Here is a 288,358-nt window from a genome sequence, read left to right on the forward strand (position 1 = left end):
ACAGCTGTATCAGAGACGACACTTTATCTAACTTGGTACTTAACCTGGTTTGACTGCAGTATTACTACATTTATTTTATTCTATTGTGTTTATTGTCTTATGTTTTTTATGTACGAATGGATCCATGACTTTTAATTTTATTTGTTTGTCATATATTATGTATTAAAAATATTTGTTTAATAATTTTAACTTTAAGTATATAGAAGATTTTATAGTTTAATATTGTAGTTCACTGTCTTGATTCACCTCTGCCTTTTTGGGTGCTCTATCCATAATCAGAATTGTATTTGCTTATTTTGAGGTTGGCTAGGCATCCTTTTTTGGAGAGAGCCGTAGGTGCTTATACTAGCGCTAGACCCACGCACTTCTTTTCATTATCTGCTATATGTGGATGGGTGTCTTCAGGTAAGTATATTTTAATTACTTAAGACACTCTCAGCTATGGTTTGGCACTTTATGTATTTATATAAAGTTTTAAATATATGTATTGTACTTATATTTGCCATGATTACGGTTTCAGTATATTTCCTTTTGCAGACTGTCAGTTTCATATCTGGGAAATGCATTTTTTAGAAATTTATTTCTTACCTGGGGTGTAGTCTTTTTTCAATTGACTGTCATTTTTCAAATTTGCGGGCAGAATTAGGCTTGCGAGGGTGCAAAATGCTAAAGTTTGTTGCGTCATTCTTGGAATGAGATTTCATCATTTCCGGCGTCTTAGTTGACGCTGGGTCCTTTCACAAGATTGCGTCATCTATGACGCGGAGTGTGTTGTTTCTGGACTTTTGTGGCGCCAAAAAATATTTTTCTGTTTGTTGTGCGTCATATTTGGCGCCAAATATTTTCATTATTTTAGACCCCATTCCTATTTGCCTCTTGCCTTTTTCTATGTCAGATGGCTATTCTGTTTGCATTTTTCCCATTCCTGAAACTACCATATAAGGAAATTGATAATTTTGCTTTATATGTTGTTTTTTTCTCTGACATTTGCAAGATGTCTCAATCTGATCCTGTCTCAGAATTCACTGTTGGATCCCTGCTGCCTGATAACAGTTCTACCAAAGCTAAGTGCATTTGTTGTAAACTTATGGAGATTATACCTCCAGCTGTAGTTTGTAATAGTTGTCATGATAAACTTTTACATGCAGATAATGTATCCATCAGTAGTTGTTCATTACCTGTTGCTGTTCCCTCAACATCTAATGCACAAGATATATCTGTAAATTTAAAATAATTTATTTCTGATTCTATTCAGAAGGCTTTGTCTGCCATTCCGCCTTCTAATAAACATAAAAGATCTTTTAAAACTTCTCATAAGGTTGATGAAATTTCAAATGACCAGCAACATACTGAATTATCCTTCTCTGATGAGGATCTATCTGATTCAGAAGATACTGCCTCAGATATTGGTTGCTTCAACTTTTTGGTTGGATACTTTAGTGCAACAAGTATCGGATCATGATTTGTCTAGCATTGTTAAGTTGATTCAACATGCTAATAATTTCATTTGTGATGCCATTTTTGACATGATCAAAATTGATGTTAAATCTATGTCTTTAGCTATTTTAGCTAGAAGAGCTTTGTGGCTCAAATCTTGGAATGCTGATATGACTTCTAAGTCCAGATTGCTATCTCTTTCTTTCCAAGGTAATAAATAATTTGGTTCTCAGTTAGATTCAATAATTTCAACTGTTACTGGGGGGAAGGGAGTTTTATTGCCTCAGGATCAATAACCTAAGGGTAAATCTAAAACTTTTAACCGTTTTCGTTCCTTTTGACAAAATAAGGAACAGAAACCTAATCCTTCCCCAAGGAATCTGTTTCCAATTGGAAGCCATCTTCAAATTGCAATAAATCCAAGCCATTTAAGAGATCAAAACCAGCCCCCAAGTCCGCATTAAGGTTCGACCCTCATTCCAGCACATCTGGTAGGGGGCAGATTAAAAATTTTCAAAGATGTTTGGATCAATTCGGTCCAAAATCATTGGATTCAGAGTATTGTTTCTCAGGGGTACAGAATAGGATTCAGAGTAAGACCGCCTGTGAGAAGATTTTTTCTCTCATGCATTCCAGTAAACCCACTTTTCTGAAGTGTGTTTCAGACCTGGAGTTATCAGGGGTAATCATGCCAGTTCCATTTCAGGAACAGGGTCTGGGGTTTTATTCAAATCTATTCATTGTCCCAAGGAAAGAAAATTCATTCAGACCAGTTTTGGATCTAATGATTTTGAATCGATATGTAAGAGTACCAACTTTCAAAATGGTGACTATAAGGACTATTCTGCCTTTTGTTCAGCAAGGGCATTATATGTCCACAATAGACTTACAGGATGCATATCTTCATATTCTGATTCATCCAGATCACTATCAGTTCCTGAGATTCTCTTTTCTAGAAAAGCATTACCAATTTGTTGCTCTTCCTTTTGGCCTAGCAGCAGCTCCAAGAATCTTTTCAAAGGTTCTAGGTGCCCTACTCTCTGTAATCAGAGAACGGGGTATTGCGGTATTTCCGTATTTGGATGATATCTTGGTACTCGCTCAGTCTTTACGTTCTGCAGGATCTCACACAAATCAACTAGTGTTTCTTCGAAGACATGCTTGGAGGATCAATTTACCAAAAAGTTCTTTGATTCCACAGACAGGGGTAACCTTTTTAGGTTTCCAGATAGATTCAGTGTCCATGACTTTGTCTCTAACAGACAAGAGTCATTTAAAATTGTTGCAGCCTGTAGGAACCTTCAGTCTCAGTCATTCACTTCAGTAGCTATGTGCATGGAAGTTTTAGGTCTCATGACTGCAGCATCGAACGCTATCCCCTTTGCTTGTTTTCATATGAGACCTCTCCAGCTTTGTATGCTGAACCAATGGTGCAGGGATTATACAAGGATATCACAATTAATATCCTTAAATCCCAATGTTTGACTTTCTCTGACTTGATGATTAGATCACCATCGTATAATTTTAGGGGCCTCTTTCGTCCGTCCAACCTGGACTGTGATCACAACAGATGCAATCTTTCAGTTTGGGGAGCTGTTTGGGGATCTCTGACAGCACAAGGAGTTTGGAAATCTCAAGAGGTGAGATTACCATTCAATATTTTGGAACTCTGTGCGATTCTCAGGGCTCTTCAATTTTGGCCTCTGTTGAAGAGAGAACTGTTCATTTGTTTTCAGACAATGTCACAACTGTGGCATATGTCAATCATCAGGGTGGGACTCACAGTCCTCAAGCTATGAAAGAAGTATCTCGGATACTTGTTTGGATGGAATGCAGCTCCTGTCTAATTTCTGCGGTTCATATCCCAGGTATAGACAATTGGGAAGCGGATTACCTCAGTTGTCAGACTTTACATCCGGGAGAATGGTCTCTCCACCCAGATGTGTTTTCTTAAATTGTTCAGATGTGGGGGCTTCCAAAAATAGATCTGATGACATCTCATCTGAACAAAAAACTTCCCAGGTACCTGTCCAGGTCCAGGGATCCTTAGGCGGAAGCAGTGGATGAATTGACACTTCCTTGTGCTGGGTTATGCTCCTGGCAATGTCGATATTCCTCTGAGACAGCACGGAAATTAGACCAGCATTGTTCTGAAGGATGAAGTCTGTGTTTGGCAGTTTTTTTTCTCTGGCGGACATTCAGTTGGAGAGGGATCTACAGCTGGACGCCTAGGGCCAGGGATAACTGACCTACAGCCTAAATATACAGTCTCCGGACCAAGCAGAGAAGTCGCAGGAAAACCACTAGTACTGTGCAGGAGGATATTGCATATAAAATTGGTTTAAAGTTGTTTACCTAAGAAAAGGAAAAAGCAGATTGCTAGCTAACCAGAGTACTTACCAACCTCCCTATAAAATATGAGATAAGGAATCACAGTCAAAAGGAGGTCTGGTCATTCCCGCCATGAACCCCAAGTCTAAACACCTAATCTTACACTTATTAACCCCTAATCTGCCGCCCCGGACATCGCCGCCACCTACATTATATTTATTAACCCCTAATCTGCTGCCCCGAACATCGCCGACACCTACATTATATTTATTAACCCTTTATCTGCCGCCGCTAATGTTGCCGCAACCTACCTACACTTATTAACCCCTAATCTGCCGCCCCCCAACGTCGCCGCCACTATTCTAAATTTATTAACCCCTAAACCTAAGTCTAACCCTAACCCTAACACCCCCTAACAAATATAATTAAAATAAATCTAAAGAAAATTACTATCATTAACTAAATTATTCCTATTTAAAACTAAATACTTACCTATAAAATAAACCCTAAGCTAGCTACAATATAACTAATAGTTACATTGTTTCTAGTTTAGGGTTTATTTTTATTTTACAGGCAAGTTTGTATTTATTTTAACTAGGTAGAATAGTTATTAAATAGTTATTAACTATTTAATAACTACCTAGCTAAAATAAATACAAATTGACCTGTAAAATAAAACCTAACCTATGTTACAATAACACCAAACACTACACTACAATTAAATCAATTACCTAACATTAAATACAAATACAAAAACCACTAAATTACAGAAAATAAAAAACAAATTACAAGATATTTAAACTAATTACACCTAATCTAATAGCCCTATCAAATAAAAAAATCCCCCACAAAATAAAAAAAAACCCTAGCCTAAACTAAACTATCAATAGCCCTTAAAGGGGCCTTTTGCTGGGCATTACCCCAAAGAAATCAGCTCTTTTACCTGTAAAAAAAAAATACAAACAATCCCCCAACAGTAAAACCCATCATCCACACAACCAACCCCCCAAATAAAAGCCTACCTAAAAAAACTAAGCTCCCCATTGCCCTGAAAGGGGCATTTGGATGGGCATTGCCCTTAAAAGGGCATTTAGCTCTATTGCTGCCCAAAGCCCTATCGTAAAAATAAAACCCACCCAATACACCCTTAAAAAAATCCTAACACTATCCCCCGAAGAGAGACGTCTTCATCCAAGCGGCAAGATGTCCTCAATGAAGCCGGCAGAAGTGGTCCTCCAGACGGGCAGAAGTCTTCATCCAGACAGCATCTTCTATCTTCATCTTTCCGGCGCGGAGCGGGTCAATCTTCAAGAGATCCGACGCGGAGCATCCTCTTCTTCTGACGGACTGACGATGAATGAAGGTTCCTTTAAATGACGTCATCCAAGATGGCTTCCCTTAGATTCCGATTGGCTGATAGAATTCTATCAGCCAATCGGAATTAAGGTAGAAAAAATCCTATTGGCTGATTGGATCTCCAGCAGAACTACGAGTCACCATCTGGGTCAACGTCAGAAAGCAAACCTTAAAATAATATAGTTTACATTAAATCATTACTGCACTTGATTCAAATAGATAAATCACAAAAGATCATTATATATACAACGATTACTGTGTACAAAAAGCCTACAAACGAGCCTGTAATGACAACTGCAGAAGTGGTCCTCCAGACGGGCAGAAGTCTTCATCCAGACAGCATCTTCTATCTTCATCTTTCCGGCGCGGAGCGGGTCAATCTTCAAGAGATCCGACGCGGAGCATCCTCTTCTTCTGACGGACTGACGATGAATGAAGGTTCCTTTAAATGACGTCATCCAAGATGGCTTCCCTTAGATTCCGATTGGCTGATAGAATTCTATCAGCCAATCGGAATTAAGGTAGAAAAAATCCTATTGGCTGATTGGATCTCCAGCAGAACTACGAGTCACCATCTGGGTCAACGTCAGAAAGCAAACCTTAAAATAATATAGTTTACATTAAATCATTACTGCACTTGATTCAAATAGATAAATCACAAAAGATCATTATATATACAACGATTACTGTGTACAAAAAGCCTACAAACGAGCCTGTAATGACAACTGCATACTTTAGGCAATAAATGATGCGCTGCATATACACTGTAGAGTGCAATCTAAAATACATCAAATAATTATGCATTAGCTGTCTAAAAGACATACAAGGGCTACATACTCAAATCATAATATAAATGCACAGCAGTCACAGAAGAAAAATATGATATATACCCTTATGTAATCAATTGGAAAAAATAAACATATTGAAATACATATCATGCATTTTTTGTAGGGCACATGGGCACACTAGCTACCCTGAAAACAGACTACCTAACAAACCATACTGAAAAACTCACTTATTTACAAGAAGCAATGCAAGTCAAAATTGTTATTTAATCCCCTGGGTACAAGTGTCTCCAAAGTAAAAATCCATTTGGATTCCCTTTGGAGAAGCATTTTTGCCATATTGCTACCTCTGGCCGGCGCCGGAACATGATCAATTATCATGTAACAAAGATTGGATACATTATGGTTATGCATCAAAAAATGCTGAGCCACCGGCTGTTCAGAGCTGCCAGTGCGTAATGCAGTCCGTATGGCTGATCGATGGTTAGCCATACGCACCCGCAGGTCATCTTGGGTCTTACCCACGTAGAACTTCCCACAGGGACAATGAAGCATATAGCCCTCATGTGACTCTGTAATTGATGTTAAAACGTTTGTTTCTCCAAGGGTGCACAAATTGTTTACCCTGAGATAACCCATTGCAGGTCACACACCCACTACACCTGTAACATCCATTCTTCTCAGAGCCTAACCAAGTTCTATTAGTATAGCTAGGTATGTTATCAGTGTGCAACAGTAAGTCACGTAATGATTTGCCTTTTCTATATCCAACCATGGGACCTTCAAAATTATTAAACGGTAAATATACATCTGTTTTAATAATGTCCCAATTGCTCTTTAGGCTATTCGGTATGTCTATTTTATCTGGTGTGTACTCAGTGGAGAATATAAGTCTCTTGTTCGTATGTACACTCTTGCTCTTCATTAGAGCCTGTTCCTGTGTCATGGACATAGATTCCTTCATTGGCTCCTGTAGGTACTTACTGCCATACCCCCACTCCTGGAATTTGTGACACATTTCCTCCAGTTGTACCACCTTCTTAGTCGGATCCCTATTGTTTCTTACAACCCTTTTGAATTGAGATTTAGGCAATGCTCTTTTCAAGCTGGGATGGTGAGAACTTGTAGCCTGTAATAAAGAGTTTCGGTCTGTAGGCTTAAGGAATAGTGTAGTGGTCAATCTATCCCAAGATTTAATTAGCCTCAGATCCAGAAAGTCGATGGTAGCAATGTCACAATGCATTTTGAACATTAGATTTTGATTCTGTTGGTTCAACATCAGAAGCCATTCTTCAAGTTCATGTTTGGATCCCCCCCAGAGTAGAATGAGATCATCAATATATCTCTTGAACAACTTCACCCTGGGGTCTTTAAAAGCCATTGTATCCTCCTCTTCAAAACATGCCATGTACAGGTTTGCATACAATGATGCTACGTTAGAACCCATCGCAGTACCGGAAATCTGGAAGAAATAGTTATGCTCAAATTTAAAATAATTAAACTTTAAGCAGTACTCAGTTAGAACCAAGATAATGTCCATAGGTGGGCCGATGTAGGGATATTTAAGCAGTTTCCTCCTAATTGCTGCTAACCCCTCGCTGTGTGGAATTACCGTATAAAGACTGGTAACATCTAATGTTACGAGAATATCATCGACACCCACATCAGGCATATTTCCAATCAATTGAATGACTTCTATGGAATCCAAAATAAATGAGGGCATGTTACGTACCAAAGGCTGAAACACAGTATCAAAGTATATGGCAATGGGTTGTAATATAGAACCTTTAGAGGAGACAATGGGACGGCCAGGAGGATGATCCAGATCCTTATGTATTTTAGGAAGAGTGTAGATTATTGGGTTTAACATCAATTACAGAGTCACATGCACAACTACACATATGGTCTATATGCTTCATTGTCCCTGTGGGAAATTCTACGTGGGTAAGACCATCGATCAGCCATACAGACCGCATTACTCATTGGCAGCTCTGAACAGCTGGTGGCTCTGCATTTTTTGATGCAAAACCATAATGTATCCGATCTTCGTTACATGATAATTGATCATGTTCCGAGCCAGCCAGAGGTGGCAATAGGGCAAAAATGCTTCTCCAAAGGGAATCCAAGTGGATTTTTACTTTGGAGACACTTTTGACTTGCATTGCTTCTTGTAAATAAGTGAGTTTTTCAGTATCAGTGGTTTGCTAGGTAGTCTGTTTTCAGGGTCGTTATTGTGCCCATGTGCCCTACAAAAAATGCATGATATGTATTTCAATATGTTTATTTTTTCCAATTGATTACATAAGGGTATATATCATATTTTTCTTCTGTGACTGCTTTGCATTTATATTATGATTTGAGTATGTAGCCGTTGTATGTCTTTTAGACAGCTAATGCATAATTATTTGATGTATTTTAGATTGCACTCTACGGTGTATATGCAGCTCATCATTTATTGACTAAAGTATGCAGTTGTCATTACAGGCTTGTTTGTAGGCTTTTATACACAGTAATCGTTGTATATATAATGATCTTTTGTGATTTATCCATTTGTATCATGTGCAGTAATGATTTAATGTAAACTATATTATTTAAGGTTTGCTTTCTGACGTTGACCCAGCTGGTGACTCGTAGTTCTTCTGGCACATGCGCAGTAGCACTGTGTGTGTCCTGCGTGAAACCGGATGTGGCAGAGCGTTTTCACCTGGGGAGTAAGAGGGTCTGCACTTATAATGTGGTGAGTACATTCATTCTGTACAGTACATTCTGTATGTCTGAGGACAGGCTTAAGCCTGAAAACGTTCACTTTATGTTTTATACACAGTAAAATTTGTTTGTTTTAAAAATGTCAGCGAGTGCTTGCCTCTGTGGATTATTGTATATTGAAGTTTGGCTGGCACCCTGAGGGTTGTAGCGAAAAGTGAGTGCTGGGTTCCTCTGGATTTTTGTATATATATATATATATATATATATATATATATATATATATATATATATATAATTGAATATAGATATATACAGATATATTTGGGAATATCTATTTATAAATAGTTGGAACATATTCCCTTATGGGAAGAACATTGGAATGAATGTAAAATATTTATAGTAAATACAGTGTTAAACACTTTATTAAATATGAATATTGCATAAATGTAATTTTACATGTTTTCAGCTACTTGACTGCAAAGGGCTCCAATGCACTTATACATATGTATTTATGTGTTAATATGTGTATACATGTCTGTAAATACATATATACACATATAAATACATATGAACACACACACATATATATATATATATATATATATATATATATATATATATATATATATATATACACATCTTTAGACATGTATCTCTATGTTAAAGCCCTTTGCAGTCTTTTTTTTTCTAACACCTGAGACCTCATATCTTTGAGCTCTTATAACTTTTTATTTATTTATTGTTTTAAATATTTTTTGTTATTATGAGTGCATTATGTATTTTTGATGTGTTTTGTTACACTTTTTTTTCAAAGGTAACAATTAACCAGAGCTCTGAAGTTGTGCTAACCCGACGCTTGTTAAATTCAATTATGCTCAATTGAACATGATAACTTTCAACTCTTAGTACGCGCTGTACTTCTTCCGTGTGCAAAGAGCCATGATAAACCAGTCAGCGCACCACTCGTCATCTAGCCTATAATTAGTCTTATAATTAATTAGGTCCTTAAACACATATTTCTATTTTTTTTATAACAGTCCATGGGAAACATCATCATGTTGTTTAAACAGTATTTGTAAGTTGTATGTGCCAGACAGTGCCAGGGCAGGGAGACGAATAATTCCCTGTAATAACACAATCTCTTTCTGCTTTTTTTTCTATAAAATCTGAAAAAAGCAAGAACTGATTTTAATTTTTACATTTTTTTATTTAACCGGTGAATCAAAAAGTGTAAATATAAAAAGACTGTGCAGATTTTGTTAATGGAAGTAAATTAGACAGTTGTTTAAAATTGTGTGCGCTGTCTGAATCATGAATGTTTAGTTTTGACTTAAGTGTCCCTTTAATGGATCCTTCAGTCTAGACTTTAGACAGGGCTTACGGTGTTTATAGGCAATACCTGAAATCACTGTGTCATCTGCACTATAAGTGTTATCATATGTATTAACATTATTTATCTCACAAACCTTTATGTAACTAATAATTTTATGAGCCCTGTTGAAGCCCTGCATGCAAAGGATTATGGGTGAAACACGTGTTGGCTTGCTTGTTTGAAGCTGGAGGTTGTTCGTATGCAACTCCTGGGAGCTAAAATTTATGGTCACAAATGGCCCTGCAGTGTGGGATCAAGAAGAAGAGGTCATGTGCTTGGCTTTAAACCGTGTCTGTAACAGTGTCTGCTCATCTTGTCCCCCACACAGCAGTGGGTTTGCAAGAAAAACTAGAAATGCTGCAGACCTACTGTAAGTCATGGGCAATGAATGAATGTGAATATGGAAACAATATGGAAAAAAACTAAAGTCATGATTTTCCAGAAAAAACACAAAAATCTCCAGTAAAAACTCAAATTCCTATTGTTCTCTAAAGAGGTAGAGCACATGTTAAATTATACACAAAGATGGGGGTATCCGGAACACGGTCAGGCCATCCGTCCGTGTAAGCAGAAGATAAAACAAGAAGCTGCTATGTAGGGCTACTTGGAGTGCCGTAGCTTGCCGGCTGATCAGGCCGTTAGAGTACAGAGAAAGGAATAATGGATGCAGGCACTCAGGTTAAGTTATAAAAGTAAAACGTACCTTTTATTCAACAGTTAAAACATGAGAGGTTCCCAAACAGAGGGTAGGCATAGTTAGAGACAGTCTAACACGTTAAATTATACCTATCTTGGGCTTACACTGAGTGCATCAGGAAGCTTTAAACTGGCCATCAAAACACTGCAAGAAAAAGCCCTTAGAATCTTCCATGCAATCAAGAAGCCGCTAGCCAGTCTAAACCCTTCTACAGAACTGCAGCACCATTGTACCAATCCTGCTGTATGGCTGTGAGGTCTGGGGTCCAACACTGACCCAGAACTACTGAGAATGGGACAAAACTCTCACAGAAATTGCACATCTCCAATTCTGTAAATATGCACTGCGGGTACACAGAAGTGCCCCTAACAATGGGTGCAGAGCAGAGCTGGGAAGATTCCCATTGCTGCTACCAATGCAAAAAAGGGTGTACAAATTCTAGTGTCACCTCACAAATAGTGACACAAGTACACTTTACCACCAAGTGATCACCAAACACCTCACAAACAGCTCTGAAGGAGAGGTACACTGGGCACTGGGAGGAACAGATAGGGTAACAGAACAAGCTGGAGTGTTACAGGTCACTACAGAGAGAGTACAAACTAGCTGAGAATCTCACAAGTGTCACCAACCCAAAGCACAGACAGATACTCACTAAATACAGAATCTCTGACCACCAGCTGGAAATAGAGACTGGCAGATATCAGACAAAATGGAGATCCAGGGCAGTCAGACAATGTGCACAGTGTGACAGTGGGGACATAGAGACTGAAGCGCACTTCCTCTTGTACTGTACAAGATACAAACTCTTAAGGGATAAATACTTCCCAAAAATAATGAAAGAAATAACAGACTTCCCACAGATGTCTGAACAAGAAAGACAAGGAGGCCTATTTATCAAATGTCTGTCGGACCTGATCCGACAGTGCGGATCAGGTCCGACGGACATCGCTGAATGTGGAGAGCAATACGCTCTCCATATTCAGCATTGCACCAGCAGCTCTTGTGAGCTGCTGGTGCAACGCCGCCCCCTGCAGACTCGATCGTACTTGATCGGGTTGAATTGTGGCGATCTCTGTCCGCCTCATCAGAGCAGGTGGACAGGGTTATGGAGCAGCGGTCTTCATAACTGCTGTTTCTGGTGAGTCTGAAGACTGTCAGAAACACGGGCCCACAAGCTCCATTCGGAGTGTGATAAATGGGCCTCTATATGTACTCTTAGGAGAAAAAAACAAAGCTACAAGGATAGTAGCAAAATATGTAGCAGACTGTCACATGACCAGATCCCCCAATCAGATTAAATGAACTGTTACTATATTTACCCACTATACTCCTACTTTATAAATTGTTATTGATCTGTTTTATTGTAACATATTACTTTGGCATCACATGTAATAATGTGATGCTAATAAAGTTTTCTTGACTTGACTTGTAACAGAGAGTACAAAGAATCTTAACAACAGCTAAAATCTGTGGGATGTCTGTGAATAAATAACCAGAACGGACTAAGTTATGTGAAGGGGGAGTGGCTGCAAAAAAGGTAATATTTCTCTTGCTTTATGATGTTAAAGGATTGAGAACCTTCAACTGAGCCAAGTTTGCTGAATGTAAATCTCCCTGTCACAGTAATGCTTGTTATATTTCCTGGTAACCTGTACATCCGGCTTATAACTAACAGCTGTCTGTCTGACATCAGTAAATATTCAGACACTGCTTGAGTTGAAAGTGCTGCTGACATTTGTTTGCTATATGGACACTAGCAGGCCCATTTATCAAGCTCCGTATGGAGCTTGAAGGGCCGTGTTTCTGGCGAGTCTTCAGACTCGCCAGAAACACAAGTTATGAAGCAGCAGTCTAAAGACCGCTGCTTCATAACCCTGTCCGCCTGCTCTGAGCAGGCGGACAGGAACCGCCGGAAATCAACCCGATCGAATACGATCGGGTTGATTGACAGCTCCCTGCTGGCGGCCGATTGGCCGCGAGTCAGCAGGGGGCGGCGTTGCACCAGCAGCTCTTGTGAGCTGCTGGTGCAATGTTAAATGTGGAGAGCGTATTGCTCTCCGCATTTAGCGAGGTCTTGCGGACCTGATCCGCAGTGTCGGATCAGGTCCGCAAGCCCTTTGATAAATGGGCCCCTTGGGGTATATGCAGTTAACCCTTGTTACTTGTGCACTGACATCTACAGTGGCGCTGATATCCCATGGAACTGAACTTTTGAGCTGAAAGTTTGTGACAGTGAATGTTCCTTTCCAATATCACGAACTGATGGAAAATAAATGTATATATACATAAAAAGGGACTGCTTTTTAACCCTTGCTTATCTGGACACTCTGAAATAAGCATGCTTTGTTACTAACAAAACACCAGCGCTGGTTACTTTTTGTCTCAAACATGGACTATTTTTGCTTAGTTTCTGTGTGTGCACACAAGATTTATGAATAAGATTTATGATGAATTGCAAATTAGGAATGTATATATATTTATGCACCCAAGAGATAATTGCTTATGACTGCTTCTGCTGTATGAATGGGTATTAACTATTGCTACACCTGTAGTATTCTTGTTTTTTCTCTGTTCTTTGGTCTTAAAGAACTATCGGCTAGATTACAAGTTTGGCGTTATGAGTGAAAAAGCATCGTTATGCTGCTTTTTACCCTAACGCCGCTATTACAAGTTATGCAGGTATAGGTGTACTGCACACCTTTTTGGCCGTCATGCAACGTCAGTACCGCACTTTTAAAAAAGTCCTTTTTCCATAGTGCCGGTATTACGAGTTTGCCTGGGAGGCAAAAAAGTGAGCGGTACTCTCTATACTGACAAGATCCGTACCGTCATCTAAAGTCAGTAGTTATGAGTTTTATGTTACAAAGCTGTACTATAAAACTCATAACTAAACTGCTACAAAGTACACTAAATACCCATAAACTACCTATTAACCCCTAAACCGAGGCCCTCCCGCATCGCAAACACTATATTAAAGTTATTAACCCCTAATCTGCCGCTCCAGACATCACCGCCACTATTAAAATGTATTAACCCCTCTTCAGCCGCCCTCCCGCATCGCAAACACTACTTAAATATTATTAACCCCTAATCTGCCGTCCGCCCACACCGCCGCTATAATAAACCTATTAACCACTAAACCACAAGCCCCCCACAGTGAAATATACTAAATTAAACTATTCAACCCATAACCTCTGGCCTCCCACATCACTACATAAATATATTAACCCCTAAACCTAACAGTAACCCTAAGCATAAGTCTAAACCTAACACCCCCTTACAAATATAATTAAAATAAAGCTAAATAAACCTTACAATTATTACCTAAATAATTCCTATTTAAAACGAAATACTTACCTGTAAAAAAAACCTTAGCGAGCTACAATATTACTAATAGTTATATTGTAGCTATCTTAGGTTTTATTTTTATTTCACAGGTAAGTATGTATTTATTTTAACTAGGTAGACTAGTTAGTAAATAGTTATTAACTATTTACTAACTACCTAGTTAAAATAAATACAAATTTACCTGTAAAATAAAAACTAACCTGCCTTACACTAAAACCAATCAATCAAATAAAATAAATTAAATTAATCAAAAACAATTATCTAAATTACCAAACAAAATAAACACTAAATTACACAAAATAAAAAACTAAATGATCAAAAAATAAATAAAAATGAATTACTCCTAATCTAATAGCCCTATTGGGGGGTGTTTGTAATTTTTATTGCCAGGTAAAAGAGCTGTTATCTTTGGGGCAATGCCCCGCAAAAGGCCCTTTAAAAGGGCTATTGGCAGTTTAGTGTAGGCTAGAGGTTTTATTATTGGGGGGGGCTTTTTTTTTATAGGGCTATAAGATTAGGAGTAATTCGTTTTTTTTTTGTTGATAATTTTGTTTTTAATTTTTTTGTAATTTAGATAATTGTATTTGATTAATTTCATTTTTTTGATTTGATTGTAATGGTAGGTTTTATTGAAAGGCAGGTTAGGTTTTATTGAAAGGCAGGTTAGGTTTTATTTTACAGGTAAATTTGTATTTATTTTAACTAGGTAGTTAGTAAATAGTTAATAACTATTTACTAACTAGTCTATCTAGTTAAAATAAATACAAACCTGTGAAATAAAAATAAAACCTAAGATAGCTACAATATAACTATTAGGAATTATTTAGGTAATAATTGTAAGGTTTATTTAGATTTATTTTAATTATATTTAAGTTAGGGGGTGTTAGGGTTAGGGTTAGGTTTAGGGGTTAATATATTTATGTAGTGTTAGTGATGTGGGAGGCCAGAGGTTTAGGGGTTAATAACTTTAGTATAGTGGTGGCGACATTGGGGGCAGCAGATTAGGGGTTAATAACTGTAATGTAGGTGGCGGCGATGTTAAGGACGGCAGATTAGGGGTTAATAGTTTTATTTAGGTGGCGGTGATGTTAAGGGCGGCAGATTAGGGGTTAATAACATTATGTAGGTTGCGGCGATGTCAGGGGCGGCAGATTAGGGGTGTTTTGATGTGATTTTTATGTTAGGGTGTTAGGTTTAAAAGTAACTTTTTCTTTTCCCCATAGACATCAATGGGGCTGCGTTAGGGAGCTTTTGTTTCCGCGATCGCAGGTGTTAGGCTTCTTTTTTGCCGGCTCTCCCCATTAATGTCTATGGGGAAATTGTGCACGTATGGAGGTCAATGCCACCATATCGCCCGTACAAGCCTGCTTTTTTAAAACTTGTAATAGCAGCGCTAAAGGGAGGTTAAATAACGCAGCTTTTGTGCCGGTCATTAATTTCCCTATAGTGCTGAAAACTCATACGGCTAGATTACGAGTTGTGCGTTAGGGTAAAAAAACTGCGTTAAGAGGTCCTAACGCTGCTTTTTTACGCCCGCTGGTATTACGAGTCTTGCTGGTTTAGGGTCACCGCACACTTCTTTGGCCTTACCGCAAAACAACTTACGTAAACTTTGTAAAGTCTTTTTTCTATGGGACTTCCATAGCGCTGATATTACGAGTCTGTTCTGGGAGGCCAAAAAGTGAGCGATACACCCTACCCTGTCAAGAATACTAACGCATATAAAAGTAAGTAGTTATAAGTTTTACACTACAACGCCGTAGCATAAAACTCATAACTAAAGTGCTAAAAAGTACACTAACACCCATAAACTACCTATTAACCCCTAAACCGAGGCCCTCCCGCATTGCAAATACTAAAATAAAAATTTTAACCCCTAATCTGCCGCTCCGGACACCGCCGCCACCTACATTATATGTATAAACCCCTAAAAAATGCCCTACCCTATTCTAAATTACAAAAGTTCAAAGCTCTTTTACCTTACCAGCCCTGAACAGGGCCCTTTGCGGGGCATGCCCCAAAGAATTCAGCTCTTTTGCCTGTAAAAAAAAACATACAATACCCCCCCCCAACATTACAACCCACCACCCACATACCCCTAATCTAACCCAAACCCCCCTTAAATAAACCTAACACTAAGCCCCTGAAGATCTTCCTACCTTATCTTCATCCTGCCAGGTTCACCGATCCGTCCTGAAGAGCTCCTCCGATGTCCTGATCCAAGCCCAAGCGGGGGGCTGAAGAGGTCCATGATCCGGCTGAAGTCTTCATCCAAGCGGGAGCTGAAGAGGTCCATGATCCGGCTGAAGTCTTCATCCAAGCGGGAGCTGAAGAGGTCCATGATCCGGATGAAGTCTTCTATCAACGGCATCTTCAATCTTCTTTCTTCCGGATCCATCTTGCAGACCTCCGACGCGGAACATCCTCTTCTCCCGACACCTACTAGCCGAATGACGGTTCCTTTAAGGGACGTCATCCAAGATGGCGTCCCTCGAATTCCGATTGGCTGATAGGATTCTATCAGCCAATCGGAATTAAGGTAGGAATATTCTGATTGGCTGATGGAATCAGCCAATCAGAATCAAGTTCAATCCGATTGGCTGATCCAATCAGCCAATCAGATTGAGCTCGCATTCTATTGGCTGTTCCGATCAGCCAATAGAATGCGAGCTCAATCGGATTGGCTGATTGGATCAGCCAATCGGATTGAACTTGATTCTGATTGGCTGATTCCATCAGCCAATCAGAATATTCCTACCTTAATTCCGATTGGCTGATAGAATCCTATCAGCCAATCGGAATTCGAGGGACGCCATCTTGGATGACGTCCCTTAAAGGAACCTTCATTCTTCAGTTGGACGTCGCCAGATGAAGATGGGTCCGCGTCGGAGGTCTTCAGGATGGAGCCGGTCCTCATCGGATGAAGATAGAAGATGCCGCTTGGAAGATGATGGTTGCCGGTCCGGATCTACTCTTCTTCCCGGATAGGATGAAGACTTTGGAGCGTCTTCTGGACCTCTTCAGCCACCGGATGATGGATCGCCAGCCCCCGCTTGGGTTGGATGAAGATTTTGGAGCCAGGACGGATCGGTGATACCTGGTGAGGTGAAGACAAGGTAGGATGATCTTCAGGGGCTTAGTGTTAGGTTTATTTAAGGGGGGTTTGGTTTAGATTAGGGGTATGTGGGTGGTGGGTTGTAATGTTGGGGGGGGGTATTGTATGTTTTTTTTACAGGCAAAAGAGCTGAACTTCTTGGGGCATGCCCCGCAAAGGGCCCTGTTCAGGGCTGGTAAGGTAAAAGAGCTTTGAACTTTAGTAATTTAGAATAGGGTAGGGCATTTTGTTATTTTGGGGGTCTTTGTTATTTTATTAGGGGGCTTAGAGTAGGTGTAATTAGTTTAAAATTGTTGTAATATTTTTCTTATGTTTGTAAATATTTTTTTATTTTTTGTAACTTAGTTCTTTTTTATTTTTTGTACTTTAGCTAGTTTATTTAATTGTATTTATTTGTAGGAATTGTATTTAATTAATTTATTGATAGTGTAGTGTTAGGTTAATTGTAGGTAATTGTAGGTAGTTTATTTAATTAATTTATTGATAGTATAGTGTTAGGTTTAATTGTAACTTTGGTTAGGATTTATTTTACAGGTAAATTTGTAATTATTTTAACTATTTTAGCTATTAAATAGTTCTTAACTATTTAATAGCTATTGTACCTGGTTAAAATAAATACAAAGTTACCTGTAAAATAAATATAAATCCTAAAATAGCTATAATATAAATATAATTTTTATTATATAATAAAATATGTATGTATGTATGTAATATAATTTTACAGGTAAGTATTTATCTTTAAATAGGAATAATTAATTTAATAAGAGTTAATTAATTTTGTTAGATGTAAATTATATTTAACTTAGGGGGGTGTTAGTGTTAGGGTTAGACTTAGCTTTAGGGGATAATACATTTATTAGAATAGCGGTGAGCTCCGGTCGGCAGATTAGGGGTTAATAAGTGTAGGCAGGTGGAGGCGACGTTGTGGGGGGCAGATTAGGGGTTAATAAATATAATACAGGGGTCGGCGGTGTTAGGGGCAGCAGATTAGGGGTACATAAGGATAACGTAGGTGGCGGCGCTTTGCGGTCGGCAGATTAGGGGTTAATTATTGTAGGTAGCTGGCTGCGACGTTGTGGGGGGCAGATTAGGGGTTAATAAATATAATATAGGGGTCGGCGGTGTTAGGGGCAGCAGATTAGGGGTACATAAGGATAACATAGGTGGCGGTCGGCAGATTAGGGGTTAAAAAAATTTATTCGAGTGTCGGCGATGTACATAGGTAGTTTATGGGTGTTAGTGTACTTTAGAGTACAGTAGTTAAGAGCTTTATAAACCGGCGTTAGCCCAGAAAGCTCTTAACTACTGACTTTTTTCCTGCGGCTGGAGTTTTGTCGTTAGATGTCTAACGCTCACTTCAGACACGGCTCTAAATACCGGAGTTAGAAAAATCCCATTGAAAAGATAGGATACGCAATTTACGTAAGGGGATCTGCGGTATGGAAAAGTCGCGGATGAAAAGTGAGCGTTAGACCCTATTTTGAGTGACTCCAAATACCGGCGGTAGCCTAAAACCAGCGTTAGGAGCCTCTAACGCTGGTTTTCACGGCTAACGCCAAACTCCAAATCTAGGTCTAAGATAGCTATAATATAACTAATAGTTACATTATAGCTAGTTTAGGATTTATTTTTATTTTACAGGCAAGTTTGTATTTATTTTAACTAGGTAGAATAGTTATTAAATAGTTATTAACTATTTAATAACTACCTAGTTAAAATAAAGACAAATTTACCTGTAAAATAAAATCTAACCTAAGTTACACTAACACCTAACATTACACTAAAATTAACTAAATTAACTAAATTAAATACAATTACCTACATTACATTAAATTAGCTAAAGTACAAAAAAAAAAACCACTAAATTACAGAAAATAATAAACAAATTACGGAAATTTAAACTAATTACACCTAATCTAATAGCCCCAATCAGCCAATAGGATTGAGCTTGCATTCTATTGGCTGATTGGAACTGATTGGGGGCGGCAGATTAGGGGTTAATAAATGTAGGTAGGTGGCGGCGATGTTAGGGCCAGTAGATTAGGGGTTAATAATATTTAACTAATGTTTGCGAGGCGGGAGTGCGGCGGTTTAGGGGTTAATATGTTTATTATAGTGGCGGCGACATTGGGGGCGGCAGATTAGGGGTTAATAAGTGTAGGTAGGTGGTGGCGACATTGGGGGCAGCAGATTAGGGGTTAATAAATATAATGTAGGTGTCGGCGATGTTGGGGCAGCAGATTAGGGGTTCATAAGTATAATATAGGTGGCGGCGGTGTCCGGAGCGGCAGATTAGGGGTTAATAATATAATGTAGGTGTCTGCGATGTCGGGGGCGGCAGATTAGGGGTTTATAGGTGTAAGATTAAGGGTGTTTAGACTCTGGGTTCATGTTAGGGTGTTAGGTGTGGACATAACTTTTATTTCCCCATAGGAATCAATAGGGCTGCGTTAAGGAGTTTTATACTGCATTTTTGCGGGTGTTAGACACTTTTTTAGCCGGCTCTCCCAGTTGATTCCTATGGGGAAATCGTGCACAAGCACGTTACACCCGCTCACCGCTGACTTAAGCAGCACTGGTATTGGAGTGTGGTAATGAGCAAAATTTGCTCAACGCTCACTTCTTGTCTTTTAACGACGGGTTTCTGAAAACTCGTAATACCAGCGCTGCAGGTAAGTGAGCGGTGAGGGAAAACTGCTCGTTAGCACCGCACAACCTCTAACACAAAACTCGTAATCTGGGCTATAATCTAGCTGTATATGAATAAATAGGTGTTTTTGTAACCTTTAAAAGAGTGCTGTATTCACTGTCTTTAATAAATCTCTTTCTTAATTTAAGTATATTTGTAATTTCTATGGGTCTGCACCAATAAGAATTTTTGCTTCTATTAAACCATACACCTAATTGTTTTGAACAGATATATCCTAATATATAATAATTTTATGTAATAATAATAATAATAAAAACATTTTCAATAAACTTTCTTGGTCTAACTATTTTGTAATTTGAAATAGCTAATTTTGCCTGTTGAAACCACTGCCTGTACTTAAAAAGTGAGTACTGCAGTATTCTCTACAGAAAAGACAGCAGCAGAAATCAACTTTCCATAAAGGGCTAGATTATGAGTGGAGCAGTAGTTTGCACTCCCGCTCACGTGTTAACCCCGCTAGACCTGCTTTTTGTGAGTGTCAGGTAGCGCGCTTATTACAAGTTGATAGTAAAAAGAAGATCATTGAAATGTACACTATTTACAATATATGCACAGTTAAACACTTTATAAAAATATGAATATTGTATAAATGTGATTTCACATGTTTTCAGCTAAATACATCTGTACACACACACACTTGAAAACCTTAAGTGACAGCTTAGTGAGTTCAGCTGCCTCTGTCTCTTTTTTTATATATTTTAAAGATATTTCCCCTGCTAAATTAACTAAGTGGCTTCACCAGCCTCTCCAGCCTCACTAGTTCCTATGTTATTGTACCTTGCTGATTCACTAAAAGCTCCCTTCAGCTTCTCCAGCATCACCAGTTCCTATGCTATTGTACCCTGAAGAATCACTTAAGCACTCACTACAGCTTTACTAGTCTCTCCAGCTTTACCAGTTCCTATGTTATTCTTTAAGCTGATTTACTAAAGCTCCCTCCAGCCTCTCCATCTTTACCAGCCTCTCAAGCTTTACCAGTTTCTATGTTATTCTTTACTGCAGATTCACTAAAGCACCTGTTACAGAAGCATTAGTTATTTTGTTGTGAAGAAACTTATTTCCCAGCAGCAATGCCTGAACCAGCCAAGCCAGCGCCTAAGAAGGGCTCCAAGAAAACTGTAACAAGTATCATTTCATAAAGGGTTAACTCTGTTCAGTTTTGAGAAAACTATTTTCTGAGGCAGGTTTCCTAGCATATTGTGTACTGTAATTAAGTTTGTGATAAGCATTCACTGCTAGGTGATAAGAAGGACTCAATTGTTTTCTTGTGTGTACTTGTTATCTGCGGTGGCCTGTCCAAGGGCTTTGTCTAAATGTGTGATGGGGGATTTTATGCTTCCCCCCCTGGGAGTGCCCTGTGTGCATGTAACCTAAATAAAAAGCAGGCTGGGCATCCCAGTCCTCAGTTCTTGGTTGTCCCTCAATCGCAGCGTTGACTCGTTTTTGTGGGCAGAAGGGTATCCTAGCTGTACTACAGCTAAGGGGGATTATTCTACATTTGCGAGACTCATATAGAATACTATGGAAAGCAGTTTCTCCCCTCTTCAGCAATAGGAATCCAGGCTACTAAGCGGTCCATCTCTCAGCGAGACTAAGGGTAACCGTAACATTTGGCGGCAGCGGTGGGATTTTTCCTGGATTTCCTAGGAGAGGTACAGAACGGATGGAGAGCGCTTACGAAAAATTGAAGCGTACAACCCTAAAGGATTTACTTGAAAGCAGAGGGGGGTACGCCAGCAACCGGCCGAGGAGAGAGCTGATCGCAGAATTGACCGAACTGGATCAGAGCTTCACAATGGCGGAAACACCGACCACGATTAGTGACGAAAAAACCAGGATTGTTCGGGAGAGGCTCTCACTGTACGGGCCGAACCCCTCCATGGAATTGGTACAGCAGTTGATGGCGGAAGCGGACAAGGATATACGAGAGACTCGAGCCCACGAACTCAACCTAGCGAACGCACACCGCAATGCTGAAGCCCCGCAGGTAATCATCCCTGTCGAAAATGCTGGGAGGCCCAAGATACCCTATGCGGCATTTCGACCCTTCCTAGAGAGCGAGACAGGGATTGATGAATATTTGGCGGACTTCGAAAGGCAATGTGCCCTGCACCAGATTCCCAACAGGGAGTGGCCCACGATATTGTCTGGGAAACTATCCGGGCGAGCCCTGGAAGCCTTTCGTACTCTGGGTGCTGAGGAAGTGACACAGTATGAGCTAGTTAAGGAGACACTGTTGCGACGGTACGCAGTAACTCCGGACGCGTATCGCCGACAGTTTCGGGGCACGAAAAAGAAGCCTAACGATACCCATATGGAATGGGCGCACCGAATGCGGAGAGCGGCAAATCACTGGATGCGCGGAAGTAAAGCGGTGACTGGTGAGGAAATTTTACAATTGTTTCTCTTAGAACATTTTTATAATGGCATGGAACAGCAAGGGAAGGAATGGCTGCGAGACAGGCGACCTTCTACCTTAGAAGAAGCAGCCAAATTGGCCGATGAACATTATGACTCCCGTCTTCACGAACCCAGAGAGGTTTACCGTGCACCCCCTCGTGCTGAATTCCGAGCCCCGGTGCCCGCAGGGCCCGCCCGACACTCAGGACCACCCAATAACAGCTCTGAGCGTCCCAGACCGACTTGCCACCGATGCAAGCAACCAGGGCATTTCATGGCTAGCTGCCCCCTTAATACGCACCAGACACCCAGGAATTACAATTACCCCTCTGGGGCATATCGTCCGGCCCGGACCCTCTGTGTTAACCAAGAGGCCCCTATGGAGGAATATTTGGGGCCGCTTCACGAGGCGGACCCTGTATATGCTGCCTCAGATAACCGCCAGCACCATCGGCAGAAGGTATGGCTCGAGGGGCGATCTACCGAGGGATTGAGAGACACAGGGGCTACTATCACGCTGGTACAGAGTCATTTGGTGCCGGAGCACAAGCGATCTGGACAGACTGTGGCCGTTAGAGTGGCGGGGGGGGATGTGTACAAAATTCCAACAGCTAAAGTGCATCTTGATTGGGGAGCGGGAAAGGGGGCTGTGAACGTGGGCATAATGGATAATTTACCTGCCGAAGTACTACTGGGCAATGATTTGGGCCCCATGACTTCTGCCTATGCTCCAGTATGCAACAACGAGGCGGACCCAGTGACTACACGGGCCCAAGCCCGGACGGAGCGAGAACTCTCACCAGTGCGGGAGACACAGGTAAGACCTACCCCGACATTGCCTGACATGTTAGGCCACATACCCTGGGACACCCCAGATGCTTTCGAGACAGAGTCTAAGACTGACCCGACCTTACAAATGTACCGGGAACGAGCAGAGACCGGAGGGGGCGGGGCAGATAATGAAACATTCTTATGGGAAAAAGGGAAACTATACCGCTGGACAGAGAAAAGGGGACAGCGTAGGCGACAGCTGGTAGTGCCCCACAAATACCGTCAAGAAATCCTCAAGATAGGCCATGACATCCCCTTAGCAGGCCACCTAGCTGTAACCCGTACCCTACACCGCATTACTCACACGTTCTTTTGGCCAGGGGTACACGCTGACGTTAGAACTTACTGTAACACCTGCGATGTGTGTCAACGAGTAGGAAGGCGAGGCGATCACCCTAAAGCCCATCTAGTAAATATGCCCATTGTAGAGGAACCCTTCAGCCGGGTTGCTATTGACCTAGTGGGACCACTGGCTACCCCTAGTCCCTCCGGTAAGTGCTACATTCTTACCGTAGTGGACTACGCTACCAGGTACCCAGAGGCTGTCGCCCTATCCAACATACAAGCGGATACGGTAGCGAATGCACTAGTACAGGTGTTCTCCCGGGTAGGATTTCCAAAAGAAATCCTATCCGACCGAGGCACGCAATTTACGGCTGAATTGACCCAACAACTCTGGCAGGTTTGCAAAATTAAGTCCCTCCTGAGCTCCCCATACCACCCCCAGACGAACGGGCTGTGTGAGAGGTTCAATGGGACCCTCAAGCAAATGCTCAAGACGTTCACTCAGGAATACAGAGACTGGGAACGCTTCCTGCCGCACCTCCTTTTTGCTTATCGGGAGGTGCCCCAGGAAACGACAGGGTTCTCTCCCTTCGAGTTGCTCTACGGAAGAAAGGTACGGGGACCCCTAAACCTGATCCGGGAGCACTGGGAGGGAGAGATGGAGACTGACGGTGTCCCCATTGTGCCATACGTGCTGGAACTCAGGGACCGAATGGAGCAATTAGCCAAATCCGTGCGGGCTAATCTCCAGTTGGCCCAGAGAAGACAGAAAGTATGGTACGATCGGGGGGCCCGAAAGAGAATCTTTACCATAGGACAAAAGGTGTTAGTACTTAAGCCGGTGAAGACAGACAAATTGCAGGCGTCCTGGCAGGGCCCCTACCAGATCGTAGAGAAAAGGGGAGACACCACTTATGTGATAGCTAGCTGCCACGACAACAATCTTAGAAAGACATTCCATGTAAACATGCTCAAGGAATATTTTGAGCGACCAGAGAACGTGACGGCCGTATGTTGTTCCCCTCAGGAAGGCCCCGACAGTCTACCCATTCCAGACCTATTAGAAAAGAGTCTCCCCACAGGTATAGTGGCTCAGGTTCAGATAGGAGACCGACTTAGCCCCACTGAAAGGGAGCAGCTCAACCAACTCCTACAGTCCAAACACCTCACCTTCTCCCCGAAGCCAGGGTACACTACTTTAACCACCCACCAGGTAGATACTCCGGGACAAGCTCCCTTGCGCCAGGCTCCGTACCGAATCCCCGAAGCAGTTAGGATAGGAATGAAGAAGGAGATCGATGAGATGCTCCAACTCAGGGTAATTGAGCCCTCCGATAGTCCCTGGGCCTCCCCAGTTGTCTTGGTGCCCAAGAAAGATGGGACCACCCGGTTCTGCGTAGACTATCGGAGGCTCAATGAAAAGACCGTGACGGACGCTTACCCTATGCCCAGGGTAGACGAGCTACTCGATCGTATAGCCAGGGGAAATTACCTGACCACTATTGACCTCTGCAAAGGTTACTGGCAGATTCCCCTGGCCCCGGTGGCTATCCCCAAGTCGGCATTCGTCACCCCATTCGGCTTATATCAGTTTAGGGTAATGCCGTTTGGGATGAAGAATGCCCCAGCTACATTCCAGCGCTTGGTGGATAGGCTCCTGGATGGCTTCCAGAGTTTTGCTTGCGCCTACCTGGACGACATAGCGATCCACAGTGAGTCATGGGAGGACCACTTAGCTCACATAGGAATGGTTCTGGATCAGATCCGGGCTGCTGGCCTGACTCTGAAGCCAGAAAAATGCCACTTTGGGATGGCCGAGGTACAGTACCTGGGTCACCGGGTGGGGTGTGGAAAGCAGCGACCAGAGCCGGCCAAGATAGAAGCTGTCGCCAATTGGCCCACCCCCATCACTAAGACTCAGGTCCTAGCCTTCCTGGGCACGGCAGGGTACTATAGACGGTTCGTACCAGACTACAGCACACTTGCCAAACCCCTGACTGACTTGACCAAGAAGAACTTACCTCGACAGGTCCTGTGGTCTCCCCACTGTGAAACGGCTTTCCAGGCTCTCAAAAATGCTCTAATTAATGCTCCTGTCTTGGCGGCTCCAGCCCTTAACAAACGTTTTATCGTCCACACAGATGCTTCCATGTTCGGGCTGGGAGCCGTCCTCAGCCAAGTAGGCGAAGATGGAGGGGAGCATCCAGTTGCCTACATCAGCCGGAAGCTCCTGCCCCGCGAAGTCAGCTATGCAGCAGTCGAAAAGGAGTGTTTGGCTTTGGTGTGGGCATTAAAGAAATTGACTCCCTATTTATATGGGCAGGAGTTCACTCTGGTCACCGACCATAACCCGTTGGTGTGGCTGAACCGGGTCTCTGGAGATAATGGCAGGCTATTACGTTGGAGTTTATCGTTGCAACCCTTCAATTTCACCATTACTTACAGACCTGGGAAACAGAATGGCAACGCCGACGGGTTGTCCAGACAAACCGACCTCAGCCCCGCATAACCAGCGGTCTGGACAGCCTTAGTCTGCCCCGAAAAGGGGTCAGACCGTGTCTGCCAGAGTGTTCCACAGAAAGGGAGCACTGTTACAGAAGCATTAGTTATTTTGTTGTGAAGAAACTTATTTCCCAGCAGCAATGCCTGAACCAGCCAAGCCAGCGCCTAAGAAGGGCTCCAAGAAAACTGTAACAAGTATCATTTCATAAAGGGTTAACTCTGTTCAGTTTTGAGAAAACTATTTTCTGAGGCAGGTTTCCTAGCATATTGTGTACTGTAATTAAGTTTGTGATAAGCATTCACTGCTAGGTGATAAGAAGGACTCAATTGTTTTCTTGTGTGTACTTGTTATCTGCGGTGGCCTGTCCAAGGGCTTTGTCTAAATGTGTGATGGGGGATTTTATGCTTCCCCCCCTGGGAGTGCCCTGTGTGCATGTAACCTAAATAAAAAGCAGGCTGGGCATCCCAGTCCTCAGTTCTTGGTTGTCCCTCAATCGCAGCGTTGACTCGTTTTTGTGGGCAGAAGGGTATCCTAGCTGTACTACAGCTAAGGGGGATTATTCTACATTTGCGAGACTCATATAGAATACTATGGAAAGCAGTTTCTCCCCTCTTCAGCAATAGGAATCCAGGCTACTAAGCGGTCCATCTCTCAGCGAGACTAAGGGTAACCGTAACAGCACCCCCAGCCTCTCCAGCTTTACTAGCCTCTCCAGCTTCACCAGTTCCTATGTTATTTTATACAGCTGATTTGCTAAGCTCCCTCAATCCTCTCCAACTTTGTCAGTTCCTACAGTAATGCAAAAAAGAAAGTACACCCTTTTTGAATTCTATGGTTTTGTCAAACTCCGCTTACTATTTTCCGGTTCTTCCGGCAGTCCTGTCTATTGTGCTACGTTGCCTAGCAACGCTATGCACATTCTGAGCCGTCCCACTCTGCTGACGTCAGGCGGGGTTCTTATTCCGGCAACTCGATCCTCTGGTGCCCGTTTGTTTGTTATACTCTGTGGCTATCGTGAGTACTCTAATCCTCTAATCTACTTGATTACTTGTTACTGAACGCTTGACTGCTTGACTACGTTATTGCCTAACCCTATTCAGCCTGATATTATGTTATGAACTTTTGCCTGCCTGACTACATTAATACAATTACTTTAAGGACTGATTCTTGTTGCCAAACTCTGCTCAACTGACTACTAGATATGTGCAATTCGTTTCGGATCGATTCGGAAATTCAGAAAATTCGGCGATTCGGATCGAAACCGAATTTCCGAATTAAAATACTGCCGAATTTACCGAATAAATCCGAATTACTTCGGATTTATTCGGTAAATTCGGATGGCCATGGATTACGCTAGTATTGTACAGTATAAGTCTAATCCCACCTAACACTTACCGAAATTCCGAACCGAATCGAACCGAATTCAGCCGAATTTAGTACATAGTATGATAATACTAGTCTAATATCCCCCCTAACACTTACCGAAATTCCGAATTTCCGAACCGAATCCAACCGAATCTGAAACAAATCCGAACCGAATTTATTCGAATCCAAATGAATCCGAAACAAATCCGAACCGAATTGATTCAAATTTTTCCGAATTCGAATCGCTCCGAACCGAAATTTGAAAAAATCTGAACCAAATTTTTTCGCCATGCACATGTCTACTGACTACGCTATTGCTTAACTCAAAACTGCCTGATTACAAGTTGCCAAACTCTGCTCAACTGACTACGCTATTGCTTAACTCAAAACTGCCTGATTACAAGTTGCCAAACTCTGCTCAACTGACTACGCTATTGCTTAACCCTAACCTGCCTGAATACAAGTTGCCAAACTCTGCTCATCTGACTACACTATTGCTTAACTCAAAACTGCCTGATTACAAGTTGCCAAAATCTGCTCAACTGACTACTCTATTTCTTAACTCAAAACTGCCTGATTACAAGTTGCCAAACTCTGCTCAACTGACTACGCTATTGCTTAACCCTAACCTGCCTGAATACAAGTTGCCAAACTCTGCTCATCTTACTACACTATTGCTTAACTCAAAACTGTCTGATTACAAGTTGCCAAACTCTGCTCAACTGACTACTCTATTGCTTAATCCTAACCTGCCTGAATACAAGTTGCCAAACTCTACTCATCTGACTACACTATTGCTTAACTCAAAACTGTCTGATTACAAGTTGCCAAACTCTGCTCAACTGACTACGCTATTGCTTAACCCTAACCTGCCTGAATACAAGTTGCCAAACTCTACTCATCTGACTACACTATTGCTTAACTCAAAACTGTCTGATTACAAGTTGCCAACCGCTGTTTGCCTGACTACGCCTATCCCTGACCCCACTCAAGTTACCTAGAACACCATCCTTGAAACTCGAGATATACATTTCACTATACTGTGAGTACCTTAATTTATAGAAGCTGTCGTGGGGTCACGTCCTGGATTATACTCAGAGTGCTAGCGTGTTATTTAAGTTCACTCTAGAATTTGGGTCTACATCCGTACTTTACCATGATAACAAACATCTGATCCTTAGCAGGTCTTAAAATTAGGTAAATACAACCTCAGATTAACAACACATGACATATTACACTGTGTCATGATTTATTTAGCAAAAATAAAGCCAAAATGGCGAAGCTATATGTGAAAAACTAAGTACACCTTTGGATTCAATAGCTTGTAGAACCACCTTTCGCAGCAATATCTTGAAGTAATCAATTTCTGTGTGACTTTATCAGTCTCTCACATCGTTTTGGAGGAATTTTGGCCCACTCTTCTTTACAACGTTGCTTCGTTCATTGAGGTTTGTGGGCACTTGTTTATGCACAGCTCTCTGGTCCCACCACAGCATTTCAATCAGGTTGATGTCTGGACGTTAACTGAGCCATTGCAACAACTTGATTCTTTTCTTTTTCAGCCATTTTGTTGTAGATTTGCTTGTGTGCTTTGGATGATTGTCCTGTTGCATGACCCAATTTTGGCCAAGCTTTAGCTGTTGGACAGATGGCCTCACGTTTGACTCTAGAATACTTTGGTATACAGAGGAAATCATGGTCGACTCAATGACTGCAAGGTGCTCAGAGCCTTTGGCTGCAAAACAAGCCCAAATCATCACCCCTCCACCACGTGCTTGACAGTTGGTACGAGGTGTTTGTGCTGATTTGCTGTGTTTGGTTTTTGGTTTTTGCCAAACGTGGCACTGTATATTATGGCCAAACATCTCCTCTTTGGTCTTGTCTGTCCAAAGGACATTGTTCCAGAAGTCTTGTGGTTTGTTCAGATGCAACTTTGCAAACCTAAGCCGTGCTGCCATGTTCTTTTTAGAGAGAAGAGGCTTTCTTCTGGCAACCCTTCCATACAAACCTTACTTGTTCAGTCTTTTTCTAATTGTACTGTCATGAACTTTAACATTTAACATGCTAACTTAGGCCTGTAGAGTCTGAGATGTAACATATTGTTTGCAATTTCTCTGAGCATTGCATGGTCTGACCTTGGGGTGAATTTGCTGGGACATCTACTCCTGGGAAGATTGGCAACTGTCTTGAATGTTTTCCACTTGTGAATAATCTTTCTCACTTTATAATGATGGACTTTAAATTATTAGGAAACGGCCTTATAACTCTTTCCAGATTGATGGGCTGCAACAATTGCTTCACTAAGATCATTGCTGATGTCTTTCCTCCTTGGAATTGTGTTAACACCTGAATGCTCCAAACCAGCAAACGGCTAAAACTTTGGCTTTTATAGAGGTTGTTAGATTTGCTGATGATCAATTAATCAAGAGCATTTGATTAGCATCACCTGGTTGCTACTTAGCCTCTTAATTGCTTTGGAAACAGTAAGGGGCATATTTATCATGTCCCGTGTTTCTGGCGAGCCTGCAGGCTCGCCAGAAACAGCAGTTATGAAGCAGCGGTCACAAAGACCGCTGCTCCATAACCTGTCCGCCTGCTCTGAGCAGGCAGACAGATATCGCCGGAAATCAACCCGATCGAGTACGATCGGGTTGATTGACACCCCCCTGCTGGCGGCCTATTGGCCACGAGTCTGCAGGGGGCAGTGTTGCACCAGCAGCTCTTGTGAGCTGCTTGTGCAATGCGGAATACGGCAAGCGTATTGCTCGCCATATTCAGCGAGGTCTGTCGGACCTGATCCGCACTGTCGGATCAGGTCCGACAGACCTTGATAAATTGAGGCCTCAGGGTGTACTTAGTTTTTAACACATGGCTTTTCTATTTTGACTTTAATTTTGTTAAATAAATCATGACAATTTAATATGGCATGTGTTGTTGTGCCCCTGAGGTTGTATTTACCTAATTTTAAGACCTTATAAGGACCAGTTAATTGTTATTATGTCCTGATACATAAAGTCATAGAATTCAAAGAGGTTGTCCTTTTTGTTTCATATGACTGTATGTTATTCTTCACTGCTTATTCATTTAAGCTCCCTCCAGACTCTCCAGCTTCACCAGTTCCTATGTTATTCTATGTAACTGATTCACTAAAGCTAATGTTACATAGTTTGCCAATTCAGTTGCTTTTAAATTTTGTCTAGGACTTATATACCAGTGTCAATGAAAAATATAAGTGTCATTCAGAAGGCATATGCATTAGAAAAACTAAATTGAACAGTATGGTTTCATGTTGTTCCTGATAAACAGTAGTGTTGTTGTCACGCTACACACCTGGGCATTTGGAGTGTATTAATTATCTAGATACGTACGTGATAAATCCTGGAACCCAATGCGATTACTCAGAAGACAATGCAGGAAGACATTGTGATTAGTGGTATGCAAATGTAGATTACAATGTATCACATCCCACATTATCAACATTACCGTATATACCATAGTATATGTACTATTAAATATTTACAATACTTTCTGTACCCTACTGTATATACCATACTATCTGTACCATACTATCTGAATTAGCATTCTTTAATGCAGGCACTGCAGTGTTCCTATTCTTGCAATCTCATTGCAAGTTGAACATAAAAAGTTTGAGGGTGAGCAAAAGCCGCAGGCGCACTAACATCTGAAGGTCAGATAACGCGGCCACTCTCTTCCCCCATAGACCTCTTTGAGGCTTGCTACAAACGCCTCTTCTATCTTCCACTTGTGCGCTAGCCCGAAGGTGTGTTAAGAAATACTTTAAATACTCCTTGATTTAGAAAAAATGCTATTTTTAATTTTCAATATCTCTCTCTCTGTCTCTCTTTGTTTCTTTCTCTCTCTCTCTCCCTCTCTTCACTCTCTGTCTCTCTCTTTCATTTTCTTTCTCTTTCTTTTTCTCTCTTTCTTCCTTTCTTTCTTTGTATCTTTATTTCTCTTTCTTTCTTTCATTCTCTCTTTATTTCTCTTTCTTTCTTTCTCTCTTTATTTCTCTTTCTTTCTCTCTCTATTTCTTTCACTGTCTCTTTTTCACTCTCTCTTTCTTTCTCTCACACTTTCTTTTTTTCTTTATTTCTCTCTTTTTTTTCTCTCTTTTTTTCTCTCTCTCTCTTTCTCTCTCTCTCACACACTTTCTCTATTACACTCTGGGGCATATTTATCAAGCTCTGTAAGGAGCTTGATGTCCCGTGTTTCTGGCGAGCCTTCAGGCTCACCGGAAACACAAGTTATGAAGCAGTGGTCTAAAGACCGCTGCTCTATAACCTGTCCGCCTGCTCTAAGGCAGCGGACAGACATCGCCAGAAATCAACCCAATCGAATACGATCGGGTTGATTGACACCCCCTGCTAGCGGCCAAATGGCCGTGAATCTGCAGTGGGCTGTATTGCACCAGAAGTTCACAAGAACTGCTGGTGCAATGATAAATGCCGAGAGCGTATGCTGTCTGCATTTATCGATGTGCAGCAAACATGATCCGCAATATCGGATCATGTCCACTCGCACAATGATAATTCGACCCCTCATTCTCTCTCACACTCTTTCTCTCTCTCTCTTTCTCTCTTTTTCTCTCTCTCACTCTCTCACTCTTTCTCTCTCTCATTCTTTCTCTCTCTTACTCTTTCTCTCTCTTACTCTTTCTCACTCACTCTTTCTCTCTCACTCTTTCTCTCTCTCACTCTTTCTCTCTCTCTCACTCTTTCTCTCTCTCACTCTCTCTCTCTCTTTCTCTATCTCACTCTTTCTCTCTCTCACTCTTCCTCTCTCTCACTCTTCCTCTCTCTCATACTCATACTCTTTCTCTTTCACTCTTTTTCTCTTTCACTCTTTCTCTCTCTCACTCTTTCTCTCTCTCTCTCTCTCTCTCTCTCTCTCTCTCTCTCTCTCTCTCTGTCCCCCTTCTCTCTCTTTCTCTCTTTCCCTCTTTCCCTCTATCTCTGTCCCTCTCTTTCTCTCTCTCTCTCTCTCTCTCTTTGTGCCTGTAAGTTCCCAGATAATACTTCTGCTCTGTGTTTATCCCGTTCACTAATAAAGAGCTCTGTAGGAGCTGTGACTGAAGGTTTTACAGCCTATGCTGGCAATATCAGGGTTAAACATTCCTCTCTTATGCACCTAATATTGCACAGGCGCCTGTAAGTGCCCAGATAATACATCAGTTCATGCTCTTTGCAGTTATTTTGGTGCTGAACAGATGAAATCAATAGAAACAGATTGGATCAGGTTATTTTGGAGTAAAATAAATGTGTTTGTCTATAAATTGCAGTCACTACTCATTACCCCATGCCAATAACAACTGGGGCAGTATTGTACCATGAGCTATTTTACACGCATCAAATTCACAAATTAGAGGGGTATTCTGTGCATTGTTAGCAATGGTGTGTATGAAACGTGTGCTGATGGATAGAACATGAAGCAATGGTAAAAAAAAACAATATTTATTTGTGCTGCAGCATAGTAAGTAACATTTCTACTCCAAACTTTTTCAGTCCATAACAGATATAATGGTGTCCTGTGTGTGGTTAAAGGGTCACTGAAACCAATTTTTTTCTTTTGTGATTCAGGTAGAGCAGCAATTTTAAGCAACTTTCTAATTTACTCCTATTATCAATTTTTCTTCATTCTCTTGGTATGTTTATTTGAAAAGCAAGAATGTAAGTTTAGATGCCGGCCCATTTTTGGTGAACAACCTGGGTTGTCCTTGCTGATTGGACAGCACCAATAAACAAGTGCTGTCCATGGTCCTAAACCAAAAAAATTGCTGGCTCCTTAGCTTTGATGCCTTCTTTTTCAAATAAAGATAGCAAGAGAACGAAGAAAAATTGATAATAGAAGTAAATTAGAAATTTGCTTCTAATCGCATGCTCTGTCTGAATCATGAAAGAAAAAATTTGGGTTCAGTGACCCTTTAATCCTAGTGATAATTGTGCTGGTTGTGCCATTAATATTGTATCTGTTAGTGAGAATAAATGTATACAGCGATTATTCATCAGACAATAATCTCACTCCCAACAGTCTCGCCCCACTGTGCCAGCTATGCCGTGCCGAGGAGACCCACCCAGCTGCCATCTTACATGACAAACTTATTAGTTTTTATGACATTTGCATTTTGTTTCATTTGTGGAGAATGTGTCACTTATTTATCTATGAGATGATGACTAATTATCTGAACTTCACCCAACCCCACGTGCTCATGTAAACAGATTCGCCGCCACCCACTGAGTAGAATAAAGAGAAAAGCAAAACCAATAAAGTGCATTTGTCATCATTTAACAAAAAGTGCATCTCTCAGTGTCATGTTGTTTTATTATTTTACATAAATAGATTTAAAGGGATATTCAATCCAACATTTTCTCTTGTGATTCAGACATTTACTTCTATTATCAAATTTGCTTAGTTCTCAAGATATTCTGTGTTGAAGAGATACCTAGGTAGGCATCTGGAGCACTACATGGTAGGAAACAGTGCTGCCATCTAGTGTTCTTGCAAATGGATAACATTCTTACAAAACTGCTGCTATATAGTGCTCCAGAAATGGGCCGGCTCCTAAGCATATGTCCCTGCTCCTAAGCATATGTCCCTGCTTTTCAACAAAAGATACCAAGAGAACAAAGGAAATTTGATAAAGAAGTAAATTTAGAAAGTTTTTTTTTAAATTGCATGCTCTATCTGACTCATGAAAGAAACATTTTGGATTTCATGTCCCTGTAATAAAGCTGCAATAAACATTTAGGACTAGATTTCAAGTTGAGCGCAAAATATCACACAACCCACAAGAGCTCGCTTCCATGGGCTCCAATGGGAGCCTAGTTCTGATGCCGTCAGACACAGCATGAGAACCTAGCGCTACTAAGGGGGTGAGTCGCGCAGCACAGATAACTGTATATGCTGATATACATATTTATGTGTTTATATGGGTATATACACATACTAACACATAAATATATATGTATATACACATACTAACACATAAATATATATGTATATACACATACTAACACATAAATATATATGTATATACACATAACACATAAATATATATGTATATACACATACTAACACATAAATACATATGTATATACACATAGTAACACATAAATATATATGTATATACACATACTAACACATAAATATATATGTATATACACATAAATATATATGTATATACACATACTAACACATAAATATATATGTATATACACATAAATATATATGTATATACACATACTAACACATAAATACATATGTATATACACATACTAACACATAAATATATATGTATATACACATACTAACACATAAATATATATGTATATACACATACTAACACATAAATACATGCTAACACATAAATACATATGTATATACACATACTAACACATAAATATATATGTATATACACATAGTAACACATAAATATATATGTATATACACATACTAACACATAAATATATATGTATATACACATACTAACACATAAATACATATGTATATACACATACTAACACATAAATATATATGTATATACACATACTAACACATAAATATATATGTATATACACATAAATATATATGTATGTACACATACTAACACATAAATATATATATATGTATATACACATAAATATATATGTATATACACATAGTAACACATAAATATATATGTATATACACATACTAACACATAAATATATATGTATATACACATACTAACACATAAATATATATGTATATACACATACTAACACATAAATATATATGTATATACACATACTAACACATAAATATATATGTATATACACATAACACATACATATATATGTATATACACATACTACATATATATGTATATACACATACTAACACATAAATATATATGTATATACACATAGTAACACAAATATATATGTATATACACATACTAACACATAAATATATATGTATATACACATATTAACACATAAATATATATGTATATACACATAGTAACACATAAATATATATGTATATACACATAGTAACACATAAATATATATGTATATACACATACTAACACATAAATATATATGTATATACACATAGTAACACATAAATATATATGTATATACACATAGTAACACATAAATATATATGTATATACACATACTAACACATAAATATATATGTATATACACATAGTAACACATAAATATATATGTATATACACATACTAACACATAAATATATATGTATATACACATAGTAACACATAAATATATATGTATATACACATAGTAACACATAAATATATATATATATGTATATTAGCATATACATTTATATTTACTGGGAACACAATCTGGCCCTTAGTTTGTCTTACAATGCACTTATTATTTTTATGGGAATTAATTGCCCCATCAGAGATCTGCATCAGAGGGTGTCACACTCTGTCTTCTGTTGGTTGGATCAGCTGTGTTAGCCCAGTGATTCAAGTGTGAAATAACAAGAGAGGGAATTTGTGTGTCAGAATGCAGTTAGGTCAATAGAAGGCATTACTACCTGCTGCAGTACTCATGTGATATGCTTTTATATTTAAACGCTATGCAGTTATGTTTTGTGTCATATTTCTATGTATTAGTCATCTAATCCCAGGACGCAGATATTCAGTATTCGTTACAACTCTCCCCTTCTCATTTATCAGCATAAACAAGTCTGTCCTGTGCAACAACAAACATATGAGACATATGAGACGAGTGAATGTTCTAAAGCATTATTATCTCATTCTGAGAAGAGTAAATGTGCACATTGTGGTGCTTGATTGTCACAGAGCTTAAACAGATTTGTATGGCAGATACGAAGAGAAAGGCTGATCATATCTGTGTATATTTCTTTCTGAAGTGTAAGTGTGATTATTTCTCAGGATAACCTTATGCCTGTCCTGGTGTCCTCTTACTGTATATGTCCTTATCGCCTCTACTGGACATCAACCACCCTCTCTATAAAGAAGCGCTCCTTACACTGGCACTTGCTGCCCGCTGGCATGAGATCATGACCCCTTGTTCTGGTGTTGCTCTTTAGGGGACACATGCTTCAGCCTCAGCTTTATTAAATATTACCTTAAAGAGACAGTCTACTCCATAACTTTTATTGTTTAAAAAGATAGATACTCCCTTTATTTGCCATTCCCCAGTCTTGTTATATTAATAAACTTTTTACCTCTGTGATTACCTTGTATCTAAGCCTCTGCAGACTGCCACCTTATCTCAGTCCTTTGACATGTAATTTAGCCAATCATTGCAGACTCTTAAATAACTCCACGGGAGTGAGCACAATGCTAGCTATATGGCACACATGAAGTAGCTCTCTCTAACTGTGAAAAACTGTTAAAATGCACTGAGATAAGAGGCGGTTTTGTAACAGTTTAGAAATCAGCTTGAGTCTACCTAGGTTTAGCTTGCAGCAAAGAATACCAAGAGAACAAAGCAAATTTGATGATAAAAGTAAATTGAAAAGTTGCGTGCCCTATCTAAATCATGAAAGTTTAATTTTGACTAGACTGTCCCTTTAAAGGAACACAAACCCCAATTATTTTTTTTTCATGATTCAGATGGAGTATGCAATTTTAAGCAGCTTTCTAATTTACTCCTATTGTCAATTTTTCTTCATTCATTTGCTATCTTTATTTAAAAAGCAGTAATGTAAAGCTTAATAGCTGGGCCATTTTTGTTTCAGAACCTGGGTTATGCTTGATTATTGGTTTGCTAATTGTAGCCACCAATAAGCAAGCACTATCCATGATGCTAAATCTAAAATGGGCCGGCTCCTAAGCTTAACAATCCTGCTTTTTAAATAAAGATAGCAAGAGAACAAAGAAAACATTATAATAGGAGTAAATAAGAAAGTTGCTTAAAATTACAAGCTATCTGAATCATGAAAAAATAAAAATTGGGGTTTGTGTTCCTTTAAGGCCATGACTTTCCTTGTCATTTTTATTGTTTATACCATGATGTGCCAGTTTAAGTACTTAGAACAGTTTCTGGTTTATTTATATACTCAACAAATATTTACTTTTCTGCTTACAGCTCAGTGCAATCTATGAGAATCAATATTCCGATGTTAATTTTATTATTTCAAAATGTTTTCTTAAAGTGAATGTAAAAATGTATGAGATACAGCACATTTCATAATTTGTTGCAAACATTTGATAGAAACAGATGCATATTTTCTTGTTTTAAACAAATGTGCCGAACTCTTCACTAATCCTTAGGAGTGGAATGAGTTTGGTGAAAGACCTGAAATGGCCTGTACTGGGGAATAGTCTCCAGAGAGGAGGGTCTTGTCTTGTGTGAGGAGATGTGAGATGATATGCAAGAGGGTGCAGGAAGGTTTGGGGAGTAAGTCAGGGAGAAGTAGAGAACACTCTATCACCAATACTGATATACTGAATAAACCCACTCACAGATCCAAATCAGCAGGAAACCCCTGAGCACTTAGATTTTAGTTTATGGTAACTGACTTCTTACCAACAGCCTATGTAACATGACACTGAGCCTTACTAACTATATACTATCGGATTACATGAGGTTAGCAGGTAAATGTAACATGACACTGAGCCTTACTAACTATATGCTGTCTGATCACATGAGGTTAGCATGTAAATGTAACATGACACTGAGCCTTAGTTACTAACTATATACTGTCTGATCACATGAGGTTAGCATGTAAATGTAACACGACACTGAGCCTTACTAACTATATACTATCTGATCACATGAGGTTAGCAGGTAAATGTAACATGACACTGAGCCTTACTAACTATATACTGTCTGATCACATGAGGTTAGCATGTAAATGTAACATGACACTGTGCCTTACTAGCTATATACTGTCTGATCACATGAGGTTAGCAGGTAAATGTAACATGACACTGAGCCTTACTAACTATATACTGTCTGATCACATGAGGTTAGCAGGTAAATGTAACATGACACTGAGCCTTACTAACTATATACTGTCTGATCACATGAGGTTAGCATGTAAATGTAACATGACACTGTGCCTTACTAACTATATACTGTCTGATCACATGAGGTTAGCAAGTAAATGTAACATGATATTTACCTGCTAACCGGGGCTATAAGGAACTGGTAATAATCGTGGAAGAAAAGGGAAGAAAAGACTGACCCAGGACACAAAAAGAGGCAGCAACGGAAGCAAAGCAGAGCCAGGAAAGAGTTAATCATAGCCATGGCACCAAGGCACAAAGGGCAGAACAGGAGCAAATAAGACCAGGAATATCCAAGCTACCTGTCAGGGTGCCAGGAATCAGACTGAGACGAGAAGTGCAAAAATAATCACACCTTTATTCATAGCAAAAAATAATAAAAAGTCCACAAGTCAAATAACAAGCCAAGAGTCAAAACCAGAGCTGGTAGTCAGACGAGCCGAGTCAGGAGCCAAAGCGAATAGTCAGATGAGCCGGAATCAGGAACAAGGAAAACAGCAGAGTCAGGAACAAGCCAGGGATCAGCAACCAGGAGGGACGTCAGGCAGCCAGGTAATACACAGGAACTCTCACAAACAGGTCCGAGACAACGCAAAGGCAAAGCATACTGAACAGAGGCCCTTTAAATATTAAGTGATGACATCACAATTCTGAGACTGCATCCTGTCTCACATGGATGATGCACACTAGTCTGGCCATAAAAGGAAGTGTAGGAAATGAGCAGCATCCCTCACAATGCACCATAGTAAGGAAGAGAAGTGAGTAAAATGGCTGCCAGCAGCACATGGCAAACAACAGGGAAAAAACTCTGACAGTACCCTCCCCTCAATGACCTTCCCCCGTGGGAGGACAAAAGGTTTATTGGGGAAACGGGCATGGAAGGCATGGAGAAGGGCGGGAGCATGAACATCAGAGGAGGGAACCCAAGAACGCTCCACCGGACCGTAGCCCCTCCAGTGAACCAAATACTGTACACGGCCCCTGGACATACGAGAGTCAATAATGCTGCTGACCTCATACTCCTCATGGTTGTCAACAAAGATAGGGTGGGGACAAGGCAACACAGTGGTAAACCGATTACAAACCAATGGTTTCAAGAGGGAGACATGAAAAACATTGGAGATGCGCATAGCAGGAGGAAGGTCAAGAGCATAGGCCACAGGATTAACCAATCAGAGTATTCGAAAAGGACCAACATAACGGGGAGCCAATTTATTGGAAGGCACATGAAGGTTCAAGTTGCGGGAGGACAGCCAAGCTCTCTCACCAACCTGGTAGGAAGGTGCGGGCAGACGCCTACGATCAGCCTGGAACTTTTGGCGCTGCATAGAACGATGAAGGCAATCCTGATTCTGCACCCACGTGGAACGGAGTTGCTGGAGATGCTCCTCCAAAGCTGGAATACCTTGAGACATGAATGAATCGGGCAACAAGGATGGTTGAAACCCATAATTCGCCATGAACGGGGATAACTTGGAGGAAGCATTAATAGCACTATTACGAGCCCAAGGTAACAGTTCAGACCAATTATTGTGGTGATCTGAGACATAGCAACGGAGGAACTGTTCCAGAGCTTGATTAGATCGTTCCGCAGCCCCATTGGATTGAGGGTGATATGCTGAGGAGAAGGAAAGCTGTATCCCCATTTGAGCACAAAAGGAACGCCAAAATCTGGAGACAAACTGGCTACCCTGGTCCGACACTATCTCCTTGGGTAACCCATGTAAACGGAAGACCTCCCGGGCAAAAATCGAAGCAAGCTCCTGAGCGGTAGGCAGCTTCATTAAGGGAATGCAATGTGGCATTTTAAAAAAACGGTCAACCACCCTTAAGGATAACAGTATTGCCATTGGAAATAGGGAGCTCGACAATGAAGTCCATGGAAAGATGTGTCCAAGGATGCTCACCATTAGCAATAGGTTGCAGAAGACCCACAGGAAGACATTGAGGAGTCTTATTCTGTGCACAAACTGAGCAGGAGGCAACATATGCAGCAATATCAGAATGAAGACCTGGCCACCAGAATTGTCAAGTGACAGACCAAATCATTTGGTTCTTGCCTGGGTGACCTGCGGCTTTAGGATAGTGATAAGTGTGCAAAAGTTTAGTTTGAAGATTCTCAGGAACAAAACACTTACCACTAGGTTTCTCAGGAGGTGCATTGGTTTGTGCAGCCAGGATCTCCTCCCCCAAGGGAGAAGTCAAATTAGTACGTATGGTAGCCAAAATATGGTCATAACAGGAGTAGGTACAAACTCCTCCTTGGACAGAGACGAAAATTGTCGAGAGAGGGCATCAGTCCTAACGTTCTTACTACCAAGCAGGTAGGAGACCACATAATTAAACTGAGACAAAAATAGCGCTAATCTGGCCTGTCGGGGCGACAAACGTTTTGCTTCAGATAGATAAGTTAAATTCTTGTGGTCAGTAAGAATGAGCACTGGCACGCTAGTACCCTCGAGAAGATGCCTCCATTCCTTGAGTGCCAAAATTATGGCCAGTAATTCCCTGTCGCCAATTTCATAATTGCACTCCGCTGGAGACAATTTCTTAGAGAAGAAACCACACGGATGCAAGGAACCGTCAGGCATAGGACGTTGAGACAAGAGGGCACCTATTCCAGTCTCAGACGCACCAACCTCAAGAATGAAAGGCAGGACAGGGTTAGGATGAGCCAGAACTGGAGCGGCAGCAAAGGCAGTCTTAAGACTATCAAAGGCCTTAATGGCAGTAGGTGACTAATGGAGTGGATCATTCTCTAATGGTTAATGTCTGTGATAGGTTTGACCAAGGAAGAAAAGTTTTTAATAAACTTTCTATAGTAATTGGCGAACCCCAAAAATATTGAATAGACCGAAGACCAACTGGGCGAGGCCACTGCAGAACTGCAGATATCTTGTCAGGATCCATGGAGAATGCTGCAACGGAGATAACATAACCTAGGAAGGTTACTTGAGTCTGATGGAACTCACATTTCTCGAGTTTACAAATCAGGCCATTCTCACGTAGTCTCTGAAGAACCTGTGTAACATCAGAACGATGAGCCTCAAGTGTGGGTGAGTGTATGAGGATGTCGTCTAAGTACACCACAACACACTGTTGCAACATATCTCGTAGGACATCATTAATAAATTCCTGAAAAACAGCAGGAGCATTACATAGGCCAAAGGGCATTACAAGATACTCATAATGCCCGCTCCTGTTGTTAAATGCTGTATTCCATTCATGACCCTCCTTAATCCTAACGAGATTGTACGCTCCTCTCAAATAAAGTTTAGTAAAGACCGTAGCTCCCTTGAGGCGGTCAAAGAGTTCCGTAATGAGTGGAATAGGGTAAGCATTCTTAAGCATTAAGACCCCTATAATCGATACATGGTCTTAACTCGCCACCCTTTTTCTTCACAAAGAAGAAGCCAGTCCCTGCAGGAGAGCAGGATTTGCGGATGATTCCCCGTGACAAAGCATCGGCAACATACTCCTCCATAGCACAATTCTCTGCAACAGACAGAGGGTACACCCGGCCCTGAGGAGGAATGGCTCTGGGTTGCAGGTCTATGGCACAATCGTAAGACCGGTGAGGAGGCAACGTACCGGCACACACCTTGTCAAACACGTCTAGGAACTCTCGGTACTCCTCTGGCAATTGAGATACCGAAGAAGTGCACAAGACTTTAACTGGTTTCTGAAGACAAGTGGAAATACATTGCGGGGACCACGAAAAAATTTCGGACCTGCGCCAGTCGAGACTGGGATTGTGCTTTTGGAGCCAGGGATAACCCAAAATAACCGGAAAATGCGGAGAGTTTATCACCTGGAACTGGAGGGTTTCAAAGTGGAGAGCCCCAACAGCCATGGACAACGGAGCAGTTTTGTGAGTAACGAGTGTGGGCTGAAGGGGCCTGCCATCAATGGCCTCAATAGCAAGCGGAACGGAATGAAGCAAAACAGGAATGGAGTGCTTTGATACAAAAGCACTGTCAATGAAATAGCCCGCAGCACCGGAGTCAACAAGAGTGACTATGGAAGAGTCTACCCAGGAAATAACAACCGTGACGAAAGGTTTCTACTTAAGTGGTTCCGGGGACGAGGATAAACCACCCAAGGTCTGCCCCCGACAGGACCTTAGGTTTGAGCGTTTCCCGGCCGTGTAGGACAAGACTTCAAAAGGTGGCCCTGTAACCCACAATAGAGGCAGAGCCCCTCCCTCCTCCTAAAGGCCCTCTCTGACGCGGAGAGACGCGTGAATCCCAACTGCATTGGCTCAGCAGTACCTGGTGACTTGGGACCAGGAAGCATGGGAGGAGAGGGAGGCATGGGTGGGAACGAACACGTAGGAGACAACGGAACAGGAGGCTTCCACAAGCGCTCCTTGAAAGAGGGCCTCTCTCTGAGTCTGATGTCAATTCGGATCAAAAAAGACACCAATGCCTCGAGATCCTCTGGTAAATCTCTGGCAGCAACTTCGTCTTTAATCGCATCAGAGAGCCCATGAAAGAAGGCGACAACAAGGACTTCATTGTTCCAACCTACCTTTGCGGCAAGCGTACGGAACTCAATAGCATACTGAGCAACAGATCTTGTACCTTGCTGAATGGACATGAGTCATTTAGCAGCAGAGGAGGAGCGAGCCAGAACATCAAATACCCTTTGAAAGGAGGACACAAATTCAGGGTAATTTGAAATCACAGGTTTATTAGTCTCCCACAAGGGATTAGCCCAGGCAAGAGCTGTGTTAGAGAGTAACGAGATGAGAAATCCCACCTTAGCTCTGTCAGAGGGAAACGCCTGAGGTAACATCTCAAAGTAAATGCCCACCTGGTTCAAAAACCCTCTGCACTGAATAGGATCGCCTCCATATCGCTGAGGTAGAGGTGCAGAACCGGACATGCTCCTGGTAGGCATGGATGCAGCAGCGGAAACAGGAGCAGCCATAACTTGTGGGACACTTTGGTCCAAATGTGCAGTGCGAGTCAGCAGGGTTTGCAGGGCTAGTGCAAATTGATCCAAGCGGTGATCCTGTTCATCCATCCGGGAAATGATGACAGGTAAAGGTGGATTATTAGCACCATCCGGATTCATGGCATTTGCGTAATGTCAGGGGGCCAAGAATCAGACTGAGACGAGAAGTGCAAAAATAATCACACCTTTATTCATAGCAAAAAATAATAAAAAGTCCACAAGACATATAACAAGCCAGGAGTCAAAACCAGAGCTGGTAATCAGACACGCCGAGTTAGGAGCCAAAGCGAATAGTCAGATGAGCCGGAATCAGGAACAAGGAAAACAGCAGAGTCAGGAACAAGCCAGGGATCAGGAACCAGGAAGGACATCAGGAAACTCTCACAAACAGGTCTGAGACAACGCAAAGGCAAAGCATGCTGAACAGAGGCCCTTTAAATAATAAGTGATGACTTAGACTGCATCCTGTCTCACGTGGATGATGCACACCAGTCTGGCCATAAAAGGAAGTGTAGAAAATGAGCAGCATCCCCCACAATGCACCATAGTCAGGAAGAGAGGTGAGTAAAATGGCTGCCAGCAACACATGGCAAACAACAGGGAAAAAACCCTGACACAACCTCCAGTACACACTAGCATGCCTCCCCTCAGAACAAGGAAAAGGGGACAGCACTCTCAGACAGGACCAGGTACACATCCCATGAACCCTAAACAGGCTCAGCTTATGGTGCTATAGCACTCTCATAAAGCTACACTATTTCCAGAGTCACAGGCAGCTTAATCTTTGCTTTTAATCTTAGCTGAGAGCTTGTGAGAGAGTGCTGGACTTTTTCAGTGTGTTGTAATGCCTCCCCTCAGAGTCAGCATAATCGGTTCAGGAAATTGGTGAGTCAGAATCAGCAGTCATCACTGTGCCACAAGCAATGAGTATCACTCATTTGGGTCATAGTCTCATAAGGACTAACCCGTTGAAACTAGGAGGTAAATAATAAATGCAACCAACTGGGATCTTGGTGTAGTATTATCCAGTACAGGTATTTATTTATGGGAGCAACAATTACATCAATTAATTTCCTAAAACTATACTGTCTTATTTTACTGGTACAATCTACAACTCCCTAAATGGTGAAATACTAATCTTTTCACTGTTTGGGTCATTACTAACCATGAATACTATGTGAATAGTTATAATTCACTACAGACTGCTTCTACTCTAACCTTCCATCACTAGACTAGCGCTGACCTCTCAACCACAACCATTAACCATTAATGACCTCTAGTTACTATAGGCTTATTGGTTAAGATGCCAGGAATGTAGTTGTTATCCCTCCCAAAGCTCTAGGGAGCAGCATTAGACATCTTTTTCTGTCTCTTCTCTCTATTATACAGCAGACGCAGAGAGATTTAATAGAGATTTAAAAATTAGCCTTTGGTGTCCCCCAAATGAAGCATTCAAGTGCAACAGATCAAAAAGGGAAGGGTGTAAAGGAGGAGCTCAGTTTTTTTACATTTTGCTATGGGGCCTAGGGTTTCATTAGTTATGTCCCAGACTGGTCAAGCAGTCGCCTCCCATCAATGAGCATTCTGCCCCTGCTCTTCAACTACTGACTGTTCATTCAGTTTTATTACTAAAATCTGGTCATGAACACAGACAAGCAGTTTAATGCTTCCATATAACAGTACCTACCACCATCCCTGTACAATCGCAGGGCCTGTGTCTCCTTATGTGCACCATGCTGTTGTATTGGTCATACTAATGATAATTAACACTGCAAACACAGATGCCAACATGTATATTGTTCAATATAATTCCTCTATATCTGTATAAATACTCATTTGCATAGCCATATCCTTACCATTTCTGTGTAGTTTCTGCTTTAACTTATTACTTTTCAAACCCTTACTACTTTCATATAGCTGAATGATCTAGTGCCACTTATTGAGGCCTTCTATTCCAGTCAGAGCCTATTTTTTTTTTTTTTTTTAATAAATTTTTATTGAGGTAATATACATAACACACATCTTATGTAGTACAAACTGGATACATAGCATAGAAACATAATGCTGTAATCGAATATACATAAACTTTGCTAGGAGAGGTTGAACAGTACCTCAGTTCTTTTAACACCTCGTTTTTACAGAGGTCACCTTTTAATTACATATGGACCTTCTCTAGTCCTTCTGACTTATCTGTAATAGACATGAATGGGATGACCTTTGAGTTAGCAACTTAGTCTACTAGGGTGTCTAAATGATCTAATATTACAAACTCTAGTGGAGGGAGGTGATGAATAATAGATCTCTTTCAGTTAAATGTAATTATTTAGTGAGGCTGTTTTAGTTGTCAAGCAGTCTTCGCACCTGGCTCGTTTGTATGGGGGGTTTTAAGGGTAGTACATAGGGGGATAACTGAGTTCTGGGGCATCTAGGGGCAGGGCAAAGGGGGTACAGCTTCCAAGGCTACCACTACAGTCTGGCTGGTCGGTCTGACTATGGGAGTTTATGGGTCCAAAGAGATTCCCACGGTTCCCATATTAAGCAATAGTCAGTCAGTCGTCTGCATTCTCTAAATACATAGTTTTCCATATTTTTAATGTGGTTTACACAGTCCACCACTCTTTGCCATCTGGGGTGCTGGCTTTTTTTCCAGTTTCTGGCGATAAGCAATTTGGTGGCGGTGAGGATACATAAGAGTAAATTTTGCTTGGATTTGGGAAGTTTGTCTATTCCTAAGTGTAATATTGCAAGAGCTGGTGTTAGTGTTTCCAGTAATTCTAGATCTTTACAGATTTTTTCTACTTTGCTCCATAGACTTTCTAGTTTTGGGCAGGACCACCCAGGGCCACCACTAGAAATTTTGGGGCCCCTGACTCAACCATTGATCAGGGCCCCCCCCCACCTTTGACATTTGCAATTTTTGACCAAGTGACTAAAACGTATATGCACTTTATTTTTAATTGTCTATTTAAACTTGAAAATGTTGTAAAGGTAGTAACATACACACACACACACAGACAAACTCATACACTGAAACACACAAACACACTCACACATACGGATTCACATATAGACACTCTAGCAGACACGCAAAGAAACACACTCAGACACAGACACCCAAACAGACACTTAGCACTTGTTTACATTGACCTGACAAGTAATGAGGTAAACTACAGTTTTGTAAAAAAAAGGAGATTTAGAAAACAAAATATAGAGTTCTGATTATCTTTTTGTAAAGGAAGATGACAACTAAATTATGACAACAGCATGCAGTGGTTGAAAGGAAGGGCCCTGAACTGCCTAAACAATCATTTAAAGGTTAAATGGTGGATTGGTTACTTCTGGAAAGGTCTTGTTAGTCTCAAAGTCTGTAGAAAGATGTGAATAATTAGTAGTAAGGTCAAAATGTCCTAAAAAGCAACAGACAATGGACACACACACACAAACTCAAACTTGCACATACACCCAAGGAAACACCAACAGAGACAGCCTCAGAAAACACACAAAGACATACACACAGAGACACCCACAGAAAACACACAAAGACATACACACACAGAGAGACAACCACATAAAAAACACAGAAAGACATACATACACACACTCTCACTGAGACATCCACAGAAAACACACAAAGACATACACACACCCTCACAGAGACACCCACATAAAACACAGACATACACACCCACCCTCACAGAGGCATCCAGAGAAAATACACAAAGACAAACATACACACCCACCCTCACAGAGAGACCCACAGATAAAAAAATACATACACACTCATAGAGACACAAACCAAAGCACAAAGACATAAACACAGACACCCACAGAAACACTCACAGGAGGAAACATTTATGCACCTTGCATCCCCTAAATCAACAGTGTGTGACATGCATGATAAAACATTTTTTAGAAATTAAGAGATCACTTTTTAAAGAATCATATTTGTAAATGTGCAAACAAAAATAATTCTGTGAATTCAAAATTGTACATTAATGAGCTGGGTAGATGGCTAGATGAAGAAAAGTACCTTTAAAAGGTTGACATATGTTTGTTTGTTTGTTTTTTCCCCATTTTCCCCAACCAAGAGCACCACTTCAAATATAGTGTACAAATTTTCACAGCTGTCAGCTGTACTTATGGATTTTGAAAATGCTGTACTCTATATGGTCTTGGTGGGACCATAAGCTGTGGTACTCATAACATTAGATCTGGTTAAATGCAGGATTTAGGCTTGTTGGTATGTATTTCAAAATTAAGTCAACTGTAGTGTAAACTGAACAGTTTTTCAAACACTGAGCAATCTTAGTCTGAGAGTATAAAATTTTATGCAGATGTAAAAATCTTAGATAAAATGCCTCCTTGCATCTGGAAAGTCCTTGCATAAAGGGGCAGTAAACTGGAATGTAATATATATATATATATATATATATATATATATATATATATAATGCATATCTGCCAAAAGGGCATCTACCATTTGTGTATTGAGGAGGAAACATTTCTGCGTGTTTTTAAATATAGAATTTCTACAGCATTGTCAAAATAATCATAAATACACTGCTGCTAAAAAAATGTGTTTTTATGGACCCCTAGCCCCACCAAACAACTACTACCACACTGAAGTTACAATCCAAAATTGCACAAAGAAAAAAAAACATTTGCTAAGTAAGTCCTACCTCCTCTGCAAATTAAAGGGACATTCAACACTGCCCACAACATTAATCTATGTTGAAAAACTATAAATAAAGATCAAGCTGCAACGTGCCCCCTTTCTCTTACTTCCTGCCTTCACTGTTGAATCGTCTACGATAACTTCAAAATTGGTGTCCTAACATGGCTTCCTAACTCCCCCAATCGTGACGTATTCAGCTTCTTTTTCAAACCAGCAGCCAATGATAGCCCATTCCTCGGACTGAAATCCAAGCGCGTTCACGGCCGTTAGCGCATGCGCGATACACTAGGAACAGTAAAAGCGGAACCATAATAAGCAAAGTTGTTTCCGTTCCGCTTATATTACGCATAGTACTCTATTTCGTTCTATTAGGTAAAACCCGATCCGATATGCAGCGTCGCCCGCAAATGCCGGTGACGCTGAATTTTGCGCTGGTTTGGTATCCTATATACGGCGTAACCTAGAAGTTACACCCGTATATTTCTGCTGACGCCCGTAGTTTTTTGGGCCATAGGCAGGTATACCAAACCCGCGCAGTTTGGTATCCAATATACAGCGTAAGGACTTACGTGGCGAAAATGGAGAAATCTTACTCCATTTTCACCTCGCCACAAAAAGCAGCCATAGTAAGCCTTACGCTGTCTATTGGAGCCCCATAACTCCCTAAACTACCTGCCAAATAAACCTAACACCTAACGCATGCGCAATGTCTATCTACCTGTCAACCGCGATCCTCCGCCGCAATCCCTAATAAAATATTTAACCTCTAAACCGCCGCCCCCTACATTAACTACCCCCTAATGTGATCCCCCTACACCGTTGCCAACTATATTAAACTACCCCCTAAAGTGAGCCCCTTACACCGCCGCCATCTACCTTACCTACCCCCTAAAGTGAGCTCCTACCCCGCCGCCATCTATTTTAAAATTATTAACCCCTAATTTAATCCCCCTACCCCGCCGCCACCTATATTAAATTATTTAACCCCTAAAATACTAAACTATCCCTACCACTAAACCTAAGTCTAACCCTACAAATAGCCCTGAAAAGGGCTTTTTGCGTGGCATTACCCCAAAGTAAACTGCTCTTTTGCCAGCCCTTAAAAGGGCTTTTTGCGGGGCATGCCCCAAAGAAAACTGCTCTTTTACCAGCCCTTAAAAGGGCTTTTGGCGGGGCTTTGTCACAAAGTAAACTGCTCTTTTGCCTACAATCTAAATCCCCCTACACCGCTGCCACCTATAATAAATGTATTAACCCCTAATCTAATCCCCCTACACCGCCGCCAGCTATATTAAATACATTAACCCCTAATCTAATCCCCCTACACCGCCGCCAGCTATATTAACTATATTAACCCTAATTATATTAGGGTTAATATAGTTAATATAATTATTATATTATATATATTAACTATATTAACCCTAATTATATTAGGGTTAATATAGTTAATATCGTTATTATATTATATATATATATTAAGTATAATAACCCTATCTAACTCTAACATCCCTAACTAAACTCTTATTAAAATAAATCTAATATTAATATTATTAATGAAAATATTCCTATTTAAATCTAAATACTTACCTATAAAATAAACCCTAAGATAGCTACAATGTAATTAATAATTACATTGTAGCTATTTTAGGGTTTATATTTATTTTACAGGTAACTTGGTATTTATTTTAACTAGGTACAATAGCTATTAAATAGTTAATAACTATTTAATAGCTACCCAGTTAAAATAATTACCAATTTACCTGTAAAATAAATCCTAACCTAAGTTACAAATACACCTACACTATCAATAAATGAAACTACAAATATCTAAACTAAAATACAATTAAATAAACTAAACTAAATTACAAAAAAACAAACAAACACTAAATTACAAAAAATAAAAAAAAGATTACAAGATTTTTAAGCTAATTACACCTATTCTAAGCCCCCTAATAAAATAATAAAGCCCCCCAAAATAAAAAAAATTCCCTACCCTATTCTAAATTTAAAAAGTTCAAAGCTCTTTTACCTTACCAGCCCTTAAAAGGGCTTTTTGCGGGGCATGCCCCAAAGAAAACTGCTCTTTTGCCTAAAAAAAAAACACAATACCACCCCCCAACATTACAACCCACCACCCACATACCCCTAATCTAACCCAAACCCCCCCTTAAATAAACCTAACACTACCCCCCTGAAGATCTCCCTACCTTGTCTTCACCCAACCGAGCCGAACTCCTCATCTAATCCGGGCGATGTCTTTATCCAAGCGGCAGCAAAGTCTTCTTCCATCCGGCTGCATCTTCCATCAAGCGGCATCTTCCATCAAGCGGCATCAGCCAATCAGATTTTTCTACCTTAATTCCGATTGGCTGATAGAATCCTATCAGCCAATCGGAATTCGACGGACGCCATCTTGGATGACGTCATTTAAAGGTATCTCATTCGTCGTTCAGTCGTCGGCCGGGATGGATGCTCCGCGTAGGCGGAGGGAAGATTGAAGATGCTGCTTGATGGAAGATGCAGCCGGATGGAAGAAGACTTTGCTGCCGCTTGGATAAAGACATCGCCCGGATCGGATGAGGAGTTCGGCCCGGTTGGGTGAAGACAAGGTAGGGAGATCTTCAGGGGGGTAGTGTTAGGTTTATTTAAGGGGGGTTTGGGTTAGATTAGGGGTATGTGGGTGGTGGGTTGTAATGCTGGGGGGTGGTATTGTGTTTTTCTTTTCAGGCAAAAGAGCAGTTTTCTTTGGGGCATGCCCCGCAAAAAGCCCTTTTAAGGGCTGGTAAGGTAAAAGAGCTTTGAACTTTTTAAATTTAGAATAGGGTAGGGAATTTTTTTTATTTTGGGGGGCTTTATTATTTTATTAGGGGGCTTAGAATAGGTGTAATTAGCTTAAAAATCTTGTAATCTTTTTTTTATTTTTTGTAATTTAGTGTTTGTTTTTTTTGTAATTTAGTTTAGTTTATTTAATTGTATTTTAGTTTAGATATTTGTAGTTTCATTTATTGATAGTGTAGGTGTATTTGTAACTTAGGTTAGGATTTATTTTACAGGTAAATTGGTAATTATTTTAACTGGGTAGCTATTAAATAGTTATTAACTATTTAATAGCTATTGTACCTAGTTAAAATAAATACCAAGTTACCTGTAAAAAAAATATAAACCCTAAAATAGCTACAATGTAATTATTAATTACATTGTAGCTATCTTAGGGTTTATTTTATAGGTAAGGATTTAGTTTTAAATAGGAATATTTTCATTAATAATATTAATATTAGATTTATTTTTATAAGAGTTTAGTTAGGGATATTAGAGTTAGATAGGGTTATTATACTTAATATATATATAATATAATAACGATATTAACTATATTAACCCTAATATAATTAGGATTAATATAGTTAATTTATATAATATAATAATTATATTAACTATATTAACCCTAATATAATTAGGGTTAATATAGTTAATATAGCTGGCGGCAGTGTAGGGGGATTAGATTAGGGGTTAATGTGTTTAATATAGCTGGCGGCGGTGTAGGGGGATTAGATTAGGGGTTAATACATTTATTATAGGTGGCAGCGGTGTAGGGGGATTTAGATTGTAGGCAAAAGAGCAGTTTACTTTGTGACAAAGCCCCGCCAAAAGCCCTTTTAAGGGCTGGTAAAAGAGCAGTTTTCTTTGGGGCATGCCCCGCAAAAAGCCCTTTTAAGGGCTGGCAAAAGAGCAGTTTACTTTGGGGTAATGCCACGCAAAAAGCCCTTTTCAGGGCTATTTGTAGGGTTAGACTTAGGTTTAGGGGTAGGGATAGTTTAGTATTTTAGGGGTTAAATAATTTAATATAGGTGGCGGCGGGGTAGGGGGATTAAATTAGGGGTTAATAATTTTAAAATAGATGGCGACGGGGTAGGAGCTCACTTTAGGGGGTAGGTAAGGTAGATGGCGGCGGTATAAGGGGCTCACTTTAGGGGGTAGTTTAATATAGTTGGCGACGGTGTAGGGGGATCACATTAGGGGGTAGTTAAAGTAGGGGGCGGCGGTTTAGGGGTTAAATATTTTATTAGGGATTGCGGCGGAGGATCGCGGTTGACAGGTAGATAGACATTGCGCATGCGTTAGGTGTTAGGTTTTATTTAGCAGATCGCGGTTGACAGGTAGATAGACATTGCGCATGCGTTAGGTGTTAGGTTTATTTGGCAGGTAGTTTAGGGAGTTATGGGGCTCCAATAGACAGCGTAAGGCTTACTATGGCTGCTTTTTGTGGCGAGGTGAAAATGGAGTAAGATTTCTCAATTTTCGCCACGTAAGTCCTTACGCTGTATATTGGATACCAAACTGCGCGGGTTTGGTATACCTGCCTATGGCCCAAAAAACTACTGGCGACGGCAGAAATATACGGGCGTAACTTCTAGGTTAAGCCGTATATAGGATACCAAAGTAGCGTAAAAGTCAGCGTCGCCGGCATTTGCGGGCGACGCTGCATATCAGATCGGGTTTTACCTAATAGAACGAAATAGAGTACTATGCTTAATATAAGCGGAACGGAAACAAATTGGCTTATTATGGTTCCGCTTTTAGTGTTCCTAGTGTATCGCGCATGCGCTAACGGCCGTGAACGCGCTTTGCATTGAAGTAGGAGAGATGAGATATCACTGGCATCTAGTTTGAAGAAGAAGCTCTATACGTCACGGTGGGGGGAGTTAAGCAGCCATATTAGGACACCAATTTTGAAGTTATCGTAGACGATTCAACAGTGAAGGCAGGAAGTAAGAGAAAGGGGGCACGTTGCAGCTTGATCTTTATTTATAGTTTTTCAACATAGATTAATGTTGTGTGCAGTGTTGAATATCCCTTTAAAGTGATCTGCCGTCTGACTCAGGCACACACTGTACAAAGTGCCAAGTCTGTCTCACACTGCACATAGTGGTTTAGTGCACACTAAGAAATCCTCTCAAATGCTAATACTTTACTCCTTACAATAACATTTTCCATGCTCAATTAGCACTCTGCTGTAGTACGCACTGGTGGCTGCCCAAATTTAAAAAAAAAAAAAAAATCTTTTTTTTTTAGTTCTTGCCTCATGGGGCCCCCCTGGCTCATTGGGCCCCTGACAGGAGTCACCCCTGTCACCCCCTGATGGCGGCCCTGGGACCACCAGATGTGGAGCGGAGTACCAGGTTCTCCACACTCTCTCCAGCACATAGGGGAGTGGTCTGGGAAGAGTTTCCGTAATATTGTAGGCACTAAGTGCCATCTCGTGATTATTTTAAAGTACAACTCGTAAAGAGTGACACAATGAGTATTTTTTTTGTGAGGTTTATTGCCTTGTCCCATGCTTCAGGTGTGTATGTTTGTTGTAAGTCTCTTTCCCAGGCCTCCATATGTATTGTTTTAGAAGGGATATGTTCCTCAAGTAAGCACTTGTAGTGTACTGAGAGAGGTTTGTATAGCTGGAGATTTGTTTCCCATCGTGATTCCCAGGGGGTAAGATCTCGTAGCTTGCTTTCTAGGAAACCCCAGGACTTCATTAGAGTCCGTATTCTCAGCAGATCAAACTGAAACCTAGGGGTCAGTGTGGGCAGCGTTAGCATATTTGTGTGTGTTTTTAACTGTTTGTTATCATAGAAGTCTTTTAAGCAGACTATGGGGGGTAGTTATCAAGCCGTCTACTTTTCTGCCTTCGCCGGCCCAATACGCCCGCCTAAGCTCGCCTACCTTGGCCGCCGCGGACCTGAAAAAATACGCTTAAGTTATCAAAAAAAGCTGTCAAAAAGCCGCGGGGCGATGAGCAGCGGACTGTGATAGTTATCACTCATCCGATCTCGCTGCCCTTCGGCTTTTTCCCAGCTTTATTGCTAGCCTGTCACTAAGCACCCACACTAAACTACACTGTTCTACCCCTATACCGGCGCCCCCGGAGCCCCCCGCAACTAAATAAAGTTACTAACTCCTAAACCGCCGCTCCTAGACCCTGCTGCAACTCTTATAAATGTATTAACCCCTAAACCGCCACTCCCGGGCACCGCTGCCACTACAGTATACCTAGTAACCCCTATCCTGCCCCCCCTACACCGTCGCCCTCTATAATAAAGTTATTAACCCCTATCCTGCTGATCCCGCACCTCTACGCAACTAAATAAATAGTTTAACCCCTAAACCGCCGCTCCCTGACCCCGCCGCAACCTATATTACATTTGTTAACCCCTATCCTGCCCCCCCTACACCGTCGCCCTCTATAATAAAGTTATTAACCCCTATCCTGCTGATCCCGCACCTCTCCGCAACTAAATAAATAGTTTAACCCCTAAACCGCCGCTCCCTGTACCCGCCGCAACCTATATTAAACCTATTAACCCCTATCCTGCCCCCCCTACACCGTCGTCACCTATAATAAATTTATTAACCCCTAATCTGCCTCCCCTACACCGTCGCCCCCTATAATAAATGTATTAACCCCTATCCTGCCCCCCACTACGCCGCCGCCACTGTAATAAAATTATTAACCCCTAAACCTAAGTCTAACCCTAACCCTAACGCCCCCCTAACTTAAATATTAATTAAATAAATCGAAATAATATTTTTATTATTAACTAAATTAATCCTATTTAAAACTAAATACATACCTATAAAATAAACCCTAATATAGCTACAATATAAATAATAATTATATTCTAGCTATCTTAGGATTTATTTTTATTTTACAGGTACCTTTCAATTTATTTTAACTAGGTACAATAGCTATTAAATAGTTATTAACTATTTAATAGCTTACCTAGCTAAAATAAACTGAAATTTACCTGTAAAATAAATCCTAACCTAAGTTACAATTACACCTAACACTACACTATACTTTAATAAATTATTCCTATTTAAAACTAAATACTTACCTGTAAAATAAACCCTAATATAGCTACAATATAAATAATAATTATATTGTAGCTATCTTAGGATTTATATTTATTTTACAGGTAACTTTGTATTTATTTTAGCTAGTTTGAATAGTTATTAAATAGTTATTAACTATTTAATAACTACCTAGCTAAAAGAAATACAAAATTACCCGATCAGCCAATAGAATGCGAGCTCAATCTGATTGGCTGATTCCATCAGCCAATCAGATTTTTCCTACCTTAATTCCGATTGGCTGATAGAATCCTATCAGCCAATCGGAATTGAGGGGACGCCATCTTGGATGACGTCCCTTAAAGGAGCCTTCATTCGTCGTAGTCCGTCGGTGAAGGAGGTTCCGCGTCGGCGGGAGGAAGATTCAAGACCCGGCTTGGAAGATGACATCGCCCGGATAGAAGACCTCTTCAGCGCCTCTTTGAAGATGACATCGCCCGGATAGAAGAATTCTTCATCGCCGCCTGGATGATGACTTCATCGGATGGAAGATTTCTTCAGCGCCGCTTGGAGGATTAACTTCTTCCGCTCCGGATGTCCACTTCGGTTCCATCGCTGCTCGGCTGAGTGAAGACAAGGTAGGATGATCTTCAGAGGATTAGTGTTAGGTTTTTGTAAGGGGGGTTTGGGTTAGATTAGGGGTATGTGGGTGGTGGGTTTTAATGTTGGGGGGGTGTATTTTTCTTTTACAGGCAAAAGAGCTGTACTTTTTGGGGCATGCCCCCACAAATGGCCCTTTTAAGGGCTGGTAAGGTAAAAGAGCTTTGAACTTTATTTAATTTAGAATAGGGTAGGGCATTTTTTTATTTTGGGGGGGTTTGTTATTTTATTAGGGGGCTTAGATTAGGTGTAAGTAGCTTAAAATTGTTGTAATATTTTTAAAATGTTTGTAACTTATTTTTTTATTTTTTGTAACTTATCTTTTTTTATTTTTTGTACTTTAGTTACTTTATGTAATTGTATTTAATTGTAGTTATTTGTAGGTAGTTTATTTAATTAATTTAATGATAGTGTAGTATTAGGTTTAATTGTAACTTAGGTTAGGATTTATTTTACAGGTAATTTTGTATTTTTTTAGCTAGGTAGTTATTAAATAGTTAATAACTATTTAATAACTATTCAAACTAGCTAAAATAAATACAAAGTTACCTGTAAAATAAATATAAATCCTAAGATAGCTACAATATAATTATTATTTATATTGTAGCTATATTAGGGTTTATTTTACAGGTAAGTATTTAGTTTTAAATAGGAATAATTTATTAAAGTAAGTGTTAGGTGTAATTATAACTTAGGTTAGGATTTATTTTACAGGTAAATTTCAGTTTATTTTAGCTAGGTAGCTATTAAATAGTTAATAACTATTTAATAGCTATTGTACCTAGTTAAAATAAATTGAAAGGTACCTGTAAAATAAAAATAAATCCTAAGATAGCTACAATATAATTATTATTTATATTGTAGCTATATTAGGGTTTATTTTAAAGGTAAGTATTTAGTTTTAAATAGGATTAATTTAGTTAATAATAAAAATATTATTTCGATTTATTTAATTAATATTTAAGTTAGGGGGCGTTAGGGTTAGTGTTAGACTTAGGTTTAGGGGTTAATAATTTTATTACAGTGGCGGCAGCGTAGTGGGGGGCAGTATAGGGGTTAATAAATTTATTATAGGTGGCGACGGTGTAGGGGGGGCAGGATAGGGGTTAATACATTTAATATAGGTTGCGGCGGGTTTAGGGAGCGGCGGTTTAGGGGTTAATACATTTATTATAGTTGCTGTGGGCTCCGGGAGCGGCGGTTTAGGGGTTAATATGTATAGAGTAGCTTGCGGTGGGCTCCGGGAGCGGCGGTTTAGGGGTTAATATGTATAGAGTAGCTTGCGGTGGGCTCCGGGAGCGGCGGTTTAGGGGGTAATAATTTTATTTAGTTGCGGTGGTGTAGGGGGGGACAGATTAGTGGTGTTTAGACTCGGGGTACATGTTAGGGTGTTAGGTGCAGACAGCTCCCATAGAAATCAATGGGATGTCTGTCAGCAGCGAACTTGTACTTTCGCTATGGTCAGACTCCCATTGATTCCTATGGGATCCGCCGCCTCCAGGGGTGGCGGTTTGAAAACCAGGTACGCTGGGCCGTAAAAGTGCTGAGCGTACCTGCTAGTCATTTGATAACTTGCAAAAGTAGTGAGAATGTGCCGCACTTGTGTGCGGAACATCTGGAGTGACGTAAGAATCGATCTGTGTCGGACTGAGTCCGGCGGATCGAAGCTTACGTCACAAAATTCTACTTTTGCCGGTCTCGAGCCTTTGATAACTAAGGCGAATCAGCCTCGCCACAAATACGCTGCGGAATTCCAGCGTATTTGAGGTTGACGGCTTGATAACTACCCCCCTATATCTGTATTGGACCACGTATTAAGGTGTGTGTCAGGGGGGCGGAGCCAACGGCCATCGCAGCAAGACGCACATACCATGAGCTCCTACCATGTATAACTATTTTATAAGGCTATCCCGCATATTTTGCCTACTTCTGGCTCTATCTTGGAGCTTCCTATTGAGAGTTATCTCTTGAATGCTGTTAGGAGACATCTGCAGTGTCAAACACCGTGATTTTTGACAATCCCTGCTTACTGCCCTTTATCGTGATACCGAGTGCAGGAATACATGGCCGCGCTTTTTCTAACCCAGCTAAAAGGATTACTAGACCACCACAATAATGCCCTCTTGGATGCAGTGACTGAGGCTTTTAAACCTCTTACAGCTAACACTTATGCTCCGACTGCCGGTGAAGAAAAACAAGGAAAAGATGCAATAGACACTCAACAGTCGCTATCTTTAATCCTATCACCAGGGCATTCTTTATCGTGCTATGATGGAACGGACTGTGTGAAGCGAGAAGCTAGTGAGAAGTTGGGCTCTGCTACCAAACTACAGAACTTTCAATCAGGTGCGCTTCTTAGCGGCTTAAAGGAACCACTGCCGACACACACTGATTGATTTGGACACGGGGCTTGTGCGGGACTCATGTTTCTCAACTAACATGCCGACTTCGATCTGGGGTGCAAATAGCGGGTCATATTGTCAACCCATGGCTTTTGCAGCTTCCAGTACAAGCGCCTAAAGTAGATGTTGGATAAGCAAATTACCCTTATTTCTAAGTTGTTGATGTTTCCACAGCGACTTTCTTAATTACTTAGTAATTCTCTCCATTGTGTATGTGTGAGTTGGTGTAGGCTGACTTTTTGTTTCTACTTTTCACCATATAATTAACCCCAAATTTTATTTTTCATCGTTAACTGTTCAGTCTGACTTTGGATGCAGCCCACAAACTTAGAGACATTGCCGTTCCATATACCAAGCTTGGCTTGCCTGTGCTATGAGATGGGGTGGGTTAGTGGATATAACTGCATTTTATAATAACAACACTTCACTGCTTATAAATACCGGAACTGAATGGCTGTTCAAATACTGTGACTATTGCTCTCATTGCTTTCACATACCCTGTCGGCAGAGCTTAACGCATGATTATCAAGTTTCCCGGTAGGGTTGAATGAGAGAATCTACAATCTGGACCTGTCACTTATTGAGCTCCTATAATGTTATTAACCAATTGTTATGCATATCCACTTTTGTGTTCTAGCTTTCAGACTACATATGCTTCCTCCCCTTTGTCTATATATACATTATACATTATATTAAAGAGTAGAATATGATTCATGTTTTTTACTATAGTTAAACTGGGAAGCTACAACTGTTATTCAAGGAGGGCATTTAGTATGAGAATACTCCTAGATAAGATTGTTATATTCTAACCTATTTAAATGGTCTAATTGTTATTAGCTTGGCTTACTGTTATTTTAGCTGCTTATTATCGGGCTAAAGCTTGGTAAATTTTAACATAATGTGTAGCGTTATCCATATAAATATTGTTCCTTTGCTCAAATATGCTCAAGGCTTCCCCTAGATAATGTTATGGGAACTTCTTCTACAGCAGGTGGGGCTTAGGCTCACACCAATTTTTTCACTATTTATTCTTACCATTCTTCCTACTCCTATAGTGTTGAATGAAGCACACTTATATTTACTTAAATTTATGTTATATTAAGCTGCAGTATTTTGCATGCAGGTGTTAATATACAGGAAGATCTGGCTACACATACACTCAATATGAGATGAGAAGTGTACGGTTCTTCAGCTGCTCTATCACTTGGGTCTATCTGTAGCATACTACCACTTAGCTGTTATGTATTAATATTGTGGGCTTGCCCTTGTAAGACTTTCAGATGGGCTTCTATCTCTGAAGTGTTAGACAATAGTATGTATCATACCTTGTTTATAAACATGTAAGTTTCCTATGAAAGCTGTCAGTTAGGATCCAGCTGACCGCTTATAGATCTTATGTATATGTATACTTTTACTCCCTTACACACCCTATACAGTTAATGAACACAGAGGTTTGACATAAAATGTGCTATGCTGTCCCCTACCATTTTGAATGCTCCTAAGGCTTGGGTGTCTGCGGCCGAGATTCCTGAGCCTTCTCATTTGTATTCTTACAGACGACATAGGCAACATATATACGTAAAGGAAACCAAATAGGTAGATGGGACATACCAATATTTTATACATAAGCCCTTGCTGATAGATCCAGACTTTTACTTCTCATCAGAATCTATATACTAACATATGTAGCCTATCATCTACGCACTTAACATGTCTACTAATGCAGGCTGGCCCTGCATTTTATATAGTCCCCCTCCTAATAGTGCCAGCGCTGAACTACATAACCTTCGTTAAATTTTTCCATTGAGATTTTTTTAGGCTCTGATGGGTCAGGTTTTACACTAGTTCAATGTTCGATTGGCCCTTTTCATGCATATACTAGCAAACCATGTCCTTAGATGACTTCTCACAGTGTTGGGGTGCCTTGTTTCATTAAAGCGTGCTCACTCTGAACTATAACATAAAATGCTTCCCATGCTACATGTCTCTCACACCATATAACCCACTATATATATATGTACTCACCTCCCCCCCCAACCTACAACGTGTCCCCTTGTTAAGGAAAATTAAATACGCAGCTTTTCTTGCCTATGCTGCATCCCTTACCATAACTTTCACCATTGTTTGTAAAAAGAGTATGCTAAATAATCTTTCTTTAACACCTTGAGTTAATATTTCAGTTAGGGCCAATAGTGGCCTATTACTTTTCAAGAAAAAATGTTTTAAGTTTATCTATAATGCATGATATATACTCAGGAACAAAATTGCTATTAAATTTAAAAAATAGAGGTTTATCATTGAGATCCAAAAGTGGTCTCCTTGGTTACAAGATCCTTCTTTCGCTTCATTATTTCCTGTTACTTTTGTTGGCCCAAGAGTAATCTATTGTGTCATATAGAAGGTTCCTGAAACCTTAGCATCTTACCTGTTCAATGTTTGCAAACTATGTGAATTGTTGGCTATACGTCTCTTGCATGTTTATTTTATTACACCTGTACAATTGTAGCCTTACCTCATGTGACATAAGAATGTGTTATTATGATCCATGTATGTCTTTAACTAAACCTCAATAAAATAAAAAAAAAAAAAAAAAAAGGTGTGTGTCAGGTAGCCCTAGGAGTAGACCTCGTATAGGGTGTATGGGTAAGGGATGTGGGGCAATAATCTTGTTGTGTCATAGTTTTATCCAGTGTTTTTGACATCCCTTAATTATACTGTTGGAGATATAAATTTTGGACTGCCAACGTGGGGGAAGCAAGAGGAGGTCCTCCAGGGTGACATATGCCGGTAGTGAAGCCTGTTCTAGGTCTCTCCATCTAGTTGGGGGAAGGTTGTTTCCCCATGCCGAAGCATGGGTGACCATTGCGGCCTCATGATACTTTCTTATGTTAGGGAGGCTTATACCTCCTTTCTCGATGGGGGCTTGGAGAATATGGGCAGCTACTCAGGGTCTTTTGTTGTGCCAGGTATAGGAATTGAATAGGATTTGGAATTTCTGGGTTAAGGCTGTGGGGATTGGGATGGGAATACAGCGGAAAAGATCAGTAAGTTTGGGGAGTATCTTCATCTTGAGGGCTGCTACTCTACCCATCCATGATATCTCTCCATATCTCTTGGAATTGAGTTCTGAGGTGATTTCTCTCAGCAAGGTCTCATAGTTTCCTTTAATAGTTATGGATTTTACATGAGAGAGGAAGACACCCAAATGTCTAACTCCTCTAGTGGACCATTTAAAGGAATAAAGGAGTTGAATCCTGTTTCTTTCATTCGATGGAATGTTAAAGAAGTATGCTTCCGTTTTACTGACATTAATCTTGTAGTAGGACATTTCCCCGAATTGCTTCAGTAGGTGCAATAATGGGGGGAGGGAGTCTAGGGGCTCTATGAGGAAGACCGTAAGGTCGTCTGCAAACAGTGCCAGTTTCTGGATAGTGTAAAGTATTTGGAGTCCCTGTATAAAAGTACATTTCCTGATAGCGACCCCTAGGGGCTCAATCGCTAGAACGAACAGAAGAGGGGAAAGGGGGCATCCCTGTCTAGTTCCATTGTTTATCTCTATTTTGGGAGAATAAAACCCTAGGCCTCTCACAACAGCTGTGGGGAATGAATACAGTGCTTTGACAGCCATGCCGTAGTCATCTGGTATACCAAATGCTGCCAGGGTTTGGAATAGATATTCCCATCTCACCCTGTCGAACGCCTTTTCGGCATCCATTGACAGGGTGAGCATGGGGAGGTCCAGATCAGCTGCTTCAGTATATATGTTTAAAAGGCGTCAGGTGTTATCTGAGCCTTAATTAAAAAGTGAGAAGCACTCAACCTGGGAACGAACAATAGCATAATAGCTTGTTCTATGGCTAGTTACCACCCTAGAAGCAGCCTCTTTTTGCTCAATATGTGCCTTTCACAGAGAAGAACTTTCCTGTAGCATATCAGTCTGATCCTGACTTAACAGTCCCGAAATACCAGGCAATCCCTCTCTGAACGAGAGAAACGGCAAAACCCCAGATGTACGTTTCGGCCTATTGTGGGCCTCGTCAGTGAGGTGCAGCCATATCCCTCTAGGCACACTGAAGTTTCCTATGAAAGCTGTCAGTTAGGATCCAGCTGGCCGCTTATAGACCTTATGTATATGTATACTTTTACTCCCTTACACACCCTATACAGTTAATGAACACAGAGGTTTGACATAAAATGTGCTATGCTGTCCCCTACCATTTTGAATGCTCCTAAGGCTTGGGTGTCTGCGGCCGAGATTCCTGAGCCTTCTCATTTGTATTCTTACAGACGACATAGGCAACATATATACGTAAAGGAAACCAAATAGGTAGATGGGACATACCAATATTTTATACATAAGCCCTTGCTGATAGATCCAGACTTTTACTTCTCATCAGAACCTATATACTAACATATGTAGCCTATCATCTACGCACTTAACATGTCTACTAATGCAGGCTGGCCCTGCATTTTATATAGTCCCCCTCCTAATAGTGCCAGTGCTGAACTACATAACCTTCGTTAAATTTTTCCATTGAGATTTTTTTAGGCTCTGATGGGTCAGGTTTTACACTAGTTCAATGTTCGATTGGCCCTTTTCATGCATATACTAGCAAACCATGTCCTTAGATGACTTCTCACAGTGTTGGGGTGCCTTGTTTCATTAAAGCGTGCTCACTCTGAACTATAACATAAAAAGCTTCCCATGCTACATGTCTCTCACACCATATAACCCACTATATATATATGTACTCACCTCCCCCCCCCCAACCTACAATGTGTCCCCTTGTTAAGGAGAACTAAATACGCGGCTTTTCTTGCCTATGCCGCATCCCTTACCATAACTTTCACCATTGTTTGTAAAAAGAGTATGCTAAATAATCTTTCTTTCCCACCTTGAGTTAATATTTCAGTTAGGGCCAATAGTGGCCTATTACTTTTCAAGAAAAAATGTTTTAAGTTTATCTGTTATGCATGATATATACTCAGGAACAAAATTGCTATTAAATTTAAAAAATAGAGGTTTATCATTGAGATCCAAAAGTGGTCTCCTTGGTTACAAGGTCCTTCTTTCGCTTCATTATTTCCTGTTACTTTTGTTGGCCCAAGAGTAATCTATTGTGTCATATAGAAGGTTCCTGAAACCTTAGCATCTTACCTGTTCAATGTTTGCAAACTATGTGAATTATTGGCTATACGTCTCTTGCATGTTTATTTTATTACACCTGTACAATTGTAGCCTTACCTCATGTGACATAAGAATGTGTTATTATGATCCATGTATGTCTTTAACTAAACCTCAATAAAAAAATATAAAAAAAAAAAAGGTGTGTGTCAGATAGCCCTAGGAGTAGACCTCGTATAGGGTGTATGGGTGAGGGATGTGGGGCAATAATCTTGTTGTGTCGTAGTTTTATCCAGTGTTTTTGACATCCCTTAATTATACTGTTGGAGATAGAAATTTTGGACTGCCAATGTGGGGGAAGCCAGAGGAGGTCCTCCAGGGTGACATATGCCGGTAGTGAAGCCTGTTCTAGGTCTCTCCATCTAGTTGGGGGAAGGTTGTTTCCCCATGCCGAAGCATGGGTGACCATTGCGGCCTCATGATACTTTCTTATGTTAGGGAGGCTTATACCTCCTTTCTCGATGGGGGCTTGGAGAATATGGGCAGCTACTCTGGGTCTTTTGTTGTGCCAGGTATAGGAATTGAATAGGATTTGGAATTTCCGGGTTAAGGCTGTGGGGATCGGGATGGGAATACAGCGGAATAGATCAGTAAGTTTGGGGAGTATTTTCATCTTGAGGGCCGCTACTCTACCCATCCATGATATATCTCTCCATATCTCTTGGAATTGAGTTCTGAGGTGATTTCTCTCAGCAAGGTCTCATAGTTTCCTTTAATAGTTAGAGAGAGGAAGACACCCAAATGTTTAACTCCTCTAGTGGACCATTTAAAGGAATAAAGGAGTTGAATCCTGTTTCTTTCATTCGATGGAATGTTAAGGAAGTATGCTTCCGTTTTACTGACATTAATCTTGTAGTAGGACATTTCCCCGAATTGCTTCAGTAGGTGCAATAATGGGGGGAGGGAGTCTAGGGGCTCTATGAGGAAGACCGTAAGGTCGTCTGCAAACAGTGCCAGTTTCTGGATAGTGTAAAGTATTTGGAGTCCCTGTATAAAAGTACATTTCCTGATAGCGACCCCTAGGGGCTCAATCGCTAGAACGAACAGAAGAGGGGAAAGGGGGCATCCCTGTCTAGTTCCATTGTTTATCTCTATTTTGGGAGAACAAAACCCTAGGCCTCTCACAACAGCTGTGGGGAATGAATACAGTGCTTTGACAGCCATGCCGTAGTCATCTGGTATACCAAATGCTGCCAGGGTTTAGAATAGATATTCCCATCTCACCCTGTCGAACGCCTTTTCGGCATCCAATGACAGGGTGAGCATGGGGAGGTCCAGATCAGCTGCTTCAGTATATATGTTTAAAAGGCGTCAGGTGTTATCTGAGCCTTAATTAAAAAGTGAGAAGCACTCAACCTGGGAACGAACAATAGCATAATAGCTTGTTCTATGGCTAGTTACCACCCTAGAAGCAGCCTCTTTTTGCTCAATATGTGCCTTTCACAGAGAAGAACTTTCCTGTAGCATATCAGTCTGATCCTGACTTAACAGTGCAGTCCAGCCCCGAAATACCAGGCAATCCCTCTCTGAACGAGAGAAACGGCAAAACCCCAGACGTACATTTCGGCCTATTGTGGGCCTCGTCAGTGAGGTGCAGCCATATCCCTCTAGGCACACTGAGCAACGGGTCCACGTCTGGATTCCCGCATCACACTTAGGGAGACTTCCCTAAGTGTCATAATTTGCATAAATAAAAAGTGAGAAGTGCTCAACCTGGGAATGAACAATAGCTTAATAACTTGTTCTATGGCTAGTTACCACCCTAGAAGCAGCCTCTTTTTGCTCAATATGTGCCTTTCACAGAGAACTTTCCTGTAGCATATCAATCTGATCCTGACTTAACAGTGCAGTCCAGCCCCGAAATACCAGGCAATCCCTCTCTGAACGAGAGAAACGGCAAAACCCCAGACGTACGTTTCGGCCTATTGTGGGCCTTGTCAGTGAGGTGCAGCCATATCCCTCTAGGCACACTGAGCAACGGGTCCACGTCTGGATTCCCGCATCACACTTAGGGAGACTTCTCTAAGTGTCATAATTTGAATAAATAAAAAGTGAGAAACGCTCAATCTGAGCCTTGTCTATTCAGGACGAATCCTACCTGGTCTAGGTGTCTGGAGATGTCTATTTAGCCTATTTGCTAAGACTTTGGCGTATATTTTGGCGTCTACATTGATGAGCGAAATGGGCCTATAGCTGGAGCATAGTGCAGGGTCTTTGCCCTCTTTATGTACTGTGATGATATTAGCTTCTAAAAATTTTGCGAGGAAGCTACCCCGCTTAGCCACCCTCGCAAATAATCTAAGCAAAATCGGAGACAGTGTGGAACTGAGGGTTCGATCGAAAGTGACTGTAAACCCACCTGGGCCTGGAGCTTTGTGGGGAGCAAGGTTAGCTATAGCCATTTTAACTTCCTCTATTGTAAATTGTTTCTCTAGTTCTCTTTTAGTGTCTTCAGGTAGGGTGGGTAGGTCTAGTTCCTCTAGAAACTTTCTAATATCATCGGGTCTGGCTCTGTCTAATGTCTCTGAGGTTCCAATGTTGTAAAGGGAAGAGTAGTAGTTTGCAAATGCTACTCCTATTTCCTTGGGTGAGTGGTTTGATCCATTGTGGATTTTGATTAAAGCTATCCTACTCTTTTGTGTACGTTTACGAAGTTTATTAGCTAGTAGTCTGTCTGCTCTGATTCCTTTATAATAGTATAGTTGTTTGAGTCGGTGTAGGTTTTCCTGTACTTTTTGGGTTTCTCGCCTGGATATTTCTTCTCTTATGAGACCTATCTGCTGGGCTATCTGGGATTTATGGTGTGTTTTATTGGAGTTCTCGAGCATGCGGAGATCTCTGTATAATTTAGCTAGCGATTGGTGTCCCCTCTTGCGATACTGGGACGATTTTTTAATAAAGTGTCCGCGAAGATAGGCCTTGAGAACCACCCATATCATGTCAATGTCTGTGGTATTAATATCGTTGTGTGTCAAAAAGTAATTTATCGTCGTAGTGAGTTCAGGGAGCTCTATGTCTGATAACCACTGCTCGGGGAGTCTCCAAGGGGGTCTACCCATCAGAGATTGTAGTCTGGTGACGTCTAAGCAGACCATAGCATGATCTGACCATGTACAGGGTTTGATGCAGAGGTTTAGAAATTTATCTAGGGACCACGAGTCGCATAGTATGTAATCAATTCTCGAGTAAGAATTGTGGGCCTTAGAATAATGAGTAAAGTCCTTTTCTGAAGGTGCCAAACATCGCCATGTATCATACAAATCATATTGATACATAAGTTTACGGAAGGCATTAGAGGTTGATGAAACATTTCTGTCTGCATGTGTTGTTAGTGTAGATTGTTTGTCTCTCATTGGGTCCCACACTATGTTAAGGTCCCCCCCAATTATCAAGTGCCCCCTTTTGAGTTGGTCTACTTGAGTTAAAAGTTTGCGTAAAAAGGGTATCTGTTTAGAATTTGGTGTATAAACAGAGACCAAGGTATACAGAGTCTCGTTAAGTGAACAGTGAACAGACTAGTATAAGGAACCGACCCTCTTTCAACATACTCTAATTTAAAGGTTAAGTCCTTGCTGATCAAAATAGCAACCCCTTGCGTTTTTCCCTCAGTATTAGATGCTGTCTCACATACCGGGTAGTGTTGGGAAATCTTAATGGCCTGGGAGTCCCCAGTCCAGTGTGTCTCTTGAAGGAATAGGATATGAATCTTATGTGTCAGCAGATAGCGTAGTAGGAGCTTTCTTTTCGTAGGTGAATTTTGACCTTGTGCGTTTAATGTGGCTAATCGAACGGGTGCCATTGTACAAGTAGGTGTGAGGTAGGGAGGAGAGTAGGGATTAGGAGGGGAGGGGTTATGTCGATCAGGTAAAAAAATTCTAGCGGCCAGGTGTCTCAGGGGCCCTAGAGGCTATTTTAAAAGTGACAAATATACACTTTCACAATGAGTGTTCCGTCTGGTATATAGCCAGAGGGGCACAACTAAATTGTTGGGGCGGAGACTAGCTGGGAGAAGCCTTGCTCCCTGCCAGTCCTATATACTAATAACCATAATATAAACATAAACATAACATACATAATAAAATAAACAATACAATGAGCAATAAGTAAGACTTTGCATTCAAAACAAAACAGGGAGGAGATATGGAGTATATTGTAACCATGTAGCAACAGTGGGGAAGGAAAGCAATGGGATTAGTCATCTGCCTCACTCAAATAACAGGTGTTAGTGTATAGGTGTGTGTAAGTCGATATTATTTACTGTGCTCTGAGTTGTATGAATTTTCTGTCTAGTCTGTTAATGTTTGTGATATCTCTCATAGGGGATCGTTAGCCGTCTTTAATGTCAGAAATCAGACCTAATTCCAAGACCAACGCTATTTGTAACCATTACATGTTATTCTGGTCATCAGAGCCTATTTTTAAAGAGATTAAATTATGCATTTGTGAGTTTTTTTTAAAATGAGTTCCAGTCTGCAATTGCCCATTGATCACGCCCCATGATCACACCCCTGACCACACACCTATTGGCACCGCGCCAGGTGGTCCCAGTTTCACCTCTAAAAATTATGGTAAGCCTAGGTAAATGTAACATGACACTGAGCCTTGCTAACTATATACTATCTGATCACATGAGGTTAGCATGTAATGCAACATGACACTGAGCCTTACTAACTATATACTGTTTGATCACATGAGGTTAGCATGTAATGTAACATGACACTGAGCCTTACTAACTATATACTGTCTGATCAAATTAGGTTAGCATTTAATGTAACATGACACTGAGCCTTACTAACTATATACTGTCTGATAAAATGAGGTTAGCATGTAATGTAACATGACACTGAGCCTTACTAACTATATACTGTCTGATCACATGAGGTTAGCAGGTAAATTTAACATGACACTGAGCCTTACTAACTATATACTATCTGATCACATGAGGTTAGCATGTAATGCAACATGACGCTGAGCCTTACTAACTATATACTGTTTGATCACATGAGGTTAGCATGTAATGTAACATGACACTGAGCCTTACTAACTATATACTGTCTGATCAAATTAGGTTAGCATTTAATGTAACATGACACTGAGCCTTACTAACTATATAATCTGATCAAATGAGGTTAGCATGTAATGTAACATGACACTGAGCCTTACTAAGTCTATATACTGTCTGATCACATGAGGTTAGCATGTAATGTAACATGACACTGAGCCTTACTAACTATATACTGTCTGATCACGAGGTTAGCATGTAATGCAACATGACATGTAGCCTTACTAACTATATACTGTCTGATCACATGAGGTAAGCAGATAAGTGTAACATGACACTGAGCTTTACTAACTATATACTGTCTAATCACATTACGTTAGCAGGTAAATGTAACATGACACTGAGCCTTACGAACTATATACTGTCTGATCACATGAGGTTAGCAGGTAAATGTAACATGACACTGAGCCTTACTATATACTGTCTGATCAAATGAGGTTAGCAGGTAAATGTAACATGATACTGAGCCTTACTAACTATATACTGTCTGATCACATGAGGTTAGCAGGTAAATGTAACATGACAATGAGCCTTACTATATACTGTCTGATCACATGAGGTTAGCAGGTAAATGTAACATGACACTGATAAATTCAAATGCTATACAGATATGCTAGATGTTAACAACAAAATGTACAGAATGACTAGAATAGAGCACAATACTCCCCTCTAAGGTGACCGCAGCCTTCTAACAGTCTCTCCCAAAAGGACTGTGAGTAGAATATGGAAAATGTATATAGAGGCGCTGGTCTTGGATCCTTCTGTGTGTTGTAGTGCACACTGAAGAAAGAAACTTGGCTTGTGATTCGCAGGAGTTAACAACAAAATAATGTGCAGTATACTTACTCCGAAAATTTCAGAGTTCAGCCTCTTCATAAGGATCTATATCCTGATTTTCCCATATTGTGCTTTAGTATCTGCAGACAATGGAAATTACACTGCAGGTGATTGTATCTCATAAATTATATAAAGTGCAGTATACTCACTCCGAGTAATTCGGAATCCGGCTCCTCAAAAGTGGTTGGTAACTTAGAAATACTTCCAAAAAGGCAGCAGAAAATACTTGTTGTAACAAACAAATATTTATTAAAACATATTAAAAAAGCTCTTCTTTTGTCTCTACGCGTTTCAACGACTAAATCGTCTTTTTCAAGAGCAGTAAAAACAATTGGAAGTGCTGCCTTGTAGTATTACAGGTGTATTTATACAGATAATCAATGTTCCTGTTCCGGTGAAAAACACCGGAATAGGACTCACAAATAAAACATTTTATTTTTATCCCCATCCGATTGTGTTTGAGAGTAATGCAATTTTTGTGTGCTTAAGCTATTTCGCTCAAAATCTCAATAATTTACCAGATCGGGTCGGTATAAACAAATTAAAAGTTATTTGACCAATCACAGTGAAGTAATGTGGTAGTTCCCTTTCGATGGACTCTCTGCTCTTGATAAACACGATTTAGTCATTGAAACACGTAGAGCCAAAAGAAGAGCTTTTTTATTACGTTTTAATAAATATTTGTTTGTTACAACAAGTATTTTCTGCTGCCTTTTTGGAAGTATTTCTAAGTTACCAACCACTTTTGAGGAGCCGGATTCCGAATTACTCGGAGTGAGTATACTGCACTTTATATAATTTATGAGATACAATCACCTGCAGTGTAATTTCCATTGTCTGCACATACTAAAGCACAATATGGGAAAATCAGGATATAGATTCTTATGAAGAGGCTGAACTCTGAAATTTTCGGAGTAAGTATACTGCACATTATTTTGTTGTTAACTCCTGCGAATCACAAGCCAAGTTTCTTTCTTCAGTGTGCACTACAACACACAGAAGGATCCAAGACCAGCGCCTCTATATACATTTTCCATAACATGACACTGAGCCTTACTAATGTCATATTCCTATGTACTTATGTACCTTTAAGATGGTTTCTCCTCCGACACATCTACCTTTAAAAGGATGTTCATTCCTCTTCTTCTTTGCTTGCTAATTAGTGTGTATTCAGTGCATCTGGCGCTCACTGCTCACTGAGCCAATTTTTCTTACTCTAAATCCAAACCTATTTTTATACGGATTCCTCCCTGCTTCGTGGGACACTTCGCTACTGAGGATAACCTTTTCATCTAGAATTGAATTAAGCTTTATTCATCATCATTTGTGGTAACTTATTTGCAACTACTATCAAATGCTAACTTGTGTTAAGTTTACTTTCAGTTTCCTTTGCTATTCAAACCACTGCTTCCTACAGTCTTATACGATTTCACGGAGACACCTCCAACCTGTGTTGACGTCATGAGCCTCGCTTCCAACTCTACTCATTGCTGCAACTTACACAGTAACTCACAGAAGCAGCAAGTCATTCCATCTGATACAGGTACTCTGCATTTCCTTCGTATAAAGTGAATCAAGTGCTAACTGTATAATTCTATATGCTCATATTCATCTATATTTGGGACAATACTTTGAAACTGAATTAACACCATAATTTGGTAGCAAGGACTAAGTGTTTGCTTATGTTTATCATTTCTAAATACTAACTGATTCCAAAGTATATTCTACGAACTCTAAGAATACTTTTGTTACAGATTGCTATAAGTAAAGATTCATATTCACTCTATAATTATCCTGATATAATCAAGTCTCTTCCTCTACAAATTGTAGTTATACCCAGCTTGTGCTGATTACGTTTAACTTCACTAGAGACTAAATGCTTCTCTTTTTCAAAATTCAATTCTTCAATATTGAACTAAACAACTTGAGAAGCTACAAACCCATAACTAACCTCTAATTAAAGTGGTTAAAGCCTTACAACTAACTATATACTGTCTGATCACATGAGTTTAGCAGGTAAATGTAACATGACACTAAGCCTTAGTAACTATATACTGTCTGATCACATGAAGTTAGCATGTAATGTAACATGACACTGAGCCTTACTAACTATATACTGTCTGGATCACATAAGGTTAACATGTAATGTAACATGACACTGAGCCTTACTAACTATATACTGTCTGATCACATGAGGTTAGCATTTAATGTAACATGACATTGAGCCTTACAAACTAAATACTGTCTGATCACATGATGTTAGTAGGTAAATGTAACATGACACTGAGCCTTACTAACTATATACTGTCTAATCACATGAGGTTAGCATTTAATGTAACATGACATTGAGCCTTACAAACTAAATACTGTCTGATCACATGATGTTAGTAGGTAAATGTAACATGACACTGAGCCTTACAAACTAAATACTGTCTGATCACATGATGTTAGTAGGTAAATGTAACATGACACTGAGCCTTACTAACTATATACTGTCTGATCACATGAGGTTAGCATTTAATGTAACATGACATTGAGCCTTACAAACTAAATACTGTCTGATCACATGATGTTAGTAGGTAAATGTAACATGACACTGAGTGTGACAGTGGGGACATAGAGACTGAAACACTTCCTCTTGTACTGTACAAGATACAAACTCTTAAGGGACAAATACTTCCCAAAAATAATGAAAGAAATAACAGACTTCCCACAGATGTCGGAACAAGAAAGACTATGTGTACTCTTAGGAGAAAACAATAAAGCTACAAGGATAGTAGCAAGATATGTAGCAGACTGTCACATGACCAGAACCCCCAATCAGATTATATGAACTATCATATTTACCCACTATACTCCTACTTTATAAATTGTTATTGATCTGTTTTATTGTAACATATTACTTTGGCAACACATGTAATAATGTCATGCTAATAAAGTATACTTGACTTGATAGAGCCTTACTAACTATATACTGTCTGATCATATGAGGTTAGCATGTAATGTAACATGACACTGAGTATAACTAACTATATACTGTCTGATCACATGAGGTTAGCATGTAATGTAACATGACACTGAGTATAACTAACTATATACTGTCTGATCACATGAGGTTAGCAAGTAAATGTAACATGACACTGAGCCTTCCTTACTATATAGTATCTGATGATCACATGAGATTAGCATGTAATGGAACATGCACTTCAACAAATGATACCAAGAGAATGAAGGAAATTTGATAAGTAAACTGGAAAGTTGTTTAATATTGTATGTTCTACCTAAATCATGAAAGGGTTTCGTGTCCCTTTAACCAAGTCCATCTCAGACATCTCAAATATATAGGCGTTCTGTATTAGTCTGATGGGTGTTTCATGGGAGTAACTTGTATATTTATGGGGAAATATCACTGTGAGCTTCTTATATTCAGAGCACTGCCCTCCATCTTGAATGCACCATTTCAGCCGTATGAGTCTCGCCTGCTTTTCAGTGGTGATATTTTCCAGAGTGAGAAATCTAGTGAATATACAGTGAAACTTACATAGGCATCGTCACTCATCGGCACAGATTCCACTCATTCTTTTTTTAATCTCTTTTTCTCTCTCGCAAGTTAAACTACAAGGCAGATCACATGTGGTGTGTAATAAATAATGAGACTAAAATCAGTTTCTTACCATCCAGTACAAATGTATTTTATTTATACAGCAACTCGATAATACAAATATCTTTTAGTAACACATTTTTTACATTTGAGATTTATCACAAATAAATCATTTCATGTGTAAATGGCAAAATATATAAACCTCTTGTATGTCAGTTAGTATCCCTGAGGCAGTTAAGGAGTTAACAGCTATCTACCCAGACATTACATAACAAGGGGTCCATTGTCCCCTAGTACCAAGCTTATAAGGTATTTATGTATTTTGTCATGTTTATTTACAGTGTAATTTGGGTCATACATTGGGAAATAATAATAATTATTAACACAATAGTAATTTCTGTGTTGTTCCCAATGGTCAGTGAGCCACAGCCTCACAATGAGAGTGATATTCTGAGCTGAAATGTTACTTCATACTGTAGGTACTGCTACTAATTCTCTAAACTGTCTGCTTAGGGGATGAACCTGCACAGTGGAAATATTAGGGGGTGGGATGCTATGCAAATATTCCTTCCTGTAGCAAACCCAGAGGTGCCTGAGTGTAACCAGCGCTGAGCAAGGAGAGAGAGATACAGGGGCTTTACAAAAATATGTAAGATGAGGTCCCCACATGCCTGGAATCTGCTGGGGATTTTAATGGTTTCTTTCAAATAAGAACATTTCCTAAACACATGTTTAGCAAAGTGTAAGAGTGGCTAACAGTGCACATTGTGTTTATGATGCCCACTTCCCTGCAGCTTAGTTCAGAAAATGACATTTTTTTCCCACTGCCACCAGAAAGACTGGAGTGTATCTTGTGGAATTCAAAACACTGACCCTGCAACCTGGTATCCAGTTTTTGCTTAATCAGTACAGGAGCTCATTCATAGCTGTCTGTCCCTATCTGTCTTTAGGGGAAGAGATTAGATATACATACACCAAAGGCTTTTCAAGTTGTGTATGCCTGGTTAGCAAAACAGGGCAATTGTTGCTATGAAAATGGCAGGTGAAATGATTATAAAACATTAATGGTACACACAAATCATTCACAATGCAGCATTTTTTGTTTATAAATATTGTGCATGTATAAAAATAACAGGGAATGCAGGAGTCAGACAGCTCAGGCAAATTTGTGTCAGTGGTCAGTAGGATTTGTACAAGGAGACCACTGGCTCCCCCAGCATAATAGATGCCCCCCCCCCCCATGCCCTCACAGCTGTGATTGTCACTCGGTTTTCCCACCTCTTCCCTGTATAGAATTCCCTCAGCCCCACCCACAGATCTACCAGACACACTCATATATCTCCCAGACACGCCCACAGATCTCCCAGGCACACCCACAGAACAACAAATCCTGCTTATAGACTGCCTGGTTCTGCTGACTTCTCCCCTATAAGTAAATCATTAAGGACAACCCAAAAGGATTACTTCCAGCTTCTGTTAAGGGTTTGATTAAAACCCTTCTGCTTAAGTTAACATTTCTGTGCGGTGTTCTGTCTCCCTGCGTGAATCATTCCTCCTGATAATGGAAATACTGTAGTGGAGACATTACCTAGTAGCAAGAGAGGGCTCTATAACTGGATCAGGTGGCATCAAGAGACCCGGGCGACATTTGACAAGGGTGGCACATAGGGATGGGGTTGATCAGCTGGGTATCAGCACACTCTCATGTGAAATATAAGTCTGCTTAATAAGCTTTGAAACAGCTGACTATGGATGAGTTTAGGTTGTAGTGGATGGAGAGTTGGGGAGTTGGTTTCATTCTTGGACCCAGGAAGTGCAATGATTCAACCAGCCCTGTCAGTAGCTATATAAATATTAATATGAAGAGTAACTGTAAGTTTAACCAGTACCTGAGTGTCACCTATCTCTGCCTATCTATAGGGGAGAACTGATAGCCTACCGGGGCATCCTCATACTACCAGTACATAATTCATATAATTCACCAGTACATAATTATATAGGGACAGTGGACCAACCCAGGGGGCAACTGTGCTCTTGCTCCAGTAGTCTTGGCCTCTACTCTGTTATGTACTCTAATTAGTTTCCTACTCAAAACACAGATGGTGGAATCATTGTAAACTATTCTAAGTCCTTTCCTCTTAGTCTGGCCCCTATTTACAGTGGGGCTAAGTTCATAAGAAATTAATCAGGACGTGAAATCCTGTGTGTTTAGGTCCACACAAGTCTACAGTGTAGCCCATCAATACTGGCAAAGTAGCTAAACGAAACTCGCTATTGTAGTGAAATAATATTCACACTTATGGCAAGCTTCAGAGATAACACACAGCAGCCAAACATGGAAAAAAAACTGTTGGTTAGCAAACATAAAAAATGATCCCACAATCTATAAATTACAATTACCGATATTTTACTACTCCCCAGTATAAAAGTTAATTTGGCAGCATGTACAAAACAGTTAGTGACAAATTTGTGACAATGTAAAGAGGCAGCACCTCATCCTCAGACCTACAGATTGCTGGCACAGCCCAGGTAAATTGGGTTTCACAGAGAGTTCTGTTCCCACCTCTCCCACAGAGGATACATTAACTAAAAGCAGAAGTGGTTCATCAGTGTTGAGTCTTGGTCCTGTCCTGGGATAATTTTTGGTTATCTTACATTCTACATAAATATAAATAGTCTTTTTGTTGTTGTTTTCAACAGAGTGTCTCAGCTGTCATTTTCTTTCCATCCGCGAGCGTTCTTTCCAAACTTGTACACTAATCTGCGACCATCCACACGCTCCAATATATCCCTTTTGTAGTAGTATCTAGAATAAAGACACAAGTAGACAGACGATGAGAACAGATAGGAAGGTTTTCCCATCCTTTCTTTTGATATATCACGTTAAGTTAGTGTTGACTTAAGTAAAACAAAAGATCTAATTAAACAATATATTCTTCAATAATATTGTTTTCTGGGTTTTTTTTATTAAATGTTACATCTTCTCACATATTTTATGAATATTTTATAATATATGGCACTTAATATAGTTTTGAAGGGCAGACAGCTGCTTGAAATATAATAGCAAATTCTGACTGCTTAGAGGCAAACTGAAACAGATCATATCAGGCGCATATATATAAGTAGCATATGTGTAATTTATGTAAAAAAAAAAAAAAGGAAATGTATAAAAGAGGCATTTAATACAAGCAACTCATCTTTGGTATTAAATGTATCAAACATCTGAACTAATAAAAAAAAATAATCTTATACCACAAATGGACCAGCTGGTTATACGTGCATTACATGGACCTTAAACCATGAGTAAGAACATTTACATTATAACAAATCTCAGTGAGAGTAGACTCACTTCGGCATAGAAAGTCTCTGAATAGGATGCTGGCTTGGAAATATTGTACCACAGACATGAGTGGCAGCCTTGTACATTGGTAAACTTTACCCATATTGTGTGCACTGCAAATTAGATTCACCATGGTGGCATCTGAGAAACTTTATCCTGCTAGTAGCAGAGAGGTAATTGTGACACTGAGTAGTAATGTGCCAGCAATGACTTAGTCATGAAATAGCTACCCCATGTTTTGTATTGTGGTCTACTGCCCTCAAACTATTTGCTTACAGTTATCTGTTTATATAATTTAGCTGGTAAATTATTCTATCACCTCCCCCATGACAGACAAACAGAATAGTTGATAATCTGCTCACGGTGTATGGTAAAGTTCATGTTACCTCATTGCCCGGCTTAGTTTCTCATATGTCATGCTGTTGTTATTTTTCTTCTTCCCCCAGAGCTGGGCAACTGCCTCTGATTTTAGGAACCGGAAAACCCCCTCAGATTGATTCTCCCATTTTATCAGTCCTGGGTTCTTCTCTGGTGTCAACAGGATGTCCCGGATAAACTCCCACAAGTGTGTCCCCCTGGGATCTAAGCAGAAACAAGACCAATCAAAAGATAAGCGCTTCTTACTTTCCATTAACACAAAATTATAGCAGATTCAGCAAATTCAAAACTATATGATCACCATGCTTGTATTACTTGGTTAGGATTCTGTATACTACGTACAGCACAAGCCATAATTTTGGACAGATCTACCCATAAAAGTGTTTTTCTTTATTATTAATTATTTCCACATTTTAAGAATAATAGTAAAGTCATAACTATAAAATAACATAAATTAAATCATACAGTGAGCAGAAATTGTTAAATGAGTCAAAACTATATTTTTCAAGACAATTGCATGAGACCAATTACGTACCAGAGTTCCACAGGTTCTAAACTCTTTCGTTCTTTCTATCAACCTTATTGATTTGGTTTAGGTTTTTTGTTTCGTAATTTGTATTATATGTAATTTAGTCTCATCCTATCCACTTCTCTCTCACCAGATATGGTTAATTTCAAATTATTTTTATTATCCAATAGGATGGCTTTTTAAGAAATATTTAGGTACACAGGTAATGTGGGAGTATCCTATGACTATGGAGTTTAACCGAAATGCATCACGAACTGCCCACTGTGTTGGAGCGTTTGGGTGTTTCTCTGAAGACCCCCACAACCTCATCCCCATGCTTCACTGTAAAACTGCATCTAGTCATCTATTCACCTTTTCTCTGCCTAATAAAAATATGGAGGATGGAACCAAAGTCTTTAACATAAGGTTTTATCAGACAAAAGGACAGAACTCCATGGTTCTGGTGTCTACTGCCAGTGTTGTTAATCAAGTCTACTATTATTTGTTAACTTCAGTAGTGGTTTTTTTGAAGTGGGTCTACAATTAAGTTTTGGTTTACACATTTTCCTTTGAACAGCAGCATTTTTTGGTCTCTAATCTTTGGTGATGTTCATTGCCAATTTCTGTCCAGTGAATTAACTCTCGGTTTTCTTGAGAACTTGTGACATCATAGCACTTAATTATTGAACTTCAACATACTCCACCTCCAAACTTTCTAAATGAAAATATCTTCGTGGGGTGCATTTCAAATATATATATATATATATTTTTTTTATAAAATAAAATTTTAATTTTGTAAAGAAATTCAAAGGCATAAATGACATAAAACTCCCTAATGAATCATTGTCTACAAAATTAATTTCAGGCATTTCAGCACAAGGTTTAACATCTTTATGATCATGAGAAGCATACTATTAGTCTGGTGTGCAGAAACTCTGGTACTGTACATCTTAGGATATATAAGTACAGTTAATAGGACATGAGTGTATAGGTTAGTTATGGAACAAGAATACTTTGTGCTCTGGGATTAGCACAGGTAAGTCTCAGGATAAGGACATTTGTTGTTTTTACATGGTTAATATAGATGTGTTTATTTCTATAAATTAAGACCATAGGAAGCCAGTTGTAAAGGATTTCCCTACACGAGCACAACTAAGCCTTTTGCAATAACTGAGCTGCTAATAAATTATAAGGAAATACTTCTGTCTGGTAGGGAACTCGAGGACTTGACACAGGAAACTGTTTTCTTTTTGTGAAATGCAAAGATTTCTGCCATAAATGTGTAAATACATCACTGACAGGGGAGGTAGCTGCTGTATATGTGTAATTACATCACTGACAGGGCAGGTTGCTGCTGTATATGTGTAATTACATCACTGACAGGGCAGACTGCTGCTGTATATGTGTAATTACATCACTGACAGGGCAGACTGCTGTTGTATATCTGTAATTACATCACTGACAGGGCAGACTGCTGCTGTATATGTGTAATTACATCACTGACAGGGCAGACTGCTGCTGTATATCTGTAATTACATCACTGACAGGGCAGGTAGCTGCTGTATATGTGTAATTACATCACTGACAGGGCAGGTTGCTGCTGTATATGTGTAATTACATCACTGACAGGGCAGACTGCTGCTGTATATGTGTAATTACATCACTGACAGGGCAGACTGCTGTTGTATATCTGTAATTACATCACTGACAGGGCAGACTGCTGCTGTATATGTGTAATTACATCACTGACAGGACAGGTTCCTGCTGTATATGTGTAATTACATCACTCAGGGCAGGTTCCTTGCTGTATATGTGTAATTACATCACTGAAAGGACAGGTTGCTGCTGTATATGTGTAATTACATCACTGTCAGGGCAGGTTCCTGCTGTATATGTGTAATTACATCACTGACAGGGCAGGTTCCTGCTGTATATGTGTAATTACATCACTGACAGGGCAGACTGCTGCTGTATATGTGTAATTACATCACTGACAGGGCAGGTTCCTGCTGTATATGTGTAATTACATCACTGACAGGGCAGGTTCCTGCTGTATATGTGTAAATACATGATATACAGCTGGTGTGTGATGTATGCCTGTTGTGTGATGTATGCCTGTTGTGTGATATACGCCTGTTGTGTTATATAAACCCGTTGTGTTCTATAAACCTGTTGTGTGAAAAAGAGTGTGAATCCAGGGAAATGTGAAATAGACTGTAGGGTTATGTTTTTTTTTCCCTTTATGAGCTAATGTGACTAATGATTCACTGTGTTCTTTATTTGCTTTCTCGGGATCAATAGAACAATCACAAAATGTGATAAAAATTTCAGTTAGTTAGAGAATTAACAGAGGTTGTGCCCCATTATTAAGGGATTTCTTGGTACTTTGCCTGACAGGGGCGTGGGAGGAGAATGCCCATAATTAGATCACTGAGGGTGCCCAGTAATTAGAGATAACTCAGGTAATTATGTTTGTTGCTACAAGGACTTCATATTGCAGGTGCAATAACGCACACTCAGATAAGCACTTCAGCGTCTAACTGGCAGTTTAACAATCACTCACTGTGTTTCTTTGCACTGGGTTTCTGGGGATGGTCGTGAGATTTCTTCATGTCGGATTCTGTATAGGCTGAAATACAAAACACGTATTGTTTTCTTATAGCATCAGCTGTGCCAGGTGTGGCGTAACAGAAACCATCATATAGAGAACAAACAAAAGGGTCATTTAAGGTCTAGCGTTTAACCCCTTCACAACTCAATCTGACTGAATATAGATCTTGTAGCTTTCTGTCTTTGTTTGTATGTGTAGTTAGATGGCCACTCTTCTGGGAAAGACTTTGGGCCAGATTACGAGTGGAGCGCAAAATAGCGCTTTCGCGAGCGAGGTATTTGCGCTGTACTCATAATACCAGCACACACAAATGTGCGCTGGTATTAGAAGTGAAGCACAATGCGAAAGCGACCTCGCATTCGCATTGCATGGAAGCTTTGCACTCATGAGAACACGCTTCCATAGGCTCCAATGGGAGACTTGTTCTGATGTCGATAGACATGGCACAGAACCTAGCGCAGCGAAGGGGGTAAGTTGCGCAGCATTGTGCAGTAAACTTTAAATATATATATATATGTATAAACATGTATAAACACATAAATATATATCAAAAAGATATAGACTAGTTGGTCCAAGGTTGACTTTTAGCAATACAAAGTATATCCAATCAGGTAAATGTGCCATTCAAAAATATATTAGGTGCAGACCCATAGTTTAATTTGTATATTTTATACGGTAAAGACAAAGTACTAGATACCTAGTGAGTCTCAATATGCTCACTTAAAAGACAGGGAAATATGGCACTTAAATTCAAATTCATAATTTATTACAAAATTAGAAAGTCAATAGAGTAGATACTATAAAATTCCCGGCATCAAGAAACATATATACATATAAATATATATGTATATATTCATATTCATATCTATTTACTGGGAACATAGTTCCCATAGACCGCAATGTAAAGGCTCTTTTACAATGCCGTTTTTTTAACACCTGCTCACTTTAACCACTTATAACTGCTTTGTGCAGTTATTTAAAAAATAAATAAATAATGCTGCTACTATTTTTTTTTTTAAGGAACCTTACACTTTATTTTGTTTTGGGGCAAATTGGAGGACATTTTTTTCATTAACCAGAGATCTATTGTGTATAATATGTTCTAAGTATTTGTAAATAGATATTCTTATATATATCTGTATATAGCTATATCTATATATTATCGTGTGTGTGTATGTGTGTGTATGTATATGTATATATAGGTATATATATATTGTACATAAATACCATCAGATAATAGTAGAAATATGTATTTATGAATAAATAGAGCATATTCTGCAATGTGAAGAACATTGAAATGTGAAATACGATCATTTCATGTCGAGTTAGCGCACTTGGTTAAACGCAATCTGATTTGCGTGTAAGTATGTTTTTTTTTCCATTTCTCTATGGGGGAATACATTAACGATTTTGAGATATTCTAAGTTCAACTTTTTGTGTGCGTCGGGTTAACGTTTTACTTTGCACCTGTAATAGGAGCGCTGCCTATGCACGCAAAAAGCTTCTGTGTTGGGAAGTTAAAGGGACACTGAACCCAATTTTTTTCTTTCATGATTCAGATGGAGCATGCAATTTTAAGCAACTTTCTAATTTACTCCTATTATCAATTTTTCTTCATTCTCTTGCTATCTTTATTTGAAAAGCAAGAATGAAAGTTTAGAAGCCGGCCCATTTTCGTTTCACAACCTGGGTTGTTCTTTCTGATTGGTGGATAAATTCACCCACCAATAAACAAGTGCTGTCCAGTGTCTGAACCAAAAATTGTCTGGCTGCTTAGCTTAGATGCCTTTTTTTTCAAATAAAGATAGCAAGAGAACGAAGAAAAATTGATAATAGGAGTAAATTAGAAAGTTGCTTAAAATTGCTGCTCTATTTGAAACATGAAAGAAAAATTTTGGGTTCAGTATCTCTTTAAAGCGTGAGTGGGGGTCCTAATTTGCACTTTATTTGTAATCTAACCCTACATCAGCAACATTTCAGAAATACACTACTGGGCACTATCTGCTGATTGGTGGCAACACACATATGCATTTTTATCATTGGCTCACCAGATGTGTTCAGCTAATAATGTTTTCCTTTGCTATATCTTTGCAGGAGTTAAACACATAGTTACATGCAAGCAACAATACAATAGCTTAATCTTTGCAGGAGTTAAACACATAGTTACATGCAAGCAACAATACAATAGCTTAATGTTGTAACCCATTACAGCAGTGTAGAATATATAGGAGCGCCACAAAAAGGCTAAGGAATATCACAGGACTAATACTGTTATTAAGATCAGATTGGTATCAGATAGACCAGCTGAAGGATAATTCTTTACAATCAGTAAGTATAAAAAGACAATAATTTATTAAACTTCATACATACCAACCAATTAGGTTGTGGAAATGCTAGATAAAACTAAAAAATGCCAATACACTATAAGAACCTGTACACTCGATTCTATATCATACACAAGATAAAAGATTTGTTGGGTAATGGATTCTTAATCAAATGTACCAGGAACTATGAGAAAGTGACCACTTTGTCCTGGTCAGTAGATAACATTGCCTAGATGTATAATGTCCTGACCGATTCTATCAAGTCTATTATGGAGCTCTTATTCTAAAATGCGACACAGAATGAAATGAAGTAATTGAGTTACATCAAGGAGAATACATAGGTAAAAAGAAAAACCAAAATTTAAAAGGAGTGATATCCAAACTCGTGATAACAAGCCAGTGCCAAAAGCTGTGCTAATTGAACAATACCGGTATGTTCTAATTAGAAAAATAATATAATATGGAAAAATAATTAAACCAAAAATTTGTGTTCACCATTTTTTAACACAAATTTTTGGTTTAATTATTTTTCCATATTATATTATTTTTCTAATTAGAACATACCGGTATTGTTCAATTAGCACAGCTTTTGGCACTGGCTTGTTATCACGAGTTTGGATATCACTCCTTTTAAATTTTGGTTTTTCTTTTTACCTATGTATTCTCCTTGATGTAACTCAATTACTTCATTTAATTCTGTGTCGCATTTTAGAATAAGAGCTCCATAATAGACTTGATAGAATCGGTCAGGACATTATACATCTAGGCAATGTTATCTACTGACCAGGACAAAGTGGTCACTTTCTCATAGTTCCTGGTACATTTGATTAAGAATCCATTACCCAACAAATCTTTTATCTTGTGTATGATATAGAATCGAGTGTACAGGTTCTTATAGTGTATTGGCATTTTTTAGTTTTATCTAGCATTTCCACAACCTAATTGGTTGGTATGTATGAATTTTAATTATTGTCTTTTTATACTTACTGATTGTAAAGAATTATCCTTCAGCTGGTCTATCTGATACGAATCTGATCTTAATAACAGTATTAGTCCTGTGATATTCCTTAGCCTTTTTGTGGCGCTCCTATATATTCTACACTGTATCTATCTACCAGATCTATTAGGGGATCTTCTTTATAGTGCAGCAGGTATATTATTCACATCCTAGGCGCTGTAAACTTAACTTTCGTTGTTAATAACTCATTAGAGCACTTTTGTGTCCCGTTAACACAATAATATTGTGTATCTGGCCCTGACTCTATAAAGTTTGGAAATCTAGATGTGTTTTTCCAACACTCGCAGGAACAACCCTCGTGGAATTCTGTGAGGTCCGAGATGTCCCCTGTACAAATAATGAGAGCTCTCTGCTAGGTGAAAGGAGAGGGGGAAACTGGCGTGTTTTAAAACGTGCATATTACGCTTAATACAAAACAAATTACGCTGTTTTCAGTGCACTGTACATTAAATTTGCTGTCATTTTCATATGCATAGGTTTAATTAGTGTTTTGAGTACTTTGGTTTATCTATCTGTCTGTCTGCCATCTATCTATCTAAATGTTTGTCTGTCTGCCATCTATCTATCTATATGTTTGTCTGTCTGTCATCAATTTATCTATCTATCTATATGTTTGTCTGTCATCAATATATCTATCTATCTATATGTTTGTCTGTCTATCATCTATCTATCTATATGTTTTGTCTGTCATCAATTTATCTATCTATCTATATGTTTGTCTGTCATCAATATATCTATCTATCTATCTATCTATCTATATGTTTGTCTGTCTATCATCTATCTATCTATATGTTTTGTCTGTCATCAATTTATCTATCTATCTATCTGGTTGTCTGTCATCAATCTATCTCTGTCTGTCTATCATCTATCGATATCTATCTATCAATCAATCTGTCTATATCAATAGCAACAAAGTCACAGTTTCAGTGTAAATAAGCTGGTGAGAGATTCATTTGAGTTAAAAAGTTCAATTTATTGAATACATCATATAAAAACAAAAAAAGGCACAGCAGACAGGCACTGCAGCTGACACGTTTCCTGCCTCAAGGGCACTTCATCAGTGCTGAAAAATAAGTGTTACTAACAGCTGTTAAATCACAGAAGGAGGTGGTCATTCTATCCAATCACAATACAGAGTATTTTAACAAATTAACCTATTCACAACCTCCACCAAAATGAACACATGAGTACACATAGACATAGATACACACATACATAGTTCACTTAACAAGCTATAAAAACATTTTAAAAAAAAGTATAACTAGAATATAGGATCTTACATGCTAGAAATGTTTTGGATTTATACTCTCAAAACTGGATTCCCTTTAGGGATTAATAAGATAAATGATGTTAAGCTTTTCATTGACAGAAGCTAGATGGTGTTATAATATGAGTTATGTAAGCAGTATTGTATATTGTACTTTGAGATATTCTCTCAAAAAATATGGGTTTCGTTAGTTGTGACAATTTTGCAGAGATAATTTCAATGTGTTAGCATTTTATGGTATTAATTTGCATTTATCTTTTATACATATTAACAAGATGTCGTTCACTTGGTTTATTTGTTTCTGCAATTTGTGTCACCTAATGTTGATGATTCTCTAACTTTGCTCTCTATATTATGATATTGAGTATAAGCTTATTTGCATGCAAGATCCTATATTTGAGTTATACGTTTTTTAAAAGTGTTTTTATAGCTTGTTAAGTGAACTATGTATATATGTCTATGTGTACTCATGTGTTCATTTTGGTGGAGGTTGTGAATAGGTTAATTTGTTAAAATACTCACTCTGTATTGTGATTGGATAGAATGACCACCTCCTTCTGTGATTTAACAGCTGTTAGTAACATTTATTTTTCAGCACTGATGAAGTGCCCTTGAGGCAGGAAACGCGTCAGCTGCAGTACCTGTCTGTGCTTTTTTCGTTTTTATATGATGTATTCAATAAATTGAACTTTTTAACTCAAAGGAATCTCTCACCAGCTTATTTACACTGAAACCGTGACTTTGTTGCTATTTGTATCTATTCTCATTATCCAGCGGTCTCAGTGAAACAGCCTATGCCGGTTTGACTTTGTCGGCATCAGAACAAGGCTACACGCTGCATGTGAGTTTGGTGTTACATGCTACTAACAGTAGGAAGCGGTCGCTGTTCATGGATGGAGGTCACCATTTGGAAAAGGATTTTCCCTTAAAGACTCCAACAGTACCGTGGTCTGTGTGGTAAGCCTCTTTTCTCCAACTACTATATATTTTGGGAAAATTATTGTGAATATTTCACCTGCCCTGTGAAAACTACAATATTGGGACTGAGTTGTAATCACGGGGAAAGCTATTTAAAGCTATTACATACGTTCAGTCTATGATATTGTTGGGTTTCGTATATCTGTCTATATCTATCTATCTATCTATCTATCTATCTCTGTCTATCATCTATCATCTATATATATATCTGTCTGTCTATCTATCATATATCTATCTATCTCTGTCTATCATATCTCTCTCTCTCTCTCTCTCTCTCTCTCTCTCTCCCTATCTCTATCTGTCTTTTCATGTTTATTACTGATTGTAAAGTTATAGCTTCTGTGTAATATAGATCTGGGAAAGGTACAAATAGCTAAAAATGTAACACAACATAACTAACGTTGCTGTTAAGTAAGTAAACAGATCAAACACTTACCCATCGTGTAGTGACCGGGGGACACCATGGACAGGTCACTTCTACAGAAGGATTTACTGGTGTATATGTCTGGAACACAAGACGCATTGTAAACTAAAGGGTATCAGTGAGATGACAACCTACAGGCTGTGAGTATAACTTACCTTCATAGCTGTGCTCCTGCAAATACTGCTCATCCTTCCATGGAGTGATTGAGGTGGGATCTGCAAGAGGTCAAAAATATAACAGCTGTAGGGAATCACCAAGAACCCACAGATCTGATAGGTTGGTGCAATGCTGAGTCTGTTCCCCATAGATTACACATGTTATGGCTGATGCTCACCTGCTTGCTCAGTTTTAATAACGACATTTAACGATGGAAACATCTGGCTCCCGCACTGACCTGCCAGAAACAGTGACAATCAGAACCAATTAAACTGCAGAAGCTCAGTATCCTACACACCTGCCTGACTTCCCTACCTGTACACCAGGAATAATCACTTATCTGCCTGACTTCCCTACCTGTACACCAGGAATAATCACTTACCTGCCTGACTTCCCTACCTGTACACCAGGAATAATCACTTACCTGCCTGACTTCCCTACCTGTACACCAGGAATAATCACTTACCTGCCTGACTTCCCTACCTTTACACCAGGAATAATCACTTACCTGCCTGACTTCCCTACCTGTACACAAGGAATAATCACTTACCTGCCTGACTTCCCTACCTGTACACCAGGAATAATCACTTACCTGCCTGACACAGTAACCCTAGAGAATGATGTATTTAATACTGAGCAGTACATTACCCCCTAGCATAGGGAGAGTACAAAGTTGTGTTTACAGTTTGGCACAGGGGCAGGGTGGATACAAATCAATGTTTGTTTGTTTGTTTTTAATGATTTTTTTATTTTTTTATTTAAATCAGTTTTTTTTATTTAAATAGAATTTAATAAATTAAAACGTTTTTTTTTTTTTGAGTAAAAATCCAAATAAAGATAGCTTTCTATTTTAGATTGTGATCCAAATGTTATTAATTCTGAAATAAGTATTTGTTTTTAATTATGTTGCATGAGGCTGTATATTTATGGCTTTAATATATATATATATATATATATATTTATTTTTGGTCAATTAATTCCATTAAAGCACTCACAATGTCCTGCTCTCCTAGAGATTTCTGTAGGATAATTTTTGAAATTGTAAATTTGTTTCTCCAGAAATAACATGCCTTTTCTTCACAGCAATAAAGTTCTAAAATAAATATACAAAGTTGAGGGGAAAAGGGGGTATAATTTTTTTTTCTTATGATTCAGATAGAATATACAATTTTCCAGTTTACTTCTATTATCAAAATTGTTCATTCTCTTAGTATCCTTCATTGAAGGAGCAGCAATGCGCTAGTGGGAGCTATCTTTTCGGATATGGAGAGTCTACAACGTCATTCAAATACTAGTGGGAATATTACTCCTGGCCAGCAGGAGGAGGCAAAGAGCACCACAGCAAAGCTGTTAAGTGTCACTCCCCTACCCATAATCCCCAGTAATTTGACCGAAGGGAAATGGAAAAAGAATAACACAAAGGTGTAGAGGTGCCTGAGCTTTAGTCAAAAATAACTGTATTAATAAAGGGTAGGGTCGTGTAGTCTCCATATCCAGAAAGAAAGACATTTTTTCAGGTAAGCATACATTTTGCTTTCTTTCCTAAGATATGGAGAGTCCACAAAGTCATTCAATTACTAGTGGGAACCAATACCCAAGCTAGAGGACACAGAATAAACAGGGAGGGAGAACAAGACAGGCAGACCTAAACAGAAGGCACCACCACTTGAAGAACCTTTCTCCCAAAAGAGGCCTCAGCCGAGGCAAAAGTATCAAATTTGGAAAAAGTATACAGAGAGGACCAAGTTGCAGCCTTGCAAAGCTGTTCCACAGAAGCTTCATCTTTGAAAGTCCAAGAAGAGGAGACAGTCCTAGTGGAATGAGCTGTAATTCTCTCAGGAGGCTGCTTTCCAGCAGTCTCATAAGCAAAACGAATCATACTTCTCAACCAGAGGGAAAGAGAAGTAGAAGTAGCCTTCTGACCCTTATGCTTTCCTAAGAAACAAACAAACAGGGCAGAAGACTAGCAAAAATCCTTAGTCACCTGTAGGTAGAATTTTAGAGCAAGCACAACATCCAAGTTGTGCAACAGACGTTCTTTATGAGAAGAAGGATTAGGACAGAGAGAAGGAACAACAATTTCTTGATTAATATTTCTATTCGAAACCACTTTAGGAAGAAACCCCAATTTAGTACGAAGAACCGCCTTATCTGCATGAAAGATAAGGTAAGGCGAATCACACTGCAAAGCCAAGAGTTCTGACACTCTCAGAGCAGAAGAGATAGCAATAAGAAACAAAACCTTCCAAGATAGCAACTTAATATCTATGGAATGCATTTACTCAAATGGAGCCTGCTGCAAAACTTTAAGAACAAGATTAAGGTTTAAACACAGGCCTGATTCTGACCAGGGCCTGACAAAATCTTGGCTCCCAGTCTAATAACTTGCATGTTAGCATCAGAAATAAAGGAATTGGCTAGTTTGAGAGCCGTAATCCTATCTTGTATCTCCTCCAACGGAGTCTCTACTAAAATTGATTCAGACAAGGCATCGCACCAATAAGATGCTGCACTTGCTACTGTGGCAATACAATCTGCAGGTTGCCATTGAAGACCTTTATGAACTTATATCTTCTTCAAATAAGCTTCCAGCTTTTTGTTCATGAGATCCTTAAAGGAGCAGCTATCCTCTATAGGAATTGTAGTTCTCTTAGCCAGAGTAGAAATAGACCCTTCTACTTTAGGCACCGTGCGCCAAGAATCTTTAATGGAGTCAGTAACAGGAAACATCTTTTTAAATACACGAGATGGGGAGAAAAGAATCCCTGGCTTCTCCCATTCCTGTGAAATAATCTCCGTCACACGGTCTGGGACAGGAAAAACTTTCACAGAGGAAGGAACATCATAGTATTTATTAAGTTTACTAGACTTCCTAGAGTTGACAACGACAGAAGTATCAGTCGTCCAAAGTAGTCAATACCTCCTTTAACAGTACACAAAGGTGTTCAAGCTTAAATCTGAAGTTTACTTCTTCAGTATCAGATGAAGGAATAATACTGTCCGTATCTGAGATTTCACCCTCAGAGGCTTACTGGCCTATCCTCCTCATCAGACTTATGAGGGAGGGCAACCTGCGTAGCAGTAGGTGGAACACACACCTTACTATCTGAATGTCTAATTTTCCTCTTGCATTTTCCCATCCTAGGAAAAGCAGATAATGCCTCAGATACCACAGAAGATACCTGTGCAGCAAAATCTGAGTAAATAAGCTCCTCCAGGAGGCTGAGAGGAGCTGCAGGGCACTGTATGTGATGCCATAGTGGCTTGGGAGGTTTTAGGAGAAAGCTGTGGCATTGCCTGAACAGCATCATCTTGTAAGACATTGGGCTCAGAAGGCAACAATGTGTCTTTAAATTGAAGTATTCTAGCTAATCATGCAGCACAGAATTGTATAGGCAAAACAATTTGTGTCTCTAGGCATAACAAGCATTTGTCCAAAAACACAGAGTCTTGGTCCATGTACATAATACTAAATAAAAAATTCCCTAAGTTGTAGAATTTTTTTTAAATACACTGTCACTTTAAGAATTTTTAATAAAATGATTTGGCTGCCAGAAGTCTGTAAAACGATCGTATAGTAGATCGACACTGAAGAGACTGAAATTCTATGATGCCGCTCCGTGAATATCCAACTGCAGAGAAAAGTCAGATGACCGGCAGAGAGAGGAAACAACGCAGCAAGTAAAAGGTGCGCATTTCCCTCTGCCTACAACATAAGATGCAAGTAGCTGCAGCTGGTTGCAAAATCAAGCAGATTGTCAGTTAGCCTGTTCTAGCTAAGCAAGCAAAGAAAACCAACTGCCAAATTTTAAGTTTATACATAAATCTCTGTATAAAACATAAGCCACACACATACTAATAAAGTATTTCAACAAAATTAGCCCAAAGAGGAAAAAACGGCCCAATAAAGGGAAGATTAACCCCTAGGGGCCGATTTAACAATGCCTGGCGGACATGATACGCTGCAGCGTATCACATCCGCCATACATCGCTGAATGAGGATAGCATACGCTGTCGGCATTCAGCATTGCACAAGCAGTTCTAGTGAACTGCTTGTACAATGCCGCCCCCTGCAGATTCGCGGCCAATCATCCACTAGCAGGGGGTGTCAATCAGCTCGATCATACACGATTGGGCGGATTGCTGTACGCTGCCTCAGAGGCGGCGTATGAGTTAAGGAGCAGCGGTCTTGAGACAGCTAATTCTTAACTCCTGTTTCAGGTGAGCCTGAAGGCTTGTGCGGAAACAAGGGGAACAGGGGCCATTCGGCCCTTGTTAAATCAACCCCCTAGTCTCAACATACATAATGTGCCTGCCCACTGCCAAAGAAAATCCTGTATAAAGGATTTTAAAAATGTCCCCATCTACTGCATATGACATATTTTTCTGAAGTGCAAGTCTCCAAGACCTAGAAGACAAAAGCACTTACCTGCAGTCTAGCTGTCCGGCAGGAAGACAGCGCACAAGGCCTGAAAGGACACATACTCCTTACAGATACCTGTAGAAAAAGAAAGAACAGAGTAACCAACTCTGGCTTACTGTACCATGGGGTTTCCATGTGTTAGGAAACAAAGCAAGGACTACCTCACAACTTCCTAACTGCTTAAAAGCCCCCACTACTCTACTGAAGAGATTGACGTGGACTCAGCTAAACCCAAATCCTTGTTTGCAGGGAAAAGTACCCGAAAAAGAAATTCATTTCTTCAGACACCAATCTTCACCTCCTCCATTGACAGAGGCAAAGAGAATGACTGGGGATTATGGGTAGAAGAATGAGACTTAACAGCTTTGCTGTGGTTCTCTTTGCCTCCTCCTGCTGGTCAGGAGTGATATTCCCACTAGTAATTGAATGACATTGTGGACTCTCCATATCTTAGGAAATAAAATAAAAGTGATACCTTTAGTGGTACTGTTTTAGTTTAAATAAAGAATTTAATTATTATCATTAAAGTAATAATTATTTTTCTTTAGTTAAATAAAACTATTAAACTGTTATTAATAAGGTAATGATTATAATTCTCATTCCAATAAAATACAGCTGAAAAGTTGATCAAATATAAATGATCAATAAACTGGAGATAGAGATAGTTCACCTCCTGATAATTTCATAATTATCTATGTATTTTTATAGGTAAAATGTAACTAAATCAGTAATTTTCTGATATAACTGTAAAAATAATCTGAAAGTTTATTATTCTAAAAACTAAAGCTTTATGTAGAAAACCATGATCTGAATCAAGTTTTACTGACTAGGGATTTAAATTGAGGCTTTCTGACTATTGATTTAAATTAAGGCTTTCTGACTATTGATTTAAATTAAGGCTTACTGACAAGTGATTAAAATTGAGGCTTACTAACTAGTGATTTAAATCGAGGCTTACTGACTAGTGATTTAAATCGAGGCTTACTGACTAGTGATTTAAATTGAGACTTATTGTCTAATGATTTAAATTGAGGCTTACTAACTAGTGATTTAAATTGAGGCTTACTGACTAGTGATTTAAATTGAGGCTATAGGGCATATTTATCAAGCTCTGTATGGCTCACCGGAAACAGAAGTTATGAAGCATCAGTTTCAAGACCGCTGCTCCATAACCTGTCCGCCTGCTCTGACGCGGTGGACAGAAATCAACCCGAACAAATACGATCGGGTTGATAGACACCACCTGCTAGTGGCCGATTGGCCGCGAATCTGCAGCGGGCGGCATTGTACAAGCAGTTCACAAGAACTGCTGGTGCAATGATAAATGCCGAAAGTGTATACTGCCTGCATTTATCGATGTGCAGCGGACATGATCCGCTACTTCGGATCATGTCCGCTCGCACCATAATAAATAGGCCCCTTATTGTCTATTGATTTAAATTAAAGTTTACTGACTAGTGATTTAAATCGAGGCTTACTGACTAGTGATTTAAATTGAGGCTTACTAACTAGTGATTTAAATCGAGGCTTACTGAATAGTGATTTAAATTGAGGCTTACTGACTAGTGATTTAAATCGAGGCTTACTGACTAGTGATTTAAATCGAGGCTTACTGACTAGTGATTTAAATTGAGGCTTACTGACAAGTGACTTAAATTGAGGCTTACTAACTAGTAATTTAAATCGAGGCTTACTGACTAGTGATTTAAATCAGGTTTTACTGACTAGTGATTTAAATCTAGGCTTACTGACTAGTGATTTAATTTGAGGCTTACTGACTAGTGATTTAAATTGAGGCTTACTGATTTGTGATTTAAATTGAGGCTTACTAACTAGTGTTTTGAATCGAGGCTTACTGACTAGTGATTTAAATCTAGGCTTACTGACTAGTGATTTAATTTGATGCTTACTGACTAATGATTTAAATTGAGGCTTACTGATAAGTGATTTAAATTGAGGCTTACTAACTAGTGATTTAAATCGAGGCTTACTTACTAGTGATTTAAATTGAAGTTTACTGACTAATGATTTAAATCAAAGCTTACTGACTAGTGATTTAAATTGAGGCTTACAGACTAGTGATTTCCATCAAAGCTTACTGACTAGTGATTTAAATAGAGGTTTACAGACTAGTGATTTAAATCAAGGTTTACTGACTTGTGATTTAAATCGAGGTTTACTGACTTGTGATATAAATCTAGTTTTACTGACTAGTGATTTAATTTGTGTTTAAAAACAATTTGATTTTAATAAAATCCACCCTGTAAAGGGGGCTCCTGATTTGGACATGAACGTATTTATTGCTGGATATTTGTGACAAGGAGCAGTACTCCTGGCTTACTAACTAGTGATTTAAATCAAGGCTTACTGACTTGTGATTTAAATTGAGGTTTACTGACTTGTGATTTAAATCGAGTTTTATTGTCTAGTGATTTAAATTGAGGCTTACTGACTAGTGATTTAAATCGAGGTTTACTGACTAGTGATTTAAATCAATGCTTACTAACTAGTGATTTAAATCGAGGTTCACTGACAAGTTATTTAAATTGAAGCTTACTAACTAGTGATTTAAATTGAGGCTTACTAACTAGTGATTTAAATCGAGGTTTACTGACTTGTGATTTAAATTGAGGTTTACTGACTAGTGATTTAAATTGAGGCTTACTAACTAGTGATTTAAATCGAGGCTTACTAACTAGTAAATTAAATTGAGGTTTACTGACTAGTGATTTAAATCAAGGTTTACTGACTTGTGATTTCAATCGAGGTTTACTGACTTGTGATTTAAATCGAGGTTTACTGACTTGTGATATAAATCTAGTTTTACTGACTAGTGATTTAATTTGTGTTTAAAAACAATTTGATTTTAATAAAATATTAAATAGAATGGATGCATTGTACCTGGCAGCAATACAAACACAATACAAACACATCTTGAGTACCCACCATGCCACTTGAGGCTCTGCACATTTGAATACAAGATGTGCCCAGCTGGCCCAGCTGCCTGGGTAAAGTCCTGCAGTGTCATACTGCACAGGCGTTCTCCCGTGATGTCAAACTCCTGGAACGGTATACAGTTGGCATCCAATTGGTTGGTATCTACCAGTTGTTGCAGCCATTCCCATACGTGGAATTTGTTCCAATACTGAGGGTGCATCTCGTGCCACTGACTGGAGAAGAAACCTGTGGCCAATTACATAGTGCACAAATTGTGTGTTTATATAATACATTATGTGTATCATCTATATAATGTACAGATTAGCCACCTATAATATCATATTAGCACTGGTGTGTACCTATAGTATATCATATTAGCACTGGTGTGTACCTGTAGTATATATAATATCACACTAACACCAGTGTGTACCTATAGTGTATATAATATCACACTAACACTGGTGCGTACCTATAGTGTATATAATATCACACTAACACTGGTGTGTACCTATAATGTATATAATATCACACTAACACTGGTGTGTACCTATAGTGTATATAATATCACACTAACACTGGTGTGTACCTATAGTGTATATAATATCACACTAACACTGGTGTGTACCTATAGTGTATATAATATCACACTAACACTGGTGTTTCACTTTAGTGTATATAATATCACACTAACACCGGTGTGTACCTATAGTATATATAATATCATATTAGCACTGGTGTGTACCTATAGTGTATATATAATATCACACTAGCACTGGTGTGTACCAATAGTATATATAATATCACACTAACTGCTAAATTACGAGTTTTGGGGTAAGCTGAAAAAGCAGCGTTAACAGGTCCTAACGCTGCTTTTTCACTACCGCTGCTATTACGAGTCTTGCAGGTATAGGGGCACCACACACTTCTTTGGCCTTACCGCAAACCTACTTACGTAGACTTCGTAAACCCTTTTTTCTTTGGGACTTCCATAGCGCCGGTATTACGAGTCTGTCCTGGGAGGCCAAAAAGTGATCGGTACACCCTCTACCGCCAAGATCCGTAACGCATTCTAAAGTCAGTAGTTATGAGTTTTACACTTCAACGCTGTAGCATAAAATTCATAACTAAAGTGCTAAAAAGTACACTAACACCCATAAACTACCTATTAACCCCTAAACTGAGGTCCTCCTGCATCGCAAACACTATAATAAAAATTTTAACCCCTAATCTGCCGCTCCGGACATCGCCGCCACTATAATAAACATATTAACCCCTAAACTGCCGCACTCTCGCCTCTCAAACACTAGTTAAATATTATTAACCCCTAATCTGCCGCCCCTAACATCGCCGCCACCTACATTATAAAAATTAACCCCTAATCTGCCGTCCCCAACGTCGCTGCCACTATATTAAATGTATTAACCCCTAAATCTAAGTCTAACCCTAACACCCCCTAACTTAAATATAATTTAAATAAATCTAAAGAAAATTACTATAATTAACTAAATTAGTCCTATTTAAAACTAAATACTTACCTATAAAATAAATCCTAAGCTAGCTACAATATAACTAATAGTTACATTGTAGCTAGCTTAGGGTTTATTTTTATTTTACAGGCAAGTTTGTATTTATTTTAACTAGGTAGAATAGTTATTAAATAGTTAGTGTAACGTAGGTTAGGTTTTATTTTACAGGTCAATTTGTATTTATTTTAGCTAGGTAGTTATTAAATAGTTACTAACACCTAACACTACACTACAATTAAATAAATTAACTAAATTAAATAAATTAAATTAAATTAGCTAAATCACAAAAAATAAAACACTAAATTACAGAAAATAAAAAAACAAATTACAGATCTTTAAACTAATTACACCTAATCTAATAGCCCTATCAAAATAAAAAAGCCCCCCCAAAATAAAAAAAACCCTAGCCTAAACTAAACTATCAATAGCCCTTAAAAGGGCCTTTTGCGGGGCATTGCCCCAAAGTAATCAGCTCTTTTACCTGTAAAAAAAAAAATAGCTAAATCACAAAAAAACAACACTAAATTACAGAAAATAAAAAACAAATTACAGATCTTTAAACTAATTACACCTAATCTAATAGCCCTATCAAAATAAAGAAAGCCCCCCAAAATAAAAAAAACCCTAGCCTAAACTAAACTATCAATAGCCCTTAAAAGGGCCTTTTGCGGGGCATTGCCCCAAAGTAATCAGCTCTTTTACCTGTAAAAAAAAAATACAAACAAACCCCCCAACAGTAAAACACACCACCCACACAACCAACCCCCCAAATAAAATACTAACTAAAAAAACCTAAGCTCCCCATTGCCCTGAAAAGGGCATTTGGATGGGCATTGCCCTTAAAAGGGCATTTATCTCTATTGCAGCACAAAGCCCTAACCTAAAAAATAAACCCACCCAATATACCCTTAAAAAACCTAACACTAACCCCCTGAAGAATGACTTACTGTTCTGAAGACCGGACATCCATCCTCAAGGAAGCGGCAGAAGTCTACATCCAACTAGGCCGAAGTCCTCAACGAAGCCGGGATGAAGTCTTCATCCAAGCCGGGTGAAGTGGTCCTCCAGACGGGCAGAAGTCTTCATCCAGACGGCATCTTCTATCTTCATCCATCCGACGCGGAGCGGGTCCATCTTCAAGACATCTGACGCGGAGCATCCTCTTCATCCGGAGTCTTCTTACTGAATGAAGGTTCCTTTAAATGACGTCATCCAAGATGGCGTCCCTTAGATTCCGATTGGCTGATAGAATTCTATCAGCCAATCGGAATTAAGGTAGAAAAAATTCTATTGGCTGAAACAATGCCCATCCAAATGCTGTGTACTGTACCTATGTATAGTATATACACTCACTAGCTGTGTACTGTACCTATGTATAGTGTATACATTCACAAGCTGTGTACTGTACCTATGTATAGTGTATACACTCACTAGTGGTGTACTGTACCTATGTATAGTGTATACACTCACTAGCGGTGTACTGTACCTATGTATAGTGTATACACTCACTAGCGGTGTAGGTACCGGTTGGATGAAGACTTCTGCCGCTTCCTTGAGGATGGATGTCCGGGCTTCAGAACAGTAAGTCGATCTTCAGGGGGTTAGTGTTAGGTTTTTTTTAAGGGTGTATTGGGTGGGTTTATTTTTTAGGTTAGGGCTTTGGGCTGAAATAGAGCTAAATGCCCTTTTAAAGGCAATGCCCATCCAAATGCCCTTTTCAGGGCAATGGGGAGTTTAGGTTTTTTTAGTTAGCATTTTATTTGGGGGGTTGGTTGTGTGGGTGGTGGGTTTTACTGTTGGGGGGGTTGTTTGTATTTTTTTTTACAGGTAAAAAGGCTGATTACTTTGGGGCAATGCCCCGCAAAAGGCCCTTTTAAGGGTTATTGATAGTTTAGTTTAGGCTAGTTTTTTTTTTTTTTTTTGATAGGGCTATTAGATTAGGTGTAATTAGTTTAAAGATCTGTAATTTGTTTTTTATTTTCTGTAATTTAGTGTTTGTGTTTTTTTTGTAATTTAGCTAATTTAATTTATTTAATTGTATTTAATTTAGTTAATTTATTTAATTGTAGTGTAGGGTTAGGTTTTATTTTACAGGTCAATTTGTATTTATTTTAGCTAGGTGGTTATTAAATAGTTAATAACTATTTAATAACTATTCTACCTAGTTAAAATAAATACATACTTGCCTGTAAAATAAAAATAAACCCTAAGCTAGATACAATGTAACTATTAGTTATATTGTAGCTAGCTTAGGTTTTATTTTATAGGTAAGTATTTAGTTTTAAATAGGAATAATGTAGTTAATGATAGGAATTTTATTTAGATTTATTTAAATTATATTTAAGTTAGGGGGTGTTAGGGTAAGACATAGGTTTAGGGGTTAATAAATTCAATATAGTGGTGGCGACGTTGGGGGCAGCAGATTAGGGGTTAATATGTGTAGGTATGTTGCGGCGACATTGAGGGCGGCAGATTAGGGGTTAATAAGAATAGTGTAGGTGTCGGCGATGTCAGGGGCGGCAGATTAGGGGTTAATAAGTGTAAGATTAGGGGTGTTTAGACTCAGGGTTCATGTTTAGGGTGTTAGGTGTAAACATAAAATGTGTTTTCCCATAGGAATCAATGGGGCTGCGTTACTGAGATTTACGCTGCTTTTTGGCAGGTGTTAGACTTTTTCTCAGCTGGCTCTCCCCATTGATGTCTATGAGGAAATCGTGCACTAGCACGTACGACCAGCTCACCGCTGACTTAAGCAGTGCTGGTATTGGAGTGCGGTATGGAGCACAATTTTGCTCTACGCTCACTTCTTGCCTTTTAACTCCGGGTTTGTAAAAACCCGTAATACCAGCGCTGCAGGTAAGTGAGCAGTGAGAATAAACTGCATGTTAGCACCGCACAGCTCCTAACGCAAAACTCGTAATCTGGCCATAACACTGGTGTGTACCTATAGAATATATAATATAACACTAACACTGGTGTGTAACTATAGTATATATATATATCACACTAGCACTGGTGTGTATCTATACTGTATATAATATCACACTAACACTACTAGTGTGTACCTGTAGTGTATATATAATATCACACTAGCACTGGTGTGTACCTATAGTGTATATATAATATCACACTAGCACTGGTGTGTACCTATAGTGTATATATAATATCACACTAGCACTGGTGTGTACCTATAGTATATATAATATCACACTAGCACTGGTGTGTACCTATAGTATATATAATATCACACTAGCACTGGTGTGTACCTATAGTATATATAATATTACACTAGCACTGGTGTGTACCTATAGTATATATAATATCACACTAGCACTGGTGTGTACCTATAGTATATATAATATCACACTAGCACTGGTGTATACCTATAGTATATATAATATCACACTAGCATTGGTGTGTACCTATATATAATATCACACTACCACTGGTGTGTATCTGTAGTGTATATAATATCACACTAACACTGGTGTGTACCTATAGTATATATAATATCATATTAGCACTGGTGTGTACCTATAGTATATATAATATCACACTAACACTGGTGTGTAACTATAGTGTATATATAATATCACACTAGCACTGGTGTGTACCTATAGTGTATATATAATATCACACTAGCACTAGTGTGATATTATATATACTATAGGTACACACTAACACTGGTGTGTACCTATACACTCCCTAGATGTGTACTGTACCTATGTATAGTGTATACACTAACTAGCTGTGTACTGTACCTATGCATAGTGTATACACTCACTAACTGTGTACTGTACCTATGTATAGTGTATACACTCACTAACTGTGTACTGTACCCATGTATAGTGTATACACTCACTAGCGGTGTACTGTACATATGTATAGTGAAAACACTCTCTAGTTTACTGTACCTATGTATAGTGAATACACTTACTAGTTTTTTACTGTACCTATGTATAGTGTATACACTCAATGTACCTATGTGCCTGCCTAATTTCATCATAGTGTATACACTCACTAGCTGTGTACTGTACCTATGTATAGTGTATACACTCACTAGCGGTGTACTGTACCTATGTATAGTGTATACACTCACTAGCGGTGTACTGTACCTATGTATAGTGAATACACTCACTAGCGGTGTACTGTACCTATGTATAGTGTATACACTCACTAGCGGTGTACTGTACCTGTGTATAGTGTATACACTCACTAGCGGTGTACTGTACCTATGTATAGTGAATACACTCACTAGTTGTTTACTGTACCTATGTATAGTGTATACACTCACTAGCGGTGTACTGTACCTATGTATAGTGAATACACTCTCTAGTTGTTTACTGTACCTATGTATAGTGTATACACTCACTAACTGTGTATTGTACCTATGTATACACTCACTAACTGTGTACTGTACCTATATATAGTATATACACTCACTAGCGGTGTACTGTACCTATGTATAGTGTATACACTCACTAGCGGTGTACTGTACCTATGTATAGTGTATACACTCACTAGCGGTGTACTGTACCTATGTATAGTGAATACACTCACTAGTTGTTTACTGTACCTATGTATAGTGTATACACTCACTAGCGGTGTACTGTACCTATGTATAGTGAATACACTCTCTAGTTGTTTACTGTACCTATGTATAGTGTATACACTCACTAACTGTGTATTGTACCTATGTATACACTCACTAACTGTGTACTGTACCTATGTATAGTATATACACTCACTAGCGGTGTACTGTACCTATGTATAGTGTATACACTCACTAGCGGTGTACTGTACCTATGTATAGTGTATACACTCACTAGCGGTGTACTGTACCTATGTATAGTGAATACACTCACTAGCGGTGTACTGTACCTATGTATAGTGTATACACTCACTAGCGGTGTACTGTACCTATGTATAGTGTATACACTCACTAGCGGTGTACTGTACCTATGTATAGTGAATACACTCACTAGCGGTGTACTGTACCTATATATAGTGTATACACTCACTAGCGGTGTACTGTACCTATGTATAGTGAATACACTCACTAGTTGTTTACTATAACTATGTATAGTGTATACAATCACTAGCGGTGTACTGTACCTATGTATAGTGTATACACTCACTAGTTGTGTACTGTTAGGAAATCAGCTACTAGTACACTTGGTGATGGCGGGCGTCACTAGGGTACTTATAAGAGGCGCCTAGGGGCAAATAAAATTGCCACAAAAATAGATGTGGGTAATGAGTAGTATGTTAGGATAACTAGATGATTCAATGAACCAACTATAAAACAACGGCAATATGTGAGAATATAATGTGCAATAGGGGACAACAATAACCAAAGGGCAGGTATATATGAATATACAAACTTTATAGTCCAATAAGTAATTGGTTAAAGAAGTCCTCTTATATGCAAATCCAGAGGGTATAAAATGAGGTGCATCCAGGATATGTAGGCCACTCCTCCAGCGAGTGTATACACTATACATAGGTACAGTACACAGCTAGCAAGTGTATACACTATACATAGGTACAGTACACAGCTAGCAAGTGTATACACTATACATAGGTACAGTACACAGCTAGCAAGTGTATACACTATACATAGGTACAGTACACATCTAAGAGGAACAGAATAGAGGGCGCCACATGGTGCAGATCATAAACAACTTTAAATGGTGAGCGGTAAGATAAGTTAAATCCTAAGTTAAATACTCCTCTGAGGAGCAGATACTGATCTGAACAGGTTGATAAGGTTGATCCCCACTGACTTCCGCTCCATTGGCATATCCTGACCACTCCATTCTGGGTATCTCTGGACTCTCCCTGGTGAGACGAGGACTCCCATTGGTGATATCTTCTGCTGGTCTACCGGACGACGTGTGGTTCCGGACTGCTGGTACTGCACATCTGTGCTTTACTCTGTGTGAGTAGGATTTAACTTATCTTACCGCTCACCATTTAAAGTTGTTTATGATCTGCACCATGTGGCGCCCTCTATTCTGTTCCTCTTAGTTGTGTACTGTACCTATGTATAGTGTATACACTTGCTAGCTGTGTACTGTACCTATGTATAGTGTATACACTTGCTAGCTGTGTACTGTACCTATGTATAGTGTATACACTCGCTAGCTGTGTACTGTACCTATGTATAGTGAATACACTCACTAGTTGTTTACTGTACCTATGTATAGTGTATACACTCATTAGCTGTTTACTGTACCTATGTATAGTGTATACACTTACTGTGTACTGTACCTATGTATAGTATATACACTCACTAGTTGTATACTGTACCTATGTATAGTGTATACACTCACTAACTGTGTACTGTACCTATGTATAGTGTATACACTCACTAGCTGTGTACTGTACCTATGTATAGTGTATACACTCACTAGCTGTTTACTGTACCTATGTATAGTGTATACACTCACTAGCGGTGTACTGTACCTATGTATAGTATATACACTCACTAGCGGTGTACTGTACCTATGTATAGTGTATACACTTGCTAGCTGTGTACTGTACCTATGTATAGTGTATACACTCGCTAGCTGTGTACTGTACCTATGTATAGTGAATACACTCCCTAGTTGTTTACTGTACATATGTATAGTGTATACACTCATTAGCTGTTTACTGTACCTATGTATAGTGTATACACTTACTGTGTACTGTACCTATGTATAGTATATACACTCACTAGTTGTGTACTGTACCTATGTATAGTGTATACACTCACTAACTGTGTACTGTACCTATGTATAGTGTATACACTCACTAGCTGTGTACTGTACCTATGTATAGTGTATACACTCACTAGCGGTGTACTGTACCTATGTATAGTATATACACTCACTAGCGGTGTACTGTACCTATGTATAGTATATACACTCACTAGCTGTGTACTGTACCTATGTATAGTGTATACACTCACTAGCGGTGTACTGTACCTATGTATAGTGAATACACTCACTAGCGGTGTACTGTACCTATGTATAGTGTATACACTCACTAGCGGTGTACTGTACCTATGTATAGTGTATACACTCATTAGCTGTGTACTGTACCTATGTATAGTGTATACACTCATTAGCTGTTTACTGTACCTATGTATAGTGTATACACTTACTGTGTACTGTACCTATGTATAGTATATACACTCACTAGTTGTGTACTGTACCTATGTATAGTGTATACACTCACTAACTGTGTACTGTACCTATGTATAGTGTATACACTCACTAGCTGTGTACTGTATCTATGTATAGTGTATACACTCACTAGCGGTGTACTGTACCTATGTATAGTATATACACTCACTAGCGGTGTACTGTACCTATGTATAGTATATACACTCACTAGCTGTGTACTGTACCTATGTATAGTGTATACACTCACTAGCTGTGTACTGTACCTATGTATAGTGTATACACTCACTAGCGGTGTACTGTACCTATGTATAGTGTATACACTCACTAGCGGTGTACTGTACCTATGTATAGTGTATACACTCACTAGCGGTGTACTGTACCTATGTATAGTGTATACACTCACTAGCTGTGTACTGTACCTATGTATAGTGTATACACTCACTAGCGGTGTACTGTACCTATGTATAGTATATACACTCACTAGCGGTGTACTGTACCTATGTATAGTGAATACACTCACTAGCGGTGTACTGTACCTATGTATAGTGTATACACTCACTAGCGGTGTACTGTACCTATGTATAGTGAATACACTCACTAGCGGTGTACTGTACCTATGTATAGTGTATACACTCACTAGCGGTGTACTGTACCTATGTATAGTGTATACACTCACTAGCGGTGTACTGTACCTATGTATAGTGAATACACTCACTAGCGGTGTACTGTACCTATGTATAGTGTATACACTCACTAGCGGTGTACTGTACCTATGTATAGTATATACACTCACTAGCGGTGTACTGTACCTATGTATAGTGAATACACTCACTAGCGGTGTACTGTACCTATGTATAGTGTATACACTCACTAGCTGTGTACTGTACCTATGTATAGTGTATACACTCACTAGCGGTGTACTGTACCTATGTATAGTGAATACACTCACTAGCGGTGTACTGTACCTATGTATAGTGAATACACTCACTAGCGGTGTACTGTACCTATGTATAGTGTATACACTCATTAGCTGTGTACTGTACCTATGTATAGTGTATACACTCATTAGCTGTTTACTGTACCTATGTATAGTGTATACACTTACTGTGTACTGTACCTATGTATAGTATATACACTCACTAGTTGTGTACTGTACCTATGTATAGTGTATACACTCACTAACTGTGTACTGTACCTATGTATAGTGTATACACTCACTAGCGGTGTACTGTACCTATGTATAGTGTATACACTCATTAGCTGTGTACTGTACCTATGTATAGTGTATACACTCACTAGCGGTGTACTGTACCTATGTATAGTGTATACACTCACTAGCGGTGTACTGTACCTATGTATAGTGTATACACTCACTAGCGGTGTACTGTACCTATGTATAGTGTATACACTCACTAGCTGTGTACTGTACCTATGTATAGTGTATACACTCACTAGCGGTGTACTGTACCTATGTATAGTATATACACTCACTAGCGGTGTACTGTACCTATGTATAGTGTATACACTCACTAGCTGTGTACTGTACCTATGTATAGTGTATACACTCACTAGCGGTGTACTGTACCTATGTATAGTGTATACACTCACTAGCGGTGTACTGTACCTATGTATAGTGTATACACTCATTAGCTGTGCTTTATGAAATGTGTTAAATTTGTCTTCTTACCATCGCATGCAGTGTATGCAGTGCTCCACGTAGGCTGGTGGGTGAGGGGGTTAATGCTGGCATTAGAGTTCATGATGTTGCTTCTTTGTAAAATCATGATCTGCAGGAATAAAAAAACACAAACTAATGTTAGAGCCACAAAAACAGAGAGGGATATTAACCTCTTAAGGACATATGACGGATTTTTTCCGTCATAAAACCATTGAGCAAACTGAAAGCTGTGTCCTTAAAGGGTTAATGTGTACAGGGCACAGACAGTGTAATTTATCAGGAATATAATGTGATTAATAACTGCAAGTAAAATGCGTCAGCCTAACATCAGCTCTGGCACCAGCATCGGTGCACAACACTTCCATAGATAGATTGATAGACAGACAGATGATAGATAGATTCAGATAGATGATAGATAGATAGATAGATAGATAGATAGATAGATAGATAGATGAAAGATAGAAAGATAGATACAAATAGATATATACAGATACATAGATAGATACAGATACATAAGATAGATACAGATAGATAATTCCAGAGAACAGATTTCTAACACCTTGTATGGGTTCAGTGCCCCCAAGAGCAGCTGTTCATTAGTTTGTGCACCTGACACAGCAGCCTTGCACAGTGACACAATAGGAGAAACAATATAAAATAGAGAAATATTATTATAAGGGAATTTCCAGCTAAACACAAATGAATCATTAAGGGAAGTCTTACAGATGCTGAGAGTGAAGCTCTGGGAGTTTGGTGATTTTACTGTTTATTACTACAAGTTCCTGGGGAGACTAATATAAGGTCTCATTTTATTAGCACTGAGACCCAGAGTCAGTTGTCATCTGTGTAATCTCAGCTCTCTCCTCCACTAAACTGGATGACCATGAGCCTTTCATGTATTAGATAGTAGGTTGTATCTAGATCAAACGAAAATCCTCTGATTCTGTGTGTGCAAGTGCCCTAGAAACTACATGGTTAATGACTGATCCTGAAATAGGAAGTACAATAATGTCCCTCCTGTATCGTCACCAATGTCACCTCAACAGAAAGGAGAACTGATGATAAACAAATTTTCCTATTTAACATTCTCTTAATTATGTGACCAGGCCTCTACCAGACTGAGGGTTGTAACCCAAACATTATAATCATTATGTGCACGGCACTATGGTGTGGCACAAGTGTGTGTATGAGTGTTTATGTGTGCATTTGTATATGTGAGTGCACAGCATGTATACTTGTATGTAGGAAGGAGTATATGTCTGTGTATAAATGTATGTGTTTATGCATAGTTGGCAACTGTCCTGTTTTTTGGCATCCTCTCCCTGTTTCTTTAAGTGAGTCCCTTGTTCTATTTAGTATTAATTTAGATAATATTGTGTGCAGTGGAGTACTCCCACCACAGAGGGCGCTGTGACTTATGATTTTATTGTCTCTAGTCTCTTAGTTACTTCATGTAAGTCTTTTTCTGTAGTCTTCTTTATCTGTGATACTAAAGTTCAGCAATGTGTAATACTAATCAACTAAGGGGGTGCCATGAGATATGTGATACTTGGGGGAGGGGGGTATTAGATATGTGCAGCCCAAAAATCTTTGGTTCATCTGAAATTTTCGTAACAAATATTTGGAGAAATGTGTTTCCGTGAATATTCTTTGGCTGCACTATTTGAAATTAAAGGGACAGTCAAGTCCAAAAAAACCTTTCATGTTTCAAATAGGGCATGTAATTTTAAACAACTTTCCAATTTACTTTTATCACCAATTTTGCTTTGTTCTCTTGCTAATTTCTTAGACCTTGAAGTCTGCCTCTAATGCATGATAGTTTTCCACCACTAGAGGGCATTAGTTCACGTGTTTCATATAGATAACATTGAACCCATGCAGGTGAATTTACCATGGAGACAGCTCTGATTGGCTAAACTGCAAGTCTGTCAAAAGAACTGAAATAAGGGGGCAGTCTGCTGAGGCTTAGATACAAGGTAATTACAGAGGTAAAACATGTATAATTATAACTATGGTGGTTATGCAAAACTGGGGAATTGGTAATTAAAGGATTATCTATCTTTTAAAACAACAAAAATTCTGGTGTTGACTGTCCCTTTAATTTTGTTAAAAACTAAATGAATATCGAATTTTAGTTAAACATTTACATTTGTTTTTGTTAAACAATTATAAATCTTTAAAAACAAAAAGGGGAAAAATTGACATGTAATTAGGTAAGGGGGAGCTATGAGATGTGTCATACCAGGGTGGGCAGACTAGAATGTAATGTGTAGTCAGGTAAGGGGGAGCCATAAGATGTGTAATACCAGGGTGGGCAGACTAGAATGTAATGTGTAGTCAGGTAAGGGGGAGTCATGAGAAGTGTAATACCAGGGTGCATAGACTAGAATGTAATGTGTAGTCAGGAACGGGGAAGCCATGAGATATGTAATACCAGGGTGGGTAGACTAGAATGTAATGTGTAGTCAGGTAAGGGGGAGCCATGAGATGTGTAATACCAGGGTGGGTACACTAGAATGTAATGTGTAGTCAGGAACGGGGGAGCCATGAGATGTGTAATACCAGGGTGGGTAGGCTAGAATGTAATGTGTAATCAGGTAAGGGGGAGCCATGAGATGTGTAATACCAGGGTGGGCAGACTAGAATGTAATGTGTAGTTAGGTAAGGGGGAGCCATGATATGTTTAATACCAGGCTGGGTAGACTAGAATGTAATGTGTAGTTAGGTAAGGGGGAGTCATGAGACGTGTAATACCAGGGTGGGTAGACTAGAATGTAATGTGTAGTTAGGTAAGGGGGAGTCATGAGACGTGTAATACCAGGGTGGGTAGACTAGAATGTAATGTGTAGTCAGGTAAAGGGGAGCCATGAGATGTGTAATACCAGGGTGGGTAGAATAGAATGTAATGTGTTGTTAGGTAAGGGGGGGTTATGAGATGTGTAATACCAGGGTGGGTAGACTAGAATGTAATGTGTCATCAGGTAAGGGGGAGACATGAGATGTGTAATACCAGGGTGGGTAGAAAAGAATGTAATGTGTAATCAGGGAAGGGGGAGTCATGAGATGTTTAATACCAGGGTGGGTAGACTAGAATGTAATGTGTAATCAGGGAAGGGGGAGTCATGAGATGTGTAATACCAGGGTGGGTAGACTAGAATGTAATGTGTAGTCAGGTTAGGGGGAGTCATGAGATGTGTAATACCAGGGTGGGTAGACTAGAATGTAATGTGCAGTCAGGTAAGGGGGAGCCATGAGATGTGTAATACCAGAGTGGGTAGAATAGAATGTAATGTGTTGTCATGTAAGGGGGGGTTATGAGATGTGTAATACCAGGGTGGGTAGACTAGAGTGTAATGTGTAGTCAGGTAAGGGGCAGCCATGAGATGTGTAATACCAGGGTGCATAGACTATAATGTAATGTGTAGTCAGTAACGGGGGAGCCATGAGATGTGTAATACCAGGGTGGGTAGACTAGAATGTAATGTGCAGTCAGGTAAGGGGGAGCCATGAGATGTGTAATACCAGAGTGGGTAGACTAGATTGTAATGTGTTGTCAGGTAAGGGGGAGTTATGAGATGTGTAATGCCAGGGTGGGTAGACTAGAATGTAATGTGTAGTCAGGTAAGGGGGAGTCATGAGATGTGTAATACAAGGGTGGGTAGACTAGAATGTAATGTGTAGTCAGGTAAGGGGGAGCCATGAGATGTGTAATACTAGGGTGGGTAGACTCGAATGTAATGTGTAATCAGGTAAGGGGGAGCTATGAGATGTGTAATACCAGGGTGTCCAGACTAGAATGTAATGTGTAATCAGGTAAGGGGGAGACATGAGATGTGTAATACCAGGGTGGGCAGACTAGAATGTACTGTGTAATCAGGTAAGGGGGAGACATGAGATGTGTAATACCAGGGTGCATAGACTAGAAAGTAATGTGTAATCAGGTAAGGAGGAGTCATGAGATGTGTAATACCAGGTGTGTAGACTAGAATGTAATGTGCAGTCAGGTAAGGGGGAGTTATGAGATGTGTAATACCAGGTATGTAGACTAGAATGTAATGTGCAGTCAGGTAAGAGGGAGTCATGAGATGTGTAATACCAGGGTGGGTAGACTAGAATGTAATGTGTAGTCAGGTAAGGGGTAGACATTAGACATGTGCGATTTGGTTCGATTCGGCAAATTCGGAGATTCGGATCAAACCGAATTTCCGAATTAAAATAGTGCAGAATCTACCGAATAAATCCGAATTACTCCGAATTTTTTCGAATGGCCATGGATTACACTAGTATTGTACAGTATATTCGGTTATATCACTCTGCTATGGGTTACACCTAATATACAGTACATAATACTAGTCTAATCCCACCTAACACTTACCGAAATTCTGAAGAATGTAATGTGTAGTCAGGTAAGGGGGAGTCATGAGATGTGTAATAGCAGGGTGGGTATAATAGAATGTAATGTGTAGTCAGGTAAGGGGGAGTCATGAGATGTGTAATACCAGGGTGCATAGACTAGAATGCAATGTGTAGTCAGGTAAGGTTGAGCCATGAGATGTGTAATACCAGGGTGGGCAGACTAGAATGTAATGTGTAGTTATGTAAGGGCAAGCCATGAGATGTGTAATACCAGGCTGGGTAGACTAGAATGTAATGTGTAGTCAGGTAAGGGAGAGCCATGAGATGTGTAATACCAGGGTGCATAGACTAGAATGTAATGTGTAGTCAGGTAAGGGGGAGACATGAGATGTGTAATACCAGGGTGCGTAGACTAGAATGTAATGTGTAGTCAGGTAAGGGGGAGTTATGAGATGTGTAATACAAGGGTGGGTAGACTAGAATGTAATGTGGAGTCAGGTAAGGGGGAGCCATGAGATGTATAATACCAGGGTGGGTAGACTAGAATGTAATGTGTTGTCAGGTAAGGGGGAGTTATGAGATGTGTAATACCCGAGTATGTAGAATAGAATGTAATGTGTAGTCAGGTAAGGGGGAGTCATGAGATGTGTAATACCAGAGTGGGTAGACTAGAATATAATATGTAGTCAGGTAAGGGGGAGCCATGAGATGTGTAATACCAGAGTGGGTAGACTAGAATGTAAAGTGTAGTCAGGAAAGGGGGAGCCATTAGATATGTAATACCTGGGTATGTAGAATAGAATGTAATGTGTAGTCAGGTAAGGGGGAGTCATGAGATGTGTAATACCAGGGTGGCTAGACTAGAATGTCATGTGTAGTCAGGTAAGGGGGAGTCATGAGATGTGTAATACCAGGGTGGGTAGACTAGAATGTAATGTGTAATCAGGTAAGGGGGAGCCATGAGATGTGTAATACCGTGGTGTGTAGACTAGAATGTAATGTGTAATCAGGTAAGGGGGAGCCATGAGATGTGTAATACCGTGGTGTGTAGACTAGAATGTAATGTGTAATCAGGTAAGGGGGAGTCATGAGATGTGTAATACCAGGGTGGGTAGACTAGAATGTAATGTGTAGTCGGGAACGGTGGAGCCATGAGATGTGTAATACCAGGGTGGGTAGACTAGAATGTAATGTGTAGTCAGGAACGGTGGAGCCATGAGATGTGTAATACCAGGGTGGGTAGACTAGAATGTAATGTGTAGTCAGATTAGGGGGGGGTAATAAGATGTGTAATACCAGGGTTGGTAGACAAGAATGTAATGTGTAGTCAGGTAAGGGGGAGCCATGAGATGTGTAATACCAGGGTGGGTAGGCTAGAATGTAATGTGTAGTCAGGTAAGGGGGAGCCATGAGATGTGTAATACCAGGGTGGGTAGACTAGAATGTAATGTGTAATCAGGTAAGGGAGAGTCATGAAATGTGTAATACATTTTTTTGTGTGGTGTGTGTGTTTACCTGGAGTGTGTGTTTAAGTAGTGTGTGCATGTTTGTTTGGAGTGTGTGTGTTTGTGTGGAGAGTGTGTGTGTGTTTCTTTGGTGTGTGTGTATGTGTGTGTGTGTGTGTGTATATATATATATATATATATATATATATATATATATATATATATAAATATATAAACATTGTAATTAGAGTAGAGAAAAAAGCAACATATAGTATTGTCACTTTAAAGAAAGGGATACTTGCACTTAAAATACTTTAGAGAATAAATCTCATATTTATTAAATGTCAGTGTGGAAGCAAACTTGGGGTTGGTGAGCCCAGACCTTTCCAGTATACACAGTTCTGTGTTAGCATTCCCAGTAGGGTATATTCGATACGACCTGTTCAGGTATCTCCCGGATGTCCGGAAACTCCTCCTACTGGCACTCTTTAAAGACAGGAAAGTCCATACAGCTCACATAGGGTAAACTGGTCCCAAGGATTAGTATAAAATAGAGTCCATAAGCAGAGTGTCACAAATGGAACTACACACTTATAGTGCCAACGTCACATATGTTTCACCCCCACCATTTAGCATGTGTCGGGGGCTTCATCAGGGCATAATTGGAATCCCAGAACCACCTCTTTTATAGCACCTGTCTGTGCTCAGGTGATCCACATTCCAATTTTATTTAAAGGGACTTAACCAACTTGAAAGTTAATTCATGTATAGATAAACACATTGAAATAAAACCTGCCCTTTCTTACTGCAGTAATTAAACAGTGAATGTCACAACATAATTCCTAGTAACGATAATTATAACCGTAACTGCATATCTCATAATGAGTATTCATCAACTTAGCATGGTGCTCACTCTCCTTACACTTATGCATTCATGCATCGACCAAATTTAATAAATTTTCCAAAGAATACTTGAGAAAATAGGAAATGGTCTAAATGACAAAAGGAGAAAGCGTTACAAAAAGCACGCAAACTCCAATCTATCATTTAAACCAAGTGGAAATCTAGTCCCTAGTCTAAAGATCCACTTGGCCTCTTTTTGAAGCAGAACTTTGTTATCACCCCCTCTACCAGAGGAGATCCCATTATCAATTATCACAAAAGTAAGGGACTGTGCATCACTATTGTGTGCACAGGCAAAATGTCTTGCCACATTGGTGTCCCTTAGTTTTGTGATGTCATCTCTTCACAAAACTAAGGGACACCAATGTGGGGGTGATGTTGGCACTAAGTGTGTAGTTCCATTTGCGAATGCTCTGCTTATGGACTCTGTTTATTTTATACTAATCCTTGGGACAACTTTACTCTATGTGAGCTGTATGGACTTTCCTGTCTTTAAAGAGTGCCAATAGGAGGAGTTTCCGGACATCCAGGAGATACCTGCACAGGTCTAATCGGATATACCCTACTGGGCATGCTAACACAGAACTGTGTATACTGGAAAGGTCTGGGCTCACCAACCCCGAGTTTGCTTCTACGCTGTATATTGGCCCTGTCAAACTACAGTTGCCTGTGCCTGTGTTTTCCTGCTTCTGACAGGCAGAATTGTCTATGCAGTTGAGGCATTGAGAATAGACCAATCGGATGAGAGGTGTGTTGGGACGCCAGCACTCCCACCTGTGAAGTCACTCCTCAAGATCGGAGCATCCGTGCTGAGAAGCTCGAGGCGGTTTGTTTGAAGCAGGCCTGCTTTAGTCAAGGTATACCGTTAAACATCAAGTTTACTGGCCAGCCTGATCTACTTTTAGGGACTGCGTGAGTAACATAACTCTAACCTGGATACAGCCGGTTGACTACGGCCATACATTTTGGAGGACTGTAATCCTTTATACATCTTTATTATAAGGGCTTGCTCTTGTGTTTAGTTTGCATGTTTTTTCGCAATGGGTTTTGCTTTTATAAATGTGATATGTAATATGTGTTTGGTATTTATCTGCTATAAATCTTTGTAGATAACCTCCAGTCATTTATTTTGCCATAGGCATTTAATAAATATTAGATTTACTCTCTAAAGTATTTTGAGTGCAAGTATCCCTTTCTTTAAAGTGACAGCATTATATGTTGCTTTTTTTCTCTTCTCTAATTACAATGTTTATTATTCTCTCCTCCCTCCTACATATATATATATATATATATATATATATATAATGTGTGTGTGTATATATACATATATATATATATATATATATATATATATAAACTTTCATAAAAAGAAGAGGCACTCACAGGATTTAGTTAACACAAAATTTATTAATAATTCATCAATTCAGTCAGTCAATGTTTCGGTTCTCGCAGGGACCTTTATCAAGACTGTTGCTCAGTAAGAGAGTGTATGTTGTACAGGGCCAGATTACAAGTTGAGTTTTAAATAGCGCTCCAGCTTGTGCATTAATTAGGCAAGAAGTAAGCTTTTTGTGCTTGTCGGGATGTGCTCATATTATGAGTTGAAAGTAAACTTTTATCACTCGCTCGCTTACCTGACGAGCGCAAAAACCTGAAGCTAGAATATCTTGTGGGATGTATATAGGAATATACATTTATGTGCAGAACATTGGAATGCAAAATTTTTAAAGGAAATATACAGTAAAACAATTTATTAAATATGAATGTTGCATAAATAGGTTTTTCATCTTTTTATCTATTTAACTGCAAAGAGTTCCAATGCACTTATATATGTATATATCCTATATAATAAAAGGCCAAGTATGTTTGTCCGTAGCTGTCATGCACAGTAGAGACAGCACGAGGACAAACATACCTGGCCTTGAGCGGCCATGGTGGGGGGCATGGCTGGATAAGAGCACCGTGACGGGGGCGTGACCGGGCAGGCATGACGAGGGACATGGCTGAGTGTGTACGTGATGGGGGCATGGCCGACGGGAGCGCCCGTGGTGGAGGTGTGGCCATCAGGAGTGGACATGGCCAAGAGATAACACAAAAGAGGGAGGAGAGAGAGGAAAAAAGGTGAAAAGGAGAAAGAGCAAAAGAGGGGGGAGGAGACAGCAAAAGAGTGGGGAGAAAGCAAAAGAGGGGGGCTGAGAGAGCAAAAGAGAGGGGACCGCTGTGCTGCAAAAAATGGCTTGTGTACATAGGCTTTAGGACTAGTGTATATATATATATATATATATATATATATATATGTCTATGGGGTATATTTATCAGTAGTAAGAAGCTACACATGTCGTCAAACTTAATTTGACAGATACCACGCCCCTTATTATGTAAATCCCCACACCTTTTCCGTCCAAGTCTCCGCCCATATACCCACCCCTAGAATCCGCCCCTTTTTAATATTGATAATGATTTTGATATGGTAATTATATAGTTGCGTAATAAATAAAATGTATTTTTATTGATTGCAATGATTTTTATAAGATAATTATATAGTTGCGGTATAAATAAAATGTATTTTTATTGATTGAATAATTGTTTTATGAATGAGCGCAATGTTTTTACTTTTCTGTGGTATATGTAATATCCAATAGGTTTTGTAGTGAATATTTTTAATACGCTTTAAATTATTTATGTTTAAGGATATGGGCATGAGAAAGTGGTAATAAACATGTTCGGACTTGCCCGCAGTACAGTATTCCGTACTAGGGGCAAGTCAGAACATGTCGAAGCCAGAAGAGTCATGTTCTGTCTTGTCGCTAGTAAAGGAATTCTGTTTTGCGGGCAAGTCCGAACATGATTATTACCGCTTTGTGTAAGTAATTTTGTGCGCATGCTTTTTTTTTTTAGACGCCTGTATTTAAGAGAGTCCAATTGTGTAATGAAACAAGAAAGATCTGGAAGCAGTCTGTCAACTTAAAGTAAAAACACAATCCTTTATTCTTTAAAGTTTAAAACATACAAATGAGTCCATGACAGGGTAGGTAAAACTGACTGGTCTTACGCGTTTCAGCGTAGTGCCATATTCATTGACCTGCAAAGTGCTAAGTCAATCATCTTTAAAAAGAGGCTGATTTACAGCCATTGGACAGGTAATCAACATATGTTGATTTCTTAAAGTGACTTCACCTCATGTAATCCAACTGCCTGCAGGTGTTTTACTACAAAAAATGAGTTACAATATAAATTTAAATTTTAGTATATTGTAAAATAATTGCAACTTTGAGTGTTAAATACGCTAGAAAAGTGTTATATATAGATAGGATCATCCTAAATTTATATTACCACATAAACACAACCTATTTATACATGGGTAAAGCTTTATGCATAAGGCTTTCATGATATTTTTTATTATTATTATTATTTCATTACCATCAGCTAGTCTGCTAATCCTAATATCTATAATAAACCGTAAAATGCTAAGTATTTACTTCACAATATAATATAATAGAAAGTGCTTTTTAGCAATTCATTAGCCAACAAATTTTCTAGGGTTAAACATTGAGGCATACATTATCAGCAAGCATATAAGAACACACTGAATATTATAAGATGGTTATATTTTCAATGAAAGAGTGAGCATTAAACAGTTAAATCTAAAACCAAAAAACAAAATAATAAAACCCAATATGATATTATGTTGGCTAAATGATGGTAATCATATGAATATACCAAATCATAAAGTCGATACCCCTTTGTGTAAAAATATGTAAATATATTAATTTGTTTAACAACCAGTATGGAAATGGCAATATAATAAATCAGGATAATGATGAAAAAATTCTTAAACATTTCCTCTCCAAAAGTAAGGGATAAATAGAATGAACATGTTTGTATAGTATGTTATTCCCAATAATTAATTACATCGAATTCAGAATTGAATCCCTTGGGGATTTGTGTGTCTAAATATCCAAAAGACCTCTTGTTTTGAGAGAAGTCGATCTCTATCTCTTCCTCTGATGGGTGTTCTCATATGTTCAATTGCCCTCCATTTGAAAGTGTTGGTATTTTTCTGGTGTACATCTAAAAAGTGTCTAGAGAGTGCGGAACACCTTTTTTCATTGTGAATATAATCTAGGTGTTCTCTGATACATGTTCTCACGTCCCTACTCGTCATTCCCACATATTGTAACTTATGTTCGGTGCATTCTATGAGACAGATCACATAGGCAGTAGAACAGATAATGCAACCTTTAGTTTAAAAATGTATGACCTGTTACACAGGAGTAAAAATCCTTGCCTACAATAAGAAAGTCACATGATTTGCAGCATGGATGACCACACCGATAAGTGCCATTGGTAGACAACCAAGAGCTGGCACTATTGGGGGGCTTTAAATTACTTGGGGAAAGAATGTTACCAATGATTAGGTTTCTTGAAAACACACATCTGCAGCCATCTTCTACCACTTTTTTCAGTTTTTTTATCATCATACAATAATGGAAAATACTTTTTAATGATGGTACAGACTTCTGATGAGTATTTTGTGATAAATAGTGGCTGCTTAGTCTGTGTGTTGTTAGGTTTTGGTGACAAAGAGGCCCATGTATCAAGCTCCCAATTTCGCTTGAGGGCCCGTGTTTCTGGCGAGTCTTCAGACTCGCCAGAAACACAAGTTATGGAGCAGTGGTCTAAAGACCGCTGCTCCATAACCCTGTCCATCTGCTCTGATGAGGCGGACAGGAATCGCCACAATTCAACCCGATCGAGTACGATCGGGTTGATTGACACCTCCCTGCTGGCGGCCCATTGGCCGTGAGTCTGCAGGGGGCGGCGTTGCACCAGCAGCTCTTGTGAGCTGCTGGTGCAATGCTGAATACGGAGAGCGTATTGCTCTCCGTATCCAGCGATGTCTGACGGACCTGATCCGCACTGTCGGATGAAGTCCGACAGACATTTGGTAATTCGGCCTCATAGTGTCTACTCTATTAGGGTACTTGTCTCTTTATAGATCTTATTAATGTGGTTCTTTCTGTACCCTCTATTTTTGAACCTCTCTTTAAGTTAAGATTGACACCTCCCTGCTGGCGTCCCATTGGCCGCGAGTCTGCAGGGGGCGGCGTTGCACCAGCAGCTCTTGTAAGCTGCTGGCGCAATGCTGAATACGGAGAGCATATTGCTCTCCGTATCCAGCGATGTCTGACGGACCTGATCCGCACTGTCGGATGAAGTCCGACAGACATTTGGTAATTCGGCCTCATAGTGTCTACTCTATTAGGGTACTTGTCTCTTTATAGATCTTATTAATGTGGTTCTTTCTGTACCCTCTATTTTTTAAACTCTTTTTAAGTTTGTTGCTCTGTTCAAGGAAATCATTATTATCTGAACAAAGACGTTTTGTTCTAATGAATTGACTTTTTAGAATCCCTTTATAAACGTGCTTGGGATGGGCATGCAAAATAGTTACCTGCAATCTTTTTGTGATAAAGGTTTGTTTTGATTTGTCCTGTCTCTGTAGACCCAGACAATTCAATATCCAAAAAGAACGTATTTTCTTTGTCCCATTCATAGGTGACCATTACACCTGTGTCCTGTGCATTTAGGTACTGAACAAATTGTTCAGCTTCTTGTTTCCCTGATCCCCGGACAATCAAAAGATTGTCTATGTAACGCTTGTATAAAATGATATCATCTCTCATTGGATTAGTATCAGAGTATACAAATTTACACACTAACCAGCCCATAAAAATATTGGCATACGAGGGGGCAAATTTTGCCCCATCGATGTACCTCATAATTGCAAATAAAAAACACCTTTGAACATAAAAGATTATGCTCCAGGAGGAATCGTGTGACTCACAAGATATATTCCATTTCCACAGTACCCATGTCTCTGTCAAGATCCAAAAAATAGCCAATGGCCAGTAGGCCTTTGTCATGCAGTATACTTGAGTACAATGATGTGACATCAATAGTCAACCAGCTATATCCCTCCAGCCATTGGAAATCCTGGAACAGAGACAAAACATGGGTAGTGTCTTTCAAATAGCTGTAGAGTCCCTTAACTGTCCTCTGTAAGAGTCAAGCCACTCCGACAAAGGGCTAAACAGTGACCCTATGCCTGAGACTATAGGGCACCCCTTCACATTGTCCAAACTTTTATGGACCTTTGGCAGATGATGGGATATAGGGACCACTGGGTTTTCAACCACCAGAAATTTAGATGTATCCCTATCTATAATACCAATACTTACTCCATCATCTACCAAAGATCTGAGTTCCCTCTGGAATAAGGAACTAGGGTTCCTTTGTAAAACCCGATATGTGTGGGGATCACCCAGTTGTTGATTGGTGTTAAAGAGGATGGTATTAAAGAGGTTGAAACTCTGGTTTGGACAAAAACCCAAACCGTAGCTCAAAACTTTCTCTTCAGTGTCCATTAATATATAAGTAGAGATTACAATTGTGTAATGTATTACTACAGATTAATAGTTTAAATAATAGAATAATTTAACACAGACACAAATTCAAATTTCAATAGTTTTATTATGGAGAAAAAACATTTAAACAATAACAAGCTTACAAAGATAATACAAAATAAGAAAAAAAAACGTTTAAAACTCAATCATTTATTTACATGTTCAACCAAGTACTCAGTTTTATAAGTCTACCAGTTCTTTTTTTAGGTAGTAAATAACCATGAGAACTTGTTAGACCAGGGGGGCTTATTGAGTTGGACCTTTAAAAGAAGGCTCCCTCATCTCTTTCTTGTGAAGGGATTTGAACATTAGTTGCTGAATTCTCATTTAACATCTTTAAACCATCAAGGTTTTCCATGATTGTTGTATTACCAACAACACTCAATGGGATGTTCAGTTCAGCCATTGCATTCAGAAATGTATTCCAACCTTGGGGTGTCTTCCTAATTGTAACATTATTATTTGTGCCAAACTACGCACCAGATCGAGTATATTTGACCCAGGCACAACACGCTCTTTGTATACAAATTCTCCTTTGTCATTCCACCCAGCAACGTGTTTAACCTGAACCATTTTATTTGTCTAGGTCTACAGGTATACCTACAAGCTCAACCTATTTTATTAGGCTGTGGCTTCAAAACACAAAATCAGAGCTTTAATATACAGAAATGAACCTTAAAAAGCTAATTTTCATACATATTTTACTCTGCAGTTGGTAAAAAAAGCAATTGTAAACACATTAAGGGAAAAACTATTTTACAGTATACTGTCCATTTAATCTGGCGGTTGTTGATGGATGCTGTGAGTGATAGTTCTGAAATTGAAAAGGCATTCACCAAGTATGTACATCACAGAAATCTGAGTATAATGTACCTTGTACAGAACGTGTTTTGTCAGGGTAAAAAAAGCAGAACAATTAATTTAAATACTAAATATATGGTCCTTTTTAAAAATCCTAGGGATAAGTTATACAACCGACTACTTAGTTGAACATGTAAATAAATGATTGAGTTTTAAATGTTTTAAACAATAACAAGCTTACAAATATAATACAAAATAAGAAGAAAAAAAAAAATTTCTCCATAATAAAACTATTGAAATTTGTGTCTGTGTTAAATTATTCTATTATTTAAACTATTAATCTGTAGTAATACATTACACAATTGGACTCTCTTAAATACAGGCACCTAAAAAAAAAAGCATGCGCACAAAATTACTTACTAAGGGGGGCACACAAAGCGGTAATAATCATGTTCGGACTAGCCTGCAAAACAGAATTCCTTTACTAGCGACAAGACAGAACATGACTCTACTGGCTTCGACATGTTCTGACTTGCCCTTAGTACGGAATTCTGAACTGCGGGCAAGTCCGAACATGTTTATTACCGCTTTGTCGTGCCCATATCCTTAAACATAAATAATTTAAAGCGTAATAAAAATATTCACTACAAAACCTATTGGATATTACATATACCACAGCAAAGTAAAAACATTGCGCTCATTCATAAAACAATTATTCAATCAATAAAAATACATTTTATTTATACCGCAACTATATAATTATCTTATAAAAATCATTGCAATCAATAAAAATACATTTTATTTATTACGCAACTATATAATTACCATATCAAAATAATTATCAATATTAAAAAGGGGCGGATTTTAGGGGCGTGGTACCTGTCAAATTAAGTTTGAAGACGTGTAGCTTCTTACTACTTTTATCAATGTGCGAGCGGACATGATACAATGTGGCTTATCATGTCCACTGCACATCGATAAATGTATCATTGCACCAGCAGTTCTTGTGACCTGCTTGTGCAATGCCGCCTCCTGCAGATTCGTGGTCAAACGGCCGCTAGCAGGGTGTGTCAATCAACCCGATCGTATTCGATTGGGTTGAATGCGTCTGCTGCCTCAGAGCAAGCGGACAAGTTATGCAGCTGCTTCATAACTTCTGTTTCTGGTGAGCCCCTATATATGTGTACATATGTATTTATGTGTTTATATGTGTATATATGTATTTTTATGTGTACATATGTATGTATGTGTTTATATGTGTATATATGTCTGTAAATAACTATATACACATAAAAATACATATATACACATATAAATACATATGCGCACACACATAAACACATATGTGTATGTATATATATATATATATATATATATATATATATATATGCATCTTTAAACATGTATATGTACTTAGCTCTATGTTAAAGCCCTTGGCAACCTTTGTTTTTTTCTAACACCTGAGACCTCATATCTTTGAGCCCTTATAACTTTTTCGTGCAATATATATTTTTTTGTAATAATGTTTATTAGACAATGTTATTATGAGTGTAACTGTACTTTGTAATGTATTTGTGATGTGTTTTGTGACACTTCTTTGTTTAGCAAAACGGTTAACCAGAGCTCTGAAGTTGCGATAATCATTCTAGCGTAAATCACAATTGTGCTCAAGCGATCATGTATACTTTCAACTCATGGGTGTGTTTTAATCGCAGTACTGAGTGAGTGGAGCAGTTGAACAGTAGGTCGGCAGTACTACAGTAGCTTGCCTGCTCTGTTGCAAAGTGTCCCTTAAATCTTTTTTGAAATGTTGGACCTATGTGATCAAACTCTCTATTAGTAAAGCTGGATAAATACTCATTACTGGCAGCGATTAACCTCTCTATTAGAAAAGATGGAAAAATGCTCCTTACCTCAGTGGTTTTTATCTATAGTTGCGGGAGATGCCCAATATTTTATATCTCGCACATCAAACAAGAATCGCTAGCAACACATACTAACATTAATTATATACTAATTAATATACAGTAGTTCATGTAAATATTTGTGACTTCATATTCACGTCTGTTATGTTTATGTAGTCTCGAGATCTTGCAGACGTGAACAGGGGAATGGCAGTGGGCGATCTGCGGTATTATAGGGCGTGGGTGGGATTTTTCCCCTACATTTATGCCCAGCATGGGGAATTCATTAAGACAAGATGGCCCCTGTGAAGCGTCCCGTCTCGCTTTTGTGTTTATTGCAAATCTAATGAGATTGTCTAATTTTTATTTAGTTTCTCTTTAACTATGACTGGTTTACAGAGGGAGAGTTTTACATCTTAGTTTTCTCCGTAAGGATGGAAGGAGGTTTTGTGTCACTTGGCTCCCTCACAGCAGGACTTGTTTGATGCGGCAAGAAGTGAACAGTCACAAGATGCGTTTCTAAATTATAACAGACAGTAATTCGTAGATGTGACGAGCGGTGGATAAAAACACTTGAATTGTAATGTTACAGGATCCATTGTTATCCATATAGGGCAGTTCCTAAACTGAAGCATTTTCGTACAAACGTCTAGTGGGACAGTTTAAACTACTGAACTCGGATCACAAACAGAATAGGTTATAAAACAGTAATTTACTTTATTATTTTTTTCTCTTTTACATCTACAACATATTACAGTTTTATTTTTGTTGTAAAACATGTTTTTGTACTGAGAAACAAGACCGTTGTGAATGTGAGGTGCATAGAAGCCACAATATTTAGGACTAAATGAAATGTAAAAGGGGTAAATAATATGAAAATATACTTTACAGTTGTTTTACTACACATAATTAAACACTTTGGGCCATATTACGAATGGAGCGCTATCGTTTGTGCACAAGCGATATCAGGTTTTCGCATTTCTTTGCACGCAAGTTAAATTGTACTTGTATTACAAGTTGAAAGTAAATGCGAACGTGTGAGTGCAATCGCAATTCATACTAGAATGATTACCGCAACCTCAGAGCTCTGGTTAACTGTTTTGCGAAAAACAAAAAAGTGTCACAAAAAACATCAAATGCATTACAAAGTAGTTATAAAGGGCTCAAAGATATGAGGTCTCAGGTGTTAGAAAAAAAGGCAGGCAAAGGGGTTTAACATAGAGATACATACATATACATGTCTAAATATGTAAGTATATATATATATATATATATATATATATATATATATGTGTGTGTGTGTGTGTGTCTGTATATGTATTTATGTATTTATATGTGTATATATGTATTTACAGACATATATGCACATATAAATACATATGTATTAGCGCTGCAGAATCTGTTTGCGCTCTTCAAATAACCGATAATAATATATGTATGTGTGTGTATATATATATATATATATATATATATAAGTGCCCATGTCTAAATATGTGTATATACAGTATATATATGTGTGTGTGTATTTTTATATATATATATGTGTGTACAGATGTATTTATATGTTTATTTGTAACATGATCTGATCACAGTAAATATGAAGCTACATGTGTTCAGTTACGTCATGTAATTCCTTTAATAAGTAACATGATCTGATCACTGTAAATATGAGACTACATGTGTTCAGTTATGACTTATAATTTCTTTAATAAGTAACATGATCTGATCACTGTAAATATAAGGCTACATGTGTTCAGTTACGTCATGTGATTCCTTTAATACGTAACATGATCTAATCACAGTAAATATGAGACTACATGTGTTCAGTTATGACTAATAATTTCTTTAATACGTAACATGATCTGATCACAGTAAATATAAGGCTACATATGTTCAGTTACGTCATGTGATTCCTTTAATACGTAACATGATCTAATCACAGTAAATATGAGGCTACATGTGTTCAGTAACGACATGTAGTACCTTTAATACGTAACATGATCTGATCACAGTAAATTTGAGGCTACATTTGTTCAGTTTCATCATGTAGTGTCTTTAATACGTAACGTCATGATCCGATCACAGTAAATATGAGGCTACATTTGTTTAGTCATGTCATGTGATTCCTTTTCTGTGATGTGAAAGTATTTATCGCCTGTGCTCGTGCAGTAGCTGTGTTGTATCTGGCTGGGAGGGAATTATTAGCAGAGCATAAGATGACCACAAGGAATAGGTACGTTAGCTCTTGTTTCTCACATTATTCAGTGTCATTTCCTGTAGTTTCAGGTTGTATCTAATAGGTAAAATGACTTAAGTTCCAAAACAGCAGCTAAACAGTCTGGGACATGTGTAATTGTGACTCGGTAATCCCCATAGGGCACAGCTGTACAATCACACCGTCTTATAACCCAAAGACTTTAACAAGAGGCCACTGAGGGCCCTTCTGTTGCTAACACATACATAGATTCACATAAAAACGTGCACAAACTCACATACACACATATATATCTATATCTATCTATCTATATACATATATATATATATATATATATATATATATACTGTGCAGGGAGTGCAGAATTATTAGGCAAATAAGTATTTTGACCACATCAGCCTCTTTATGCATGTTGTCTTACTCCAAGCTGTATAGGCTTGAAAGCCTACTACCAATTAGGCATATTAGGTGATGTGCATCTCTGTAATGAGAAGGGGTGTGGTCTAATGACATCAACACCCTATATCAGGTGTGCATAATTATTAGGCAACTTCCTTTCCTTTGGCAAAATGGGTCAAAAGAAGGACTTGGCAGGCTCAGAAAAGTCAAAAATAGTGAGATATCTTGCAGAGGGATGCAGCACTCTTAAAATTGCAAAGCTTCTGAAGTGTGATCATCGAACAATCAAGCGCTTCATTCAAAATAGTCAACAGGGTCGCAAGAAGCGTGTGGAAAAACCAAGGCGCAAAATAACTGCCCATGAACTGAGAAAAGTCAAGCGTGCAGCTGCCAAGATGCCACTTGCCACCAGTTTGGCCATATTTCAGAGCTGCAACATCACTGGAGTGCCCAAAAGCACAAGGTGTGCAATACTCAGAGACATGGCCAAGGTAAGAAAGGCTGAAAGACGACCACCACTGAACAAGACACACAAGCTGAAACGTCAAGAATGGGCCAAGAAATATCTCAAGACTGATTTTTCTAAGGTTTTATGAACTGATGAAATGAGAGTGAGTCTTGATGGGCCAGATGGATGGGCCCGTGGCTGGATTGGTAAAGGGCAGAGAGCTCCAGTCCGACTCAGACGCCAGCAAGGTGGAGGTGGAGTACTGGCTTGGGCTGGTATCATCAAAGATAAGCTTGTGGGGCCTTTTCGGGTTGAGGATGGAGTCAAGCTCAACTCCCAGTCCTACTGCCAGTTTCTGGAAGACACCTTCTTCAAGCAGTGGTACAGGAAGAAGTCTGCATCCTTCAAGAAAAACATGATTTTCATGCAGGACAATGCTCCATCACACGCGTCCAAGTACTCCACAGCGTGGCTGGCAAGAAAGGGTATAAAAGAAGAAAATCTAATGACATGGCCTCCTTGTTCACCTGATCTGAACCCCATTGAGAACCTGTGGTCCATCATCAAATGTGAGATTTACAAGGAGGGAAAACAGTACACCTCTCTGAACAGTGTCTGGCAGGCTGTGGTTGCTGCTGCACGCAATGTTGATGGTGAACAGATCAAAACACTGACAGAATCCATGGATGGCAGGCTTTTGAGTGTCCTTGCAAAGAAAGGTGGCTATATTGGTCACTGATTTGTTTTTGTTTTGTTTTTGAATGTCAGAAATGTATATTTGTGAATGTTGAGATGTTATATTGGTTTCACTGGTAAAAATAAATAATTGAAATGGGTATATATTTGTTTTTTGTTAAGTTGCCTAATAATTATGCACAGTAATAGTCACCTGCACACACAGATATCCCCCTAAAATAGCTATAACTAAAAACAAACTAAAAACTACTTCCAAAACTATTCAGCTTTGATATTAATGAGTTTTTTGGGTTCATTGAGAATATGGTTGTTGTTCAATAATAAAATTAATCCTCAAAAATACAACTTGCCTAATAATTCTGCACTCCGTGTATATACAGTGTCCACCACAAAGCACCCTTGGTAAATAAGAGCAAAGAAGGCTGTGAAAAAATGCCTTTATTGTTTAACCTTTTGATCCATTGTTAAAAAAAATACAAAATAATACTCTGCTCTCACGGATATCAAACAATTGCAAACACAAAACAGGTTTATAGAAAAAAATATTTATTAAATATATGTGTGCCACAATTATTAGCATCCCTATGAGTTCATATGAGAAAGATATATTTGAAGTATATTCCCATTGATATTTAAAAATGTTTTAATACACCTGTGTGACTAGGAACAGGAAATTGTTCAACTAATTCCTATTTCACACAGGTATAAATATGAGGTAACACATATGCCACTTTCCCTTAGTCATTCATCGCAATGGGTAAGACCAAAGAATATAGCTGTGATGTACGGCAAAAGGTTGTTGATCCTCACAAAATGGGAAGTGGCAATAGGAATAGCAAAAGCATTGAAAATTCATTTCCACCATAAGTGCAATAATTAAGAAGTTCCAGTCAACTGAAAATGTTATAAATCAACCTGGAAGAGGACGTGTGTCACTATTATCTCAATGCACTGTGAAGAGGATGGTAGCCAGAATATCTCCAAGAATCACAGCTGGAGAATTGCAGAAGTTAGTTGCGTCTTGGGGTCAGAAAGTCTCCAAAACTGCAAGCCTACGTCACCTACATCACCACAAGTTGTTTGGAAGGGTTTCAAGAAAAAAGCCTCTACTCTCATCCAAAAACAAACTCAAGCATCTTCAGTTTGCCAGACACTACTGGAACTTCAAATGAGATCGGGTTCTATGGTCAGATGAAACCAAAATAGAGATTTTTGGCAATAAACACCAGAGGTGGGTTTTGCTTACACACAGAGGTAGCCATATGGAAAAGTACCTCATGCCTACGGTTAAATATGGTGGTGGCTCTTTAATGTTTTGGGGCTGTTTTCTTTCATGTAATTGGCAAGAGTCCATGAGCTAGTGACGTATGGGATATACATTCCTACCAGGAGGGACAAAGTTTCCCAAACCTCAAAATGCCTATAAATACACCCCTCACCACACCCACAAGTCAGTTTTACAAACTTTGCCTCCTATGGAGGTGGTGAAGTAAGTTTATGCTAGATTTCTACGTTGATATGCGCTTCTCAGCAGGCTGGAGCCCGGTTTCCTGTCAGAGTGCAGTGAATGACAGAGGGATGTGAGGGGAGTATTACCTATTGAATGCAATGGTCATCCTAACGGGGATCTATTTCATAGGTCTCCTACCTCCCTTTTCAGATCGACGATATACTCTTATATACCATTACCTCTACTGATTCTCGTTTCAGTACTGGTTTGGCTATCTGCTATATGTAGATGAGTGTCTTTTGGTAAGTATGTTTTCTTTTATTTAAGACACTCTCAGCTATGATTTGGCACTTTATATGTAAAGTTCTAAATATATGTTTTTATACTTATATTTGCCATGATTCAGGTTAATCAGTATATTTCCTTTTTACAGACTGTCAGTTTCATTTTTGGGAAATGCATATGAATACATTTTTTTCTTACCTGAAAATTTTTCAAATTGTCTTTCTTTCTAAATTGCGGGCTGTTAGGCTCGCGGGAGCACAAAATGCTATAATTTTATTGCGTCATTTTTGGCGCGAGACTTTTTTGGCGCAATAATTACGTTTGTTGACGTTATAACGTCATTTCCGGCGTCTTAGTTGGCGGCGAGAGTTTTCACATAGTTGCGTCATCTATGACGCTAGTGTTTGTTGCAGACGTTTTTTGGCACCAAAAAATATTTTGTCAATTGTGAGCGTCATACTTGGCGCCAGATTTTTTGACATTATTTAAGTCATTATTTCTTTTCACTTCTGGTCTCCAGAGGCTTATTCTGTTTGCATTTTTTCCCATTTCTGAATCTGTCATATAAGGAAATTGATAATTTTGCTTTATATGTTGTTTTTTTCTATTTACATATTGCAAGATGTCTCAAACTGACCCTGTCTCAGAATCTACTTCTGGAATGCTGCTACCTGATGTCGGTTCTACCAAAGCTAAGTGCATTTGTTGTAAACTTGTGGTAACTGTTCCTCCGGCTGTAGTTTGTGTTAGTTGTCATGATAAACTTTCAAAAGCAGACAATATTTCCATTAGTAGTAATCCATTACCTGTTGTTGTTCCTTCAACATTTAATGTTCAGGATATTCCTGTTAATGTGAGAGAATTTGTTTCTAATTATATTCAGAAGGCTCTGTCTGTTATACCACTTTCTAATAAAATAAAAAGGTCTTTTAAAACTTCTCATAAATTCGAAGAATTTTTAAATGACCGACAGCATTCTGATTTATCTATCTCTGATGAGGATCTATCTGGTTCAGAAGATTCTGCCTCAGATATTGACACTGACAAAACTTCATATTTATTTAAATGGAGTATATTCGTTCTTTATTAAAAGAGGTGTTGATTGCATTAGATATGGAGGAGACTAATCCTCTTGATATTAAAACCAGTAAATGTTTAAATTCGTTTTTTAAAGCTCATGTAGTTATTCCAGAGTTTTTCCAGTTCCTGATGCTATTTCAGATGTAATTTCTGGGGAATGGAATAGTCTGGGTACTTCATTTACTCCTTCTCCAAGGTTTAAGAAGCTGTACCCTTTGCCGACTGATAGATTGGAGTTTTGGGAAAAGATCCCCAAAGTTGATGGGGCTATCTCTACTCTTGCTAAGCGTCCTACTATTCCTATGGCGGATAGTACTTCTTTTAAAGATCCTTTAGATAGGAAGCTTGAATCTTATCTAAGGAAAGCCTATTTATATTCAGGTCATATTCTCAGGCCTGCAATTTCATTGGCTGATGTTGCTGCGGCTTCAACTTTTTGGTTGGAAACTTTAGCGCAACAAGTACCAGTACCAGTACTGTTCCGATCAGCCAATAGAATGCAAGCTCAATCTGATTGGCTGATTGGATCAGCCAATCGGATTGAACTTGATTCTGATTGGCTGATTCCATCAGCCAATCAAAATATTCCTACCTTAATTCCGATTGGCTGATAGAATCCTATCAGCCAATCGGAATTCGAGGGACGCCATCTTGGATGATGTCATTTAAAGGAACCATCATTCGGCGAGTAGGCGTCGGTTGAAGAGGATGTTCCGCGTCGGTTGGAAAGAAGATGGCTCCGCTCTAGAAGAAAGAAGATTGAAGATGCGGCTTGATAGAAGACTTCATCCCGATGATGGACCTCCGACTTCAGCCCGATGATGGATTTCTTCAGCCGCCGCTTGGATCCAGACTTCAGCCCGAGGATGGATGTCACTCTTCAGCCCCCCGCTTGGGCTTGGATCAACACTTCCGAGGACCGATCGGTGAACCTGGTATGGTGAAGATAAGGTAGGAAGATCTTCAGGGGCTTAGTGTTAGGTTTATTTAAGGGGGGTTTAGGTTAGATTAGGGGTATGTGGGTGGTGGGTTGTAATGTTGGGGGGGGTATTGTATGTGTTTTTTTTTACAGGCAAAAGAGCTGAATTTCTTGGGGCATGCCCCGCAAAGGGCCCTGTTCAGGGCTGGTAAGGTAAAAGAGCTTTGAACTTTTTTAATTTAGAATAGGGTAGGGCATTTTTTATTTTGGGGGGCTTTGTTATTTTATTAGGGGGCTAAGAGTAGGTGTAATTAGTTTAAAATTGTTGTAATATTTTTCTAATGTTTGTAAATATTTTTTTATTTTTTGTAACTTAGTTCTTTTTTATTTTTTGTACTTTAGTTAGTTTATTTCATTGTAGTTATTTGTAGATATTTTATTTAAATAATTTATTGATAGTGTAGTGTTAGGTTTAATTGTAGATAATTGTAGGTATTGTATTTAATTAATTTATTGATAGTGTAGTATTAGGTTTAATTGTAGATAATTGTAGGTAGTTTATTTAATTTATTTATTGATAGTGTAGTGTTAGGTTTAATTGTAACTTAGGTTAGGATTTTTTTTACAGGTAATTTTGTAATTATTTTAACTATTTTAGCTATTAAATAGTTCTTAACTATTTAATAGCTATTGTACCTGGTTAAAATAAATACAAAGTTGCCTGTAAAATAAATATTAATCCTAAAATAGCTATAATATAATTATAATTTATATTGTAGCTATTTTAGGATTTATTTTACAGGTAAGTATTTAGCTTTAAATAGGAATAAGTTATTTAATAAGAGTTAATTTATTTAGTTAGATAAAAATTATATTTAACTTAGGGGGGTGTTAGTGTTAGGGTTAGACTTAGCTTTAGGGGTTAATACATTTATTAGAATAGCGGTGAGCTCCAGTCGGCAGATTAGGGGTTAATGTTTGAAATTAGGTGTTGGCGATGTTAGGGAGGGCAGATTAGGGGTTAATACTATTTATTATAGGGTTAGTGAGGCGGATTAGGGGGGAATCGTGCACGAGCACGTTTTTGAAGCTGGCCGCGTCCGTAAGCACCGCTGGTATCGAGAGTTGAAGTTGCGTTAAATATGCTATACGCTCCTTTTTTGGAGCCTAACGCAGCCATTCTGTGAACTCTCAATACCAGCGGTATTTAAAAGGTGCGGCCAGAAAAAAGCCAGCGTTAGCTACACACCCCTTTGGCTGCAGAACTCTAAATCTAGGCGTAAGCAAGGGTAACAACCCTGACTTTTTTTATGTTATATAGCGGGGGCCAGTCTTATTTTTAGGTCCTATATCTGCTTTAACTAATTTCCGTTGAATATTAAAGCTCTTTTTATATGCTGGCATAGGATTCAACTGGAATTCCGCTATATTCGTATTACAACTAGCTAATAACCCCCAATGTTTATTTATAATCTTCTGAATTTCAGAACTTTGTGAATTATGTTCAGACACGAATAACAATCTTTGTTTTTTATCAACATTTCTTTACATTATAAGAGAAGACTCAGGGGTATATTTTTTTTACAGGTAATTTTGTAATTATTTTAACTATTTTAGCTATTAAATAGTTCTTAACTATTTAATAGCTATTGTACCTGGTTAAAATAAATACAAAGTTACCTGTAAAATAAATATAAATCCTAAAATAGCTATAATATAATTATAATTTATATTGTAGCTATATTAGGATTTATTTTACAGGTAAGTATTTAGCTTTAAATAGGAATAAGTTATTTAATAAGAGTTAATTTATTTCGTTAGATAAAAATTATATTTAACTTAGGGGGGTGTTAGTGTTAGGGTTAGACGTAGCTTTAGGGGTTAATACATTTATTAGAATAGCGGTGAGCTCCAGTCGGCAGATTAGGGGTTAATGTTTGAAGTTAGGTGTCGGCGATGTTAGGGAGGGCAGATTAGGGGTTAATACTATTTATTATAGGGTTAGTGAGGCGGATTAGGGGTTAATAAATTTATTATAATAGCGGTGCGGTCCGCTCGGCAGATTAGGGGTTAATAAGTGTAGGCAGGTGGAGGCGACGTTGTGGGGGGCAGATTAGGGGTTAATAAATATAATATAGTGGTCGGCGGTGTTAGGGGCAGCAGATTAGGGGTACATAGGGATAATGTAAGTAGCGGCGGTTTACGGAGCGGCAGATTAGGGGTTAAAAAAAATATTATGGGGTCAGCGATAGCGGGGGCGGCAGAATAGGGGTTAATAAGTGTAAGGTTAGGGGTGTTTAGACTCGGGGTACATGTTAGAGTGTTAGGTGCAGACGTAGGAAGTGTTTCCCCATAGACAACAATGGGGCTGCGTTAGGAGCTGAACGCTGCTTTTTTGCAGGTGTTAGGTTTTTTTTCAGCTCAAACAGCCCCATTGTTTTCTATGGGGGAATCGTGCACGAGCACGTTTTTGAAGCTGGCCGCGTCCGTAAGCACCGCTGGTCTCGAGAGTTGAAGTTGCGTTAAATATGCTATACGCTCCTTTTTTGGAGCCTAACGCAGCCATTCTGTGAACTCTCAATACCAGCGGTATTTAAAAGGTGCGGCCAGAAAAAAGCCAGCGTTAGCTAAGCACCCCTTTGGCCGCAGAACTCTAAATCTAGGCGTAAGCAAGGGTAACAACCCTGATTTTTTGATGTTATATAGCGGGGGCCAGTCTTATTTTTAGGTCTTATATCTGCTTTAACTAATTTCCGTTGAATATTAAAGCTCTTTTTATATGCTGGCATAGGATTCAACTGGAATTCCGCTATATTCAGATTACAACTAGCTAATAACCCCCAATGTTTATTTATAATCTTCTGAATTTCAGAACTTTGTGAATTATGTTCAGACACGAATAACAATCTTTGTTTTTTATCAACATTTCTTTTGAGTGCTGGGATTCATTGGATTTACATTATAAGAGAAGACTCAGGGGTATATTTACCAATGTGCTAGCGGACATGATACGAAGTAGCGTATCATCATGTCCACTGCACATCGCGGCACATCAGTAACTGTTGGCATTTATCATTGCACCAACAGTTCTTGTGAACTGCTGGTGCAATGCCGCCCACTGTAGATTTGCTGCCAATCGGCCGCTAGCAGGGGTGTCAATCAACCCGATCGTATTTGATCGGGTTGATTTCTGTCCGCCACCTCAGAGCAGACGGACAAGTTATGGAGCAGCGGTCTTTAGACCGCTGCTTCATAACTTCTGTTTCTGGCGAGCCTGAAGGCTCCCCGGAAACAAGGGGCATCAAGCTCCATACAGAGCTTAATAAATGAGCTGTAAGCTCAGAGGTAGCACAAAGTATTGACTAAAAGGGTGCCAGTAATTGTGCCACACATAAATTTAAGAAAGATTTTTTGTTTTGGATAAACCTGTGTTGTGTTTGCAATTTTTTGATATCCATGAGATTATTTTTGTGTATTTTTTTAACAAAAGGTTAAACAATTAAAACAATATTTCACAGCCGCCTTTGCTTATATTTACTAGGGGTGCCAATATTAGTGGAGGGCACTGTATCTCAATAAATACACACATCATTACACACATGTATATACACATGCACACACACATAAATATATTTATATACTGTATGTATATATATATATATATATATATATATATATATATAAATATATCAATAAATGCTCACACCGATACACATGTATATACACATGCACACACACACATATATATTTATATAGTGAATTTATATATAGCTCAATAAATACACACACCAATAGATACATGTATATACACACGCACACATACACACACGCATATATATTTCCTTTCATATAGGTGGCGAGAGTCCACGAGCTTGTTACAGATGGGATATACATTCCTACCAGGAGGGGGCAAAGTTTCCCAAACCTTAAAATGCCTATAAATACACCGCCCACCTCACTCATACCTCAGTTTTAAAAACTTTGCCTCCTTCGGAAGTGGTGAAGCATGATGTGCTTGGTTCTTCTGTTAAAGGCGCTTCTAAGCATATTGAAGCCCAGTTCCTCTCTAAGTACAGTGTTTGTCTGAGGGATGTGAAGGGAGTATTGCCTGATGACACCATGTTTTCACCTATTGAAAATCTTTTCTAGGGCTCTCTGTAAATTCAGTCACAGGGATTCATCTGCTGCCTCCCTTTCTAGCTCAACATTATACTCCTGTACCATTACCTCTGCTGATATGTTTCAGTACTGGGTTGGCTATCTGCTATATGTAGATGGGTGTCTTACACAGTAAGTATATTTTTATTTATTCTTAATAAAATACACTCTCAGCTTGGTGTGTTTGGGGGTATTTTAAACAATTTGGCAAAGTTTAGTGTATACACCACTTTTTTACTTATTTTTTTTTTCCAATTGTTATTTAAAATTTGTGCGCAAACGTGCACGCAATGACACTATTTACGTCATGCGTCATCATTTCACTCCCTTTTTTTTGCACCAAATTTTTGTGCTTTTTTTAGCGTTATAAGCTCCACCACCCAGGCAACTCAGTGCTCTCAGAAAATGCTTAGAGATCTTTTGTGCAGCATTGGTTTTATAATCAGTTTATTATTTTTATAATAATGTTCTCTGTTTCCCATTCTCTCAGACTTGTGATATATAATATATATAAGAGCATGGATATAAATTTGCAGAAATAATATATTTTTTCAATTTTTGTTTTTTGCAATAATGTCTCAAACTGAACCTGCCTCAGATGTTACCATAGTATTTGCTGCCCGAACATGTTTCTACCAAAGCTTTGTTCTAAAAAAAAAAAGCTGATCTAAATTCTTCAGCTCAATTATGTGGCTCTTGTTTTGACAATGTATTACATGCTGATAATATCTCTATGAGTACAAATGTACCCACTGTTAATCCATCTCAGTCTAATGTACAAAGAATTCCTGCAGAAATGAAAAATGTTATTGCTGCAGCTATAGAGAAGGCAATGACTGCTATTCCTCCTTCAAATAAACGTAAAAGGGTTTTGCAAAGTTTTCCTAAATCTAGTGAATTTTGTACTGACCATCAGCATACTGATGTATCTTCTACTGATGGGGTTTTCTCTAATTCGGAGGATGCCACATCAGAGACAGAAATAGACAAATCTACTTTTTTATTTAAGATAGAACATATTCGCTATCTTTTAAAGGAATTATTGTCTACTTTGGGCATTAAGGAATCGAAACCTCCTGATGATAAAGCTAGTAATTACAGTAAATACAGTAAATTCTGTATTTAAGACTACTGTTATTACTCCTGAAGTTTTTCCTATTCCAGACGCCAACTTTAATGTGATTGCTAAAGAATGGTCTAAACCTGGTACCTCTTTTAACCCTTCTTCTAGGTTTAAGAAATTGTATCCTTTGTCTGTTGCTAATCTGGAACTTTGGGAAACAGTACCTAAGGTTGATGGGACTATTTCCACTCTTGCCAAATGTACTACTATTCCTATGGAAGACAGTACCTCTTTTAAGGATCCTTTAGATAGGAAGCTTGAATCTTATCTAAGAAGGGCATATTTACATACTGGCTATATTTTTAGACCAGTAATATCTATGGCTGATATTGCTGCTGCTTCTACTTTTTGGTTGGACAGTTTAGCACAGCAGTTGTCTTCAGATCCTTAATTATCTAACATTATTCTTTTACTTCAAAATGCAAATCATTTTATTTGTGATGCTATATTTGATGTTATGAAAATCAATGTCAAATCTATATCTTTAGCTATTCTAACTAGAAGAGCTTTATGGTTTAAATCTTGGAATGCTGAAATGGTGTCTAAAACTAGATTATTATCTCTTGCTTTTCAGGGTAAAAATCTTTTTGGTTCACAATTGGATTCTATTATCTCCACTGTTACTGGGAGTAATGGAGTTTTTCTGCCCCAAGACAAGAAATCTAAGGGTGAATTAAAAGCTACCAATCGTTTTTGTTCCTTTAGTCAGTATAGAGAACAGAAAACTGCTCCATCCCCTAAGGTCTCTGTCTCTAATTGGAGACCATCTCCAAATTGGAATAAACACAAGCCTTATAAGGTGCGGTCCTTAAACCAGTTCTTCTGGTGGGTAGGCAGACTAAAGCTATTTCAAAAAATTTGGACAGACTGTCAAAAATCAGTTGATTCAGAATATTATTTCTCAGGGTTATCAAATTGGATTCAGAATAAGACCTCCAATGGGAAGATTCTTTCTCACCCATGTAGCAAAAAACCCAGTAAAAGCCCAAGAATGTTTGAAATGTGTTTCAGATCTAGAACTTTCAGGGGTAATTGTCCCAGTTCCTCAGCAGGAAAGGGGATTGGGTTTTTATTCAAATCTATTCATTGTTCCAAAGAAGGAAAATTCTTTTAGACCAATTTTGAATCTGAAAACTTTAAATCATTTTGTAAGAGTCCCAACTTTCAAGATGGTGACTATAAGGACTATTCTGCCTTTTGTTCAGCAAGGTCACTTCATGTCCACAATAGACTTACAGGACGCTTATCTTCATATTCCAATTCATCCACACCACTATCGATTTCTGAGCTTCTCTTTTCAAAACAAGCATTACCAATTTGTCGCTCTTCCATTTGGCCTTGCAACAGCACCAAGAAAATTCTCAATGGTTCTCGTGCCCTTCTATCTGTCTTTAGAGAGCAGGGTATTGCGGTGTTTCCTTATTTGGACGATATCTTGGTACTAGCTCAATCTTTTTATTTAGTGGAATCTCCCACGAAACAACTAATGTTGTTGTTTCTTCAAAGACATGGTTGGAGGATCAGTTAACCAAGTTTCTTTATTCCTCAGACAAGGGTCACCTTTTTAGGCTTCCAGATAGATTCAGTGTTCATGACTCTATCCCTAACAGAAAAGAGATGATTCAGATTGGGTTCAGCCTGTCTAAATCTTCAGTTTCTATCATTGCCTTCAGTGGCTATATGCATGGAAGTTTTAGGTCTCATGATTGCAGCATTGGATGCGATCCCCTTTGCTTGTTTTCATATGAGACCTCTTCAGCTTTGCATGTTGCACCAATGGTGCAGGGATTATACTCAGATATCACAACTGATATTCTTAAATCCCAACACTCAACTATCTCTGACTTGGTGGTTAAACCATCATCTCATTGTTAAAGGGGCCTCTTCTTTGCTCATCCTACCTGGACTGTAATCACAACAGATGCAAGTCTCACAGGTTGGGGAGCTGTCTTGGGGGTCTTTGACAACACAGGGGGTTTGGAATCCTCAAGAGGCGAGGTTACCAATCAATATCTTAAAACTCTGTGCTATTTTCAGAGCTCTTCAGGCTTGGGGTATATTTAATATAGTGCGAGCAGACATTATATGATGTAGCGTATCATGTCTGCTGCACATTGATAAATGCTGACAGCATACGCTGTCAGCATTTATCATTGCACCAGCAGTTCTTGTGAACTGCTGGTGCAATGCCACCCCCTGCAGATTCGCAACCAATCGATCGCTAGCAGGGGGTGTCAATCAACCCGATCGTATTTGATCGGGTTGATTTCTGTCCGCGGCCTCACAGCATGCGGACAAGTTAAGGAGCAGCGGTCTTTAGAAGGCTCACCGGAAACAAGGGGCATCAAGCTCCATACAAAGCATGATAAATTGGCCCCTATGCCTCTATTAAAGAGAGAACCATAAATTAATTTTCAAACAGACAATTTCACAACAGTGGCATATGTCAATCGTCAAGAGGGGACTCGCAGTCCCCTAGCAATGAAGGAAGTATCTCTAATACTTTCTTAGGTGAAATCCAACTCTTGTCTAATCACTGCAATTCATATCCCAGGTGTAGACAATTGGGAAGCAGATTATCTCAGCCATCAATCTCTACATCCGGGGAATGGTCTCTTCATCCAGATGTGTTCTATCAAATTGTGAAGATGTGGGGTCTTCCAGACATAGATCTGATGACCTCTTGTCTAAACTAGAAACATATCAGATACTTCTCCAGGTCCAGGGTCCTCAGGAGAAAATGATGGATGATTTAGCAGTACCTTTGGTTTTACCAACTTGCTTACATTTTTTCTCAAATAACAGAAAAAATTCCAGCCTCCAAACAGATAAAAAAAACTTTATTCTTTCATGTAGGGTCCAAGAGAAAAAAAAATACGTTTCAGGCCTGTATTAGGCCCTTAGTCATGTATACTTAATCATACACAGGTTTGTGACTTATATACCTCCACCTGTTACCTATTTTTCTGTTATTTGATGTACAAGTGGACCTGGCAAGTCTGACATTCCGTGCCCCTCAAGAAAAGACAGGTGTGATGTTTTCCTTATTGTTTGAAGTTACATTTTTTCCTCCTCTGGTTCTTCTTCCAAGAGTGATCTCAAAGATCATAATGAAACAATCTTATGTGTTTCTGATAGCACCAGCATGGCCCCACAGGTTCTGGTATGCAGACCTTGTCCGAATGGCCAGTTGCCAACCTTGGTAACTTCCGCTAAGACCAGACCTTCTGTCTCAAGGCCCGTTTTTCCATCCGGATCTCAAATCTTTAAATTTGAAGGCATGACAATTAAATGCTTAGTCCTTAGTCATAGAGGTTTCTCTGACTCAATGATTAACACTATGATACAGGCTTGTAAACCTTTTTCAGGGAAAATATATCACATGGTTTGGATTACCTATATTTCATGGTGTTCCACTCATGATTATTCCTTTAGAATTCTTTTAGAATTCCTAGGATTCTTTAGATTTTTCAGGATGGTTTGGATAAAGGGTGGTCTGCCAATACTTTGAAAAGGCAAATCTCTGCTCTTTCTGTTTTATTTCACAGAAAGATTGCTAATCTTCCTGATATGCACTGTTTCGCAAGGCTTTGACTCTTATCAAACCTGTTATTAAATCTATTTCTCCTCCTTTGAATCTAATTTTGGTATTAAAGACTTTGCAGACTCCTCCTTTTGAGCCTATGCATTCTTTGGACATTAAACTACTTTCTTGGAAAGTGTTATTTCTCTTGGCTATCTCTTCTGCTAGAAGAGTTTCTGAATTGTCTGCTCTCTCTTGTGAGTCTCCTTCTCTGATTTTCCATCAAGATAAAGCTGTTTTGCAGACTTTACTGTTTACATTTTTGCCTAAGGTTGTGAATTCAAACAACATTAATAGGGAAATGATTGTTCCTTCCTTGTGTCCTAATCCTAAGAATACTCTTGAAAGATCTTTGCATTCTTTGGATGTGGTAAGAGCTTTGAAATATTATGTTGAAGCTACTAAGGTTTTCAGAAAGACTTAAAGTCTATTTGTTATTTTTTTCTGGTTCTAGAAAAGATCAGAAAGTCTCTGCCATTTCTTTGGCATCTTGAGTGAAACTCCTGATTCACAAAGCTTATTTGGAGGTAGGGTAGTTTCCGCCTCAGAGAATTACAGCTCATTCTACAAGATCAGTTGCCACATCTTTGGCTTTCAAGAATGAAGCTTCAGTTGATCAAATCTACAAAGCAGCAGCTTGGTATTTTTTGCGTACCTTTATTGTCTACTATTTTTGCTTCCTCAAAAGCAGCTTTTGGTAGAAAGGTTCTTCATGCAGCTGTCTCAGTTTGTTTCTAGGGCCTATTATTTAAGTTTTTTGAATTTTTAAGAAAGCTTAATTATTTTTTGGGATTAAATTTCTCAACGGAAATAGCTGTTTTTATTTTATCCCTCCCTTTATTTTTATTTTTGTTATTCGTGGACTTCCACATCTTGGGTATTATATCCCGTCCGTTACAAGCTTGTGGACTCTCACCACCTATATAAAAGAAAACATCATTTATGTAAGAACTTAACTGATTAATTTCTCTCATGGTGGCAAGAGTCCACGAGACCCACCCATTTTTGGGGGGTAATGATTTTTTAAGCACATTATTTATCCTATTCCTCTTTTTTATGCTTTTTTTTCCTTATACACTTTACTAACTTTGCTATATGTTAAACTGAGGTATGAGTGAGGTAGGAGGTATATTTATAGGCATTCAGAGGTTTGAGAAACGTTGCCCCCTATTGGTAGGAATGCATACTATATATATATATATATATATATATATATATATATATATATAAACACAGGTAGCCCTCAGTTTACGTCGGGGTTAGGTTCCAGAAGGAATGGTTGTAAATCGAAACCGTTGTAAATTGAAACCCAGTTTATAATGTAAGTCAATGGGAAGTGAGGGAGATAGGTTGCAGGCCCTCTCAAAATTGTCATAAGTAACAACTAATACATTATTTTTAAAGCTTTGAAATGAAGACTTTAAATGCGAAACAGCATTATAAACCTAATAAAATAATCACACAACACAGAATATATAATTAAACTAAGTTAAATGAACAAAAACATTTGGTAAACAGCATTATAAATCTAATAAAATAATCACACAACACAGACTTCACTTGCATTTTTCTGAAAACAGTTCTTCCTATGCATTCCAATCTGGACTGATTTATAGACAGGAAGCTCTTGTTCCTTTGAAATCTGCTCAATAGCTCAGATCTGGTTAAACTGATTAATTTCAGCTTGCTTGGCTGTGCTGCAACACAAGCGGACAGCTTCACTACTGGCTATTTTAATAAATGCACTGCTTCTCAATGCTTTTCAATAGCAGTCACATGACTGGAAAAAAAAAACAAAATTTATGCTTACCTGATAAATTTCTTTCTCTTGTGGTGTATCCAGTCCACGGGTTCATCCATTACTTGTGGGATATTCTTCTTCCCAACAGGAAGTTGCAAAGAGGACACCCACAGCAGAGCTATCTATATAGCTCCTCCCCTAACCCCCACCTCCAGTCATTCGACCGAAGAAAAGTAAGAAAATGGAGAAACTATAGGGTGCAGTGGTGACTGTAGTTTTAAAAATAAAAACACCTGCCTTAAAGTGACAGGGCAGGCCGTGGACTGGATACACCACAAGAGAAAGAAATTTATCAGGTAAGCATAAATTTTGATTTCTCTTGTAAGGTGTATCCAGTCCACGGGTTCATCCATTACTTGTGGGATACCAATACCAAAGCTTTAGGACACGGATGATGGGAGGGACAAGGCAGGAACTTAAACGGAAGGCACCACTGCCTGTAAGACCTTTCTCCCAAAAATAGCCTCCGAGGAAGCAAAAGTATCAAATTTGTAGAATTTAGAAAAAGTATGAAGCGAAGACCAAGTCGCCGCCTTACAAATCTGTTCAACAGAGGCCTCATGTTTAAAAGCCCAAGTGGAAGCTACCGCTCTAGTAGAATGAGCTGTAATTCTTTCAGGAGGCTGCTGGCCAGCAGTCTCATAAGCTAACCGGATTATGCTTCTCAGCCAAAAAGAAAGAGAAGTTGCCGAAGCCTTTTGACCTCTCCTCCTTCCAGAGTAGACAACAAACAATGCAGATGTTTGACGAAAATCCTTAGTAGCTTGTAAATAAAACTTTAAAGCACGAACCACGTCAAAATTGTGTAACAGACGTTCCTTTTTTGAAGAAGGATTAGGACACAGAGACGGAACAACAATTTCCTGATTGATATTCTTATTAGATACTACCTTAGGAAGAAACCCAGGTTTGGTACGCAAAACTACCTTATCTGCATGGAAGATCAGATAAGGGGAATCACACTGTAAGGCAGATAACTCTGAAACTCTTCGAGCCGAAGAGATAGCTACTAAGAACAGAACTTTCCAAGATAAAAGCTTGATATCTATGGAATGCAAAGGTTCAAACGGAACCCCTTGAAGAACTTTAAGAACTAAATTTAAACTCCATGGTGGAGCAACAGGTTTAAACACAGGCTTGATTCTAACTAAAGCCTGACAAAATGCCTGAACGTCTGGAACATCTGCCAGACGCTTGTGCAAAAGAATAGACACAGCAGAAATCTGTCCCTTTAAGGAACTAGCTGATAATCCCTTTTCCAATCCTTCTTGGAGAAAAGATAAAATCCTAGGAATCCTGACCTTACTCCATGAGTAACCCTTGGATTCACACCAATGAAGATATTTACACCATATCTTATGATAGATTTTCCTGGTGACAGGCTTTTGAGCCTGAATCAAGGTATCAATGACCGACTCGGAGAAACCACGTTTTGATAAAATCAAGCGTTCAATCAGACGCAGAGAAATTAGATTTGGATGTTTGAATGGACCTTGGAGTAGAAGGTCCTGCCTCAGCGGCAGAGTCCATGGTGGAAAGGATGACATGTCCACCAGATCTGCATACCAAGTCCTGCGTGGCCACGCAGGTGCTATCAAAATCACAGAAGCCCTCTCCTGCTTGATCTTGGCAATCAGACGAGGGAGGAGAGGAAATGGTGGAAACACATAAGCCAGGCTGAAGGACCAGGGCACTGCTAGAGCATCTATCAGCACTGCCTGGGGATCCCTTGACCTGGACCCGTAACAAGGAAGATTGGCGTTCTGACGAGACGCCATCAGATCCAGTTCTGGTTTGCCCCATAGTTGAATCAGCTGGGCAAATACCTCCGGATGGAGCTCCCACTCCCCCGGATGAAAGGTCTGCCGACTTAGAAAGTCCGCCTCCCAGTTCTCTACTCCTGGGATATGGATAGCTGAGAAATGGCAAGAGTGAACCTCTGCCCATAGAATTATCTTGGAAACTGCAATCATTGCCAGGGGACTCCTTGTTCCCCCCTGATGGTTGATATAGGCTACAGTCGTGATATTGTCCGACTGAAATCTGATAAATCTGACCGCAGCTAGTTGAGGCCAAGCCTGAAGAGCATTGAATATCGCTCTTAGTTCCAGAATGTTTATCGGAAGGAGGGCTTCCTCCTGAGTCCACGAACCCTGAGCCTTCAGGGAGTTCCAGACTGCACCCCAGCCCAGAAGGCTGGCATCTGTCTTCACTATAATCCACTCTAGCCTGCAGAAACTCCTTCCCCTGGACAGATAGACCCGAGATAACCACCAGAGAAGAGAATCCCTGGTCTCTTGATCCAGATTTAACAGAGGAGACAAATCTGTGTAGTCCCCATTCCACTGATTGAGCATGCAAAGTTGCAGTGGTCTGAGATGTAGGCAGGCAAATGGAACTATGTCCATTGCCGATACCATTAGGCCGATCATTTCCATACACTGAGCCACTGACGGCCGAGAAGTGGAATGAAAAGCACGGCAGGAAGTTAGAAGCTTTGATATCCTGACCTCTGTCAGAAAAATTTTCATTTCTACTGAATCTATCAGAGTTCCTAGGAAGGAAACTCTTGTGAGAGGAGAGAGATAACTCTTTTCTCTGTTCACTTTCCACCTGTGAGACCTCATAAAGGCCAGAACAATGTCCGTATGGGACTTGGCGATTTGAAAAGTCGATCAGAATGTCATCTAGGTAGGGAGCCACCGCTATGCCCCGCGGCCTTAGAACCGCCAGAAGGGACCCTAGAACCTTCATAAAGATTCTTGGCGCCGTGGCTAACCCGAAGGGAAGAGCCACAAATTAGTAATGCCTGTCTAGGAAGGCGAACTTGAGGAACTGATGATGATCTCTGTGAATCGGATTGTGGAGATAAGCATCCTTTAAGTCCACGGTAGTCATATATTGACCCTCCTGGATCATAGGGAGGATAGTTCGGATTGTCTCCATCTTGAAGGATGGGACCCTGAGAAATATGTTTAGGATCTTAAGATCCAAGATTGGTCTGAAAGTTCCCTCTTTTTTGGGAACTATAAACAGGTTTGAATAGAAACCCTGCCCCTGTTCCTCCCTTGGAACTGGGTGGATCACTCCCATAACCAGTAGGTCTTGAACGCAACGTAAGAATGCCTCTCTCTTTATCTGGTTTGCAGATAGTTGTGAGAGATGAAATCTCCCCTTTGGAGATGAACCTTTGAATTCCAGAAGATATCCCTGGGAAACAATCTCTAGTGCCCAGGGATTCTGGACGTCTCTTGCCCAAGCCTGGGCAAAGAGAGAAAGTCTGCCCCCGGCTAGATCCGGTCCCGGATCGGGGGCTACTCCTTCATGCTGTCTTAGAGGTAGCAGCAGGTTTTTTTGGCCTGCTTCCCCTTGTTCCAAGCCTGGTTAGGTCTCCAGACTGGTTTGGACTGAGCGAAATTTCCCTCTTGTTTTGCATTAGAGGAAGCTGAAGCTGCGCCACTCTTGAAGTTTCGAAAGGAACGAAAATTATTCTGTTTGGTCCTTAATTTATTGGACCTATCCTGAGGATGGGCGTGACCTTTTCCTCCGGTAATATCAGAGATGATCTCCTTCAGGCCAGGCCCGAATAGGGTCTTTCCTTTGAAGGGGATGTTAAGAAGCTTAGACTTTGAAGTAACGTCTGCTGACCAGGACTTAAGCCATAGCGCCCTACGCGCCAGAATGGCAAAACCTGAATTCTTACGCCGTTAGCTTGGTTAAATGAAAAACGGCGTCAGAAATAAAGGATTTAGCTGACTTAAGAGCTTTAATCCTGTCTAAAATATCATCTAACGGGTTCTCCACCTGTAGAGTCTCCTCAAGAGACTCGAACCAAAAAGCCTCTGCAGCAGTAACTGGGGCAATGCATGCAAGAGGCTGGAGAATAAAACGTTGATGTATAAAAAATTTCTTAAGGAGACCCTCCAATTTTTTATCCATAGGATCTAGGAAAGCACAACTGTCCTCGACGGGGATAGTTGTACGCTTAGCTAGGGTAGAAACAGCTCCCTCCACCTTAGGGACCGTCTGCCACGAGTCCCGTATGGCGACATCTATGGGAAACATCTTTTTAAAAGCAGGAGGGGGAGAGAACGGCACACCTGGTCTATCCCATTCCTTAGTAATAATTTCCGAAAACCTCTTAGGGACTGGAAAAACATCAGTGTAAACAGGCACTGCAAAGTATTTGTCCATTTTACACAACTTCTCTGGAACTACAATGGGTTCACAGTCATCCAGAGTCGCTAAAACCTCCCTGAGCAATAAGCGGAGGTGTTCGAGCTTAAATTTAAACACTGTCATTTCAGAATCGGACTGAAGTAAAGCCTTCCCTGAATCTGAAATGTCACCCTCAGATAGAAACTCCCTTGCACCGGCTTCGGAGCATAGTGAGGGTATACCGGACACAGCTATTAAAGCGTCAGAAAGCTCTGTATTTGTTCTAGCCCCAGAGCTGTCTCGCTTTCCTTGTAACCCTGGCAGTTTGGACAATACCTCTGTGAGGGTAGAATTCATAACTGCCGCCATGTCCTGTAAGGTAAAAGAATTAGATGCGCTAGATGTACTTGGCGTCACTTGAGCGGGAGTTATAGGTTCTGACACATGGGGAGAGCTAGGTGGCATAACCTCCCTTTTTTCAGTCTGAGAATCCTCTGGTAATAAATCTTTAAGAGCCATAATATGGTCCTTATAGTTTATAGAAATTTCAGTACATTTGGTACACATTCTAAGAGGGGGTTCCACAATGGCTTCTAAACATATTGAACAAGGAGTTTCCTCTATGTCAGACATGTTTAACAGACTAGTAATGAGACAAGCAAGCTTGGAAAACACTTTAATAAATGTGAAACAGCAATTAAACAAAAATGGTACTGTGCCTTTAAGAGAAAAAAACTAGCACATAAACTGCAAAACAGTGTTAAAAAGTAGTAAACTCTTCGAACTTTTTACAGTGTGTATAAGGGACTAAAGCAACATTGCACCCACTTGCAAATGGATGATTAACCCCTTAGCCCCCAAACCGGATTTAAAAAACGGTAAAAGACAGTTAAGCACCTTGCCACAGCTCTGCTGTGGCTCCTACCTGCCCTCAAATATGATTAGGGAAGAAATACGCCCTCTATAGTGGTCCTCAGATGCAAGAGGACTCCTCTAGGGAAGTTGGATGTCTCAGTCTGGAAGAAACTGCACATCTAAAGCGTGAAAATAGGCCCCTCCCACCATGTACGTGATGTCAGAGGGGCCTTAAGGAAATACTCCTAGGAGTATCTGACTAGCCATGTGGAAAACTAGGCCCCAACTAAAGACTTATCACCCTCAGAGAAAAAAACGTCCTATTTATGAAACATGTAAACGTTTTGTCACTAAGTAATATGAGTATTAACATGAGTATTATCCTGTTTTGTAAGCATGATCCCAGTCGTTGCAAAATCACTGCATCTAGCTTACCTCAAATACACAAGGCTCTGTCAGCATTTTCTAGAACTTATCATCTTTCTAGAAATAAAAATACTGAACATACCTCAAAGCAGGTAATCTGCAGACCGTTCCCCCAACTGAAGTTTTCCCATACTCTTCAGTTATGTGTGAGAACAGCAATAGACCTTAGTTACAAACCGCTAAGATCATCAACCTCCAGGCAGAATTCTTCTTCTAATTTCTGCCTGAGAGTAAAACAGTACAACGCCGGTACCGTTTAAAAATAACAAACTCTTGATTGAAGGTAAAACTACACTAAGTCACCACATATCTCTTTATACTTCCTATCTTGTCGAGAGTTGCAAAGAGAATGACTGGAGGTGGGGTTTAGGGGAGGAGCTATATAGACAGCTCTGCTGTGGGTGTCCTCTTTGCAACTTCCTGTTGGGAAGGAGAATATCCCACAAGTAATGGATGAACCCGTGGACTGAATACACCTTACAAGAGAAAGGTTGTTATTCTGAAACGGTGTAAATTGAACCGTTGTAAAACGAGGGCCACCTGTATATAATATCCAAAGACAGGGGAGCGCCCCAAAGCGCAAAAAGGACTCCATGAATCGTAAAAGGACTTCACTTTATTAAATTGTGGGTAAAAACATGACAGCAAAAAAAGCAGCTGTGAATAGCAAAAAAGAAGACACTGCAGCAGTGATCAAGTGCGCAACCGCACGAAACATGTCTGCTTGAGGTCCTGATCGCTGACATTGTGTCTGTTTCTTTTAATGAGTGCTATTCACAGCTGCTTTTTTTGCTGTCATGTTTTTACCCACAATAAAGTGAAGTCCTTTTACGATTCGTGGAGTCCTTTTTGTGCTTTGGGGCGCTCACCTGTCTTTGGATTTTCTATTGTATTTTGGAGTAGTTTACAGATTTGGCTCAGAACGCCACAGCTGCAGGTCTCCAATCATCGTGACACACCCCCTCTCCTCAGTGTGCCGAACTTCAGCGTGTTACAGGTATCGCTTCTACTTTGCTTATAGTAGACATACTGTTACAATTAAGGGTCTCATTGTGCACTCACACTAAGCCCATGTTTGCATATATATATATATATATATATATATATATATATATACACATATACAGTCATGTGAAAAAGGAAGTACACTCTCTTTGAATTCTTTGGTTTGAAGTATCAGGACATAATAATCATTTGGTCCTTAGCAAGTCTTAAGATTAGGTAAATACAACCTCAGATGAACAACAACACATGACATATTACACCGTGTCATGATTTATTTAACACAAATAAAACTAAAATGGAGAAGCCATGTGTGAAAAACTAAGTACACTTTTACTGCTTCCATAGGAAGAGGCTAAGTTGCAGCCAGGTGCTGCTAATCAAATGCCTTTGAGTAAATGATCATCAGCAAGTGTGACCACCTCTATAAAAGCCAAAGTTTTATCAGTTTGCAGGTTTGGAGCATTCAGGTGTGTGTTAATACAATGCCAAGGAGGAAATACATTAGCAATGATCTTAGAAAAGCAATTGTTGCTACCCATCAATCTGGGAAGGGTTCTAAGGCCATTTCTAAACAATTTAAAGTCCATCTTTTTACAGTGGGAAAACATTCAAGACAATCTTCCCAGAAGTGGACGTCCCACCAAATTCACCCCAAGGTCAGATTGTGCAATGCTCAGAGAAATTGAAAAAAAAACAAGAGTTACATCTCAGACTCTACAGCCTCAGTTATCAGTTAAAGTTCATGACAGTACAATTAGAAAAAGACTAAACAAGTATGGTTTGTATGGAAGGGTTGAGAAAGCCTCTTCTCTCTAAAAATAACATGGCAGCACTGCTTAGGTTTGCAAAGTTGCATCTGAACAATCCACAAGACTTCTAGAACAATATCCTTTGGACAGACAAGACCAAAGTGGAGATGTTTGGCCATAATGCACAGCACCATGTTTGCCGAATACCAAACAGAGAATATCAGCACAAGCACCTCAAGCCAACTGTCAAGCACGTTGGTGGAGGGGTGATGATTTGGGCTTGTTTTGCAGCCACAGGACCTGGGAACCTTGCAGTCATTAAGTCGACCATTAACTCCTCTGTATAGCTAAGTATTCTAGAGTCAAATGTGAGGTTATCTGTCCGACAGTTAAAGCTTGGCCGAAATTTGGTCATGCAACAGGACAATGATCCCAAGCACACCAGCAAATCTACAACAGAATGGCTGAAAAAGAAAAGAATCAAGGTGTTGCAATAGTCCAGTCAAAGTCCAGACCTCAACCCGATTGAAATGGTGGGGCAGGACCTTAAAGGGACACTGAACCCAAATGTTTTCTTTCATGATTCAGATAGAGCATGCAATTTTAAGCAACTTTCTAATTTTCTCCTATTATCAAATTTTCTTCATTCTCTTGGTATCTTTATTTGAAAAGCAAGAATGTAAGTTTAGATGCCGGCCCATTTTTGGTGAACAACCTAAGTTGTTCTTGCTGATTGGTGGATTAATTTAACCGACCAAAAAACAAGTACTGTCCAGGGTTTGAACCAAAAAATAGCTTAGATGCCTTCTTTTTCAAATAAAGAAAGCAAGAGAAAGAAGAAAAACTAATAATAGGAGTAAATTAGAAAGTTGCTTAAAATTGCATGCTCTATCTGAATCACGAAAGAAAATATTGGGGTTCAGTGTCCCTTTAAGGTAAAACACCATTTTAAACAACTTTCCAGTTTACTTCTATCATCAAATTTGCTTCATTCTCTTGGTATCATTTGTTGAAGGAGCAGCAATGAACTACTGGTTTTTAACTAAACACATGGGTGAGCCAATGACAATCGATATATACAGTATCTCACAAAAGTGAGTACACCCCTCACATTTTTGTAAATATTTTATGTCTTTTCATGTGACAACACTGAAGAAATGACACTTTGCTACAATGTAAAGTAGTGAGTGTACAGCCTGTATAACAGTGTAAATTTGCTGTCCCCTCAAAATAACTCAACACACAGCCATTAATGTCTAAACTGTTGGCAACAAAAGTGAGTACACCCCTAAGTAAAAGTGTCCAAATTGGGCCCAAAGTGTCAATATTTTGTGTGGCCACCATTATTTTCCAGCACTGCCTTAACCCTCTTGGGCATGGAGTTCACCAGTACATGACAGGTTGCCACTGGAGTCCTCTTCCACTCCTCCATGACGATATCACGGAGCTGGTGGATGTTAAAGACCTTGCGCTCCTCCACCTTCCATTTGAGGATGCCCCACAGATGCTCAATAGAGTTTAAGTCTGGAGACATACTTGGCCAGTCCATCACCTTTAACCTCAGCTTCTTTAGCAAGGCTGTGGTCGTCTTGGAGGTGTGTTTTGGGTCGTTATCATGTTGGAATACTGCCCTATGGCCCAGTCTCCGAAGGGAGGGGATCATGCTCTGCTTCAGTTTGTCACAGTACATGTTGGCATTCATGGTTCCCTTAATGAACTGTAGCTCCCCAGTGCCGGCAGCCCTCATGCAGGCACAGACCATGACACTCCCACCACCGTGCTTGACTGTAGGCAAGACATACTTATCTTTGTACTCCTCACCTGGTTGCCGCCACACACACTTGACACTATCAGAACCAAATAAGTTTATCTTGTTCTCATCGGACCACAGGACATGGTTCCAGTAATCCATGTCCTTAGTCTGCTTGTCTTCAGCAAACTGTTTGCAGGCTTTCTTGTGTATCATCTTGTGCTTCCTTCTTGGACGACAGCCATGCAGACCAATTTGATGCAGTGTGCGGCATATGGTCTGAGCACTGACAGGCTGACCCCCCCCCACCCCTTTGACTTCTGCAGCATTGCAGGCAGCACTCATACGTTTATTTCCCAAAGACAACCTCTGGATATGACGCTTAGCATGTGCACTCAACTTCTTTGGTCGACCATGGCGACCACTAAGTGGAACCTGTCCTGTTAAACCGCTGTATGGCCTTGCCCACCGTGCTGCATCTTTGTCTCAGGGTCTTGGCAATCTTCTTATAGCCTAGGCCATCTTTATATAGAGCAACAATTCTTTTTTTTCAGATCCTCAGAGAGTTCTTTGCCATGAGATGCCATGTTGAACGTCCAGTGACCAGAATTAGAGAGTGTGAGAGCCATAACACCAAATTTAACACACCTGCTCCTCATTCACACCTGAGACCTTGTAACACTAACGAGTCACATGACATTGGGGAGGAAAAATGGCTAATTGGGCCCAATTTGGACATTTCCACTTAGGGGTGTACTCACTTTTGTTGCCAAAGGTTTAGACATTAATGGTTGTGTGTTAAGTTATTTTGAGGGGACAGCAAATTTACACTGTTATACAGGCTGTACGCTCACTACTTTACATTGTAGAAAAGTGTCATTTCTTCAGCGTTGTCACATGAAAAGATATAATAAAATATTTACAAAAATGTGAGGGGTGTACTCACTTTTGTGAGATACTGTATATATTGCAGCCACCAATCATCAGCTAGAACCTAGGTTCATTGCTGCTCCCGAGCTTGCCTAGACAAACCTTTCAGCAAACGATAACAAGAGAAGTAAATTGGAAAACTATTTAAAATTGTATGCTCTGTCTAAATCATGCATGTCTAATTTTGACTTTACTGTCCCTTTAAGAGAGCTGTGCCTAAACGAATGCCCACAAACCTCAATGAACTGAAGCAATGTTGTAAAGAAGAGTGGGACAAAATTCATCCACAACGATGTGAGAGACTGATAAAGTCATAAAGAAAACAATTACTTCAAGTTATTACTGCTAATTGAATCATAAGGAGTACTTAGTTTTTCACACATGGCTACAACATTTTGGCTTTATTTTGTTAAATAAATCATGACACGGTATAATATCTCATAATATGTCATGTGTTGCTGTTCATCTGAGGTTGTATTTACCTAATTTTAATACCTGCTAAGGACCAGATGATTTTTATTATGTCCTTATATGTAAAACCATAGAATTCAAAGAGAGTGTACTTTATTTTTCACATGACTGTATACACTATATATATATATATATATATATATATATATACTGTATATACAAACACGCATACTTGTATATAGAAATATACACACACATCTACATACACACACACACACACACACACAAACACACATATATTAAGGGTTCTTTAATTGCCCATCCTCAAGATCAGACTCAAGGCATATGCCCCTCTTTGGCCTTGTGGATAAGGGGGTAAGGTATATTTACTGCACACAGCTAAAGTTACTGTTAAGACAAAAAAATAGGATCAAGCACATTTGTAGGTTATGCGTGCATTACAGCAGACACCTCCAGGAGAGGTTTCTGTGCAACACAATAAACTTGGACAAAACCACTAATTACCGCCGGCTAACTGTCAAATAAAAGAGTCCTGTTTCAGGTTTCTAGATAATAATTTAGCTTTCCAGTGAAGCAATAAACATTGTGATATCAGATATCCGTCTTTGCAGACAATGCCCTGTTTGTACATAGCTACAGGATGGGTGCAGGTGGAGGGAGGCTGCCTGTTGTACCTGTGCGTACCGGTGTGTAATGATCATTCTATGATTGTATACTATACTTGTGTGTGATGTAAGCTATTCCTGTGTGTGTGATGTGAGCTATATTTGTGTGTGTGTGTGAGTTATACTTGTGTGTTTGTGTGGTGTTGGCTATACTTGTGTGAGGGTGAGCTATACTTGTGTGTGTGTGTGTGTGTGTGTGGTGTGAGTTATACTTTGTGTGTGTGTGGTGTGAGTTATACTTGTATGTGTGTGTGGGGTGAGTTATACTTGTGTATGTGTGGTGTGAGCTATACTTGTGTGTGTGGGGGGGTGAGCTATATTTAGTTGTGTGGGTTCAGCTATACCTGTGTGTGTGTGTGGGGTGAGCTATATCTGTGTGTGTGTGGTGTGAGCTATACTTGTGTGTGTGTGTGGGGGGGGGGTTAACTATATTTGTGTGTGTGGTGTAAGTTATACTTGTGTGTGGGGTGTGAGTTATACTTGTGTGGGTGAGTTATACTTGTGTATGTGTGGTGTAAGCTATACTTGTTTGTGGGGGGTGAGCTATACTTGTGTGTGTGGTGTGAGTTATACTTGTGTCTGTGGTGTGAGTTATACTTGTGTGTGTGTGTGGTGTGAGCTATACTTGTGTGTGTGTGTCGGGGTAAGCTATACTTGGTTGTGTGGGTTGAGCTATACCTGTGTGTGTGGGGTGAGCTATATCTGTTTGTGTGGTGTGAGCTATACCTGTTTGTGTGGTGTGAGCTATACCTGTGTGTGTGGGGTGAGCTATACCTGTGTGTGTGGGGTGAGCTATATCTCTGTGTGTGTAGGAATGAAGTGTTGCTGATTGCTAGAAGTGGAGCTGAGAGAGTGTGTTAGGTACATGGGGCATACTCAGTGTGTGTGTGAGACTAAGGAGATGTACAGTATGTCTATGTAAGGAGTGTTGCAGGTTAATGTAGCTATTGTACATGACTGTTAATAAAGAGGCAACATATTTGTACAAAGAAGACTTTGTTAGTTTGGTGCATATTTATGAGAGGGATGATGGGGTTTTTTGTATGCGTCTAACTATTTTAAAAGTAAATTTCCCATAAGAAGAATACAGTGTGTGTGTGAATCAGGGGTGAGCAAGATAAAGGCAACGCAAACCAGACAATACAGCAACGGGAAAAACAGAAACCTCATCTAGTGAGACCAGATACAGAATAATTTGCTCTGTAATCAAAAGGTGAACAGCGGCTTCTGTCCAACAACATAAAGACGTTATTTATTATGTACTATGGCTAATCTCTACCTTAATAAAGAAACATAACGGCAAACACCATAGACTAGCACAATACCATATAGTGCTCCTACAGTACACCAGTTCTAACCCAATAACATATAGTGCTCCTACAGTACACCAGTTCTAACCCAATAACATATAGTGCTCCTACAGTACACTAGGGTCTGACACAATAACATATAGTGCTCCTACAGTATACCAGGGTCTGACACAATAACATATAGTGCTCCTACAGTACACCAGTGTCTGACACAATAACATATAATGCTCCTACAGTACACCAGTGTCTGACACAATAACATATAGTGCTCCTACAGTACACCAGGGTCTGACACAATAAAATATAGTGCTCCTACAGTACACCAGTTCTAATCCAATAACATATAGTGCTCCTACAGTACACCAGGATCTGACACAATAACATATAGTGCTCCTACAGTACACCAGTTCTAACCCAATAACATATAGTGCTCCTACAGTACACCAGTGTCTGACACAATACTATAAAGTGCTCCTACAGTACACCAGGGTCTGGCACAATAACATATAGTGCTCCTACAGTACACCAGGGTCTGACACAATACAATATAGTGCTCTTACTGTACACCAGGGTCTGACACAATAACATAGTGCTCCTACAGTACACCAGGGTCTGACACAATAACATATAGTGCACCTACAATGCACTAGGGTCTGACACAATAACTTATATTGCTCCTACTGAACACCAGTGTCTGACACAATACTATATAGTACTCCTACAGTACACCAGGGTCTGACATAATACCATATAGTGTTTCTACAGTACACCAGGGTGTGACACAATAACATATAGTATTCCTACATTACACCAGGGTCTGACACAATACTATATAGTACTCCTACTGTGCACCAGGGTCTGACACAATAACATATAGTGCTCCTACAGTACACCGGGGTCTGACACAATACCATATAGTGCTCCTACAGTACACCAGGGTCTGACACAATACCATATAGTGCTCCTACAGTACACCAGGGTCTGACACAATAACATATAGTATTCCTACATTACACCAGGGTCTGACACAATACTAAATAGTACTCCTACTGTGCACCAGGGTCTGACACAATAACATATAGTGCTCCTACAGTACACTGGGGTCTGACACAATACCATATAGTGCTCCTACAGTACACCAGTGTCTGACACAATACCATATAGTGCTCCTACAGTACACCAGGGTCTGACACAATAACATATAGTATTCCTACATTACACCAGGGTCTGACACAATACTATATAGTACTCCTACTGTGCACCAGGGTCTGGCACAATAACATATAGTGCTCCTACAGTACACCGGGGTCTGACACAATACCATATAGTGCTCCTACAGTACACCAGGGTCTGACACAATACCATATAGTGCTCCTACAGTACACCGGGGTCTGACACAATACCATATAGTGCTCCTACAGTACACCAGGGTCTGACACAATAACTTATAGTGTTCCTACAGAAAACCAGTGTCTGACACATTACTATATAGTGCTCCTACAGTACACCAGGGTCTGACACAATACCATATAGTACTCATACACTACACCAGGGTCCAACACAATACTATATAGTGCTCCTACAGTACCCCAGGGTCTGGCACAATAACATATAGTGCTCCTACAGTACACCATGGTCTGACACAATACTATATAGTGCTCCAATAGTACACTAACGTATGATACAATACTATATAGTGCTCCTACAGTACACCAGTGTCTGACACAAAAACATATAGTGCTCCTACTGTACACCAGGGTCTGACACAATAACATAGAGTGCGCCTAAAGTACATCAGGGTCTGACACAATAACATATAGTGCTCCTACAGTACACCAGGGTATGACACAATAACATATAGTGCTCCTACAGAACACCAAGATCTGACCCAATAACATATAGTGCTCCTACAGTACACCAGGGTCTGACACAATAGCATATAGTGCTTCTACAGTACACTAGTGTCTGACACAATAACATATAGTGATCCTAAAGTACACCAGGGTCTGACACAATACCATATAGTGTTTTTACAGTACACAAGGGTCTGACACAATAACATATAGTGCTCCTACATTACACCAGGGTCTGACACAATAACATTTAGTGCTCCTACAGCACACCAGGGTCTGATACAATAACATATAGTGCTCCTACAGTACACCAGCGTCTGGCACAATACCATATAGTGCTCCTACAGTACAACAGTGTCTGATACAATACTATATAGTACTCCTATAGTACACCAGGGTATGATACAATACCATATAGTGCTCCTACAGTACACCAGGGTATGACACAATAACATATAGTTCTCCTACAGTACACCAGAGTCTGACACAATACCATATAGGGCTCCTACAGTACACCAGAGTCTGACACAGTAACATATGGTGCTCCTACACTACACCAGGGTCTGACACAATAACATATAGTGCGCCTACAGTACACCAGAGTCTGACACAATACCATATAGTGCACCTACAGTACACCAGAGTCTGATACAATACCATATAGTGTGCCTACAGTAAACCAGAGTCTGACACAATACCATATAGTGCTCCTACAGTACACCAGGGTATGACACAATAACATATAGTGTTCCTACAGAACACCAGGGTCTGACACAATAACATATAGTGCTCCTACAGTACATCAGTGTCTGACACAATAACATATAGTGCTCCTACAGAACACCAGGGTCTAACCCAATAACATATAGTGCTCCTACAGTACACCAGGGTCTGACACAATACCTTATAGTGTTTCTACAGTACACCAGGGTCTGACACAATAACATATAGTGCTCCTACATTACACCAGGGTCTGACACAATAACATTTATTGCTCCTACAGTACACCAGTGTCTGGCACAATACCATATAGTGCTCCTACAGTACAACAGTGTCTGACACAATACTATATAGTACTCCTTTAGTACACCAGGGTATGATACAATAACATATAGTGCTCCTACAGTACACCAGAGTCTGACACAATACCATATAGTGCTCCTACAGTACACCAGAGTCTGACACAGTAACATATAGTGCTCCTACACTACACCAGGGTCTGACACAATAACATATAGTGCGCCTACAGTACACCAGAGTCTGACTCAATACCATATAGTGCACCTACAGTAAATCAGAGTCTGACACAATACCATATAGTGCTCCTACACTACACTAGGGTCTGACACAATACCATATAGTGCTTCTACAGCACACCAGGGTCTGACAATACCATATAGTGATCCTACAGCACACCAGGGACTTACACAATACCATATAGTGCTCCTACAGTACACCAGGGTCTGACACAATAACATATAGTGCTCATACAGTACACCAGTGTCTGACACAATAACATATAGTGCTCCTACAGCACACCAGGGTCTGACACAATACCATATAGTGCACCTACAGAACACCAGGGTCTACCACAATATCATATAGTGCTCCTACAGCACACCAGTGTCTGACACAATAATATATAGTTCTCCTACAGTACACGGTACACCAGGGTCCACACAATACCATATAGTGCTCCTATAGTACATCAGGGTCTGACACAATACTATATTGTGCTCCTACAGTATACCAGGGTCTGACACAATAAAATATAGTGCTCCTACAGTACACTGGTGTCTCACACAATACCATATAGTGTTCCTACACTACACCAGGGTCTGACACAATAACATATAGTGATCCTACTGTACACAAGGGTCTGACAAAATACTATATAGTGCTCCTACAGTACACCAGGGTCTGACACAATAACATATAGTACTCCTACAGTACACCAGGGTCTGACACAATAACATATAGTGCTCCTACAGTACACCAGGGTCTGACACAATAACATATAGTGCTCCTACAGTACACTAGGGTCTGACACAATAACATATAGTGCTCCTACAGTATACCAGGGTCTGACACAATACCATATAGTGCTCCTACCGCACACCAGGGTCTGACACAATAACATATAGTGCTCCTACAGTACACCAGGGTCTGACACAATAACATATAGTGCTTCTACAGTACACCAGGGTCTGACACAATAACATATAGTGCTCCTACAGTACACCAGGGTATGACACAATAACATATAGTGCTCCTACAGTACACCAGGGTATGACACAATAACATATAGTGCTCCTAAAGAACACCAGGGTCTGACACAATAACATATAGTGCTCCTACAGTACACCAGGGTCTGACACAATAACATATAGTGCTCCTACAGTACACTAGTGTCTGACACAATAACATATAGTGCTCCTACAGTACACCAGGGTCTGACACAATAACATATAGTGCTCCTACAGTACACTAGTGTCTGACACAATAACATATAGTGATCCTACAGTACACCAGGGTGTGACACAATAACATATAGTGCTCCTATATTACACCAGGGTCTGACACAATAACATTTAGTGCTCCTACAGTACACCAGGGTCGGACACAATAACATATAGTGCTCCTACAGTACACCAGTGTCTGGCACAATACCATATAGTGCTCCTACAGTACAACAGTGTCTGACACAATACTATATAGTACTCCTATAGTACACCAGGGTATGATACAATACCATATAGTGCTCGTACAGTACACCAGGGACACAATAGCATATAGTGCTCCTACAGTACACCAGTCTGACACAATACCATATAGTGCTCCTACAGTACAACAGAGTATGACACAGTAACATATAGTGCTCCTACAGTACACCAGGGTCCGACACAATACCATATAGTGCTCCTATAGTACATCAGGGTCTGACACAATAACATATATTGCTCCTACAGTACACCAGTGTCTGACACAATACTATATTGTGCTCCTACAGTATACCAGGGTCTGACACAATAAAATATAGTGCTTCTACAGTACACTGGTGTCTCACACAATACCATATAGTGTTCCTACACTACACCAGGGTCTGACACAATAACATATAGTGCTCCTACTGTACACCAGGGTCTGACACAATACTATATAGTGCTCCTACTGTACACCAGGGTCTGACACAATACTATATAGTGCTCCTATAGTACACCATGGTATGATACAATAACATATAGTGCTCCTACAGTACACCAGGGTCTGACACAATAATACATAGTGCTCCTACAGTACAACAGGGTCTTACACAATACCATATAGTGCTCCTACAGTACACCAAGGTCTGGCATAATAACATATAGTGCTCCTACAGTACACCAGTGTCTGACACAATACTATATAGTGCTCCTACAGTACACCAGGGTCTGACACAATAACAAAAAGCCCTTTTAAGGGCTGGTAAAAGAGTTGATAACTTTTGTAATTTAGAATAGGGTAGGGCATTTTTTTATTTTGGAGGGATTTTTTATTTTGTATGGGGGCTTAGATTAGGTGTAATTAGTTTAAACTTCTTGTAAAAAAATTGTATTTTTTGTAATTTAGTGTTTTGTTTTGTTTTTGCATTATAGATAGTTTATTTAAAGGGCCATGATACCCAAATGTTGAAACACTTGAAAGTGATGCAGAATAGCTGTAAAAAGCTGATTAGAAAATATCACCTGAACATCTCTATGTAAAAAAGAAAGATATTTTACCTCAAAAGTTCCTCAGTAGCCACCTCCCATTGTAAAGGATTTCTAAGCAGCATTTTAGTGTGTTTGTCCTGGGACATCTGAAGGGACTAGCATCGTGCACTCTCATATTATTTCACCAATCAGGTAAAGGAAGCTTACTATGAAATCTCATGAGAGTTAAGTCAAATCTCATGAGATCACAGTAAGAGTTCATGACCTCAGCACTGCTGATGCTGATTGGCTGCTGTTCATTTCTTCATTTTTTTAATTTTTTTTACCTGCAGCTGGGAGCAGCTGAGTATAACTTTTTACACAGAACTTACTCTGCTGAGCTGAGGAGATTGTGAGGTAAAATATCTTCCTTTTTTACATAGAGATGCTCAGGTGATATTTTCCTGTCAGCTTTTTGCAGTTATACTGCATCAGTTTCAAGTGATTTAGCATATGAGTATTATGTCCCTTTAATTGTATTTTAGTTTAGCTAATTGTAGTTAATTTATTTAATTAATTTAATGATAGTGTAGTGTTAGGTGTATTTGTAACTTAGGTTAGGATTTATTTTACAAGTAATTTTGTACTTATTTTAACTAGGTAGCTATTAAATAGTTATTAACTATTTAATAGCTATTGTACCTAGTTAAAATAAATACAAAGTTGCCTGTAAAATAAATATAAATCCTAAAATAGCTACAATGTAATTATTAGTTATATTGTAGCTATATTAGGGTTTATTTTATAGGTAAGTATTTAGTTTTAAATAGTAATATTTTTTTTAATTATAGGAATATTATTTAGTTCAATTTAAATTATATTTAAGTTAGGGGGGTGTTAGGGTTAGGGTTAGACTTAGGTTTAGGGGTTAATAACTTTATTATAGTAGCTGCGGCGTTGGGGGCGGAAGATTAGGGGTTAATAATTGTAGGTAGGTGGCGGCGATGTTAGGGAGGGCAGATTAGGGCTTAATAAAATTTATTATAGTGTTTGCGAGGCGGGAGTGCGGCGGTTTAGGGGTTAATACATTTATTATAGTGGCGGCGAGGTCTGGTCGGCAGATTAGGGGTTAATAAGTGTAGGTAAGGTAGCGGCGACGTGGGGGGGGCAGATTAGGGGTTAATAAATATAATATGGGGTCGCCAATGTTAGGGGCAGCAGATTAGGGGTTCATAGGGATAATGTAGGTTGCGGCGGTGTCCGGAGCGGCAGATTAGGGGTTAATAGTATAATGTAGGTGTCAGCAATAGGGGGGGCGGCAGATTAGGGGTTAATAAGTGTAAGGTTAGGGGTGTTTAGACTCGGGGTTCATGTTAGGGTGTTAGGTGCAGACTTAGAGAATGTTTCCCCATAGGAAACAATGGGGCTGCGCTAGGAGCTGAACGCTGCTTTTTTGCAGGTGTTAGGTTTTTTTCCAGCCAGCTCAGCCCCATTGTATCCTATGGGGATATCGTGCACGAGCACGTTTTTCCAGCTTACCGCTACCGTAAGCAACGCTGGTATTGAGGGTTGAAGGGAAGGTAAATTATGCTCAACGCTCCCTTTTCTGAGCCTAACGCAGCCACTCAGACAACTCTAAATACCAGCGTTGTCTTAAGGGTGTGCTGGGAAAAAAAGCAGCGTTAGCTACGCGGGTCTTTACCGTCAAAACTCTAAATCTAGGCGATAGTGCTTCTACAGCACACCAGGGTCTGACACAATACCATATAGTACTCCTACAGTACACCAGAGTCTACACTATATCTATTTATCATCTATCTATCTGTATATGTGTATAGGTAGCCCTCAGTTTACGCCGGGGTTAGGTTCCAGAAGGAATGGTTGTAAATTAAAACTGTTGTAAATTGAAACCCAGTTTATAATGTAAGTCAATGGGAAGTGAGGGAGATAGGTTCCAGGCCCCTCTCAAAATTGTCATAAGTAACACCTAAAACATTATTTTTAAAGCTTTGCAATGAAGACTTTAAATGCTAATCAGCATTATAAACCTAATAAAATAATTACACAACACAGAATATATAATTAATCTAAGTTAAATGAACAAAAACATTTGCTAAACAGCATTATAAACCTAATAAAATAATCACACAAAACAGACTTCACTTGCATTTTTCTTTCTATGCATTCCAATCTGGACTGATTTACAGACAGGAAGATCTTGTTCCTTTGAAATCTGCTCGATAGCTCAGGTCTGGTTAAACTGATTAATTTCAGCTTGCTTGGCTTTGCTGCAACACAAGCGAACAGCTCCACCTACTGACTATTTTAATCAATGCACTGCTTCTCAATGCTTTTCAATAGCAGTCACATGACTGGAAAAAAAGGTTGTTATTCTGAAACAGTATAAATTGAACCGTTGTAAAACGAGGGCCACCTGTATATGCAAACAACAAATGTTGTGCAAAGGAGATTTTCAGGGACATTTCCAGGGACAAAAAAAATCCAGGGACATACAACAAAATCCAGGGACATACAACAAAATCCAGGGGCTGTCCCTGGAAATCAGGGACTGTTGGCAACTATGCACCAGGGTCTGACACAATACCATATAGTGCTCCTATAGTACACCAGGGTCCGACACAATACCATATAGTGCTCCTATAGTACATCAGGGTCTGACACAATAACATATAGTGCTCCTACAGTGCACCAGGGTCTGACACAATACTATATAGTGCTCCTACAGTACACCAGGGGCTGACACAATACCATATAATGTGCCTACAGCACACCAGCGTCTGGAACAATACTAGATAGTGCTCCTACAGTGCACCAGTGTCTGACACAATACCATATAGTGCTCCTACAGTACACCAGGGGCGGACACAATACCATATAGTGCTCCTACAGTACACCATGGTCTGACACAATACCATATAGTGCTCCTACACTACACCAGGGTATGATACAATAACATAGTGCTCCTACAGTACACCAGGGTATGACACAATAACATACAGTGCTCCTACAGTACACCAGGGTCTGACCCAATAACATATATCGCTCCTACACTACACCATGGTCTGGCACAAAATTACATAGTGCTCCTACAGTACACCAGTGTCTGTCACAATAACATACAGTGCTCCTACAGTACACCAGGGTCTGACACAATAACATATAGTGCTCCTACAGTACATCAGGATCTGACACAATAACATATAGTGCTCCTACAGTACACAAGGGTATGACTCAATAACATATAGTGCTCCTACAGTACACCAGGGTCTGACACAATAACATATAGTGCTCCTACAGTACACCAGGGTTTGACACAATATCATATAGTGCTCCTACAGTACACCAGTGTCCAACACAATAACATATAGTGCGCCTACAGTACACCAGAGTCTGACACAATACCATATAGTGCACCTACAGTACACCAGGGTCTGACACAATAAAATATAGTGCTCCTACAGTACACCAGTGTCCAACACAATAACATATAGTGCTCCTACAGTGCACCAGGGTCTGACACAATAACATATAGTGCTCCTACAGTGCATCAGGGTCTGACACAATAACATATAGTGCTCTTACAGTACACCAGTGTCTGACACAATAACATATAGTGCTCCTACAGTACACCAGGATCTGACACAATAACATATAGTGCTCCTACAGTACACCAGGGTCTGACACAATATTATATAGTGCTCCTACAGTACACCAGGGTCTGACACAATACTATATAATGCTCCTACAGAACACCAGGGTCTGACACAATACAATATAGTGATCCTACAGTACACCAGGGTCTGACACAATACAATATAGTGATCCTACAGTATACCAGGGTCTGACACAATAACATATAGTGCTCCTACAGTACACCAGGGTCTTAATAGTGCTCCTACAGTACACCAGTGTTTGACACAGTAACATATAGTGCTCCTACAGTACACCAGTGTCTGACACAATAACATATAGTGCTCCTACAGTGCACCAGGGTCTGACACAATAACATATAGTGTTCCTACAGTACACCAGTGCATGACACAATAACATATAGTGCTCCTACAGTACACCAGGGTCTGACACAATAACATATAGTGCTCTAACAGTACACCAGGGTCTGACACAATAACATATAGTGCGCCTACAGTACACCAGTGTCTGATACAATAAGATATTGTGCTCCTACAGTACACCAGTGTCTGACAGAATAACATATAGTGCTCCTACAGTACACCAGGGTCTGACAGAATAACATACAGTGATCCTACAGTACACCAGGATCTGACACAATAACATATAGTGCTCCTACAGTACACCAGTGTCTGACAGAATAACATATAGTGCTCCTACAGTATACCAGGGTCTGATTAAGGAGATAGACCTCAGCGCCTGATGAGAACCTATGGGCCTGGGGAGGGTGACTCCTAGCTGTTACCCTGTGTGAGATACTAAAGAATGTGAGAAAATCCCAGGCGCCTACCCTAAGGAGGCTAGGTATGAATAATCAGATGTGCCAAAGTGGCTAAAAAGTATGTAATTTAATCTACGGTACAGCGAAATTCAGAACAATAAATACAAGGTAAAAACAAGTTACAGAACAAGCTTCATGGATCCATGATAAGAAATACTATTTAACAGATCAATAAAAATATAAAAACAGTAATAACAATACGTAATTGATTCCAGCAAGATGTAAAACAAAACCAATGTGTGGTTCAAATCTCTTAACTCCTAATAGTGATCTGGGTAGATTAAACAGTGGGGTAATTTCTAAAAATCTAAAAATCTAAATTCCAAACAGATAAAAGGGCGTAAAAGTAGTGCAAATTTCGTTATAGAAAGTCAATGTGTTAATCAAATAGAAAAAATAAGAGTCTATGTGATCCAGTGGTGGTTGAAACCTAAATCAGTGACGAAAGTCTAAAAATAAAAATAAAAATTATAACAGATCATCCGTGTATTAAATGAGTAACAAATTGGTGCAGTTGTAGCTGATCCTTAGAGTTGAAACTTCACAACAAAAGTGATGTATGGGAATCCAAAAATGAAGAAATATATGTGTATCCAAAAAATGAAAAACCAAAACGTGAAAACCAAATCCAAAGAGTGAAAAAATGTGAAAAAATGTAGTAAAAAACAAAAAATAAAAAATATATTTTAAATGTTCCAACAATCTTCAAACCTGATATATAGTGACATTTGGTGGACGGTTTAAAAGCAATATAACAATAACAAAACAGGGGGGGACAATACGATCCACCAGTGCTGGTCAACGCGTTTTGCCTGTAAAAGAAAAATACAACCCCCCCAACATTAAAACCCACCACCCACATAACCCTAATCTAACCCAAACCCCCCTTAAAATAACCTAACACTAATCCCCTGAAGATCATCCTACCTTGAGTCGTCTTCAATCAGCCGAGCAGCGATGGAATCGAAGAGGAGACCCGGAGCGGCAGAAGTTATCCTCCAATCGGCGCTGAAGAAATCTTCCATCCGATGAAGTGATCCTCCAGTCGGCGCTGAAGAAGTCTTCCATCCGGGCGATGTCATCTTCCAAGCGGGGTCTTCAATCTTCATCCCGCCGACGCGGAACATCCTTCTTTACCGACGGACTACCGACGAATGAAGGCTCCTTTAAGGGACGTCATCCAAGATGGCGTCCCTTCAATTCCGATTGGCTGATAGGATTCTATCAGCCAATCGGAATTAAGGTAGGAAAAATCTGATTTGCTGATTTAATCAGCCAATCAGATTGAAGTTCAATCCGATTGGCTGATCCAATAAGCCAATCAGATTGAGCTCGCATTCTATTGGCTGTTCCGATCAGCCAATAGAATGCGAGCTCAATCTGATTGGCTGATTGGATCAGCCAATCGGATTGAACTTCAATCTGATTGGCTGATTCAATCAGCCAATCAGATTTTTCCTACCTTAATTCCGATTGGCTGATAGAATCCTATCAGCCAATCGGAATTGAAGGGACGCCATCTTGGATGAAGTCCCTTAAAGGAGCCTTCATTCGTCGGTAGTCCATCGGTAAAGAAGGATGTTCCGCGTCGGCGGGATGAAGATTGAAGACCCCGCTTGGAAGATGACATCGCCTGGATAGAAGACTTCTTCAGTGCCTCTTGGAAGATGACATCGCCCGGATGGAAGACTTCTTCAGCGCCGACTGGAGGATCACTTCATCGGATGGAAGATTTCTTCAGCGCCGCTTGGAGGATAACTTCTGCTGCTCCGGGTCTCCTCTTCGGTTCCATCGCTGCTCGGCTGAGTGAAGACGACTCAAGGTAGGATGATCTTCAGGGGGGTAGTGTTAGGTTATTTTAAGGGGGTTTTGGGTTAGATTAGGGGTATGTGGGTGGTGGGTTTTAATGTTGGGGGGGTTGTATTTTTCTTTTACAGGCAAAAGAGCTGAATTCTTCGGGGCATGCCCCCACAAAAGGCCCTTTTAAGGGCTGGTAAGGTAAAAGAGCTATGAACTTTTTTAATTTTCAATAGGGTAGGGCATTTTTTTATTTTGGGGGGGTTTGTTATTTTATTAGGGGGCTTAGATTAGGTGTAAGTAGCTTAAAATTGTTGTAATATTTTTTAAATGTTTGTAACCTATTTTTTTATTTTTTGTAACTTAGTTTTTTTTTGTACTTTAGTTAGTTTATGTAATTGTATTTAATTGTAGTTATTTGTAGTTAATTTATTTAATTTATTTAATGATAGTGTAGTGTTAGGTTTAATTGTAACTTAGGTTAGGATTTATTTTACAGGTAATTTTGTATTTCTTTTAGCTAGGTAGTTATTAAATAGTTAATAACTATTTAATAACTATTCTAACTAGCTAAAATAAATACAAAGTTACCTGTAAAATAAATATAATTCCTAAAATAGCTACAATGTAATTATTAATTACATTGTCGCTATCTTAGGGTTTATTTTACAGGTAAGTATTTAGTTTTAAATAGGAATAATTTATTAAAGTACAGGTAGCCCTCAGTTTACGCCGGGGTTAGGTTCCAGAAGGAATGGTTGTAAATCGAAACCGTTGTAAATTGAAACCCAGTTTATAATATAAGTCAATGGGAAGTGAGGGAGATAGGTTCCAGGCCCCTCTCAAAATTGTCATAAGTAACTCTTAATACATTATTTTTAAAGCTTTGAAATGAAGACTTTAAATGCTAGACAGCACTATAAACCTAATAAAATAATCACACAACACAAAATATATAATTAAAATAAGTTAAATGAACAAAATGTTTTGCTAAACAGCATTATAAACCTAATAAAATAACCACACAACACAGACTTCACTTGCATTTTTCTGCAAACAGTTCTTTCTATGCATTCCAATCTGGACTGAGTTATAGACAGGAAGATCTTGTTCCTTTGAAATCTGCTCGATAGCTCAGGTCTAGTTAAACTGATTAATTTCAGCTTGCTTGGCTTTGCTGCAACACAAGTGGACAGCTCCACCTACTGGCTATTTTAATAAATGCACTGCTTCTCAATGCTTTTCAACATGACTGGAAAAAAAGGTTGTTATTCTGAAACGGTGTAAATTGAACCGTTGTAAAACGAGGGCCACCTGTATAGTGTAGTGTTAGGTGTAATTGTAACTTAGGTTACGATTTATTTTACAGGTAAATTTCTCTTTATTTTAGCTAGGTAAGCTATTAAATAGTTAATAACTATTTAATAGCTATTATACCTAGTTAAAATAAATTGAAAGATGCCTGTAAAATAAAAATAAATCCTAAGATAGCTACAATATAATTATTATTTTTATTGTAGCTATTTTAGGGTTTATTTTAAAGGTAAGTATTTAGTTTTAAATAGGATTAATTTAGTTAATAATAGAAATATTATTTAGATTTATTTAATTAATATTTAAGTTAGTGGGGTGTTAGGGTTAGTGTTAGACTTAGGTTTAGGGGTTAATAAATTTATTACAGTGGCGGCGGTGTAGTGGGGGGCAGGATAGGGGTTAATAAATGTATTATAGGTGGCGACGGTGTAGGGGGGGCAGATTAGGGGTTAATAAATTTAATATAGTTTGCGGCAGGGTCCGGGAGCAGCGGTTTAGGGGTTAAACTATTTATTTAGTTGCGGCGAGGTGCGGGATCGGCAGGATAGGGGTTAATAACTTTATTATAGAGGGCGGCGGTATAGGGGGGGCAGGATAGGGGTTACTAGGTATAATGTAGGTGGCGGTGGGCTCCGGGAGCGGCGGTTTAGGGGTTAATACATTTATTATAGTTGCGGCGGGGTCAGGGAGCGGCGGTTTAGGGGTTAATATGTATAGAGTAGCTTGCGGTGGGCTCCGGGAGCGGCGGTTTAGGGGTTAATACATATATTATAGTTGCGGTGGGCTCCGGGAGCGGCGGTTTAGGGGTTAATATGTATAGAGTAGCTTGCGGTGTGCTCCGGGAGCGGCGGTTTAGATGGTAATAACTTTATTTAGTTGCGGCGGTGTAGGTGGGCATATTAGGGGTGTTTAGACTCGGGGTACATATTAGGGTGTTAGGTGTAGACGGCTCCCATAGGAATCAATGGGATATCTGGCAGCAGCGAACTTGTACTTTCGCTATGGTCAGACTCCCATTGATTCCTATGGGATCCGCCGCCTCCAGGGTGCCGGTCTGAAAACCAGGTACACTGGGCCGGAAAAGTGCTGAGCGTACCTGCTAGTTTTTTGATAACTAGCAAAAGTAGTCAGATTGTGCCGAACTTGTGTGCGGAACATCTGTAGTGACGTAAGAATCGATCTCTGTCGGACTGAGTCCGGCGGATCGAAGTTTACGTCACAAAATTCTACTTTTGCCGGTCTCTAGCCTTTGATAACTAAGGCGAATCAGCCTCGCCACAAATACGCTGCGGAATTCCAGCGTATTTGAGGTTGACGGCTTGATAACTAGGCCCCATAGTGTTCCTACAGTACACCAGGATCTGACACAATAACATATAGTGCTCCTACAGTACACCAGGGTCTGACACAATAACATATAGTGCTCCTACAGTACACCAGGGTCTGACACAATACTATATAGTGCTCCTGCAGTACACCAGTGTCCAACACAATAACATATAGTGCCCCTACAGTACACCAGGGTCTGACACAATAAAATATAGTGCTCCTACAGTACACCAGGGTCTGACACAATACCATATAGTGCCCCTACAGTACACCAGTGTCCAACACAATAACATATAGTGCTCCTACAGTACACCAGGGTCTGACACAATACCATATAGTGCTCCTACAGTACACCAGGGTCCAACACAATAACATATAATGCTCCTACAGTACACCAGGGTCTTACACAATAACATATAGTGCTCCTACAGTACACCAGGGTCTGACACAATAACATATAGTGCTCCTACAGTGCACCAGGGTCTGACACAATAACATATAGTGCTCCTACAGTACACCAGGGTCTGACACAATAACATATAGTGCTTCTACAGTGCACCAGGGTCTGACAAAATAACATATAGTGCTCCTACAGTGCACCAGGGTCTGACACAATAACATATAGTGCTCCTACTGTGCACCAGGGTCTGACACAATAACATATAGTGCTCTTACAGTACACCAGTGTCTGACGCAATAACATATAGTGCACCTACAGTACACCAGGATCTGACACAATAACATATAGTGCTCCTACAGTACACCAGGGTCTGACACAATACTATATAGTGCTCCTACAGTACACCAGGGCCTGCACAATACTATATAGTGCTCTTACAGTACACCAGGGTCTGACACAATACAATATAGTGATCCTACAGTACACCTGGGTCTGACACAATACTATATAGTGCTCCTACAGTACACCAGGGTCTGACACAATACAATATAGTGATCCTACAGTATACCAGGGTCTGACACAATAACATATAGTGCTCCTACAGTACATCAGGGTCTTGCACAATAACATATAGTGCTCCTACAGTACACCAGTGTTTGACACAATAACATATAGTGCTCCTACAGTACACCAGGGTCTGACACAATACCATATAGTGCTCCTACAGTACACCAGTGTCCAACACAATAACATTTAGTGCTCCTACAGTACACCAGGGTCTGACACAATACCATATAGTGCTCCTACAGTACACCAGTTTCCAACACAATAACATATATTGCTCCTACAGTACACCAGGTTCTGACACAATAACATATAGTGCTCCTACAGCACACCAGGGTCTGACACAATAACATATAGTGCTCCTACAGTGCACCAGGGTCTGACACAATAACATATAGTGCTCCTACAGTGCACCAGGGTCTGACACAATAGCATATAGTGCTCCTACAGTACACCAGGGTCTGACACAATAACATATAGTGCTCCTACAGTACACCAGGGTCTGACACAATAACATATAGTGCTCTTACTTTACACCAGGGTCTGACACAATAACATATAGTGCGCCTACAGTACACCAGTTTCTGACACAATAAGATATAGTGCTCCTACAGTACACCAGTGTCTGACACAATAACATATAGTGCTCCTACAGTACACCAGTGTCTGACAGAATAACATATAGTGCTCCTACAGTATACCAGGGTCTGACAGAATAACATACAGTGATCCTACAGTACACCAGGATCTGACACAATAACATATAGTGCTCCTACAGTACACCAGGGTCTGACACAATAACATATAGTGCTCCTACAGTGCACCAGGGTCTGACACAATAACATATAGTGCTCCTACAGCACACCAGGGTCTGACACAATGACATATAGTGTTCCTACAGTGGACCAGGGTCTGACACAATAACATATAGTGCTCCTACAGTATACCAGTGCATGACACAATAACATATAGTGCTCCTACAGTACACCAGGGTCTGACACAATAACATATAGTGCTCTTACAGTACACCAGGGTCTGACACAATAACATATAGTGCGCCTACAGTACACCAGTGTCTGACACAATAAGATATAGTGCTCCTACAGTACACCAGTGTCTGACACAATAAGATATAGTGCTCTTACAGTACACCAGGGTCTGACACAATAACATATAGTGCGCCTACAGTACACCAGTGTCTGACACAATAAGATATAGTGCTCCTACAGTACACCAGTGTCTGACACAATAAGATATAGTGCTCCTACAGTACACCAGTGTCTGACACAATAACATATAGTGCTCCTACAGTACACCAGTGTCTGACAGAATAACATATAGTGCTCCTACAGTATACCAGGGTCTGACAGAATAACATACAGTGATCCTACAGTACACCAGGATCTGACACAATAACATATAGTGCTCCTACAGTACACCAGTGTCTGACAGAATAACATATAGTCCTCCTACAGTATACCAGGGTCTGACAGAATAACATACAGTGATTCTACAATACACCAGGGTCTGACAATAACATATAGTGCTCCTACAGCACACCAAGGTTTGGCACAATAACATATAGTGCTCCTACAGTACACAAGTGTCTGACACAATAACATATAGTGATCCTACAGCACACCAGTGTCTGACACAATAACAAACAGTGATCCTACAGTATACCAGGGTCTGACACAATAACATATAGTTCTCCTACAGCACACCAAGGTTTGGCACAATAACATATAGTGCTCCTACAGTACACAAGTGTCCAACACAATAACATATAGTGATCCTACAGCACACCAGTGTCTGACACAATAACATATAGTGCTCCTACAGTACACCAGGGTCTGACACAATAACATATAGTGTGCCTACAGTACACCAGGGTCTGACACAATAACATACAGTGATCCTACAGTATACCAGGGTCTGACACAATAACATATAGTGCTCCTACAGCACACCAAGGTTTGGCACAATAACATATAGTGCTCCTACAGTACACAAGTGTCTGACACAATAACATATAGTGATCCTATAGCACACCAGTGTCTGACACAATAGCATATAGTGCTCCTACTGTACACCAGGGTCTGACACAATAACATATAGAGCTCCTACAGTACACCAAGGTCTGACACAATAACATATAGTGCTCCTACAGTACACCAGGGTCTGACAATACCATATAGTGCTCCTACAGTACACCAGGGTCTGACACAATACCATATAGTGTTCCTACAGTACACCAGTGTCTGGCACAATAACATATAGTGCGCCTACAGTACACCAGGGTCTGACACAATAACATATAGTGTTCCTACAGTACACCAGTGTCTGACATAATAACATATAGGGATCCTATAGTACACCAGGGTCTGACACAATAACATATAGAGCTCCTACAGTACACCAGGGTCTGACACAATGCTATATAGTGCTCCTACAGTACACCAGGGGCTGACACAATACCATATAGTGCTCCTACAGTACACCAGGGGCTGACACAATACCATATAGTGCTCCTACTGTACACCAGGGGCTGACACAATACCATATAGTGTTCCTACAGTACACCAGTGGCTGACACAATACCATATAGTGCTCCTACAGTACACCAGGGTCTGACACAATAACATATAGAGCTACTACAGTACACCAGGGTCTGACACAATGCTATATAGTGCTCCTATAGTACACCAGGGGCTGACACAATACCATATAGTGCTCCTACTGTACACCAGGGGCTGACACAATACCATATAGTGTTCCTACAGTACACCAGTGGCTGACACAATACCATATAGTGCTCCTACAGTACACCATGGTCTGACACAATACCATATTGTGCCATACCTCCCAACTTTTCAAAATTCAAAAGAGGGACCCCCCCACACAAACCCCCCGCGGAAAAAAATTGAAATGTGGTGGGCGGTGCTTAAAAAAATCATAAGACCAAAGTAATCTAAATAAAATTCTAAATAAAGTCATATATTTTAATACACAGGCAGCAAATCCAACACAAGCTCAAACCACTGGTATGGCTATGTGAGCTATGTATTTAATAAGCCTTTGCAAAGACATTGCTAAATATTTTTATCTTAATTGGATATTTAATAATAAATTCTTTAAAACTTCTCTCTGCATTCCCCATTAATATTCTAGATTCTGACCTTTAAAGTCAGCAAAAATGCACAGTAGCACACTACATAGCATACACTTACACATGCAGATACACACACACTACATAGCATACACTTACACATGCAGATACACACACACACTACATAGCATACACTTATACATGCAGATACACACACACTACATAGCATACACTTATATATGCAGATACACAGACACTACATAGCATACACTTATACATGAAGATACACACACACTACATAGCATACACTTACACATGCAGATACACACACACTACATAGCATACACTTACACATGCAGATACACACACACTACATAGCATACACTTACAAATGAAGATACACACACACTACATAGCATACACTTACACACGAAGATACACACACACACACTACATAGCATACACTTATACAGGCAGATACACACACACACACAAACATTACATAGCATACACTTATACATGCAGCATACACTTATACATGCAGATACAGACACTACATAGTATACACTTATACATGCAGACACACACACACACACTACATAGCTTACATTTATACATGCAGACGCACACACACGCTACATAGCATAAACTTATACATACAGATACACACACACACAGTTATGGATACAGATAGACACACATACTACATCATATATGGGTATCTGTAATTCATTGTATGGGGTCCTGGGGTTGGCAAGCACATTAGCTGGCAGTCTGCGGCTGCCACTGTTCGTTACCCTGGTATTAGCACTGCTCATTGTATAAAACTGAAGGCATGCTAGTATTATCACCAGGGGTTAGACATCATCACTACCAGAGGTAGGTTAGAGAGGTCACCATTACCCATGGTCAGAGTGTATACAGCCTTCTTACTCCTGCTTAACCCACACACAATTCCTTTTCCACAGGGAATCTAGCAGGTATCTAACTCTGTCAGAGCAAAGTCAGCTGCTTCTGAGTATGGGCCCAACAGAATTTAATTTTTTTTTAATGCCTGGGGCAAATCGGGACAGATGGCTAGCAACCCAGGACAGGGGGACAGACCCCCAAAATCGAGACTGTCCCGCGGAAATCGGGACAATTGGGGGGTATGTAGTGCTCCTACACTACACCAGGGTATGATACAATACTATATAGTGCTCCTACAGCACACCAGGGTCTGACAATACCATATAGTGATCCTACAGCACACCAGGGTCTGACACAATAACATATAGTGCTCCTACAGTACACCAGGGTCTGACACAATAACATATAGTGCTCCTACAGCACACCAGGGTCTGACACAATAACATATAGTGCTCCTACAGTACACCAGGGTCTGACACAATAGCATATAGTACTTCTACAGTACACCAGAGTCTGACACAATACCATATAGTGCGCCTACAGTACACCAGGGTCTGACACAATAACATATAGTGATCCTACAGTACACCAGGGTCTGACACAATAACATATAGTGCTCCTACAGTACACCAGGGTCTGACACAATAATATATAGTGCTCCTACAGTACACCAGTTCTAACCCAATAACATATAGTGATCCTACAGTACACCAGGGTCTGACACAATAACATATAGCGATCCTACAGTACACCAGTGTCTGACACAATAACATATAGTAATCCTAAAGTACACCAGGGTCTGACACAATAACATATAGTGCTCCTACAGTACACCAGGGTCTGACACAATAACATATAGTGCTCCTACAGTACACCAGGGTCTGACACAATAACATATAGTGCTCCTACACTACACCATGGTCTGGCACAATACTATATAGTGTTCCTACAGTACACCAGTGTCTGACACAATAACATATAGTGATCCTAAAGTACACCAGGGTCTGACACAATAACATATAGTGCTCCTACAGTACACCAGGATCTGACACAATAACATATAGTGCTCCTACACTACACCATGGTCTGGCACAATACTATATAGTGCTCCTACAGTACACCAGTGTCTGACACAATAACATATAGTGATCCTAAAGTACACCAGGGTCTGACATAATAACATATAGTGCTCCTACAGTACACCAGGATCTGACACAATAACATATAGTGCTCCTACACTACACCATGGTCTGGCACAATACTATATAGTGCTCCTACAGTACACCAGGGTCTGTCACAATAACATATAGTGCTCCTACAGTACACCAGTGTCTGACACAATAACATATAGTGCTCTTACAGTACACCAGGGTCTGACACAATAACATATAGTGCTCCTACAATACACCAGTGTCTGACACAATAACATATAGTGCTCTTACAGTACACCAGGGTCTGACACAATAACATATAGTGCTCTTACAGTACACCAGGGTCTGACACAATAACATATAGTGATCCTAAAGTACACCAGGGTCTGACACAATAACATACAGTGATCCTACAGTACACCAGGGTCTGACACAATAACATATAGTGCTCCTACAGTACACCAGTGTCTGACAGAATAACATATAGTGTGCCTACAGTACACCAGGGTCTGACACAATACTATATAGTACTCCTACAGTACACCAGGGGCTGACACAATACCATATAGTGCTCCTACTGTACACCAGGGTCTGACACAATAACATATAGTGCTCCTACAGTACATCAGGGTCTGACACAATAACATATAGTGCTCCTACAGTACACCAGGGTCTGACACAATAACATATAGTGCTCCTACAGTACACCAGGGTCTGACACAATAACATATAGTGCTCCTACACTACACCATGGTCTGGCACAATACTATATAGTGCTCCTACAGTATACCAGTGTCTGACACAATACTATATAGTGCTTCTACAGTACACCAGTGTCTGACACAATAACATATAGTGATCCTAAAGTACACCAGGGTCTGACACAATAACATATAGTGCTCCTACAGTACACCAGGGTCTAACACAATACTATATAGTGATCCTACAGTACACCAGTATCTGGCACAATAACATATAGTGCTCCTACAGTACACCAGGGTCTGACACAGTAACATATAGTGCTTCTACAGTACACTAGTGTCTGACACAATAACATATAGTGCTCCTACAGTACACCAGGGTCTGACACAATAACATATAGTGCTCCTACAGTACACCAGGGTCTGACACAGTAACATATAGTGCTCCTACAGTGCACCAGGGTCTGACACAATAACATATAGTGCTCTTATAGTACACCAGGGTCTGACACAGTAACATATAGTGCTCCTACAGTACACCAGGGTCTGACACAATAACATATAGTGCTCCTACAGTACACCAGGGTCTGACACAATACTATATAGTGTTCCTACAGTACACCAGGGTCTGACACAGTAACATATAGTGCTCCTACAGTACACCAGGGTCTAACACAATACAATATAGTGCTCCTACAGTACACCAGTGTCTGACACAATAACATATAGTGCTCCTACAGCACACCAGGGTCTGACACAATAACATATAGTGCCCCTACAGTACACCAGGGTCTGACACAATAGCATATAGTGCTTCTACAGTACACCAGAGTCTGACACAATACCATATAGTGCTCTTACAGTACACCAGGGTCTGACACAATAACATATAGTGATCCTAAAGTACACCAGGGTCTGACACAATAACATACAGTGATCCTACAGTACACCAGGGTCTGACACAATAACATATAGTGCTCCTACAGTACACCAGTGTCTGACAGAATAACATATAGTGTGCCTACAGTACACCAGGGTCTGACACAATACTATATAGTACTCCTACAGTACACCAGGGGCTGACACAATACCATATAGTGCTCCTACTGTACACCAGGGTCTGACACAATAACATATAGTGCTCCTACAGTACACCAGGGTCTGACACAATAACATATAGTGCTCCTACAGTACACCAGGGTCTGACACAATAACATATAGTGCTCCTACACTACACCATGGTCTGGCACAATACTATATAGTGCTCCTACAGTATACCAGTGTCTGACACAATACTATATAGTGCTCCTACAGTACACCAGTGTCTGACACAATAACATATAGTGATCCTAAAGTACACCAGGGTCTGACACAATAACATATAGTGCTCCTACAGTACACCAGGGTCTAACACAATACTATATAGTGATCCTACAGTACACCAGTATCTGGCACAATAACATATAGTGCTCCTACAGTACACCAGGGTCTGACACAGTAACATATAGTGCTTCTACAGTACACTAGTGTCTGACACAATAACATATAGTGCTCCTACAGTACACCAGGGTCTGACACAATAACATATAGTGCTCTTATAGTACACCAGGGTCTGACACAGTAACATATAGTGCTCCTACAGTACACCAGGGTCTGACACAATAACATATAGTGCTCCTACAGTACACCAGGGTCTGACACAATACTATATAGTGTTCCTACAGTACACCAGGGTCTGACACAGTAACATATAGTGCTCCTACAGTACACCAGGGTCTGACACAATACAATATAGTGCTCCTACAGTACACCAGTGTCTGACACAATAACATATAGTGCTCCTACAGCACACCAGGGTCTGACACAATAACATATAGTGCCCCTACAGTACACCAGGGTCTGACACAATAGCATATAGTGCTTCTACAGTACACCAGAGTCTGACACAATACCATATAGTGCGCCTACAGTACACCAGTGTCTGACACAATAACATATAGTGCTCCTATAGTACACCAGGGTCTGACACAATAGCATATAGTGCTACTACAGTACACCAGTGTCTGACACAATAACATATAGTGCTCCTACAGCACACCAGGGTCTGACACAATAACATATAGTGCTCCTACAATACACCAGGGTCTGACACAATAGCATATAGTGTTTCTACAGTACACCAGGGTCTGACACAGTAACATATAGTGCTTCTACAGTACACCAGGGTCTGACACAATAACATATAGTGCTCCTACAGTACACCAGTGTCTGACAGAATAACATATAGTGCTCCTACAGCACACCAGGGTCTGACACAATAACATATAGTGCTCCTACAGTACACCAGGGTCTGACACAATAGCATATAGTGCTTCTACAGTACACCAGAGTCTGACACAATACCATATAGTGCTTCTACAGTACACTAGTGTCTGACACAATAACATATAGTGCTCCTACAGCACACCAGGGTCTGACACAATAACATATAGTGCTCCTACAGTACACCAGGGTCTGACACAATAGCATATAGTGCTTCTACAGTACACCAGAGTCTGACACAATACCATATAGTGCGCCTACAGTACACCAGGGTCTGACACAATAACATATAGTGATCCTACAGTACACCAGGATCTGACACAATAACATATAGTGCTCCTACAGTACACCAGGGTCTGACACAATAACATATAGTGCTCCTACAGTACACCAGTTCTAACCCAATAACATATAGTGATCCTACACTACACCATGGTCTGGCACAATACTATATAGTGCTCCTACAGTACACCAGTGTCTGACACAATAACATATAGTGATCCTAAAGTACACCAGGGTCTGACACAATAACATATAGTGCTCCTACAGTACACCAGGGTCTGACACAATAACATATAGTGCTCCTACACTACACCATGGTCTGGCACAATACTATATAGTGCTCCTACAGTACACCAGTGTCTGACACAATAACATATAGTGATCCTAAAGTACACCAGGGTCTGACACAATAACATACAGTGATCCTACAGTACACCAGGGTCTGTCACAATAACATATAGTGCTCCTACAGTACACCAGTGTCTGACACAAAGACATATAGTGCTCTTACAGTACACCAGGGTCTGACACAATAACATATAGTGCTCCTACAATACACCAGTGTCTGACACAATAACATATAGTGCTCTTACAGTACACCAGGGTCTGACACAATAACATATAGTGCTCTTACAGTACACCAGGGTCTGACACAATAACATATAGTGATCCTAAAGTACACCAGGGTCTGACACAATAACATACAGTGATCCTACAGTACACCAGGGTCTGACACAATAACATATAGTGCTCCTACAGTACACCAGTGTCTGACAGAATAACATATAGTGCTCCTACAGCACACCAGGGTTTGACACAATAACATATAGTGCTTCTACAGTACACCAGGGTCTGACACAATAACATATAGTGCGCCTACAGTACACCAGTGTCTGACACAATAACATATAGTGCTCCTACAGCACACCAGGGTCTGACACAATAACATATAGTGCTCCTACAGTACACCAGAGTCTGATACAATAGCATATAGTGCTTCTACAGTATACCAGAGTCTGACACAATACCATATAGTGCTTCTACAGTACACTAGTGTCTGACACAATAACATATAGTGCTCCTACAGCACACCAGGGTCTGACACAATAACATATAGTGCTCCTACAGTACACCAGGGTCTGACACAATAGCATATAGTGCTTCTACAGTACACCAGAGTCTGACACAATACCATATAGTGCTTCTACAGTACACTAGTGTCTGACACAATAACATATAGTGCTCCTACAGCACACCAGGGTCTGACACAATAACATACAGTGCTCCTACAGTACACCAGGGTCTGACACAATACCATATAGTGCTTCTACAGTACACTAGTGTCTGACACAATAACATATAGTGCTCCTACAGCACACCAGGGTCTGACACAGTAACATATAGTGCTCCTACAGTACACCAGTGTCTGACACAATAACATATAGTGCTTCTACAGTACACTAGTGTCTGACACAATAACATATAGTGCTCCTACAGTGCACCAGGGTCTGACACAATAACATATAGTGCTCTTATAGTACACCAGGGTCTGACACAGTAACATATAGTGCTCCTACAGTACACCAGGGTCTGACACAATAACATATAGTGCTCCTACAGTACACCAGGGTCTGACACAATAACATATAGTGCTTCTACAGTACACTAGTGTCTGACACAATAACATATAGTGCTCCTACAGTGCACCAGGGTCTGACACAATAACATATAGTGCTCTTATAGTACACCATGGTCTGACACAGTAACATATAGTGCTCCTACAGTACACCAGGGTCTGACACAATAACATATAGTGCTCCTACAGTACACCAGGGTCTGACACAATACTATATAGTGCTCCTACAGTACACCAGGGTCTGACACAGTAACATATAGTGCTCCTACAGTACACCAGGGTCTGACAAAATACAATATAGTGCTCCTACAGTAAACCAGTGTCTGGCACAATAACATATAGTGCTCCTACAGTACACCAGGATCTGACACAATAACATATAGTGATCCTACAGTACACCAGTGTCTGACACAATAACATATAGTGCTCCTACAGTACACCAGTGTCCAACACAATAACATATAGTGCTCCTACAGTACACCAGGGTCTGACACAATAACATATAGTGCTCCTACAGTACACCAGTGTCTGACACAATAACATATAGTGCTCCTACAGTACACCAGTGTCTGACACAATACTATATAGTGCTCCTACAGTACAACAGTGTCTGACACAATAACATATAGTGCTCCTACAGTACACCAGTGTCTGACACAATAACATATAGTGCTCCTACAGTACACCAGTGTCTGACACAATACCATATAGTACTCCTACAGTACACCAGTGTCTGACACAATAACATATAGTGCTCCTACAGTACACCAGTGTCTGACACAATACTATATAGTGCTCCTACAGTACAACAGTGTCTGACACAATAACATATAGTGCTCCTACAGTACACCAGTGTCTGACACAATAACATATACTGCTCCTACAGTACACCAGGGTCTCACACAATACCATATAGTGCTCCTACAGTACACCAGGGTCTGACACAATAACATATAGTGCTCCTACAGCACACCAGGGTCTGTCACAATACTATATAGTGCTCCTACAGTACACCAGTGTAGGATCACTATATAGTGTGTAGGATTACTATATAGTGTGCAGTATACCAGTGTCTAGCACAACACCATAGTGTACCTTCTGTACACCAGTGTCTGGCACAATACCATATAGTGTTTCCACAGCACACTCCTACAGCACTGGGTAATAAATGGTATCCAGCCATCAAAAGCATCGTAATCACTTGCTCCCTATTCCTTAAAACAGGCTACATTATAACATTTTTTGTTCCCCAAAAAGCAAGAAAGGGGTCTGTGGGGTAACCAAAGACAATAAATAGGTTTCATGGTTACAATGATTGCAAATGAGTTTCTCAGTAGTGCATGTGATATCAAAAGTTAGTTTATATTCAACTCATTCAATTTAAGGTTCAGTAGCATATCTTAATAACACATTAGAGTGTTGTATAAAGCATGGCTCTGTATGGGAGTGTACATAAGCAGTCAATTTCTACGGTGTCACTCAGCAGTGCGGGGACATCTAGGTAGGTGGAGTTTTAGAGGAGTTTGCCAGGGCTGAGGATGAGTGCATTACTTTCAAGCTATGGTAGGAGGTGCCAAATTGTCAAGGACTGATGTAAGAGTGAAATTATAGTGACAGATTGGTCAGGGCAGGAAAAGGAGATGGGAGAGAACAGAGGTTTGAGATAGTATAGTACAGGGGTCAGCAACCTTCGGCTCCCGGATGTTTTGTAACTACATTTCCCATGATACTCAGATAGCCTAAAGAGTGTCTCAGCATCGTGGGAAATGTAGTTCCAAAACATCTGGCAGCCGAAGGTTGCTGACTCCTGGTATAGTATGTTGAGTGTCACATTTGACTGCATGTTAGAAATAGGGCTAAGTCAAAAGAATGGTCCAAAACTGAGTTACTCAGTTACTAGCAATGCTCCCTTCTGTGGCTCTGCTCACACTGATTCTAGAACTTCCTCTTCACTCCTCTGTATACTATTGCTTAAAAGAAATCAAGTGACTGTCATCTTTGTCATTCTTGGCTGAAGCAAGTGGTAGGGATGGTTCAATCAGCTGAAGACTAAGAAGGAGGATATCTGTATTATAGAATTTATAATACTCACTAAAAAAGAAAGAAGCACCATATTCTACCAAATACCATACTCCAACAAGGCACCATAAAGCAAACATCTTTAATAAAGACAGGGATCTACTCCCCCCAACGCTTCTTACATTCCTCACATGTTTGAGGTTTAAAAAGGTGAGCACTATTCTTACTTTCTTTCAAGTAATTGGCAAGAGTCCATGAGCTAGTGACATATGGGATATACATTCCTACCAGGAGGGGCAAAGTTTCCCAAACCTCAAAATGCCTATAAATACACCCCTCACCACACCCACAATTCAGTTTTACAAACTTTGCCTCCTATGGAGGTGGTGAAGTAAGTTTGTGCTAGATTTATACGTTGATATGCGCTTCTCAGCATTTTTTGAAGCCCGATTCCTCTCAGAGTACAGTGAATGTCTGAGGGATGTGAAGGGAGTAAAACTTATTGAATGCAATGGTTTTCCTCACGGGGATCTATTTCATAGGTTCTCTGTTATCGTTCGTAGACATTCATCTCCTACCTCCCTTTTCAGATTGACGATATACTCTCATATTCCATTACCTCTACTGATAACCATTTCAGTACTGGTTTGGCTATCTGCTATATGTGGATGGGTGTCTTTGGTAGCTTTCATTACTTAAGACACTCTCAGCTATGGTTTGGCACTTTATGTATTTATATAAAGTTCTAAATATATGTATTGTACTTATATTTGCCATGATTCAGGTTTTCAGTATATTTCCTTTTGCAGACATATCTGGGAAATGCTTTTTTATGAAAATGTATTTCTTACCTGGGGTATAGTATCTTTTTCAAATTGACTGTCTTTTAAATTCGCGGGCAGAATTAGGCTCGCGAGGGCGCAAAATGCCAAAGCTTATTGCGTCATTCTTGGCGCGAGATTTTTTGGCGCAAAGTTAACGTTCATTGATGCAAATTCGTCATTTCCGGTGTCTTAGTTGACGTCGAGTCCTTCACAAGGTTGCGTCATCTGTGACGCGAGTGTGACATTTTTTGGCGCCAAAAAATATTTTTCTGTTTGTTGTGCGTCATACTTGGTGCCAAATATTTTCATTATTTAAGACCCCATTTTTATTTGCCTCTTGCCTTTTTCTATGTCAAAGGGCTAGGCTGTTTGCATTTTTTCCCATTCCTGAAACTGCCATATAAGGAAATTGATAATTTTGCTTTATATGTTGTTTTTTTCTCTTACATTTGCAAGATGTCTCAATCTGATCCTGTCTCAGAATTCACTATTGGATCCCAGCTGCCTGATAACAGTTCTACCAAAGCTAAGTGAATTTGTTGTAAACTTGTGGAGATTATACCTCCAGCTGTGGTTTGTAATAGTTGTCATGATAAACTTTTACATGCAGAAAATGTATCCATCAGTAGTAGTTCATTACCTGCTGCTGTTCCCTCAACATCTAATGTACAAAATATACCTGTAAATTTAAAAGAATTTCTTTCTGATTCTATTCAGAAGGCTTTGTCTGCCATCCCGCCTTCTAATAAACGTAAAAGGTCTTTTAAAACTTCTCATAGAGTTGATGAAATTTCAAATGACCGGCAAAATACTGATTTATCCTTCTCTGATGAGGATCTATCTGATTCAGAAGATCCTGCCTCAGATATTGACACTGACAAATCCTCTTATTTATTTAAAATGGAGTATATTCGTTCTTTATTAAAAGAAGTGTTGATTACAATGGATATGGAGAAAACTAGTCCTCTTGATATTAAAAGTAGTAAACATTTAAATTCTGTTTATAAACCTCCTGTGGTTATTCCAGAGGTTTTTCCAGCTCCTGATGCTATTTCTGATATGATTTCTAAAGAATGGAATAGGCCTGGTACTTCTTTTATTCCTTCTTCAAGGTTTAAAAAAATTGTATCCTTTGCCAGCAATTAGATTGGAGTTTTGGGAAAAGATCCCCAAAGTTGATGGGGCTATCTCCACTCTTGCTAAACGTACTACTATTCCTACTGAAGATAATACTTATTTTAAAGATCCTTTAGATAGGAAACTTGAATCTTATCTAAGGAAGGCTTATTTATATTCAGGTCATCATCTTAGGCCTGCAATTTCTTTGGCTGATGTTGCAGCTGCTTCAACTTTTTGGTTGGAAACTTTAACGCAACAAGTATCAGATCATGATTTGTCTAGCATTGTTAAGTTGATTCAACATGCTAATAATTTAATTTGTGATGCCATTTTTGATATCATCAAAATTGATGTTAGATATACTGTATGTCTTTAGCTATTTTAGCTAGAAGAGCTTTGTGGCTCAAATCTTGGAATGCTAATATGACTTCTAAATCAAGATTGCTTTCTCTTTCTGTTTTATTCCACAGGAAAATTGCTAAACTTCCTGATATTCATTGTTTTGTACAGGCTTTGGTTCGTATCAAGCCTGTCATTAAATCAATCTCTCCTCCTTGGAGTCTTAATTTGGTTTTGAAGGCTTTGCAGGCTCCTCCATTTGAGCCTATGCATTATTTGGACATTAAACTACTTTCCTGGAAAGTGTTGTTCCTTTTGGCCATCTTTTCTGCTAGAAGAGTTTCTGAATTATCCACTCTCTCTTGTGAATCTCCTTTTCTGATTTTTCATCAGGATAAGGCAGTTTTGTGGACTTCATTTAAATTCTTACCTAAGGTTGTGAATTCTAACAACATTAATAGAGAAATTGTTGTCCCTTCTTTGTGTCCTAATCCTAAGAATTCTTTGGAGAGATCTTTACATTCTTTGGATGTGGTGAGAGCTCTGAAATATTACGTTGAAGTCACTAAAGATTTCAGGAAGACTTCTAGTCTATTTGTTTTCTTTTCTGGTTCCAGGAAAGGTCAGAAGGCTTCTGCCATTTCTTTGGCATTGTAGTTAAAGCTTTTAATTCATCAAGCTTATTTGGAGTCGGGTAAAGCCCCGCCTCAGAGAATTACAGCTCATTCTACTAGATCAGTTTCCACTTCTTGGGCTTTCAAGAATGAAGCTACGGTTGATCAGATTTGCAAAGCAGCATCTTGGTCTTCTTTGCATACATTTACTAAATTCTACCATTTTGATGTGTTTGCTTCTTCGGAAGCAGTTTTTGGTAGAAAAGTTCTTCGGGCAGCTGTTTCAGTTTGATTCTTCTGCTTATGATTTAAGTTTTTCTTTTTCTTTTTTGAGAATAAACTTATATTTGGGTTGTGAATTTATTTTTGTCAGCAAAATTACTGTTTTTATTTTGTCCCTCCCTCTCTAGTGACTCTTGCGTGGAGTTCCACATCTTGGGTATTGCTATCCCATACGTCACTAGCTCATGGACACTTGCCAATTACATGAAAGAAAACATAATTCATGTAAGAACTTACCTGATAAATTAATTTCTTTCATATTGGCAAGAGTCCATGAGGCCCACCGTTTTTTATGGTGGCTATGATTTTTTTTGTATAAAGCACAATTATTTCCAAATTCCTTTGTTGATGCTTTTTACTCCTTTCTTTATCACCCCACTTCTTGGCTATTCGTTAAACTGAATTGTGGGTGTGGTGAGGGGTGTATTTATAGGCATTTTGAGGTTTGGGAAACGTTGCCCCTCCTGGTAGGATTGTATATCCCATACGTCACTAGCTCATGGACTCTTGCCAATATGAAAGAAATGAATTTATCAGGTAAGTTCTTACATAAATTATGTTTTTTTTTACTATATTGGTTACTAGTATATTCATACTGCACCATAAATTGTTTTTGTCTCATGTTTTCTCCATTCTATGAGTGCTACAGACTGGGACCCTCAACTCTCACCCTTTACAATTTATTCCATTGATAATAGTGGGTGGAATCTCCAGACTAAGCTGCCTTTGAAATACACCAGGAGGAATTTTAAAAGCGCAAAATAACTATTTGCAACGCACAGCGCAAGCCAAAACACCCTACTTTTTTTCACACACACACACACACACACACACATATATATATATATATATATATATATATATATATATATATATACTGTATGTATATATGTGTGTATTTAAGAACTTTCATGTAGTATATCAGTCTGATCCTGACTAAACAGTACAATCCAGCCCTGAAGTACCAGGCAATCCCTCCCTGAGACATGGCAAATCCCAGATGCACATTTCGGCCTAGTTTGGGCCTCGTCAGTGAGGTGCAGATATCCCTCTAGGCACATTGGGCAATGGGTCTGGGGTTGCCACATTCCTTGTTCAGAGGAGATTTGCCTGATATTTTGGGGCTGGACTGACCTTGTTAGAGGGGATCAGACTGAGATACTTCAGGAAAGTTCTCCTCTGTGAAAAGCACAATTGGACAAAAAGAAGCTACTTCTAGGTGGTAACTATATATATATATATATATATATATATATATATATATATATATATATATATATATATATATATAGGCTTACCAGAAGTCCCAATTTTACTGGGATTGTTTGGAGGCGCTGTCCCAGTGTCCCACCCAGTTGTTCATTCTGTCCCAGTAGGGTTGCCACCTCCAGGTTTCAAATCATGTGGTCCGGGTTTCAGACCACCTGAAACCCAGACACATTATTCAAAATGACTGGACTGTGGCTCTCCAGCATAGTTGGATGCTGGTACTTTGTTACATACAGCCCTGCTTAGCTTAACGTTCGTGTCCTTCAAAGTTTACATTTAGTAATACAGGCTGAGTGAGCAGCATAGGGTTTTTTTTTTTAATTTTGTAGTACTACTTGGTTTATTTTTCTAAGAATTTAACCCCCCCCCCCGACCCCTGGTGACATCACCGGTGATACACCTTTAGGGAAATCATATGGGTATGACTAGGAAGTACAGACAGGAAGGATTTTTGGCCTGGATCTTGCTTTACTTCATGCAGGATAGCATTTTGGCTATAATATTCCTGCATTATGGTATAGAGTAGCCTCTTAAACAGCTTTAGCAGGTACGTGTTTCTTTTGTACTTTCATTCAATGTTGTATTAATTCCTTATCAGTATTTGGCTCTGTTCCTTAATTAGACACATAAAACACATATTACACTGCAGATATTAAATTATGAAAGTGATAATTAGGCTTGATGTTTGGCATTATTTAGAATCTGAGATTTAGATTAATGATTTATTTGCCATGACAACGTAATGGTGCCTTTTTCACTAGGGGGTGATGTTATGGTTTATTTAAACTGTGTGATTCACTTGTTTGACTGAGGAAGGGTAGAGTATCCACGAAACATTACACACATAAAAGCTACTACTTTAAAAGGACCGGTAATTGCCACGCCCCCTTGACCACACTCCTGACCACACCCCCACTGGCACCGCACCAGGTGGTCCAAGTTTCACCTCTAAAAATTATGGTATATATATATATATATATATATATATATATATACACACACACAAACACACATAGAGATAAACACATATATACATACACACATACAAATATATATATATATAACACACAGAGAAAACCCAGCACTCACTTTCGAGCTCTCAGCTAAGATTTAAAAGCAAAAATGGAAAGGTTAGTTACCGCATCTGGCCAAATGGGACAAGCCCAGGTACCTCATCAAGGTCCTTTCCAATACCTGGGACCCTAAAACAGCCACACAATTCAAGCTTTCAAATCCAAACAAACTGGGAACAAGGGAAGGGTGCACAGGCATATGTAATCACCCTAGACATATACAAAACATGGAAGGGAACTGCACTCTCATACCGGACCGGGTACACATCCCATGACCCTGCAACTTGCTCAGCCCTGGGTGCCACTGGCACTCACAGGAAGCTGTGCTGTCCCCAGAGTCACAGGCAGTTAACCCCAGACAAGTCTGGGTGCAAGAACCATAGGGAAAATTACAAAACAAATTAATACAACACACAGAGAAAACCCAGCACTCACTTACAAGCTCTCAGCTAAGATTTAAAAGCAAAAATGGAAAGGTTAGTTACCGCATCTGGCCAAATGGGACAAGCCCAGGTACCTCGTCAAGGTCCTTTCCAATACCTGGGACCCTAAAACAGCCACACAATGCAAGCTTTCAAATCCAAACAAACTGGGAACAAGGGAAGGATTCACAGGCATATGTAATCACCCTAGACATATACAAAACACGGAAGGGAACTGCAATCTCATACCGGACCGGGTACACATCCTATGACCCTGCAACATGCTCAGCCCTGGGTGCCACTGGCACTCGCAGGAAGCTGTGTTGTCCCCAGAGTCACAGGCAGTTAACCCCAGACAGGTCTGGGTGCAAGAACCATATATATATATATATATATATATATATATATATATATATATATATAATGTCATGTTAGAGGTGTGTATTTGTTTCGTTACACATGTATATGCATTTGTATATGTGTGTGTGTGTGTGTATATGTTCATATGTGTGTGTATGTATGATCTATGTATGAATATATGAGCTGTGAGGTAGGTGTGTATATACTGTATATATGTGTGTTTATGATCTAGGTATGAGTATATGAGCTGTGAGAGGTGTATGTGTATATAAATATATGTGTGTATATGATCTATGTATGAGTATATGCACTGAGTGAGGTGTGTGTATATGTGTGTGTGTGTGTATGCATGTAAAGTATGTGCACATATTTACATGTGTGTGTGTTTGCGCACATCTGTATATAAGTGCATAGGTATATGTGCACATGTGTGTCTCTGTGTGTATTTGATGGGTATGACGTGTGTGTATGCATGGTGTGCATTTAGGTGTGAGAGTGAAGGGTTTACATGTAGCACTAGGGTGTGTAATTAAGGTGTGTGTGCGTATTTGTGTGGTAGTAAAGTATTTGTGCATACGTGCCAACTATTGTGTGTTTTGGGGTGGAGACGGTAATATGAGATTCCCCATGAAGATGTCACTGGGCGGCTGGCTGGCTATTATTGAGCAGTTTGAGTTGGCAGCAGCACAAGACTTGCACCTGCTCCTCCGCTCTGACAGCATCACACGCAAGCTTTGATTTGGTAAAAAACAAATACACAATGCAAAGAAAACCATCTGCATAAACTGTCTGAGCACTTAATTTCAGGTTCCCAGAACTACGCTCTTATCCTTAACCCCTAATTATACAGAGTAGTTATCAAAAGCTCCCCATCCAGATTACCAGCACACCAGCCATTACATCAGCCTCCATTAGACCACCAACCATGCACTAGCCATTCTATCAGCCTCCATCAGTCTCCCAACATGTGCCAGCCATTCCATTAGCCTCCCAACCATGCACCAGCCATTCCATCAGCCTCCTTTAGACCCCCCAACCAGGCACCAGCCATTCCATCAGCCTCCATTAGATCCCCAACCATGCACCAGCCATTCCATCAGCCTCCCAACATGAACCAGCCATTTCATCAGCCTCCATTAGATCCCCAACCATGAACCAGCCATTTAATCAGCCTCCATTAGACCCCCAACCATGAACAAGCCATTCCATCAGCCTCCATTAGATCCCCAACCATGCACCAGCCATTCCATCAGCCTCCCAACATGAACCAGCCATTTCATCAGCCTCCATTAGACCCCCCAACCATGAACCAGCCATTCCATCAGCCTCCATTAGATCCCCAACCATGCACCAGCCATTCCATCAGCCTCCCAACATGAACCAGCCATTTTATCAGCCTCCCAACCATGCACCAGCAATTCCATCAGCCCCCCCAACCATGCACCAGCCATTCCATTAACCTACCAACCACACACCAGACAGCCTACCAACCGTGCACCAGACAATCAGCTTACCAACCATGCACCAGAGAGCCTAATAAGCATGCACCAGACAGTTAGCCTGCAAACCATGCAGCAACCAGTATGCCTACGAACCATGCACTAGGAATCAGCATATCAACAATACATCAGACAGTCAACCTACAAATTATGCACCAGGAAATCAGCATAACAACCACGCACCAGACAGTCAGCCTATCAACCATGCTCAAGATAATAAGCCTCAAAAATCAGAATGGTTCAGCACTATTGTCAGTCATGTGCTTGCCGCAGGGTTCACACTCCAAACCCTCAAAATGTGTACATAGTCCAAAGAGCAGCCACACCATATAATAATGCAATTTATTAGGTTAATACAAAATCATAATAAAAATACAAAATATGCATGACTAAGAACCTGTGTGGTTTGAAACATTGCATTTGTATTATGCTTTTGTATTAACCTAATAAATTACATTATTATAATAATAAGCCTACCAACCATGCACCATACAATAAGCCTACCAATTATGCACCAGACAGCCTAATAACCATGCACCAGACAGCCTAATAACCATGCACCAGACAGTTAGCCTGCCAACCATGCAGCAACCATTATGCCTACAAACCATGCACCAGGAATCAGCAAATAAACAATACACCAAACAGTCAACCTACAAACCATGCACCAGATAGTCAGCCTACCAACCATGCACCAGGAAGTCAGCCTATCAACCATGCACCAGACAATAAGCCTACCAACCATGCACCAGACACTCAGCCTACCAACCATGCACCAGACAGCCTACCAACCATGCACCATGGAAATCAGCATAACAACCATGCACAATGGAAATCAGCATAACAACCATGCACCAGACAGCCTACAAACTGTGCACCAGACAGACAGGGTACAGACCATCCTAATAGACAGTTAAGACACAAACCAGTATATGAACCACCCCAAAACACAGAGATTGCACAAACTTTTGAACCAGGCTCAGAGGACACCCCAATTATTGTCACTCATATTTGAGCACCAAGACTGTAACCATGTGCTTGCCAGAGAGTACATTGGGTAAGATTCAGTAAAGCTTGTCTGAAAAACAAACTGCCTCACCAGGTCTATAATGTCCCTTGCAAAATTAAAAAAAGGAGTTCACTTGGGGATAGTCACCGTGTTTTGGAGTAGTTGGTGACCATAAGCACTTGAAGATGTTCCTATCTAAATTCAGCATTGATGCAGATCTCTGTGATACCTAGACATTTAGCAATGTCTTACAGGTCAGAGTGAGATGCAAAGTCCTTGCTGAAGTCAGAGTTTCAGCCATTTCAAAGGTTGTGAGTTTGGTTAAAAACAGACTTTTCTCATAAACTAATTTTTGTATTTTAGACAAGAAATGTCTTATTTTGTTAAAAATATGTTTGATTGTAAAGAGAGTTCTCTGAGTCATCAGTGAATCTAGCAGGAGCTACTATGGAGGGGACATGCAGCCTTTCATCAAGCAGCTCTGATACATCAGTGAATAGGTTACCTGTTTTGTGAGTTACCTTCCCATTTGATTACCCGAACACCCTGCTTTTGCCTAACTTTGCCAGTTGCTGCCAGCCCTTGCACACTGAGTAGTACAACATGAGCTGTCTTTTTCTCACTATCACAGGATACCCACCCGGCATACCCCATGAGTCTGATACTTGTTATCGGCTATTTGGCTCTGCATTATTTGTAGCTTTGCTATACAATGTTACAAAACTCTTCTGCCATAGTGTACTAAAGACACGTGCACACTCTTGAGCTCTTATGAGCCTACCTAGTTTTACTCTTCAATAAAAGATACCAAGAGAACAAAGCAAATTTGATAACAGAAGTAAATTGAAAGCTGTTTAAGATAGCATGCTCAATCTGAAATATTGAAAGTTTAATGTTGACTTTACTGTCCCTTTAAAACCAGAATCACATTAGAGCCCAGAGTTGCTGATATGTGAGACACTCAAAATACCGTTCTGTAGCTTGGCGGACTCCTCCTACGCTCCATAATGCTCCCTTCACTAAAGGCTTAGTCTAACTCCGTCACTACTGCAACAACAACGTGGTGATACCGGACAGGGCCAATGTTATTGACAACACGTTTCAGCTCATTAGAGCTTTCAGTGACGCACCTGTGTGCTCATTCTCAGACGTGACTTACTAAGCTATCCTACTATTTGCACAAATGCTCACTTACTACTGAGGAACATTAGAGGGAAACCTGCACCTTATCTGAGTTTATACACTAATGTCTATGCCTATCAGCCCGCAGTCTCTGCAAGCAAAAGTACTTGTTAGCTTCTAAGCACCTCCCTCTCGGTACAAGACACTGAAAACCACTTGTAAAACAAAATCAGCTCTATAATTGGCAAAATAACCTCTTACCATTCCAGTAATGTATTTTAATCAAATGGTCACAACAGTCTACACTTGTTTCCTTTGCAACTGTAACTGAGTATTAAAGGTATAGCATGGTTAGAATTGATATGTGAATGGTTGCATTTCAGTTATAAATATTAGCATGTCCACACTGTGCTTCTAGTAAAAGTGATTACTGGTTTTCTGTGGCATACACACATATGCTGTGAGTGCCTGTGCACCAATATTAAAAAAACAAACCATTTCAGAGAGTCTGCAGTGGCTTATATGGCACAAATGAAGTCTCCACAGACACAATGCATGCTGGTGCATGGTCTTCACAGGATATGTGCGTATGCTGCAAAGAAATAGTAATAACTTTTCTTTCATGTAATTGGCAAGAGTCCATGAGCTAGTGACGTATGGGATATACAATCCTACCAGGAGGGGCAAAGTTTCCCAAACCTCAAAATGCCTATAAATACACCCCTCACCACACCCACAATTCAGTTTTACAAACTTTCGGCTAGATTACCAGTTTTGCGTTAGGCTTAAAAAGCAGTGTTAACTGGTCCTAACGCTGCTTTTTAACGCCGCTGGTATTACGAATCTTGCAGGTATAGGTGTACAGCTCACTTTTTGGCCAGACTTGGAAATACCGCAAATCCACTTACGTAAATTGCGTATCCTCTTTTTTCAATGGGACTTGCATAGCGCCGGTATTACGAGTCTGCCAAAAAGTGAGCAGTACAACCTCTCCTGTCAAGACTGGTACCGCATTTTAAAGTCAGTAGTTAAGAGTTTTACACTACAACGCCGTAGCATAAAACTCTTAACTAAAGTGCTAAAAAGTACACTAACACCCATAAACTACCTATTAACCCCTAAACCAAGGTCCTCCCACATCGCAAACACTAAATGAAAATTTTTACCCCTAATCTGCCGAACCGGACATCGCCGCCACTATAAGAAATATATTAACCCCTAAACCACCACACTCCCGCCTCGCAAACATTAGTTAAATATTATTAACCCCTAATCTGCCGCCCCCAACGTCACCGCCACTATATTAAAGTTATTAACCCCTAAATCTAAGTCTAACCCTAACACACCCTAACTTAAATATAATTAAAAGAAATCTAACTAAAAATTCCTATCATTAACTAAATTATTCCTATTTCAAACTAAATACTTACCTGTAAAATAAACCCTAAGATAGCTACAATATAACTAATAGTTACATTGTAACTATCTTAGGATTTATTTTTATTTTACAGGCAAGTTTGTATTTATTTTAACTAGGTAGAATAGTTATTAAATAGTTGTTAACTATTTAATAACTACCTAGCTAAAATAAATACAAAAGTACCTGTAAAATAAAACCTAACCTAAGTTACAATTACACCTACCACTACATTATAATTAAATAAATTAAATGCAATTAAATAAATTACATACAATTACCTAAATTAAATTAGCTAAAGTACAAAAAACAAACACTAAATTACAGAAAATAATAAACAAATTACAGATATTTAAACTAATTACACCTAATCTAATAGCCGTATTAAAATAAAAAAGCCCCCCCAAAATAAAAAAAAACCTAGCCTAAACTAAACTACCAATAGCTCTTAAAAGGGCCTTTTGCGTGGCATTGCCCCAAAGTAATCCGCTCTTTTACCTGTAAAAAAAATACAAACAACCCCCCCAACAGTAAAACCCACCACCCACACAACCAACCCCCCAAATAAAAACCTATCTATAAAAACCTAAGCTCCCCATTGCCCTGAAAAGGGCATTTGGATGGGCATTGCCCTTAAAAAAGACAGTTAGCGGACTTCCTGTGGGAGGAGCGTGTAACGTGTGTGCACGCCAGGGCTCTGTGAGAGAGAGCTAAACTCAAACCTGCCCCGCCACAAAAATCTCCTATTGCCGGGAGTGAGAGACCGGCCCGGGGAGAATAACATCCGAGAGTCGGAAGTCACCCTAGACCAACATTTGGCCGCTTGGTATCGGCTACATCCACACGCACAACACCAGCTGTCATACCGGATTAAGTCTGCAGCCGGATATCAGACTACCCCCTACAGAGGCAGTGAGCTCACCTAAGGGCCGCGCCAGAAGGACACACCGCTCTGATCGAGGGCTGCGGGCAGCAGCCGACTATCCGACACACACGGAAACAGACGGGAGGTCTCTCACCTGGAGCCGTGCAAGTGGAGGGATAGAAAAGCGAGCATTAGGCAGCAGGACGGCAGACGAGCAGCAGGTCACGCAAGTATTACCGCTATGAGCGCTTGTGATTTAATGCTTACGTCTGTGTGCCTGCAAAAGAACCTGGAACTGTGACTGGTGTAAGGTGTTGGGCTGGAGGGAGCCCGAAGAAAGACGGGTTTTGGAGCGGTGTATGGAGGTATAAAAGAGCATTCAGTGGCGGGGTAGTAGGAGTGTTAATAGTGACTGCTGATTATTAAGTTAAGCCCCAAGCTGATAAGAGACACTCAGCCTTGACACAGGGTGCATTAAAGACAGAGCACAAAGATTAACTGTGTACAGATTAACTGCATTGGGACAGCACAAGTTGATCTGTGAAAGTGTATGGGCATATTTGGAAAAACAGGATAGATACCTGCTGAATTCGTGGGGGCTCAGACCAAAGCACAGTAACTGAGTGATCCTCACACCCCAGAGAGAAAAAGACTTTAAAAGAGGGGACTGGACAGAGAGTTGGTATGACCCGATAAAATCTTGCCCGTGTGGGTAAAGGTTTAAGGATACAAAGTAGTGATTGGGGAGAACGGCGCCCTGTGCATTATTAAAGTGCCCTCATATTGTTAAAAAAGGGTTTTTTTTTTGTGACATAAGAGACTTGTACAGCTAAATACACTACCGCACACACTGCCCGGAAGGACAGTAAAGAATTAAGAAGAGTGGAAAAAGGGCAGAGAAAAAGAAAAGCATTACCATACGCAATAAGCGGGACATGTATTGCACTGTTATAGGTCTTTCTCTTTTTTATTGAGCACTCCACAACTGACTATAGTAGGCCACAGTTGATTACAGGAGGAATTACTCTGAAAGGAGAAGACTCTGATCACAATATCAGTTAATGTGTAGTTAGGAAGACCACTGATTCCACGCCATACAAGTTTCAGGCACTAACAATTATATTAGGATTCTTAAGAAAGATCTCCTAAAGGTGTAAGATTTATCTTCAAGACTTAGGAACACGCTAACAGAACATATAGTTTAGATAATATGGTGTTTAGAGGAAGTATTACATAACAACGCAAGACTATCAAATTTAAAGATCGGATAAAGTGATATAGGGAAGAGAGCACTTTTCTGAGCTGACTGGACAGAGGGCAGTCAGGGAGACCGGCAGTCTGTGGTGAATTTTCTAAGAACACTTTAGTTCCACATTACATAACCTATAGGCACTAGTAGCCCCACCAGGACCCCTAGCGGGAGTTCCTGCACTTGTAAATCTTTTTATTCTTTATTTTTTGCTTATTACTTTTTGTAACTTTTTGAGAAGCGCAGCTACAGCTGCAAGTATACACGTAGCACTATTAGCTAAAAGGCGCACTAGATTTATTTTTGTCTAGCAGAGAGCGGATTACTTCTCTCATTTAACTCTTCCCTTTTTTTTTTTTTTTTTTTTTTTCACGTTTTTCACATTCAATTAAATTGTCACCCACGACACTACACTTTTATACACCTCATGGAAAGATATATCCCTAACCTCAAAGTTAGGTCTCCCGCGATGCCCCCCAAGAAAGATAAAAAATCCAAAACAGCACAAGAGACAGGTCTAGAGGATAGTATGGACCCCCAATTATCAGGTACAGAGAAGCAGATGACACTTAACCAACTTGCAGAAATGATCTTACCCCAATTTGAATCAGTCAAAAAGGAGATAGCCACTCTATCCTCAGAGATTAGATCTTTCTCCAACAGGATTTTAGAAGTAGAAGAAAGAATCTCAGTGGTAGAGGACAGACAAAATATACAAGACACAAATTGGTCTAACTATGAGAGTAAAATAAAAATTATGCAATCTAAATTAGAAGATCTGGAAGACAGGTCTTGTAGGAATAATATCCGCATAATTGGGCTACCTGAGCTGAGCGAGTATCAAGATTTGGTATTATTCGCTTCAGTTACCCTACCACAATTGTTAGGGATGCAGTTAACAGAAAAAATTCAGGTAGAGAGAGCGCATAGAACAGGATCAATAAGGGAGTCCCAGGAAGGTAACCCTCGCCCAAGGATGGTGGTAATTAAATATTTAAATTTTCAACACAAAGTTCAGATAATGAGGCACTATAGGAAAATTCAGGGGTTCAAGATAGGAATGAAACCGGTCTTTCTCTTTCAGGATTTCTCAACGGAGACCTCCTCAAAGAGAAAGGCAATGGCACCATACTGCACAAGTTTAATCAAGGCAGGAATTCAGGCAAACTTGAGATACCCAGCCAAAATTGTAATTTTCTCAGAAGGGAATATGATTGTATTAAATACAGAAGCTAAAAAATATTGTACAGAAAAGGGTGTAGAGCTATGACAACTGGAACATGATGTTTGTATCTATATTTTTATGGTTTAAGGATGACGCGAGATATGCTTGTTATTTATTTTGACTGTAAAAAGGGGGGAGATCCTTTTTTTTTTTTTTTTTTTTTTTTTTTTTTTTTTTATGGTTTTATATTGTGTATTGCAGGTCTACCGCAAGCGGCCTTGAACACCCGATCCCGTATGATCTCGGAAGTGGAGCAGGGCTGGGCCTGGTCAGTACCGGGATGGGTGACTGCCAGGGAACACCAGGCGCGGTAGACATGTCCAGCGTGCGAAAGGAGAGAAATAACCTACTCCCTGACAGAGAGGTAGGAAATCAAGTGTATATGATTTTGGTTTTTAATATATACATTAAAATTAAATGTTGAAGTATGTGTCGTGGAATGTGGGAGGGATAACCTCCCCTAATAAAAGAAAGAATGTGTTAAAAATGTTAAAGCGCCAGAAGCCAGATGTTATTTTTTTACAAGAGCTACATTTGAAAGAGGTAGAAATACAAAAGTTACACACTAACTGGATTAGTGAAATTATAGCAACTCCTTGCAATAATAGGAAATGTGGTGTGGCCATAATGTTCAATAAAAATTTAACATATGTGATAAAGAGTCAAATGTTAGACCCGAGAGGGAGATTTATGTTTGTACAAGTTGAAATTAATAACCGATTGTGGACGCTATGCAATATATACGGCCCAAATGAAATTGAGACAGAATTTTGGGAAATTATAAAAAACAAATCAGCAAACCATCTAGGACAAAACATAGTGATGGCGAGTGATTTTAATGCGACAATGTGGCCAGGGATTGACAGGCTACGATCTGGAGCTGTAAGGAAACATAATAGAGAGGCAAAACTCCTTCGGGAATTTGCAAAGACATTAAAGCTAAGAGATATCTGGCGCTTACAGCATCCAGATGAGCGCTCATTTTCGTGTGAATCCAAATCATTTAAAAACTTCTCACGTATAGATATGTTTCTAATAGATGAGAGATTATTGACCCTGGAAATAGAGACACATATTGAAGAAATAGTTATATCAGATCACGCGATAATAAGCTTAAAGATGGAGGACACGGCAATTAAAGGCCGGAATAGGAATATGTTTTCTTTCCCCAAATATATGTTTTTAGACGAAAAGTTTAGGAATTTTCTATCGGAAAGTTGGAAAGTGTATCATAGTCAGAACAGCTCGAATGTGAGCAGTCCTGAGGTACTCTGGGAAGCAGGCAAAGCTGTATTGCGAGGTGAAATTAAAAATTATATGGTTAAGAGAAAGCAGAAATTAAAAGAGAGGGAGATTCAATTAGCCAACCAACTCAGAAACTCATACAGCAGGTATGTGATTAATCCAAATAGCTCTTTATGGCATAGCTATAAGAACGCTAAATCAGAGCGGGAGACATTCCTCAGGGAAAAATGGGCCAAGGAGGATATGCGTATAAGAGCATTTTGTCAAGGATATCAGGGGATCGCCACTAAGCATCTAGCTAAGATAATAAGACACAGGAAAAAAAGTGGCCTAATATCACTTATTAAGGAAGGGAGTAATTTGTTTACCCAATCGAGGGAGATCAGAGAGGCCTTCTATAGATATTACCAGAAACTATATTCAAGGGTGGAAATAGACAAGAAGAGAATGTCGGAGTTTTGGCAAAAGATTCAGGTCCCAAAGATAGACAAACAGGAATTAGAGCAGATGAACTCCCCGATAACAGAGGAAGAAGTGAAAAGAACGATTGATAGAATTAGTATTAACAAAGCTCCAGGGCCGGACGGACTCCCGGCAGAATTTTATAAAATTATTCAAAAGGATATTGCGGGAACACTAGTGGAACTTTTTAATAGTTATTTTATACAAGGGAAGCTGAAATCACTTTATTTCACTGACTCAACAGTGACACTAATTCCTAAGAAAGGGAAAGCAGCAGATGAATTGGGATCATACAGACCTATTTCACTCCTGAATCAAGATTATAAAATATTAACAGCAATTATTGCAGAGAGATTAAAGAAAGTGGTTAGTAACTTGATTCATTGTGATCAATCTGGATTTATCCCGGGGAGAAACCCAGTTCGGAATATGCGGAGGGTGCTAGTTATTTTAGATCATTATTTTAACAAGATGCAGTCGTCAAATAAAAAACGTCAAGCAGATCTGGCTATGCTTACGATTGACGCAGAAAAAGCGTTCGATTCCATAATATGGGATCACCTATTTATGACTCTCAAGAAATTTGGTTTTGAAGGCAATCTGGTTCAGCTAATTAAAAAGATATATAACAGCCCACGATCTCAATTGTTGGTAAACGGCGAATTGTCTCAGTTTATAACCCTACAAAGAGGGACTAGACAGGGTTGTCCCCTGTCGCCCTTACTTTTTGATCTCGCGCTAGAACCTTTGGCCATTCAACTCAGGCAAGAATTAATGGGAATAGGACTTGGGGGACATAATATTGTAATCTCTTTATATGCCGATGACATTATGTTATTTTTACAGCATACAAAAGAAAGTATACACAAATGCTTGGCAATTATTAATAATTTCACTACCTTTTCCGGCTATAAAATCAATAAGGAAAAGTCAGAACTGCTCTGGATTAATCAAACTAGAGAGAGTCCTCTGCAACACGGTTTTACAGTAGTAAAATCAATAAATTATTTAGGTATTAAAATAAGTAAAAATCCTAGTGAATGGTATAGTCTTAATTACGCTGAGTTCTTTGATAATCTTGAAGGAAGACTAGGTAAGTGGAATATACAATATTTTTCGCTTTCCGCAAAAATCGTGCTGATTAAAACGATAGTTTTCCCCAGATTATTATTTCTAATGCAAAATTTACCATTAATGATTAAAAAACGAGATGCTGCTAGATATAATAGAACGTGCGCGCACTTTATATGGGGCAAAAAGAAAATTCGGATAGCAACTGAGAAACTTGTTCAAAGCAAAAGATACGCGGGTCTGGCTTTGCCAGACATTGCAAGATATAACATAGTCGCCCTCATGAAATTCGGTATAGATTGGATAATGGAAGCTAACCAAGTGACTTATTATGATTTAGAATCTACGGTGATAAAACCCTTTGATCTTAAGGCAATTCTACATCATCCATTTAGGAGTTTACCTAGCAATGTCAGCACCCTCTTAACTTTCTCTAATGTGGTTTGCGCTTGGCAGAAATTCTGTGGATTAGTAGGACAAGATTTTTATTTATCAAAATATTTGCCGTTTATTGGCACCCCCTATTTTATACCTGGGATATATGATAACCCGGCCTTTAAAATCTGGCGACAGAAAGGGTTACGTTATTTCTCCCAGTTGGTTCAGGGGGAAGGGCCAGTTCTACATACATTTGAAACATTAGCAGAAAAATATCAATTACCGACAAAAACCTTCTATGCTTATTTACAAGCTAGAAGTTACTTCTCTAAACCATTACAGAAGCATAGAATAATGTGGGACCCAGGAATTGAGGCAGGAGTGAAATTATACGAGGTCGGCAAAAGATCAATATCATATTGGTACAAAGTTTTAATAAATATTTCAGGGAAAGAACATATTAATAAAAAGAAAAGGTTCCTCATAAAATATATTAACTTTTTGCAAGATGAAGACATCGAAAAGAGCATCAGACTGGCAGACACAGCAACGAGAGTAGTAAGCTGGAAAGAATCTCAGTTTAAACTTCTAAATAACTTTTATTTAACACCATTGAGGATAAGTAAGTGGCAACATAACGGGAATAAGGGGAATTGCTTTAAATGTCATAAAGAGGGAGCAGATCTCCAACATTGTATATGGGATTGCCCAAAAATTCGTCAATTCTGGTGTAAAATTCAATTCTGGGTAAATAGGTTTATTCGTGATGAGCTTGTGCTCCAATTAAGACACATTTTCCTTTTAAAAGAATATGGGCGATATAAAGGTGAGGGACAATTAATTAATATGGTCATTCTAGCAGCCCGGCATATTATATTTTTGAAATGGGGATCGTCCGAGGTCCCGACAGTAGGCGAGTTTGTCAATAGCATCAAGATACAAATGATCATAGAAAGACAGCACCTAGTCGGGGGGTCGGAAAAGGTTCTCAGGCTCTTCTTCGATAAGTGGAAGAGGGTAATCTTAGCAAGGCCCAGGTTGGAACAGATTCAATTTGTTGCCCCTCTGAAGAACAATGCTAATTTCATGTTGCTGGTCGCTGGAGAAGTTCTTCCATTATACTGGCTTTAAAATCTCTGTCAGGGTCAGGGGGGTGTTTGGTTTTCAAGATGGTGCGAGTTATTTGGTACTTATCTGGTTTACCTTCTCTTCCCTTTCCCTTCCTTCCCTTGGTTTTTTTTTTTTTTTTTTTTTTCATTTTGTTCTTTTTTTTTTTTTTTTTATCCTGTTTTTGTTCTGTTTTGTGGTCTCTCCCCCCACACTTGCCGAGTTGGCAGGCATGATGAATATTTCTTGATCTGGAGTTGTTCTTTCTCTTATGTTTCAAGTTTTAGTACAAAATTAGGAAGCTGCGGCTTCCTAAAATTCTTTGGAGCTTAGGACATGCAATTCCAAGTATATGGATTCTGTTGTTGTGATGTGTGAAGTTCTCAATAAAAAGGACAGTTAGCTCTTTTGCCGCCCAAAGTTCCTAACCTAAAAATAAAACCCTCCCAATACACTCTTAAAAAAAACCTAACACTAACCCCCTGATGTCTTCATCCAATCCGGGCGAAGTGGTCCTCCAGGTGGGCAGAAGTCTTCATCCAAGCCGGGCAGAAGTGGTCCTCCAGACGGGCAGAAGTCTTTATCCAGACGGCATATTCTATCTTCATCCATCCGGCACGGAGCGGGTCCATCTTCAAAACATCCGACGTGGAGCATCCTCTTCATCCGACAACTAACACAGAATAAAGGTACCTTTATCAGCCAATAGGATTGAGCTTGCATTTTATTGGCTGATTGGAACAGTCAATAGAATCCAAGCTCAATCCTATTGGCTGATTGCATCAGCCAATAGGATTTTTTCTACCTTAATTCCGATTGGCTGATAGAATTCTATCAGCCAATCGGAAATCTAAGGGACGCCATCTTGGATGACGTCACTTAAAGGTTCCTTCATTCTGTGTTAGTCTTCAGATGAAGAGGATGCTTCTTGTCGGATGTCTTGAAGATGGACCCGCTCCGCACCGGATGGATGAAGATAGAAAATGCTGTCTGGATGAAGACTTCTGCTCGTCTGGAGGACCACCTCTGCCCGGCTTGGATGAAGACTTCTGCCCGACTGGAGGACCACTTCGCCCGGCTTGGATTAAGACGTCTCCCAGTCGATCTTCAGAGGGTTAGTGTTAGGTTTTTTAAAGGTTTATTGGGTGGGTTTATTTTTTAGATTAGGGGTTTGGGCTTGCAAAAGAGCTAACTGCCCTTTTAAGGGCAATGCCCATCCAAATGCCTTTTTCAGGGCAATGGGGAGCTTAGGTTTCTTTAGCTAGTATTTTATTTGGGGGGTTGGTTGTGTGGGTGGTGGGTTTTACTGTTGGGGGGGTTGTTTGTATTTTTTTTTTTACAGGTAAAAGAGCTGATTACTTTGGGGCAATGCCCCACAAAAGGCCATTTTAAGGGCTATTGGTAGTTTAGCTTAGGCTAGGGTTTTTTGGGGGCTTTTTTTATTTTAATAGGTCTACTAGATTAGGTGTAATTAGTTAAAATATCTGTAATTTGTTTATTATTTTCTGTAATTTAGTGGTTTTTTTGTACTTTAGCTAATTTAATTTAATTTAGGTAATTGTATTTAATTTAGTTAATTGATTTAATTATAGTGTAGTGTTAGGTGTTAGTGTAACTTAGGTTAGGTTTTATTTTACAGGTAATTTTGTCTTTATTTTAATTAGGTAGCTATTAAATAGTTAATAACTATTTAATAACTATTCTACCTAGTTAAAATAAATACAAACTTGCCTGTAAAATAAAAATAAACCCTAAGCTAGATACAATGTAACTATTAGTTATATTGTAGCTATCTTAGGGTTTATTTTACAGGTAAGTATTTAGTTTTAAATAGGAATAATTTAGTTAATGATTGGAATATTTATTTTGGACTATAGAAGATCCAGATATCTACCGATCATTGGAACCCCGGATTTTTCTCCAGGACAAAATAATATAGTTTTTAGAGAATGGTATGCAAAAGGAATATCATATTTTGCACAACTTTTGATAACCGGCACAAATAAATTACAATTGTATGGCGATATAGCAAAAAAGTTTCAGCTACCTCAAAAGAATTTTCATGCCTACCTGCAAGTTTTATGACAGCACTTTATCAATCAAGTGAGCCAGGTTGGGATTTACAAGAGATGGAGGCAGGACTCACTTTGTATAAAGTAGGCACTAGATCATTAACGTACTGGTATAATATTCTATTTGATAAATTAGGGTCTAATCATATCAGGGTAATCACACAGAAGCTTCAAAAATATGTCCCAAATGTTCAGGAAGAAGAGGTAGTGAAAAGTATTAGCTTAAGTATGTCAGCGACAACAGTAATTAGTTGGAGGGAAACTCATTGGAGAATCATTAACAATTATTATTTAACGCCGGATAGGTTAAATAAATGGGCTAGTGCAGACTTGAATATCTGTTGTTATAAGTGTAGTGCAGGGAGAGCAGACCTACTGCATTGTCTGTGGTTGTGTCCCAAAATCAGACAGTTTTGGGCTAAGGTAAACTATTGGTTGAATAAATATGTGGGAGGACTTCCGGTGGGGGCGGAGCTGCTAGACACGCTGTTGCTGCACAGCTCGCGGTGCTCTAGAGAATAGGAGCAAGAAAATCTCCCCCAGCATTTGTTTACCTGCGTGACCCAGAATCGCTGGGGCCCGTTGCAGGCTAACAGGCGGCGTCTACGCCTGTGCAGTGGAAGTCCTGGTACTGGCGGTAAAGCCCGGCGGTGGATACCGCAATCACCTCAGAGGAATCCTGCAGAGTGGAGAAGAGGGGCGTCAAAGGCGGGTAAGCTGGATCTTTGCCCGTGAAGCGGTCGGACTCACTGTTCGGAATAGCCACTTGTAGGAGGGGGTAGTTTGTCCGTTGAGAGATCGGCGGACAGCGCTCCCTCCTCGCGGTGAAGAGTGTTACACCTGGTTGATTGAAGGTGTGAGGAGACGCTGACTCTCCCCTCTGCGTTTTTTTCCCAGGCGGACTGCCAAAAGTTTACTAGCTGCTGGTAAGGCATACCTAGCCTATGGGCATATACTCCCTTTACACTGGTGCATCTTGCTCTTTGGGGGCTGAGATCTGCAGGGAAGCTGAGGCACTGACCTTTTTCTGTTAAAGGGGTTTAACCTGAAGCGAGCCAGTGACAAAAGACCCTCATTGATTATCTATCCTGCACTTGCTACCTTTGGCTTATTCCTACCTGAGTTTCTGGGCAATATCTGGTGGAAGTGCTCTACAAGAATGAATATGGGGTATCTTGGTATCTGTACTACAGCATGACGGAGCTGGTTATACCTAGTGCTGCCCTTATTAATGCATGAAAGTGAATCCTGAGATATAAGGAGAAACAGCATTCTACTTGATTTTTGCTTTGGTTTTGGTAACTTTGTTTTACTTGATCCCGTCTGAGTCATTTGGAGGCCTTTTGTGCAGGACTTTGGTATCCTCTGACTCTCTATTCCCCACTTTATCTGTCCTGTGGATTGTATGTTTACTTACAGAGCAAGAGTAAGAAGAAGAAAGAGGAAATAAGAAAAGAGAGGCCAGAGAGGAGAAGGAGAGGAGGAGAAAAAGATTTAATGTCTATTAAGGGACTGCCTAATGTTGGCTAATGTAAATGGTTATTTGCCTGTTTTTTCAGTATAGATTTTTCTATGGGTCCTTACTTCTCTTTTTGCCTAGATCAGTGTCTAGCTTGAGAGATAATACATTATTCTGTCAAAAACATATTGGTTAAAATTTCCGTAGAGAAAGGGGTTTATTCCATACTAATATCTATCTGCATACTATAATTATCTAATCACACAGGTGTTTGCTTCCCATAACCATAATTGTTTAAGCCAATAGGCCTTAATATCACTGCTACTTATTTCTTTACACATAGTTTAAAAAGCCACACAAAAAAAAAAAAAAAAAATCAATCACCTTCACAGTTGAAATTGTATTAATACTGGTTTTCTTTTTTTGCTCTCACTCAAAGAGTCATTAGTCCTCTTTGGATTTGATTACACAGATACTACACAGAGTTTTTCTTTGGTTTTATTTTACGTGTTATTTCTTTTTTTTTTTTCTGCACTTGCAGCTTTGCACATATTGTCTGTAATCACAGGGTATATGGAAAGATTTGTTATACATACGAAACAGAGTTCCCCCATAATGCCTCCAAAAAGTAAGGATAGAAAGGTTAGGAGTGCAGACACCTCATTGGACCCCTCTTTGGAGGGGGGTATGGTTCACTTAGACATAGGTAATTTAGTATCGCAACTAACCGATATATTTACTCCTCAGTTTGATATTATTAAGAAAGAGCTTAGCAGTATATCTACAGATATTGTTTCATTGTCAAATGAGGTCAAGCAATTTGCCTCAAGAATAGTGGAAGCAGAAAATAGGATCTCTGACTTGGAGGACCGGGTTAATATTCAAGATAAACTTACGCAAGACCATGAAACTAAAATTTCAAGTTTACAATTCCGTCTGGAGGATCTGGAGGATCGCTCCAGACGGAATAACATTAGAATTATCGGACTCTCCGAATCCCACGAGTATGAGGATCTTATTAAAGTCACCTCTTTATTACTCCCTAAGGCATTAGGTTTTTCTGAACAACAACTTCCTCTTGCAGTTGAAAGAGCCCATAGTGTTGGATATAGTAGAACAAGTACATCTATGGGTAATAGAAGTAGAATGTCTATTTTCAAACTCCTTAGATATCAGGATAAGGTAGATTTATTAAAAGCATATAGAAAGATAGGGGAATTTGTATTTGAAGGAAGCAAGTTGTTGATGTTTCAAGATTTCTCAATAGAAACGTCCACTAAAAGGAAACAAATGATCCCGTTATGCACCAAGATTATTGATAAAGGGTTTAAAGCCTGGGTGGTATACCCTGCAAAGATTGTAATGGAAGAGAATGGTGTTAGGCGAGTTCTTAATAACCCTCAAGAGGCCCATGAGTTTATCAGTACCCTATAGCATCTTAGGGAAATTAATTCTTACCAGAATTAAATTCTGTTCTGAACAAGATGGATGTGTTATTTGATTGGTTATATTGTTTTAGTTATAGCTTGGTTGATACATTGTTTATTAATATTTTTGAAAGGGGAAGAAAAAATCTTTTTGAACTGAATGTTTTTTATTCTAAGTTTAAATACCTCTTAGGTTTAGTATGTCGGTTCAGGATGGCAGATTTTTCCTTTTTTTTTTACTTATGTTGTGTTTGATTGTTTTCTTCTTCTTTTTTTTTTTTTTTTTTTTTCTTATTGTTTTTGTTTTTTTCTCTCCTCCTCCCGCCCCTGGTTATATGCCCAGCGTAAAAGATATGGAATATTATCTTATGTTGAGGATTGATGGCATCCAAGATTAATATACTTTCTTGGAACGTGGGGGGCATTACGTCTCTTAGAAAATGTAAGTTAATTATCAAATACCTCGTTAAATTTAATCCTGATCTTGTGATGCTACAGGAAACACACCTTAATATGGTTGAAGCTGCCAAATTGAAGTGTAAATGGGTAGGCGAATTTGTTGCAGCGTCAGGTGTTAAAAGAAAATCAGGAGTAGCAATATTGTTACATAAAAATTTAGTTTATAATATTACAAAAACGGAGGCTGATCCAGAGGGAAGATTTTTGATTCTACATATCCAGATTAATAATTGTAACTTTGTTATATGTAATATATATGGCCCCAATTCTTTTTCACTGTTTTTTTGGGATGCTATTAGAAGCAAATTATTTTTATTCTCAGCAGCTAATTTAATTTTAGGGGGAGATTTTAATATGACACTGTGCCCTATATTGGATAGATTATCGGCAATAAATTTACGGGAAAACGCCAAATTGGCAAAATATTTTAAACTTTTCTGTCATGAATTAAGAATAATTGATATATGGAGATTTAAAAATCCAGAACAACGTAGTTTTACTTGTGAGTCTAAATCCCATATGACATTCTCTAGAATTGATCTGTTCTTAATTTCTAAATCACTTGCTCTTTGCAGATCTGAAGCTAATATCTATGATATTGTTATTTCTGACCATGCAGTAATTTCTTTCACATTGATGGCTATTTCCCCCCCTAAGATCCCTAATACATCTTTTTTTTTTCCGCGGTATATGGCTGACAGTCCTAGGTTTGGCAATTGGTTAAAACAGAAGTGGAAGGATTATGTTACGTTCAATATGGGGCAATTTAGTAAACCAGAGGTATTTTGGGAAGCAGCAAAAGCCGTATTGAGGGGGGAAATTAAACTTAATTTAGCCACGTGGAGGAAGAAATCTTTGGAGCAGGAATTACAATTAGCTGCTCAAGTTAGAAATGCGTTCGGGAAATTTTACAAAGACAAGACAAAGGATAATTGGGATAGATATTGTAAATTAAAAAGGGAAAGAGACATCTATTTAAAACAAAGGTCCCAAGAAGAAGAAATAAAAATAAATTATCAATTTAGAGGTCATTATGGGAACTCCGCCAAATTTTTGGCTAGAGTAGTGAAAGTTAGGAAAAGCAAGAATCTAATCTCGGCTATTAAACTCAATAATGTGAAGTATTCTAATACAGAGGATATTAGCCACACTTTCTTTAAGGTATTTGAAAGGTTGTACTCAGAATTAGAGGTAAATTCGGATAATGCATTGAATTTTTGGGCTAGTGTGGAACTCCCTGGTGTCACGGAAGAGAACTTGTTAGACCTTAATAGACCTATTTCAGAGGAGGAAGTCTTAGAGGCTATACAATCAGCTAATATTAATAAATCTCCCGGAAAGGACCTGATGCGATTCCTGTAGAGTTTTATAAAATTTTGAAGGAAGAAATCAAACTATCGCTAGTTAGTCTGTTTAATTACTATTTTTCTTCCGGTAACTTAATGTCTAATTATTTTTCTGCTGCACGCATATCTCTGATTCTAAAGAAAGGTAAGGATCCGGAGGATCCTGGGTCGTATAGACCTATATCTGTACTTAATGTGGATTATAAACTGCTAACGGCTATTGTTTCGACAAGACTGGCTAAATTATTAGATGGGATCATACATCCAGATCAAACTGGATTTATGAAGGACAGGAATTCTCTTAAGAATATTCGTAAAGTCACTACATTTCTTGACTATGCCTGGAATTTAGATCCTAAAAATGAAGATTTCAAGAAGATTAGGGAAGCAGCTATTCTGACAGTAGACGCCGAGTAGGCCTTTGATGCAGTGAATTGGAATTATTTGTTTACTGCTTTAGAGCATTTTGGATTTAAGAATCAGTTTCTTAAATTTGTTAGAAATTTATATAAAAATCCGATTTCCTTTCTCTGCATCAACGGTCATTCTTCTCCGTATATATCACTCAAAAGAGGAACTAGGCAACGGTGTCCTCTGTCCCCTTTGCTTTTTAACTTGGCTCTGGAACCATTTGCTATTTTATTACGGGATAGGTTGCCAGGGATCCCATTGGGTCCCATTAGACTAAAAACGCTTTTGTATGCTGATGATTTGTTAATATTTCTGGATAAGGCTCAACATTATATTCCTATAGTGTTACAATTATTTAAGGCTTTCTCCTCCTTTTCAGGTTATAAAATCAATTTTGATAAGAGTGAACTTCTATGGTTACATAAGAACGGCCCCAATTGGGGAGATCATCCTTTTAAAGTAGTTGAGTCCTTCCGGTACTTAGGTATTATTCTTCATAGAAATCCAGCAAATTGGTACAAATTAAATTTCCCACCGGTCTTGTTGAAAATTAAAAATGATTTAGAAAACTGGTCTTCTTTACCAATCTCATTATCTGCAAGAGTTCAATTGATTAAAACTATTATTTTCCCTAGAGTTTTATATCTTCTCCAGAATCTGCCGTTACTAATGACTAATAAAGATATTAGTGATGTACAGTCCTGGCAATCTAAATTTATATGGGGCAATAAAAAGCCTAGGATTAGCCTGAACAGGTTGATGCAGAAACGCTCTCAGGCAGGGCTTGCATTGCCAGATTTTAGGTTATACAATTGGTCCTGTCTAGCTAAATTGGCCTTTGATTGGATCACAGGGGTAGATAAATTTGTTTCGGTAGGGTTGGAATCATTCTTGATTTTCCCCTTCTCTCTAAAAGCCATTCTCCACTGCCCGGTAAAAAAATTGCCTTTGAATCTCAATAAATTGATCTCTTTTAAAAATATTATTATAGCCTGGCATAAAATTTGCCGAGTATTAAAAATCTCTCCATTATTTTCTGAATTTCTCCCGATAATAGGTAATCCCGAATTTACACCGGGTATTAACCAGAGAGTGTTTAGATCATGGGCTGAGGCAGGACTGATATATGTTTATCAGTTATTTGATTCTAATCAGTTATTATCCTCAGAATTATTATTCCATAAGTTTAACTTACCCCACTTGAATTTATTTGCGTATTTCCAGCTACGTCATTATATATTTTCACAAAAGTGGAATACAGAGGTTTTTGTGGATTGGATGGATATTAAGAATATAATTCGTCAATTTTCCTTGGGTCGCTCCTCAATATCTTTGATTTATGATATTCTCCTGGCTAAACAGGGGGAACTTAATATGGATAAATTATATAATTATTGGAAGAGATACTTCCCTCAATTGGAGGAGAATAGGATAGAGCGCAGCTTCCTAGAGTTAGTAAAATTACAAATCTCTATATCATGGAGAGAAGCACATTTAAAATTAGTTAATAATTACTATCTTTCTCCTGATAAAATGGCTAGATTCTTTCTTTGTTCACGGTTTTTCATATATTCTGGTCTTGCCCCAAGATTCAACAATACTGGCAAAAGATAAGATATTGGTATAGTAAACATTATAAAGATATGACCCCGTTTGCTGCTGAGGAGATATTTTTTCTAACTAATGTTGATTTACGTCCTAAACGAGTGATAAAAATATTAAAAACTATTATTTTAACTGCAAGACAATTAATTGTCAAGGGCTGGAAAGATCATATAGCTCCCAGGGTCACAGAGTTTCTTAAAGAAATTCAGTCTCAAATTTTATTTGAATCTTTCCACACTAAATCTCTGACAGATAGTAGAATCGGAGCTTTTCTCATGGATTGGCTTCCGCTGATTATGTCTTATCTGCTTCAGGTTCAAAGGCGTATTTTACAGCCTTTTTTAAATACTACAGCTTTCTTAGAATTGGTTATATTAGAACTGTTTCCCCCATTATGGGTATCTGGTCCCCGGGAGATTACTACATGAGATAGGAATTAAGGAATAGAGGAAAGGAAGGAGAAAGAGAAAGAGAAGGAAAGAAGTAAGGGAAGGAAGAAGGGAGTTAAGATAAGAGATAAGACAATATATATTAAGACCGATGGTTGTGTGTAATAATACGGGTACTTTGATAATGTAGGGAGGCGGAGGAGGAGACATTTTTTTTTTTTCCTTTTTCTGTTTTTTTTCCTTTTAGTTGATTGTTTATTATATATAAAAACTCCAGTGACGTACTCAGCTATATTGTGAATGTCAGGTTCTAGTACTTATTTTGTCTGTTCTATGGTACCATGAATTATATTTTTTTCATTTTCATTGTATTAATTCATATATGAATGCCCGGTGGGGCTATTTGAAATGTATCCTGATATATATTTTTTTTTTTTCCGCTGGAATCATTATACATTGTTATTATATATAAAAACTCCAGTGACGTACTCAGCTATATTATGAATGTCAGGTTCTACTACTTGTTTTGTCTGTTCCATGGTACCACAAATTATTCTTTTAATTTTTAATGTATTAATTCATATATGAATGCCCGGTGGGGCTATTTGAAATGTATCCTGATATATGTTTATTTATTTTTTTTTCTCTGCTGGAATCATTAAAAATAATTTTTAAAAAAAAGAATAAATATGTGGGGTCACGGATTGAATTTACTTAATCTATAATCTTTTTCTTGTATCAAGGTCTGCTAGAGCCAGGAGAGAGTCAGTTAGTTAACACCGGTATAATGTTAGCTCGAAATTTAATAGTTAGAAATTGGAAAAGAAGAAGAGCCCCTGTGTTAAGGGAGTTTATTAATCTATTTACAAATGAGAATCAAACTTTATGACAATAATTTAAGAAAGGAGACAAAGCTCAGGAAGTATTTCAATAAATGGTTAAAAGTACTCTTGGAATGGCCATTAGATATGCAAAGGTAATTTATTTCCCCTCTAAAAAATGTAGTACCCTTCTTAACTTTGGTGGCGGAAGAGAGGTTACCTTATCAGTGGGGGGAGGTTAGGGAAAATTAAGTTAGGACCATATAAAAAATACACAAACAGACTCTTCGGGGGGGGGGGTTTGGGGGTTTCCCCCCTTTTTTTGGTATCTGTGTGTCTGGGGTGTGTGTGCAGAGGTGTGTGTCAAAAATGGTATAAAAACAGTAGTGTTTATAAAGAATGAAGGGCCCTGGTGAACGATCAAGAAGTATAGATTGTTAAATAATTTAAAATTTTTATTTTTGTTTTTGTATCTTATTTCTCTCTTTGAAATTGTATTAATGGCCCTGCGTGGCGCAAAACAAGAAATATATTGTTGTTCGTTGCTACGTTATTCTTCTGATTGTAATGTACACTACTGGGTATAAATAAATATTTAAAAAAAAAAAGGAATATTTATTTTGATTTATTTAAATTATATTTAAGTTAGGGGGTGTTAGGTTTAGGGTTAGACATATGTTTAGGGGTTAATAACTTTAATATAGTAGCAGCGACGTTGGGGGCGGCAGATTAGGGGTTAATAAGTGTAGGTAGGTGACGGCGACATTGGGGGCGGCAGAGTAAGGGTTAATAAATATAATGTAGGGTTCTGCGATATTGGGGGCAGCAGATTAGGGGTTCATAAGTATAATGTAGGTGGCGGCCGTGTCCGGAGCGGCAGATTAGGGGTTAATAATTATAATTTAGGTGTCGGCGATGTCGGGGGCGGCAGATTACAGGTTAATAAGTGTAAGATTAGGGGTGTTTAGACTCGTGGTTCATGTTAGGGTGTTAGGTGTAGACATAAATTTTATTTCCCCATAGGAATCAATGGGGCTGCGTTAAGGAGTTTTACGCTGCTTTTTTGCAGGTGTTAGACTTTTCTTCAGCCGGCTCTCCCTATTGATTCCTATGGGGAAATCGTGCATGAGCACGTTACAAAAGCTCACCGCGGACTTAAGCAGCGCTGGTATTGGAGTGCGGTAATGAGCAAAATTTTGCTCAACGCTCATTTCTTGCCTTTTAACTACGGGTTTCTGAAAACTCATAATACCAGTGCTGTAGGTAAGTGAGCGGTGAGGGAAAACTGCTCATTAGCATCGCACAGCCTCTAACACAAAACTCATAATCTGGGCCTTTGCCTCCTATGGAGGTGGTGAAGTAAGTTTGTGCTTGATTTTTATGATTTCTTCTATGATAAGCGCTTCTAAGCATTCTGAAGCCCAATTCCTCTCAGAGTACAGTGTTTGTCAGAGGAATGTGAAGAGAGTATTGCCGATTTGATTTTATGGTTTTCCTCGTCTGAAATCTTTTCAAGGGTTCTCTGTTATCGGTTGTAGGAATTCATCTCCTACCTCCCCGGTGATATACTCTAATATACTATTACCTCTGCTGATAGCTTTCAGTACTGGTTTGGCTATCTGCTATATGTGGATAGATGTCTTTCGGTAAGTATGTATCATTATTTAAGACACTCTCAGTTATGGTTTAGCCCTTTATGTGTTAATATAAAGTTTTAAATATTTGTATTTTACTTATATTTGCCATGAGTAAGGTCTATGTATATTTCCCTTTACAGTCCAGCAGTTTCGTTATTGGAATCATGTTTTAGGAAGTTTGTCTTACCTGGGTCATAGTCTTTTTTTCAATTTGACTTGTTTTTTCTTTGGAAAACTTGTGGGCAAAATAGGCTCGCAAGGGCGCAAAATGCTGTTATTTATTGCGTTTTTCTTGGTGCCAGAAATTTTTGGCCGCGAACGTCCGTCTGTCATGACGCAAGTTCGTAATTTCCTGATTTTTAGTTGACGCTAGGTTGTTTGGTGTGAAATTGTGTTTGTTATGACGCGAGTTGCATCATTTCCGGATGTTTGTTGGCACCCAAAAGTTTGTCAACTTTCTTTTGCGTCGTGCGTCGTACTTGGTGCCAAAAAAAATTGTTTTATTTTACCTTACTTCCTATATGCTCCTTGCGTTCTTTATGCTCAAGGGCTATGCTGTTTGCTTTTTTGCCAATTTTAGCATATGCATTTTTCCCATTCCTGAAACTGCTATATGTGGCAATAAGATATTTCTGTTTAATGTTATTTTTTCTTTTTTACATTTTACAAGATGTCTCAATCTGATCCTGTCTCAGAAGTTGCTGTAGGAACCATGCTGCCTGAACACAGTTCTACCAAAGCTAAGTGTATCTGTTGTAAGCTAGTGGAGATTATATCTCCAGCTATTGTAGTATGTGACAGTTGTCATGATAAGCTTTTGCATGCAGAATAGGTTCCTATTAGTGCTAGTACAGTATCTGTTGTTCCTTCAACATCTAAAGTACATGATATCCATGTTGATATGAAAAATTATATTGCTGATGCGATACAGAAGGCTATGGCTGCTATACCACCTTCAAATAAACATAAAAGGTCATTTAAAACTTCTCATAATACTGATTAAATTTGTAATGACCGGCAACATATTAATATATCCTCCTTTAATGAGGATCTCTCTGACTCAGAAGATCCTACTTCAGGCATTGACACTGATAAATCATCATATCTTTTTAAGATTGAGTATATACGTTCTTTGTTAAAAGAAGTGTTAATATACAGGGAGTGCAGAATTATTAGGCAAATGAGTATTTTGACCACATCATCCTCTTTATGCATGTTGTCTTACTCCAAGCTGTATAGGCTCGAAAGCCTACTACCAATTAAGCATATTAGGTGATGTGCATCTCTGTAATGAGAAGGGGTGTGGTCTAATGACATCAACACCCTATATCAGGTGTGCATAATTATTAGGCAACTTCCTTTCCTTTGGCAAAATGGGTCAAAAGAAGGACTTGACAGGCTCAGAAAAGTCAAAAATAGTGAGATATCTTGCCGAGGGATGCAGCACTCTTAAAATTGCAAAGCTTCTGAAGCGTGATCATCGAACAATCAAGCGTTTCATTCAAAATAGTCAACAGGGTCGCAAGAAGCGTGTGGAAAAACCAAGGCACAAAATAACTGCCCATGAACTGAGAAAAGTCAAGCGTGCAGCTGCCAAGATGCCACTTGCCACCAGTTTGGCCATATTTCAGAGCTGCAACATCACTGGAGTGCCCAAAAGCACAAGGTGTGCAATACTCAGAGACATGGCCAAGGTAAGAAAGGCTGAAAGACGACCACCACTGAACAAGACACACAAGCTGAAACGTCAAGACTGGGCCAAGAAATATCTCAAGAATGATTTTTCTAAGGTTTTATGGACTGATGAAATGAGAGTGAGTCTTGATGGGCCAGATGGATGGGCCCGTGGCTGGATTGGTAAAGGGCAGAGAGCTCCAGTCCGACTCAGACGCCAGCAAGGTGGAGGTGGAGTACTGGTTTGGGCTGGTATCATCAAAGATGAGCTTGTGGGGCCTTTTCGGGTTGAGGATGGAGTCAAGCTCAACTCCCAGTCCTACTGCCAGTTTCTGGAAGACACCTTCTTCAAGCAGTGGTACAGGAAGAAGTCTGCATCCTTCAAGAAAAACATGATTTTCATGCAGGACAATGCTCCATTACACGCGTCCAAGTACTCCAAAGGGTGGCTGGCAAGAAAGGGTGTAAAAGAAGAAAATCTAATGACATGGCCTCCTTGTTCACCTGATCTGAACCCCATTGAGAACCTGTGGTCCATCATCAAATGTGAGATTTACAAGGAGGGAAAACAGTACACCTCTCTGAACAGTGTCTGGGAGGCTGTGGTTGCTGCTGCATGCAATGTTGATGGTGAACAGATCAAAACACTGACAGAATCCATGGATGGCAGGCTTTTGAGTGTACATGCAAAGAAAGGTGGCTATATTGGTCACTGATTTGTTTTTGTTTTGTTTTTGAATGTCAAAAATGTATATTTGTGAATGTTGAGATGTTATATTGGTTTCACTGGTAAAAATAAATAATTGAAATGGGTATATATTTGTTTTTTGTTAAGTTGCCTAATAATTATGCACAGTAATAGTCACCTGCATACACAGATATCCCCCTAAAATAGCTATAACTAAAAACAAACTAAAAACTACTTCCAAAACTATTCAGCTTTGATATTAATGAGTTTTTTTGGGTTCATTGAGAACATGGTTGTTGTTCAATAATAAAATTAATCCTCAAAAATACAACTTGCCTAATAATTCTGCACTCCCTGTAGTGTTGATATTGAGGAGTCTGGTCCTATTGATAATAAATTCAGTAAACGTTTAAATTCTGTCTATAAACTGCCTGTGACTACTCCTGAGGTTTTTCCTGTTCCTGATGCTATATGCTCAGACCTGTCATTTCTATGGCTGATGTTGCGGCTGCATCAAATTTTTGGTTGGATAGCTTAGCACAACGGGAAAAAGACTCTGATTTGTTCGTTTGCTTCAACATGCTAATCATTTTATCTGTGATGCTATTTTTGATATCATCAAGATGTTAAATGTTAAATCTATGTCTTTGCCTATTTTAGCTAGAGGAGCTTTATGGCTCAAATCATGGAATGCTGACATGGTATCTAAATCTAGATTACTAGCTCTATCATTCCAGGATAATAATTTTTTGGTTCCCAGTTGGATACTATTATTTTCACTATTACTGGGGTGAAGGGAGTTTTTTGCCTCAAGATAAAAATCTAAAGCTTCTAATCGGTTTTGTTCCTTTCGTCAGAATAGAGAACAGAAAACCACTCCTTCTCCTAAAGACTCTGGCTCCAATTGGAAGCCATCCTCAAGTTGGAATAAATCCAAGCCTTACAAGAAACCAAAGCCAGCCCCCAAGACTGCATGAAGGTGCGGCCCTCAATCCAATTCTGCTGGTGGGGGGCAGATTATTATTATTATTATTTCAATATGTTTGGGCAGGTTCCATTCAAAATCATTGGATTCTGAATATTGTCTCTCAGGAGTATCGAATAGGTTTCAGAAAAAGACCTCCTATGAGAAGATTTTTTCTGTTTCACGTTCCAACAAACCCTGTGAAAGCTCAGGCTTTTCTGAAGTGTGTTTCAGATCTAGAGCTTTCAGGAGTAATTGTACCAGTTCCAATTCTGGCACAGGGTCTGGGTTTTTATTCAAATCTATTCATTGTCCCGAAGAAGGAAAATTCTATCAGACCAGTTCTGGATCTGAAGTTTTTGAATCATTTTGTAAGAGTCCCAACTTTCAAGATGGTGACTATAAGGATGATTCTGCCTTTTGTTCAGCAAGGTCATTACATGTCCTCAATAGACTTACAGGATGCGTATCTTCATATTCTGATTCATCCACACCATTATCGGTTTCTGAGATTCTCTTTTCTAGACAAGCATTACCAGTTTGTTGCTCTTCCATTTGGCCTAGCAACAGCTCCAAGAATCTTTTTGAAGGTTCTCTGTGCCCTTCTATCTGTAATCCGAGAGCAGGGTATTGCAGTGTTTCCTTATTTGGACGATATTTTGGTACTGGCTCAATCTTTTCATTTAGCAGAATCTCACACAAATCAACTTGTGTTGTTTCTTCAAAGACATAGTTGGAGGTTCAATTTACCAAAGAGTTTCTTGATTCCCCAGACAAGGGTCACCTTTTTAGGTTTCCAGACAGATTCAGTGTCCATGACTCTGTCTTTAACAGACAAGAGATGAATTAAATTGCCTGTCGAAACCTTCAGTCTTGATCATCCCCTTCAGTGGCTATGTGCATGAAAGTTTTAGGTCTCATGACTGCAGCATCGGACGCGATTCCCTTTGCTCGTTTTCATATGAGACCTCTGCAGCTTTGCATGCTGAATCAATGGTGCAGGGATTATATACTCGAATATCACAATTGATATACTTAAATCCCAACATTTAACTCTCTCTGTCCTGGTGGTTAGACCATCATCGGATTATTCAAGGGGCCTCTTTAGTTCATCCTGCCTGGATTGTAATTTCAACAGCTGCAAGTCTGACAGGTGGGGAGCTGTCTGTGGGTCTCTGACAGCACAAGAAGTTTGGAATCCTCAAGAGACGAGGTTACCAATCAATATTTTAGAACTCTGTGCTATTTTCAGGGCTTTTCAGGCTTGGCCGCTATTAAAGAGAATTATTCATTCATTTTCAGACAGACAATATCACAACTGTGGCATGTCAATCATCAAGGGGAGACTCGCTGTCCTTTAGCAATGAAAGAAGTATCTCGGATACTTTCTTGGGTGGAATTTAACTCCTGTCTAATTTCTGCGATGCATATCCCAGGTGTAGACAATTGGGAAGCGAATTATCTCAGTCGTCAGTCTTTACATCCAGGGGAGTGGTCTCTCCATCCAGATGTATTTTGTCAGATTGTACAGATGTGGGGTCTCCCCGAAATAGATCTGATAGCTTCCCATCTAAACAAAAAGCTTCCCAGGTACCTTTCCAGGTCCAGGGATCCTCAGGTGGAGATGGTGGAAGCGTTAGCAATTCCTTGGTTTTACCAACCTGCTTACATTTTTCTGCCTCTAGTTCTTCTTCCAAGGGTGATCTCCAAGATCATATTGGAAAAATCGCATGTGCATCTGATAGCACCAGCATGGCCTCACAGGTTTTGGTATGCGGATCTTGTCTGGATGTCCAGTTGCCAACCTTGGCCACTTCCTTTAAGACCGGACCTTCTGTCTCAAGGGCTGTTTTTCAATCAGGATCTCAAATCGCTAAATTTGAAGGTGTGGAAATTGAACTATTAGTACTTAGTCATAGAGGTTTCTCTGACTCAGTGATTACTACTATGCTACAGGCTCGTAAGTCTGTTTCAATGAAGATTTATTAACAGGTTTGGAAAACCTATATTTGATGGTGTTTTTCTCATAAATTCTCCTGGCATTCTTTTTGGATTCCTAGAATTTTCAGTGCCTTCACGATGGTTTGGATAAAGATTTGTCTGCAAGTACCTTGAAGGGACAAATCTCTGCTCTTTCTGTTTTATTTCATAGAAAGATTGCTAAACTTCCTGATATCCACTGTTTTGTTCAGGCTTTGGTTCGTATCAAGCCTGTTGTTAAATCAATCTCTCCTCCTTGGAGTCATTATTTGGTTTTGAAGGCTTTGCAGGCTCCTCCTTTTGACCCTATGCATTCTTTGGATATTAAACTACTTTCTTGGAAAGTGTTGTTTATTTTGGCTATCTCTTCAGCTAGAAGAGTTTCTGAATTGTCTGCTCTCTCTTGTGAGTCTCCTTTTCTGATTTTCCATCAGGATAAGACTGTTTTGCTAAATTAGTTTAAATTTCTTTCTAAGGTTGTGAATTCTAACATTAGTAGGGAAATTGTTGTTCCTTCCTTGTGTCCTAATCTCAAGAATACTCTTGAAAGATCTTTACATTCTTTGGATGTTGTAAGAGCTTTGAAATATTTTGTCAAAGCTGCTAAAGATTTTAGGAAGACTTCTTGTTTTTTCTGGTCCTGGGAAAGGTCAGAAAGCATCTGCCATTTATTTGACATCTTGGTTAAAGCTTTTGATTTCCAAGGCTTATTTGGAGGCGGGACAGTCTCCGCCTCAGAGAATTACAGCTCATTCTACTAGATCAGTCGCCACTTCTTGGGCTTTTAAGAATGAAGCTTTGGTTGATCAGATTTGCAAAGCAGCATCTTGGTCTTTGCATACATTTACTAAATTTTACCATTTTGATGTATTTGCTTCTTCTGAAGCAGTCTTTGGTAGAAAAGTTCTTCAGGCAGCTTTCTCAGTTTGATTCTTCTGCTTATGATTTAAGTTTTTCTTGAAATTTATGTGAAATTTATAAGAAAGACTTTTTTTTTTTTCTGGATTTAATTTTTTCAGCAGAAATAGCTGTTTTTATTTTATCACTCCATTTCTAGTGACTCTTCTGTGGTCTCCCACATCTTGGGTATTTCTATCCCATACATCACTAGCTCATGGACTCTTGCCAATTACATGAAAGAAAACATCATTTATGTAAGAACTTGCCTAATAAATTAATTTCTTTCATATTGGCAAGAGTCCATGAGGCCCACCCTTTTTTATGGTGGTTATGATTTTTGTATAAAAAGCACAATTTTATTTCCAGTTCCTCTTTTTATATGATTTTTTACTCCTTATTTTTTTCACCCCACTACTTGGCTATTCATTAAACTGAATTATGGGTGTTGTGAGGGGTGTATTTATAGGCATTTTGAGGTTTGGGAAACTTTGCCCCTCCTGGTAGGATTGTATATCCCATACGTCACTAGCTCATGGACTTTTGTCAATATGAAAGAAATTAATTTATCAGGTAAGTTCTTACATAAATTATGTTTTACTTCAAGCATTTTTGTTAAGGGAAGTATATGCCAAAACTGCTTTTATTTAAAATTCAAATACACACAAGCTCATATCAGTTTTTACCTATCTATTTAAGTGTGTGCCCTCTTATTCTTCCATTTTGCCATCTGTAGTAAATACTGCCCCCTCATCTACTTACACCAATCCTCAGATACATATTCCTAAATATGCTCCAGTCACAACTATGGTTGCCCTATACAACAATACTGGACAACCTGTACACCTGTGATTGGGCAAAAGTGGTAGATTGGGCACACAAGGGCCTTACCCACTTTTTATCCTCTTGACTGCTGGTAGAACACACACACTAAAGTGATTTCACCCCTCCCATTACATTGACTGCCAGTAGCACACACAGAGCAGTGTTTTTAATACAATTTGAGGTTGCCAGTAAAAACTACAGAGCAGACATTTTACCTCAGTGACTATAAGTAACACAAACAGAGTTTTTTGCTCACTCAGTAACGTTTAAAAAAACTGGACCTGTAGGGTTAGAGTATCATGTGATGCTGCTGACACACACGGTTACCTCTCTGCACCAGCTCTATCCTCTTCCTTGCTCACTTATGTCACTAGCTGTCTACCTCTAATCTCATCATGGATGTCTAAAGCTCAAGATCTCCAAAACTGAGCTCCTCTTAATCCAATATCACCAACTATCAAATGGAAATTACCATTGAGATCACTGTCATCACTTCCTCCCCTCATGCCCATTACTATGGTGGCACATTTCTCTCAGGACCTCACCTGCTTAGTTCCTTTTCTTTCCGCAGTTAACATATTTATTAAATTACCTACTGCACACAAAACATAACTAAGACTTTAAGCTGTTCACTCATTCCCGCATTGACTGTGCACCTCTATCATTTCTTGTTTCTGAGAAACAGTCTGGCCATCTACAACCTGTCAAACGCCTCTTCCTCACACTTCACTCCTGTTACATCTCTCGGCCAGCCCTACACTGACTTTCCTTAGTCTCAAGAAGAAACTTCCAGATGTTGACTCTAAAAAAAAAGCCTTCAAAAACACTGCACCCTCTGCCCTTGTCTGCAAGTTCCCCACACCTCTTGTTTCCCACAGCCTGCTCATTAATTCCTGTCTCAGTTTTTCCTCCAATTCCCATCTGCAGGGAGTCTCTAGATCTGTGCCTATTCTCTAAGGTTTCTTGTCTCACTCTGGTCTAGGGTTACCAGCTGTGCTTCATAAAAATATCAGACGGCCTATAGGTGACTGGGCACGGGCCGTAGCTGGGTTCACACGTCTCCACAAAAGCTCAACCTTAGGCCCCACCCTTGATCCCACCACATATATTTTTCACAACTAAGCAGTCATTTTATCCCCTTGGTTGCCAGTAACACGTGTGTAGTGCAGTGATGTTACCCCCTTGGCTGCTAGAGGTTCACACCAAGCAATGATTAAACACCCCATGGTTGCCTGTAACACATATAAAAGAAAAGGCACAGTGTTAATTCTTTTTGAGCCATATTTCTAATGCATACATGCCTAGAAGGCCCTTTACATTTAGCTAACAGGGGTCTTTAAGTGTCCAGTATTTTAGTACAGATTGTACTAGACAGCCTGCTAAAATACTGGACTGTCTGGTTGAATACTGGACACCTGGCAACCCTACTCTGGTCACAAGCTTCAGCATTCCATAAACATATAGCTCAGCTGTCTGTTCATGGCAAATCAAATCTGAGTTAACCTATTTCTCTGTGTTTCTCACCTCACATCCCTCACTGTCTCTTAGCTGTTCATCCTTTAGCACCTAAACCCACCTACCTGTACCTCTTCATAACTTGGTGATGACCTTCTTGCCTATAATACTTTGTAATCATGCATATAGCTAAGAAGCTTATGATTGTTATTGTTCCATTTATAAATGACTGATTATTATCATTAGTGATAATAATAGGAGGGTTACATTGTGCCCTCCAGATCTACTAGATAACAGTTATTGCCAACTGGACAACACATAGGTTTAGAAGCAGATGTGATGTCACACATGGCTATTGTTCCGCTATGTTTATAGGCTCTGTGACATTCATTTACAGCCCCTCACATGATAGAACACTGACATTGTTTCTGGGTGAAGCTAGCTTCTCTGTGTCTCTAGAGATGGCACCATAACCTTATACACAGCAGGCTGTTATCTTTTGGTGAAGCAGATAACACAGCTAAAATGAAAGTAAAACAGATCTTGTATTTGTGCTGTATAATTAACCCTGTCACAGTAAACACTGTATGACAGAGAGACTGACAGTGCAACTACCTATGGAACACATCTGATAAAGTTATTCACAGGTAGAAGTGCTAATGCAAAATGAACCTGAGACACACACTGCAACATACATTAGCCAGTACCGTTATACATAAATGTAGCCCATGTTACTTGCCCAATAGTCACTGTAACTGGTACAAGCACAACAGTCGCTCCAGTTATAATCATATAACTCTCATTTGTACATTCTTAGTGACAGCACCCAAGAAGCTCAGGAACCAACCACACTGGAAGACAACACAAGGTCTTTACTGATGGTAACTCAGAAGCCAAAAGCCGAATGTGAGAACACGAACAGCTCAACAAAAGGTATACAGGTCTCACAATATACCATCATATATCATCACCAGAGATCTGAGCCCTTCTTAGTCTGAGCCACAAGTGACACAAAACCTTCCCCAATACCTATGATTGGCATTTTGGGGTAGATTTAACAAATGGCAGGCAGACATGATTCGCTGTAGCATACGCTGTCGGCATTTATCATTGCACAAGCATTTCTGCTGAAATGCTTGTGCACTGCTGCCCCTGCCAATCAGCTGCTAGCAGGGGGTGTCAATCATCCAAATCGTATCTGATCGGGATGATTACAGTCCGCCACCTCTTCCGACCGCTGCTTCTTAAATCTTGATTCCGGCAAGCCAGAAGGCTCGCGCGGAATAAGCAGCATACGCTGCTTAATAAATCAGCCCCTTTGTCTCCATACCAGAGAGACATGAGGGGGTAGATTTACCATAGGTCGAGTGGATATGATTCGCTGTAGCAAGCGTAACCCACGTTCTGAACCAAAAATTGCCCGGCTCCTAAGCTTTACATTCCTGCTTTTTAAATAAAGATAGCAAGAGAACAAAGAAAAATTGATAATAGGAGTAAATTAGAAAGTTACTTAAAATTGCTGCCCTATCTGAATCATTAAAGAAAAAAAATTGGTTGTATCCTAATAATGTGTCTCTCGTTCCCATCCAGAACATGCAAAGTGAGATAAACAGTACAAAAGAAAAATGCACTTTCTAAAATTCTATGAGGGATCTCACAGTACTGATGATACTGCTTAGATCATCTTGCCACATCATGTGAGATGTATATTCTGCACTCTCCAGCCAGGGCCACTGGTAACAACCAAGAAAAAAGCCCTGGGTAAGTGGGAGACTCAGTCGCCTTACAGTGTCTGGGCACTGTCTGGTATAAGGGCTGATGTGGGGATAGGACCAATGGTATCTGAGCAGTTATTGTGCCAATGGGCTGAACGCCACTAGGCCACTAGGTTGTACCCAGTGGAGTGATGACAGAGGCTGAGAAGGAAGGAGTTAATAACTACTCAATAACTAGTGATACCTTTTTTTTGAACTAACAAAACAAGACAAGGTTTGAGGATTTCCTTAGGTCTTATCAATGCTGCATTGTACTGTTAGCCCAATAAAGTGTTACTAATTTAGTTGTAGAGGCCAGAAGATTCTGCAGCACTAATTTACTGCAATACTCTAGTTTTCTCGCTACCTGAACCACTGGACTAACACGGGAAAGTCTTGTAAAGGAGTCAGTAGGTTCTGCCCTGTGTGTGTGTGGGAGGAAAACATGAGACTATGGGGCCGAATTATCAAGCTCCGAATGGAGCTTGATGCCCATGTTTCCGTGTGAGCCTTCAGGCTCGCCGGAAACAGCAGTTATGAAGCAGCGGTCTAAAGACTGCTGCGCCATAACTAGTCCTGCTCTGAGGCTGCGGACATCAATCCGCCCGATCTTATATGATCGGGCTGATTGACAATCCCCTGCTAGTGGAAGATTGACCACGAATCTGCAGAGGGGGGGGGGCATTGCACAAGCAGTTCACAAGAACTGCTTGTGCAATGATAAATGCCGGTAGCTTATACTGTCAGCATTTATCGATGTGCGGCGGACATGATACACTACATCGTATCATGTTCATCCGCACTTTAATAAATCGGCCCCTATGTATAAAGATACACAATACAGAGATGTACAGGTTATACACCGGTATCTTGTTAAATGTTTATATAACAGGTCAGACTGGTTGTTTTAACGTTATGCACAGTTACCTATAGTTAAATTCCTAGAGAAAATAATTCTTATACAGAACATAAATCTCTTATGCAGAAAATTACTCTTATACAGAATAACCCTTATACAGAAAATAACAAATAGAAGCATTTTCTGCATTACCTGCAGTCTGAGCTCAGACACTACTCGGTCCCCAGACTTGCTTTGGTGAGCTACAGTTTGTCCTGCCCTAGGCACAAATACCTCCCAGCCTACAACAGTTTTCTAACAGATTTGTCTTGTGTATATATTTGTCAATAACGATTGAATAGTTATTATATGCTAGAGGGCATATTATCCACTTCTGCTAGCCACATATAGAGCTCCACTTGATAGTTATATACTGAGCAATATTAACTATATATATATATATATATATATATATATATATATATATATATATATATATATCATTACCAACGAAAAATCACCCACAGGTAGAGCAATTGTTAACCAAATACTGAGCAATATTAACAGATAGAGCAATATTAACCCATCGTTATCCACATACAGAGCAGAGGTTCTGCAGGGATACAGATCAGGTCTGAGGTGGGTGATGGATAGAGGTTCTGCAGGGCTACAGATCAGATCTTACGTGGGTATGTGACAGAGAGGTCCTATAAGACTAGAGGTCTGATCTGAGGTGGGTATGTGACTGACAGACATCCTTCAAGTCTAGATGTCTGATCTGAGGTGGCTATGTGACTCACAGAAGTCCTGCAGGGCTAAAGATCAGATCTGAGTTGGGTATGTAACTGACAGAGATCCTGCAAGTCTAGAGGTCTGATCTGAGGTCTGAGGTTGGTGACTGACAGAGGTTCTGCAGGCTAGAGATCTGTTCTGTGGTGGGTATTTGACTGACAGAGGACCTGCAAATCTAGTGAGTCTGATTGAAAGTATGATAGTGGTGTGTATCTGACAGAAGGGCTGCAGGGCTAGAGGTCTGATCTAAGGTCTGAGGTGGATATGTAGCTGACAGAGGTCCTGCAGAGCTAGATATCTGATCTGAAGTCTGAGGAGGGTATGTGACTAACATTAGTCCTGTAGGACTTGAGGTCTGATCTGAGATGGGTATGTGGCTACCAGATGTCCTGTAGGTCTTTAGATTGTATCTGAGGAGGGCATGCAGGGTTAGATACCGGATCTGAATTCTGAGCTACAAGTGAGTATGTGGATGATAGAGGGGCTTCAGGGTCAGCAGAAATCTGATGTGGGGTCTGACATTGGTATGTGACTCACAGAAGTCCTGCAGGACTAGAAATCTGATCGGAGGTCAGTGGTTGCTATGTAGCTGATAGAGGGGCTGCAGGACTAGAGGTTAACCTGAGGTCTGAGTTAAATATGTAGCTGGCAGAGGGGCTGCAGGGCTAGATATCTCATTTGAAGTGGCTATGTAGCTGGCAGTTGTGCTGTAGGGCTAGAGGTATGATCTGAGGTCTGGGGTGGCTATGTAGTTGACAGAGGGGCTGTAGGGCTAGATATCTGATTTTAAGGTCTGAAGTGGCTATGTAGCTGGCAGAGGGGTTGTAGGGTTAGATGTCTGATTTGAGGTCTGAGGATGCTATGTAATTGGCAGAGGGGCTTGCAGGGCTAAAGGTCTGATCTGAGGTCTGAGGTGGCTATGTAGCTGACAGAGGGGTTGTAGGGTTAGAGGTCTGATCTGAGGTGGCTATGAAGTTGACAGAGGGGTTGTAGGGCTAGAGGTCTGATTTGAGGTCTGATATGACTATGTCGCTGACAGAGGGGCTGCAAGGCTAGATAGCTGATTTGAGGTCTTTGTAATTGACAGAGGGGGCTTTCAGGGCTAAAGGATTGATCTGAGGTCTTAGGTGCAGGAGGTATGTTTTGTGCTCTGATGTGAGCAGAGGGAGTTCAGGACTAAGCAGAGATCATGTGGGCACAATGTTGATGTTCTGCAGGGCTAGTGGTCTGATCACTGCCCCGTCTACATCTTCCTGGTCACCTCCTGGTAGCTGTTTTTGGGATAACAACTGACAACTGTATCTGAGTAGTAAATGTGGCATAAAGGGTATTGATTTGTGGGGGTGGATTTCCAGTTTATTTATAATCATCAGAGAGTAGGTAATTGATTGAAGGTGTTTCTGACATAAGACTTAAAATGCAGCTATCTGCAGGGATACTATAAGAGGCTAAAATGCTCTATATAAAGATGGCAGAAGTGGTGAACACTTCTTTATACATGGCTAGCAGAAGGGGTTAATATTGTTCTATAAAAAACTGTCAGAAGGGGTTACTGCTCTATATGCAACTAACAGAAGGGGTTAACACTACTCTTTATGAGACTGTCAGAATGGGTTACTGCCCTTTATAAAACTGACAGAAGGGGATACTGCTCTATATGAGACTGTCAGTATGGGTTAACACCGCTCTATATGAGACTGACAGAAGGGGTTACTGCTCTATATGAGACTGACAGAAGGGGTTAATACTGATCTAAATGAGACTGACATAAGGGGTTAATACTGCTCTATATGAGACTGACAGATGGGTTACTGCTCTATATGAGACTGACAGAAGGGGTTAATACTGATCTATATGAGACTGACATAAGGGGTTAATACTGCTCTATATGAGACTGACAGATGGGTTACTGCTCTATATGAGACTGACAGAAGAGGTTATTGCTCTATATGAGAGTGACAGAAGGGGTTAATACTGATCTATATGAGACTGACATAAGGGGTTAATACTGCTCTATATGAGACTGACAGATGGGTTACTGCTCTATATGAGACTGACAGAAGAGGTTATTGCTCTATATGAGACTGACAGAAGGAGTTAATACTGTTCTATATGAGACTGACAGAAGGGGTTACTGCTCTATATGAGACTGACAGAAGAGGTTATTGCTCTATATGAGATTGACAGAAGGGGTTAATACTCTATATGAGACTGACAGAATGGGGTTAATACTGCTCTTTATGAGACTGACAAAAGGGGTTAATACTGTTCTATATGAGACTGACTGAAGTCAATTGGGAAACTGTTTAAACTGCTATATCCAATCTTTGTAAGTTAACTTTTGACTTTACTGTCCCTTTAAAGTAACCTTTTACTAGAAGCAACTACTGTTGGATTTGTTCTTAAAATGTTATGTTTCAATAAAAATGATTTAAACATGAAATAACCTTTTATAAATGCTCAGTGACTGTGAGTAACTAGTGCTGCAATGCAAACAATCTCCATACAAAATAAATTATTTATAAGCACTTATGTGAGCACAATCTCTATGGTTTTGCAGACCAGAAACATACTCCTTCAAAACCATCTTGAGTATGTTTATCTCTCCTGTTCAGGCCAGTAAAGAACAACTATAAATCATCTCTTGCACTGATCAAGCAAGCTGTGTAACATGTAGGGTTCAGAATGCTGCCGGATGCACTCTCACCTTTTTGGGGGTAGTGAACAAAAGACACAATTTAAAGACACAAGTAAAATCACAGGTAAAAGATAAATAATGACAATTCATTACAACATGTATTATGCAGAGTTACATCTTTAGTTGCAGTGGCTCAGAGTATTGCCCAAGGGCACCACATTCAGCTAAATGAAGATTTGCCTACATCACCCAGAGCTTCACAGCATATAACACATACATGTCATGTAAACCGGTAATGTTTCATTCTTCCTAAGACCTAGTAGTCTGTATTGTTGTAGCACTTATGTATCAGCAGCACAGACAATAACATTCTATTTCACTTATTTTAATATACATGTCAGAAGTGCGTTTCTCATTCACCAAATGCTAATGGGATTGTCCCTTTCCTTCATAGTAACCTGGCTAATTACCTGCATGTTTAACATTAGACTGGGCTGTCACCTGATTAGCTCAGTATAGTTTCTCATACCATAAACGTGTTGCTACACGATGCTTTGTGTAGTCTGGAGGATTAACACTATAAATAAATGTTGCAGAAACAGAACCGTAAGGAAGTTCTTGCACTCCACAAGATTACCTTCAGTTCATTAAGAATAGAGACCCTGAATATCTAATAAATAGTCATATTACTGGGACAGGTGTCCTGTGACCTCACAAGCTCATGGCCATATTCTATGTTACAATTCCAGCATCACTGGCTACAGCTAGTCTTGGAGACTTGTGATCACACACTTTGCACCTTTTATCCTGGAATCACAACCCTAAATCATTACCCAAAGTGATGACCTTAACTCTGGGCAAAATCCTTCTGATATCTCTGTTCATTCATTTCTGCTATAATCATAGGTAGTAAATTGCAACCTTAGGTTTGTGATGCAAATTCCACATCTGATGAAATCCATTACATATAAGAGTAACGAGCCAGCACAGAGCCACTTACCTGATTATAGGTGGATGTTGTGTGATATGGGTGGTACACACATTCCTCACTACTTGCTGCACATGTAGCCTTAGGTAACACAGAGGAGAGACAATGAAATGTGCACACCGACTATACAATAGACATGACAGGGACTGAGAGATATCTAGACACAGCGGAGCTGCCCTTAACCAATCAGACTTTCCTTGTGACACTTCCTTTTGTATGTGTGGATTATTGCAAAATAAAACAGGATCACAATCATTCTCTCATTTGCATTTGGCACTTCCAAGTGACATAAACAGGTCTGACCGGGGATAGTGAGAAGTGGCACTGTGTGCAGAGGGAGGGGGAGCTTCAGTTACTCATTAATCCTCAATCCATTCTTATATGAAAGATCCTTTTATATAAACACATATGTTCCTCACCAAACAACCTGCTCATTATTGCTGTGTATTAGAAAAACTCTTATTTCCAAAGGAGACTCTTGGGTCATTAAAAAACAATAGCTGGATTACACCTAGGTCTTTGTGGTATACTACTGTGTGCCATCAATGGCACAGCGGGGGTAACATTTCTAACTCACGTGACTGTAAAAAAACAAAATAATCAAAACCTCCTATTGACAGCTTGCAGTCATTTGTATCTCATCAGTGAGAATTGTAAGAGTCACTAGTTATTAAAATAGAGCAACAGATAATTGTTAATACCAGTACTTCCTATTTACACTGGCACCTACATGGGGTTTATCAGTAGTGCCAAGTCAGGGGGTAAGCTTTATGCAACAGGTTCCACTTAAACACATTCACCTCAACAACATTCACTTTACTAAGGTAACCGTATAACTCAGGTCATTCATATACCCAAGGGAATCCACTGTTCAACAGATCTATTCCATCTATTAATGCCCTATACCCTGAACCCCCAGAGAACTTAAATCATATCTTTACCCTCTCAGCAATCACATTATTTTCTTCTTACCTTATAACATATTAAAAAATGAACCCCTTTATCTTCAATGACATGCTCCCACTTACACAAGGGCCCGCAAAAAAACACAGCCATCAACCCAAACCCAAACATCATGGGACCCCTGGCACATATAAAGATACCCATTAAGGGACACCCTAGAAAATAAAGTTATATAGCGCACATAAGCCAAGTTAAAAATAAAAGGTTGCACTCAAGCACAAACAAAATATACGTTTAACAGATTGCCCCCTCTCATGAGGTGAGATACTGTCTACTGGCTGGTTTAACACAGATTTATTGGAGGTGATAGCTCCTCATGAGGTGAGGTACATCCTACTAGTTCCTCTGGGATGATTTAACACAGATTCATTAGAGGTGATAATTCCTCATGATGTGAGATACAGCCTATTGGCTCCTCTGTGCCGATTTAACACAGATTTATTAGAGGTGATAGCTCCTCATGAGGTGAGATACAGTCTATTGGCTCTTATGTGCTGATTTAACAACTATTCATTGGAGGTGATGGCTCCTCATTACGTGAGATACAGCCTATTGGCTCCTCTGTGCTGATTTAACAAGGATTCATTAGAGGTGATAATTCCTCATGAGGTGAGATACAGCCTATTGGATCCTCTATGCTGATTTAACACAGATTCATTAGAGGTGATAGCTCCTCATGAGGTGAGATACAGTCTATTGGCTCTTATGTGCTGATTTAACAACTATTCATTGGAGGTGATGGCTCCTCATTACGTGAGATACAGCCTATTGGCTCCTCTGTGCTGATTTAACAAGGATTCATTAGAGGTGATAATTCCTCATGAGGTGAGATACAGCCTATTGGATCCTCTATGCTGATTTAACACAGATTCATTAGAGGTGATAGCTCCTTGTGAGGTGAGATACAGCCTATTGGCTCTTATGTGCTGATTCATTGGAGGTAATAGCTTCTCATGAGGTGAGATACAGCCCATTGGCTCATTTGTGCTGATTTAACAAGGATTCATTGGAGGTGATGGCCCCTTATAAGGTGAGATAAAGCCTATTGGCTCCTCTGTGCTGATTTAAAACAGATTCATTAGAGGATCACTGATGGCTCCTCGTGAGGTGAGATAAAGCCTATTGGCTTCTCTGTGCTGATTTAATAAGGATTCATTAGAAGTGATGGCCCCTCATGTGGTGAGATAAAACCTATTGGCTCCTCTGTGCTGATTTTACAAGGATGTATTGGAGGTGATGGCCCCTCATGAGGTGAGATAAAGCCAATTTGCTCCTCTGTGCTGATTTTACAAGGATTCATTGAAGGTGATGGCTCATCAGTAGGTGATATACAGCTTATTGGCTCCTCTGTGCTGATTTTACAAGGATTCATTAGAGGTGATAATTCCTAATGAGGTGAGATACAGCCTATTGGCTCCTCTGTGCTGATTTAACACAGATTCATTAGAGGTGATAGCTCCTCATGAGGTGAGATACAGCCTATTGGCTCTTATGTGCTGATTTAACAAGGATTCATTGGAGGTGATGGCTCCTCATTACGTGAGATACAGCCTATTGGCTCCTCTGTGCTGATTTAACAAGGATTCATTGGAGGTGATGGCTCCTCATGAGGTGAGATATAGCCTATTGGCTCCTTTGTGCTGATATAACACAGATTCATTAGAGGTAATAATTCTTAATGAGGTGATATACGGCTTATTGGCTCCTCTGTGCTGATTTAACACAGATTCATTAAAGGTGATGGCTCCTCATGAGGTGAGATAAAGCCTATTGGCTCCTCTGTGCTGATTTTACAAGGATTTATTGAAGTTGATGGATCCTCGTGAGGTGAGATAAAGACTATTGGCTCTTCTGTGCTGATTTAATATGGATTTATTGAAGGTGATAGCTCCTCATTAGGTGAGATAAAGCCTATTGGCTCCTCTGTGATGACTTTACAAGGATTCATTGAAGATGATGGCTCCTCATGAGGTGAGATAACACCTATTGGCTCCTCTGTACTGATTTAATAAGGATTCATTAGAAGTGATGTCCCCTCATGAGGTGAGATAACGCCTATTGGCTCCTCTGTACTGATTTAATAAGGATTCATTAGAAGTGATGTCCCCACATGAGGTGAGATAACGCCTATTGGCTCCTCTGTACTGATTTAATAAGGATTCATTAGAAGTGATGTCCCCTCATGAGGTAAGATAAAACCTATTGGCTCCTCTGTGATGATTTTACAAGGATTCATTGAAGGTGATGGCTCCTCATGAGGTGAGATGAAGCCTATTGGGTCTTCTGTGCTGATTTAATATGGATTTATTGAAGGTGATAGCTCCTCATGAGGTGAGATAACGCCTATTGGCTCCTCTGTACTGATTTAATAAGGATTCATTAGAAGTTATGTCCCCTCATGAGGTGAGATAAAACCTATTGGCTCCTCTGTGATGATATAATAAGGATTCATTAGAAGTGATGTCCCCTCATGAGGTGAGATAAAACCTATTGGGTCTTCTGTGATGATTTTACAAGGATTCATTGAAGGTGATGGCTCCTCATGAGGTGAGATGAAGCCTATTGGGTCTTCTGTGCTGATTTAATAAGGATTCATTGGATGCAAATCTGGTGCGTTCTACTCGACTTTCTGTGCTGAAGAGATTTCTGCTTTTATTTTATTTTTTTAACCAAAAAACTAACTTTTTCTCAAGGTTCATGTTTGGAAATATAAGTTTGGATTTAGGACTTTGTGGAAGGGAGAACTATATAAAAAGAGGGAAGCTGCACAGTAGCTGGGGGGGGCACATTTAAAGGGATATGAAAGGCAAAATTAAACATTCATGATTCAGAGCATAACATTTCCCATTCATCTCTCTTATCACATTGACCTCCTGCTCTTTGTATGTCATTGTTAAAGGTTAGCAATTTATCATGAGAGCATACTGAAATACTGAGGTAGGAGAGTGCACGTGTCCTGTGCACTCTATATATAACATTCAAACATAGTTGTGCACACAGATACATATAGTGTGCAAGACACGTGCACGCTCCTGAGCCTACCTCAGTATGATCTCATGGAAAGGAGTAAAGTTTCAAGAAAGCAGAAGGGGGAATTTGAAAACAGAAGTGTTTGTAAAGTTAAACTATGTCTTTGTAATTGCAGCATGTAACGAATTAGAGAATGTAGCAAATTAGAGCATGTAACATATTACAGCATGTAACATATTACAGCATGTAACAAATTAGAGGATGTAACAAATAAGAGAATGTAACGACTTAAAACATGAAACAAATTACAGCATGTAATAAATCAGAGCATGTAATGATTTAGAGCATATAACAAATTAGAGTATGTAATGAATCGGAGCATGTAACAAATTAGAGCATGTAACAAATTAGAGCATGTAGCAAATTAGAGCATTTAACAAATTAGAACGTGTAACAAATTAGAGCATGTAACAAATTAGAAAGTGTAACAAATTAGAGCATGTAACAAATTAGAGCATGTAGCAAATTAGAGCATTTAACAAATTAGGACGTGTAACAAATTAGAGCATGTAACAAATTAGAAAGTGTAACAAATTAGAGCATGTAACAAATTAGAAAGTGTAACAAATTAGAGCATGTAACAAATTAGAGCTTGTAACAAATTAGAGCATGTAACAAATTAGAAAGTGTAACAAATTAGAGCATGTAGCAAATTAGAACGTGTAACAAATTAGAGCATATAACAAATTAGAGCGTGTAACAAATTAGAGCGTGTGACAAATTAGAGCATGTGACAAATTAGAGCATATAACAAATTAGAGCGTGTAACAAATTAGAGCGTGTAACGAATTAGTGTGTGTAATGAATTAGAGCATGTGACAAATTAGAGCATATAACAAATTAGAGCGTGTAACAAATTAGAGCATGTAACGAATTAGTGTGTGTAATGAATTAGAGCATGTGACAAATTAGAGCATATAACAAATTAGAGCGTGTAACAAATTAGTGTGTGTAATGAATTGGAGCATGTGACAAATTAGAGCATGTGACAAATTAGAGCGTATAAAAAATTAGAGCATGTAACAAATTAGAGCATATAACAAATTAGAGCATATAATAAATTAGTGCATGTCATGAATTAGAGTATGTAATGAATTAGTGTATGTAATGAATTAGTGTATGTAATGAATTAGTGTATGTAAGGAATTAGTGTATGTAAGGAATTAGTGTATTTAATGAATTAGTGCATGTAATGAATTAGTGTATGTAAGGAATTAGTGCATGTAATGAATTAGTGTATGTAAGGAATTAGTGCATGTAATAAATTAGTGTATGTAATGAATACGTGTATGTTATGAATTAGTGTATGTAATGAATTAGTGTATGTAAGGAATTAGTGCATGTAATGAACTAGTTTATGTAATGAATTAGTATATGTAAGGAATTAGTGTATGTAATGAATTAGTGTATGTAAGGAATTAGTGTATGTAAGGAATTAGTGTATGTAATGAACTAGTTTATGTAATGAATTAGTGTATGTAAGGAATTAGTGTATGTAATGAATTAGTGTATGTAAGGAATTAGTGTATGTAAGGAATTAGTGTATTTAATGAATTAGTGTGTGTCGTGTGTAATGAATAAGTGTGTGTAATGAATAAGTGTGTGTAATGAATAAGTTTATATAATGAAGTAGTGTATGTAAGGAATTAGAGTATGTAATAAATTAGTGTGTGTAATGAATTAGTGTATGTAATGAATAAGTGTAAGTAATGAATTAGTGCATGTAATGAATTTAGTGTGTGTAATGAATTAGTATGTGTAATGAATGAGAGTATGTAATGAATTAGTGTGTATAATGAATTAGTGTATGTAATAAATTAGCGCATGTAATGAATTAGTGTGTGTAATGAATTAGTGTATGTAATATATACAATGAATCAGTGTATGTAATGAATTAGAGTATGTAATGAATAAGAGTATGTAATGAATAAGAGTATGTAATGAATTAGTGTATGTAATGAATTAGCGCATGTAATGAATAAGAGTATGTAATGAATGAGTGTATGTAATGAATGAGTGTATGTAATGAATTAGTGTGTGTAGTGAATGAGAGTATGTAATGAATAAGAGTATGTAATGAATAAGAGTATGTAATGAATAAGAGTATGTAATGAATAAAAGTATGTAGTGAATTAATGTATGTAATGAATTAGTGTATGTAATGAATTAATGTATGTAATGAATTAGCACATGTAATGAATAAGAGTATGTAATGAATAAGAGTATGTAGTGAATGAGAGTATGTAATGAATAAAAGTATGTAGTAAATTAGTGTACGTAATGAATTAGTGTATGTAATGAATTAGTGTATGTAAGGAATTAGTGTATTAATGAATTAGCGTATGTAATGAATTAGCGCATGTAATGAATAAGAGTATGTAATGAATAAGAGTATGTAATGAATTAGTTTATGTAATGAATGAGTGTATGTAATGAATTAGTGTGTGCAGTGAATGAGAGTATGTAATGAATAAGAGTATGTAATGAATAAGAGTATGTAGTGAATAAGAGTATGTAGTGAATTAGTGTATGTAATGAATTAGTGTATGTAATGAATTAGTGCATGTAAGGAATTAGTCTATGTAATGAATTAGAATATGTAATGAATTAGAATATGTAATAAATAAGTATATATAATGAATTAGTAAATGTAATGAATTAGTGTATGTAATGAATTAGTAAATTTAATGAATTAGTGTATGTAATGAATTAGTAAATGTAATAAATTAGTGTATGTAATGAATAAGAGTATGTGTTGAATAAGAGTATGTGATGAATTAGTGTAGGTAATGAATTAGTTTATGTAAAGAATTAGTGTATGTAATGAATGATGTAATGAATTAGTGCATGTAATAAATTAGTGTAGGTAATGAATTAGTCTATGTAAAGAATTAGTGTATGTAATGAATGATGTAATGAATTAGTGCATGTAATGAATTAGTGTATGTAATGGATTAAAATATGTAATGAATTAGAATATGTAATGAATAAGAGTATGTAATGAATTAGTGTATGTAATGAATAAGTATATGTAAAGAATTAGTGTATGTAATGAATTAGTAATAGTGCATTCAATGAATTAGTGTATGTAATGAATTAGTGTATGTAATGAATTAGTGCATGCAATGAATTAGTGTATGTAATGAATTAGTGTGTGTAATAATAATAATTTGCAATTTATATAGCGCTTTTCTCCCTTTGAGACTCAAAGCACTTTACAAATATACCAACATAAAGACATAAAAGTTAGGAGTTTCTGAAGGTCAGATAAGCGGACTGAATGCCTGATGGAAGAGGTGGGTCTTTAGCTTTTATTTTAAAGTCTGTAAGGACGGTGCCTCTCTGATTGCGCATGGTAAAGAGTTCCAGAACGTAGGGGCAGCGTGGCCGAATGCTCTGGAGCCTGAATTGTCCTTATTCTTGGCACTGAGAGGAGGGATGTGTTTGCTAACCCAAGTGAGCGGGATGGGATGTAGGGTGTCAGGAGCTCTTTCAGGTACTGTGGGCCTTGGTTTTTTAAGGCTTTTAAAGTCAGCAGGCCAATTTTAAAATATGTTCGCCATTTAATTGGAAGCCAATGCAGGGAGTGGAGATGGCCCCTCATGAGGTGAGATAAAGCCAATTGGCTCCTCTGTGCTGATTTTACAAGGATTCATTGAAGGTGATGGCTCATCAATAGGTGAGATACAGCTTATTGGCTCCTCTGTGCTGATTTTACAAGGATTCATTAGAGGTGATACTTCCTCATGAGGTGAGATACAGCCTATTGGTTCCTCTGTGCTGATTTAACACAGATACATTAGAGGTGATAGCTCCTCATGAGGTGAGATACAGCCTATTGGCTCTTATGTGCTGATTTAACAAGGATTCATTGGAGGTGATGGCTCCTCATTACGTGAGATACAGCCTATTGGCTCCTCTGTGCTGATTTAACAAGGATTCATTGGAGGTGATGGCTCCTCATTACGTGAGATACAGCCTATTGGCTCCTCTGTGCTGATTTAACAAGGATTCATTGGAGGTGATGGCTCCTCATGAGGTGAGATATAGCCTATTGACTCCTTTGTGCTTATATAACACAGATTCATTAGAGGTAATAATTCCTAATGAGGTGAGATACAGCTTATTGGCTCCTCTGTGCTGATTTAACACAGATTCATTAAAGGTGATGGCTCCTCATGAGGTGACATAAAGCCTATTGGCTCTTCTGTACTGATTTAATAAGGATTCATTGAATGCGATGGCTCCTCATGAGGTGAGACAAAGCCTATTGGCTCCTCTGTGCTGATTTTACAAGGATTCATTGAAGGTGATGACTCCTCATGAGGTGAGATAAAGCCTATTGGCTCTTCTCTGCTGATTTAATATGGATTTATTGACGGTGATGGCTCCTCATGAGGTGAGATAAAGCCTATTGGCTCCTCTGTGCTGATTTAATGATTCATTGAAGGTGATTGTTCCTCATGAGGTGAGATAAAGCCTATTGGATCCTCTGTGCTGATTTAATGATTCATTGAAGGTGATTGTTCCTCATGAGGTGAGATAAAGCCTATTGGCTCCTCTGTGCTGATTTAATGATTCATTGAAGGTGATTGTTCCTCATGAGGTGAGATAAAGCCTATTGGCTCCTCTGTGCTGATTTAATAAGGATTCATTGAAGGTAATTGTTCCTCATGAGGTGAGATAACGCCTATTGGCTCCTCTGTGCTAATTTAATAAGGATTCATTAAAGGTGATGGCTCCTCATGAGGTAAGATAACGACTTTTGGCTCCTCTGTGATGATATAATAAGGATTCATTAGAAGTGATGTCCCCTTATGAGGTGAGATAAAACCTATTGGCTCCTCTGTGATGACTTTACAAGGATTCATTGAAGGTGATGGCTCCTCATGAGGTGAGATGAAGCCTATTGGGTCTTCTGTGCTGATTTAATAAGGATTAATTGGATGCAAATCTGGTGCGTTCTACTCGACTTTCTGTGCTGAAGAGATTTCTGCTTTTATTTTATTTTTTTAACCAAAAAACTAACTTTTTCTCAAGGTTCATGCTTGGAAATATAAGTTTGGATTTAGGACTTTGTGGAAGGGAGAACTATATAAAAAGAGGGAAGCTGCACAGTAGCTGGGGGGGGGGGGGGGTCACATTTAAAGGGATATGAAAGGCAAAATTAAACATTCATGATTCAGAGCATAACATTTCCCATTCATCTCTCTTATCACATTGACCTCCTGCTCTTTGTATGTCATTGTTAAAGGTTAGCAATTTATCATGAGAGCATACTGAAATACTGAGGTAGGAGAGTGCACGTGTCCTGTGCACTCTATATATAACATTCAAACATAGTTGTGCACACAGATACATATAGTGCGCAAGACACGTGCACACTCCTGAGCCTACCTCAGTATGATCTCATGGAAAGGAGTAAAGTTTCAAGAAAGCAGAAGGGGGAATTTGAAAACAGAAGTGTTTGTAAAGTTAAACTCTGTGTTTGTAATTGCAGCATGTAGCAAATTAGAGCATGTAATATATTACAGCATGTAACAAGTTAGAGCATGAAACAAATAAGAGAATGTATCGACTTAAAACATGAAACAAATTACAGCATGTAATAAATCAGAGCATGTAATGATTTAGAGCATATAACAAATTAGAGTTTGTAATGAATCGGAGCATGTAACAAATTAGAGCATGTAACAAATTAGAGCGTGTAGCAAATTAGAGCGTGTAAAAAATTAGAACGTGTAACAAATTAGAGCATGTAACAAATTAGAGCATGTAACAAATAAGAGACTTAAAACATGAAACAAATTACAGCATGTAACAAATTAGAGCATGTAACAAATAAGAGAATATATCGACTTAAAACATGAAACAAATTACAGCATGTAATAAATCAGAGCATGTAATGATTTAGAGCATATAACAAATTAGAGTTTGTAATGAATCGGAGCATGTAACAAATTAGAGCATGTAACAAATTAGAGCATGTGACAAATTAGAGCATATAACAAATTAGAGCGTATAACAAATTAGAGCATATAACAAATTAGAGCATATAACAAATTAGAGTATGTAATGAATCAGAGCATGTAACAAATTAGAGCATGTGACAAATTAGAGCATATAACAAATTAGAGCGTGTAACAAATTAGAGCATATAACAAATTAGAGCGTGTAACAAATTAGAGCATGTAACAAATTAGAGCATGTAACAAATTAGAGCATATAACAAATTAGTGCATGTAATGTATTAGTGCATGTAATGAATAAGTGCATGTCATGAATTAGTGCATGTCATGAATTAGTGTATGTAAGGAATTAGAGTATGTAATGAATTAGTGCATGTCATGAATTAGTGTATGTAAGGAATTAGAGTATGTAATGAATTAGTGTTTCTAATGAATAAGTGTATGTAATAAATAAGAGTATGTAATGAATTAGTGTTTCTAATGAATAAGTGTATGTAATAAATAAGAGTATGTAATGAATTAGTGTATGTAATGAATTAGTGCGTGTAATGAATTAGTGTGTGTAATGAATTAGTGTATGTAATGAATTAGTGTGTGTAATGAATTAGTGTGTGTAATGAATTAGTGTATGTAATGAATTAGTGTGTGTAATGAATAAGTGTTTGTAATGAATAAAAATATGTAATGAATTAGTGTATGTAAGGAATTAGAATATGTAATGAATTAGTGTGTGTAATAAATTAGTGTATGTAATGAATAAGTGTATGGAATAAATAAGAGTATGTAATTAATAAGTGTATGTAATGAATTAATGTATGTAATGAATAAGTGTATGTAATGAATTAGTGTATGTAATGAATAAGAGTGTGTAATGAATTACAGTATGTAACAAATTAGTGTATGTGATGAATAATGTAATGAATTACTGTATGTAATGAATAAAGTATGTAATAAATAAGTGTATGTAATGAATAAGAGAATGTAATTAATTACAGTATGTAATAAATAAGTGTATGTAATGAATTAGTGTATGTAATGAATTAGTGTATGTAATGAATTAGTGTATGTAATGAATAAGAGTATGTAATGAATAAGTGTATGTAATGAATAAGAGTATGTAATGAATTAGTGTATGTAATGAATAGGAGTATGTAATGAATTAGTGTATGTAATGAATTAGTGTATGTAAGGAATTACAGTATGTAATGAATCAGTGTATGTAAGGAATTAGTGTGTGTAATGAATTACAGTATGTAATGAATCAGTGTATGTAATTAATTAGTGTATGTAATTAATTACAGTATGTAATGAATTACACTAATTCATGACATACACTAATTCATTACATACACTGATTCATTACATACTCTAATTCATTACATACATTAATTCATTACATACACTAATTCATTGCATGCACTAATTCATTACATACTCTTATTAATTACATACACTTATTCATTACATACACTTATTCATTACACACACTAATTCATTACACACACTAATTCATTACATGCACTAATTTATTACATACTGTAATTAATTACATTCTCTTATCCATTACATACACTTATTTATTACATACTTTATTCATTACATACACTAATTCATTACATACACTTATTTATTACATACACTAATTCATTACATACTCCTATTCATTACATAGTCCTATTCATTACATACACACTAATTAATTACATACTATTATTCATTACATACACTTATTCATTACAAACACTAATTCATTACATACTCTAATTCCTTACATACACTAATTCATTACATACTCTTATTCATTATATACACTTATTCATTACAAACACTAATTCATTACATACTCTAATTCCTTACATACACTAATTCATTACATTATTCATTACATACACTAATTTGTTACATACTCTTATTCATTACATACACTAATTCATTACATACACTTATTTATTACATACACTAATTCATTACATACTCCTATTCATTACATACACTAATTAATTACATACTCTTATTCATTACATACACTTATTCATTACATACACTTATTCATTACATACACTAATTTATTACATACACTAATTTATTACACACACTAATTAATTACATACACTAATTCCTTACATACACTAATTCATTACACACACTTATTCATTACACACACTTATTCATTACATAAACATATTCATTACACACACTTATTCATTACACACACTAATTCTTTACATGCACTAATTCATTACATGCACTAATTCATTACACGCACTAATTCCTTAATGCACTAATTCATTACATACACTAATTCATTACATACTCTTATTCATTACATACACTTATTCATTACAAACACTAATTCATTACATACTCTAATTCCTTACATACACTAATTCATTACATACTCTTATTCATTACATACACTAATTCATTACATGCACTGATTCATTACATACACTAATTCATGACATACACTAATTCATTACATACTGTATATAATGAATCAGTGCATGTAATGAATTAGTGTATGTAATGAACTAGTTTATGTAATGAATTAGTGTTTGTAATGAATTAGTGTATGTGATGAATTAGTGTATGTAATGAATAAGTGTATGTAATGAATAAGAGTATGTGATGAATAAGAGTATGTGATGAATTAGTGTATGTAATGAATAGGAGTATGTAATGAATTAGTGTATGTAATGAATACGTGTATGTTATGAATTAGTGTATGTAATGAATAAGAGTATGTAATGAATTAGTGTATGTAATGAACTAGTTTATGTAATGAATTAGTGTTTGTAATGAATTAGTGTATGCTATGAATTAGTGTATGTAATGAATAAGTGTATGTAATGAATAAGAGTATGTGATGAATAAGAGTATGTGATGAATTAGTGTATGTAATGAATAGGAGTATGTAATGAATTAGTGTATGCAATGAATACGTGTATGTAATGAATTAGTGTATGTAATGAATAAGAGTATGTAATGAATTAGTGTATGTAATGAACTAGTTTATGTAATGAATTAGTGTTTGTAATGAATTAGTGTATGTGATGAATTAGTGTATGTAATGAATAAGTGTATGTAATGAATAAGAGTATGTGATGAATAAGAGTATGTGATGAATTAGTGTATGTAATGAATAGGAGTATGTAATGAATTAGTGTATGTAATGAATACGGGTATGTAATGAATTAGTGTATGTAATGAATAAGAGTATGTAATGAATTAGTGTATGTAATGAATTAGAGTATGTAACAAATTAGTGTATGTAATGAATAATGTAATGAATTAGTGTATGTAATAAATAAAGTATGTAATAAATAAGTGTATGTAATGAATAAGAAAATGTAATTAATTACAGTATGTAATAAATAAGTGTATGTAATGAATTAGTGTATGTAATGAATTAGTGTGTGTAATGAATAAGTGTATGTAATGAATAAGTGTATGTAATGAATAAGAGTATGTAATGATAATGAATTAGTGTATGTAATGAATGAGTGTATGTAATGAATTAGTGTATGTAATGAATCAGTGTATGTAATGAATTAGTGTATGTAATGAATTAGAGTATGTAATGAATCAGTGTATGTAATGAATTACAGTGTGTAATGAATTACAGCATGTAATGAATTACAGTATGAAATGAATTAGTGTATGTCATGAATTAGTGTATTTAATGAATCAGTGCATGTAATGAATTAGTGTATGTAATGAACTAGTTTATGTAATGAATTAGTGTTTGTAATGAATTAGTGTATGTAATGAATAAGAGTATGTAATGAATTAGAGTATGTAACAAATTAGTGTATGTAATGAATTAGTGTATGTAATGAATAAAGTATGTAATAAATAAGTGTATGTAGTGAATAAGAGAATGTAATTAATTACAGTATGTAATAAATAAGTGTATGTAATGAATAAGGGTATGTAATGAATCAGAGTATGTAACTTATTAGAGCATGTAATGAATTAAAGTATATAACATATTTTAGTATGTAACATATTAGTGTATGTAATGAATTAGTGTGTGTAATGAATAAGTGTATGTAATGAATAAGTGTATGTAATGAATAAGAGTATGTAATGAATTAGTGTATGTAATGAATAGGAGTAAGTAATGAATTACAGTATGTAATGAATTACAGTATGTAATGAATTAGTGTATGTCATGAATTAGTGTAGGTAATGAACTAGTTTATAATGAATTAGTGTATGTAATGAATTAGTGTATGTAATGAATTAGTGTATGTAATTAATTAGTGTATGTAATTAAATAGTGTGTCTAATGAATTAGTGTATGTAATGAATTAGTGTAGGTAATGAATAAGAGTATGTAATGAATAAGTGTATGTAAGGAATTAGTCTATGTAATGAATTAGAATATGTAATGAATGATGTAATGAATTAGAATATGTAATGAATAAGAGTATGTAATACATTAGAATATGTAATAAATAAGTGTATATAATGAATTAGTAAATGTAATTAATAAGTGTATGTAATGAATTAGTAAATGTAATGAATTAGTGTATGTAATGAATAAGTGTATGTAATGAATAAGTGTATGTAATGAATAAGAGTATGTGATGAATTAGTGTAGGTAATGAATTAGTTTATGTAATGAATTAGTTTATGTAATGAATAATGTAATGAATTAGTGCATGTAATGAATTAGTGTATGTAATGAATTAAAATATGTAGTGAATTAGAATATGTAATGAATAAGAGTATATAATGAATTACTGTATGTAATGAATTAGTGTATGTAATGAATATGTGTATGTAATGAATTAGTGTATGCAATGAATTAGTGTATGTAATGAATTAATGTATGTAATGAATTTGTGTGTGTAATAATAATAATAATTTGCAATTTATATAGCGCTTTTCTCCCTTTGAGACTCAAAGCACTTTACAAATATACCAACATAAAGACATAAAAGTTAGGAGTTTCTGAAGGTCAGATAAGCGGACTGAAAGCCTGATGGAAGAGGTGGGTCTTTAGCTTTTTTTTAAAGTCTGTAAGGACGGTGCCTCTCTGATTGCGCATGGTAAAGAGTTCCAGAAAGTAGGGGCAGCGTGGCCAAATGCTCTGGAGCCTGAATTGTCCTTATTCTTGGCACTGACCTAAGTGAGCGGGATGGGATGTAGGGTGTCAGGAGCTCTTTCAGGTACTATGGGCCTTGGTTATTTAAGGCTTTTAAGGTCAGCAGGCCAATTTTAAAATATGTTCACCATTTAATTGGAAGCCAATGCAGGGAGTGGAGAACAGGTGTTATGTGGCAGGAGCGAGTTTGATTGGTCAGTAGTCTGGCTGCTGCATTTGTACCATCTGAAGGCGATGGAGTTCTTTTTTTGGGAGGCCCAAGTGGAGTACATTGCAGAAATCTAGCCTAGAGGATACAAATGCATGGATTAATGTTGGCATATCATCCGGTGGAATTAAGTGTTGTATCCTGGCTATGTTTTTCAGATGAAAGTAGGCAGATTTTATTACGGAGGAAATCTGCTGTTTAAAAGATAGTCCAGCGTCAATCAGCACTCCGAGGTTTCGTACCTTTGCTGAACTAACGAGTTCAGAGTCTCCAAGCCAGTTGGGTGATCTTGGGATATTTTTGATGCCCGGGATCCCCTCACCAAGAGTAACTTTGTTTTGTCCGGGTTCACTTTGAGACAGCTAGCATTCATCCATTCTATGAGGTCTGTTAAGCAATTGTTTATGCGGCATGCTGGGTCTGTAGTATTTGGAGCAAAGGAGAAGTAGAGTTGTGTGTCATCAGCATAACAATGATACCTTAGGCCATGTCGGTTAATGGTGTCCCTCAGTGGTAGTAAGTAAATTGCGAATAGCATGGGAGACAGGATGGATCTTTGTGGAACCCCACAGGCCAGTTCTGTTGGTGCTGATGAGCTTGAACCTGATATTACTCTCTGTAATCTACCAGTGAGGAAAGATTTAAACCAGTTAAGGACTGTGCCTCCTAGACCACAGATGTGCTGCAAGCGCTCTATTAGAATCCTATGGTCAATGGTGTCAAATGCAGCTGAGAGATCCAGGAGGATTAGAATGGAGTAATCACCGTTGTTTTTTGCCATGAAGAGATCATTTAGCACTTGGACTAGCGCTGTTTCAGTTCTGTGGCGGCATCTGAAGCCTGACTGGAAAGGATCGAATATGTTCAGGCATGATAGATGGGTTTCCAATTGAGTTGCCACTAGTTTTTCAATTATTTTCCCCAGAAATGGGAGGTTGGATACTGGTCTGTAATTAGTCATGCAGTCTGGGTCTAAAAATGGTTTCTTTAGGAGTGGTTTTACCACAGCTTCTTTTAGAGGATCTGTAAAGTCTCCTGTTTTTAGTGAACACTGCACTATTTTTGTGAGGGCTGGGGCGAGTGTTTCAATGCATCCAGATATGAGCTGAGTTGGAGCAGGGTCTAAGTCACACGTAGTAGGGTGCAACTTTTGTATGGTGTTTTTAACTCCTTTTATATCCACATTTGTAAAAGTGGACCATAAACTGGGGCAATCTGGCATTCCATTGTAGTGGTTCTGGTGTGTAACTGTTTGGCCTGCTGTGATAGCGGTTCGGATTGAGGAAATCTTTTCTCTGAAGAAATTCGCAAATGCTTCACATTTATCCTGAGAAAAGTTGGTGGGGCTAAGCATGCATGCTGGTTTGCAGAGCCTTTCTACTGTGCGAAACAGTTGCCTGGGTCTTTTCTGGGAGAGTGCAATTTTGCGTGATAAAAATTAAGATTTTTTCTGAGTTATCTTTTAATGAATGATGTAATGAATTAGTGCATGTAATGAATTAGTGTACAGGTATACCTCACTTTACAGTGCTTCGCTAATACAGCGCTTTGTGGAGCTGAAGTTCATCCTCCAAGGATTTTAAAACAGTGCTGTAATCTTTGTGATATTGCGAGAAAAGTGACAGGCACCATTTTGTTATGTGCAGTTCACTCTGTTTTCAGCATTACAGTGCAATCCGTGTCTCAGTGTTATAGTCTGGCAAATTTTACTACAGTAATTGTCACTATTTTAAAGGTACATTATTTATTGAATACTAATTGCATACTGTGCTTTGCTAGTGTTAAACTAAACGTAGCACTATTGCACCCCTAATATATGTTAGTTCAAACATGTTTTCAAGTTTGTAAACACATTGGCAAGTAAAAAGAAAGCTAAAACTGCACTTTAAGGCAGTTTTCACTTTACAGCGGGGCTCCGGTCCCTAACCCGCTGTATGAGCGGAGTATATCTGTATGTAATGAATTAGAATATGTAATGAACAAGAGTTTGTAATGAATTAGTGTAGGTAATGAAGTAGTGCATGTAATGAATAAGAGTATGTAATGAATTAGTGTGTGTAATGAATTAGTGTGTGAAATGAATTAGTGTAGGTAATGAATTAGTGTAGGTAATGAATTAGTGTAGGTAATGAATAAGTGTATGTAATGAATTACTGTAGGGAATGAATTAGTGTAGGTAATGAATAAGAGTATGTAATGAATTAGTGTATGTAATGAATTAGTGTGTGTAATGAATTAGTGTATGTAGTGAATTAGTGTATGTAATGAATGATGTAATGAATTAGTGCATGTAAAAAATAAGTGCATGTAATGAATTAGTGTATGTAATGAATTAGTGTATGTCATGAATTAGTGTATGTAATGAATTAGTATATGTCAGGAATTAGTGTGTGTAATGAATTAGTGTATGTAATGAATTAGAATATGTAATGATTTTGTGTAGGTAATGAAGTAGTGCATGTCATGAATTAGTGTATGTAATGAATTAGAATATGTAATGATTTTGTGCAGGTAATGAAGTAGTGCATGTAATGAATTAGTGTATGTAATGAATTAGAATATGTAATGAATTAGTGTGTGTAATGAATAATGTAATTAATTAGTGCATGTAATAAAGCAGTGCATGTAATGAGTTAGAGTTTGTAAAGAATTTGTGTGTGTAATGAATTTGTGTGTGTAATAAATTTGTGTGTGTAATGAATTTGTGTTTGTAATGAATGATGTAATGTATTAGTGCATGTAATGAATTAGTGTATGTAATGAATTAGAATATGTAATAAATTAGTGTGTGTAATGAATAATGTAATGAATTAGTGCATGTAATGAATTAGAGTTTGTAAAGAATTAGTGTGTGTAATGAATGTGTGTGTGTGTGTGTGTGTAATGAATGTGTGTGTGTAATGAATGTGTGTGTGTAATGAATTTTTGTGTGTAATGAATTAGTGTTTGTAATGAATGATGTAATGTATTAATGCATGTAATGAATTAGTGCATGTAATAAATAAGAGAATGTAATGAATAACAGTATGTAATAAATTAGTGCATGTAATGAATTAGTCTGTGTAATGAATTAGTGTATGTCATTAATTGGTGTATGTCATGAATTAGTGTATGTAAAGAATACGTGTATGTAATGAATTAGTGTATGTAATGAATTAGAGTATGTAACGAATTAGTGTATGTAATGAATAATGTAATGAATTAGTGCATGTAATGAATTAGAATATGTAATTGATTAGTATATGTAATGAATTAGTGCATGTAATAAAGTAGTGCATGTAATGAATTACTGTGTGTAATGAATTAGTGTAAGTAATGAATTAGTGTAAGTAATGATTTAGTGTATGTAATGAATAAGTGTGTGTAATTAATTAGTATATGTAATGTATTAGTGCATGTAATAAAGTAGTACATGTAATGAATTAGTGTATGTAATGAATTAGTGTAAGTAATGAATTAGTGTAAGTAATGAATTAGTGCATGCAATAAATTAGTGCATGTAATTAATTAGTGTGTGTAATGAATTAGTGTATGTAATGAATTTGTGTGTGTAATGAATTAGTGTTTGCAATTAATTAGTGTATGTAATGAATAAGTGTTTGTAATGAATTAGTGTTTGTAATTAATTAGTGTGTGTAATGAATAAGAGTATGTAATGAATTAGTGTAGGTAATGAATAAGAGTATGTAATGAATTAGTGTTTGTAATGAATTAGTGTGTGTAATGAATTAGATTGTGTAATCAATTACTGCATGTAATGAATTAGTGCATGTAATAAGTTAGTGTTTGTATAGAATTAGTGTATTTAATGAATTAGTGTTTGTAATGAATTAGTGTGTGTAATGAATTAGTGTATGTAATGAATCAGTGTATGTAATGAATTAGTATATGTAGTGAATTAGTGTATGTAATGAATGATGTAATGAATTAGTGCATGTAATGAATTAGTGTGTGTAATGAATTAGTGTATGTAATGAATTAGTGTATGTAATGAATTAGTGTCTGTAATGAATTAGTGTGTGTAATGAATTAGTATATGTAATGGATTAGTGTATGTAATGAATTAGTGTATGTAATGAATGATGTAATGAATTAGTGTATGTAATGAATGATGTAATGAATTAGTGTGTGTTGTAATGAATAAGAGTATGTGATAAAATAGTGTATGTAATAATTAAGAGTATGTAATGATTAAGAGTATGTAATGAATAAGAGCATGTAATGATTAAAAGATAAGAGTATGTAATGAATAGGAGCATGTAATTATTAAAAGTATGTAATGAATTAGTGTATGTAATGAATTAGTGTATGTAATGAATTAGGGTATGTAATGAATTAGGGTATGTAATGAATTACAGTATGTAATGATTTAGTGCATGTAATGAATAATGTAATGATTTAGTGCATGTAATGAATTAGAATATGTAATGAATTAGAGTATGTAATAAATAAGTATGTAATGAATTAGTGTATGTAATGATTTAGTGTAGGTAATGAAGTAGTGCATGTAATAAATACGTGTATGTAATGAATTAGAGTGTGTAATGAATTAGAGTGTGTAATAAATTAGTGCATGTAATGAATTAGTTTATGTAATGAATTAGAATTTGTAATGAATTAGTGTATGTGATAAATTACAGTATGTATTGAATTAGTAGTTTAATGAATAATGTAATTAATTCATGCATGTAATGAAGTAGTGCATGTAATGAATTAGTGTATGTAATGAATTAGTGTATGTAGTGAATTAGTGTATGCAAAAATGATGTAATGAATTAGTGTGTCTAATGAATGATGTAATGCATTAGTGTATGTAATGAATTAGTGTGTGTAATGAATGATGTAATGAATTCATTTTTGTAATGAATTAGCGTATGTTATGAATTAGTGTATATAATGAATTACAGTATGTAATAAATAAGTGCATGTAATGAATTAGTGTTTGGAATGTTTTAGTGTATGTAATGAATTAGTGTATGTAATGAACTAGTTTATGTAGTGAATTAGTGTATGTAATGAATTAGTGTATGTAATGAATTATTGTGTGTAATCAATTATTTTATGTATTGAATTAGTGTATGTAATTAATTAGTATATGTAATGAATTAGTGCATGCAATGAATTAGTGTTTGTAATGAATTAGTGTTTGTAATGAATTATTGTATGTAATGAATTAGTGTATGTAATGAACTAGTTTATGTAATGAATTAGTGTATGTAATGAATTAGTGTGTGTAATGAATTAGTTTATGTAATGAATTAGTGTATGCAATGAATTAGTGTATGTAATGAATTAGTGTATGTAATGAATGATGTAATGAATTAGTGTGTGTAATGAATGATGTAATTAATTAGTGTGTGTTGTAATGAATAAGAGTATGTGATAAAATAGTGTATGTAATAATTAAGAGTATGTTATGATTAAGAGTATGTAATTAAGAGCATGCAATGATTAAAAGTTAAGAGTATGTAATGAATAAGTGTATGTAATGAATAAGAGCATGTAATGATTAAAAGTATGTAATGAATTAGTGTATGTAATGAATTAGTGTATGTAATGAATAAGTGTATGTAATGAATAAGTGTATGTAATGAATAAGTGTATGTAATGAATAAGAGCATGTAATGATTAAAAGTATGTAATGAATTAGTGTATGTAATGAATTAGTGTATGTAATGAATAACAGTATGTAATGAATTAGAATATGTAATGAATTAGTGTATGTAATGAATTAGTTTATGCTTATGCTTATGTTAATTGCGAGACGCACTCAACTGAGACAGAACAAAAGCTAGAAAAACTTCTGTGCTTGTCCACAAGGCCAGTGCCACTCAGGGTGCAGTCTATTTTAGCACATTATACCTTTCACAGTGAAAAAATATCCTATAGCATATAATTCTGACCCTGCCCAATGACAGTCCAGCGCCGAAATTCCAGGAAATTCTTCTTTGAACAAGAGAAAACAACAAACCCCAGACGTACATTTCAACCTCCTTTGGGCCTCGTCAGTGAAGTGCAGTTGCATCTCTCTAAGGCATATGTGCAAGGAGTCCACGTCTGGTTTACCCTTTTTCCTCTTAGGGAGACCCAAGAGTAATTTACATAAAACCTTTAAATTTTTCATCACATTCAGCATTTAATGATATTTGACTTCAATTGTTTTTGTAAATAATTATACGCATGTTAATAGTGCACAGATCCCAAATAATTTCAGCATATTATAGATATTAATCAATATATATATTCATGTAGTAAAAAAACTTTTTTTGGCTATTTTTAATTTAGGGACTGTAGCATTTTTTGCGTGTTATTTTTTCACATTTTCCCCTAGTATGCACCCAATTTTTCCTACATGTGCATTGTTGCTTACACATAATTGGTTAAGCAATTATCCAGGAGGAGTTTACCTGTGCATATAAACCTAGGAATTATGGGTGCACGTTATGGTCACTGAGGAGCTAATGCTGACAATGTGCTTAATGCACTAGGAAACGCGTCTGACCATTGTTGTTTTTTCCTGACCTGAGCTGCCAGCCGTATTATTTTTGATGCCTATATACCTGCCTATACACTTCATTACAAATAAAGGAGTTGGATCAAATACTATTTACTTTGTATTCCTTTACCTACCTGGGTGCGCTGACTACCATTGTCTCTGTTTGAATTTGGAGCGCAGGTGGAACGTTCCTGTCTTCGCACCAGTCGGGTGAAGTTGTGACGTAATCACGACGCATTGGAGGGGGTGTGACTCTCTACGTGAAGGCCACTGCAGGGTTCCTGGTAACCTTTGCCGCTTCGAGTGCTGTGTCTGAGCGCTCCCTGGAACTTTTGACTGTTTGTTTTCCGCCGCATTGGAGGGTAAGCTGCACGGACACTAGTCTGATTTTCTAGGCATTATTATTGACTGCATGTGCTGTAAGCCGTAGATACACCCTGAAGATTGCTATTGCTTTGTATTTGATATTTGCACAGTGTTAGGCAACTGTTATTGCAGTATACGGTATGGCAGCAGGGGGATATGTTTTACAGCAGTTTGCTGATGAAATAATTGACAGCGAGGATTTGTTCAATACTGACATTATGGAACAGGAGGCTAATACCAATTTGGACAATCTGTTTTTTAAGATGGATGCTTTATTGAAGCGAGATACCAGAATAGAACTGGACATTAAAAGCTTTCAGATGTATCAAAAAGCCCAGCGTATACCACGTGGTCTGCGTATTAGGAAGTTTCCTTCTTTCCAAGTTACAAATCAGATGTTTATTGAAAAATGGAACAATATTTTGACAACTTGTTCTTTGGCATTAATTGATCTCATAATTGAATTTAAAAAGACATTACGTCAAGAGCTGACTGTTGAAAAGGTAAAATTGCAATCATATTTGCGCCCACTTAGTGAAAACCCTGAATTTAATAAATATGATAATAAACTCAACAAAGTGATCACTGAATTTAAAAAAGATCTCTGGCACTTTAAGAAACAAAAGATACTTTGAGATAAGCAAGATTATGAGCTTAATAAAGTTTACAAGTGGACCGTGTCAGATACTAGGAGACGGTATAGAAGAAATCCCAGAAATTTGAATGCAGAAAGTAAGCAAGTAAGGTTTGCAGACACTGACACAGAGTATGACTATGACTCTTCTGATCCTGAGACCACAAGTTCAATAAAAGGGTCTACTGTAGAAATTGGATCTTTTTCCCTGGGTACTGATGTTGTGACACCCACTCTTTTACAGTCAAAAAACGTGTAGCGCCCACAGAAGTCTCATGTACGCAGAAAAAAGTACGCAGAGGGGGTCGAGGAAGGTCTGGCAGACCAACATCAAGACTCAGAGACATTAATACCGAAATCTCGTCGATACCCACAGAGGAGGAGGGCCAATCTATCTCAGAAATATGCTTAGATACTGAAAATGTTATTAATCTTTCTTCCACAGTGCTTACTAAAACACAGATAGAGGTACTATCTTTAGGTCTTGGTTTCTCCCCCACTTCACACTTTAAACTATTTGACACAATAGTTGACTTAAATAGATTTGTCAGATCTATTGTTCTTAAAAAGCATTTTTTGGGCTCAACCAGTCAAAGTATAGAAGTGGGGGAAAAACATGGTCTAAAAAACCTTGGTTTTGATTTTTCAGATGAATGTTCAGCATTAGATCATTTGGCACTGGATAGAGAGAATTTGGACTTCTCTGATGTACAGGTATCTGGTGATATACAGGACATCACCAGGCTTAAGAGAAAATCAAAATTTTATCCTGTCCAGGCACGATCTAGCGCCATTGAAGTTTTTCAAAAAACTGTTGAACAAGAATTAAAGAAATTGTCTGGTAAGACAAAGATAATTTATCTAAGGCACAACATTCTGCCATTAAACAACTACAGGCCAACTGTGAGTTAGTCATACGTAATTCTGATAAAGGGGGCAAGGTTGTTGTTTTGGATCGGCAGGCATATTTAACTGAGGCATATAGACAATTGTTGGACACTACAGTGTATGAAAAGCTCAAATTCAATCCTATTTTCTTTTACAAATCTGAGTTACGTAACATACTGGTTACGGCATTGAATGAGGGAATCATTAAACAATCCAATTTTGACTTTCTATACACTGAGCATCCGGTCATGGCCATTTTTCATTATTTGCCAAAGGTCCATAAGCAAGGTACCAACCCCCCAGGGAGACCTATAGTGGCAGGGATTGGATCCCTCAATGAACCACTTTTGGAACTCATTGATGGTTATCTTCAACCATTTGTATTGAACCTTACAAGTTACATTAAGGACACGTCTGATGTTATTAGCCAGGTTGAAAGCATTCAATGGCATAAAGAATTTACTTTTGTTACCATTGATGTGTCCTCACTGTATACATGTATACCTCATCAACAGGGCATACAAGCAATTGAATTTTTTTTGAATACTTTCTCAAACTATGACGAGGCTTTGAAGCTGTTCATCAAGACTGATGTGGAATATTTGTTGACACACAATTTTTTCTTGTTTGAGGGGGAGTTCTATCTCCAGAGGCGTGGGACGGCTATGGGGGCTAAATTTGCCCCCTCCTATGCCAACCTGTATATGGGTTGGTGGGAGCTGTCCCACGTCTATGGAGATAGAAACCCCTTCAGACAATTTATCCAATATTACGGTCGGTACATTGACGACATCCTTCTCATCTGGAAGGGCCCAATGGATCTTCTTGAACAGTTTCAAACCTATCTCCAGGACAATTTGTTGAATCTTAAATTCACTATGGAGGTTAATACATCTTCGATTTCATTTCTTGATATCGAATTATGTGCTAATTTACATACCTCCACTATTGAAACACAATTGTTTCGCAAATCCAGTGCTGGAAATACTATCTTGAATGCCCGGTCATGTCACCCTAGACATACCATAAATTCCATACCCAAGTCCCAATACATCAGGGTCAAACGCAATTGCAGTAACCCACAGACTTATTCAAAATTCTCTGCACAATTAACATCCAGACTCATTGAGAGAGGGTATTCTAAGGACCTTCTTGAACGGACCAAACAGGAAGTTGACCAGTTTGACAGGAAAACTTTCTTTCAACCAGAAAAATCAACCAAAATGAGTAGATTTAACAAACTCAAGTTCATCACTACTTATAGTGTTGAATTTGGTCAAATCTGTGATATAGTACAGAAAGCTATACCAATTCTAGACACAGATGAGAGCCTTAAGAGCATTACAAGAGATGGTACATGCTTTGTGTCACGCAAATCACCAACTTTAGGGAATCTTCTCTCTCCTTCTATGCTGCCAAGGATACCACATACACAAAATTGGCTTTCAATTAAGCCAGGGTTTTTCAAATGTGGTAGCAGGAGGTGCAAATCTTGTTCTTATGCTTCTTTTGGGACAAGCTTTGTATCTTCTGCGAATGATAAGAGTTTTCAAATACGGGAACATATGACTTGCAATTCTTGTTATGTCATCTATCTTTTGACATGCAAGGGTTGTTCGAGGCAGTACGTAGGCCAAACTACACAAGCCTTGAAAGATCGTTTTCTTGAGCATTTACGCTCTATAGAGGACTCTGAGTCCACTACCCCAATATCTTTGCATTTCAAAAAATATCACAACTCTGACATCTCCCTCTTGACATTCCAGGGTATCCAATGTATCCCAATGTATCCCAAGACACCCCAGAGGGGGTAATAGAGGGATAGCCCTCAGTAAAAGAGAGTTTTTTTGGATTTTTCATTTAGATACTCGAATGCCAATTGGTCTTAATTTAGAGTGGGATGTTAAGCTATATGTGGATCAATAGTAAGCCAGATTTGAATGTCTATTTATGCATACCTTTTTATTTTTATATATTTTTTTTTTTCAAAACTTTTTTTCAATCTTTAAATTTAATTTGTTCATTGCTGTACCTTTAAAGTTTTCATCACATTCAGCATTTAATGATATTTGACTTCAATTGTTTTTGTAAATAATTATACGCATGTTAATAGTGCACAGATCCCAAATAATTTCAGCATATTATAGATATTAATCAATATATATATTCATGTAGTAAAAAAACTTTTTTTGGCTATTTTTAATTTAGAGACTGTAGCATTTTTTGCGTGTTATTTTTTCACATTTTCCCCTAGTATGCACCCAATTTTTCCTACATGTGCATTGTTGCTTACACATAATTGGTTAAGCAATTATCCAGTAGGAGTTTACCTGTGCATATAAACCTAGGAATTATGGGTGCACGTTATGGTCACTGAGGAGCTAATGCTGACAATGTGCTTAATGCACTAGGAAACGCGTCTGACCATTGTTGTTTTTTCCTGACCTGAGCTGCCAGCCGTATTATTTTTGATGCCTATATACCTGCCTATACACTTCATTACAAATAAAGGAGTTCGATCAAATACTTTGTATTCCTTTACCTACCTGGGTGCGCTGACTACCATTGTCTCTAATTTACATAAAAACAAGTAAATAGAGAGACGCACTCAACTGAGACAGAACAAAAGCTAGAAAAACTTCCATGCTTGTCCACAAGCCCAGTGCCACTCAGGGTGCAGTCTCTTTTAGCACATTATACCTTTCATAGAGAAAAAATATCCTGTAGCATATCAGTCTGACCCTGCCCAATGACAGTCCAGTGCCGAAATACTCTCAGGGTGCCAGGAATCGGACTGAGACGAGAAGTGCAAAAACAATCACACCTTTATTAAAAGCAAAAGATAATAAAAAGTCCACAAGTAAAATAACAAGCCAGGAGTCAAAACCAGAGCTGGTAGTCAGACGAGCTGAGTCAGGAGCCAAAGCGAATAGTCAGACGAGCCGGAATCAGGAACAAGGAAATCAGCAGAGTCAGGAACAAGCCAGAGATCAGAAACCAGGAAGGACGTCAGGCAGCCAGGTAATATACAGGAACTCTCAAAAACAGGTCAGAGACAATGCAAAGGCAAAGCATACTGAACAGAGGCCCTTTAAATAATAAGTGATGACATCACAATTCTGAGACTGTATCCTGTCTCACATGGATGACACACCAGTCTGGCCAAAAAAGGAAGTGCATGAAGTGAGCAGCAACCCCCACAATGCACCATAATCAGCACGAGAGGTGAGTAAAATGGCTGCCAGCAGCACATGGCAAACAAACAGGGAAAAAACCCTGACAGTACCCTCCCCTCAACGACCCCTCCCCCGCGGGAGGACAAAAGGCTTATTGGGGAAACAGGCATGGAAGGCACGGAGGAGGGCGGGAGCATGAACATCAGAGGAGGGAACCCAAGAACACTCCTCCGGACCGTAGCCCCTCCAGTGTACCAAATACTGTACACGGCCCCTGGACATACAAGAGTCAATAATGCTGCTGACCTCATACTCCTCATGGTTGTCAATAAAGATAGGACGGGGATGAGGCAACATAGTGGTAAACCGATTACAAACCAATGATTTCAAGAGGGAGACATGAAAAACATTGGAGATGCGCATAGCAGGAGGAAGGTCAAGAGCGTAGGCCATAGGATTAACCCGTCGGAGTATTCAAAAAGGACCAACATAACAGGGAGCCAATTTATTGGAAGGCACACGAAGGTTCAAGTTGCGGGAGGACAGCCAAACTCTCTCACCAACCTGGTAGGAAGTAGACATGTGCGGTTCGTTTCGGATTAATTCGGAAATTCGGTAAATTCGGAGATTCGGATCGATTCGGATTTCCGAATTAAAATACTTCCGAATCTACCGAATTAATCCGAAATAGCTGCCGTATCTCCGAATAAATCCGAATTAGCTCGGTAAAATTCGGCATTTCCCCATAGGAAACAATGGGAGTTTCAGCTGAAAAAAAACTAACACTGCAGCCCCATTGTTACCTATGGGGAAACACTAAGTCTGCACCTAACACCCTAACATGTACCCCGAGTCTCTAAACACCCCTAATCTAACACTTATTAACCCCTAATCTGCCGCCCCCGCTATCGCTGACACCTGCATTATTTTATTAATCCCTAATTTGCCGACCGAATATCGCCGCCACCTACATTATAGCTATTATCCCCTAATCTGCTGTCCCTAACACCGCCGACCCCTACATTATAGTTATTAACCCCTAATCTGCCCCCCCCAACGTCGCCGCAATCTAACTACAAGTATTAACCCCTAATCTGCCGACCCGATATCGCCGCCGCCTACATTATAGCTATTAACCCCTAATCTGCTGTCCCTAACACCGCCGACCCCTACATTATAGTTATTAACCCCTAATCTGCCCCCCCCAACGTCGCCGCAATCTAACTACAAGTATTAACCCCTAATCTGCCGACCCGATATCGCCGCCGCCTACATTATAGCTATTAACCCCTAATCTGGTGTCCCTAACACCGCCGACCCCTACATTATAGTTATTAACCCCTAATCTGCCCCCCCAACGTCGCCGCAATCTAACTACAAGTATTAACCCCTAATCTGCCGACCCGATATCGCCGTTGCCTACATTATAGCTATTAACCCCTAATCTGGTGTCCCTAACACCGCCGACCCCTACATTATAGTTATTAACCCCTAATCTGCCCCCCCCCAACGTCGCCGCAATCTAACTACAAGTATTAACCCCTAATCTGCCGACCGCAAATCGCCGCAACTATAATAAATGTATTAACCCCTAAACCGCCGCACTCCCGCCTCGCAAACACTATAATACATTTTATTAACCCCTAATCTGCCCTCCCTAACATCGCCGCCACCTACCTACAATTATTAACCCCTAATCTCCCGCCCCCAACGTCGCCGCTACTATAATTAGGTTATTAACCCCTAAACCTAAGTCTAACCCTAACACTAACACCCCCTAACTTAAATATAATTTAAATAAAACGAAATAAGTTTACTATAGTTAAATAAATGAATCCTATTTAAAACTAAAGACTTACCTGTAAAATAAACCCTAAGATAGCTGCAATATAACTAATAGTTACATTGTAGCTATTTTAGGATTTATTTTTATTTTACAGGCAACTTTGTATTTATTTTAACTAGGTACAATAGTTATTAAATAGTTAATAACTATTTAATAACTACCTAGCTAAAATAAATACAAATTTACCTGTAAAATAAATCCTAACCTAAGTTACAATTACACCTAACACTACACTATCGTTAAATTAATTAAATAAATGAATCATATTTAAAACTAAATACTTACCTGTAAAATAAACCCTAATATAGCTGCAATATAACTAATAGTTACATTGTAGCTATTTTAGCATTTATATTTATTTTACAGGCAACTTTGTATTTATTTTAACTAGGTACAATAGCTATTAAATAGTTATTGACTAATTAATAGCTACCTAGTTAAAATAATTACAAAATTACCTGTAAAATAAATCCTAACCTAAGTTACAATTAAACCTAACACTACACTATCATTAAATAAATTAACTACAAGTACCTACAATTATCTACAATTAAATAAACTAAAGTACAAAAACCCCCCACTAAATTACAAAAAAAAACAAACACTAAATTACAAAAAATAAAAAAATATTACAAGAATTTTAAACTAATTACACCTAATCTAAGCCCCCTAATAAAATAACAAAGCCCCCCAAAATAAAAAAAAATGCCCTACCCTATACTAAATTACAAAAGTTAACAGCTCTATTACCTTACCAGCCCTGAACAGGGCCCTTTGCGGGGCATGCCCCAAAGAAAACAGCTCTTTTGCCTGTAAAAAAAAACCACAATCCCCCCCCCCACATTACAACCCACCACCCACATACCCCTACTCTAACCCAAACCCCCCTTAAATAAACCTAACACTACCCCCCTGAAGATCTCCCTACCTTGAGTCGTGTTCACCCAGCCGGGCCGAAGTCTTCATCCGATGGGGCAGAAGAGGACATCCAGACCGGCAGAAGTCTTCATCCAAGCGGGGCAAGAAGAGGTCTTCCATCCATCATACAAGTACCAAAATACAAACAAACACTAAATTACCAAAAATAATAAAATATTACAATAATTTTAAACTAATTACACCTAATCTAAGCCCCCTACTAGCTATTAATATAGCTTCAATATAACTAATAGTTACATTGTAGCTATTTTAGGATTTATATTTATTTTACAGGCAACTTTGTATTTATTTTAACTAGGTACAATAGTTATTAAATAGTTAATAACTATTTAATAACTACCTAGCTAAAATAAATACAAATTTACCTGTAAAATAAATCATAACCTAAGTTACAATTACACCTAACACTACACTATCATTAAATTAACTAAATAAATGAATCCTATATAAAACTAAAGACTTACCTGTAAAATAAACCCTAATATAGCTACAATATAACTAATAGTTACATTGTAGCTATTTTAGCATTTATATTTATTGTACAGGCAACTTTGTATTTATTTTAACTAGGTTCAATAGCTATTAAATAGATATTGACTATTTAATAGCTACCTAGTTAAAATAATTACAAAATTACCTGTAAAATAAATCCTAACCTAAGTTACAATTAAACCTAACACTACACTATCATTAAATAAATTAACTACAAGTACCTACAATTAAATACAATTAAAAAAAACTAAACTAAAGTACAAACCACCCCCCCCCACTAAATTACAAAAAATAAAAAAATATTACAAGAATTTTAAACTAATTACACCTAATCTAAGCCCCCTAATAAAATAACAAAGCCCCCCAAAATAAAAAAATGCCCTACCCTATACTAAATTACAAAAGTTAACAGCTCTATTACCTTACCAGCCCTTAAAAGGGCCTTTTGCTGGGGCATGCCCCAAAGAAAACAGCTCTTTTGCCTGTAAAAAAAAAACACAATACCCCCCCCACATTACAACCCACCACCCACATACCCCTACTCTAACCCAAACCCCCCTTAAATAAACCTAACACTACCCCCCTGAAGATCTCCCTACCTTGAATCGTGTTCACCAAGCCGGGCCGAAGTCTTCATCCGATGGGGCAGAAGAGGACATCCAGACCGGCAGAAGTCTTCATCCAAGCGGGGCAAGAAGAGGTCTTCCATCCATCAGAAAAGTACCAAAATACAAACAAACACTAAATTAGCAAAAATAATAAAATATTACAATAATTTTAAACTAATTACACCTAATCTAAGCCCCCTACTAGCTATTAATATAGCTACAATATAACTAATAGTTACATTGTAGCTATTTTAGGATTTATATTTATTTTACAGGCAACTTTGTATTTATTTTAACTAGGTACAATAGCTATTAAATAGTTAATAACTATTTAATAACTACCTTGATAAAATAAATACAAATTTACCTGTAAAATAAACCCTAACCTAAGTTACAATTACACCTAACACTACACTGTCATTAAATTAACTAAATAAATTAATCCTATATAAAACTAAATACTTACCTGTAAAATAAACCCTAATATAGCTACAATATAACTAATAGTTACATTGTAGCTATTTTAGCATTTATATTTATTTTACAGGCAACTTTGTATTTATTTTAACTAGGTACAATAGCTATTAAATAGATATTTACTGTTTAATAGCTACCTAGTTAAAATAATTACAAAATTACCTGTAAAATAAATCCTAACCTAAGTTACAATTAAACCTAACACTACACTATCATTAAATAAATTAACTACAAGTACCTACAATTAAATACAATGAAATAAACTAAACTAAAGTACAAAAAAACAAACACTAAATTACAAAAAATAAAAAAAATTACAAGAATTTTAAACTAATTACACCTAATCTAAGCCCCTAATAAAATAACAAAGCCCCCCAAAATAAAAAAATGCCCTACCCTATACTAAATTACAAAAGTAATCAGCTCTATTACCTTACCAGCCCTTAAAAGGGCCTTTTGCGGGGGCATGCCCCAAAGAAAACAGCTCTTTTGCCTGTAAAAAAAAACACAATACCCCCCCCACATTACAACCCACCACCCACATACCCCTACTCTAACCCAAACCCCCCTTAAATAAACCTAACACTACCCCCCTGAAGATCTCTCTACCGTGTCTTCACCCAGCGGGCCGAAGTCTTCATCCGATCGGGCAGAAGAGGACATCCAGACCGGCAGAAGTCTTCATCCAAGCGGGGCAAGAAGAGGTCTTCCATCCATCAGAAGTCTTGATCCAGGCGGCATCTTCTCTGTTCATCCATCCGGAGCGGAGCGGCAGCATCCTGAAGACATCCCACGCAGAGCATCCTCTTCTTTCTTGATCCGACGACTAAGTGACTGTACCTTTAAGTGACGTCATCCAAGATGGCGTCCCTTGAATTCCGATTGGCTGATAGGATTCTATCAGCCAATCGGAATTAAGGTAGGAAAAATCTGATTGGCTGATTCAATCAGCCAATCAGATTCAAGTTCAATCCGATTGGCTGATCCAATCAGCCAATCAGATTGACCTCGCATTCTATTGGCTGTTCCGATCAGCCAATAGAATGCGAGGTCAATCTGATTGGCTGATTGGATCAGCCAATCGGATTGAACTTGAATCTGATTGGCTGATTGAATCAGCCAATCAGATTTTTCCTACCTTAATTCCGATTGGCTGATAGAATCCTATCAGCCAATCGGAATTCAAGGGACGCCATCTTGGATGACGTCACTTAAAGGTACAGTCACTTAGTCATCGGATCAAGAAAGAAGAGGATGCTCTGCGTGGGATGTCTTCAGGATGCTGCCGCTCCGCTCCGGATGGATGAACAGAGAAGATGCCGCCTGGATCAAGACTTCTGATGGATGGAAGACCTCTTCTTGCCCCGCTTGGATGAAGACTTCTGCCGGTCTGGATGTCCTCTTCTGCCCGATCGGATGAAGACTTCGGCCCGCTGGGTGAAGACACGGTAGAGAGATCTTCAGGGGGGTAGTGTTAGGTTTATTTAAGGGGGGTTTGGGTTAGAGTAGGGGTATGTGGGTGGTGGGTTGTAATGTGGGGGGGGGTATTGTGTTTTTTTTTATAGGCAAAAGAGCTGTTTTCTTTGGGGCATGCCCCCGCAAAAGGCCCTTTTAAGGGCTGGTAAGGTAATAGAGCTGATTACTTTTGTAATTTAGTATAGGGTAGGGCATTTTTTTTATTTTGGGGGGCTTTGTTATTTTATTAGGGGGCTTAGATTAGGTGTAATTAGTTTAAAATTCTTCTAATTTTTTTTATTTTTTGTAATTTAGTGTTTGTTTTTTTGTACTTTAGTTTAGTTTATTTCATTGTATTTAATTGTAGGTACTTGTAGTTAATTTATTTAATGATAGTGTAGTGTTAGGTTTAATTGTAACTTAGGTTAGGATTTATTTTACAGGTAATTTTGTAATTATTTTAACTAGGTAGCTATTAAACAGTAAATATCTATTTAATAGCTATTGTACCTAGTTAAAATAAATACAAAGTTGCCTGTAAAATAAATATAAATGCTAAAATAGCTACAATGTAACTATTAGTTATATTGTAGCTATATTAGGGTTTATTTTACAGGTAAGTATTTAGTTTTATATAGGATTAATTTATTTAGTTAATTTAATGACAATGTAGTGTTAGGTGTAATTGTAACTTAGGTTAGGGTTTATTTTACAGGTAAATTTGTATTTATTTTAGCTAGGTAGTTATTAAATAGTTATTAACTATTTAATAGCTATTGTACCTAGTTAAAATAAATACAAAGTTGCCTGTAAAATAAATATAAATCCTAAAATAGCTACAATGTAACTATTAGTTATATTGTAGCTATATTAATAGCTAGTAGGGGGCTTAGATTAGGTGTAATTAGTTTAAAATTATTGTAATATTTTATTATTTTTGCTAATTTAGTGTTTGTTTGTTTTTTTGTATTTTTCTGATGGATGGAAGACCTCTTCTTGCCCCGCTTGGATGAAGACTTCTGCCGGTCTGGATGTCCTCTTCTGCCCCATCGGATGAAGACTTCGGCCTGGCTTGGTGAACACGACTCAAGGTAGGGAGATCTTCAGGGGGGTAGTGTTAGGTTTATTTAAGGGGGGTTTGGGTTAGAGTAGGGGTATGTGGGTGGTGGGTTGTAATGTGGGGGGGGGTATTGTGGTTTTTTTTTACAGGCAAAAGAGCTGTTTTCTTTGGGGCATGCCCCAGCAAAAGGCCCTTTTAAGGGCTGGTAAGGTAATAGAGCTGTTAACTTTTGTAATTTAGTATAGGGTAGGGCATTTTTTTATTTTGGGGGCTTTGTTATTTTATTAGGGGGCTTAGATTAGGTGTAATTAGTTTAAAATTCTTGTAATATTTTTTTATTTTTTGTAATTTAGTGGGGGGGGGGTTTGTACTTTAGTTTAGTTTTTTTAATTGTATTTAATTGTAGGTACTTGTAGTTAATTTATTTAATGATAGTGTAGTGTTAGGTTTAATTGTAACTTAGGTTAGGATTTATTTTACAGGTAATTTTGTAATTATTTTAACTAGGTAGCTATTAAATAGTCAATATCTATTTAATAGCTATTGAACCTAGTTAAAATAAATACAAAGTTGCCTGTAAAATAAATATAAATGCTAAAATAGCTACAATGTAACTATTAGTTATATTGCAGCTATATTAGGGTTTATTTTACAGGTAAGTCTTTAGTTTTATATAGGATTCATTTATTTAGTTAATTTAATGATAGTGTAGTGTTAGGTGTAATTGTAACTTAGGTTATGATTTATTTTACAGGTAAATTTGTATTTATTTTAGCTAGGTAGTTATTAAATAGTTATTAACTATTTAATAACTATTGTACCTAGTTAAAATAAATACAAAGTTGCCTGTAAAATAAATATAAATCCTAAAATAGCTACAATGTAACTATTAGTTATATTGTAGCTATATTAATAGCTAGTAGGGGGCTTAGATTAGGTGTAATTAGTTTAAAATTATTGTAATATTTTATTATTTTTGGTAATTTAGTGTTTGTTTGTATTTTGGTACTTGTATGATGGATGGAAGACCTCTTCTTGCCCCGCTTGGATGAAGACTTCTGCCGGTCTGGATGTCCTCTTCTGCCCCATCGGATGAAGACTTCGGCCCGGCTGGGTGAACACGACTCAAGGTAGGGAGATCTTCAGGGGGGTAGTGTTAGGTTTATTTAAGGGGGGTTTGGGTTAGAGTAGGGGTATGTGGGTGGTGGGTTGTAATGTGGGGGGGGGGGTTGTGTTTTTTTTTACAGGCAAAAGAGCTGTTTTCTTTGGGGCATGCCCCGCAAAGGGCCCTGTTCAGGGCTGGTAAGGTAATAGAGCTGTTAACTTTTGTAATTTAGTATAGGTTAGGGCATTTTTTTTTATTTTGGGGGGCTTTGTTATTTTATTAGGGGGCTTAGATTAGGTGTAATTAGTTTAAAATTCTTGTAATATTTTTTTATTTTTTGTAATTTAGTGTTTGTTTTTTTTTGTAATTTAGTGGGGGTTTTTTGTACTTTAGTTTATTTAATTGTAGATAATTGTAGGTACTTGTAGTTAATTTATTTAATGATAGTGTAGTGTTAGGTTTAATTGTAACTTAGGTTAGGATTTATTTTACAGGTAATTTTGTAATTATTTTAACTAGGTAGCTATTAATTAGTCAATAACTATTTAATAGCTTTTGTACCTAGTTAAAATAAATACAAAGTTGCCTGTAAAATAAATATAAATGCTAAAATAGCTACAATGTAACTATTAGTTATATTGCAGCTATATTAGAGTTTATTTTACAGGTAAGTATTTAGTTTTAAATATGATTCATTTATTTAATTAATTTAATGATAGTGTAGTGTTAGGTGTAATTGTAACTTAGGTTATGATTTATTTTACAGGTAAATTTGTATTTATTTTAGCTAGGTAGTTATTAAATAGTTATTAACTATTTAATAACTATTGTACCTAGTTAAAATAAATACAAAGTTGCCTGTAAAATAAAAATAAATCCTAAAATAGCTACAATGTAACTATTAGTTATATTGCAGCTATCTTAGGGTTTATTTTACAGGTAAGTCTTTAGTTTTAAATAGGATTCATTTATTTAACTATAGTAAACTTATTTCGTTTTATTTAAATTATATTTAAGTTAGGGGGTGTTAGTGTTAGGGTTAGACTTAGGTTTAGGGGTTAATAACCTTATTATAGTAGCGGCGACGTTGGGGGCGGGAGATTAGGGGTTAATAATTGTAGGTAGGTGGCGGCGATGTTAGGGAGGGCAGATTAGGGGTTAATAAAATGTATTATAGTGTTTGCGAGGCGGGAGTGCGGCGGTTTAGGGGTTAATACATTTATTATAGTGGCGGCGATTTGCGGTCGGCAGATTAGGGGTTAATACTTGTAGTTAGATTGTGGCGACGTTGGGGGGGCAGATTAGGGGTTAATAACTATAATGTAGGGGTCGGCGGTGTTAGGGACACCAGATTAGGGGTTAATAGCTATAATGTAGGCGGCGGCGATATCGGGTCGGCAGATTAGGGGTTAATACTTGTATCAATAAATCATCAAAAGGAAAAAACTGTGTTCAGAATCAAATGATCCCCTGGTGCTTAAAAACGTGTAACAAAGCACCCGGTCGTGGGGAAATTCTCGGTCCAAATTAATTGTGTATTAGTAAAGAACCAAAAAAAGTCAGTATGTAAAGTCACGGGGGTAGGAACAGAGTCCGTTGTGCCTTATGGACAAAGTATAAAATGAAATGAAAGTAAAGTTCCACAGTTTCCAGGTGTCTCAAAAGCCTAGTAGTCACGGGTGGCAGTGTTAAATCACAGTATTGCGTCTCCGATCAATTCTTACCCTCCAATCCGATGGTGGGGTGCCTGGGAACACTCCTGTACTTCTCCTCGAATGGGCGGTGAACCCCTTCGGGGGGGTGCAGTCTGTGTTTCCCTTCTCGGCGTGTCAGTAGATCCGACGCAAGGACGTTTCCTCAGTACCTCACCCGTGACGTTGCAAGGCTGGACCAAGTGGTGTTTCCTGGGGGGGGGGAAGTGATCCGTAAAGGCAGAGTAATAACGGCTCTGTAACCCGGAGGTGGCTTATGCCTAGTTAGATTGCGGCGACGTTGGGGGGGGCAGATTAGGGGTTAATAACTATAATGTAGGGGTCGGCGGTGTTAGGGACACCAGATTAGGGGTTAATAGCTATAATGTAGGCGGCGGCGATATCGGGTCAGCAGATTAGGGGTTAATACTTGTAGTTAGATTGCGGCGACGTTGGGGGGGGCAGATTAGGGGTTAATAACTATAATGTAGGGGTCGGCGGTGTTAGGGACAGCAGATTAGGGGTTAATAGCTATAATGTAGGTGGCGGCGATATCCGATCGGCAGATTACGGGTTAAATAATGTTATTATAGGGTTTGCGATGTTGGGGGGCCTCGGTTTAGTGGTTCATAGGTAGTTTATGGGTGTTAGTGACTTAGTGTACTAAAACATACCGAATTTCGGAACCGAATAGAACCGAATTCAGCCGAATCCGAATAAATCCGAAACGAATTTATTCGGATCCGAATAAATCCGAAACGAATTTATTCAAATTTTGCCGAATCCGATTCGATCCGAAACGAAATTCGAAAAGTCCGAATCGATCCGAACCGAAAACGAACCGAATTTTTTAGCCGTGCACATGTCTAGTAGGAAGGTGCGGGAAGACGCCTACAATCAGCCTGGAACGTTTGGCGCTGCATAGAACGATGAAGACAATCCTGAATCTGCACCCACGTGGAACAGAGTTGCCGGAGATGCTCCTCCAAAGCCGGAATACCCTGAGACATGAATGAATCGGGCAACAAGGATGGTTGAAACCCATAATTCGCCATGAACGGGGATAACTTGGAGGAAGCATTAATAGCACTATTACGAGCAAACTCTTCCCAAGGTAACAGTTCAGACCAATTATTGTGGTGATCTGAGACATAGCAATGGAGGAACTGTTCCAGAGCTTGATTAGACCGTTCCGCAGCCCCATTGGATTGAGGGTGATATGCCGAGGAGAAGGAAAGCTGGATCCCCATTTGAGCACAAAAGGAATGCCAAAATCTGGAGACAAACTGGCTACCCGGTCCGACACTATCTACTTTGGTAACCCATGTAAACGGAAGACCTCCTGGGAAAAAATTGAAGCAAGCTCCTGAGCGGTAGGCAGCTTCATCAAGGGAATGCAATGTGACATTTTAGAAAAACGGTCAACCACCATAAGGATAACAGTATTGCCATTGGAAACAGGGAGCTCGACAATGAAGTCCATGGAAAGATGTGTCCAAGGACGCTCACCATTAGCAATAGGTTGAAGAAGACCCACAGGAAGACGTCGAGGAGTCTTATTCTGTGCACAAACTGAGCAGGAGGCAACATAGGCAGCAACATCAGAACAAAGACCTGGCCACCAGAATTGTCGAGTGACAGACCAAATCATTTGGTTCTTGCCTGGGTGACCTGCAGCTTTAGGATAGTGGTAAGTGTGCAAAAGTTTAGTTTGAAGATTCTCAGGAACAAAACACTTACCACTAGGTTTCTCAGGAGGTGCATTGGTTTGTGCAGCCAGGATCTCCTCCCCCAAGGGAGAAGTCAAATTAGTACGTATGGTAGCTAAAATATGGTCAGGAGGTATAACAGGAGTAGGTACAGACTCCTCCTTGGACAGAGGCGAAAATTGTCGAGAGAGGGCATCAGCCCTAACATTCTTACTACCAGGCAGGTAGGAGACCACATAATTAAACCGAGACAAAAATAGCGCCCATCTGGCCTGTCGGGGCGACAAACGTTTTGCTTCAGATGGATAAGTTAAATTCTTGTGGTCAGTAAGAATGATCACTGGCACGCTAGTACCCTCGAGAAGATGCCTCCATTCCTTGAGTGCCAAAATTATGGCCAGTAATTCCCTGTCGCCAATTTCATAATTGCACTCCGCTGGAGACAATTTCTTAGAGAAGAAACCACACGGATGCAAGGAATCATCAGGTGTAGGACGTTGAGACAAGAGGGCACCTACTCCAGTCTCAGACGCATCGACCTCAAGAACGAAAAGCAGGTCAGGGTTAGGATGAGCCAGAACAGGAGCAGCAGCAAAGGCAGTATTAAGACTATCAAAGGCCTTAATGGCAGTAGGTGACCAATGGAGTGGATCATTCTCTTTACGGGTCATGTCTGTGATAGGTTTGACCAAGGAAGAAAAGTTTTTAATAAACTTCCTATAGTAATTGGCAAACCCCAAAAAACGTTGAATAGACCGAAGACCAACTGGGTGAGGCCACTGCAGAACTGCAGATAACTTGTCAGGATCCATGGAGAATGCTGCAACGGAGATAACATAACCTAGGAAGGTTACTTGAGTCTGATGGAACTCACATTTCTTAAGTTTATAAAACAGGCCATTCTCACGTAGTCTCTGAAGAACCCGTGTAACATCAGAACGATGAGCCTCAAGTGTGGGTGAGTGTATGAGGATGTCGTCTAAGTACACCGCAACACACTGTTGCAACAAATCTCATAGGATATCATTAATAAATTCCTGAAAAACAGCTGGAGCATTACATAGGCCAAAGGGCATTACAAGATACTCATAATGCCCGCTCCTGGTGTTAAATGCTGTTTTCCATTTGTGGCCCTCCTTAATCCTAACGAGATTGTACACTCCTCTCAAATCAAGTTTAGTAAAGACCGTAGCTCCCTTGAGGCGGTCAAAGATTTCCGTAATGAGCGGAATAGGGTAAGCATTCTTAATGGTAAGACGATTAAGACCCCTATAATCAATGCATGGTCTTAACTCGCCACCCTTTTTCTTCACAAAAGAAGAAGCCAGCCTCTGCAGGAGAGCAGGATTTGCGGATGATCCCCCGTGACAGAGCATCGGCAACATACTCCTCCATAGCACAATTCTCTGCAACCGACAGAGGGTACACCCAGCCCCGAGGAGGAATGGCTCCGGGTTGCAGGTCTATGGCACAATCGTAAGACCGGTGAGGAGGCAACGTACCGGCACGCACCTTGTCAAAAATGTCTAGGAACTCTTGGTATTCCTCTGGCAATTGAGATACCGAAGAAGTACACAATACTTTAACTGGTTTCTGAAGACAAGTGGAAATAAACTGTGGGGACCACGACAAAATTTCGGACCTGCGCCAGTCGAGATTGGGATTGTGCTTTTGGAGCCAGGGATAACCCAGAACAACCGGAAAATGTGGAGAGTTTATCACCTGGAACTGGAGGGTTTCAAAATGGAGAGCCTCAACAGCCATGGACAACGGAGCAGTTTCATGAGTAACGAGTGCGGGCTGAAGGGGCCTGCCATCAATGGCCTCAATAGCAAGCAGAATGGACCGATGCAAAACAGGAATGGAGTGCTTTGATACAAAAGCACTGTCAATGAAATAGCCTGCAGCACCGGAGTCAACAAGAGCCTGAGTGACTATGGGGGAGTCCACCCAGGAAAGGACAACCGTGACCAAAGGTTTCTCCTTAAGCGTTTCTGGGGACGAGGATATTCCACCCAAGGTCTGCCCCTGACAGGACCTTAGGTGTGAGCGTTTCCTGGCCGTGTAGGACAAGACTTCAAAAGGTGGCCCTGTAACCCACAATAGAGGCAGAGCCCCTCCCACCTCCTAAAGGCCCTCTCCGCCGTGGAGAGACACGTGAATCCCAACTGCATTGGCTCAGCAGTACCTGGTGACTCGGGACCAGGAGGCATGGGAGGAGAGGGAGGCATGGGTGGGAACGAACACGTAGGAGACAACGGAACAGGAGGCTTCCGCAAGCGCTCCTTGAAAGAGAGCCTCTCTCTGAGTCTGATGTCAATTAGAATAAAAAAAGACACCAATGCCTCGAGATCCTCTGGTAAATCTCTGGCAGCAACTTCGTCTTTAATCGCATCAGAGAGCCCATGAAAGAAGGCGGCAACAAGGGCCTCATTGTTCCAACCTACCTCTGCTGCAAGCGTACGGAACTCAATAGCATACTGAGCAACAGATCTTGTACCTTGCTGAATGGACATGAGTTGTTTAGCAGCAGAGGAGGAGCGAGCCGGAACATCAAATACCCTTCGAAAGGAGGCCACAAATTCAGGGTAATTTGAAATCACAGGTTTATTAGTCTCCCACAAGGGATTAGCCCAGGCAAGAGCTGTGTCAGAGAGTAACGAGATGAGAAATCCCACCTTAGCTCTGTCAGAGGGAAACGCCTGAGGTAACATCTCAAAGTAAATGCCCACCTGGTTCAAAAACCCTCTGCACTGAATAGGATCGCCTCCATATCGCTGAGGTAGAGGTGCAGAACCGGACATGCTCCTGGTAGGCATAGGTGCAGCAGTGGAAACAGGAGCAGCCATAACTTGCGGGACACTTTGGTCCAAATGTGCAGTGCGAGTCAGCAGGGTTTGCAGGGCTAGTGCAAATTGATCCAAGCGGTGATCCTGTTCCTCAATCCTGGAAATGATGGCAGGTAAAGGTGGATTATTAGCACCATCAGGATTCATGGCCTTTGCGTAATGTCAGGGTGCCAGGAATCGGACTGAGATGAGAAGTGCAAAAACAATCACACCTTTATTAATAGCAAAAGATAATAAAAAGTCCACAAGTAAAATAACAAGCCAGGAGTCAAAACCAGAGCTGGTAGTCAGACGAGCCGAGTCAGGAGCCAAAGCAAATTGTCAGACGAGCCGGAATCTGGAACAAGGAAATCAGCAGAGTCAGGAACAAGCCAGAGATCAGGAACCAGGAAGGACGTCAGGAAGCCAGGTAATACACAGGAACTCTCACAAACAGGTCAGAGACAACGCAAAGGCAAAGCATACTGAACAGAGGCCCTTTAAATAATAAGTGATGACATCACAATTCTGAGACTGCATCCTGTCTCACATGGATGATGCACACCAGTCTGGCCATAAAAGGAAGTGCAGGAAGTGAGCAGTCCCCCAAAATGCACCATAATCAGCAAGAGAGGTGAGTAAAATGGCTGCCATCAGCACATGCAAACAAACAGGGAAAAAACCCTGAAAAATACCAGGCAATTCTTCTCTGAACAAGAGAAAACAACAGATAATAATTTCCTGGTATTTTGGCGCTGGACTGTCATTGGGCAGGATCAGACTGATATGCTACAGGATATATTTTTTCTCTGTGAAAGGCATAATGTGCTAAAAGAGACTGCACCCTGAGTGGCACTGGCCTTGTGGACAAACACGGAAGTTTTTCTAGCTTTTGTTTTGTCTCAGTTGAGTGTCTCTCTCTATTTTCTTTTTTCTTGTTTGTATGCAAATTACTCTTGAGTTTCCCTATGAGTAAAAAGGGGAAACCAGACATGGGGGCCTATCTATCAAGCTCCGTATGGAGCTTGAGGGCCCATGTCAGGCTCACCAGAAACACCAGTTATGAAGCAGCGGTCTAAAGACTGCTGCTCCTTAACGCTGTCTGCCTGCTCTGATGAGGCGGACAGGAATCTCCGGAATTCAACCCGATCAAGTACGATCGGGTTGATTGACACCCCCTGCTGGCGGCCAATTGGCCCTCGAGTCTGCAGGGGGCGGCGTTGCACCAGCAGCTCACAAGAGCTGCTGGTGCAATGCTGAATACGGAGAGCGTATTGCTCTCCGCATTCACCGATGTCTGTCAGACCTGATCCGCACTGTCGGATCAGGTCCGACAGACATATTATAAATAGGCCTCATGGACTCCTTGCACATTTGCTCTAGAGAGATGCAACTGCACCTCACTGACGAGGCCCAAAGGAGGCTGAAACATACGCCTGGGGTTTGTTGTTTTCTCTTGTTCAGAGAAGAATTGCCTGGTATTTTGGCGCTGGACTGTCATTGGGCAGGATCAGACTGATATGCTACAGAATATTTTTTCTCTGTGAAAGGCATAATGTGCTAATAACTGCACCCTGAGTGGCACTGGCCTTGTGGACAAGCACAGAAGTTTTTCTAGCTTTTGTTCTGTCTCAGTTGAGTGTGTCTCTCTATTTTCTTTTTTCTTGATTGTATGCAAATTACTCTTGGGTCTCCCTATGAGTAAAAAGGAGAAACCAGACGTGGACTCCTTGCACATATGCCCTAGAGAGATGCAACTGCACCTCACTGACGAGGACCAAAGGAGGCCGAAACGTACATCTGGGGTTTGTTGTTTTCTCTTGTTCAGAGAAGAATTGCCTGGTATTTCAGCGCTGGACTGTCATTGGGCAGGATCAGACTGATATTCTACAGGATATTTTTTCTCTGTGAAAGGCATAATGTACTAAAAGAGACTGCACCCTGAGTGGCACAGGCCTTGTGGACAAGCAGGGAAGTTTTTCTAGCTTTTGTTCTGTCTCAGTTGAGTGTGTCTCTCTATTTTCTTTTTTCTTGTTGTATGCAAATTACTCTTGGGTCTCCCTATGAGTAAAAAGGAGAAACCAGACGTGGACTCCTTGCACATATGCCCTAGAGAGATGCAACTGCACTTCACTGACGAGGCCCAAAGAAGGCCGAAACGTACGTCTGGGGTTTGTTGTTTTCTCTTGTTCAGAGAAGAATTGCCTGGTATTTCGGTGCTGGACTGTCATCGGGCAGGATCAGACTGATATTCTACAGGATATTTTTTCTCTGTGAAAGGTGTAATGTACTAAAAGAGACTGCACCCTGAGTGGCACTGGCCTTGTGGACAAGCAGGGAAGTTTTTCTAGCTTTTGTTCTGTCTCAGTTGAGTGTGTCTCTCTATTTTCTTTTTTCTTGTTTGAATTAGTGTGTGTAATGAATAATGTAATGAAATAATGCATGTAATGAAGTAGTGCATGTAATGATTTAGTGTGTGTAATGAAGTAGTGCATGTAATGAATTAGTGTATGTAATGAATTCATGTATGTAATGAATTAGTGTGTGTAATGAATAATGTAATGAAATAATGCATGTAATGAAGTAGTGCATGTAATGAATTCATGTATGTAATGAATTAGTGTGTGTAATGAATAATGTAATGAAATAATGCATGTAATGAAGTAGTGCATGTAATGATTTAGTGTGTGTAATGAATAATGTAATGAAATAATGCATGTAATGAAGTAGTGCATGTAATGAATTAGTGCATGTAATGAAGTAGTGCGTGTAATGAATTAGTGTATGTAATGAATTCGTGTATGTAATGATTAAGAGTATAAAATGAATTATTGTATGTAATAAATGAGAGTATGTAATGAATAAGAGCTTGTAATGAATTAGTGTGTGTAATGAATAAGAGTATGTAATGAATAAGAGTATGTAATGAATTAGTGTATGTAATGAATAAGAGTATGTAATTAATTATTGTATGTAATGAATAAGAGTATGTAATGAATTAGTTTATGTAATAAATTAGTGTATGTAATGAATAAAAGTATGTAATGAATTAGTGTACTGTATGTAATGAATTAGGGTATGTAATGAATCAGTGTATGTAATGAATTAGTGTATGTAATGAATTAGTGTACTGTATGTAATGAATTAGTGTATGTAATGAATCAGTGTATGTAATGAATTAGTGTACTGTATGTAAAGAATTAGTGTATGTAATGAATTAGTGCATGTAATGAATTAGCGTATGTAATGAATTAGCATATGTAATGAATAAGTGTATGTAATGAATACGAGTATGTAATTAAATATTGTATGTAATGAATAAGGGTATGTAATGAATTAGTGTATGTAATGAATTAGTGTATGTAATGAATAAGAGTATGTAATGAATTAGAGTATGTAACTTATTAGAGCATGTAATGAATTAAAGTATATAACATATTTTAGTATGTAACATATTGAGCATGTAATGAATTAGAGTATGTAACATATTAGAGCATGTAATGAATTAGAGTATGTAACATATTAGAGAATGTAACATTTTAGAGCATATAATGAATTAGAGTATGTAACATATTTGAGCATGTAATTAGAGTATGTAGCATCTTTGAGCATGTATATTCGTTTAATGAAAATTAATTTTCATGTTCTACGGACAGTTGGTGTTTGTTTAGTTGAAAACAAGACTAATATCGAATAGCACAGGCAAACAAATATTCAAAATACAATGCTTTTTAGAAAAAAAAATTGTAAAGAAAGATTTGGCGGAACTAAATTTTCGCCCCTGCAGAAATAATTTAACTGTTTAAAGACTGTTATGAACTTACCGAAACACAAACATACACCAATGCACAAATAGAAGAAGCCAAAGCTAAGTATGATCTTAACAATCATAAATGTATCGAAGGTCTTACAGATCAGTCAGATTAATCTAAAGGCCACCAAAGAAATACTAAGAGGCGTAGCCATAGTGTCAGAAACAGCAAAAAGCTTTCTTCCTCTGGTCATTGTAATTATCTGAAGGATACACTGTCTATGTATTGGGATACTGAAGTAAGTGTCAGCTCCAGGAATGAAAGAGAGTTTGATAAAGTGTTTTAATCTATTGTACTTGATCCAGTAACACAAAGTGGTAAAATAATAGCAAGGACAAACATCTGGTTGCCTTTAGGGATAATGGAGCTAGACTTAAACCCAGTATACAGGTAATCAGGAAGTCTGATTTATGTATTTATGTTTTGGGAAGGTACAACTGGTCAAACCCTTGAGGAAATAGAGGATCAGCAGTTTCTTTCATGTAATTAGCAAGAGTCCATGAGCTAGTGACGTATGGGATATACATTCCTACCAGGAGGGGCAAAGTTTCCCAAACCTTAAAATGCCTATAAATACACCCCTCACCACACCCACTATTCAGTTTTACAAACTTTGCCTCCCATGGAGGTGGTGACGTAAGTTTGTGCTTCTACTACTCATTTGAGGTTCAGACTAGGTGCTGTTGCATTTGTCTTGTTGTCTTGCATTTGTTTATTATGCAAGTCCAGTGTGTTGACTGGTCCTTTAACTGGATTATCATGCTAATAATTTCATTTGTGTCTTCATTTTATTGAATATTTTCGCAAATGAGGTTTAATCTATGTCTTTAGCTGTTTTAGCTAGAAGAATTTTGTGATTTCTAAAAATCCATATTTCTTTTTTTCTAAGATAATCAATTATTTGGTTCATAATTGGATTCAATTCTTAACGGTTACTCTGGGCTTCAAGATTGAGTTCTAAGACTAAAACTTTAAGCTTATATTAGTTTGGTTGTTCTTATTAAGGAACGAAATCCTAAATTCTTTCCCAAGTAACATGTTTTAAATTGGAAGTTTTTTAGTTCAAAATCAACTCCCTATTTTGCATGTATGTGCCGTATTCCAGTTTGACTGGTAAGGGGCAGGTTAAAGACTTTTTTGAAATTTGTTTGGTTCTATTCGGTCCAAATTTCTTTGATTTTGGGTAATGTTGAAGCGTGGCTGATCACCCGTTGGGGCTCAAGCGCTGCTCAGACCTGGAATCTTCTGGGGTATTTATTCCAGTTCCATTTTTAAGAACTGGGTTTTGGGGTTTTATTCAAAACTATTCATTTTTCAAAAGATAGAAAATCTTTTTGTTATATAGATGTACCATCTTTTAGATTGGTATTTATATGGTCTATTCTGCCTTTTTTGGTCAGTGATAGCATTATTTGTTTTCATTAGATACAATAGATGCATATCTTCATTTTCTGTTTTCATTCAGATTATTTTCTGAGGCTGCGGAATCTCATATGATTCAACTTTGTTCCTGATTCCTCACACAAGGGTCACCTTTTTTAGGTTTCCAGATAGTTTGTGTCACTGTCTTTGTCTCTAACAGACAAGTGATAATTTTATTGGGTTCCGTCTGTCGGTACCTTCAGTCTCTATTATTTCCTTCAGTTGCTATATATGCATGGAAGTTTTAGGTCTTATGACTGCAGCATTGGATTCAATTCCCTTTGCTCATTTTCATAGAAAACCTTTTCAGTTTTTTATGCTGAATAATGGTGCAGGGATTCTAGGATTTCACTTTTTAAATCTTCGAATCCTAATGTTTAACTATCTTTGATTTGGTGGTTAAGATCACCATCATTTTGTTCTACAGGTCTCTTCGGTTCTTTCAACCTGGACCATGATCTCTACAGATGCAAGTCTTTTAGGTTGGGAGGCTGTCTGAGGATCTCTGTCAGCACAAAGGGTTTGGAAATCTCAGGAGGCGAGATTACCATTTGATATTTTGGAACTCCGTGCATTCTCAGAGTTCTTCAGTTGGTTTCTTTTTGAAGAAGAGACGTTTATTGTTTTTTTTCAGACAATGTCACAACTGTGGTGTATGTCAATCATCAGGGTGGGACTATCAGTCCTTAGGCTGTGACAGAAGTATCTCGGATATTTTCTTGGGCTAAATCCAGCTCCTATCTAAATTCTGTGGTCTTTTTCCCAGATATAGACATTTGGGAAGCGGATTATTTCTGTTAATCAAGCTTTACATCCGGGAGAATGGTCTCTTTACCCAGATATGTTTAGAACTTCCCAGGGGCCTATTCAGGTCCGGGGATCCTCAAGCGGAAGTAGTGTATGCATTGACACTTCTTTGGAATTATCTTTCTGTCTATATCCTTCCACCTCTAGTTCTTCTTCCAAGTGATTTCCAAAATTCTAATGGAGCGTTTGTTTGTACTGCTGGTGGCTCCAGCATGGCCTCACAGGTTTTGGTATGCGGATCTCATTCGGATGGCCAGTTGCCAACCTTGGACACTTCCGTTAAGACCAGACTTTCTTTCTCAAGGCCCATTTTTCCATCAGGATCTCAAATCATTAAATTTGAAGGTATGGAGATTGAACGCTTGATTCTCAGTCATAGAGGTTTCTCTGACTCATTGATTAATACTATGTTTCAGGCTCGTAAATCTGTCTCTAGAAAGATTTATTATCGAGTTTGGAAGACTTTCATTTCTTGGTGTTCTTCTCATAAAATCTCTTGGCATTCTTTTAGATTTCCTAGAATTTTACAATTTCTTCAGGATGGTTTGGATAAGGGTTTGTCTGCAAGTTCTTTGAAATCTCTACTCTTTCTGTTCTTTTTCACAGAAAGATTGCTAATCATCTTGATATTCATTGTTTTGTACAGGCTTTGGTTTGTATCAAGCCTGTCATTAAGTGAATCTCTCCTCCTTGGAGTCTTAATTTGGTGCTGGGGGCTTTTCAGGCTCCTCCGTTTGATCCTATGCTTTCTCTGGACATTAAATTACTTTCTTGGAAAGTATTGTTCCTTTTGGCTATCTCTTCTGCTAGAAGAGTTTCTGAGTTATCTGCTCTTTCTTGTGAATCTCCTTTTCTGATTTTTCATCAGGATACGGCAGTGTTACTTCTTGAAATTCATAATTTTGTTATTAAGCCAATTTCTCCTCCTTGGAGTCTTAATTTGGTTCTGAAGGCTTTACAGGCTCTTCTATTTGAGCATATGCTTGTTCTTTCATGGAAAGTATTGTTCTTTTTAGACATCTCTTCAGCTAGAACAGTTTTTGAATTATCTGTTCTTTCTTGTGAATTTCCTTTTTCTGATTTTTTTTCATCAGGATAAGGTGGGTTTTGCTGTCCTCATTTCAATTCTTACCTAAAGTTGTAAATTCTAACAACATTAGGGAGGATTTATTGTCTTTTCCTAAGACTTCTTTGGTAAGATTCTTACATTCTTTGGATATGGTAAGAGTTTTGAAATCCTATGTTGAAGCTATTCAGTTTTCAGACAGATTTCTAGTCTATCTGTTATCTTTTCTGGTTTTAGGAAGGTCAAAAGGTTTCTGCCATTTCTTTGGCATCTTGGTTAAACTTTTGATTCATCATGCTTATTTGGAGTCGGGTTGATTCCCGCCTCAGAGGATTACGGCTCATTCTACTAGGTAAGTTTCTACTTCCTGGGCTTTTTGAGAATGAAGCTTCTGTTGATCAGATTTGCAAAGCAATGACTTGGTCTTCTTTGCATACTTTTGCTAAATTCTACCATTTTGATGTTTTCTCTTCTTTAGAAGCAGTTTTGGTAGAATGGTACTTCAGGCAGCTGTTTCAGTTGGATTCTTCTGCTTATAATTTCAGTTTTTTCTTTATAAAAATTGAAACTTTTTGATTTGGGTAGTGGATTAATTTTTTTTCAGCGGAATTGGCTATTTTTATTTTATCCCTCCCTCTCTAGTGACTCTTGCGTGGAAGTTCCACATCTTGGGTATCTGCTATCCCATACGTCACTAGCTCATGGACTCTTGCTAATTACATGAAAGAAAACATAATTTATGTAAGAACTTACCTGATAAATTCATTTCTTTCATATTAGCAAGAGTCCATGAGGCCCACCCTTTTTGTGGTGGTTATGATTTTTTTATATAAAGCACAATTATTCCAATTCCTTATTTTTGATGCTTTCGCTCCTTTCTTATCACCCCACTTCTTGGCTATTCGTTAAACTGAATTGTGGGTGTGGTGAAGGGTGTATTTATAGGCATTTTAGGGTTTGGGAAACTTTGCCCCTCCTGGTAGGAATGTATATCCCATACGTCACTAGCTCATGGACTCTTGCTAATATGAAAGAAATTAATTTATCAGGTAAGATCTTACATAAATTATGTTTTTCCTGAAGATCCAGGAGTGTAAACAGGAATTGAATGAATAAATGTGTGCACACCAGACTAGGGTTTGAGAAGAAATGAATCTTTAGGGGTAGATTTATCAAGGGCTAAGATAATTCTCCTTTGTATTTTCCTATGAGTTCTCTGCCGCTCACCCTTGGAGAGGCGCACCGGTGCGCACAAAATTTATCAAAAAATTGCATGTATTAATTTGCGCTGTTTAGAAGGCGAGCTGGGTGGATTAGGATTAATTTCTGCACATGAAAGAAGGAATTTCTCCAGATTTATAATTTCAAAACCACCTTGTTTTTTAGGTATTATTTTTTGCCCTCTTCAAGTAATCGATTACATTTGAGTTTTACATGTGGCAAATTTGCGCATTAATTTTGTTTTTGGTGCATTACCACAATACATTTTTACTTTAACTTTGTTATAAAAATGACCCTATATAACTAACACATTCAAATTTTTAATAGAATTGTCGTTTTTTTGTGGGGCAACTTTGCATTCTCTATATTTGGCATATGTATGTAGCCAAAGATAGACCTGCTAGAATCAGAAAGTACATCAGAAATAGATGTGAACATGACACGAGCTCAAAGACATAATGATTTCTTATGCTGTTCTCCACACTACCTATGGATAACTATAATGTGCGTATTTGTAGGAGAACTTTGCGTTTTTCAAAGGTGCAAAAGAATGATAAATTGGTAACTGGGCATAATGTTAAGGCGGACTTAACTAGCAAATTTAACAAATGCGAACAAAGTGAGAAGAATGTATAGTCGGATTTGCCCAATTTTAGGCGCAATTTGCATTAATAAATCAGCGGATTCGTTCGTATGCGGGATTATGAGCGCAATTTTAGAAGAATTGCTTTGATAAATCCTGCTCTTTGTGGTTAAGGCTGCAGATTGGAGTTTTAATTATTTACTAAAATGAAATAAAAAATTGTAAACTAAAATGAAATTGTAAACTAAAATGAAATAATTTACTCAAAGTCAAAAACCAAACCAAAAACTAAACTAAAAACAGTTGCAAATTCAAACTGAACTAAAAACAACAATAACCAAAAATAAATATTCATTTTTATTGTAATCCTGTCTTTATCACATGACTGATGATGCAGAGAATTCTGGAAAACCACAGTCTTGTAAGTTATCCAACCTGTAGGTGGCGCATGAGTAAATAAGATTACGGAAAGCCCTGCTATATCGTGATGTTATCACAGCTGGTAGGAGAGAGTCGAACTCTGTATGGGACAACTTTAACAGCAATAACTAACAAACCATTGCTCGGACTTATTAAAACTCAACTAAAATTTACATTGAATGTTGACAAACACAAATTAAAAACAAATTTAAAAAATAAATAAAAACACATTGGAAAATCCATAACTATCATAATCCTGCTGAGGATCACTGTGTCTTAACACCAACTTTAAGGCCATATAGTTTATGAAAATCTCTCACGAGATCCAACTTCATTGTTTAAGAGACAAATAAGAGATGTACTTTAGGAAGGTTTGGTACTGGGTATTCTTGAAGGAAATAATTTTGGTTGTCGTTTTATTGGTATTATTTGTATTCTATCTTTTAACAACGGTGCATCAATAAACTCAATAAACAAGATAGAGCCACATTATTAGGCATTATTTGTCTTCTTGGATTGATAATTTGTTACAACATCATGTTCAGAACCTGCACAGCTAGATAAACAGCTCACAAGCTAAAATGTGTGTGTATAAAAGGATTTGAGACACATCACAGTACTTATGAGGCTTAGAACATCTCACCAGACCAGAGAGCTTTAGATTATCAGTATCATCAATATAAAACATGCTACAAAAGCAATAAAGACTAGCTTAAAGGGACATGAAACTCAATTTTTTTCTTTCATGATTCAGACAAAGGGGCATATCTATCAAGCTCCGTATAGAGCTTGAGGCCCCATTTTTCTGGCGAGCCTGCAGGCTCGCCAGAAACACCAGTTATGAAGCAGTGGTCTAAAGATTGCTGCTCCATAACCTGTCCACTTGCTCTGAGCAGGCGGACAGACATCGCAGCAATTCAACCCGATCAAGTACGATCGGGTTGATTGACACCCCCGTGCTGGCGGCCGAATGGCCGCGATTCTGCAGGGGGCGGCGCTGCACCAGCAGCTCTTGTGAGCTGCTGGTACAATACTGAATACGGAGAGCGTATTGCTCTCCATATTCAGCGAGGTCTGGCGGACCTGATCCGCACTGTCGGATCAGGTCCGCCAGACTTTGATAAATAGAGGCCAAAGAATACAATTTTAAACAACTTTCCAATTGACTTCTATTTTTTTTTAAATTTGCTTTAGTCTCATAGTATCCTTTGTTGAAGAAACAGCAGTGCACATGGGTGAGCCAATAACATGAGGCAGCCACCAATCAGAAACTCCTGAGCCTTCCTAGGTATACTTTTCAACAAACAAGAACCAGGAAGACCTGCCTCACTTTTGTGAAGCCCTGCAGATAAACATACATGCTCAGGATCAACTGAAAGATGGACACCCTGCACAACAACTGTCTAGAGCAGAGCTTTCCAAACTTTTCATGTTGGTGACACACTTTTTAGACCTACATCATTTCACGACATAGTAATTAATTCAGTTGTTCTAGCAAAAGGGAGGTTAAACTAACTTGTTTTAAAAGATACAGACGCATACATAAATTATACAATAATAATAATAAAATGCATTTACAAGTAACAGTAAATAAATATGTGCAAGAATTAAAAAAAAGTTTAATAACACCAATAGCTACTTACTATTTTAATGGGATTTATGAGGTTGATGGGATGAACACAGTTTCTGAATATTTGGTGGAATATTAGATAAAGATACTCGCATTTCATCATCAAGCATTTTAAGCTTCCACTTCCTATCCATATATCCAGAGCAGGGGCAGCAATGCACTACTGGGAGCTAGCTGCAAAAAAAACCCCACTCACTTCTGACTTCAGCTCAGCGTTTAAGCTGCCGCCCTCAGAGCTCCGTCAGCCCGACTGACTACTGCCCGCGCTGCAAACACACTGCTGTCCCACTCACTGACTACACATGCAGTCACAAGCCAATAAAGGAGACTAAACGTGCAGTCAGGAGCCAATGTGCCGCCAAAGCCTCCAATGGGAATAGTTTCAATTCCCACTGAGCTGCACCAATTGGTTAAGATGATCTGTGACCCACTAGGTATTAATCATGTCAACCATGTGATATGTGTAGCAGGCAGGCAGAAAGTCAGAAACCAAAAAAAAATTAATTTAAAAAAATTTGTGCTGAAGCAGGGACACACCTACACACTGCTGCCAACACACTAATGTGTCCCGACACACAGTTTGGAAAGCACTGGTCTAGAGGTAGGACAAGGCCCTCAACAGATGAAACAACAAAGCGGGACTCTGCAAAACAACCCACTACAGCAGATGCCACAGTGGAACGGGGGGACACCTATCGGACCCCCGATAGCCCACACGCACCAACACAAAGGGACTCTTGTTAATAAACCATGGCAACAGGTTGTATAATATAATATACATGTTTACATTTCAAATGTTGGGTTTGGAGGCGGGGATACTACCCTGCCTATTATATTGTTTAATTTCTTGTGATATAATTTTCACTGTTATTTTACTTACATTGTTCATATTTATTACACGGTTTATTTGAACGTACATACTGGTTTTTGAGCTACTGTGTACACCTTGCATCTCTCATCTAGTTGAATATATCCAAAAACCTATAGAACAGCTAGAGCACTGTTACACAGAGGGACGCAGAAAATCAAGACACTTTAGTGAGGTAAACTGCCTGACTTAAATACACTACACATTGGGACGCCACTCCTGACACACTCCCCACACTTGCACTGCAGGGAATGGATAGACACAGGAAAGATGCAACCACACCCACTCAAACTGATTTCAATTAATGCCAAGGGTCTTAATAGCCCAGAAAAGAGGTCTATAGTATTTAATCAACTATACAAGGAAGCAGGAGATATTTTATATGGGCAGGAGACACATTTCAAAAAAGGAAGAGAGCCCAAATTCATAAATCACAGGTATATAACTTTCTATCTATCGTCAGGCAAATCAAAGAAGGTTGGGTGGGAATCTTCATTATGAATTTGATCCCTTTTAAACCAACTTTCATATTGAAAGACCCCAATGGCTTTTACATATTAGTCGCGGGTGTCCTGTTCAACTCATATGTAACGCTAGCAAACATATCTTCCTAACCAGGAGCAACATATAGTTTACAAACAAGTGACACAAATACTACTGGAACACACGAAAGGCATACTGTATTTAGCAGTGGACTTTAATCTATCATTAGACCCCATATGGTACACCTCAGCGGGTAAGACATGTACACTACAAAAGGTAATTAAAGCCATAAATGCCCAGCTTCAACTACTAAAACTGCATGACGTATGGAGGTCAGTGAATCCGGGGGTGCAAGATAACACATTTTACTCATACCCTCATCACATATATACTAGGATAGACTACCTTATAGCGGACCAGCTGGGGTTATCCCTGGTAAAGGGCTCCAGTATTCTCCCAATTACATGGTCTGACCATGCACCAGTACACTGCACAATAGCCTGGCCGGACATGCCCATACGCCCCTTTCTATAGAGACTTGATAAATATGTTTTAGACAACCCCCTGGTCAATCTAGACGTAGACGCGACCCTAAGAAATTACTTTGAGGAAAACACCTTGGACACTATATCCACCTCTACAACATGGGAAGCCCACAAATGTGTGGTGCGGGGTGAGTTTATAAAGCATAAGGCGAGGAAGACGAAAAACAATCGACAATTTGTAAACTCTTCCTTATCCCAAATTAGATACTGGGAATTGGAACTGAAAAAAGCCCCCTCCTACACTACTATATTAGAATCACTGACCAAAATTAGGACTGACCTGAATAACCACCTCAATAAAGTATATCAGCGAAAGGCCTCAATCTTGCAACAAAAGCACTTTGACATGAATGACATCATTAGCCAAAGCATTAAAATGAAAACAATTAAACACGTATATACACACACTAACCGATGCGACAGGAAAAGTACAGAACGACAGCGAGAAAATAGCAGAGAAGTTCCGACACTATTACGAGAAACTCTACAACATCAGAAATGACAGCACACAAACTGACATAGATAAATATTTAGATGACGTGCGACTACATACATTATCCCCAGAGGACACCGAATCCCTAGACAATTATGAATGAAGAGGTCAAAACAGCCATTAGAAACATGCCAAATGGCAAAAGTCCAGGCCCAGATGGGTTAGGAATAAAGTACTATAAGACATACATGCACCACCTGTTAACACCATTAGCATCCCTTTTCAACTCATTGCTGCAAGAGAGAGGGTTTACAGACCAAATGCTAGAGGCAAATATAACTGTACTTCCCAAGCAGGGGAAAAACCCAGACAAACCGGAGAATTTTCGCCCCATTTCACTCTTGAATTCAGATATCAAAATATATGCCAAAATTTTAGCAAACAGAACTAACAAGTTCCTACCTAAATTGATACACCCGGATTAAGTGGGATGCGTGCCGGGAAGGGAAGCGCAAGACAATACGTTGAAAGTGCTGCAGTTGGTAGCACATGCCCAACATCACCACATACGCCTAGTACTGGTTTTGACGGATGCTGAAAAAGCTTTCGACCAAGTAAATTGGCCATTTCTAAAAGCGGTCCTGACCAAAATGAAATTTAGTGAGACCTTTATAGATCAAATTTTTACACTATACAGAAACCCTACTGCGCGAGTTAAGGTGAACGGCCTCCTGTCTAGTAGATTTTCTATCAGAAATGGCACAAGACAAGGCTGCCCCCTCTCGCCAATCCTTTTCGCCATAGCAATAGAGGTCCTGGCACAGAGGGATCGGGAGGGCATACAAATTTCAGGGATACCCACTAAATCGTGCGAACACAAATCAGCATTATACGCGGAAGATATTCTACTAACACTGACCAATGTTGACATTTCACTCACCAAAACCCTGACCACCTTTAGGGATTACGGACAACTCTCCAACTTTCACCTTAACATAACAAAATCGGAGCTAATGAATATCACATACCACCCAGACGAACTAGACACGGCACTGCGGGTTGCCCCTTGAGATTACAAAAAGATAAAATGAATTATCTGGGAATATATCTCTCCCCAGACCCTCAGGTCATATTCCAAGAAAATTATAAAGCTTTGGAACATACTCTAGTTGCCAACTTATCCAGCTGGAAAAACAAGTCGATCTCATGAGTGGAGCGGATCAATGTAGTAAAAATGAACGTACTCCCCAGATTGCTGTACCTACTTCAAACTACTCCCGTCCCTCTTCCAGCAAACTACCTATATAAGCTACAAAACATTATGGAACAGTACATATGGGGGGGGGAGTTAGACCTAGAGTAGCCAGGAAAACACTCAACCTACCAAGGGATAAAGGAGGCCTTTGTAGTACTGTCGTTGTTTTCCCTGACACACATATCCACAGTCAAGGAATACACAGGTTCTTTGTTGAGATTTTGTTTATTGATCACATACCAAGTTGATCAACATGGGAGAATTGTGCAGACAGCAAATTCTGAAGCTGGGCAGTCCAGCATTCAGTTTTAACAGAGTACAACAGGTTACGTAATCAACATGTATCCACCAGTAATATTCTACTTAAAGATCCCTTCATCTAGTTGCTGGGCAAAATACCTATTCTAATACATCTGTTTTCCTATACTTGTTACAGTTTTAAAAAATGAGGAATAATTCAACAAGTTAGTTTCCATTTGAACCACCTGTTAGCAAAATAGCATACACTCTATTTGACCTAGCCTAGTTTCCTGTGCACTGGCCTAGTGCACAGAAAACCATTTATGTGACTTTTCTAATATTGGACAGGGAGAAAAATACAGCAATTAACTGTTTGTTATCCTACAGATAGTTGCCTGGCCCAGTGTTACATGCAGAGAGGTAACATACTCACATGACAGGAGTTTTCAAACAAGATAGAAGACAGGATAATTAGACACAAATAAAGCATAAGCAAAAATATCCACTGTGGCCTATCTGACTGAAAAAGCCCCCTTAAAAATAACCAGCTACCTCCATTATTTTACAGTCCCTCCTCTGATACTTCTGTGAGCTCACACAAAAGTATCACAGATGAGTAACTTGTATGACATTTAAGTGACTGAATTCCAACAGTTCCACCATTTCTTTCTCTATAAGTCCACAGCTCATAGCTGGTAGACTGTGCACCAGGGGCAACATACAGGGTGGTGTAGGTGGTATCTGGAGGGCCTGTGTCTTCTTGGAGGATCCTTGTCTGGTTGGGAGTAGTCGAGGAACATAGCTTCTGCAGTAACAAATTGAAACATGACACTACAAGAAAAAGAAACACAATAAGTATGACACACAATATTAGGCCATGCAAGATCTTGGTACCAAGTTCACCCAACCATTCTCCCAGCCCAAAAGACCAGTCAAACCCTTGAGGTACTTCTCTCAGCCTCTGTTGTACCTCTCTTATGTTGTCAATATGTTCAGCTATGAGTGCAGAATTATTAGCAATGAAAACACAGCAAGAATCCTGCACAAGTGCACAAACTCCTCCCTTAGCAGCTAATATGTAGTCTAAGGCCATCCTATTTTGTAATGCAACCATCCTGATTTGTACCTGTTCCTGGGAGAGCAGTTCTATAGCAGTTGTTGTCTCATTGAGTACTTCGTCCAACAAATCTACCAACAAGTCAACCTTATACATCAGAAGTACAGCCCCATATGCAGGGAGAAATCCTGCTCCCACCTACTGACTTTTAGAGGATTTTACAGTTAGATGATTACAAGCATACCCCTACAGGAGTGGATGCAACCTTCAGGCAGCTGTTGGGAGGGATAGAACCCTGGGACAATACACTCTAGGTAACAAGATCATTGTCACATAATGGGCAACCACCTATATCCCCACTGACCTCATATCCAATATGTACCCCTAGAAGTTAATAACGGTATAGTTTCACTGCTGTGATATGACCAGAGTCCATAGAACCAATTTTTAAATAGTGGTAGCAGAGCAGTAAAACTATGCAAAGAGCAATGTCCCCCACAGTCATTAGAATAACTACCATCTCGTTGGAGGCAGGACCAGGAAATAGAGGCATAGTCAGATGCAGTAGTGATATTTATGGAGGACCCTGTCAGAATATCCCACATGTATTCCCTCAGTGTGGTTAGGGTTACTCCGTGCACACACCAGTCCTTGGTTAGGGGCATTAACTATGTGAACTCTAACAGTCTGGTTATATTGGAGTCTGTCAGTCATTTTGTTCATGTCTATCTTACGCAGGTCAGTGTGATTAAGCATGTCTATCTGAAATGCGACACCTATGTATGGGGTACCATGGCCTGCCAACCTAGGCACAAAACCACAAATCCAGCAAGAATCAGTTAGATTTAAGGCGTTGTACATAGTACGGATGGCAAGGATGTAGAAGTTGTCTTTAGATCATGGGGTGCTATTCACCTGTACAGTAAGAAATAAAAAGAGTTATAACAGATAACATTATAGCAATTGAGTGATCACTCTAACAATACAAATGCTTAATTAAATTTGCAGTATAATAGCAACTTGGCTGCCACAATGATCTGCACAATTACACAAAAGATAAGAGTATCAAATATCATCAAATGTATGATTACTGCATACCGAGGATGATCAGTCCACCAGTTACTCATTACTCAGATAGCAAGGAATAAAGAATGATACTCCCCTACACACTTAGTCTTTGTTCTTTGGCATTTCAACAAAAGGGGCAGTCTCAGGTGGTGCAAGCTTGCAATGGGGGATGTGGATACACGACTTGATTTAAGCTATCTTTACAGCGGTGTTAGTGGTGAGCAGTACTTGGAAGGCCTTTCCATCTTGGCTCTAGAGCAGTTTTTCTTGAGAAACTCTTGACCATAACCAGGTCACCAGGAGCGATGGCATGCACTGGCACGTTGTGACTCTGGGGCTGCGCAGCCTTTACCTGCAGGTGGAGAGACTTAAGTATTGATGTTAGTTGCATGCAATAATTCTTTTTGACGTCATCACAAATTCCATGGTCCCTACAGCCTGATTGCTTCTGAGCTATTGCAAGACCAGTATTCATTGGCCTACCCATGAGGATTTCATGTGGGGACAGTTTATGTTTGGGACTTGGGGTAGCTCGCATAGACATTAAAGCCAGAGGCAAAGCATCTGGCCACTTGAGATTTGTTTCCCCACATATTTTTCCCAATTTGTTTTTCAACACACCATTAGCCCTCCCTACAGCTCCTGCACTTTGGGGATGCAAATGATATGGAATGTGCAGCACTTTTGCTACATCCTGTACTACCTGTCCTGTGAACTGAGTACCTTGATCTAAGTACATGTGCTGTGGTAACCCATATCTGGGGATAAACTCCTGCAGCAGCCTTTTTGCGACTGTTTTGTCATCTGCAGGTGCACAAGGAAAGGCTTCCACCCACCCTGAGAATGTGTCTAGTATGACTAGAATGTATTTGTATTGTGTGACCTTTGGCAACTCCACAAAATCCATTTGCAGGTTCACAAAAAGGTCCCCATGGACATGGTGGGTGATTTCTAGCTACAGGTTTAATGGGTTTCCCTACATTGTGCTGGAGACAGATCATGCAATCAGAGCACACAGCTTCAACTGCTTGTCTGACTCCTAGTGCCCACCATTGTGATCTGATTATCTCATGCATGCTGTACCTGTTTACATGGGAGATTCCATGAGTAAGTAGGCAAATTGTTGTGGCCATACCACCTACCCTCCTGTTGTGTAGCCCCCAACTCAAACCATTTGTCAATTTCAATTTCCTCCTGTAGCATACCCTCATAGAAAGTCTCCAAGCATATTAGTGGACTTTCCTGGGAGTCTGCTTCAGGTAAGGCCACTTATGACCCTGGACAGTGTATAGCAGCTTGCTTTGCAGCTGAGTCTGCTTGTGCATGTTCCCTTTGTAATCTCATCTGTTCCCTTTGTGTGTGCAGCTACCTTTATGACAGCTAGAGGATGGTAACAAGAGGGTATGTAAAAGATCTTTGACATAAGTGGCATTTTTGATGGGAGTCCCTACTGCAGTAATGAACCCTCTTAGTTTCCACAATGTTCCAAAATCATGCTCTACTCCAAAATCATAGCGCAAGTCTGTGTAGATGTTGAAAGATTTACCTGTTGCTATCTTGCATATGTGGGTAAGGGCAATTAACTCAGCCACTTCGGCTGATGTAACCTGTATGGGACCTGATTATATTACTTCAGAGTCAGAAAATACTGCATAGCCTGCTACCTTTTTCCCTTCCTCTGTGTAATAGCAAGAACCATCTACATACAATGACAGCTCTGGGTTTGTCAGGGGGGTTTCCTGTAGGTCCGGTCACACAGTCTCTATGGCTTCTGTCTCTTCTATACAGTCATTATATTCACCCTTCTCTTGCAAGATTGGCAACAAGGAAGCAGGATTAGGCACCAATAGGAATTAAGCTTTTACAGCTGCATTCAGGGCTCTTAAATCTTGCACAAACCTGTATAAAGGGGGTTACTGTTTGGTTTGCTAACTGGGAGATTGGAGTATTGCAGGGACTAAAAGGTCTCTACCAAGATACCCTGCTTCAGAAGCTGTTGTATTACAGGCTTAATGCCTCCCAGTGCTTCCTTGCTTAGGGGATACTGTGGGAGTTTAGGCAATTAAGAATTTTCCTTTAATTCCATAACAATTTCCCCTGCAGATTTTATTAGACCAATGTGATCGCCCTCTTTTGGCCCATAGCGATTCAGGCAACTGTTCAAATTCAATTGGCAGAGGGGATTCAGTGTCTCCCTCCATCTGTTTCTCTAAAGTGGCATACACTTTGTTCTTTATCTTATCAGGCACATCTAGAAAGACTCCATCAGGGGTGCAATATTTAGTACATCCCAATATACAGGGCAAGGGGGGCTTAACAAAAAGGCATGTTGCTCTGTAATTGTGGGCCTATGGACACATTAAGGGGTTTTGAGATTGGGTGTGGAATGTATTTATTTCAGGTCATTACATGTTTTTGGTAAGCTACCTGAATATTTGAGGACAAAGTGTTAGATAGTGTAGATTTAGTGGCTCCAGTCTTAATTAAAAATGTATGCTGTTCCCCATTACAGTTACAGTAGGCTCTTTACCTTGCTCAACAGGGATAGTCACCAGTGTATTATCAGCAGCTAGTCAGTCATAGTGTGCGTAAACTTTAGGGTTAAAGGAGTTACCACCTCCCCCCTGTCTCTGTCCATCTCTGTCACGTCTGTCCCTTCCCTGGTTTCCCTTTCTCTTTTTGGATGACCAGTTGTCTGTAGCAAAATGTCTGTGCCTCTGAACAGTTATAGCATTTTAACTGTTTTTGTTTCTCCACCCCCTTGCTTTCCTTCTGTCAGGGTTTTTTCCCTGCTTTGTTTGCCATGTGCTGCTGGCAGCCAATTTACTCACCTCTCTTGCTGAATCTGGTTCAGAGTGTTTGATGCTGCTCATTTCCTGCACGCCCTCTTATGGTCAGACTGTTTTACATCATCCGTGTGAGACAGGTTGCAGTCTCAGAACTGTGATGTCATCACTTATTATTTAAAGGGCCTCTGTTCAGTATGCTTTGCCATTGCGTTGTCTCAGACCTGTTTGTGAGTTCCTGTGTATTACCTGGCTTGCCTGACGTCTCTTCTGGTTCTTGATCCCTGGCTTGTTCCTAACTTTGCTGTTCTCCTTGTTCCTGATTCCGGCTCATCTGACTACTCGCTTTGGCTCCTGACTCGGCTCGTCTGACTACCAGCTCTGGTTTTGACTCCTGGCTTGTTATTTGACTTATGGACTTTGTATTATTTTTGTTATTAATAAAGTGTGATTATTTTTGTTCTTCTTGTCTCAGCCTGAGTCCTGGCACCCTGACACCTTCCTGCCTGTTCTGTTGAGAATAGTATACAGTCTGAGCCTCTGCTGCTCTCTCTTGCGCTTTCATTAACTTCTCTCTGTACTAAGGGTCCGGTACCCTTGTCCAGCCCCTGTGCGCACTGCTTCAAATGGCAGGGTTGACCATTTTAGCATTGACAGCTGTAATTGTTTAGACACTTCTGGGTCTAAGCCACTTACAAATGCACTGACAATAAAGGTTTTAGCATTCCTTTCTACATCCTCAATTCCCCCGTAGTGCTTAATTTTGCAATATTTCCTCTGCAAACTTATCTGTTAATTTTATTCCAATCTACAGCTGAAGTAAACGTCTCTGCAATACACTTCTGTATGTGTGTATACCACTGGTGTCATTTAGTCTCATCTCTTTCATCAGCTATATTATCCCAGGCAGTAACACTTCTGTATGTGTGTAAACCACTGGTGTCATTTAGTCTCATCTCTTTCATCAGCTATATTATCCCAGGCAGTAACACTTCTGTATGTGTGTATACCACTGGTGTCATTTAGTCTCATCTCTTTCATCAGCTATATTATCCCAGGCAGTAACACTTCTGTATGTGTGTATACCACTGGTGTCATTTAGTCTCATCTCTTTCATCAGCTATATTATCCCAGGCAGTAACACTTCTGTATGTGTGTATACCACTGGTGTCATTTAGTCTCATCTCTTTCATCAGCTATATTATCCCAGGCAGTAACACTTCTGTATGTGTGTATACCACTGGTGTCATTTAGTCTCATCTCTTTCATCAGCTATATTATCCCAGGCAGTAACACTTCTGTATGTGTGTATACCACTGGTGTCATTTAGTCTCATCTCTTTCATCAGCTATATTATCCCAGGCAGTAACACTTCTGTATGTGTGTATACCACTGGTGTCATTTAGTCTCATCTCTTTCATCAGCTATAGCATCCCAGGCAGTAACACTTCTGTATGTGTGTATACCACTGGTGTCATTTAGTCTCATCTCTTTCATCAGCTATATTATCCCAGGCAGTAACACTTCTGTATGTGTGTATACCACTGGTGTCATTTAGTCTCATCTCTTTCATCAGCTATATTATCCCAGGCAGTAACACTTCTGTATGTGTGTATACCACTGGTGTCATTTAGTCTCATCTCTTTCATCAGCTATAGTATCCCAGGCAGTAACACTTCTGTATGTGTGTATACCACTGGTGTCATTTAGTCTCATCTCTTTCATCAGCTATATTATCCCAGGCAGTAACACTTCTGTATGTGTGTATACCACTGGTGTCATTTAGTCTCATCTCTTTCATCAGCTATATTATCCCAGGCAGTAACACTTCTGTATGTGTGTATACCACTGGTGTCATTTAGTCTCATCTCTTTCATCAGCTATATTATCCCAGGCAGTAACACTTCTGTATGTGTGTATACCACTGGTGTCATTTAGTCTCATCTCTTTCATCAGCTATATTATCCCAGGCAGTAACACTTCTGTATGTGTGTATACCACTGGTGTCATTTAGTCTCATCTCTTTCATCAGCTATATTATCCCAGGCAGTAACACTTCTGTATGTGTGTATACCACTGGTGTCATTTAGTCTCATCTCTTTCATCAGCTATATTATCCCAGGCAGTAACACTTCTGTATGTGTGTATACCACTGGTGTCATTTAGTCTCATCTCTTTCATCAGCTATATTATCCCAGGCAGTAACACTTCTGTATGTGTGTATACCACTGGTGTCATTTAGTCTCATCTCTTTCATCAGCTATATTATCCCAGGCAGTAACACTTCTGTATGTGTGTACACCACTGGTGTCATTTAGTCTCATCTCTTTCATCAGCTATATTATCCCAGGCAGTAACACTTCTGTATGTGTGTATACCACTGGTGTCATTTAGTCTCATCTCTTTCATCAGCTATATTATCCCAGGCAGTAACACTTCTGTATGTGTGTATACCACTGGTGTCATTTAGTCTCATCTCTTTCATCAGCTATATTATCCCAGGCAGTAACACTTCTGTATGTGTGTATACCACTGGTGTCATTTAGTCTCATCTCTTTCATCAGCTATATTATCCCAGGCAGTAACACTTCTGTATGTGTGTATACCACTGGTGTCATTTAGTCTCATCTCTTTCATCAGCTATATTATCCCAGGCAGTAACACTTCTGTATGTGTGTATACCACTGGTGTCATTTAGTCTCATCTCTTTCATCAGCTATATTATCCCAGGCAGTAACACTTCTGTATGTGTGTATACCACTGGTGTCATTTAGTCTCATCTCTTTCATCAGCTATATTATCCCAGGCAGTAACACTTCTGTATGTGTGTATACCACTGGTGTCATTTAGTCTCATCTCTTTCATCAGCTATATTATCCCAGGCAGTAACACTTCTGTATGTGTGTATACCACTGGTGTCATTTAGTCTCATCTCTTTCATCAGCTATATTATCCCAGGCAGTAACACTTCTGTATGTGTGTATACCACTGGTGTCATTTAGTCTCATCTCTTTCATCAGCTATATTATCCCAGGCAGTAACACTTCTGTATGTGTGTATACCACTGGTGTCATTTAGTCTCATCTCTTTCTTCAGCTATATTATCCCAGGCAGTAACACTTCTGTATGTGTGTATACCACTGGTGTCATTTAGTCTCATCTCTTTCATCAGCTATATTATCCCAGGCAGTAACACTTCTGTATGTGTGTATACCACTGGTGTCATTTAGTCTCATCTCTTTCATCAGCTATATTATCCCAGGCAGTAACACTTCTGTATGTGTGTATACCACTGGTGTCATTTAGTCTCATCTCTTCATCAGCTATATTATCCCAGGCAGTAACACTTCTGTATGTGTGTATACCACTGGTGTCATTTAGTCTCATCTCTTTCATCAGCTATATTATCCCAGGCAGTAACACTTCTGTATGTGTGTATACCACTGGTGTCATTTAGTCTCATCTCTTTCATCAGCTATATTATCCCAGGCAAGTAACACTTCTGTATGTGTGTATACCACTGGTGTCATTTAGTCTCATCTCTTTCATCAGCTATATTATCCCAGGCAGTAACACTTCTGTATGTGTGTATACCACTGGTGTCATTTAGTCTCATCTCTTTCATCAGCTATATTATCCCAGGCAGTAACACTTCTGTATGTGTGTATACCACTGGTGTCATTTAGTCTCATCTCTTTCATCAGCTATATTATCCCAGGCAGTAACACTTCTGTATGTGTGTATACCACTGGTGTCATTTAGTCTCATCTCTTTCATCAGCTATATTATCCCAGGCAGTAACACTTCTGTATGTGTGTATACCACTGGTGTCATTTAGTCTCATCTCTTTCATCAGCTATATTATCCCAGGCAGTAACACTTCTGTATGTGTGTATACCACTGGTGTCATTTAGTCTCATCTCTTTCATCAGCTATATTATCCCAGGGCAGTAACACTTCTGTATGTGTGTATACCACTGTGTCATTTAGTCTCATCTCTTTCATCAGCTATATTATCCCAGGCAGTAACACTTCTGTATGTGTGTATACCACTGGTGTCATTTAGTCTCATCTCTTTCATCAGCTATATTATCCCAGGCAGTAACACTTCTGTATGTGTGTATACCACTGGTGTCATTTTAGTCTCATCTCTTTCATCAGCTATATTATCCCAGGCAGTAACACTTCTGTATGTGTGTATACCACTGGTGTCATTTAGTCTCATCTCTTTTCATCAGCTATATTATCCCAGGCAGTAACACTTCTGTATGTGTGTATACCACTGGTGTCATTTAGTCTCATCTCTTTCATCAGCTATATTATCCAGGCAATAACACTTCTGTATGTGTGTATACCACTGGTGTCATTTAGTCTCATCTCTTTCATCAGCTATATTATCCCAGGCAGTAACACTTCTGTATGTGTGTATACCACTGGTGTCATTTAGTCTCA

General features: G+C 39.0%; 1 protein-coding gene, 1 long non-coding RNA gene and 1 pseudogene across 2 annotated transcripts in view; 1 reads left to right on the top strand and 2 right to left on the bottom strand.

Annotated features, from left to right (window-relative positions):
• Positions 1-72,550: 72,550 nt before the first annotated feature.
• Positions 72,551-223,439, bottom strand: EHF (ETS homologous factor). The gene is made up of 9 exons (XM_053720530.1): positions 223,170-223,439; positions 103,235-103,334; positions 92,859-93,095; positions 85,668-85,727; positions 85,489-85,548; positions 85,346-85,414; positions 79,275-79,340; positions 76,212-76,407; positions 72,551-75,291 (listed from the first exon to the last, which is right to left on the bottom strand). Exons 2-9 carry the CDS (start codon positions 103,329-103,331, stop codon positions 75,192-75,194), a joined length of 885 nt encoding a protein of 294 aa, XP_053576505.1. The 5' UTR covers positions 103,332-103,334; positions 223,170-223,439; the 3' UTR covers positions 72,551-75,191.
• LOC128636942 (uncharacterized) lies at positions 191,977-192,092 on the top strand (annotated as a pseudogene).
• Positions 223,440-278,961: 55,522 nt separating the features above from the next.
• LOC128666121 (uncharacterized) overlaps positions 278,962-288,358 on the bottom strand; it is a 25,175-nt gene continuing 15,778 nt past the window's right edge. The window contains exon 2 of the long non-coding RNA XR_008403206.1: positions 278,962-279,826. This is a non-coding gene — a long non-coding RNA (uncharacterized LOC128666121). The remainder of the gene's footprint in view (positions 279,827-288,358) is intronic.

Source organism: Bombina bombina, chromosome 7, assembly GCF_027579735.1.
Source record: "Bombina bombina isolate aBomBom1 chromosome 7, aBomBom1.pri, whole genome shotgun sequence".
Lineage (NCBI taxonomy): Eukaryota > Metazoa > Chordata > Amphibia > Anura > Bombinatoridae > Bombina > Bombina bombina.

Coding starts and splice junctions, on each gene's coding strand:
- EHF (XM_053720530.1), bottom strand. CDS start 103,331: ATGATTTTACAAAGAAGCAACATCATGAACTCTAATGCCAGCATTAAC. Junction 93,096..103,234: donor TGCATACACTGCATGCGATG/GTAAGAAGACAA, acceptor AATTGGCCACAG/GTTTCTTCTCCAGTCAGTGG. Junction 76,408..79,274: donor ACCCAGTGCAAAGAAACACA/GTGAGTGATTGT, acceptor GTTTCTGCTTAG/ATCCCAGGGGGACACACTTG.